General features: G+C 52.7%; 3 protein-coding genes and 1 non-coding gene across 7 annotated transcripts; 3 read left to right on the top strand and 1 right to left on the bottom strand.

The window, feature by feature from the left end:
• Nucleotides 1–120,736: 120,736 nt before the first annotated feature.
• Nucleotides 120,737–175,360, top strand: MLXIPL (MLX interacting protein like). Its single transcript, XM_074974433.1, has 18 exons — nt 120,737–121,032; nt 136,838–136,944; nt 137,273–137,355; nt 137,814–137,903; nt 138,987–139,031; nt 141,300–141,498; nt 143,061–143,141; nt 153,956–154,155; nt 154,388–154,958; nt 157,537–157,588; nt 162,886–162,907; nt 164,382–164,556; nt 166,445–166,557; nt 166,822–166,941; nt 167,437–167,564; nt 168,684–168,807; nt 172,615–172,744; nt 173,688–175,360. The coding sequence occupies exons 1-18, from the start codon at nt 120,737–120,739 to the stop codon at nt 173,807–173,809; spliced, it is 2,658 nt and encodes an 885-aa protein (XP_074830534.1). The 3' UTR covers nt 173,810–175,360.
• A 3,318-nt stretch (nt 175,361–178,678) lies between these two features.
• Nucleotides 178,679–203,716, top strand: TBL2 (transducin beta like 2). Of its 4 annotated transcripts, none has more exons than XM_074974900.1 (7): nt 178,679–178,826; nt 181,295–181,425; nt 189,142–189,326; nt 192,709–192,860; nt 201,213–201,339; nt 202,062–202,214; nt 202,799–203,716. In XM_074974900.1, exons 1-7 carry the CDS (start codon nt 178,718–178,720, stop codon nt 203,253–203,255), a joined length of 1,314 nt encoding a protein of 437 aa, XP_074831001.1. In that variant the 5' UTR covers nt 178,679–178,717; the 3' UTR covers nt 203,256–203,716. The 4 variants fall into 4 exon arrangements, with proteins under 4 accessions (XP_074831001.1, XP_074831002.1, XP_074831003.1 ...); XM_074974901.1 differs by lacking the exons at nt 178,679–178,826; nt 181,295–181,425 and adding exons at nt 185,429–185,891; nt 186,559–186,724 and having other exon boundaries at nt 202,799–203,712; XM_074974902.1 differs by lacking the exons at nt 178,679–178,826; nt 181,295–181,425 and adding an exon at nt 186,752–187,638 and having other exon boundaries at nt 202,799–203,712.
• A 24,817-nt stretch (nt 203,717–228,533) lies between these two features.
• BCL7B (BAF chromatin remodeling complex subunit BCL7B) lies at nt 228,534–236,178 on the top strand. Its single transcript, XM_074974299.1, has 6 exons — nt 228,534–228,773; nt 231,997–232,072; nt 232,686–232,782; nt 234,494–234,664; nt 235,100–235,179; nt 235,858–236,178. Exons 1-6 carry the CDS (start codon nt 228,682–228,684, stop codon nt 235,945–235,947), a joined length of 606 nt encoding a protein of 201 aa, XP_074830400.1. The 5' UTR covers nt 228,534–228,681; the 3' UTR covers nt 235,948–236,178.
• Nucleotides 236,179–240,853: 4,675 nt separating this feature from the next.
• Nucleotides 240,854–240,926, bottom strand: TRNAV-CAC (transfer RNA valine (anticodon CAC)). Its single transcript has one exon. It is a non-coding gene; the product is annotated as a tRNA-Val (tRNA).
• Between the last annotated feature and the right edge of the window lie 43,800 nt (nt 240,927–284,726).

The raw sequence follows: 284,726 nt of genomic DNA, 5'->3' as shown, positions 1-284,726 counted from the left end.
AGGGACAGAGCGAGAGACGCCAGCCATAGCCGTTAGCTGCTGTGAATACCATCATTATTGTTATTTAGGAGGGGTCTTATAATACATGGATGTGCCCCCCTCCCTCCCAGCCACCCACCCCGCAGCCGTGCCCATCTTGTCGGGCACTCTCAGGAGAGGGAGGGTCGGTGACCCTGGGCGCGGCACTAGGTAACTCGAGGGGGTGGAAGACCACGAGTGTCGAGGAAGCCCCCCCGCTCTAGGCCACCAGGTAACTCAGGAGGGTGGAAGACCACGAGTGTCGAGGAAGCCCCCCCGCTCTGGGCCTGGGCTAGCCTGAACACCTCTCCCTCCTGAAAGCTGTTGTGTTATACCTTCTGATTGCGTTGTTTTGTTGCTAAGTTTTTCTTTATCTTTTTGTAATCTCTGTAACTGTTACAAATAAATTTCTTTTCTGTTTCAAAAAAAAAAAAAAAAAAAAAAAAAAAAAACTGCCCCTGTTACTACCCTGCCGATCCCGACAAACCCCTCACCTTTTCACTGAGAGCCAGCTGCATGAACTGCAGCCGGTCAGTTTTCAAGTTGCATCACGGCAATATTTATATACACTCACGCTCCATACCCTTCACGCCCGCACCCTGGTGTCCCGCCCCGACACAAAGTGGCGAGACCTCCTACCACCCTTGGAGGGGGAGCAACCTCGGTGGGCCAGCCTGTACTCCACCTTGGTCCCGAGGCCCGTCGGGGACATCAGTTGGCGGCTCCTTCACGGGGCCGTGAGCACGGGCGTGTTTTTGACACGTTTTACCTCCGTTCCAGAGACTTGCCCCTTCTGTAATGTGAGGGAAACCCTGGCGCACGTCTATCTAGAGTGTGCCAGATTGCAGCCTCTTTTTCGGCTCCTCACAAACATTCTTTTGCGCTTTTGGCTTCATTTTTCCCCTCACCTCTTTATCTATACACTCCCCATCCGTGGCCCCACCAAGTCGCGCGATCTCCTGGTTAGCCTCCTCCTAGCCTTGGCTAAGACAGCCATTTATAAGACCAGAGAGCGGAGGTTGGCTCATGAGGCGTCCTGCGATTGTAGGGCCGTTTTCCGATCCTCAGTACATTCACGCATCCGGGCGGAGTTCCTCTGGGCGGCGTCCACCGACTCCCTTGACACCTTCGAGGAGCGGTGGGCGCTGTCCGGGGTTCTCTGCTCGGTGACCCCGTCCGGTTCCCTCCGTCTGACCCTCTGATTGAGGGACAGAGCGAGAGACGCCAGCCATAGCCGTTAGCTGCTGTGAATACCATCATTATTGTTATTTAGGAGGGGTCTTATAATACATGGATGTGCCCCCCTCCCTCCCAGCCACCCACCCCGCAGCCGTGCCCATCTTGTCGGGCACTCTCAGGAGAGGGAGGGTCGGTGACCCTGGGCGCGGCACTAGGTAACTCGAGGGGGTGGAAGACCACGAGTGTCGAGGAAGCCCCCCGCTCTAGGCCACCAGGTAACTCAGGAGGGTGGAAGACCACGAGTGTCGAGGAAGCCCCCCCGCTCTGGGCCTGGGCTAGCCTGAACACCTCTCCCTCCTGAAAGCTGTTGTGTTATACCTTCTGATTGCGTTGTTTTGTTGCTAAGTTTTTCTTTATCTTTTTGTAATCTCTGTAACTGTTACAAATAAATTTCTTTTCTGTTTCAAAAAAAAAAAAAAAAAAAAAAAAAAAAACCTGCCCCTGTTACTACCCTGCCGATCCCGACAAACCCCTCACCTTTTCACTGAGAGCCAGCTGCATGAACTGCAGCCGGTCAGTTTTCAAGTTGCATCACGGCAATATTTATATACACTCACGCTCCATACCCTTCACGCCCGCACCCTGGTGTCCCGCCCGACACAAAGTGGCGAGACCTCCTACCACCCTTGGAGGGGGAGCAACCTCGGTGGGCCAGCCTGTACTCCACCTTGGTCCCGAGGCCCGTCGGGGACATCAGTTGGCGGCTCCTTCACGGGGCCGTGAGCACGGGCGTGTTTTTGACACGTTTTACCTCCGTTCCGGAGACTTGCCCCTTCTGTAATGTGAGGGAAACCCTGGCGCACGTCTATTTAGAGTGTGCCAGATTGCAGCCTCTTTTTCGGCTCCTCACAAACATTCTTTTGCGCTTTTGGCTTCATTTTTCCCCTCACCTCTTTATCTATACACTCCCCATCCGTGGCCCCACCAAGTCGCGGGATCTCCTGGTTAGCCTCCTCCTAGCCTTGGCTAAGACAGCCATTTATAAGACCAGAGAGCGGAGGTTGGCTCATGAGGCGTCCTGCGATTGTAGGGCCGTTTTCCGATCCTCAGTACATTCACGCATCCGGGCGGAGTTCCTCTGGGCGGCGTCCACCGACTCCCTTGACACCTTCGAGGAGCGGTGGGCGCTGTCCGGGGTTCTCTGCTCGGTGACCCCGTCCGGTTCCCTCCGTCTGACCCTCTGATTGAGGGACAGAGCGAGAGACGCCAGCCACAGCCGTTAGCTGCTGTGAATACCATCATTATTGTTATTTAGGAGGGGTCTTATAATACATGGATGTGCCCCCCTCCCTCCCCAGCCACCCACCCCGCAGCCGTGCCCATCTTGTCGGGCACTCTCAGGAGAGGGAGGGTCGGTGACCCTGGGCGCGGCACTAGGTAACTCGAGGGGGTGGAAGACCACGAGTGTCGAGGAAGCCCCCCCGCTCTAGGCCACCAGGTAACTCAGGAGGGTGGAAGACCACGAGTGTCGAGGAAGCCCCCCCGCTCTGGGCCTGGGCTAGCCTGAACACCTCTCCCTCCTGAAAGCTGTTGTGTTATACCTTCTGATTGCGTTGTTTTGTTGCTAAGTTTTTCCTTATCTTTTTGTAATCTCTGTAACTGTTACAAATAAATTTCTTTTCTGTTTCAAAAAAAAAAAAAAAAAAAAAAACTGCCCCTGTTACTACCCTGCCGATCCCGACAAACCCCTCACCTTTTCACTGAGAGCCAGCTGCATGAACTGCAGCCGGTCAGTTTTCAAGTTGCATCACGGCAATATTTATATACACTCACGCTCCATACCCTTCACGCCCGCACCCTGGTGTCCCGCCCCGACACAAAGTGGCGAGACCTCCTACCACCCTTGGAGGGGGAGCAACCTCGGTGGGCCAGCCTGTACTCCACCTTGGTCCCGAGGCCCGTCGGGGACATCAGTTGGCGGCTCCTTCACGGGGCCGTGAGCACGGGCGTGTTTTTGACACGTTTTACCTCCGTTCCGGAGACTTGCCCCTTCTGTAATGTGAGGGAAACCCTGGCGCACGTCTATTTAGAGTGTGCCAGATTGCAGCCTCTTTTTCGGCTCCTCACAAACATTCTTTTGCGCTTTTGGCTTCATTTTTCCCCTCACCTCTTTATCTATACACTCCCCATCCGTGGCCCCACCAAGTCGCGGGATCTCCTGGTTAGCCTCCTCCTAGCCTTGGCTAAGACAGCCATTTATAAGACCAGAGAGCGGAGGTTGGGCTCATGAGGCGTCCTGCGATTGTAGGGCCGTTTTCCGATCCTCAGTACATTCACGCATCCGGGCGGAGTTCCTCTGGGCGGCGTCCACCGACTCCCTTGACACCTTCGAGGAGCGGTGGGCGCTGTCCGGGGTTCTCTGCTCGGTGACCCCGTCCGGTTCCCTCCGTCTGACCCTCTGATTGAGGGACAGAGCGAGAGACGCCAGCCACAGCCGTTAGCTGCTGTGAATACCATCATTATTGTTATTTAGGAGGGGTCTTATAATACATGGATGTGCCCCCCTCCCTCCCAGCCACCCACCCCGCAGCCGTGCCCATCTTGTCGGGCACTCTCAGGAGAGGGAGGGTCGGTGACCCTGGGCGCGGCACTAGGTAACTCGAGGGGGTGGAAGACCACGAGTGTCGAGGAAGCCCCCCCGCTCTAGGCCACCAGGTAACTCAGGAGGGTGGAAGACCACGAGTGTCGAGGAAGCCCCCCCGCTCTGGGCCTGGGCTAGCCTGAACACCTCTCCCTCCTGAAAGCTGTTGTGTTATACCTTCTGATTGCGTTGTTTTGTTGCTAAGTTTTTCTTTATCTTTTTGTAATCTCTGTAACTGTTACAAATGAATTTCTTTTCTGTTTCAAAAAAAAAAAAAAAAAAAAAAAAAAAACTGCCCCTGTTACTACCCTGCCGATCCCGACAAACCCCTCACCTTTTCACTGAGAGCCAGCTGCATGAACTGCAGCCGGTCAGTTTTCAAGTTGCATCACGGCAATATTTATATACACTCACGCTCCATACCCTTCACGCACGCACCCTGGTGTCCCGCCCCGACACAAAGTGGCGAGACCTCCTACCACCCTTGGAGGGGGAGCAACCTCGGTGGGCCAGCCTGTACTCCACCTTGGTCCCGAGGCCCGTCGGGGACATCAGTTGGCGGCTCCTTCACGGGGCCGTGAGCACGGGCGTGTTTTTGACACGTTTTACCTCCGTTCCGGAGACTTGCCCCTTCTGTAATGTGAGGGAAACCCTGGCGCACGTCTATTTAGAGTGTGCCAGATTGCAGCCTCTTTTTCGGCTCCTCACAAACATTCTTTTGCGCTTTTGGCTTCATTTTTCCCTCACCTCTTTATCTATACACTCCCCATCCGTGGCCCCACCAAGTCGCGGGATCTCCTGGTTAGCCTCCTCCTAGCCTTGGCTAAGACAGCCATTTATAAGACCAGAGAGCGGAGGTTGGCTCATGAGGCGTCCTGCGATTGTAGGGCCGTTTTCCGATCCTCAGTACATTCACGCATCCGGGCGGAGTTCCTCTGGGCGGCGTCCACCGACTCCCTTGACACCTTCGAGGAGCGGTGGGCGCTGTCCGGGGTTCTCTGCTCGGTGACCCCGTCCGGTTCCCTCCGTCTGACCCTCTGATTGAGGGACAGAGCGAGAGACGCCAGCCATAGCCGTTAGCTGCTGTGAATACCATCATTATTGTTATTTAGGAGGGGTCTTATAATACATGGATGTGCCCCCCCTCCCTCCCAGCCACCCACCCCGCAGCCGTGCCCATCTTGTCGGGCACTCTCAGGAGAGGGAGGGTCGGTGACCCTGGGCGCGGCACTAGGTAACTCGAGGGGGTGGAAGACCACGAGTGTCGAGGAAGCCCCCCCGCTCTAGGCCACCAGGTAACTCAGGAGGGTGGAAGACCACGAGTGTCGAGGAAGCCCCCCGCTCTGGGCCTGGGCTAGCCTGAACACCTCTCCCTCCTGAAAGCTGTTGTGTTATACCTTCTGATTGCGTTGTTTTGTTGCTAAGTTTTTCTTTATCTTTTTGTAATCTCTGTAACTGTTACAAATAAATTTCTTTTCTGTTTCAAAAAAAAAAAAAAAAAAAAAAAAAAAAACCTGCCCCTGTTACTACCCTGCCGATCCCGACAAACCCCTCACCTTTTCACTGAGAGCCAGCTGCATGAACTGCAGCCGGTCAGTTTTCAAGTTGCATCACGGCAATATTTATATACACTCACGCTCCATACCCTTCACGCCCGCACCCTGGTGTCCCGCCCCGACACAAAGTGGCGAGACCTCCTACCACCCTTGGAGGGGGAGCAACCTCGGTGGGCCAGCCTGTACTCCACCTTGGTCCCGAGGCCCGTCGGGGACATCAGTTGGCGGCTCCTTCACGGGGCCGTGAGCACGGGCGTGTTTTTGACACGTTTTACCTCCGTTCCGGAGACTTGCCCCTTCTGTAATGTGAGGGAAACCCTGGCGCACGTCTATTTAGAGTGTGCCAGATTGCAGCCTCTTTTTCGGCTCCTCACAAACATTCTTTTGCGCTTTTGGCTTCATTTTTCCCCTCACCTCTTTATCTATACACTCCCCATCCGTGGCCCCACCAAGTCGCGGGATCTCCTGCTTAGCCTCCTCCTAGCCTTGGCTAAGACAGCCATTTATAAGACCAGAGAGCGGAGGTTGGCTCATGAGGCGTCCTGCGATTGTAGGGCCGTTTTCCGATCCTCAGTACATTCACGCATCCGGGCGGAGTTCCTCTGGGCGGCGTCCACCGACTCCCTTGACACCTTCGAGGAGCGGTGGGCGCTGTCCGGGGTTCTCTGCTCGGTGACCCCGTCCGGTTCCCTCCGTCTGACCCTCTGATTGAGGGACAGAGCGAGAGACGCCAGCCACAGCCGTTAGCTGCTGTGAATACCATCATTATTGTTATTTAGGAGGGGTCTTATAATACATGGATGTGCCCCCCTCCCTCCCAGCCACCCACCCCGCAGCCGTGCCCATCTTGTCGGGCACTCTCAGGAGAGGGAGGGTCAGTGACCCTGGGCGCGGCACTAGGTAACTCGAGGGGGTGGAAGACCACGAGTGTCGAGGAAGCCCCCCCGCTCTAGGCCACCAGGTAACTCAGGAGGGTGGAAGACCACGAGTGTCGAGGAAGCCCCCCCGCTCTGGGCCTGGGCTAGCCTGAACACCTCTCCCTCCTGAAAGCTGTTGTGTTATACCTTCTGATTGCGTTGTTTTGTTGCTAAGTTTTTCTTTATCTTTTTGTAATCTCTGTAACTGTTACAAATGAATTTCTTTTCTGTTTCAAAAAAAAAAAAAAAAAAAAAAAACTGCCCCTGTTACTACCCTGCCGATCCCGACAAACCCCTCACCTTTTCACTGAGAGCCAGCTGCATGAACTGCAGCCGGTCAGTTTTCAAGTTGCATCACGGCAATATTTATATACACTCACGCTCCATACCCTTCACGCCCGCACCCTGGTGTCCCGCCCCGACACAAAGTGGCGAGACCTCCTACCACCCTTGGAGGGGGAGCAACCTCGGTGGGCCAGCCTGTACTCCACCTTGGTCCCGAGGCCCGTCGGGGACATCAGTTGGCGGCTCCTTCACGGGGCCGTGAGCACGGGCGTGTTTTTGACACGTTTTACCTCCGTTCCGGAGACTTGCCCCTTCTGTAATGTGAGGGAAACCCTGGCGCACGTCTATTTAGAGTGTGCCAGATTGCAGCCTCTTTTTCGGCTCCTCACAAACATTCTTTTGCGCTTTTGGCTTCATTTTTCCCCTCACCTCTTTATCTATACACTCCCCATCCGTGGCCCCACCAAGTCGCGGGATCTCCTGGTTAGCCTCCTCCTAGCCTTGGCTAAGACAGCCATTTATAAGACCAGAGAGCGGAGGTTGGCTCATGAGGCGTCCTGCGATTGTAGGGCCGTTTTCCGATCCTCAGTACATTCACGCATCCGGGCGGAGTTCCTCTGGGCGGCGTCCACCGACTCCCTTGACACCTTCGAGGAGCGGTGGGCGCTGTCCGGGGTTCTCTGCTCGGTGACCCCGTCCGGTTCCCTCCGTCTGACCCTCTGATTGAGGGACAGAGCGAGAGACGCCAGCCACAGCCGTTAGCTGCTGTGAATACCATCATTATTGTTATTTAGGAGGGGTCTTATAATACATGGATGTGCCCCCCTCCCTCCCAGCCACCCACCCCGCAGCCGTGCCCATCTTGTCGGGCACTCTCAGGAGAGGGAGGGTCGGTGACCCTGGGCGCGGCACTAGGTAACTCGAGGGGGTGGAAGACCACGAGTGTCGAGGAAGCCCCCCCGCTCTAGGCCACCAGGTAACTCAGGAGGGTGGAAGACCACGAGTGTCGAGGAAGCCCCCCCGCTCTGGGCCTGGGCTAGCCTGAACACCTCTCCCTCCTGAAAGCTGTTGTGTTATACCTTCTGATTGCGTTGTTTTGTTGCTAAGTTTTTCTTTATCTTTTTGTAATCTCTGTAACTGTTACAAATGAATTTCTTTTCTGTTTCAAAAAAAAAAAAAAAAAAAAAAAAAAACTGCCCCTGTTACTACCCTGCCGATCCCGACAAACCCCTCACCTTTTCACTGAGAGCCAGCTGCATGAACTGCAGCCGGTCAGTTTTCAAGTTGCATCACGGCAATATTTATATACACTCACGCTCCATACCCTTCACGCCCGCACCCTGGTGTCCCGCCCCGACACAAAGTGGCGAGACCTCCTACCACCCTTGGAGGGGGAGCAACCTCGGTGGGCCAGCCTGTACTCCACCTTGGTCCCGAGGCCCGTCGGGGACATCAGTTGGCGGCTCCTTCACGGGGCCGTGAGCACGGGCGTGTTTTTGACACGTTTTACCTCCGTTCCGGAGACTTGCCCCTTCTGTAATGTGAGGGAAACCCTGGCGCACGTCTATTTAGAGTGTGCCAGATTGCAGCCTCTTTTTCGGCTCCTCACAAACATTCTTTTGCGCTTTTGGCTTCATTTTTCCCCTCACCTCTTTATCTATACACTCCCCATCCGTGGCCCCACCAAGTCGCGGGATCTCCTGGTTAGCCTCCTCCTAGCCTTGGCTAAGACAGCCATTTATAAGACCAGAGAGCGGAGGTTGGCTCATGAGGCGTCCTGCGATTGTAGGGCCGTTTTCCGATCCTCAGTACATTCACGCATCCGGGCGGAGTTCCTCTGGGCGGCGTCCACCGACTCCCTTGACACCTTCGAGGAACGGTGGGCGCTGTCCGGGGTTCTCTGCTCGGTGACCCCGTCCGGTTCCCTCCGTCTGACCCTCTGATTGAGGGACAGAGCGAGAGACGCCAGCCACAGCCGTTAGCTGCTGTGAATACCATCATTATTGTTATTTAGGAGGGGTCTTATAATACATGGATGTGCCCCCCTCCCTCCCAGCCACCCACCCCGCAGCCGTGCCCATCTTGTCGGGCACTCTCAGGAGAGGGAGGGTCGGTGACCCTGGGCGCGGCACTAGGTAACTCGAGGGGGTGGAAGACCACGAGTGTCGAGGAAGCCCCCCCGCTCTGGGCCTGGGCTAGCCTGAACACCTCTCCCTCCTGAAAGCTGTTGTGTTATACCTTCTGATTGCGTTGTTTTGTTGCTAAGTTTTTCTTTATCTTTTTGTAATCTCTGTAACTGTTACAAATAAATTTCTTTTCTGTTTCAAAAAAAAAAAAAAAAAAAAAAAAAACTGCCCCTGTTACTACCCTGCCGATCCCGACAAACCCCTCACCTTTTCACTGAGAGCCAGCTGCATGAACTGCAGCCGGTCAGTTTTCAACTTGCACCACGGAAATATTTGTATACACTCACGTTTCACACCCTTCACGCCCGCACCCTGGTGTCCCGCCCCGACACAAAGTGGCGAGATCTCCTACCACCCTTGGAGGGGGAGCAACCTCGGTGGGCCAGCCTGTACTCCACCTTGGTCCCGAGGCCCGTCGGGGACATCAGTTGGCGGCTCCTTCACGGGGCCGTGAGCACGGGCGTGTTTTTGACACGTTTTACCTCCGTTCCGGAGACTTGCCCCTTCTGTAACGTGAGGGAAACCCTGGCGCACGTCTATTTAGAGTGTGCCAGATTGCAGCCTCTTTTTTGGCTCCTCACAAACATTCTTTTGCGCTTTTGGCTTCATTTTTCCCCTCACCTCTTTATCTATACACTCCCCATCCGTGGCCCCACCAAGTCGCGGGATCTCCTGGTTAGCCTCCTCCTAGCCTTGGCTAAGACAGCCATTTATAAGACCAGAGAGCGGAGGTTGGCTCATGAGGCGTCCTGCGATTGTAGGGCCGTTTTCCGATCCTCAGTACATTCACGCATCCGGGCGGAGTTCCTCTGGGCGGCGTCCACCGACTCCCTTGACACCTTCGAGGAGCGGTGGGCGCTGTCCGGGGTTCTCTGCTCGGTGACCCCGTCCGGTTCCCTCCGTCTGACCCTCTGATTGAGGGACAGAGCGAGAGACGCCAGCCACAGCCGTTAGCTGCTGTGAATACCATCATTATTGTTATTTAGGAGGGGTCTTATAATACATGGATGTGCCCCCCTCCCTCCCAGCCACCCACCCCGCAGCCGTGCCCATCTTGTCGGGCACTCTCAGGAGAGGGAGGGTCGGTGACCCTGGGCGCGGCACTAGGTAACTCGAGGGGGTGGAAGACCACGAGTGTCGAGGAAGCCCCCCCGCTCTAGGCCACCAGGTAACTCAGGAGGGTGGAAGACCACGAGTGTCGAGGAAGCCCCCCCGCTCTGGGCCTGGGCTAGCCTGAACACCTCTCCCTCCTGAAAGCTGTTGTGTTATACCTTCTGATTGCGTTGTTTTGTTGCTAAGTTTTTCTTTATCTTTTTGTAATCTCTGTAACTGTTACAAATAAATTTCTTTTCTGTTTCAAAAAAAAAAAAAAAAAAAAAAAAAAAAAACCTGCCCCTGTTACTACCCTGCCGATCCCGACAAACCCCTCACCTTTTCACTGAGAGCCAGCTGCATGAACTGCAGCCGGTCAGTTTTCAAGTTGCATCACGGCAATATTTATATACACTCACGCTCCATACCCTTCACGCCCGCACCCTGGTGTCCCGCCCCGACACAAAGTGGCGAGACCTCCTACCACCCTTGGAGGGGGAGCAACCTCGGTGGGCCAGCCTGTACTCCACCTTGGTCCCGAGGCCCGTCGGGGACATCAGTTGGCGGCTCCTTCACGGGGCCGTGAGCACGGGCGTGTTTTTGACACGTTTTACCTCCGTTCCGGAGACTTGCCCCTTCTGTAATGTGAGGGAAACCCTGGCGCACGTCTATTTAGAGTGTGCCAGATTGCAGCCTCTTTTTCGGCTCCTCACAAACATTCTTTTGCGCTTTTGGCTTCATTTTTCCCCTCACCTCTTTATCTATACACTCCCCATCCGTGGCCCCACCAAGTCGCGGGATCTCCTGGTTAGCCTCCTCCTAGCCTTGGCTAAGACAGCCATTTATAAGACCAGAGAGCGGAGGTTGGCTCATGAGGCGTCCTGCGATTGTAGGGCCGTTTTCCGATCCTCAGTACATTCACGCATCCGGGCGGAGTTCCTCTGGGCGGCGTCCACCGACTCCCTTGACACCTTCGAGGAGCGGTGGGCGCTGTCCGGGGTTCTCTGCTCGGTGACCCCGTCCGGTTCCCTCCGTCTGACCCTCTGATTGAGGGACAGAGCGAGAGACGCCAGCCACAGCCGTTAGCTGCTGTGAATACCATCATTATTGTTATTTAGGAGGGGTCTTATAATACATGGATGTGCCCCCCTCCCTCCCAGCCACCCACCCCGCAGCCGTGCCCATCTTGTCGGGCACTCTCAGGAGAGGGAGGGTCGGTGACCCTGGGCGCGGCACTAGGTAACTCGAGGGGGTGGAAGACCACGAGTGTCGAGGAAGCCCCCCCGCTCTAGGCCACCAGGTAACTCAGGAGGGTGGAAGACCACGAGTGTCGAGGAAGCCCCCCCGCTCTGGGCCTGGGCTAGCCTGAACACCTCTCCCTCCTGAAAGCTGTTGTGTTATACCTTCTGATTGCGTTGTTTTGTTGCTAAGTTTTTCCTTATCTTTTTGTAATCTCTGTAACTGTTACAAATAAATTTCTTTTCTGTTTCAAAAAAAAAAAAAAAAAAAAAAACTGCCCCTGTTACTACCCTGCCGATCCCGACAAACCCCTCACCTTTTCACTGAGAGCCAGCTGCATGAACTGCAGCCGGTCAGTTTTCAAGTTGCATCACGGCAATATTTATATACACTCACGCTCCATACCCTTCACGCCCGCACCCTGGTGTCCCGCCCCGACACAAAGTGGCGAGACCTCCTACCACCCTTGGAGGGGGAGCAACCTCGGTGGGCCAGCCTGTACTCCACCTTGGTCCCGAGGCCCGTCGGGGACATCAGTTGGCGGCTCCTTCACGGGGCCGTGAGCATGGGCGTGTTTTTGACACGTTTTACCTCCGTTCCGGAGACTTGCCCCTTCTGTAATGTGAGGGAAACCCTGGCGCACGTCTATTTAGAGTGTGCCAGATTGCAGCCTCTTTTTCGGCTCCTCACAAACATTCTTTTGCGCTTTTGGCTTCATTTTTCCCCTCACCTCTTTATCTATACACTCCCCATCCGTGGCCCCACCAAGTCGCGGGATCTCCTGGTTAGCCTCCTCCTAGCCTTGGCTAAGACAGCCATTTATAAGACCAGAGAGCGGAGGTTGGCTCATGAGGCGTCCTGCGATTGTAGGGCCGTTTTCCGATCCTCAGTACATTCACGCATCCGGGCGGAGTTCCTCTGGGCGGCGTCCACCGACTCCCTTGACACCTTCGAGGAGCGGTGGGCGCTGTCCGGGGTTCTCTGCTCGGTGACCCCGTCCGGTTCCCTCCGTCTGACCCTCTGATTGAGGGACAGAGCGAGAGACGCCAGCCACAGCCGTTAGCTGCTGTGAATACCATCATTATTGTTATTTAGGAGGGGTCTTATAATACATGGATGTGCCCCCCTCCCTCCCAGCCACCCACCCCGCAGCCGTGCCCATCTTGTCGGGCACTCTCAGGAGAGGGAGGGTCAGTGACCCTGGGCGCGGCACTAGGTAACTCGAGGGGGTGGAAGACCACGAGTGTCGAGGAAGCCCCCCCGCTCTAGGCCACCAGGTAACTCAGGAGGGTGGAAGACCACGAGTGTCGAGGAAGCCCCCCCGCTCTGGGCCTGGGCTAGCCTGAACACCTCTCCCTCCTGAAAGCTGTTGTGTTATACCTTCTGATTGCGTTGTTTTGTTGCTAAGTTTTTCTTTATCTTTTTGTAATCTCTGTAACTGTTACAAATGAATTTCTTTTCTGTTTCAAAAAAAAAAAAAAAAAAAAAAAACTGCCCCTGTTACTACCCTGCCGATCCCGACAAACCCCTCACCTTTTCACTGAGAGCCAGCTGCATGAACTGCAGCCGGTCAGTTTTCAAGTTGCATCACGGCAATATTTATATACACTCACGCTCCATACCCTTCACGCCCGCACCCTGGTGTCCCGCCCCGACACAAAGTGGCGAGACCTCCTACCACCCTTGGAGGGGGAGCAACCTCGGTGGGCCAGCCTGTACTCCACCTTGGTCCCGAGGCCCGTCGGGGACATCAGTTGGCGGCTCCTTCACGGGGCCGTGAGCACGGGCGTGTTTTTGACACGTTTTACCTCCGTTCCGGAGACTTGCCCCTTCTGTAATGTGAGGGAAACCCTGGCGCACGTCTATTTAGAGTGTGCCAGATTGCAGCCTCTTTTTCGGCTCCTCACAAACATTCTTTTGCGCTTTTGGCTTCATTTTTCCCCTCACCTCTTTATCTATACACTCCCCATCCGTGGCCCCACCAAGTCGCGGGATCTCCTGGTTAGCCTCCTCCTAGCCTTGGCTAAGACAGCCATTTATAAGACCAGAGAGCGGAGGTTGGCTCATGAGGCGTCCTGCGATTGTAGGGCCGTTTTCCGATCCTCAGTACATTCACGCATCCGGGCGGAGTTCCTCTGGGCGGCGTCCACCGACTCCCTTGACACCTTCGAGGAGCGGTGGGCGCTGTCCGGGGTTCTCTGCTCGGTGACCCCGTCCGGTTCCCTCCGTCTGACCCTCTGATTGAGGGACAGAGCGAGAGACGCCAGCCACAGCCGTTAGCTGCTGTGAATACCATCATTATTGTTATTTAGGAGGGGTCTTATAATACATGGATGTGCCCCCCTCCCTCCCAGCCACCCACCCCGCAGCCGTGCCCATCTTGTCGGGCACTCTCAGGAGAGGGAGGGTCGGTGACCCTGGGCGCGGCACTAGGTAACTCGAGGGGGTGGAAGACCACGAGTGTCGAGGAAGCCCCCCCGCTCTAGGCCACCAGGTAACTCAGGAGGGTGGAAGACCACGAGTGTCGAGGAAGCCCCCACGCTCTGGGCCTGGGCTAGCCTGAACACCTCTCCCTCCTGAAAGCTGTTGTGTTATACCTTCTGATTGCGTTGTTTTGTTGCTAAGTTTTTCTTTATCTTTTTGTAATCTCTGTAACTGTTACAAATGAATTTCTTTTCTGTTTCAAAAAAAAAAAAAAAAAAAAAAAAAAACTGCCCCTGTTACTACCCTGCCGATCCCGACAAACCCCTCACCTTTTCACTGAGAGCCAGCTGCATGAACTGCAGCCGGTCAGTTTTCAAGTTGCATCACGGCAATATTTATATACACTCACGCTCCATACCCTTCACGCCCGCACCCTGGTGTCCCGCCCCGACACAAAGTGGCGAGACCTCCTACCACCCTTGGAGGGGGAGCAACCTCGGTGGGCCAGCCTGTACTCCACCTTGGTCCCGAGGCCCGTCGGGGACATCAGTTGGCGGCTCCTTCACGGGGCCGTGAGCACGGGCGTGTTTTTGACACGTTTTACCTCCGTTCCGGAGACTTGCCCCTTCTGTAATGTGAGGGAAACCCTGGCGCACGTCTATTTAGAGTGTGCCAGATTGCAGCCTCTTTTTCGGCTCCTCACAAACATTCTTTTGCGCTTTTGGCTTCATTTTTCCCCTCACCTCTTTATCTATACACTCCCCATCCGTGGCCCCACCAAGTCGCGGGATCTCCTGGTTAGCCTCCTCCTAGCCTTGGCTAAGACAGCCATTTATAAGACCAGAGAGCGGAGGTTGGCTCATGAGGCGTCCTGCGATTGTAGGGCCGTTTTCCGATCCTCAGTACATTCACGCATCCGGGCGGAGTTCCTCTGGGCGGCGTCCACCGACTCCCTTGACACCTTCGAGGAACGGTGGGCGCTGTCCGGGGTTCTCTGCTCGGTGACCCCGTCCGGTTCCCTCCGTCTGACCCTCTGATTGAGGGACAGAGCGAGAGACGCCAGCCACAGCCGTTAGCTGCTGTGAATACCATCATTATTGTTATTTAGGAGGGGTCTTATAATACATGGATGTGCCCCCCTCCCTCCCAGCCACCCACCCCGCAGCCGTGCCCATCTTGTCGGGCACTCTCAGGAGAGGGAGGGTCGGTGACCCTGGGCGCGGCACTAGGTAACTCGAGGGGGTGGAAGACCACGAGTGTCGAGGAAGCCCCCCCGCTCTGGGCCTGGGCTAGCCTGAACACCTCTCCCTCCTGAAAGCTGTTGTGTTATACCTTCTGATTGCGTTGTTTTGTTGCTAAGTTTTTCTTTATCTTTTTGTAATCTCTGTAACTGTTACAAATAAATTTCTTTTCTGTTTCAAAAAAAAAAAAAAAAAAAAAAAAACTGCCCCTGTTACTACCCTGCCGATCCCGACAAACCCCTCACCTTTTCACTGAGAGCCAGCTGCATGAACTGCAGCCGGTCAGTTTTCAACTTGCACCACGGAAATATTTGTATACACTCACGTTTCACACCCTTCACGCCCGCACCCTGGTGTCCCGCCCCGACACAAAGTGGCGAGATCTCCTACCACCCTTGGAGGGGGAGCAACCTCGGTGGGCCAGCCTGTACTCCACCTTGGTCCCGAGGCCCGTCGGGGACATCAGTTGGCGGCTCCTTCACGGGGCCGTGAGCACGGGCGTGTTTTTGACACGTTTTACCTCCGTTCCGGAGACTTGCCCCTTCTGTAACGTGAGGGAAACCCTGGCGCACGTCTATTTAGAGTGTGCCAGATTGCAGCCTCTTTTTCGGCTCCTCACAAACATTCTTTTGCGCTTTTGGCTTCATTTTTCCCCTCACCTCTTTATCTATACACTCCCCATCCGTGGCCCCACCAAGTCGCGGGATCTCCTGGTTAGCCTCCTCCTAGCCTTGGCTAAGACAGCCATTTATAAGACCAGAGAGCGGAGGTTGGCTCATGAGGCGTCCTGCGATTGTAGGGCCGTTTTCCGATCCTCAGTACATTCACGCATCCGGGCGGAGTTCCTCTGGGCGGCGTCCACCGACTCCCTTGACACCTTCGAGGAGCGGTGGGCGCTGTCCGGGGTTCTCTGCTCGGTGACCCCGTCCGGTTCCCTCCGTCTGACCCTCTGATTGAGGGACAGAGCGAGAGACGCCAGCCACAGCCGTTAGCTGCTGTGAATACCATCATTATTGTTATTTAGGAGGGGTCTTATAATACATGGATGTGCCCCCCTCCCTCCCAGCCACCCACCCCGCAGCCGTGCCCATCTTGTCGGGCACTCTCAGGAGAGGGAGGGTCGGTGACCCTGGGCGCGGCACTAGGTAACTCGAGGGGGTGGAAGACCACGAGTGTCGAGGAAGCCCCCCCGCTCTAGGCCACCAGGTAACTCAGGAGGGTGGAAGACCACGAGTGTCGAGGAAGCCCCCCCGCTCTGGGCCTGGGCTAGCCTGAACACCTCTCCCTCCTGAAAGCTGTTGTGTTGTACCTTCTGATTGCGTTGTTTTGTTGCTAAGTTTTTCTTTATCTTTTTGTAATCTCTGTAACTGTTACAAATAAATTTCTTTTCTGTTTCAAAAAAAAAAAAAAAAAAAAAAAAAACTGCCCCTGTTACTACCCTGCCGATCCCGACAAACCCCTCACCTTTTCACTGAGAGCCAGCTGCATGAACTGCAGCCGGTCAGTTTTCAACTTGCACCACGGAAATATTTGTATACACTCACGTTTCACACCCTTCACGCCCGCACCCTGGTGTCCCGCCCCGACACAAAGTGGCGAGATCTCCTACCACCCTTGGAGGGGGAGCAACCTCGGTGGGCCAGCCTGTACTCCACCTTGGTCCCGAGGCCCGTCGGGGACATCAGTTGGCGGCTCCTTCACGGGGCCGTGAGCACGGGCGTGTTTTTGACACGTTTTACCTCCGTTCCGGAGACTTGCCCCTTCTGTAACGTGAGGGAAACCCTGGCGCACGTCTATTTAGAGTGTGCCAGATTGCAGCCTCTTTTTCGGCTCCTCACAAACATTCTTTTGCGCTTTTGGCTTCATTTTTCCCCTCACCTCTTTATCTATACACTCCCCATCCGTGGCCCCACCAAGTCGCGGGATCTCCTGGTTAGCCTCCTCCTAGCCTTGGCTAAGACAGCCATTTATAAGACCAGAGAGCGGAGGTTGGCTCATGAGGCGTCCTGCGATTGTAGGGCCGTTTTCCGATCCTCAGTACATTCACGCATCCGGGCGGAGTTCCTCTGGGCGGCGTCCACCGACTCCCTTGACACCTTCGAGGAGCGGTGGGCGCTGTCCGGGGTTCTCCGCTCGGTGACCCCGTCCGGTTCCCTCCGTCTGACCCTCTGATTGAGGGACAGAGCGAGAGACGCCAGCCACAGCCGTTAGCTGCTGTGAATACCATCATTATTGTTATTTAGGAGGGGTCTTATAATACATGGATGTGCCCCCCTCCCTCCCAGCCACCCACCCCGCAGCCGTGCCCATCTTGTCGGGCACTCTCAGGAGAGGGAGGGTCGGTGACCCTGGGCGCGGCACTAGGTAACTCGAGGGGGTGGAAGACCACGAGTGTCGAGGAAGCCCCCCCGCTCTAGGCCACCAGGTAACTCAGGAGGGTGGAAGACCACGAGTGTCGAGGAAGCCCCCCCGCTCTGGGCCTGGGCTAGCCTGAACACCTCTCCCTCCTGAAAGCTGTTGTGTTATACCTTCTGATTGCGTTGTTTTGTTGCTAAGTTTTTCTTTATCTTTTTGTAATCTCTGTAACTGTTACAAATAAATTTCTTTTCTGTTTCAAAAAAAAAAAAAAAAAAAAAAAAACTGCCCCTGTTACTACCCTGCCGATCCCGACAAACCCCTCACCTTTTCACTGAGAGCCAGCTGCATGAACTGCAGCCGGTCAGTTTTCAACTTGCACCACGGAAATATTTGTATACACTCACGTTTCACACCCTTCACGCCCGCACCCTGGTGTCCCGCCCCGACACAAAGTGGCGAGATCTCCTACCACCCTTGGAGGGGGAGCAACCTCGGTGGGCCAGCCTGTACTCCACCTTGGTCCCGAGGCCCGTCGGGGACATCAGTTGGCGGCTCCTTCACGGGGCCGTGAGCACGGGCGTGTTTTTGACACGTTTTACCTCCGTTCCGGAGACTTGCCCCTTTTGTAATGTGAGGGAAACCCTGGCGCACGTCTATTTAGAGTGTGCCAGATTGCAGCCTCTTTTTCGGCTCCTCACAAACATTCTTTTGCGCTTTTGGCTTCATTTTTCCCCTCACCTCTTTATCTATACACTCCCCATCCGTGGCCCCACCAAGTCGCGGGATCTCCTGGTTAGCCTCCTCCTAGCCTTGGCTAAGACAGCCATTTATAAGACCAGAGAGCGGAGGTTGGCTCATGAGGCGTCCTGCGATTGTAGGGCCGTTTTCCGATCCTCAGTACATTCACGCATCCGGGCGGAGTTCCTCTGGGCGGCGTCCACCGACTCCCTTGACACCTTCGAGGAGCGGTGGGCGCTGTCCGGGGTTCTCTGCTCGGTGACCCCGTCCGGTTCCCTCCGTCTGACCCTCTGATTGAGGGACAGAGCGAGAGACGCCAGCCACAGCCGTTAGCTGCTGTGAATACCATCATTATTGTTATTTAGGAGGGGTCTTATAATACATGGATGTGCCCCCCTCCCTCCCAGCCACCCACCCCGCAGCCGTGCCCATCTTGTCGGGCACTCTCAGGAGAGGGAGGGTCGGTGACCCTGGGCGCGGCACTAGGTAACTCGAGGGGGTGGAAGACCACGAGTGTCGAGGAAGCCCCCCCGCTCTAGGCCACCAGGTAACTCAGGAGGGTGGAAGACCACGAGTGTCGAGGAAGCCCCCCCGCTCTGGGCCTGGGCTAGCCTGAACACCTCTCCCTCCTGAAAGCTGTTGTGTTATACTTTCTGATTGCGTTGTTTTGCTGCTAAGTTTTTCTTTATCTTTTTGTAATCTCTGTAACTGTTACAAATAAATTTCTTTTCTGTTTCAAAAAAAACTGCCCCTGTTACTACCCTGCCGATCCCGACAAACCCCTCACCTTTTCACTGAGAGCCAGCTGCATGAACTGCAGCCGGTCAGTTTTCAACTTGCACCACGGAAATATTTGTATACACTCACGTTTCACACCCTTCACGCCCGCACCCTGGTGTCCCGCCCCGACACAAAGTGGCGAGATCTCCTACCACCCTTGGAGGGGGAGCAACCTCGGTGGGCCAGCCTGTACTCCACCTTGGTCCCGAGGCCCGTCGGGGACATCAGTTGGCGGCTCCTTCACGGGGCCGTGAGCACGGGCGTGTTTTTGACACGTTTTACCTCCGTTCCGGAGACTTGCCCCTTCTGTAACGTGAGGGAAACCCTGGCGCACGTCTATTTAGAGTGTGCCAGATTGCAGCCTCTTTTTCGGCTCCTCACAAACATTCTTTTGCGCTTTTGGCTTCATTTTTCCCCTCACCTCTTTATCTATACACTCCCCATCCGTGGCCCCACCAAGTCGCGGGATCTCCTGGTTAGCCTCCTCCTAGCCTTGGCTAAGACAGCCATTTATAAGACCAGAGAGCGGAGGTTGGCTCATGAGGCGTCCTGCGATTGTAGGGCCGTTTTCCGATCCTCAGTACATTCACGCATCCGGGCGGAGTTCCTCTGGGCGGCGTCCACCGACTCCCTTGACACCTTCGAGGAGCGGTGGGCGCTGTCCGGGGTTCTCTGCTCGGTGACCCCGTCCGGTTCCCTCCGTCTGACCCTCTGATTGAGGGACAGAGCGAGAGACGCCAGCCACAGCCGTTAGCTGCTGTGAATACCATCATTATTGTTATTTAGGAGGGGTCTTATAATACATGGATGTGCCCCCCTCCCTCCCAGCCACCCACCCCGCAGCCGTGCCCATCTTGTCGGGCACTCTCAGGAGAGGGAGGGTCGGTGACCCTGGGCGCGGCACTAGGTAACTCGAGGGGGTGGAAGACCACGAGTGTCGAGGAAGCCCCCCCGCTCTAGGCCACCAGGTAACTCAGGAGGGTGGAAGACCACGAGTGTCGAGGAAGCCCCCCCGCTCTGGGCCTGGGCTAGCCTGAACACCTCTCCCTCCTGAAAGCTGTTGTGTTATACCTTCTGATTGCGTTGTTTTGTTGCTAAGTTTTTCTTTATCTTTTTGTAATCTCTGTAACTGTTACAAATAAATTTCTTTTCTGTTTCAAAAAAAAAAAAAAAAAAAAACAAAAAACTGCCCCTGTTACTACCCTGCCGATCCCGACAAACCCCTCACCTTTTCACTGAGAGCCAGCTGCATGAACTGCAGCCGGTCAGTTTTCAACTTGCACCACGGAAATATTTGTATACACTCACGTTTCACACCCTTCACGCCCGCACCCTGGTGTCCCGCCCCGACACAAAGTGGCGAGATCTCCTACCACCCTTGGAGGGGGAGCAACCTCGGTGGGCCAGCCTGTACTCCACCTTGGTCCCGAGGCCCGTCGGGGACATCAGTTGGCGGCTCCTTCACGGGGCCGTGAGCACGGGCGTGTTTTTGACACGTTTTACCTCCGTTCCGGAGACTTGCCCCTTCTGTAACGTGAGGGAAACCCTGGCGCACGTCTATTTAGAGTGTGCCAGATTGCAGCCTCTTTTTTGGCTCCTCACAAACATTCTTTTGCGCTTTTGGCTTCATTTTTCCCCTCACCTCTTTATCTATACACTCCCCATCCGTGGCCCCACCAAGTCGCGGGATCTCCTGGTTAGCCTCCTCCTAGCCTTGGCTAAGACAGCCATTTATAAGACCAGAGAGCGGAGGTTGGCTCATGAGGCGTCCTGCGATTGTAGGGCCGTTTTCCGATCCTCAGTACATTCACGCATCCGGGCGGAGTTCCTCTGGGCGGCGTCCACCGACTCCCTTGACACCTTCGAGGAGCGGTGGGCGCTGTCCGGGGTTCTCTGCTCGGTGACCCCGTCCGGTTCCCTCCGTCTGACCCTCTGATTGAGGGACAGAGCGAGAGACGCCAGCCACAGCCGTTAGCTGCTGTGAATACCATCATTATTGTTATTTAGGAGGGGTCTTATAATACATGGATGTGCCCCCCTCCCTCCCAGCCACCCACCCCGCAGCCGTGCCCATCTTGTCGGGCACTCTCAGGAGAGGGAGGGTCGGTGACCCTGGGCGCGGCACTAGGTAACTCGAGGGGGTGGAAGACCACGAGTGTCGAGGAAGCCCCCCCGCTCTAGGCCACCAGGTAACTCAGGAGGGTGGAAGACCACGAGTGTCGAGGAAGCCCCCCCGCTCTGGGCCTGGGCTAGCCTGAACACCTCTCCCTCCTGAAAGCTGTTGTGTTATACCTTCTGATTGCGTTGTTTTGTTGCTAAGTTTTTCTTTATCTTTTTGTAATCTCTGTAACTGTTACAAATAAATTTCTTTTCTGTTTCAAAAAAAAAAAAAAAAAAAAAAAACTGCCCCTGTTACTACCCTGCCGATCCCGACAAACCCCTCACCTTTTCACTGAGAGCCAGCTGCATGAACTGCAGCCGGTCAGTTTTCAACTTGCACCACGGAAATATTTGTATACACTCACGTTTCACACCCTTCACGCCCGCACCCTGGTGTCCCGCCCCGACACAAAGTGGCGAGATCTCCTACCACCCTTGGAGGGGGAGCAACCTCGGTGGGCCAGCCTGTACTCCACCTTGGTCCCGAGGCCCGTCGGGGACATCAGTTGGCGGCTCCTTCACGGGGCCGTGAGCACGGGCGTGTTTTTGACACGTTTTACCTCCGTTCCGGAGACTTGCCCCTTCTGTAACGTGAGGGAAACCCTGGCGCACGTCTATTTAGAGTGTGCCAGATTGCAGCCTCTTTTTCGGCTCCTCACAAACATTCTTTTGCGCTTTTGGCTTCATTTTTCCCCTCACCTCTTTATCTATACACTCCCCATCCGTGGCCCCACCAAGTCGCGGGATCTCCTGGTTAGCCTCCTCCTAGCCTTGGCTAAGACAGCCATTTATAAGACCAGAGAGCGGAGGTTGGCTCATGAGGCGTCCTGCGATTGTAGGGCCGTTTTCCGATCCTCAGTACATTCACGCATCCGGGCGGAGTTCCTCTGGGCGGCGTCCACCGACTCCCTTGACACCTTCGAGGAGCGGTGGGCGCTGTCCGGGGTTCTCTGCTCGGTGACCCCGTCCGGTTCCCTCCGTCTGACCCTCTGATTGAGGGACAGAGCGAGAGACGCCAGCCACAGCCGTTAGCTGCTGTGAATACCATCATTATTGTTATTTAGGAGGGGTCTTATAATACATGGATGTGCCCCCCTCCCTCCCAGCCACCCACCCCGCAGCCGTGCCCATCTTGTCGGGCACTCTCAGGAGAGGGAGGGTCGGTGACCCTGGGCGCGGCACTAGGTAACTCGAGGGGGTGGAAGACCACGAGTGTCGAGGAAGCCCCCCCGCTCTAGGCCACCAGGTAACTCAGGAGGGTGGAAGACCACGAGTGTCGAGGAAGCCCCCCCGCTCTGGGCCTGGGCTAGCCTGAACACCTCTCCCTCCTGAAAGCTGTTGTGTTATACCTTCTGATTGCGTTGTTTTGTTGCTAAGTTTTTCTTTATCTTTTTGTAATCTCTGTAACTGTTACAAATAAATTTCTTTTCTGTTTCAAAAAAAAAAAAAAAAAAAAAAAAAACTGCCCCTGTTACTACCCTGCCGATCCCGACAAACCCCTCACCTTTTCACTGAGAGCCAGCTGCATGAACTGCAGCCGGTCAGTTTTCAACTTGCACCACGGAAATATTTGTATACACTCACGTTTCACACCCTTCACGCCCGCACCCTGGTGTCCCGCCCCGACACAAAGTGGCGAGATCTCCTACCACCCTTGGAGGGGGAGCAACCTCGGTGGGCCAGCCTGTACTCCACCTTGGTCCCGAGGCCCGTCGGGGACATCAGTTGGCGGCTCCTTCACGGGGCCGTGAGCACGGGCGTGTTTTTGACACGTTTTACCTCCGTTCCGGAGACTTGCCCCTTCTGTAACGTGAGGGAAACCCTGGCGCACGTCTATTTAGAGTGTGCCAGATTGCAGCCTCTTTTTTGGCTCCTCACAAACATTCTTTTGCGCTTTTGGCTTCATTTTTCCCCTCACCTCTTTATCTATACACTCCCCATCCGTGGCCCCACCAAGTCGCGGGATCTCCTGGTTAGCCTCCTCCTAGCCTTGGCTAAGACAGCCATTTATAAGACCAGAGAGCGGAGGTTGGCTCATGAGGCGTCCTGCGATTGTAGGGCCGTTTTCCGATCCTCAGTACATTCACGCATCCGGGCGGAGTTCCTCTGGGCGGCGTCCACCGACTCCCTTGACACCTTCGAGGAGCGGTGGGCGCTGTCCGGGGTTCTCTGCTCGGTGACCCCGTCCGGTTCCCTCCGTCTGACCCTCTGATTGAGGGACAGAGCGAGAGACGCCAGCCACAGCCGTTAGCTGCTGTGAATACCATCATTATTGTTATTTAGGAGGGGTCTTATAATACATGGATGTGCCCCCCTCCCTCCCAGCCACCCACCCCGCAGCCGTGCCCATCTTGTCGGGCACTCTCAGGAGAGGGAGGGTCGGTGACCCTGGGCGCGGCACTAGGTAACTCGAGGGGGTGGAAGACCACGAGTGTCGAGGAAGCCCCCCCGCTCTGGGCCTGGGCTAGCCTGAACACCTCTCCCTCCTGAAAGCTGTTGTGTTATACCTTCTGATTGCGTTGTTTTGTTGCTAAGTTTTTCTTTATCTTTTTGTAATCTCTGTAACTGTTACAAATAAATTTCTTTTCTGTTTCAAAAAAAACTGCCCCTGTTACTACCCTGCCGATCCCGACAAACCCCTCACCTTTTCACTGAGAGCCAGCTGCATGAACTGCAGCCGGTCAGTTTTCAACTTGCACCACGGAAATATTTGTATACACTCACGTTTCACACCCTTCACGCCCGCACCCTGGTGTCCCGCCCCGACACAAAGTGGCGAGATCTCCTACCACCCTTGGAGGGGGAGCAACCTCGGTGGGCCAGCCTGTACTCCACCTTGGTCCCGAGGCCCGTCGGGGACATCAGTTGGCGGCTCCTTCACGGGGCCGTGAGCACGGGCGTGTTTTTGACACGTTTTACCTCCGTTCCGGAGACTTGCCCCTTCTGTAACGTGAGGGAAACCCTGGCGCACGTCTATTTAGAGTGTGCCAGATTGCAGCCTCTTTTTCGGCTCCTCACAAACATTCTTTTGCGCTTTTGGCTTCATTTTTCCCCTCACCTCTTTATCTATACACTCCCCATCCGTGGCCCCACCAAGTCGCGGGATCTCCTGGTTAGCCTCCTCCTAGCCTTGGCTAAGACAGCCATTTATAAGACCAGAGAGCGGAGGTTGGCTCATGAGGCGTCCTGCGATTGTAGGGCCGTTTTCCGATCCTCAGTACATTCACGCATCCGGGCGGAGTTCCTCTGGGCGGCGTCCACCGACTCCCTTGACACCTTCGAGGAGCGGTGGGCGCTGTCCGGGGTTCTCTGCTCGGTGACCCCGTCCGGTTCCCTCCGTCTGACCCTCTGATTGAGGGACAGAGCGAGAGACGCCAGCCACAGCCGTTAGCTGCTGTGAATACCATCATTATTGTTATTTAGGAGGGGTCTTATAATACATGGATGTGCCCCCCTCCCTCCCAGCCACCCACCCCGCAGCCGTGCCCATCTTGTCGGGCACTCTCAGGAGAGGGAGGGTCGGTGACCCTGGGCGCGGCACTAGGTAACTCGAGGGGGTGGAAGACCACGAGTGTCGAGGAAGCCCCCCCGCTCTAGGCCACCAGGTAACTCAGGAGGGTGGAAGACCACGAGTGTCGAGGAAGCCCCCCCGCTCTGGGCCTGGGCTAGCCTGAACACCTCTCCCTCCTGAAAGCTGTTGTGTTATACCTTCTGATTGCGTTGTTTTGTTGCTAAGTTTTTCTTTATCTTTTTGTAATCTCTGTAACTGTTACAAATAAATTTCTTTTCTGTTTCAAAAAAAAAAAAAAAAAAAAAAAAAAAACTGCCCCTGTTACTACCCTGCCGATCCCGACAAACCCCTCACCTTTTCACTGAGAGCCAGCTGCATGAACTGCAGCCGGTCAGTTTTCAACTTGCACCACGGAAATATTTGTATACACTCACGTTTCACACCCTTCACGCCCGCACCCTGGTGTCCCGCCCCGACACAAAGTGGCGAGATCTCCTACCACCCTTGGAGGGGGAGCAACCTCGGTGGGCCAGCCTGTACTCCACCTTGGTCCCGAGGCCCGTCGGGGACATCAGTTGGCGGCTCCTTCACGGGGCCGTGAGCACGGGCGTGTTTTTGACACGTTTTACCTCCGTTCCGGAGACTTGCCCCTTCTGTAACGTGAGGGAAACCCTGGCGCACGTCTATTTAGAGTGTGCCAGATTGCAGCCTCTTTTTTGGCTCCTCACAAACATTCTTTTGCGCTTTTGGCTTCATTTTTCCCCTCACCTCTTTATCTATACACTCCCCATCCGTGGCCCCACCAAGTCGCGGGATCTCCTGGTTAGCCTCCTCCTAGCCTTGGCTAAGACAGCCATTTATAAGACCAGAGAGCGGAGGTTGGCTCATGAGGCGTCCTGCGATTGTAGGGCCGTTTTCCGATCCTCAGTACATTCACGCATCCGGGCGGAGTTCCTCTGGGCGGCGTCCACCGACTCCCTTGACACCTTCGAGGAGCGGTGGGCGCTGTCCGGGGTTCTCTGCTCGGTGACCCCGTCCGGTTCCCTCCGTCTGACCCTCTGATTGAGGGACAGAGCGAGAGACGCCAGCCACAGCCGTTAGCTGCTGTGAATACCATCATTATTGTTATTTAGGAGGGGTCTTATAATACATGGATGTGCCCCCCTCCCTCCCAGCCACCCACCCCGCAGCCGTGCCCATCTTGTCGGGCACTCTCAGGAGAGGGAGGGTCGGTGACCCTGGGCGCGGCACTAGGTAACTCGAGGGGGTGGAAGACCACGAGTGTCGAGGAAGCCCCCCCGCTCTAGGCCACCAGGTAACTCAGGAGGGTGGAAGACCACGAGTGTCGAGGAAGCCCCCCCGCTCTGGGCCTGGGCTAGCCTGAACACCTCTCCCTCCTGAAAGCTGTTGTGTTATACCTTCTGATTGCGTTGTTTTGTTGCTAAGTTTTTCTTTATCTTTTTGTAATCTCTGTAACTGTTACAAATAAATTTCTTTTCTGTTTCAAAAAAAAAAAAAAAAAAAAAAAAAACTGCCCCTGTTACTACCCTGCCGATCCCGACAAACCCCTCACCTTTTCACTGAGAGCCAGCTGCATGAACTGCAGCCGGTCAGTTTTCAACTTGCACCACGGAAATATTTGTATACACTCACGTTTCACACCCTTCACGCCCGCACCCTGGTGTCCCGCCCCGACACAAAGTGGCGAGATCTCCTACCACCCTTGGAGGGGGAGCAACCTCGGTGGGCCAGCCTGTACTCCACCTTGGTCCCGAGGCCCGTCGGGGACATCAGTTGGCGGCTCCTTCACGGGGCCGTGAGCACGGGCGTGTTTTTGACACGTTTTACCTCCGTTCCGGAGACTTGCCCCTTCTGTAACGTGAGGGAAACCCTGGCGCACGTCTATTTAGAGTGTGCCAGATTGCAGCCTCTTTTTTGGCTCCTCACAAACATTCTTTTGCGCTTTTGGCTTCATTTTTCCCCTCACCTCTTTATCTATACACTCCCCATCCGTGGCCCCACCAAGTCGCGGGATCTCCTGGTTAGCCTCCTCCTAGCCTTGGCTAAGACAGCCATTTATAAGACCAGAGAGCGGAGGTTGGCTCATGAGGCGTCCTGCGATTGTAGGGCCGTTTTCCGATCCTCAGTACATTCACGCATCCGGGCGGAGTTCCTCTGGGCGGCGTCCACCGACTCCCTTGACACCTTCGAGGAGCGGTGGGCGCTGTCCGGGGTTCTCTGCTCGGTGACCCCGTCCGGTTCCCTCCGTCTGACCCTCTGATTGAGGGACAGAGCGAGAGACGCCAGCCACAGCCGTTAGCTGCTGTGAATACCATCATTATTGTTATTTAGGAGGGGTCTTATAATACATGGATGTGCCCCCCTCCCTCCCAGCCACCCACCCCGCAGCCGTGCCCATCTTGTCGGGCACTCTCAGGAGAGGGAGGGTCGGTGACCCTGGGCGCGGCACTAGGTAACTCGAGGGGGTGGAAGACCACGAGTGTCGAGGAAGCCCCCCCGCTCTGGGCCTGGGCTAGCCTGAACACCTCTCCCTCCTGAAAGCTGTTGTGTTATACCTTCTGATTGCGTTGTTTTGTTGCTAAGTTTTTCTTTATCTTTTTGTAATCTCTGTAACTGTTACAAATAAATTTCTTTTCTGTTTCAAAAAAAACTGCCCCTGTTACTACCCTGCCGATCCCGACAAACCCCTCACCTTTTCACTGAGAGCCAGCTGCATGAACTGCAGCCGGTCAGTTTTCAACTTGCACCACGGAAATATTTGTATACACTCACGTTTCACACCCTTCACGCCCGCACCCTGGTGTCCCGCCCCGACACAAAGTGGCGAGATCTCCTACCACCCTTGGAGGGGGAGCAACCTCGGTGGGCCAGCCTGTACTCCACCTTGGTCCCGAGGCCCGTCGGGGACATCAGTTGGCGGCTCCTTCACGGGGCCGTGAGCACGGGCGTGTTTTTGACACGTTTTACCTCCGTTCCGGAGACTTGCCCCTTCTGTAACGTGAGGGAAACCCTGGCGCACGTCTATTTAGAGTGTGCCAGATTGCAGCCTCTTTTTCGGCTCCTCACAAACATTCTTTTGCGCTTTTGGCTTCATTTTTCCCCTCACCTCTTTATCTATACACTCCCCATCCGTGGCCCCACCAAGTCGCGGGATCTCCTGGTTAGCCTCCTCCTAGCCTTGGCTAAGACAGCCATTTATAAGACCAGAGAGCGGAGGTTGGCTCATGAGGCGTCCTGCGATTGTAGGGCCGTTTTCCGATCCTCAGTACATTCACGCATCCGGGCGGAGTTCCTCTGGGCGGCGTCCACCGACTCCCTTGACACCTTCGAGGAGCGGTGGGCGCTGTCCGGGGTTCTCTGCTCGGTGACCCCGTCCGGTTCCCTCCGTCTGACCCTCTGATTGAGGGACAGAGCGAGAGACGCCAGCCACAGCCGTTAGCTGCTGTGAATACCATCATTATTGTTATTTAGGAGGGGTCTTATAATACATGGATGTGCCCCCCTCCCTCCCAGCCACCCACCCCGCAGCCGTGCCCATCTTGTCGGGCACTCTCAGGAGAGGGAGGGTCGGTGACCCTGGGCGCGGCACTAGGTAACTCGAGGGGGTGGAAGACCACGAGTGTCGAGGAAGCCCCCCCGCTCTAGGCCACCAGGTAACTCAGGAGGGTGGAAGACCACGAGTGTCGAGGAAGCCCCCCCGCTCTGGGCCTGGGCTAGCCTGAACACCTCTCCCTCCTGAAAGCTGTTGTGTTATACCTTCTGATTGCGTTGTTTTGTTGCTAAGTTTTTCTTTATCTTTTTGTAATCTCTGTAACTGTTACAAATAAATTTCTTTTCTGTTTCAAAAAAAAAAAAAAAAAAAAAAAAACTGCCCCTGTTACTACCCTGCCGATCCCGACAAACCCCTCACCTTTTCACTGAGAGCCAGCTGCATGAACTGCAGCCGGTCAGTTTTCAACTTGCACCACGGAAATATTTGTATACACTCACGTTTCACACCCTTCACGCCCGCACCCTGGTGTCCCGCCCCGACACAAAGTGGCGAGATCTCCTACCACCCTTGGAGGGGGAGCAACCTCGGTGGGCCAGCCTGTACTCCACCTTGGTCCCGAGGCCCGTCGGGGACATCAGTTGGCGGCTCCTTCACGGGGCCGTGAGCACGGGCGTGTTTTTGACACGTTTTACCTCCGTTCCGGAGACTTGCCCCTTCTGTAACGTGAGGGAAACCCTGGCGCACGTCTATTTAGAGTGTGCCAGATTGCAGCCTCTTTTTTGGCTCCTCACAAACATTCTTTTGCGCTTTTGGCTTCATTTTTCCCCTCACCTCTTTATCTATACACTCCCCATCCGTGGCCCCACCAAGTCGCGGGATCTCCTGGTTAGCCTCCTCCTAGCCTTGGCTAAGACAGCCATTTATAAGACCAGAGAGCGGAGGTTGGCTCATGAGGCGTCCTGCGATTGTAGGGCCGTTTTCCGATCCTCAGTACATTCACGCATCCGGGCGGAGTTCCTCTGGGCGGCGTCCACCGACTCCCTTGACACCTTCGAGGAGCGGTGGGCGCTGTCCGGGGTTCTCTGCTCGGTGACCCCGTCCGGTTCCCTCCGTCTGACCCTCTGATTGAGGGACAGAGCGAGAGACGCCAGCCACAGCCGTTAGCTGCTGTGAATACCATCATTATTGTTATTTAGGAGGGGTCTTATAATACATGGATGTGCCCCCCTCCCTCCCAGCCACCCACCCCGCAGCCGTGCCCATCTTGTCGGGCACTCTCAGGAGAGGGAGGGTCGGTGACCCTGGGCGCGGCACTAGGTAACTCGAGGGGGTGGAAGACCACGAGTGTCGAGGAAGCCCCCCCGCTCTAGGCCACCAGGTAACTCAGGAGGGTGGAAGACCACGAGTGTCGAGGAAGCCCCCCCGCTCTGGGCCTGGGCTAGCCTGAACACCTCTCCCTCCTGAAAGCTGTTGTGTTATACCTTCTGATTGCGTTGTTTTGTTGCTAAGTTTTTCTTTATCTTTTTGTAATCTCTGTAACTGTTACAAATAAATTTCTTTTCTGTTTCAAAAAAAAAAAAAAACTGCCCCTGTTACTACCCTGCCGATCCCGACAAACCCCTCACCTTTTCACTGAGAGCCAGCTGCATGAACTGCAGCCGGTCAGTTTTCAACTTGCACCACGGAAATATTTGTATACACTCACGTTTCACACCCTTCACGCCCGCACCCTGGTGTCCCGCCCCGACACAAAGTGGCGAGATCTCCTACCACCCTTGGAGGGGGAGCAACCTCGGTGGGCCAGCCTGTACTCCACCTTGGTCCCGAGGCCCGTCGGGGACATCAGTTGGCGGCTCCTTCACGGGGCCGTGAGCACGGGCGTGTTTTTGACACGTTTTACCTCCGTTCCGGAGACTTGCCCCTTCTGTAACGTGAGGGAAACCCTGGCGCACGTCTATTTAGAGTGTGCCAGATTGCAGCCTCTTTTTTGGCTCCTCACAAACATTCTTTTGCGCTTTTGGCTTCATTTTTCCCCTCACCTCTTTATCTATACACTCCCCATCCGTGGCCCCACCAAGTCGCGGGATCTCCTGGTTAGCCTCCTCCTAGCCTTGGCTAAGACAGCCATTTATAAGACCAGAGAGCGGAGGTTGGCTCATGAGGCGTCCTGCGATTGTAGGGCCGTTTTCCGATCCTCAGTACATTCACGCATCCGGGCGGAGTTCCTCTGGGCGGCGTCCACCGACTCCCTTGACACCTTCGAGGAGCGGTGGGCGCTGTCCGGGGTTCTCTGCTCGGTGACCCCGTCCGGTTCCCTCCGTCTGACCCTCTGATTGAGGGACAGAGCGAGAGACGCCAGCCACAGCCGTTAGCTGCTGTGAATACCATCATTATTGTTATTTAGGAGGGGTCTTATAATACATGGATGTGCCCCCCTCCCTCCCAGCCACCCACCCCGCAGCCGTGCCCATCTTGTCGGGCACTCTCAGGAGAGGGAGGGTCGGTGACCCTGGGCGCGGCACTAGGTAACTCGAGGGGGTGGAAGACCACGAGTGTCGAGGAAGCCCCCCCGCTCTAGGCCACCAGGTAACTCAGGAGGGTGGAAGACCACGAGTGTCGAGGAAGCCCCCCCGCTCTGGGCCTGGGCTAGCCTGAACACCTCTCCCTCCTGAAAGCTGTTGTGTTATACCTTCTGATTGCGTTGTTTTGTTGCTAAGTTTTTCTTTATCTTTTTGTAATCTCTGTAACTGTTACAAATAAATTTCTTTTCTGTTTCAAAAAAAAAAAAAAACTGCCCCTGTTACTACCCTGCCGATCCCGACAAACCCCTCACCTTTTCACTGAGAGCCAGCTGCATGAACTGCAGCCGGTCAGTTTTCAACTTGCACCACGGAAATATTTGTATACACTCACGTTTCACACCCTTCACGCCCGCACCCTGGTGTCCCGCCCCGACACAAAGTGGCGAGATCTCCTACCACCCTTGGAGGGGGAGCAACCTCGGTGGGCCAGCCTGTACTCCACCTTGGTCCCGAGGCCCGTCGGGGACATCAGTTGGCGGCTCCTTCACGGGGCCGTGAGCACGGGCGTGTTTTTGACACGTTTTACCTCCGTTCCGGAGACTTGCCCCTTCTGTAACGTGAGGGAAACCCTGGCGCACGTCTATTTAGAGTGTGCCAGATTGCAGCCTCTTTTTCGGCTCCTCACAAACATTCTTTTGCGCTTTTGGCTTCATTTTTCCCCTCACCTCTTTATCTATACACTCCCCATCCGTGGCCCCACCAAGTCGCGGGATCTCCTGGTTAGCCTCCTCCTAGCCTTGGCTAAGACAGCCATTTATAAGACCAGAGAGCGGAGGTTGGCTCATGAGGCGTCCTGCGATTGTAGGGCCGTTTTCCGATCCTCAGTACATTCACGCATCCGGGCGGAGTTCCTCTGGGCGGCGTCCACCGACTCCCTTGACACCTTCGAGGAGCGGTGGGCGCTGTCCGGGGTTCTCTGCTCGGTGACCCCGTCCGGTTCCCTCCGTCTGACCCTCTGATTGAGGGACAGAGCGAGAGACGCCAGCCACAGCCGTTAGCTGCTGTGAATACCATCATTATTGTTATTTAGGAGGGGTCTTATAATACATGGATGTGCCCCCCTCCCTCCCAGCCACCCACCCCGCAGCCGTGCCCATCTTGTCGGGCACTCTCAGGAGAGGGAGGGTCGGTGACCCTGGGCGCGGCACTAGGTAACTCGAGGGGGTGGAAGACCACGAGTGTCGAGGAAGCCCCCCCGCTCTAGGCCACCAGGTAACTCAGGAGGGTGGAAGACCACGAGTGTCGAGGAAGCCCCCCCGCTCTGGGCCTGGGCTAGCCTGAACACCTCTCCCTCCTGAAAGCTGTTGTGTTATACCTTCTGATTGCGTTGTTTTGTTGCTAAGTTTTTCTTTATCTTTTTGTAATCTCTGTAACTGTTACAAATAAATTTCTTTTCTGTTTCAAAAAAAAAAAAAAAAAAAAAAAAAAAAACTGCCCCTGTTACTACCCTGCCGATCCCGACAAACCCCTCACCTTTTCACTGAGAGCCAGCTGCATGAACTGCAGCCGGTCAGTTTTCAACTTGCACCACGGAAATATTTGTATACACTCACGTTTCACACCCTTCACGCCCGCACCCTGGTGTCCCGCCCCGACACAAAGTGGCGAGATCTCCTACCACCCTTGGAGGGGGAGCAACCTCGGTGGGCCAGCCTGTACTCCACCTTGGTCCCGAGGCCCGTCGGGGACATCAGTTGGCGGCTCCTTCACGGGGCCGTGAGCACGGGCGTGTTTTTGACACGTTTTACCTCCGTTCCGGAGACTTGCCCCTTCTGTAACGTGAGGGAAACCCTGGCGCACGTCTATTTAGAGTGTGCCAGATTGCAGCCTCTTTTTTGGCTCCTCACAAACATTCTTTTGCGCTTTTGGCTTCATTTTTCCCCTCACCTCTTTATCTATACACTCCCCATCCGTGGCCCCACCAAGTCGCGGGATCTCCTGGTTAGCCTCCTCCTAGCCTTGGCTAAGACAGCCATTTATAAGACCAGAGAGCGGAGGTTGGCTCATGAGGCGTCCTGCGATTGTAGGGCCGTTTTCCGATCCTCAGTACATTCACGCATCCGGGCGGAGTTCCTCTGGGCGGCGTCCACCGACTCCCTTGACACCTTCGAGGAGCGGTGGGCGCTGTCCGGGGTTCTCTGCTCGGTGACCCCGTCCGGTTCCCTCCGTCTGACCCTCTGATTGAGGGACAGAGCGAGAGACGCCAGCCACAGCCGTTAGCTGCTGTGAATACCATCATTATTGTTATTTAGGAGGGGTCTTATAATACATGGATGTGCCCCCCTCCCTCCCAGCCACCCACCCCGCAGCCGTGCCCATCTTGTCGGGCACTCTCAGGAGAGGGAGGGTCGGTGACCCTGGGCGCGGCACTAGGTAACTCGAGGGGGTGGAAGACCACGAGTGTCGAGGAAGCCCCCCCGCTCTGGGCCTGGGCTAGCCTGAACACCTCTCCCTCCTGAAAGCTGTTGTGTTATACCTTCTGATTGCGTTGTTTTGTTGCTAAGTTTTTCTTTATCTTTTTGTAATCTCTGTAACTGTTACAAATAAATTTCTTTTCTGTTTCAAAAAAAACTGCCCCTGTTACTACCCTGCCGATCCCGACAAACCCCTCACCTTTTCACTGAGAGCCAGCTGCATGAACTGCAGCCGGTCAGTTTTCAACTTGCACCACGGAAATATTTGTATACACTCACGTTTCACACCCTTCACGCCCGCACCCTGGTGTCCCGCCCCGACACAAAGTGGCGAGATCTCCTACCACCCTTGGAGGGGGAGCAACCTCGGTGGGCCAGCCTGTACTCCACCTTGGTCCCGAGGCCCGTCGGGGACATCAGTTGGCGGCTCCTTCACGGGGCCGTGAGCACGGGCGTGTTTTTGACACGTTTTACCTCCGTTCCGGAGACTTGCCCCTTCTGTAACGTGAGGGAAACCCTGGCGCACGTCTATTTAGAGTGTGCCAGATTGCAGCCTCTTTTTCGGCTCCTCACAAACATTCTTTTGCGCTTTTGGCTTCATTTTTCCCCTCACCTCTTTATCTATACACTCCCCATCCGTGGCCCCACCAAGTCGCGGGATCTCCTGGTTAGCCTCCTCCTAGCCTTGGCTAAGACAGCCATTTATAAGACCAGAGAGCGGAGGTTGGCTCATGAGGCGTCCTGCGATTGTAGGGCCGTTTTCCGATCCTCAGTACATTCACGCATCCGGGCGGAGTTCCTCTGGGCGGCGTCCACCGACTCCCTTGACACCTTCGAGGAGCGGTGGGCGCTGTCCGGGGTTCTCTGCTCGGTGACCCCGTCCGGTTCCCTCCGTCTGACCCTCTGATTGAGGGACAGAGCGAGAGACGCCAGCCACAGCCGTTAGCTGCTGTGAATACCATCATTATTGTTATTTAGGAGGGGTCTTATAATACATGGATGTGCCCCCCTCCCTCCCAGCCACCCACCCCGCAGCCGTGCCCATCTTGTCGGGCACTCTCAGGAGAGGGAGGGTCGGTGACCCTGGGCGCGGCACTAGGTAACTCGAGGGGGTGGAAGACCACGAGTGTCGAGGAAGCCCCCCCGCTCTAGGCCACCAGGTAACTCAGGAGGGTGGAAGACCACGAGTGTCGAGGAAGCCCCCCCGCTCTGGGCCTGGGCTAGCCTGAACACCTCTCCCTCCTGAAAGCTGTTGTGTTATACCTTCTGATTGCGTTGTTTTGTTGCTAAGTTTTTCTTTATCTTTTTGTAATCTCTGTAACTGTTACAAATAAATTTCTTTTCTGTTTCAAAAAAAAAAAAAAAAAAAAAAAAAACTGCCCCTGTTACTACCCTGCCGATCCCGACAAACCCCTCACCTTTTCACTGAGAGCCAGCTGCATGAACTGCAGCCGGTCAGTTTTCAACTTGCACCACGGAAATATTTGTATACACTCACGTTTCACACCCTTCACGCCCGCACCCTGGTGTCCCGCCCCGACACAAAGTGGCGAGATCTCCTACCACCCTTGGAGGGGGAGCAACCTCGGTGGGCCAGCCTGTACTCCACCTTGGTCCCGAGGCCCGTCGGGGACATCAGTTGGCGGCTCCTTCACGGGGCCGTGAGCACGGGCGTGTTTTTGACACGTTTTACCTCCGTTCCGGAGACTTGCCCCTTCTGTAACGTGAGGGAAACCCTGGCGCACGTCTATTTAGAGTGTGCCAGATTGCAGCCTCTTTTTTGGCTCCTCACAAACATTCTTTTGCGCTTTTGGCTTCATTTTTCCCCTCACCTCTTTATCTATACACTCCCCATCCGTGGCCCCACCAAGTCGCGGGATCTCCTGGTTAGCCTCCTCCTAGCCTTGGCTAAGACAGCCATTTATAAGACCAGAGAGCGGAGGTTGGCTCATGAGGCGTCCTGCGATTGTAGGGCCGTTTTCCGATCCTCAGTACATTCACGCATCCGGGCGGAGTTCCTCTGGGCGGCGTCCACCGACTCCCTTGACACCTTCGAGGAGCGGTGGGCGCTGTCCGGGGTTCTCTGCTCGGTGACCCCGTCCGGTTCCCTCCGTCTGACCCTCTGATTGAGGGACAGAGCGAGAGACGCCAGCCACAGCCGTTAGCTGCTGTGAATACCATCATTATTGTTATTTAGGAGGGGTCTTATAATACATGGATGTGCCCCCCTCCCTCCCAGCCACCCACCCCGCAGCCGTGCCCATCTTGTCGGGCACTCTCAGGAGAGGGAGGGTCGGTGACCCTGGGCGCGGCACTAGGTAACTCGAGGGGGTGGAAGACCACGAGTGTCGAGGAAGCCCCCCCGCTCTAGGCCACCAGGTAACTCAGGAGGGTGGAAGACCACGAGTGTCGAGGAAGCCCCCCCGCTCTGGGCCTGGGCTAGCCTGAACACCTCTCCCTCCTGAAAGCTGTTGTGTTATACCTTCTGATTGCGTTGTTTTGTTGCTAAGTTTTTCTTTATCTTTTTGTAATCTCTGTAACTGTTACAAATAAATTTCTTTTCTGTTTCAAAAAAAAAAAAAAAAAAAAAAAAAACTGCCCCTGTTACTACCCTGCCGATCCCGACAAACCCCTCACCTTTTCACTGAGAGCCAGCTGCATGAACTGCAGCCGGTCAGTTTTCAACTTGCACCACGGAAATATTTGTATACACTCACGTTTCACACCCTTCACGCCCGCACCCTGGTGTCCCGCCCCGACACAAAGTGGCGAGATCTCCTACCACCCTTGGAGGGGGAGCAACCTCGGTGGGCCAGCCTGTACTCCACCTTGGTCCCGAGGCCCGTCGGGGACATCAGTTGGCGGCTCCTTCACGGGGCCGTGAGCACGGGCGTGTTTTTGACACGTTTTACCTCCGTTCCGGAGACTTGCCCCTTCTGTAACGTGAGGGAAACCCTGGCGCACGTCTATTTAGAGTGTGCCAGATTGCAGCCTCTTTTTCGGCTCCTCACAAACATTCTTTTGCGCTTTTGGCTTCATTTTTCCCCTCACCTCTTTATCTATACACTCCCCATCCGTGGCCCCACCAAGTCGCGGGATCTCCTGGTTAGCCTCCTCCTAGCCTTGGCTAAGACAGCCATTTATAAGACCAGAGAGCGGAGGTTGGCTCATGAGGCGTCCTGCGATTGTAGGGCCGTTTTCCGATCCTCAGTACATTCACGCATCCGGGCGGAGTTCCTCTGGGCGGCGTCCACCGACTCCCTTGACACCTTCGAGGAGCGGTGGGCGCTGTCCGGGGTTCTCTGCTCGGTGACCCCGTCCGGTTCCCTCCGTCTGACCCTCTGATTGAGGGACAGAGCGAGAGACGCCAGCCACAGCCGTTAGCTGCTGTGAATACCATCATTATTGTTATTTAGGAGGGGTCTTATAATACATGGATGTGCCCCCCTCCCTCCCAGCCACCCACCCCGCAGCCGTGCCCATCTTGTCGGGCACTCTCAGGAGAGGGAGGGTCGGTGACCCTGGGCGCGGCACTAGGTAACTCGAGGGGGTGGAAGACCACGAGTGTCGAGGAAGCCCCCCCGCTCTAGGCCACCAGGTAACTCAGGAGGGTGGAAGACCACGAGTGTCGAGGAAGCCCCCCCGCTCTGGGCCTGGGCTAGCCTGAACACCTCTCCCTCCTGAAAGCTGTTGTGTTATACCTTCTGATTGCGTTGTTTTGTTGCTAAGTTTTTCTTTATCTTTTTGTAATCTCTGTAACTGTTACAAATAAATTTCTTTTCTGTTTCAAAAAAAAAAAAAAAACTGCCCCTGTTACTACCCTGCCGATCCCGACAAACCCCTCACCTTTTCACTGAGAGCCAGCTGCATGAACTGCAGCCGGTCAGTTTTCAACTTGCACCACGGAAATATTTGTATACACTCACGTTTCACACCCTTCACGCCCGCACCCTGGTGTCCCGCCCCGACACAAAGTGGCGAGATCTCCTACCACCCTTGGAGGGGGAGCAACCTCGGTGGGCCAGCCTGTACTCCACCTTGGTCCCGAGGCCCGTCGGGGACATCAGTTGGCGGCTCCTTCACGGGGCCGTGAGCACGGGCGTGTTTTTGACACGTTTTACCTCCGTTCCGGAGACTTGCCCCTTCTGTAACGTGAGGGAAACCCTGGCGCACGTCTATTTAGAGTGTGCCAGATTGCAGCCTCTTTTTTGGCTCCTCACAAACATTCTTTTGCGCTTTTGGCTTCATTTTTCCCCTCACCTCTTTATCTATACACTCCCCATCCGTGGCCCCACCAAGTCGCGGGATCTCCTGGTTAGCCTCCTCCTAGCCTTGGCTAAGACAGCCATTTATAAGACCAGAGAGCGGAGGTTGGCTCATGAGGCGTCCTGCGATTGTAGGGCCGTTTTCCGATCCTCAGTACATTCACGCATCCGGGCGGAGTTCCTCTGGGCGGCGTCCACCGACTCCCTTGACACCTTCGAGGAGCGGTGGGCGCTGTCCGGGGTTCTCTGCTCGGTGACCCCGTCCGGTTCCCTCCGTCTGACCCTCTGATTGAGGGACAGAGCGAGAGACGCCAGCCACAGCCGTTAGCTGCTGTGAATACCATCATTATTGTTATTTAGGAGGGGTCTTATAATACATGGATGTGCCCCCCTCCCTCCCAGCCACCCACCCCGCAGCCGTGCCCATCTTGTCGGGCACTCTCAGGAGAGGGAGGGTCGGTGACCCTGGGCGCGGCACTAGGTAACTCGAGGGGGTGGAAGACCACGAGTGTCGAGGAAGCCCCCCCGCTCTAGGCCACCAGGTAACTCAGGAGGGTGGAAGACCACGAGTGTCGAGGAAGCCCCCCCGCTCTGGGCCTGGGCTAGCCTGAACACCTCTCCCTCCTGAAAGCTGTTGTGTTATACCTTCTGATTGCGTTGTTTTGTTGCTAAGTTTTTCTTTATCTTTTTGTAATCTCTGTAACTGTTACAAATAAATTTCTTTTCTGTTTCAAAAAAAAAAAAAAACTGCCCCTGTTACTACCCTGCCGATCCCGACAAACCCCTCACCTTTTCACTGAGAGCCAGCTGCATGAACTGCAGCCGGTCAGTTTTCAACTTGCACCACGGAAATATTTGTATACACTCACGTTTCACACCCTTCACGCCCGCACCCTGGTGTCCCGCCCCGACACAAAGTGGCGAGATCTCCTACCACCCTTGGAGGGGGAGCAACCTCGGTGGGCCAGCCTGTACTCCACCTTGGTCCCGAGGCCCGTCGGGGACATCAGTTGGCGGCTCCTTCACGGGGCCGTGAGCACGGGCGTGTTTTTGACACGTTTTACCTCCGTTCCGGAGACTTGCCCCTTCTGTAACGTGAGGGAAACCCTGGCGCACGTCTATTTAGAGTGTGCCAGATTGCAGCCTCTTTTTTGGCTCCTCACAAACATTCTTTTGCGCTTTTGGCTTCATTTTTCCCCTCACCTCTTTATCTATACACTCCCCATCCGTGGCCCCACCAAGTCGCGGGATCTCCTGGTTAGCCTCCTCCTAGCCTTGGCTAAGACAGCCATTTATAAGACCAGAGAGCGGAGGTTGGCTCATGAGGCGTCCTGCGATTGTAGGGCCGTTTTCCGATCCTCAGTACATTCACGCATCCGGGCGGAGTTCCTCTGGGCGGCGTCCACCGACTCCCTTGACACCTTCGAGGAGCGGTGGGCGCTGTCCGGGGTTCTCTGCTCGGTGACCCCGTCCGGTTCCCTCCGTCTGACCCTCTGATTGAGGGACAGAGCGAGAGACGCCAGCCACAGCCGTTAGCTGCTGTGAATACCATCATTATTGTTATTTAGGAGGGGTCTTATAATACATGGATGTGCCCCCCTCCCTCCCAGCCACCCACCCCGCAGCCGTGCCCATCTTGTCGGGCACTCTCAGGAGAGGGAGGGTCGGTGACCCTGGACGCGGCACTGGGTAACTCGAGGGGGTGGAAGACCACGAGTGTCGAGGAAGCCCCCCCGCTCTAGGCCACCAGGTAACTCAGGAGGGTGGAAGACCACGAGTGTCGAGGAAGCCCCCCCGCTCTGGGCCTGGGCTAGCCTGAACACCTCTCCCTCCTGAAAGCTGTTGTGTTATACCTTCTGATTGCGTTGTTTTGTTGCTAAGTTTTTCTTTATCTTTTTGTAATCTCTGTAACTGTTACAAATAAATTTCTTTTCTGTTTCAAAAAAAAAAAAAAAACTGCCCCTGTTACTACCCTGCCGATCCCGACAAACCCCTCACCTTTTCACTGAGAGCCAGCTGCATGAACTGCAGCCGGTCAGTTTTCAACTTGCACCACGGAAATATTTGTATACACTCACGTTTCACACCCTTCACGCCCGCACCCTGGTGTCCCGCCCCGACACAAAGTGGCGAGATCTCCTACCACCCTTGGAGGGGGAGCAACCTCGGTGGGCCAGCCTGTACTCCACCTTGGTCCCGAGGCCCGTCGGGGACATCAGTTGGCGGCTCCTTCACGGGGCCGTGAGCACGGGCGTGTTTTTGACACGTTTTACCTCCGTTCCGGAGACTTGCCCCTTCTGTAACGTGAGGGAAACCCTGGCGCACGTCTATTTAGAGTGTGCCAGATTGCAGCCTCTTTTTCGGCTCCTCACAAACATTCTTTTGCGCTTTTGGCTTCATTTTTCCCCTCACCTCTTTATCTATACACTCCCCATCCGTGGCCCCACCAAGTCGCGGGATCTCCTGGTTAGCCTCCTCCTAGCCTTGGCTAAGACAGCCATTTATAAGACCAGAGAGCGGAGGTTGGCTCATGAGGCGTCCTGCGATTGTAGGGCCGTTTTCCGATCCTCAGTACATTCACGCATCCGGGCGGAGTTCCTCTGGGCGGCGTCCACCGACTCCCTTGACACCTTCGAGGAGCGGTGGGCGCTGTCCGGGGTTCTCTGCTCGGTGACCCCGTCCGGTTCCCTCCGTCTGACCCTCTGATTGAGGGACAGAGCGAGAGACGCCAGCCACAGCCGTTAGCTGCTGTGAATACCATCATTATTGTTATTTAGGAGGGGTCTTATAATACATGGATGTGCCCCCCTCCCTCCCAGCCACCCACCCCGCAGCCGTGCCCATCTTGTCGGGCACTCTCAGGAGAGGGAGGGTCGGTGACCCTGGGCGCGGCACTAGGTAACTCGAGGGGGTGGAAGACCACGAGTGTCGAGGAAGCCCCCCCGCTCTAGGCCACCAGGTAACTCAGGAGGGTGGAAGACCACGAGTGTCGAGGAAGCCCCCCCGCTCTGGGCCTGGGCTAGCCTGAACACCTCTCCCTCCTGAAAGCTGTTGTGTTATACCTTCTGATTGCGTTGTTTTGTTGCTAAGTTTTTCTTTATCTTTTTGTAATCTCTGTAACTGTTACAAATAAATTTCTTTTCTGTTTCAAAAAAAAAAAAAAACTGCCCCTGTTACTACCCTGCCGATCCCGACAAACCCCTCACCTTTTCACTGAGAGCCAGCTGCATGAACTGCAGCCGGTCAGTTTTCAACTTGCACCACGGAAATATTTGTATACACTCACGTTTCACACCCTTCACGCCCGCACCCTGGTGTCCCGCCCCGACACAAAGTGGCGAGATCTCCTACCACCCTTGGAGGGGGAGCAACCTCGGTGGGCCAGCCTGTACTCCACCTTGGTCCCGAGGCCCGTCGGGGACATCAGTTGGCGGCTCCTTCACGGGGCCGTGAGCACGGGCGTGTTTTTGACACGTTTTACCTCCGTTCCGGAGACTTGCCCCTTCTGTAATGTGAGGGAAACCCTGGCGCACGTCTATTTAGAGTGTGCCAGATTGCAGCCTCTTTTTCGGCTCCTCACAAACATTCTTTTGCGCTTTTGGCTTCATTTTTCCCCTCACCTCTTTATCTATACACTCCCCATCCGTGGCCCCACCAAGTCGCGGGATCTCCTGGTTTGCCTCCTCCTAGCCTTGGCTAAGACAGCCATTTATAAGGCCAGAGAGCGGAGGTTGGCTCATGAGGCGTCCTGCGATTGTAGGGCCGTTTTCCGATCCTCAGTACATTCACGCATCCGGGCGGAGTTCCTCTGGGCGGCGTCCACCGACTCCCTTGACACCTTCGAGGAGCGGTGGGCGCTGTCCGGGGTTCTCTGCTCGGTGACCCCGTCCGGTTCCCTCCGTCTGACCCTCTGATTGAGGGACAGAGCGAGAGACGCCAGCCACAGCCGTTAGCTGCTGTGAATACCATCATTATTGTTATTAGGAGGGGTCTTATAATACATGGATGTGCCCCCCTCCCTCCCAGCCACCCACCCCGCAGCCGTGCCCATCTTGTCGGGCACTCTCAGGAGAGGGAGGGTCGGTGACCCTGGGCGCGGCACTAGGTAACTCGAGGGGGTGGAAGACCACGAGTGTCGAGGAAGCCCCCCAGCTCTAGGCCACCAGGTAACTCAGGAGGGTGGAAGACCACGAGTGTCGAGGAAGCCCCCCCGCTCTGGGCCTGGGCTAGCCTGAACACCTCTCCCTCCTGAAAGCTGTTGTGTTATACCTTCTGATTGCGTTGTTTTGTTGCTAAGTTTTCCTTTATCTTTTTGTAATCTCTGTAACTGTTACAAATAAACTTCTTTTCTGTTTCAAAAAAAAAAAACTGCCCCTGTTACTACCCTGCCGATCCCGACAAACCCCTCACCTTTTCACTGAGAGCCAGCTGCATGAACTGCAGCCGGTCAGTTTTCAACTTGCACCACGGAAATATTTGTATACACTCACGTTTCACACCCTTCACGCCCGCACCCTGGTGTCCCGCCCCGACACAAAGTGGCGAGATCTCCTACCACCCTTGGAGGGGGAGCAACCTCGGTGGGCCAGCCTGTACTCCACCTTGGTCCCGAGGCCCGTCGGGGACATCAGTTGGCGGCTCCTTCACGGGGCCGTGAGCACGGGCGTGTTTTTGACACGTTTTACCTCCGTTCCGGAGACTTGCCCCTTCTGTAATGTGAGGGAAACCCTGGCGCACGTCTATTTAGAGTGTGCCAGATTGCAGCCTCTTTTTCGGCTCCTCACAAACATTCTTTTGCGCTTTTGGCTTCATTTTTCCCCTCACCTCTTTATCTATACACTCCCCATCCGTGGCCCCACCAAGTCGCGGGATCTCCTGGTTTGCCTCCTCCTAGCCTTGGCTAAGACAGCCATTTATAAGGCCAGAGAGCGGAGGTTGGCTCATGAGGCGTCCTGCGATTGTAGGGCCGTTTTCCGATCCTCAGTACATTCACGCATCCGGGCGGAGTTCCTCTGGGCGGCGTCCACCGACTCCCTTGACACCTTCGAGGAGCGGTGGGCGCTGTCCGGGGTTCTCTGCTCGGTGACCCCGTCCGGTTCCCTCCGTCTGACCCTCTGATTGAGGGACAGAGCGAGAGACGCCAGCCACAGCCGTTAGCTGCTGTGAATACCATCATTATTGTTATTAGGAGGGGTCTTATAATACATGGATGTGCCCCCCTCCCTCCCAGCCACCCACCCCGCAGCCGTGCCCATCTTGTCGGGCACTCTCAGGAGAGGGAGGGTCGGTGACCCTGGGCGCGGCACTAGGTAACTCGAGGGGGTGGAAGACCACGAGTGTCGAGGAAGCCCCCCAGCTCTAGGCCACCAGGTAACTCAGGAGGGTGGAAGACCACGAGTGTCGAGGAAGCCCCCCCGCTCTGGGCCTGGGCTAGCCTGAACACCTCTCCCTCCTGAAAGCTGTTGTGTTATACCTTCTGATTGCGTTGTTTTGTTGCTAAGTTTTCCTTTATCTTTTTGTAATCTCTGTAACTGTTACAAATAAACTTCTTTTCTGTTTCAAAAAAAAAAAACTGCCCCTGTTACTACCCTGCCGATCCCGACAAACCCCTCACCTTTTCACTGAGAGCCAGCTGCATGAACTGCAGCCGGTCAGTTTTCAACTTGCACCACGGAAATATTTGTATACACTCACGTTTCACACCCTTCACGCCCGCACCCTGGTGTCCCGCCCCGACACAAAGTGGCGAGATCTCCTACCACCCTTGGAGGGGGAGCAACCTCGGTGGGCCAGCCTGTACTCCACCTTGGTCCCGAGGCCCGTCGGGGACATCAGTTGGCGGCTCCTTCACGGGGCCGTGAGCACGGGCGTGTTTTTGACACGTTTTACCTCCGTTCCGGAGACTTGCCCCTTCTGTAATGTGAGGGAAACCCTGGCGCACGTCTATTTAGAGTGTGCCAGATTGCAGCCTCTTTTTCGGCTCCTCACAAACATTCTTTTGCGCTTTTGGCTTCATTTTTCCCCTCACCTCTTTATCTATACACTCCCCATCCGTGGCCCCACCAAGTCGCGGGATCTCCTGGTTTGCCTCCTCCTAGCCTTGGCTAAGACAGCCATTTATAAGGCCAGAGAGCGGAGGTTGGCTCATGAGGCGTCCTGCGATTGTAGGGCCGTTTTCCGATCCTCAGTACATTCACGCATCCGGGCGGAGTTCCTCTGGGCGGCGTCCACCGACTCCCTTGACACCTTCGAGGAGCGGTGGGCGCTGTCCGGGGTTCTCTGCTCGGTGACCCCGTCCGGTTCCCTCCGTCTGACCCTCTGATTGAGGGACAGAGCGAGAGACGCCAGCCACAGCCGTTAGCTGCTGTGAATACCATCATTATTGTTATTAGGAGGGGTCTTATAATACATGGATGTGCCCCCCTCCCTCCCAGCCACCCACCCCGCAGCCGTGCCCATCTTGTCGGGCACTCTCAGGAGAGGGAGGGTCGGTGACCCTGGGCGCGGCACTAGGTAACTCGAGGGGGTGGAAGACCACGAGTGTCGAGGAAGCCCCCCAGCTCTAGGCCACCAGGTAACTCAGGAGGGTGGAAGACCACGAGTGTCGAGGAAGCCCCCCCGCTCTGGGCCTGGGCTAGCCTGAACACCTCTCCCTCCTGAAAGCTGTTGTGTTATACCTTCTGATTGCGTTGTTTTGTTGCTAAGTTTTCCTTTATCTTTTTGTAATCTCTGTAACTGTTACAAATAAACTTCTTTTCTGTTTCAAAAAAAAAAACTGCCCCTGTTACTACCCTGCCGATCCCGACAAACCCCTCACCTTTTCACTGAGAGCCAGCTGCATGAACTGCAGCCGGTCAGTTTTCAACTTGCACCACGGAAATATTTGTATACACTCACGTTTCACACCCTTCACGCCCGCACCCTGGTGTCCCGCCCCGACACAAAGTGGCGAGATCTCCTACCACCCTTGGAGGGGGAGCAACCTCGGTGGGCCAGCCTGTACTCCACCTTGGTCCCGAGGCCCGTCGGGGACATCAGTTGGCGGCTCCTTCACGGGGCCGTGAGCACGGGCGTGTTTTTGACACGTTTTACCTCCGTTCCGGAGACTTGCCCCTTCTGTAATGTGAGGGAAACCCTGGCGCACGTCTATTTAGAGTGTGCCAGATTGCAGCCTCTTTTTCGGCTCCTCACAAACATTCTTTTGCGCTTTTGGCTTCATTTTTCCCCTCACCTCTTTATCTATACACTCCCCATCCGTGGCCCCACCAAGTCGCGGGATCTCCTGGTTAGCCTCCTCCTAGCCTTGGCTAAGACAGCCATTTATAAGACCAGAGAGCGGAGGTTGGCTCATGAGGCGTCCTGCGATTGTAGGGCCGTTTTCCGATCCTCAGTACATTCACGCATCCGGGCGGAGTTCCTCTGGGCGGCGTCCACCGACTCCCTTGACACCTTCGAGGAGCGGTGGGCGCTGTCCGGGGTTCTCTGCTCGGTGACCCCGTCCGGTTCCCTCCGTCTGACCCTCTGATTGAGGGACAGAGCGAGAGACGCCAGCCACAGCCGTTAGCTGCTGTGAATACCATCATTATTGTTATTTAGGAGGGGTCTTATAATACATGGATGTGCCCCCCTCCCTCCCAGCCACCCACCCCGCAGCCGTGCCCATCTTGTCGGGCACTCTCAGGAGAGGGAGGGTCGGTGACCCTGGGCGCGGCACTAGGTAACTCGAGGGGGTGGAAGACCACGAGTGTCGAGGAAGCCCCCCCGCTCTAGGCCACCAGGTAACTCAGGAGGGTGGAAGACCACGAGTGTCGAGGAAGCCCCCCCGCTCTGGGCCTGGGCTAGCCTGAACACCTCTCCCTCCTGAAAGCTGTTGTGTTATACCTTCTGATTGCGTTGTTTTGTTGCTAAGTTTTTCTTTATCTTTTTGTAATCTCTGTAACTGTTACAAATAAATTTCTTTTCTGTTTCAAAAAAAAAAAAAAAAAAAAAACTGCCCCTGTTACTACCCTGCCGATCCCGACAAACCCCTCACCTTTTCACTGAGAGCCAGCTGCATGAACTGCAGCCGGTCAGTTTTCAACTTGCACCACGGAAATATTTGTATACACTCACGTTTCACACCCTTCACGCCCACACCCTGGTGTCCCGCCCCGACACAAAGTGGCGGGACCTCCTGCCACCTTTGGAGGGGGAGCAACCTCGGTGGGCCAGCCTGTACTCCACCTTGGTCCCGAGGCCCGTCGGGGACATCAGTTGGCGGCTCCTTCACGGGGCCGTGAGCACGGGCGTGTTTTTGACACGTTTCACCTCCGTTCCGGAGACTTGCCCCTTTTGTAATGTGAGGGAAACCCTGGCGCACGTCTATTTAGAGTGTGCCAGATTGCAGCCTCTTTTTCGGCTCCTCACAAACATTCTTTTGCGCTTTTGGCTTCATTTTTCCCCTCACCTCTTTATCTATACACTCCCCATCCGTGGCCCCACCAAGTCGCGGGATCTCCTGGTTAGCCTCCTCCTAGCCTTGGCTAAGACAGCCATTTATAAGACCAGAGAGCGGAGGTTGGCTCATGAGGCGTCCTGCGATTGTAGGGCCGTTTTCCGATCCTCAGTACATTCACGCATCCGGGCGGAGTTCCTCTGGGCGGCGTCCACCGACTCCCTTGACACCTTCGAGGAGCGGTGGGCGCTGTCCGGGGTTCTCTGCTCGGTGACCCCGTCCGGTTCCCTCCGTCTGACCCTCTGATTGAGGGACAGAGCGAGAGACGCCAGCCACAGCCGTTAGCTGCTGTGAATACCATCATTATTGTTATTTAGGAGGGGTCTTATAATACATGGATGTGCCCCCCTCCCTCCCAGCCACCCACCCCGCAGCCGTGCCCATCTTGTCGGGCACTCTCAGGAGAGGGAGGGTCGGTGACCCTGGGCGCGGCACTAGGTAACTCGAGGGGGTGGAAGACCACGAGTGTCGAGGAAGCCCCCCCGCTCTAGGCCACCAGGTAACTCAGGAGGGTGGAAGACCACGAGTGTCGAGGAAGCCCCCCCGCTCTGGGCCTGGGCTAGCCTGAACACCTCTCCCTCCTGAAAGCTGTTGTGTTATACCTTCTGATTGCGTTGCTTTGTTGCTAAGTTTTTCTTTATCTTTTTGTAATCTCTGTAACTGTTACAAATAAATTTCTTTTCTGTTTCAAAAAAAAAAAAAAAAAAAAACTGCCCCTGTTACTACCCTGCCGATCCCGACAAACCCCTCACCTTTTCACTGAGAGCCAGCTGCATGAACTGCAGCCGGTCAGTTTTCAACTTGCACCACGGAAATATTTGTATACACTCACGTTTCACACCCTTCACGCCCACACCCTGGTGTCCCGCCCCGACACAAAGTGGCGGGACCTCCTGCCACCTTTGGAGGGGGAGCAACCTCGGTGGGCCAGCCTGTACTCCACCTTGGTCCCGAGGCCCGTCGGGGACATCAGTTGGCGGCTCCTTCACGGGGCCGTGAGCACGGGCGTGTTTTTGACACGTTTCACCTCCGTTCCGGAGACTTGCCCCTTTTGTAATCTGAGGGAAACCCTGGCGCACGTCTATTTAGAGTGTGCCAGATTGCAGCCTCTTTTTCGGCTCCTCACAAACATTCTTTTGCGCTTTTGGCTTCATTTTTCCCCTCACCTCTTTATCTATACACTCCCCATCCGTGGCCCCACCAAGTCGCGGGATCTCCTGGTTAGCCTCCTCCTAGCCTTGGCTAAGACAGCCATTTATAAGACCAGAGAGCGGAGGTTGGCTCATGAGGCGTCCTGCGATTGTAGGGCCGTTTTCCGATCCTCAGTACATTCACGCATCCGGGCGGAGTTCCTCTGGGCGGCGTCCACCGACTCCCTTGACACCTTCGAGGAGCGGTGGGCGCTGTCCGGGGTTCTCTGCTCGGTGACCCCGTCCGGTTCCCTCCGTCTGACCCTCTGATTGAGGGACAGAGCGAGAGACGCCAGCCACAGCCGTTAGCTGCTGTGAATACCATCATTATTGTTATTTAGGAGGGGTCTTATAATACATGGATGTGCCCCCCTCCCTCCCAGCCACCCACCCCGCAGCCGTGCCCATCTTGTCGGGCACTCTCAGGAGAGGGAGGGTCGGTGACCCTGGGCGCGGCACTAGGTAACTCGAGGGGGTGGAAGACCACGAGTGTCGAGGAAGCCCCCCCGCTCTAGGCCACCAGGTAACTCAGGAGGGTGGAAGACCACGAGTGTCGAGGAAGCCCCCCCGCTCTGGGCCTGGGCTAGCCTGAACACCTCTCCCTCCTGAAAGCTGTTGTGTTATACCTTCTGATTGCGTTGTTTTGTTGCTAAGTTTTTCTTTATCTTTTTGTAATCTCTGTAACTGTTACAAATAAATTTCTTTTCTGTTTCAAAAAAAAAAAAAAAAAAAAAACTGCCCCTGTTACTACCCTGCCGATCCCGACAAACCCCTCACCTTTTCACTGAGAGCCAGCTGCATGAACTGCAGCCGGTCAGTTTTCAACTTGCACCACGGAAATATTTGTATACACTCACGTTTCACACCCTTCACGCCCACACCCTGGTGTCCCGCCCCGACACAAAGTGGCGGGACCTCCTGCCACCTTTGGAGGGGGAGCAACCTCGGTGGGCCAGCCTGTACTCCACCTTGGTCCCGAGGCCCGTCGGGGACATCAGTTGGCGGCTCCTTCACGGGGCCGTGAGCACGGGCGTGTTTTTGACACGTTTCACCTCCGTTCCGGAGACTTGCCCCTTCTGTAATGTGAGGGAAACCCTGGCGCACGTCTATTTAGAGTGTGCCAGATTGCAGCCTCTTTTTCGGCTCCTCACAAACATTCTTTTGCGCTTTTGGCTTCATTTTTCCCCTCACCTCTTTATCTATACACTCCCCATCCGTGGCCCCACCAAGTCGCGGGATCTCCTGGTTAGCCTCCTCCTAGCCTTGGCTAAGACAGCCATTTATAAGACCAGAGAGCGGAGGTTGGCTCATGAGGCGTCCTGCGATTGTAGGGCCGTTTTCCGATCCTCAGTACATTCACGCATCCGGGCGGAGTTCCTCTGGGCGGCGTCCACCGACTCCCTTGACACCTTCGAGGAGCGGTGGGCGCTGTCCGGGGTTCTCTGCTCGGTGACCCCGTCCGGTTCCCTCCGTCTGACCCTCTGATTGAGGGACAGAGCGAGAGACGCCAGCCACAGCCGTTAGCTGCTGTGAATACCATCATTATTGTTATTTAGGAGGGGTCTTATAATACATGGATGTGCCCCCCTCCCTCCCAGCCACCCACCCCGCAGCCGTGCCCATCTTGTCGGGCACTCTCAGGAGAGGGAGGGTCGGTGACCCTGGGCGCGGCACTAGGTAACTCGAGGGGGTGGAAGACCACGAGTGTCGAGGAAGCCCCCCCGCTCTAGGCCACCAGGTAACTCAGGAGGGTGGAAGACCACGAGTGTCGAGGAAGCCCCCCCGCTCTGGGCCTGGGCTAGCCTGAACACCTCTCCCTCCTGAAAGCTGTTGTGTTATACCTTCTGATTGCGTTGCTTTGTTGCTAAGTTTTTCTTTATCTTTTTGTAATCTCTGTAACTGTTACAAATAAATTTCTTTTCTGTTTCAAAAAAAAAAAAAAAAAAAAAAAAAAACTGCCCCTGTTACTACCCTGCCGATCCCGACAAACCCCTCACCTTTTCACTGAGAGCCAGCTGCATGAACTGCAGCCGGTCAGTTTTCAACTTGCACCACGGAAATATTTGTATACACTCACGTTTCACACCCTTCACGCCCACACCCTGGTGTCCCGCCCCGACACAAAATGGCGGGACCTCCTGCCACCTTTGGAGGGGGAGCAACCTCGGTGGGCCAGCCTGTACTCCACCTTGGTCCCGAGGCCCGTCGGGGACATCAGTTGGCGGCTCCTTCACGGGGCCGTGAGCACGGGCGTGTTTTTGACACGTTTCACCTCCGTTCCGGAGACTTGCCCCTTTTGTAATGTGAGGGAAACCCTGGCGCACGTCTATTTAGAGTGTGCCAGATTGCAGCCTCTTTTTCGGCTCCTCACAAACATTCTTTTGCGCTTTTGGCTTCATTTTTCCCCTCACCTCTTTATCTATACACTCCCCATCCGTGGCCCCACCAAGTCGCGGGATCTCCTGGTTAGCCTCCTCCTAGCCTTGACTAAGACAGCCATTTATAAGACCAGAGAGCGGAGGTTGGCTCATGAGGCGTCCTGCGATTGTAGGGCCGTTTTCCGATCCTCAGTACATTCACGCATCCGGGCGGAGTTCCTCTGGGCGGCGTCCACCGACTCCCTTGACACCTTCGAGGAGCGGTGGGCGCTGTCCGGGGTTCTCTGCTCGGTGACCCCGTCCGGTTCCCTCCGTCTGACCCTCTGATTGAGGGACAGAGCGAGAGACGCCAGCCACAGCCGTTAGCTGCTGTGAATACCATCATTATTGTTATTAGGAGGGGTCTTATAATACATGGATGTGCCCCCCTCCCTCCCAGCCACCCACCCCGCAGCCGTGCCCATCTTGTCGGGCACTCTCAGGAGAGGGAGGGTCGGTGACCCTGGGCGCGGCACTAGGTAACTCGAGGGGGTGGAAGACCACGAGTGTCGAGGAAGCCCCCCCGCTCTAGGCCACCAGGTAACTCAGGAGGGTGGAAGACCACGAGTGTCGAGGAAGCCCCCCCGCTCTGGGCCTGGGCTAGCCTGAACACCTCTCCCTCCTGAAAGCTGTTGTGTTATACCTTCTGATTGCGTTGCTTTGTTGCTAAGTTTTTCTTTATCTTTTTGTAATCTCTGTAACTGTTACAAATAAATTTCTTTTCTGTTTCAAAAAAAAAAAAAAAAAAAAACTGCCCCTGTTACTACCCTGCCGATCCCGACAAACCCCTCACCTTTTCACTGAGAGCCAGCTGCATGAACTGCAGCCGGTCAGTTTTCAACTTGCACCACGGAAATATTTGTATACACTCACGTTTCACACCCTTCACGCCCACACCCTGGTGTCCCGCCCCGACACAAAGTGGCGGGACCTCCTGCCACCTTTGGAGGGGGAGCAACCTCGGTGGGCCAGCCTGTACTCCACCTTGGTCCCGAGGCCCGTCGGGGACATCAGTTGGCGGCTCCTTCACGGGGCCGTGAGCACGGGCGTGTTTTTGACACGTTTCACCTCCGTTCCGGAGACTTGCCCCTTCTGTAACGTGAGGGAAACCCTGGCGCACGTCTATTTAGAGTGTGCCAGATTGCAGCCTCTTTTTCGGCTCCTCACAAACATTCTTTTGCGCTTTTGGCTTCATTTTTCCCCTCACCTCTTTATCTATACACTCCCCATCCGTGGCCCCACCAAGTCGCGGGATCTCCTGGTTAGCCTCCTCCTAGCCTTGGCTAAGACAGCCATTTATAAGACCAGAGAGCGGAGGTTGGCTCATGAGGCGTCCTGCGATTGTAGGGCCGTTTTCCGATCCTCAGTACATTCACGCATCCGGGCGGAGTTCCTCTGGGCGGCGTCCACCGACTCCCTTGACACCTTCGAGGAGCGGTGGGCGCTGTCCGGGGTTCTCTGCTCGGTGACCCCGTCCGGTTCCCTCCGTCTGACCCTCTGATTGAGGGACAGAGCGAGAGACGCCAGCCACAGCCGTTAGCTGCTGTGAATACCATCATTATTGTTATTTAGGAGGGGTCTTATAATACATGGATGTGCCCCCCTCCCTCCCAGCCACCCACCCCGCAGCCGTGCCCATCTTGTCGGGCACTCTCAGGAGAGGGAGGGTCGGTGACCCTGGGCGCGGCACTAGGTAACTCGAGGGGGTGGAAGACCACGAGTGTCGAGGAAGCCCCCCCGCTCTAGGCCACCAGGTAACTCAGGAGGGTGGAAGACCACGAGTGTCGAGGAAGCCCCCCCGCTCTGGGCCTGGGCTAGCCTGAACACCTCTCCCTCCTGAAAGCTGTTGTGTTGTACCTTCTGATTGCGTTGTTTTGTTGCTAAGTTTTTCTTTATCTTCTTGTAATCTCTGTAACTGTTACAAATAAATTTCTTTTCTGTTTCAAAAAAAAAAAAAAAAAAAAAAAACTGCCCCTGTTACTACCCTGCCGATCCCGACAAACCCCTCACCTTTTCACTGAGAGCCAGCTGCATGAACTGCAGCCGGTCAGTTTTCAACTTGCACCACGGAAATATTTGTATACACTCACGTTTCACACCCTTCACGCCCACACCCTGGTGTCCCGCCCCGACACAAAGTGGCGGGACCTCCTGCCACCCTTGGAGGGGGAGCAACCTCGGTGGGCCAGCCTGTACTCCACCTTGGTCCCGAGGCCCGTCGGGGACATCAGTTGGCGGCTCCTTCACGGGGCCGTGAGCACGGGCGTGTTTTTGACACGTTTTACCTCCGTTCCGGAGACTTGCCCCTTCTGTAATGTGAGGGAAACCCTGGCGCACGTCTATTTAGAGTGTGCCAGATTGCAGCCTCTTTTTCGGCTCCTCACAAACATTCTTTTGCGCTTTTGGCTTCATTTTTCCCCTCACCTCTTTATCTATACACTCCCCATCCGTGGCCCCACCAAGTCGCGGGATCTCCTGGTTAGCCTCCTCCTAGCCTTGGCTAAGACAGCCATTTATAAGACCAGAGAGCGGAGGTTGGCTCATGAGGCGTCCTGCGATTGTAGGGCCGTTTTCCGATCCTCAGTACATTCACGCATCCGGGCGGAGTTCCTCTGGGCGGCGTCCACCGACTCCCTTGACACCTTCGAGGAGCGGTGGGCACTGTCCGGGGTTCTCTGCTCGGTGACCCCGTCCGGTTCCCTCCGTCTGACCCTCTGATTGAGGGACAGAGCGAGAGACGCCAGCCACAGCCGTTAGCTGCTGTGAATACCATCATTATTGTTATTTAGGAGGGGTCTTATAATACATGGATGTGCCCCCCTCCCTCCCAGCCACCCACCCCGCAGCCGTGCCCATCTTGTCGGGCACTCTCAGGAGAGGGAGGGTCGGTGACCCTGGGCGCGGCACTAGGTAACTCGAGGGGGTGGAAGACCACGAGTGTCGAGGAAGCCCCCCCGCTCTAGGCCACCAGGTAACTCAGGAGGGTGGAAGACCACGAGTGTCGAGGAAGCCCCCCCGCTCTGGGCCTGGGCTAGCCTGAACACCTCTCCCTCCTGAAAGCTGTTGTGTTATACCTTCTGATTGCGTTGTTTTGTTGCTAAGTTTTTCTTTATCTTTTTGTAATCTCTGTAACTGTTACAAATAAATTTCTTTTCTGTTTCAAAAAAAAAAAAAAAAAAAAACTGCCCCTGTTACTACCCTGCCGATCCCGACAAACCCCTCACCTTTTCACTGAGAGCCAGCTGCATGAACTGCAGCCGGTCAGTTTTCAACTTGCACCACGGAAATATTTGTATACACTCACGTTTCACACCCTTCACGCCCGCACCCTGGTGTCCCGCCCCGACACAAAGTGGCGAGATCTCCTACCACCCTTGGAGGGGGAGCAACCTCGGTGGGCCAGCCTGTACTCCACCTTGGTCCCGAGGCCCGTCGGGGACATCAGTTGGCGGCTCCTTCACGGGGCCGTGAGCACGGGCGTGTTTTTGACACGTTTTACCTCCGTTCCGGAGACTTGCCCCTTCTGTAATGTGAGGGAAACCCTGGCGCACGTCTATTTAGAGTGTGCCAGATTGCAGCCTCTTTTTCGGCTCCTCACAAACATTCTTTTGCGCTTTTGGCTTCATTTTTCCCCTCACCTCTTTATCTATACACTCCCCATCCGTGGCCCCACCAAGTCGCGGGATCTCCTGGTTAGCCTCCTCCTAGCCTTGGCTAAGACAGCCATTTATAAGACCAGAGAGCGGAGGTTGGCTCATGAGGCGTCCTGCGATTGTAGGGCCGTTTTCCGATCCTCAGTACATTCACGCATCCGGGCGGAGTTCCTCTGGGCGGCGTCCACCGACTCCCTTGACACCTTCGAGGAGCGGTGGGCGCTGTCCGGGGTTCTCTGCTCGGTGACCCCGTCCGGTTCCCTCCGTCTGACCCTCTGATTGAGGGACAGAGCGAGAGACGCCAGCCACAGCCGTTAGCTGCTGTGAATACCATCATTATTGTTATTTAGGAGGGGTCTTATAATACAAGGATGTGCCCCCCTCCCTCCCAGCCACCCACCCCGCAGCCGTGCCCATCTTGTCGGGCACTCTCAGGAGAGGGAGGGTCGGTGACCCTGGGCGCGGCACTAGGTAACTCGAGGGGGTGGAAGACCACGAGTGTCGAGGAAGCCCCCCCGCTCTAGGCCACCAGGTAACTCAGGAGGGTGGAAGACCACGAGTGTCGAGGAAGCCCCCCCGCTCTGGGCCTGGGCTAGCCTGAACACCTCTCCCTCCTGAAAGCTGTTGTGTTATACCTTCTGATTGCGTTGTTTTGTTGCTAAGTTTTTCTTTATCTTTTTGTAATCTCTGTAACTGTTACAAATAAATTTCTTTTCTGTTTCAAAAAAAAAACTGCCCCTGTTACTACCCTGCCGATCCCGACAAACCCCTCACCTTTTCACTGAGAGCCAGCTGCATGAACTGCAGCCGGTCAGTTTTCAACTTGCACCACGGAAATATTTGTATACACTCACGTTTCACACCCTTCACGCCCACACCCTGGTGTCCCGCCCCGACACAAAGTGGCGGGACCTCCTGCCACCTTTGGAGGGGGAGCAACCTCGGTGGGCCAGCCTGTACTCCACCTTGGTCCCGAGGCCCGTCGGGGACATCAGTTGGCGGCTCCTTCACGGGGCCGTGAGCACGGGCGTGTTTTTGACACGTTTCACCTCCGTTCCGGAGACTTGCCCCTTTTGTAATGTGAGGGAAACCCTGGCGCACGTCTATTTAGAGTGTGCCAGATTGCAGCCTCTTTTTCGGCTCCTCACAAACATTCTTTTGCGCTTTTGGCTTCATTTTTCCCCTCACCTCTTTATCTATACACTCCCCATCCGTGGCCCCACCAAGTCGCGGGATCTCCTGGTTAGCCTCCTCCTAGCCTTGGCTAAGACAGCCATTTATAAGACCAGAGAGCGGAGGTTGGCTCATGAGGCGTCCTGCGATTGTAGGGCCGTTTTCCGATCCTCAGTACATTCACGCATCCGGGCGGAGTTCCTCTGGGCGGCGTCCACCGACTCCCTTGACACCTTCGAGGAGCGGTGGGCGCTGTCCGGGGTTCTCTGCTCGGTGACCCCGTCCGGTTCCCTCCGTCTGACCCTCTGATTGAGGGACAGAGCGAGAGACGCCAGCCACAGCCGTTAGCTGCTGTGAATACCATCATTATTGTTATTTAGGAGGGGTCTTATAATACATGGATGTGCCCCCCTCCCTCCCAGCCACCCACCCCGCAGCCGTGCCCATCTTGTCGGGCACTCTCAGGAGAGGGAGGGTCGGTGACCCTGGGCGCGGCACTAGGTAACTCGAGGGGGTGGAAGACCACGAGTGTCGAGGAAGCCCCCCCGCTCTAGGCCACCAGGTAACTCAGGAGGGTGGAAGACCACGAGTGTCGAGGAAGCCCCCCCGCTCTGGGCCTGGGCTAGCCTGAACACCTCTCCCTCCTGAAAGCTGTTGTGTTATACCTTCTGATTGCGTTGTTTTGTTGCTAAGTTTTTCTTTATATTTTTGTAATCTCTGTAACTGTTACAAATAAATTTCTTTTCTGTTTCAAAAAAAAAAAAAAAAAAAAACTGCCCCTGTTACTACCCTGCCGATCCCGACAAACCCCTCACCTTTTCACTGAGAGCCAGCTGCATGAACTGCAGCCGGTCAGTTTTCAACTTGCACCACGGAAATATTTGTATACACTCACGTTTCACACCCTTCACGCCCACACCCTGGTGTCCCGCCCCGACACAAAGTGGCGGGACCTCCTGCCACCTTTGGAGGGGGAGCAACCTCGGTGGGCCAGCCTGTACTCCACCTTGGTCCCGAGGCCCGTCGGGGACATCAGTTGGCGGCTCCTTCACGGGGCCGTGAGCACGGGCGTGTTTTTGACACGTTTCACCTCCGTTCCGGAGACTTGCCCCTTTTGTAATGTGAGGGAAACCCTGGCGCACGTCTATTTAGAGTGTGCCAGATTGCAGCCTCTTTTTCGGCTCCTCACAAACATTCTTTTGCGCTTTTGGCTTCATTTTTCCCCTCACCTCTTTATCTATACACTCCCCATCCGTGGCCCCACCAAGTCGCGGGATCTCCTGGTTAGCCTCCTCCTAGCCTTGGCTAAGACAGCCATTTATAAGACCAGAGAGCGGAGGTTGGCTCATGAGGCGTCCTGCGATTGTAGGGCCGTTTTCCGATCCTCAGTACATTCACGCATCCGGGCGGAGTTCCTCTGGGCGGCGTCCACCGACTCCCTTGACACCTTCGAGGAGCGGTGGGCGCTGTCCGGGGTTCTCTGCTCGGTGACCCCGTCCGGTTCCCTCCGTCTGACCCTCTGATTGAGGGACAGAGCGAGAGACGCCAGCCACAGCCGTTAGCTGCTGTGAATACCATCATTATTGTTATTTAGGAGGGGTCTTATAATACATGGATGTGCCCCCCTCCCTCCCAGCCACCCACCCCGCAGCCGTGCCCATCTTGTCGGGCACTCTCAGGAGAGGGAGGGTCGGTGACCCTGGGCGCGGCACTAGGTAACTCGAGGGGGTGGAAGACCACGAGTGTCGAGGAAGCCCCCCCGCTCTAGGCCACCAGGTAACTCAGGAGGGTGGAAGACCACGAGTGTCGAGGAAGCCCCCCCGCTCTGGGCCTGGGCTAGCCTGAACACCTCTCCCTCCTGAAAGCTGTTGTGTTATACCTTCTGATTGCGTTGTTTTGTTGCTAAGTTTTTCTTTATCTTTTTGTAATCTCTGTAACTGTTACAAATAAATTTCTTTTCTGTTTCAAAAAAAAAACTGCCCCTGTTACTACCCTGCCGATCCCGACAAACCCCTCACCTTTTCACTGAGAGCCAGCTGCATGAACTGCAGCCGGTCAGTTTTCAACTTGCACCACGGAAATATTTGTATACACTCACGTTTCACACCCTTCACGCCCACACCCTGGTGTCCCGCCCCGACACAAAGTGGCGGGACCTCCTGCCACCTTTGGAGGGGGAGCAACCTCGGTGGGCCAGCCTGTACTCCACCTTGGTCCCGAGGCCCGTCGGGGACATCAGTTGGCGGCTCCTTCACGGGGCCGTGAGCACGGGCGTGTTTTTGACACGTTTCACCTCCGTTCCGGAGACTTGCCCCTTTTGTAATGTGAGGGAAACCCTGGCGCACGTCTATTTAGAGTGTGCCAGATTGCAGCCTCTTTTTCGGCTCCTCACAAACATTCTTTTGCGCTTTTGGCTTCATTTTTCCCCTCACCTCTTTATCTATACACTCCCCATCCGTGGCCCCACCAAGTCGCGGGATCTCCTGGTTAGCCTCCTCCTAGCCTTGGCTAAGACAGCCATTTATAAGACCAGAGAGCGGAGGTTGGCTCATGAGGCGTCCTGCGATTGTAGGGCCGTTTTCCGATCCTCAGTACATTCACGCATCCGGGCGGAGTTCCTCTGGGCGGCGTCCACCGACTCCCTTGACACCTTCGAGGAGCGGTGGGCGCTGTCCGGGGTTCTCTGCTCGGTGACCCCGTCCGGTTCCCTCCGTCTGACCCTCTGATTGAGGGACAGAGCGAGAGACGCCAGCCACAGCCGTTAGCTGCTGTGAATACCATCATTATTGTTATTTAGGAGGGGTCTTATAATACATGGATGTGCCCCCCTCCCTCCCAGCCACCCACCCCGCAGCCGTGCCCATCTTGTCGGGCACTCTCAGGAGAGGGAGGGTCGGTGACCCTGGGCGCGGCACTAGGTAACTCGAGGGGGTGGAAGACCACGAGTGTCGAGGAAGCCCCCCCGCTCTAGGCCACCAGGTAACTCAGGAGGGTGGAAGACCACGAGTGTCGAGGAAGCCCCCCCGCTCTGGGCCTGGGCTAGCCTGAACACCTCTCCCTCCTGAAAGCTGTTGTGTTATACCTTCTGATTGCGTTGTTTTGTTGCTAAGTTTTTCTTTATCTTTTTGTAATCTCTGTAACTGTTACAAATAAATTTCTTTTCTGTTTCAAAAAAAAAAAAAAAAAAAAAACTGCCCCTGTTACTACCCTGCCGATCCCGACAAACCCCTCACCTTTTCACTGAGAGCCAGCTGCATGAACTGCAGCCGGTCAGTTTTCAACTTGCACCACGGAAATATTTGTATACACTCACGTTTCACACCCTTCACGCCCACACCCTGGTGTCCCGCCCCGACACAAAGTGGCGGGACCTCCTGCCACCTTTGGAGGGGGAGCAACCTCGGTGGGCCAGCCTGTACTCCACCTTGGTCCCGAGGCCCGTCGGGGACATCAGTTGGCGGCTCCTTCACGGGGCCGTGAGCACGGGCGTGTTTTTGACACGTTTCACCTCCGTTCCGGAGACTTGCCCCTTCTGTAATGTGAGGGAAACCCTGGCGCACGTCTATTTAGAGTGTGCCAGATTGCAGCCTCTTTTTCGGCTCCTCACAAACATTCTTTTGCGCTTTTGGCTTCATTTTTCCCCTCACCTCTTTATCTATACACTCCCCATCCGTGGCCCCACCAAGTCGCGGGATCTCCTGGTTAGCCTCCTCCTAGCCTTGGCTAAGACAGCCATTTATAAGACCAGAGAGCGGAGGTTGGCTCATGAGGCGTCCTGCGATTGTAGGGCCGTTTTCCGATCCTCAGTACATTCACGCATCCGGGCGGAGTTCCTCTGGGCGGCGTCCACCGACTCCCTTGACACCTTCGAGGAGCGGTGGGCGCTGTCCGGGGTTCACTGCTCGGTGACCCCGTCCGGTTCCCTCCGTCTGACCCTCTGATTGAGGGACAGAGCGAGAGACGCCAGCCACAGCCGTTAGCTGCTGTGAATACCATCATTATTGTTATTTAGGAGGGGTCTTATAATACATGGATGTGCCCCCCTCCCTCCCAGCCACCCACCCCGCAGCCGTGCCCATCTTGTCGGGCACTCTCAGGAGAGGGAGGGTCGGTGACCCTGGGCGCGGCACTAGGTAACTCGAGGGGGTGGAAGACCACGAGTGTCGAGGAAGCCCCCCCGCTCTAGGCCACCAGGTAACTCAGGAGGGTGGAAGACCACGAGTGTCGAGGAAGCCCCCCCGCTCTGGGCCTGGGCTAGCCTGAACACCTCTCCCTCCTGAAAGCTGTTGTGTTATACCTTCTGATTGCGTTGTTTTGTTGCTCAGTTTTTCTTTATCTTTTTGTAATCTCTGTAACTGTTACAAATAAATTTCTTTTCTGTTTCAAAAAAAAACTGCCCCTGTTCCTACCCTGCCGATCCCGACAAACCCCTCACCTTTTCACTGAGAGCCAGCTGCATGAACTGCAGCCGGTCAGTTTTCAACTTGCACCACGGAAATATTTGTATACACTCACGCTTCACACCCTTCACGCCCACACCCTGGTGTCCCGCCCCGACACAAAGTGGCGGGACCTCCTGCCACCTTTGGAGGGGGAGCAACCTCGGTGGGCCAGCCTGTACTCCACCTTGGTCCCGAGGCCCGTCGGGGACATCAGTTGGCGGCTCCTTCACGGGGCCGTGAGCACGGGCGTGTTTTTGACACGTTTCACCTCCGTTCCGGAGACTTGCCCCTTCTGTAATGTGAGGGAAACCCTGGCGCACGTCTGTTTAGAGTGTGCCGGATTGCAGCCTCTTTTTCGGCTCCTCACAAACATTCTTTTGCGCTTTTGGCTTCATTTTTCCCCTCACCTCTTTATCTATACACTCCCCATCCGTGGCCCCACCAAGTCGCGGGATCTCCTGGTTAGCCTCCTCCTAGCCTTGGCTAAGACAGCCATTTATAAGACCAGAGAGCGGAGGTTGGCTCATGAGGCGTCCTGCGATTGTAGGGCCGTTTTCCGATCCTCAGTACATTCAGGCATCCGGGCGGAGTTCCTCTGGGCGGCGTCCACCGACTCCCTTGACACCTTCGAGGAGCGGTGGGCGCTGTCCGGGGTTCTCTGCTCGGTGACCCCGTCCGGTTCCCTCCGTCTGACCCTCTGATTGAGGGACAGAGCGAGAGACGCCAGCCACAGCCGTTAGCTGCTGTGAATACCATCATTATTGTTATTTAGGAGGGGTCTTATAATACATGGATGTGCCCCCCTCCCTCCCAGCCACCCACCCCGCAGCCGTGCCCATCTTGTCGGGCACTCTCAGGAGAGGGAGGGTCGGTGACCCTGGGCGCGGCACTAGGTAACTCGAGGGGGTGGAAGACCACGAGTGTCGAGGAAGCCCCCCCGCTCTAGGCCACCAGGTAACTCAGGAGGGTGGAAGACCACGAGTGTCGAGGAAGCCCCCCCGCTCTGGGCCTGGGCTAGCCTGAACACCTCTCCCTCCTGAAAGCTGTTGTGTTATACCTTCTGATTGCGTTGTTTTGTTGCTAAGTTTTTCTTTATCTTTTTGTAATCTCTGTAACTGTTACAAATAAATTTCTTTTCTGTTTCAAAAAAAAAACTGCCCCTGTTACTACCCTGCCGATCCCGACAAACCCCTCACCTTTTCACTGAGAGCCAGCTGCATGAACTGCAGCCGGTCAGTTTTCAACTTGCACCACGGAAATATTTGTATACACTCACGTTTCACACCCTTCACGCCCACACCCTGGTGTCCCGCCCCGACACAAAGTGGCGGGACCTCCTGCCACCTTTGGAGGGGGAGCAACCTCGGTGGGCCAGCCTGTACTCCACCTTGGTCCCGAGGCCCGTTGGGGACATCAGTTGGCGGCTCCTTCACGGGGCCGTGAGCACGGGCGTGTTTTTGACACGTTTCACCTCCGTTCCGGAGACTTGCCCCTTCTGTAACGTGAGGGAAACCCTGGCGCACGTCTATTTAGAGTGTGCCAGATTGCAGCCTCTTTTTCGGCTCCTCACAAACATTCTTTTGCGCTTTTGGCTTCATTTTTCCCCTCACCTCTTTATCTATACACTCCCCATCCGTGGCCCCACCAAGTCGCGGGATCTCCTGGTTAGCCTCCTCCTAGCCTTGGCTAAGACAGCCATTTATAAGACCAGAGAGCGGAGGTTGGCTCATGAGGCGTCCTGCGATTGTAGGGCCGTTTTCCGATCCTCAGTACATTCACGCATCCGGGCGGAGTTCCTCTGGGCGGCGTCCACCGACTCCCTTGACACCTTCGAGGAGCGGTGGGCGCTGTCCGGGGTTCTCTGCTCGGTGACCCCGTCCGGTTCCCTCCGTCTGACCCTCTGATTGAGGGACAGAGCGAGAGACGCCAGCCACAGCCGTTAGCTGCTGTGAATACCATCATTATTGTTATTTAGGAGGGGTCTTATAATACATGGATGTGCCCCCCTCCCTCCCAGCCACCCACCCCGCAGCCGTGCCCATCTTGTCGGGCACTCTCAGGAGAGGGAGGGTCGGTGACCCTGGGCGCGGCACTAGGTAACTCGAGGGGGTGGAAGACCACGAGTGTCGAGGAAGCCCCCCCGCTCTAGGCCACCAGGTAACTCAGGAGGGTGGAAGACCACGAGTGTCGAGGAAGCCCCCCCGCTCTGGGCCTGGGCTAGCCTGAACACCTCTCCCTCCTGAAAGCTGTTGTGTTATACCTTCTGATTGCGTTGTTTTGTTGCTAAGTTTTTCTTTATCTTTTTGTAATCTCTGTAACTGTTACAAATAAATTTCTTTTCTGTTTCAAAAAAAAAAACAAAAAAAAAACTGCCCCTGTTACTACCCTGCCGATCCCGACAAACCCCTCACCTTTTCACTGAGAGCCAGCTGCATGAACTGCAGCCGGTCAGTTTTCAACTTGCACCACGGAAATATTTGTATACACTCACGTTTCACACCCTTCACGCCCACACCCTGGTGTCCCGCCCCGACACAAAGTGGCGGGACCTCCTGCCACCTTTGGAGGGGGAGCAACCTCGGTGGGCCAGCCTGTACTCCACCTTGGTCCCGAGGCCCGTCGGGGACATCAGTTGGCGGCTCCTTCACGGGGCCGTGAGCACGGGCGTGTTTTTGACACGTTTCACCTCCGTTCCGGAGACTTGCCCCTTTTGTAATGTGAGGGAAACCCTGGCGCACGTCTATTTAGAGTGTGCCAGATTGCAGCCTCTTTTTCGGCTCCTCACAAACATTCTTTTGCGCTTTTGGCTTCATTTTTCCCCTCACCTCTTTATCTATACACTCCCCATCCGTGGCCCCACCAAGTCGCGGGATCTCCTGGTTAGCCTCCTCCTAGCCTTGGCTAAGACAGCCATTTATAAGACCAGAGAGCGGAGGTTGGCTCATGAGGCGTCCTGCGATTGTAGGGCCGTTTTCCGATCCTCAGTACATTCACGCATCCGGGCGGAGTTCCTCTGGGCGGCGTCCACCGACTCCCTTGACACCTTCGAGGAGCGGTGGGCGCTGTCCGGGGTTCTCTGCTCGGTGACCCCGTCCGGTTCCCTCCGTCTGACCCTCTGATTGAGGGACAGAGCGAGAGACGCCAGCCACAGCCGTTAGCTGCTGTGAATACCATCATTATTGTTATTTAGGAGGGGTCTTATAATACATGGATGTGCCCCCCTCCCTCCCAGCCACCCACCCCGCAGCCGTGCCCATCTTGTCGGGCACTCTCAGGAGAGGGAGGGTCGGTGACCCTGGGCGCGGCACTAGGTAACTCGAGGGGGTGGAAGACCACGAGTGTCGAGGAAGCCCCCCCGCTCTAGGCCACCAGGTAACTCAGGAGGGTGGAAGACCACGAGTGTCGAGGAAGCCCCCCCGCTCTGGGCCTGGGCTAGCCTGAACACCTCTCCCTCCTGAAAGCTGTTGTGTTATACCTTCTGATTGCGTTGTTTTGTTGCTAAGTTTTTCTTTATCTTTTTGTAATCTCTGTAACTGTTACAAATAAATTTCTTTTCTGTTTCAAAAAAAAAAAAAAAAAAAAAACTGCCCCTGTTACTACCCTGCCGATCCCGACAAACCCCTCACCTTTTCACTGAGAGCCAGCTGCATGAACTGCAGCCGGTCAGTTTTCAACTTGCACCACGGAAATATTTGTATACACTCACGTTTCACACCCTTCACGCCCACACCCTGGTGTCCCGCCCCGACACAAAGTGGCGGGACCTCCTGCCACCTTTGGAGGGGGAGCAACCTCGGTGGGCCAGCCTGTACTCCACCTTGGTCCCGAGGCCCGTCGGGGACATCAGTTGGCGGCTCCTTCACGGGGCCGTGAGCACGGGCGTGTTTTTGACACGTTTCACCTCCGTTCCGGAGACTTGCCCCTTTTGTAATGTGAGGGAAACCCTGGCGCACGTCTATTTAGAGTGTGCCAGATTGCAGCCTCTTTTTCGGCTCCTCACAAACATTCTTTTGCGCTTTTGGCTTCATTTTTCCCCTCACCTCTTTATCTATACACTCCCCATCCGTGGCCCCACCAAGTCGCGGGATCTCCTGGTTAGCCTCCTCCTAGCCTTGGCTAAGACAGCCATTTATAAGACCAGAGAGCGGAGGTTGGCTCATGAGGCGTCCTGCGATTGTAGGGCCGTTTTCCGATCCTCAGTACATTCACGCATCCGGGCGGAGTTCCTCTGGGCGGCGTCCACCGACTCCCTTGACACCTTCGAGGAGCGGTGGGCGCTGTCCGGGGTTCTCTGCTCGGTGACCCCGTCCGGTTCCCTCCGTCTGACCCTCTGATTGAGGGACAGAGCGAGAGACGCCAGCCACAGCCGTTAGCTGCTGTGAATACCATCATTATTGTTATTTAGGAGGGGTCTTATAATTCATGGATGTGCCCCCCTCCCTCCCAGCCACCCACCCCGCAGCCGTGCCCATCTTGTCGGGCACTCTCAGGAGAGGGAGGGTCGGTGACCCTGGGCGCGGCACTAGGTAACTCGAGGGGGTGGAAGACCACGAGTGTCGAGGAAGCCCCCCCGCTCTAGGCCACCAGGTAACTCAGGAGGGTGGAAGACCACGAGTGTCGAGGAAGCCCCCCCGCTCTGGGCCTGGGCTAGCCTGAACACCTCTCCCTCCTGAAAGCTGTTGTGTTATACCTTCTGATTGCGTTGTTTTGTTGCTAAGTTTTTCTTTATCTTTTTGTAATCTCTGTAACTGTTACAAATAAATTTCTTTTCTGTTTCAAAAAAAAAAAAAAAAAAAAAACTGCCCCTGTTACTACCCTGCCGATCCAGACAAACCCCTCACCTTTTCACTGAGAGCCAGCTGCATGAACTGCAGCCGGTCAGTTTTCAACTTGCACCACGGAAATATTTGTATACACTCACGTTTCACACCCTTCACGCCCACACCCTGGTGTCCCGCCCCGACACAAAGTGGCGGGACCTCCTGCCACCTTTGGAGGGGGAGCAACCTCGGTGGGCCAGCCTGTACTCCACCTTGGTCCCGAGGCCCGTCGGGGACATCAGTTGGCGGCTCCTTCACGGGGCCGTGAGCACGGGCGTGTTTTTGACACGTTTCACCTCCGTTCCGGAGACTTGCCCCTTTTGTAATGTGAGGGAAACCCTGGCGCACGTCTATTTAGAGTGTGCCAGATTGCAGCCTCTTTTTCGGCTCCTCACAAACATTCTTTTGCGCTTTTGGCTTCATTTTTCCCCTCACCTCTTTATCTATACACTCCCCATCCGTGGCCCCACCAAGTCGCGGGATCTCCTGGTGAGCCTCCTCCTAGCCTTGGCTAAGACAGCCATTTATAAGACCAGAGAGCGGAGGTTGGCTCATGAGGCGTCCTGCGATTGTAGGGCCGTTTTCCGATCCTCAGTACATTCACGCATCCGGGCGGAGTTCCTCTGGGCGGCGTCCACCGACTCCCTTGACACCTTCGAGGAGCGGTGGGCGCTGTCCGGGGTTCTCTGCTCGGTGACCCCGTCCGGTTCCCTCCGTCTGACCCTCTGATTGAGGGACAGAGCGAGAGACGCCAGCCACAGCCGTTAGCTGCTGTGAATACCATCATTATTGTTATTAGGAGGGGTCTTATAATACATGGATGTGCCCCCCTCCCTCCCAGCCACCCACCCCGCAGCCGTGCCCATCTTGTCGGGCACTCTCAGGAGAGGGAGGGTCGGTGACCCTGGGCGCGGCACTAGGTAACTCGAGGGGGTGGAAGACCACGAGTGTCGAGGAAGCCCCCCCGCTCTAGGCCACCAGGTAACTCAGGAGGGTGGAAGACCACGAGTGTCGAGGAAGCCCCCCCGCTCTGGGCCTGGGCTAGCCTGAACACCTCTCCCTCCTGAAAGCTGTTGTGTTATACCTTCTGATTGCGTTGCTTTGTTGCTAAGTTTTTCTTTATCTTTTTGTAATCTCTGTAACTGTTACAAATAAATTTCTTTTCTGTTTCAAAAAAAAAAAAAAAAAAAAACTGCCCCTGTTACTACCCTGCCGATCCCGACAAACCCCTCACCTTTTCACTGAGAGCCAGCTGCATGAACTGCAGCCGGTCAGTTTTCAACTTGCACCACGGAAATATTTGTATACACTCACGTTTCACACCCTTCACGCCCACACCCTGGTGTCCCGCCCCGACACAAAGTGGCGGGACCTCCTGCCACCTTTGGAGGGGGAGCAACCTCGGTGGGCCAGCCTGTACTCCACCTTGGTCCCGAGGCCCGTCGGGGACATCAGTTGGCGGCTCCTTCACGGGGCCGTGAGCACGGGCGTGTTTTTGACACGTTTCACCTCCGTTCCGGAGACTTGCCCCTTCTGTAACGTGAGGGAAACCCTGGCGCACGTCTATTTAGAGTGTGCCAGATTGCAGCCTCTTTTTCGGCTCCTCACAAACATTCTTTTGCGCTTTTGGCTTCATTTTTCCCCTCACCTCTTTATCTATACACTCCCCATCCGTGGCCCCACCAAGTCGCGGGATCTCCTGGTTAGCCTCCTCCTAGCCTTGGCTAAGACAGCCATTTATAAGACCAGAGAGCGGAGGTTGGCTCATGAGGCGTCCTGCGATTGTAGGGCCGTTTTCCGATCCTCAGTACATTCACGCATCCGGGCGGAGTTCCTCTGGGCGGCGTCCACCGACTCCCTTGACACCTTCGAGGAGCGGTGGGCGCTGTCCGGGGTTCTCTGCTCGGTGACCCCGTCCGGTTCCCTCCGTCTGACCCTCTGATTGAGGGACAGAGCGAGAGACGCCAGCCACAGCCGTTAGCTGCTGTGAATACCATCATTATTGTTATTTAGGAGGGGTCTTATAATACATGGATGTGCCCCCCTCCCTCCCAGCCACCCACCCCGCAGCCGTGCCCATCTTGTCGGGCACTCTCAGGAGAGGGAGGGTCGGTGACCCTGGGCGCGGCACTAGGTAACTCGAGGGGGTGGAAGACCACGAGTGTCGAGGAAGCCCCCCCGCTCTAGGCCACCAGGTAACTCAGGAGGGTGGAAGACCACGAGTGTCGAGGAAGCCCCCCCGCTCTGGGCCTGGGCTAGCCTGAACACCTCTCCCTCCTGAAAGCTGTTGTGTTATACCTTCTGATTGCGTTGTTTTGTTGCTAAGTTTTTCTTTATCTTTTTGTAATCTCTGTAACTGTTACAAATAAATTTCTTTTCTGTTTCAAAAAAAAAAAAAAAAAAAAAAAAACTGCCCCTGTTACTACCCTGCCGATCCCGACAAACCCCTCACCTTTTCACTGAGAGCCAGCTGCATGAACTGCAGCCGGTCAGTTTTCAACTTGCACCACGGAAATATTTGTATACACTCACGTTTCACACCCTTCACGCCCACACCCTGGTGTCCCGCCCCGACACAAAGTGGCGGGACCTCCTGCCACCTTTGGAGGGGGAGCAACCTCGGTGGGCCAGCCTGTACTCCACCTTGGTCCCGAGGCCCGTCGGGGACATCAGTTGGCGGCTCCTTCACGGGGCCGTGAGCACGGGCGTGTTTTTGACACGTTTCACCTCCGTTCCGGAGACTTGCCCCTTTTGTAATGTGAGGGAAACCCTGGCGCACGTCTATTTAGAGTGTGCCAGATTGCAGCCTCTTTTTCGGCTCCTCACAAACATTCTTTTGCGCTTTTGGCTTCATTTTTCCCCTCACCTCTTTATCTATACACTCCCCATCCGTGGCCCCACCAAGTCGCGGGATCTCCTGGTTAGCCTCCTCCTAGCCTTGGCTAAGACAGCCATTTATAAGACCAGAGAGCGGAGGTTGGCTCATGAGGCGTCCTGCGATTGTAGGGCCGTTTTCCGATCCTCAGTACATTCACGCATCCGGGCGGAGTTCCTCTGGGCGGCGTCCACCGACTCCCTTGACACCTTCGAGGAGCGGTGGGCGCTGTCCGGGGTTCTCTGCTCGGTGACCCCGTCCGGTTCCCTCCGTCTGACCCTCTGATTGAGGGACAGAGCGAGAGACGCCAGCCACAGCCGTTAGCTGCTGTGAATACCATCATTATTGTTATTAGGAGGGGTCTTATAATACATGGATGTGCCCCCCTCCCTCCCAGCCACCCACCCCGCAGCCGTGCCCATCTTGTCGGGCACTCTCAGGAGAGGGAGGGTCGGTGACCCTGGGCGCGGCACTAGGTAACTCGAGGGGGTGGAAGACCACGAGTGTCGAGGAAGCCCCCCCGCTCTAGGCCACCAGGTAACTCAGGAGGGTGGAAGACCACGAGTGTCGAGGAAGCCCCCCCGCTCTGGGCCTGGGCTAGCCTGAACACCTCTCCCTCCTGAAAGCTGTTGTGTTATACCTTCTGATTGCGTTGTTTTGTTGCTAAGTTTTTCTTTATCTTTTTGTAATCTCTGTAACTGTTACAAATAAATTTCTTTTCTGTTTCAAAAAAAAAAACAAAAAAAAAACTGCCCCTGTTACTACCCTGCCGATCCCGACAAACCCCTCACCTTTTCACTGAGAGCCAGCTGCATGAACTGCAGCCGGTCAGTTTTCAACTTGCACCACGGAAATATTTGTATACACTCACGTTTCACACCCTTCACGCCCACACCCTGGTGTCCCGCCCCGACACAAAGTGGCGGGACCTCCTGCCACCTTTGGAGGGGGAGCAACCTCGGTGGGCCAGCCTGTACTCCACCTTGGTCCCGAGGCCCGTCGGGGACATCAGTTGGCGGCTCCTTCACGGGGCCGTGAGCACGGGCGTGTTTTTGACACGTTTCACCTCCGTTCCGGAGACTTGCCCCTTTTGTAATGTGAGGGAAACCCTGGCGCACGTCTATTTAGAGTGTGCCAGATTGCAGCCTCTTTTTCGGCTCCTCACAAACATTCTTTTGCGCTTTTGGCTTCATTTTTCCCCTCACCTCTTTATCTATACACTCCCCATCCGTGGCCCCACCAAGTCGCGGGATCTCCTGGTTAGCCTCCTCCTAGCCTTGGCTAAGACAGCCATTTATAAGACCAGAGAGCGGAGGTTGGCTCATGAGGCGTCCTGCGATTGTAGGGCCGTTTTCCGATCCTCAGTACATTCACGCATCCGGGCGGAGTTCCTCTGGGCGGCGTCCACCGACTCCCTTGACACCTTCGAGGAGCGGTGGGCGCTGTCCGGGGTTCTCTGCTCGGTGACCCCGTCCGGTTCCCTCCGTCTGACCCTCTGATTGAGGGACAGAGCGAGAGACGCCAGCCACAGCCGTTAGCTGCTGTGAATACCATCATTATTGTTATTTAGGAGGGGTCTTATAATACATGGATGTGCCCCCCTCCCTCCCAGCCACCCACCCCGCAGCCGTGCCCATCTTGTCGGGCACTCTCAGGAGAGGGAGGGTCGGTGACCCTGGGCGCGGCACTAGGTAACTCGAGGGGGTGGAAGACCACGAGTGTCGAGGAAGCCCCCCCGCTCTAGGCCACCAGGTAACTCAGGAGGGTGGAAGACCACGAGTGTCGAGGAAGCCCCCCCGCTCTGGGCCTGGGCTAGCCTGAACACCTCTCCCTCCTGAAAGCTGTTGTGTTATACCTTCTGATTGCGTTGTTTTGTTGCTAAGTTTTTCTTTATCTTTTTGTAATCTCTGTAACTGTTACAAATAAATTTCTTTTCTGTTTCAAAAAAAAAAAAAAAAAAAAAACTGCCCCTGTTACTACCCTGCCGATCCCGACAAACCCCTCACCTTTTCACTGAGAGCCAGCTGCATGAACTGCAGCCGGTCAGTTTTCAACTTGCACCACGGAAATATTTGTATACACTCACGTTTCACACCCTTCACGCCCACACCCTGGTGTCCCGCCCCGACACAAAGTGGCGGGACCTCCTGCCACCTTTGGAGGGGGAGCAACCTCGGTGGGCCAGCCTGTACTCCACCTTGGTCCCGAGGCCCGTCGGGGACATCAGTTGGCGGCTCCTTCACGGGGCCGTGAGCACGGGCGTGTTTTTGACACGTTTCACCTCCGTTCCGGAGACTTGCCCCTTTTGTAATGTGAGGGAAACCCTGGCGCACGTCTATTTAGAGTGTGCCAGATTGCAGCCTCTTTTTCGGCTCCTCACAAACATTCTTTTGCGCTTTTGGCTTCATTTTTCCCCTCACCTCTTTATCTATACACTCCCCATCCGTGGCCCCACCAAGTCGCGGGATCTCCTGGTTAGCCTCCTCCTAGCCTTGGCTAAGACAGCCATTTATAAGACCAGAGAGCGGAGGTTGGCTCATGAGGCGTCCTGCGATTGTAGGGCCGTTTTCCGATCCTCAGTACATTCACGCATCCGGGCGGAGTTCCTCTGGGCGGCGTCCACCGACTCCCTTGACACCTTCGAGGAGCGGTGGGCGCTGTCCGGGGTTCTCTGCTCGGTGACCCCGTCCGGTTCCCTCCGTCTGACCCTCTGATTGAGGGACAGAGCGAGAGACGCCAGCCACAGCCGTTAGCTGCTGTGAATACCATCATTATTGTTATTTAGGAGGGGTCTTATAATTCATGGATGTGCCCCCCTCCCTCCCAGCCACCCACCCCGCAGCCGTGCCCATCTTGTCGGGCACTCTCAGGAGAGGGAGGGTCGGTGACCCTGGGCGCGGCACTAGGTAACTCGAGGGGGTGGAAGACCACGAGTGTCGAGGAAGCCCCCCCGCTCTAGGCCACCAGGTAACTCAGGAGGGTGGAAGACCACGAGTGTCGAGGAAGCCCCCCCGCTCTGGGCCTGGGCTAGCCTGAACACCTCTCCCTCCTGAAAGCTGTTGTGTTATACCTTCTGATTGCGTTGTTTTGTTGCTAAGTTTTTCTTTATCTTTTTGTAATCTCTGTAACTGTTACAAATAAATTTCTTTTCTGTTTCAAAAAAAAAAAAAAAAAAAAACTGCCCCTGTTACTACCCTGCCGATCCAGACAAACCCCTCACCTTTTCACTGAGAGCCAGCTGCATGAACTGCAGCCGGTCAGTTTTCAACTTGCACCACGGAAATATTTGTATACACTCACGTTTCACACCCTTCACGCCCACACCCTGGTGTCCCGCCCCGACACAAAGTGGCGGGACCTCCTGCCACCTTTGGAGGGGGAGCAACCTCGGTGGGCCAGCCTGTACTCCACCTTGGTCCCGAGGCCCGTCGGGGACATCAGTTGGCGGCTCCTTCACGGGGCCGTGAGCACGGGCGTGTTTTTGACACGTTTCACCTCCGTTCCGGAGACTTGCCCCTTTTGTAATGTGAGGGAAACCCTGGCGCACGTCTATTTAGAGTGTGCCAGATTGCAGCCTCTTTTTCGGCTCCTCACAAACATTCTTTTGCGCTTTTGGCTTCATTTTTCCCCTCACCTCTTTATCTATACACTCCCCATCCGTGGCCCCACCAAGTCGCGGGATCTCCTGGTGAGCCTCCTCCTAGCCTTGGCTAAGACAGCCATTTATAAGACCAGAGAGCGGAGGTTGGCTCATGAGGCGTCCTGCGATTGTAGGGCCGTTTTCCGATCCTCAGTACATTCACGCATCCGGGCGGAGTTCCTCTGGGCGGCGTCCACCGACTCCCTTGACACCTTCGAGGAGCGGTGGGCGCTGTCCGGGGTTCTCTGCTCGGTGACCCCGTCCGGTTCCCTCCGTCTGACCCTCTGATTGAGGGACAGAGCGAGAGACGCCAGCCACAGCCGTTAGCTGCTGTGAATACCATCATTATTGTTATTAGGAGGGGTCTTATAATACATGGATGTGCCCCCCTCCCTCCCAGCCACCCACCCCGCAGCCGTGCCCATCTTGTCGGGCACTCTCAGGAGAGGGAGGGTCGGTGACCCTGGGCGCGGCACTAGGTAACTCGAGGGGGTGGAAGACCACGAGTGTCGAGGAAGCCCCCCCGCTCTAGGCCACCAGGTAACTCAGGAGGGTGGAAGACCACGAGTGTCGAGGAAGCCCCCCCGCTCTGGGCCTGGGCTAGCCTGAACACCTCTCCCTCCTGAAAGCTGTTGTGTTATACCTTCTGATTGCGTTGCTTTGTTGCTAAGTTTTTCTTTATCTTTTTGTAATCTCTGTAACTGTTACAAATAAATTTCTTTTCTGTTTCAAAAAAAAAAAAAAAAAAAAACTGCCCCTGTTACTACCCTGCCGATCCCGACAAACCCCTCACCTTTTCACTGAGAGCCAGCTGCATGAACTGCAGCCGGTCAGTTTTCAACTTGCACCACGGAAATATTTGTATACACTCACGTTTCACACCCTTCACGCCCACACCCTGGTGTCCCGCCCCGACACAAAGTGGCGGGACCTCCTGCCACCTTTGGAGGGGGAGCAACCTCGGTGGGCCAGCCTGTACTCCACCTTGGTCCCGAGGCCCGTCGGGGACATCAGTTGGCGGCTCCTTCACGGGGCCGTGAGCACGGGCGTGTTTTTGACACGTTTCACCTCCGTTCCGGAGACTTGCCCCTTCTGTAACGTGAGGGAAACCCTGGCGCACGTCTATTTAGAGTGTGCCAGATTGCAGCCTCTTTTTCGGCTCCTCACAAACATTCTTTTGCGCTTTTGGCTTCATTTTTCCCCTCACCTCTTTATCTATACACTCCCCATCCGTGGCCCCACCAAGTCGCGGGATCTCCTGGTTAGCCTCCTCCTAGCCTTGGCTAAGACAGCCATTTATAAGACCAGAGAGCGGAGGTTGGCTCATGAGGCGTCCTGCGATTGTAGGGCCGTTTTCCGATCCTCAGTACATTCACGCATCCGGGCGGAGTTCCTCTGGGCGGCGTCCACCGACTCCCTTGACACCTTCGAGGAGCGGTGGGCGCTGTCCGGGGTTCTCTGCTCGGTGACCCCGTCCGGTTCCCTCCGTCTGACCCTCTGATTGAGGGACAGAGCGAGAGACGCCAGCCACAGCCGTTAGCTGCTGTGAATACCATCATTATTGTTATTTAGGAGGGGTCTTATAATACATGGATGTGCCCCCCTCCCTCCCAGCCACCCACCCCGCAGCCGTGCCCATCTTGTCGGGCACTCTCAGGAGAGGGAGGGTCGGTGACCCTGGGCGCGGCACTAGGTAACTCGAGGGGGTGGAAGACCACGAGTGTCGAGGAAGCCCCCCCGCTCTAGGCCACCAGGTAACTCAGGAGGGTGGAAGACCACGAGTGTCGAGGAAGCCCCCCCGCTCTGGGCCTGGGCTAGCCTGAACACCTCTCCCTCCTGAAAGCTGTTGTGTTATACCTTCTGATTGCGTTGTTTTGTTGCTAAGTTTTTCTTTATCTTTTTGTAATCTCTGTAACTGTTACAAATAAATTTCTTTTCTGTTTCAAAAAAAAAAAAAAAAAAAAAAAAACTGCCCCTGTTACTACCCTGCCGATCCCGACAAACCCCTCACCTTTTCACTGAGAGCCAGCTGCATGAACTGCAGCCGGTCAGTTTTCAACTTGCACCACGGAAATATTTGTATACACTCACGTTTCACACCCTTCACGCCCACACCCTGGTGTCCCGCCCCGACACAAAGTGGCGGGACCTCCTGCCACCTTTGGAGGGGGAGCAACCTCGGTGGGCCAGCCTGTACTCCACCTTGGTCCCGAGGCCCGTCGGGGACATCAGTTGGCGGCTCCTTCACGGGGCCGTGAGCACGGGCGTGTTTTTGACACGTTTCACCTCCGTTCCGGAGACTTGCCCCTTTTGTAATGTGAGGGAAACCCTGGCGCACGTCTATTTAGAGTGTGCCAGATTGCAGCCTCTTTTTCGGCTCCTCACAAACATTCTTTTGCGCTTTTGGCTTCATTTTTCCCCTCACCTCTTTATCTATACACTCCCCATCCGTGGCCCCACCAAGTCGCGGGATCTCCTGGTTAGCCTCCTCCTAGCCTTGGCTAAGACAGCCATTTATAAGACCAGAGAGCGGAGGTTGGCTCATGAGGCGTCCTGCGATTGTAGGGCCGTTTTCCGATCCTCAGTACATTCACGCATCCGGGCGGAGTTCCTCTGGGCGGCGTCCACCGACTCCCTTGACACCTTCGAGGAGCGGTGGGCGCTGTCCGGGGTTCTCTGCTCGGTGACCCCGTCCGGTTCCCTCCGTCTGACCCTCTGATTGAGGGACAGAGCGAGAGACGCCAGCCACAGCCGTTAGCTGCTGTGAATACCATCATTATTGTTATTAGGAGGGGTCTTATAATACATGGATGTGCCCCCCTCCCTCCCAGCCACCCACCCCGCAGCCGTGCCCATCTTGTCGGGCACTCTCAGGAGAGGGAGGGTCGGTGACCCTGGGCGCGGCACTAGGTAACTCGAGGGGGTGGAAGACCACGAGTGTCGAGGAAGCCCCCCCGCTCTAGGCCACCAGGTAACTCAGGAGGGTGGAAGACCACGAGTGTCGAGGAAGCCCCCCCGCTCTGGGCCTGGGCTAGCCTGAACACCTCTCCCTCCTGAAAGCTGTTGTGTTATACCTTCTGATTGCGTTGCTTTGTTGCTAAGTTTTTCTTTATCTTTTTGTAATCTCTGTAACTGTTACAAATAAATTTCTTTTCTGTTTCAAAAAAAAAAAAAAAAAAAAACTGCCCCTGTTACTACCCTGCCGATCCCGACAAACCCCTCACCTTTTCACTGAGAGCCAGCTGCATGAACTGCAGCCGGTCAGTTTTCAACTTGCACCACGGAAATATTTGTATACACTCACGTTTCACACCCTTCACGCCCACACCCTGGTGTCCCGCCCCGACACAAAGTGGCGGGACCTCCTGCCACCTTTGGAGGGGGAGCAACCTCGGTGGGCCAGCCTGTACTCCACCTTGGTCCCGAGGCCCGTCGGGGACATCAGTTGGCGGCTCCTTCACGGGGCCGTGAGCACGGGCGTGTTTTTGACACGTTTCACCTCCGTTCCGGAGACTTGCCCCTTTTGTAATGTGAGGGAAACCCTGGCGCACGTCTATTTAGAGTGTGCCAGATTGCAGCCTCTTTTTCGGCTCCTCACAAACATTCTTTTGCGCTTTTGGCTTCATTTTTCCCCTCACCTCTTTATCTATACACTCCCCATCCGTGGCCCCACCAAGTCGCGGGATCTCCTGGTTAGCCTCCTCCTAGCCTTGGCTAAGACAGCCATTTATAAGACCAGAGAGCGGAGGTTGGCTCATGAGGCGTCCTGCGATTGTAGGGCCGTTTTCCGATCCTCAGTACATTCACGCATCCGGGCGGAGTTCCTCTGGGCGGCGTCCACCGACTCCCTTGACACCTTCGAGGAGCGGTGGGCGCTGTCCGGGGTTCTCTGCTCGGTGACCCCGTCCGGTTCCCTCCGTCTGACCCTCTGATTGAGGGACAGAGCGAGAGACGCCAGCCACAGCCGTTAGCTGCTGTGAATACCATCATTATTGTTATTTAGGAGGGGTCTTATAATACATGGATGTGCCCCCCTCCCTCCCAGCCACCCACCCCGCAGCCGTGCCCATCTTGTCGGGCACTCTCAGGAGAGGGAGGGTCGGTGACCCTGGGCGCGGCACTAGGTAACTCGAGGGGGTGGAAGACCACGAGTGTCGAGGAAGCCCCCCCGCTCTAGGCCACCAGGTAACTCAGGAGGGTGGAAGACCACGAGTGTCGAGGAAGCCCCCCCGCTCTGGGCCTGGGCTAGCCTGAACACCTCTCCCTCCTGAAAGCTGTTGTGTTATACCTTCTGATTGCGTTGCTTTGTTGCTAAGTTTTTCTTTATCTTTTTGTAATCTCTGTAACTGTTACAAATAAATTTCTTTTCTGTTTCAAAAAAAAAAAAAAAAAAAAAACTGCCCCTGTTACTACCCTGCCGATCCCGACAAACCCCTCACCTTTTCACTGAGAGCCAGCTGCATGAACTGCAGCCGGTCAGTTTTCAACTTGCACCACGGAAATATTTGTATACACTCACGTTTCACACCCTTCACGCCCACACCCTGGTGTCCCGCCCCGACACAAAGTGGCGGGACCTCCTGCCACCTTTGGAGGGGGAGCAACCTCGGTGGGCCAGCCTGTACTCCACCTTGGTCCCGAGGCCCGTCGGGGACATCAGTTGGCGGCTCCTTCACGGGGCCGTGAGCACGGGCGTGTTTTTGACACGTTTCACCTCCGTTCCGGAGACTTGCCCCTTTTGTAATGTGAGGGAAACCCTGGCGCACGTCTATTTAGAGTGTGCCAGATTGCAGCCTCTTTTTCGGCTCCTCACAAACATTCTTTTGCGCTTTTGGCTTCATTTTTCCCCTCACCTCTTTATCTATACACTCCCCATCCGTGGCCCCACCAAGTCGCGGGATCTCCTGGTTAGCCTCCTCCTAGCCTTGGCTAAGACAGCCATTTATAAGACCAGAGAGCGGAGGTTGGCTCATGAGGCGTCCTGCGATTGTAGGGCCGTTTTCCGATCCTCAGTACATTCACGCATCCGGGCGGAGTTCCTCTGGGCGGCGTCCACCGACTCCCTTGACACCTTCGAGGAGCGGTGGGCGCTGTCCGGGGTTCTCTGCTCGGTGACCCCGTCCGGTTCCCTCCGTCTGACCCTCTGATTGAGGGACAGAGCGAGAGACGCCAGCCACAGCCGTTAGCTGCTGTGAATACCATCATTATTGTTATTAGGAGGGGTCTTATAATACATGGATGTGCCCCCCTCCCTCCCAGCCACCCACCCCGCAGCCGTGCCCATCTTGTCGGGCACTCTCAGGAGAGGGAGGGTCGGTGACCCTGGGCGCGGCACTAGGTAACTCGAGGGGGTGGAAGACCACGAGTGTCGAGGAAGCCCCCCCGCTCTAGGCCACCAGGTAACTCAGGAGGGTGGAAGACCACGAGTGTCGAGGAAGCCCCCCCGCTCTGGGCCTGGGCTAGCCTGAACACCTCTCCCTCCTGAAAGCTGTTGTGTTATACCTTCTGATTGCGTTGTTTTGTTGCTAAGTTTTTCTTTATCTTTTTGTAATCTCTGTAACTGTTACAAATAAATTTCTTTTCTGTTTCAAAAAAAAAAAAAAAAAAAAAACTGCCCCTGTTACTACCCTGCCGATCCCGACAAACCCCTCACCTTTTCACTGAGAGCCAGCTGCATGAACTGCAGCCGGTCAGTTTTCAACTTGCACCACGGAAACATTTGTATACACTCACGTTTCACACCCTTCACGCCCACACCCTGGTGTCCCGCCCCGACACAAAGTGGCGGGACCTCCTGCCACCTTTGGAGGGGGAGCAACCTCGGTGGGCCAGCCTGTACTCCACCTTGGTCCCGAGGCCCGTCGGGGACATCAGTTGGCGGCTCCTTCACGGGGCCGTGAGCACGGGCGTGTTTTTGACACGTTTCACCTCCGTTCCGGAGACTTGCCCCTTTTGTAATCTGAGGGAAACCCTGGCGCACGTCTATTTAGAGTGTGCCAGATTGCAGCCTCTTTTTCGGCTCCTCACAAACATTCTTTTGCGCTTTTGGCTTCATTTTTCCCCTCACCTCTTTATCTATACACTCCCCATCCGTGGCCCCACCAAGTCGCGGGATCTCCTGGTTAGCCTCCTCCTAGCCTTGGCTAAGACAGCCATTTATAAGACCAGAGAGCGGAGGTTGGCTCATGAGGCGTCCTGCGATTGTAGGGCCGTTTTCCGATCCTCAGTACATTCACGCATCCGGGCGGAGTTCCTCTGGGCGGCGTCCACCGACTCCCTTGACACCTTCGAGGAGCGGTGGGCGCTGTCCGGGGTTCTCTGCTCGGTGACCCCGTCCGGTTCCCTCCGTCTGACCCTCTGATTGAGGGACAGAGCGAGAGACGCCAGCCACAGCCGTTAGCTGCTGTGAATACCATCATTATTGTTATTAGGAGGGGTCTTATAATACATGGATGTGCCCCCCTCCCTCCCAGCCACCCACCCCGCAGCCGTGCCCATCTTGTCGGGCACTCTCAGGAGAGGGAGGGTCGGTGACCCTGGGCGCGGCACTAGGTAACTCGAGGGGGTGGAAGACCACGAGTGTCGAGGAAGCCCCCCCGCTCTAGGCCACCAGGTAACTCAGGAGGGTGGAAGACCACGAGTGTCGAGGAAGCCCCCCCGCTCTGGGCCTGGGCTAGCCTGAACACCTCTCCCTCCTGAAAGCTGTTGTGTTATACCTTCTGATTGCGTTGCTTTGTTGCTAAGTTTTTCTTTATCTTTTTGTAATCTCTGTAACTGTTACAAATAAATTTCTTTTCTGTTTCAAAAAAAAAAAAAAAAAAAAACTGCCCCTGTTACTACCCTGCCGATCCCGACAAACCCCTCACCTTTTCACTGAGAGCCAGCTGCATGAACTGCAGCCGGTCAGTTTTCAACTTGCACCACGGAAATATTTGTATACACTCACGTTTCACACCCTTCACGCCCACACCCTGGTGTCCCGCCCCGACACAAAGTGGCGGGACCTCCTGCCACCTTTGGAGGGGGAGCAACCTCGGTGGGCCAGCCTGTACTCCACCTTGGTCCCGAGGCCCGTCGGGGACATCAGTTGGCGGCTCCTTCACGGGGCCGTGAGCACGGGCGTGTTTTTGACACGTTTCACCTCCGTTCCGGAGACTTGCCCCTTTTGTAATGTGAGGGAAACCCTGGCGCACGTCTATTTAGAGTGTGCCAGATTGCAGCCTCTTTTTCGGCTCCTCACAAACATTCTTTTGCGCTTTTGGCTTCATTTTTCCCCTCACCTCTTTATCTATACACTCCCCATCCGTGGCCCCACCAAGTCGCGGGATCTCCTGGTTAGCCTCCTCCTAGCCTTGGCTAAGACAGCCATTTATAAGACCAGAGAGCGGAGGTTGGCTCATGAGGCGTCCTGCGATTGTAGGGCCGTTTTCCGATCCTCAGTACATTCACGCATCCGGGCGGAGTTCCTCTGGGCGGCGTCCACCGACTCCCTTGACACCTTCGAGGAGCGGTGGGCGCTGTCCGGGGTTCTCTGCTCGGTGACCCCGTCCGGTTCCCTCCGTCTGACCCTCTGATTGAGGGACAGAGCGAGAGACGCCAGCCACAGCCGTTAGCTGCTGTGAATACCATCATTATTGTTATTTAGGAGGGGTCTTATAATACATGGATGTGCCCCCCTCCCTCCCAGCCACCCACCCCGCAGCCGTGCCCATCTTGTCGGGCACTCTCAGGAGAGGGAGGGTCGGTGACCCTGGGCGCGGCACTAGGTAACTCGAGGGGGTGGAAGACCACGAGTGTCGAGGAAGCCCCCCCGCTCTAGGCCACCAGGTAACTCAGGAGGGTGGAAGACCACGAGTGTCGAGGAAGCCCCCCCGCTCTGGGCCTGGGCTAGCCTGAACACCTCTCCCTCCTGAAAGCTGTTGTGTTATACCTTCTGATTGCGTTGTTTTGTTGCTAAGTTTTTCTTTATCTTTTTGTAATCTCTGTAACTGTTACAAATAAATTTCTTTTCTGTTTCAAAAAAAAAAAAAAAAAAAAACTGCCCCTGTTACTACCCTGCCGATCCCGACAAACCCCTCACCTTTTCACTGAGAGCCAGCTGCATGAACTGCAGCCGGTCAGTTTTCAACTTGCACCACGGAAATATTTGTATACACTCACGTTTCACACCCTTCACGCCCACACCCTGGTGTCCCGCCCCGACACAAAGTGGCGGGACCTCCTGCCACCTTTGGAGGGGGAGCAACCTCGGTGGGCCAGCCTGTACTCCACCTTGGTCCCGAGGCCCGTCGGGGACATCAGTTGGCGGCTCCTTCACGGGGCCGTGAGCACGGGCGTGTTTTTGACACGTTTCACCTCCGTTCCGGAGACTTGCCCCTTTTGTAATGTGAGGGAAACCCTGGCGCACGTCTATTTAGAGTGTGCCAGATTGCAGCCTCTTTTTCGGCTCCTCACAAACATTCTTTTGCGCTTTTGGCTTCATTTTTCCCCTCACCTCTTTATCTATACACTCCCCATCCGTGGCCCCACCAAGTCGCGGGATCTCCTGGTTAGCCTCCTCCTAGCCTTGGCTAAGACAGCCATTTATAAGACCAGAGAGCGGAGGTTGGCTCATGAGGCGTCCTGCGATTGTAGGGCCGTTTTCCGATCCTCAGTACATTCACGCATCCGGGCGGAGTTCCTCTGGGCGGCGTCCACCGACTCCCTTGACACCTTCGAGGAGCGGTGGGCGCTGTCCGGGGTTCTCTGCTCGGTGACCCCGTCCGGTTCCCTCCGTCTGACCCTCTGATTGAGGGACAGAGCGAGAGACGCCAGCCACAGCCGTTAGCTGCTGTGAATACCATCATTATTGTTATTTAGGAGGGGTCTTATAATACATGGATGTGCCCCCCTCCCTCCCAGCCACCCACCCCGCAGCCGTGCCCATCTTGTCGGGCACTCTCAGGAGAGGGAGGGTCGGTGACCCTGGGCGCGGCACTAGGTAACTCGAGGGGGTGGAAGACCACGAGTGTCGAGGAAGCCCCCCCGCTCTAGGCCACCAGGTAACTCAGGAGGGTGGAAGACCACGAGTGTCGAGGAAGCCCCCCCGCTCTGGGCCTGGGCTAGCCTGAACACCTCTCCCTCCTGAAAGCTGTTGTGTTATACCTTCTGATTGCGTTGTTTTGTTGCTAAGTTTTTCTTTATCTTTTTGTAATCTCTGTAACTGTTACAAATAAATTTCTTTTCTGTTTCAAAAAAAAAAAAAAAAAAAAAAAAACTGCCCCTGTTACTACCCTGCCGATCCCGACAAACCCCTCACCTTTTCACTGAGAGCCAGCTGCATGAACTGCAGCCGGTCAGTTTTCAACTTGCACCACGGAAATATTTGTATACACTCACGTTTCACACCCTTCACGCCCACACCCTGGTGTCCCGCCCCGACACAAAGTGGCGGGACCTCCTGCCACCTTTGGAGGGGGAGCAACCTCGGTGGGCCAGCCTGTACTCCACCTTGGTCCCGAGGCCCGTCGGGGACATCAGTTGGCGGCTCCTTCACGGGGCCGTGAGCACGGGCGTGTTTTTGACACGTTTCACCTCCGTTCCGGAGACTTGCCCCTTTTGTAATGTGAGGGAAACCCTGGCGCACGTCTATTTAGAGTGTGCCAGATTGCAGCCTCTTTTTCGGCTCCTCACAAACATTCTTTTGCACTTTTGGCTTCATTTTTCCCCTCACCTCTTTATCTATACACTCCCCATCCGTGGCCCCACCAAGTCGCGGGATCTCCTGGTTAGCCTCCTCCTAGCCTTGGCTAAGACAGCCATTTATAAGACCAGAGAGCGGAGGTTGGCTCATGAGGCGTCCTGCGATTGTAGGGCCGTTTTCCGATCCTCAGTACATTCACGCATCCGGGCGGAGTTCCTCTGGGCGGCGTCCACCGACTCCCTTGACACCTTCGAGGAGCGGTGGGCGCTGTCCGGGGTTCTCTGCTCGGTGACCCCGTCCGGTTCCCTCCGTCTGACCCTCTGATTGAGGGACAGAGCGAGAGACGCCAGCCACAGCCGTTAGCTGCTGTGAATACCATCATTATTGTTATTAGGAGGGGTCTTATAATACATGGATGTGCCCCCCTCCCTCCCAGCCACCCACCCCGCAGCCGTGCCCATCTTGTCGGGCACTCTCAGGAGAGGGAGGGTCGGTGACCCTGGGCGCGGCACTAGGTAACTCGAGGGGGTGGAAGACCACGAGTGTCGAGGAAGCCCCCCCGCTCTAGGCCACCAGGTAACTCAGGAGGGTGGAAGACCACGAGTGTCGAGGAAGCCCCCCCGCTCTGGGCCTGGGCTAGCCTGAACACCTCTCCCTCCTGAAAGCTGTTGTGTTATACCTTCTGATTGCGTTGTTTTGTTGCTAAGTTTTTCTTTATCTTTTTGTAATCTCTGTAACTGTTACAAATAAATTTCTTTTCTGTTTCAAAAAAAAAAAAAAAAAACCTTCCCTGTTACCTTACCCAGGGAAAAGGGACCTACTTAACCTGGGGCTAATATATCTGCCTTCTTTCACTCTCCTGTAGCCATCTGGCCTGACCCTGTCACATTATGCTCAAATAAATTTGTTAGTCTATAAGGTGAAAAAAAAAAAAAAAAAAAACTGCCCCTGTTACTACCCTGCCGATCCCGACAAACCCCTCACCTTTTCACTGAGAGCCAGCTGCATGAACTGCAGCCGGTCAGTTTTCAACTTGCACCACGGAAATATTTGTATACACTCACGTTTCACACCCTTCACGCCCACACCCTGGTGTCCCGCCCCGACACAAAGTGGCGGGACCTCCTGCCACCTTTGGAGGGGGAGCAACCTCGGTGGGCCAGCCTGTACTCCACCTTGGTCCCGAGGCCCGTCGGGGACATCAGTTGGCGGCTCCTTCACGGGGCCGTGAGCACGGGCGTGTTTTTGACACGTTTCACCTCCGTTCCGGAGACTTGCCCCTTCTGTAATGTGAGGGAAACCCTGGCGCACGTCTATTTAGAGTGTGCCAGATTGCAGCCTCTTTTTCGGCTCCTCACAAACATTCTTTTGCGCTTTTGGCTTCATTTTTCCCCTCACCTCTTTATCTATACACTCCCCATCCGTGGCCCCACCAAGTCGCGGGATCTCCTGGTTAGCCTCCTCCTAGCCTTGGCTAAGACAGCCATTTATAAGACCAGAGAGCGGAGGTTGGCTCATGAGGCGTCCTGCGATTGTAGGGCCGTTTTCCGATCCTCAGTACATTCACGCATCCGGGCGGAGTTCCTCTGGGCGGCGTCCACCGACTCCCTTGACACCTTCGAGGAATGGTGGGCGCTGTCCGGGGTTCTCTGCTCGGTGACCCCGTCCGGTTCCCTCCGTCTGACCCTCTGATTGAGGGACAGAGCGAGAGACGCCAGCCACAGCCGTTAGCTGCTGTGAATACCATCATTATTGTTATTTAGGAGGGGTCTTATAATACATGGATGTGCCCCCCTCCCTCCCAGCCACCCACCCCGCAGCCGTGCCCATCTTGTCGGGCACTCTCAGGAGAGGGAGGGTCGGTGACCCTGGGCGCGGCACTAGGTAACTCGAGGGGGTGGAAGACCACGAGTGTCGAGGAAGCCCCCCCGCTCTAGGCCACCAGGTAACTCAGGAGGGTGGAAGACCACGAGTGTCGAGGAAGCCCCCCCGCTCTGGGCCTGGGCTAGCCTGAACACCTCTCCCTCCTGAAAGCTGTTGTGTTATACCTTCTGATTGCGTTGTTTTGTTGCTCAGTTTTTCTTTATCTTTTTGTAATCTCTGTAACTGTTACAAATAAATTTCTTTTCTGTTTCAAAAAAAAACTGCCCCTGTTCCTACCCTGCCGATCCCGACAAACCCCTCACCTTTTCACTGAGAGCCAGCTGCATGAACTGCAGCCGGTCAGTTTTCAACTTGCACCACGGAAATATTTGTATACACTCACGCTTCACACCCTTCACGCCCACACCCTGGTGTCCCGCCCCGACACAAAGTGGCGGGACCTCCTGCCACCTTTGGAGGGGGAGCAACCTCGGTGGGCCAGCCTGTACTCCACCTTGGTCCCGAGGCCCGTCGGGGACATCAGTTGGCGGCTCCTTCACGGGGCCGTGAGCACGGGCGTGTTTTTGACACGTTTCACCTCCGTTCCGGAGACTTGCCCCTTCTGTAATGTGAGGGAAACCCTGGCGCACGTCTGTTTAGAGTGTGCCGGATTGCAGCCTCTTTTTCGGCTCCTCACAAACATTCTTTTGCGCTTTTGGCTTCATTTTTCCCCTCACCTCTTTATCTATACACTCCCCATCCGTGGCCCCACCAAGTCGCGGGATCTCCTGGTTAGCCTCCTCCTAGCCTTGGCTAAGACAGCCATTTATAAGACCAGAGAGCGGAGGTTGGCTCATGAGGCGTCCTGCGATTGTAGGGCCGTTTTCCGATCCTCAGTACATTCAGGCATCCGGGCGGAGTTCCTCTGGGCGGCGTCCACCGACTCCCTTGACACCTTCGAGGAGCGGTGGGCGCTGTCCGGGGTTCTCTGCTCGGTGACCCCGTCCGGTTCCCTCCGTCTGACCCTCTGATTGAGGGACAGAGCGAGAGACGCCAGCCACAGCCGTTAGCTGCTGTGAATACCATCATTATTGTTATTTAGGAGGGGTCTTATAATACATGGATGTGCCCCCCTCCCTCCCAGCCACCCACCCCGCAGCCGTGCCCATCTTGTCGGGCACTCTCAGGAGAGGGAGGGTCGGTGACCCTGGGCGCGGCACTAGGTAACTCGAGGGGGTGGAAGACCACGAGTGTCGAGGAAGCCCCCCCGCTCTAGGCCACCAGGTAACTCAGGAGGGTGGAAGACCACGAGTGTCGAGGAAGCCCCCCCGCTCTGGGCCTGGGCTAGCCTGAACACCTCTCCCTCCTGAAAGCTGTTGTGTTATACCTTCTGATTGCGTTGTTTTGTTGCTAAGTTTTTCTTTATCTTTTTGTAATCTCTGTAACTGTTACAAATAAATTTCTTTTCTGTTTCAAAAAAAAAAAAAAAAAAAAAACTGCCCCTGTTACTACCCTGCCGATCCCGACAAACCCCTCACCTTTTCACTGAGAGCCAGCTGCATGAACTGCAGCCGGTCAGTTTTCAACTTGCACCACGGAAATATTTGTATACACTCACGTTTCACACCCTTCACGCCCACACCCTGGTGTCCCGCCCCGACACAAAGTGGCGGGACCTCCTGCCACCTTTGGAGGGGGAGCAACCTCGGTGGGCCAGCCTGTACTCCACCTTGGTCCCGAGGCCCGTCGGGGACATCAGTTGGCGGCTCCTTCACGGGGCCGTGAGCACGGGCGTGTTTTTGACACGTTTCACCTCCGTTCCGGAGACTTGCCCCTTTTGTAATCTGAGGGAAACCCTGGCGCACGTCTATTTAGAGTGTGCCAGATTGCAGCCTCTTTTTCGGCTCCTCACAAACATTCTTTTGCGCTTTTGGCTTCATTTTTCCCCTCACCTCTTTATCTATACACTCCCCATCCGTGGCCCCACCAAGTCGCGGGATCTCCTGGTTAGCCTCCTCCTAGCCTTGGCTAAGACAGCCATTTATAAGACCAGAGAGCGGAGGTTGGCTCATGAGGCGTCCTGCGATTGTAGGGCCGTTTTCCGATCCTCAGTACATTCACGCATCCGGGCGGAGTTCCTCTGGGCGGCGTCCACCGACTCCCTTGACACCTTCGAGGAGCGGTGGGCGCTGTCCGGGGTTCTCTGCTCGGTGACCCCGTCCGGTTCCCTCCGTCTGACCCTCTGATTGAGGGACAGAGCGAGAGACGCCAGCCACAGCCGTTAGCTGCTGTGAATACCATCATTATTGTTATTAGGAGGGGTCTTATAATACATGGATGTGCCCCCCTCCCTCCCAGCCACCCACCCCGCAGCCGTGCCCATCTTGTCGGGCACTCTCAGGAGAGGGAGGGTCGGTGACCCTGGGCGCGGCACTAGGTAACTCGAGGGGGTGGAAGACCACGAGTGTCGAGGAAGCCCCCCCGCTCTAGGCCACCAGGTAACTCAGGAGGGTGGAAGACCACGAGTGTCGAGGAAGCCCCCCCGCTCTGGGCCTGGGCTAGCCTGAACACCTCTCCCTCCTGAAAGCTGTTGTGTTATACCTTCTGATTGCGTTGTTTTGTTGCTAAGTTTTTCTTTATCTTTTTGTAATCTCTGTAACTGTTACAAATAAATTTCTTTTCTGTTTCAAAAAAAAAAAAAAAAAACCTTCCCTGTTACCTTACCCAGGGAAAAGGGACCTACTTAACCTGGGGCTAATATATCTGCCTTCTTTCACTCTCCTGTAGCCATCTGGCCTGACCCTGTCACATTATGCTCAAATAAATTTGTTAGTCTATAAGGTGAAAAAAAAAAAAAAAAAAAACTGCCCCTGTTACTACCCTGCCGATCCCGACAAACCCCTCACCTTTTCACTGAGAGCCAGCTGCATGAACTGCAGCCGGTCAGTTTTCAACTTGCACCACGGAAATATTTGTATACACTCACGTTTCACACCCTTCACGCCCACACCCTGGTGTCCCGCCCCGACACAAAGTGGCGGGACCTCCTGCCACCTTTGGAGGGGGAGCAACCTCGGTGGGCCAGCCTGTACTCCACCTTGGTCCCGAGGCCCGTCGGGGACATCAGTTGGCGGCTCCTTCACGGGGCCGTGAGCACGGGCGTGTTTTTGACACGTTTCACCTCCGTTCCGGAGACTTGCCCCTTTTGTAATGTGAGGGAAACCCTGGCGCACGTCTATTTAGAGTGTGCCAGATTGCAGCCTCTTTTTCGGCTCCTCACAAACATTCTTTTGCGCTTTTGGCTTCATTTTTCCCCTCACCTCTTTATCTATACACTCCCCATCCGTGGCCCCACCAAGTCGCGGGATCTCCTGGTTAGCCTCCTCCTAGCCTTGGCTAAGACAGCCATTTATAAGACCAGAGAGCGGAGGTTGGCTCATGAGGCGTCCTGCGATTGTAGGGCCGTTTTCCGATCCTCAGTACATTCACGCATCCGGGCGGAGTTCCTCTGGGCGGCGTCCACCGACTCCCTTGACACCTTCGAGGAGCGGTGGGCGCTGTCCGGGGTTCTCTGCTCGGTGACCCCGTCCGGTTCCCTCCGTCTGACCCTCTGATTGAGGGACAGAGCGAGAGACGCCAGCCACAGCCGTTAGCTGCTGTGAATACCATCATTATTGTTATTAGGAGGGGTCTTATAATACATGGATGTGCCCCCCCTCCCTCCCAGCCACCCACCCCGCAGCCGTGCCCATCTTGTCGGGCACTCTCAGGAGAGGGAGGGTCGGTGACCCTGGGCGCGGCACTAGGTAACTCGAGGGGGTGGAAGACCACGAGTGTCGAGGAAGCCCCCCCGCTCTAGGCCACCAGGTAACTCAGGAGGGTGGAAGACCACGAGTGTCGAGGAAGCCCCCCCGCTCTGGGCCTGGGCTAGCCTGAACACCTCTCCCTCCTGAAAGCTGTTGTGTTATACCTTCTGATTGCGTTGCTTTGTTGCTAAGTTATTCTTTATCTTTTTGTAATTTCTGTAACTGTTACAAATAAATTTCTTTTCTGTTTCAAAAAAAAAAAAAAAAAAAAAAACTGCCCCTGTTACTACCCTGCCGATCCCGACAAACCCCTCACCTTTTCACTGAGAGCCAGCTGCATGAACTGCAGCCGGTCAGTTTTCAACTTGCACCACGGAAATATTTGTATACACTCACGTTTCACACCCTTCACGCCCACACCCTGGTGTCCCGCCCCGACACAAAGTGGCGGGACCTCCTGCCACCTTTGGAGGGGGAGCAACCTCGGTGGGCCAGCCTGTACTCCACCTTGGTCCCGAGGCCCGTCGGGGACATCAGTTGGCGGCTCCTTCACGGGGCCGTGAGCACGGGTGTGTTCTTGACACGTTTCACCTCCGTTCCGGAGACTTGCCCCTTTTGTAATGTGAGGGAAACCCTGGCGCACGTCTATTTAGAGTGTGCCAGATTGCAGCCTCTTTTTCGGCTCCTCACAAACATTCTTTTGCGCTTTTGGCTTCATTTTTCCCCTCACCTCTTTATCTATACACTCCCCATCCGTGGCCCCACCAAGTCGCGGGATCTCCTGGTTAGCCTCCTCCTAGCCTTGGCTAAGACAGCCATTTATAAGACCAGAGAGCGGAGGTTGGCTCATGAGGCGTCCTGCGATTGTAGGGCCGTTTTCCGATCCTCAGTACATTCACGCATCCGGGCGGAGTTCCTCTGGGCGGCGTCCACCGACTCCCTTGACACCTTCGAGGAACGGTGGGCGCTGTCCGGGGTTCTCTGCTCGGTGACCCCGTCCGGTTCCCTCCGTCTGACCCTCTGATTGAGGGACAGAGCGAGAGACGCCAGCCACAGCCGTTAGCTGCTGTGAATACCATCATTATTGTTATTAGGAGGGGTCTTATAATACATGGATGTGCCCCCCTCCCTCCCAGCCACCCACCCCGCAGCCGTGCCCATCTTGTCGGGCACTCTCAGGAGAGGGAGGGTCGGTGACCCTGGGCGCGGCACTAGGTAACTCGAGGGGGTGGAAGACCACGAGTGTCGAGGAAGCCCCCCCGCTCTAGGCCACCAGGTAACTCAGGAGGGTGGAAGACCACGAGTGTCGAGGAAGCCCCCCCGCTCTGGGCCTGGGCTAGCCTGAACACCTCTCCCTCCTGAAAGCTGTTGTGTTATACCTTCTGATTGCGTTGTTTTGTTGCTAAGTTTTTCTTTATCTTCTTGTAATCTCTGTAACTGTTACAAATAAATTTCTTTTCTGTTTCAAAAAAAAAAACAAAAAAAAAACTGCCCCTGTTACTACCCTGCCGATCCCGACAAACCCCTCACCTTTTCACTGAGAGCCAGCTGCATGAACTGCAGCCGGTCAGTTTTCAACTTGCACCACGGAAATATTTGTATACACTCACGTTTCACACCCTTCACGCCCACACCCTGGTGTCCCGCCCCGACACAAAGTGGCGGGACCTCCTGCCACCTTTGGAGGGGGAGCAACCTCGGTGGGCCAGCCTGTACTCCACCTTGGTCCCGAGGCCCGTCGGGGACATCAGTTGGCGGCTCCTTCACGGGGCCGTGAGCACGGGCGTGTTTTTGACACGTTTCACCTCCGTTCCGGAGACTTGCCCCTTTTGTAATGTGAGGGAAACCCTGGCGCACGTCTATTTAGAGTGTGCCAGATTGCAGCCTCTTTTTCGGCTCCTCACAAACATTCTTTTGCGCTTTTGGCTTCATTTCTCCCCTCACCTCTTTATCTATACACTCCCCATCCGTGGCCCCACCAAGTCGCGGGATCTCCTGGTTAGCCTCCTCCTAGCCTTGGCTAAGACAGCCATTTATAAGACCAGAGAGCGGAGGTTGGCTCATGAGGCGTCCTGCGATTGTAGGGCCGTTTTCCGATCCTCAGTACATTCACGCATCCGGGCGGAGTTCCTCTGGGCGGCGTCCACCGACTCCCTTGACACCTTCGAGGAACGGTGGGCGCTGTCCGGGGTTCTCTGCTCGGTGACCCCGTCCGGTTCCCTCCGTCTGACCCTCTGATTGAGGGACAGAGCGAGAGACGCCAGCCACAGCCGTTAGCTGCTGTGAACACCATCATTATTGTTATTTAGGAGGGGTCTTATAATACATGGGTGTGCCCCCCTCCCTCCCAACCACCCACCCCGCAGCCGTGCCCATCTTGTCGGGCACTCTCAGGAGAGGGAGGGTCGGTGACCCTGGGCGCGGCACTAGGTAACTCGAGGGGGTGGAAGACCACGAGTGTCGAGGAAGCCCCCCCGCTCTAGGCCACCAGGTAACTCAGGAGGGTGGAAGACCACGAGTGTCGAGGAAGCCCCCCCGCTCTGGGCCTGGGCTAGCCTGAACACCTCTCCCTCCTGAAAGCTGTTGTGTTATACCTTCTGATTGCGTTGTTTTGTTGCTAAGTTTTTCTTTATCTTTTTGTAATTTCTGTAACTGTTACAAATAAATTTCTTTTCTGTTTCAAAAAAACAAACAAACAAAAAAAAAAACTGCCCCTGTTACTACCCTGCCGATCCCGACAAACCCCTCACCTTTTCACTGAGAGCCAGCTGCATGAACTGCAGCCGGTCAGTTTTCAACTTGCACCACGGAAATATTTGTATACACTCACGTTTCACACCCTTCACGCCCACACCCTGGTGTCCCGCCCCGACACAAAGTGGCGGGACCTCCTGCCACCTTTGGAGGGGGAGCAACCTCGGTGGGCCAGCCTGTACTCCACCTTGGTCCCGAGGCCCGTCGGGGACATCAGTTGGCGGCTCCTTCACGGGGCCATGAGCACGGGCGTGTTTTTGACACGTTTCACCTCCGTTCCGGAGACTTGCCCCTTCTGTAATGTGAGGGAAACCCTGGCGCACGTCTGTTTAGAGTGTGCCGGATTGCAGCCTCTTTTTCGGCTCCTCACAAACATTCTTTTGCGCTTTTGGCTTCATTTTTCCCCTCACCTCTTTATCTATACACTCCCCATCCGTGGCCCCACCAAGTCGCGGGATCTCCTGGTTAGCCTCCTCCTAGCCTTGGCTAAGACAGCCATTTATAAGACCAGAGAGCGGAGGTTGGCTCATGAGGCGTCCTGCGATTGTAGGGCCGTTTTCCGATCCTCAGTACATTCACGCATCCGGGCGGAGTTCCTCTGGGCGGCGTCCACCGACTCCCTTGACACCTTCGAGGAGCGGTGGGCGCTGTCCGGGGTTCTCTGCTCGGTGACCCCGTCCGGTTCCCTCCGTCTGACCCTCTGATTGAGGGACAGAGCGAGAGACGCCAGCCACAGCCGTTAGCTGCTGTGAATACCATCATTATTGTTATTTAGGAGGGGTCTTATAATACATGGATGTGCCCCCCTCCCTCCCAGCCACCCACCCCGCAGCCGTGCCCATCTTGTCGGGCACTCTCAGGAGAGGGAGGGTCGGTGACCCTGGGCGCGGCACTAGGTAACTCGAGGGGGTGGAAGACCACGAGTGTCGAGGAAGCCCCCCCGCTCTAGGCCACCAGGTAACTCAGGGGGGTGGAAGACCACGAGTGTCGAGGAAGCCCCCCCGCTCTGGGCCTGGGCTAGCCTGAACACCTCTCCCTCCTGAAAGCTGTTGTGTTATACCTTCTGATTGCGTTGTTTTGTTGCTAAGTTTTTCTTTATCTTTTTGTAATCTCTGTAACTGTTGCAAATAAACTTCTTTTCTGTTTCAAAAAAAAAAAAAAAAAAAAAAAAAAAAAAAACTGCCCCTATTACTACCCTGCCGATCCCGACAAACCCCTCACCTTTTCACTGAGAGCCAGCTGCATGAACTGGAGCCGGTCAGTTTTCAACTTGCACCACGGAAATATTTGTATACACTCACGTTTCACACCCTTCACGCCCACACCCTGGTGTCCCGCCCCGACACAAAGTGGCGGGACCTCCTGCCACCTTTGGAGGGGGAGCAACCTCGGTGGGCCAGCCTGTACTCCACCTTGGTCCCGAGGCCCGTCGGGGACATCAGTTGGCGGCTCCTTCACGGGGCCGTGAGCACGGGCGTGTTTTTGACACGTTTCACCTCCGTTCCGGAGACTTGCCCCTTTTGTAATGTGAGGGAAACCCTGGCGCACGTCTATTTAGAGTGTGCCAGATTGCAGCCTCTTTTTCGGCTCCTCACAAATATTCTTTTGCGCTTTTGGCTTCATTTCTCCCCTCACCTCTTTATCTATACACTCCCCATCCGTGGCCCCACCAAGTCGCGGGATCTCCTGGTTAGCCTCCTCCTAGCCTTGGCTAAGACAGCCATTTATAAGACCAGAGAGCGGAGGTTGGCTCATGAGGCGTCCTGCGATTGTAGGGCCGTTTTCCGATCCTCAGTACATTCACGCATCCGGGCGGAGTTCCTCTGGGCGGCGTCCACCGACTCCCTTGACACCTTCGAGGAGCGGTGGGCGCTGTCCGGGGTTCTCTGCTCGGTGACCCCGTCCGGTTCCCTCCGTCTGACCCTCTGATTGAGGGACAGAGCGAGAGACGCCAGCCACAGCCGTTAGCTGCTGTGAATACCATCATTATTGTTATTTAGGAGGGGTCTTATAATACATGGATGTGCCCCCCTCCCTCCCAGCCACCCACCCCGCAGCCGTGCCCATCTTGTCGGGCACTCTCAGGAGAGGGAGGGTCGGTGACCCTGGGCGCGGCACTAGGTAACTCGAGGGGGTGGAAGACCACGAGTGTCGAGGAAGCCCCCCCGCTCTAGGCCACCAGGTAACTCAGGAGGGTGGAAGACCACGAGTGTCGAGGAAGCCCCCCCGCTCTGGGCCTGGGCTAGCCTGAACACCTCTCCCTCCTGAAAGCTGTTGTGTTATACCTTCTGATTGCGTTGTTTTGTTGCTAAGTTTTTCTTTATCTTTTTGTAATCTCTGTAACTGTTACAAATAAACTTCTTTTCTGTTTCAAAAAAAAAAACTGCCCCTGTTCCTACCCTGCCGATCCCGACAAACCCCTCACCTTTTCACTGAGAGCCAGCTGCATGAACTGCAGCCGGTCAGTTTTCAACTTGCACCACGGAAATATTTGTATACACTCACGCTTCACACCCTTCACGCCCACACCCTGGTGTCCCGCCCCGACACAAAGTGGCGGGACCTCCTGCCACCTTTGGAGGGGGAGCAACCTCGGTGGGCCAGCCTGTACTCCACCTTGGTCCCGAGGCCCGTCGGGGACATCAGTTGGCGGCTCCTTCACGGGGCCGTGAGCACGGGCGTGTTTTTGACACGTTTCACCTCCGTTCCGGAGACTTGCCCCTTCTGTAATGTGAGGGAAACCCTGGCGCACGTCTATTTAGAGTGTGCCAGATTGCAGCCTCTTTTTCGGCTCCTCACAAATATTCTTTTGCGCTTTTGGCTTCATTTCTCCCCTCACCTCTTTATCTATACACTCCCCATCCGTGGCCCCACCAAGTCGCGAGATCTCCTGGTTAGCCTCCTCCTAGCCTTGGCTAAGACAGCCATTTATAAGACCAGAGAGCGGAGGTTGGCTCATGAGGCGTCCTGCGATTGTAGGGCCGTTTTCCGATCCTCAGTACATTCACGCATCCGGGCGGAGTTCCTCTGGGCGGCGTCCACCGACTCCCTTGACACCTTCGAGGAACGGTGGGCGCTGTCCGGGGTTCTCTGCTCGGTGACCCCGTCCGGTTCCCTCCGTCTGACCCTCTGATTGAGGAACAGAGCGAGAGACGCCAGCCACAGCCGTTAGCTGCTGTGAATACCATCATTATTGTTATTTAGGAGGGGTCTTATAATACATGGGTGTGCCCCCCTCCCTCCCAACCACCCACCCCGCAGCCGTGCCCATCTTGTCGGGCACTCTCAGGAGAGGGAGGGTCGGTGACCCTGGGCGCGGCACTAGGTAACTCGAGGGGGTGGAAGACCACGAGTGTCGAGGAAGCCCCCCCGCTCTAGGCCACCAGGTAACTCAGGAGGGTGGAAGACCACGAGTGTCGAGGAAGCCCCCCCGCTCTGGGCCTGGGCTAGCCTGAACACCTCTCCCTCCTGAAAGCTGTTGTGTTATACCTTCTGATTGCGTTGTTTTGTTGCTAAGTTTTTCTTTATCTTCTTGTAATCTCTGTAACTGTTACAAATAAATTTCTTTTCTGTTTCAAAAAAAAAAAAAAACTGCCCCTGTTACTACCCTGCCGATCCCGACAAACCCCTCACCTTTTCACTGAGAGCCAGCTGCATGAACTGCAGCCGGTCAGTTTTCAACTTGCACCACGGAAATATTTGTATACACTCACGCTTCACACCCTTCACGCCCACACCCTGGTGTCCCGCCCCGACACAAAGTGGCGGGACCTCCTGCCACCTTTGGAGGGGGAGCAACCTCGGTGGGCCAGCCTGTACTCCACCTTGGTCCCGAGGCCCGTCGGGGACATCAGTTGGCGGCTCCTTCACGGGGCCGTGAGCACGGGCGTGTTTTTGACACGTTTCACCTCCGTTCCGGAGACTTGCCCCTTCTGTAATGTGAGGGAAACCCTGGCGCACGTCTATTTAGAGTGTGCCAGATTGCAGCCTCTTTTTCGGCTCCTCACAAATATTCTTTTGCGCTTTTGGCTTCATTTCTCCCCTCACCTCTTTATCTATACACTCCCCATCCGTGGCCCCACCAAGTCGCGAGATCTCCTGGTTAGCCTCCTCCTAGCCTTGGCTAAGACAGCCATTTATAAGACCAGAGAGCGGAGGTTGGCTCATGAGGCGTCCTGCGATTGTAGGGCCGTTTTCCGATCCTCAGTACATTCACGCATCCGGGCGGAGTTCCTCTGGGCGGCGTCCACCGACTCCCTTGACACCTTCGAGGAACGGTGGGCGCTGTCCGGGGTTCTCTGCTCGGTGACCCCGTCCGGTTCCCTCCGTCTGACCCTCTGATTGAGGGACAGAGCGAGAGACGCCAGCCACAGCCGTTAGCTGCTGTGAATACCATCATTATTGTTATTTAGGAGGGGTCTTATAATACATGGATGTGCCCCCCTCCCTCCCAGCCACCCACCCCGCAGCCGTGCCCATCTTGTCGGGCACTCTCAGGAGAGGGAGGGTCGGTGACCCTGGGCGCGGCACTAGGTAACTCGAGGGGGTGGAAGACCACGAGTGTCGAGGAAGCCCCCCCGCTCTAGGCCACCAGGTAACTCAGGAGGGTGGAAGACCACGAGTGTCGAGGAAGCCCCCCCGCTCTGGGCCTGGGCTAGCCTGAACACCTCTCCCTCCTGAAAGCTGTTGTGTTATACCTTCTGATTGCGTTGTTTTGTTGCTAAGTTTTTCTTTATCTTTTTGTAATCTCTGTAACTGTTACAAATAAACTTCTTTTCTGTTTCAAAAAAAAAAACTGCCCCTGTTCCTACCCTGCCGATCCCGACAAACCCCTCACCTTTTCACTGAGAGCCAGCTGCATGAACTGCAGCCGGTCAGTTTTCAACTTGCACCACGGAAATATTTGTATACACTCACGCTTCACACCCTTCACGCCCACACCCTGGTGTCCCGCCCCGACACAAAGTGGCGGGACCTCCTGCCACCTTTGGAGGGGGAGCAACCTCGGTGGGCCAGCCTGTACTCCACCTTGGTCCCGAGGCCCGTCGGGGACATCAGTTGGCGGCTCCTTCACGGGGCCGTGAGCACGGGCGTGTTTTTGACACGTTTCACCTCCGTTCCGGAGACTTGCCCCTTCTGTAATGTGAGGGAAACCCTGGCGCACGTCTATTTAGAGTGTGCCAGATTGCAGCCTCTTTTTCGGCTCCTCACAAATATTCTTTTGCGCTTTTGGCTTCATTTCTCCCCTCACCTCTTTATCTATACACTCCCCATCCGTGGCCCCACCAAGTCGCGAGATCTCCTGGTTAGCCTCCTCCTAGCCTTGGCTAAGACAGCCATTTATAAGACCAGAGAGCGGAGGTTGGCTCATGAGGCGTCCTGCGATTGTAGGGCCGTTTTCCGATCCTCAGTACATTCACGCATCCGGGCGGAGTTCCTCTGGGCGGCGTCCACCGACTCCCTTGACACCTTCGAAGAACGGTGGGCGCTGTCCGGGGTTCTCTGCTCGGTGACCCCGTCCGGTTCCCTCCGTCTGACCCTCTGATTGAGGAACAGAGCGAGAGACGCCAGCCACAGCCGTTAGCTGCTGTGAATACCATCATTATTGTTATTTAGGAGGGGTCTTATAATACATGGGTGTGCCCCCCTCCCTCCCAACCACCCACCCCGCAGCCGTGCCCATCTTGTCGGGCACTCTCAGGAGAGGGAGGGTCGGTGACCCTGGGCGCGGCACTAGGTAACTCGAGGGGGTGGAAGACCACGAGTGTCGAGGAAGCCCCCCCGCTCTAGGCCACCAGGTAACTCAGGAGGGTGGAAGACCACGAGTGTCGAGGAAGCCCCCCCGCTCTGGGCCTGGGCTAGCCTGAACACCTCTCCCTCCTGAAAGCTGTTGTGTTATACCTTCTGATTGCGTTGTTTTGTTGCTAAGTTTTTCTTTATCTTTTTGTAATTTCTGTAACTGTTACAAATAAACTTCTTTCCTGTTTCAAAAACTGCCCCTGTTACTACCCTGCCGATCCCGACAAACCCCTCACCTTTTCACTGAGAGCCAGCTGCATGAACTGCAGCCGGTCAGTTTTCAACTTGCACCACGGAAATATTTGTATACACTCACGCTTCACACCCTTCACGCCCACACCCTGGTGTCCCGCCCCGACACAAAGTGGCGGGACCTCCTGCCACCTTTGGAGGGGGAGCAACCTCGGTGGGCCAGCCTGTACTCCACCTTGGTCCCGAGGCCCGTCGGGGACATCAGTTGGCGGCTCCTTCACGGGGCCGTGAGCACGGGCGTGTTTTTGACACGTTTCACCTCCGTTCCGGAGACTTGCCCCTTCTGTAATGTGAGGGAAACCCTGGCGCACGTCTGTTTAGAGTGTGCCGGATTGCAGCCTCTTTTTCGGCTCCTCACAAACATTCTTTTGCGCTTTTGGCTTCATTTTTCCCCTCACCTCTTTATCTATACACTCCCCATCCGTGGCCCCACCAAGTCGCGGGATCTCCTGGTTAGCCTCCTCCTAGCCTTGGCTAAGACAGCCATTTATAAGACCAGAGAGCGGAGGTTGGCTCATGAGGCGTCCTGCGATTGTAGGGCCGTTTTCCGATCCTCAGTACATTCACGCATCCGGGCGGAGTTCCTCTGGGCGGCGTCCACCGACTCCCTTGACACCTTCGAGGAGCGGTGGGCGCTGTCCGGGGTTCTCTGCTCGGTGACCCCGTCCGGTTCCCTCCGTCTGACCCTCTGATTGAGGGACAGAGCGAGAGACGCCAGCCACAGCCGTTAGCTGCTGTGAATACCATCATTATTGTTATTTAGGAGGGGTCTTATAATACATGGATGTGCCCCCCTCCCTCCCAGCCACCCACCCCGCAGCCGTGCCCATCTTGTCGGGCACTCTCAGAAGAGGGAGGGTCGGTGACCCTGGGCGCGGCACTAGGTAACTCGAGGGGGTGGAAGACCACGAGTGTCGAGGAAGCCCCCCCGCTCTAGGCCACCAGGTAACTCAGGAGGGTGGAAGACCACGAGTGTCGAGGAAGCCCCCCCGCTCTGGGCCTGGGCTAGCCTGAACACCTCTCCCTCCTGAAAGCTGTTGCGTTATACCTTCTGATTGCGTTGTTTTGTTGCTAAGTTTTTCTTTATCTTTTTGTAATCTCTGTAACTGTTACAAATAAACTTCTTTTCTGTTTCAAAAAAAAAAACTGCCCCTGTTCCTACCCTGCCGATCCCGACAAACCCCTCACCTTTTCACTGAGAGCCAGCTGCATGAACTGCAGCCGGTCAGTTTTCAACTTGCACCACGGAAATATTTGTATACACTCACGCTTCACACCCTTCACGCCCACACCCTGGTGTCCCGCCCCGACACAAAGTGGCGGGACCTCCTGCCACCTTTGGAGGGGGAGCAACCTCGGTGGGCCAGCCTGTACTCCACCTTGGTCCCGAGGCCCGTCGGGGACATCAGTTGGCGGCTCCTTCACGGGGCCGTGAGCACGGGCGTGTTTTTGACACGTTTCACCTCCGTTCCGGAGACTTGCCCCTTCTGTAATGTGAGGGAAACCCTGGCGCACGTCTATTTAGAGTGTGCCAGATTGCAGCCTCTTTTTCGGCTCCTCACAAATATTCTTTTGCGCTTTTGGCTTCATTTCTCCCCTCACCTCTTTATCTATACACTCCCCATCCGTGGCCCCACCAAGTCGCGAGATCTCCTGGTTAGCCTCCTCCTAGCCTTGGCTAAGACAGCCATTTATAAGACCAGAGAGCGGAGGTTGGCTCATGAGGCGTCCTGCGATTGTAGGGCCGTTTTCCGATCCTCAGTACATTCACGCATCCGGGCGGAGTTCCTCTGGGCGGCGTCCACCGACTCCCTTGACACCTTCGAGGAACGGTGGGCGCTGTCCGGGGTTCTCTGCTCGGTGACCCCGTCCGGTTCCCTCCGTCTGACCCTCTGATTGAGGGACAGAGCGAGAGACGCCAGCCACAGCCGTTAGCTGCTGTGAATACCATCATTATTGTTATTTAGGAGGGGTCTTATAATACATGGATGTGCCCCCCTCCCTCCCAGCCACCCACCCCGCAGCCGTGCCCATCTTGTCGGGCACTCTCAGGAGAGGGAGGGTCGGTGACCCTGGGCGCGGCACTAGGTAACTCGAGGGGGTGGAAGACCACGAGTGTCGAGGAAGCCCCCCCGCTCTAGGCCACCAGGTAACTCAGGAGGGTGGAAGACCACGAGTGTCGAGGAAGCCCCCCCGCTCTGGGCCTGGGCTAGCCTGAACACCTCTCCCTCCTGAAAGCTGTTGTGTTATACCTTCTGATTGCGTTGTTTTGTTGCTAAGTTTTTCTTTATCTTTTTGTAATTTCTGTAACTGTTACAAATAAACTTCTTTCCTGTTTCAAAAACTGCCCCTGTTACTACCCTGCCGATCCCGACAAACCCCTCACCTTTTCACTGAGAGCCAGCTGCATGAACTGCAGCCGGTCAGTTTTCAACTTGCACCACGGAAATATTTGTATACACTCACGCTTCACACCCTTCACGCCCACACCCTGGTGTCCCGCCCCGACACAAAGTGGCGGGACCTCCTGCCACCTTTGGAGGGGGAGCAACCTCGGTGGGCCAGCCTGTACTCCACCTTGGTCCCGAGGCCCGTCGGGGACATCAGTTGGCGGCTCCTTCACGGGGCCGTGAGCACGGGCGTGTTTTTGACACGTTTCACCTCCGTTCCGGAGACTTGCCCCTTCTGTAATGTGAGGGAAACCCTGGCGCACGTCTATTTAGAGTGTGCCAGATTGCAGCCTCTTTTTCAGCTCCTCACAAATATTCTCTTGCGCTTTTGGCTTCATTTCTCCCCTCACCTCTTTATCTATACACTCCCCATCCGTGGCCCCACCAAGTCGCGGGATCTCCTGGTTAGCCTCCTCCTAGCCTTGGCTAAGACAGCCATTTATAAGACCAGAGAGCGGAGGTTGGCTCATGAGGCGTCCTGCGATTGTAGGGCCGTTTTCCGATCCTCAGTACATTCACGCATCCGGGCGGAGTTCCTCTGGGCGGCGTCCACCGATTCCCTTGACACCTTCGAAGAACGGTGGGCGCTGTCCGGGGTTCTCTGCTCGGTGACCCCATCCGGTTCCCTCCGTCTGACCCTCTGATTGAGGGACAGAGCGAGAGACGCCAGCCACAGCCGCTAGCTGCTGTGAATACCATCATTATTGTTATTTAGTAGGGGTTTTATAATGCATGGGTGTGCCCCCCTCCCTCCCAAGCACCCACCCCGCAGCCGTGCCCATCTTGTCGGGCACTCTCAGGAGAGGGAGGGTCGGTGACCCTGGGCGCGGCACTAGGTAACTCGAGGGGGTGGAAGACCACGAGTGTCGAGGAAGCCCCCCCGCTCTAGGCCACCAGGTAACTCAGGAGGGTGGAAGACCACGAGTGTCGAGGAAGCCCCCCCGCTCTGGGCCTGGGCTAGCCTGAACACCTCTCCCTCCTGAAAGCTGTTGTGTTATACCTTCTGATTGCGTTGTTTTGTTGCTAAGTTTTTCTTTATCTTTTTGTAATCTCTGTAACTGTTACAAATAAATTTCTTTTCTGTTTGAAAAAAAAACTGCCCCTGTTACTACCCTGCCGATCCCGACAAACCCCTCACCTTTTCACTGAGAGCCAGCTGCATGAACTGCAGCCGGTCAGTTTTCAACTTGCACCACGGAAATATTTGTATACACTCACGCTTCACACCCTTCACGCCCACACCCTGGTGTCCCGCCCCGACACAAAGTGGCGGGACCTCCTGCCACCTTTGGAGGGGGAGCAACCTCGGTGGGCCAGCCTGTACTCCACCTTGGTCCCGAGGCCCGTCGGGGACATCAGTTGGCGGCTCCTTCACGGGGCCGTGAGCACGGGCGTGTTTTTGACACGTTTCACCTCCGTTCCGGAGACTTGCCCCTTCTGTAATGTGAGGGAAACCCTGGCGCACGTCTGTTTAGAGTGTGCCGGATTGCAGCCTCTTTTTCGGCTCCTCACAAACATTCTTTTGCGCTTTTGGCTTCATTTTTCCCCTCACCTCTTTATCTATACACTCCCCATCCGTGGCCCCACCAAGTCGCGGGATCTCCTGGTTAGCCTCCTCCTAGCCTTGGCTAAGACAGCCATTTATAAGACCAGAGAGCGGAGGTTGGCTCATGAGGCGTCCTGCGATTGTAGGGCCGTTTTCCGATCCTCAGTACATTCACGCATCCGGGCGGAGTTCCTCTGGGCGGCGTCCACCGACTCCCTTGACACCTTCGAGGAGCGGTGGGCGCTGTCCGGGGTTCTCTGCTCGGTGACCCCGTCCGGTTCCCTCCGTCTGACCCTCTGATTGAGGGACAGAGCGAGAGACGCCAGCCACAGCCGTTAGCTGCTGTGAATACCATCATTATTGTTATTTAGGAGGGGTCTTATAATACATGGATGTGCCCCCCTCCCTCCCAGCCACCCACCCCGCAGCCGTGCCCATCTTGTCGGGCACTCTCAGAAGAGGGAGGGTCGGTGACCCTGGGCGCGGCACTAGGTAACTCGAGGGGGTGGAAGACCACGAGTGTCGAGGAAGCCCCCCCGCTCTAGGCCACCAGGTAACTCAGGAGGGTGGAAGACCACGAGTGTCGAGGAAGCCCCCCCGCTCTGGGCCTGGGCTAGCCTGAACACCTCTCCCTCCTGAAAGCTGTTGCGTTATACCTTCTGATTGCGTTGTTTTGTTGCTAAGTTTTTCTTTATCTTTTTGTAATCTCTGTAACTGTTACAAATAAACTTCTTTTCTGTTTCAAAAAAAAAAACTGCCCCTGTTCCTACCCTGCCGATCCCGACAAACCCCTCACCTTTTCACTGAGAGCCAGCTGCATGAACTGCAGCCGGTCAGTTTTCAACTTGCACCACGGAAATATTTGTATACACTCACGCTTCACACCCTTCACGCCCACACCCTGGTGTCCCGCCCCGACACAAAGTGGCGGGACCTCCTGCCACCTTTGGAGGGGGAGCAACCTCGGTGGGCCAGCCTGTACTCCACCTTGGTCCCGAGGCCCGTCGGGGACATCAGTTGGCGGCTCCTTCACGGGGCCGTGAGCACGGGCGTGTTTTTGACACGTTTCACCTCCGTTCCGGAGACTTGCCCCTTCTGTAATGTGAGGGAAACCCTGGCGCACGTCTGTTTAGAGTGTGCCGGATTGCAGCCTCTTTTTCGGCTCCTCACAAACATTCTTTTGCGCTTTTGGCTTCATTTTTCCCCTCACCTCTTTATCTATACACTCCCCATCCGTGGCCCCACCAAGTCGCGGGATCTCCTGGTTAGCCTCCTCCTAGCCTTGGCTAAGACAGCCATTTATAAGACCAGAGAGCGGAGGTTGGCTCATGAGGCGTCCTGCGATTGTAGGGCCGTTTTCCGATCCTCAGTACATTCACGCATCCGGGCGGAGTTCCTCTGGGCGGCGTCCACCGACTCCCTTGACACCTTCGAGGAACGGTGGGCGCTGTCCGGGGTTCTCTGCTCGGTGACCCCGTCCGGTTCCCTCCGTCTGACCCTCTGATTGAGGGACAGAGCGAGAGACGCCAGCCACAGCCGTTAGCTGCTGTGAATACCATCATTATTGTTATTTAGGAGGGGTCTTATAATACATGGGTGTGCCCCCCTCCCTCCCAACCACCCACTCCGCAGCCGTGCCCATCTTGTCGGGCACTCTCAGGAGAGGGAGGGTCGGTGACCCTGGGCGCGGCACTAGGTAACTCGAGGGGGTGGAAGACCACGAGTGTCGAGGAAGCCCCCCCGCTCTAGGCCACCAGGTAACTCAGGAGGGTGGAAGACCACGAGTGTCGAGGAAGCCCCCCCGCTCTGGGCCTGGGCTAGCCTGAACACCTCTCCCTCCTGAAAGCTGTTGTGTTATACCTTCTGATTGCGTTGTCTTGTTGCTAAGTTTTCCTTTATCTTTTTGTAATCTCTGTAACTGTTACAAATAAACTTCTTTTCTGTTTCAAAAAAAAAAACTGCCCCTGTTACTACCCTGCCGATCCCGACAAACCCCTCACCTTTTCACTGAGAGCCAGCTGCATGAACTGCAGCCGGTCAGTTTTCAACTTGCACCACGGAAATATTTGTATACACTCACGCTTCACACCCTTCACGCCCACACCCTGGTGTCCCGCCCCGACACAAAGTGGCGGGACCTCCTGCCACCTTTGGAGGGGGAGCAACCTCGGTGGGCCAGCCTGTACTCCACCTTGGTCCCGAGGCCCGTCGGGGACATCAGTTGGCGGCTCCTTCACGGGGCCGTGAGCACGGGCGTGTTTTTGACACGTTTCACCTCCGTTCCGGAGACTTGCCCCTTCTGTAATGTGAGGGAAACCCTGGTGCACGTCTATTTAGAGTGTGCCAGATTGCAGCCTCTTTTTCGGCTCCTCACAAATATTCTTTTGCGCTTTTGGCTTCATTTCTCCCCTCACCTCTTTATCTATACACTCCCCATCCGTGGCCCCACCAAGTCGCGGGATCTCCTGGTTAGCCTCCTCCTAGCCTTGGCTAAGACAGCCATTTATAAGACCAGAGAGCGGAGGTTGGCTCATGAGGCGTCCTGCGATTGTAGGGCCGTTTTCCGATCCTCAGTACATTCACGCATCCGGGCGGAGTTCCTCTGGGCGGCGTCCACCGACTCCCTTGACACCTTCGAGGAACGGTGGGCGCTGTCCGGGGTTCTCTGCTCGGTGACCCCGTCCGGTTCCCTCCGTCTGACCCTCTGATTGAGGGACAGAGCGAGAGACGCCAGCCACAGCCGTTAGCTGCTGTGAATACCATCATTATTGTTATTTAGGAGGGGTTTTATAATACATGGGTGTGCCCCCCTCCCTCCCAACCACCCACCCCGCAGCCGTGCCCATCTTGTCGGGCACTCTCAGGAGAGGGAGGGTCGGTGACCCTGGGCGCAGCACTAGGTAACTCGAGGGGGTGGAAGACCACGAGTGTCGAGGAAGCCCCCCCGCTCTAGGCCACCAGGTAACTCAGGAGGGTGGAAGACCACGAGTGTCGAGGAAGCCCCCCCGCTCTGGGCCTGGGCTAGCCTGAACACCTCTCCCTCCTGAAAGCTGTTGTGTTATACCTTCTGATTGCGTTGTTTTGTTGCTAAGTTTTTCTTTATCTTTTTGTAATTTCTGTAACTGTTACAAATAAACTTCTTTACTGTTTCAAAAAAACTGCCCCTGTTACTACCCTGCCGATCCCGACAAACCCCTCACCTTTTCACTGAGAGCCAGCTGCATGAACTGCAGCCGGTCAGTTTTCAACTTGCACCACGGAAATATTTGTATACACTCACGCTTCACACCCTTCACGCCCACACCCTGGTGTCCCGCCCCGACACAAAGTGGCGGGACCTCCTGCCACCTTTGGAGGGGGAGCAACCTCGGTGGGCCAGCCTGTACTCCACCTTGGTCCCGAGGCCCGTCGGGGACATCAGTTAGCGGCTCCTTCACGGGGCCGTGAGCACGGGCGTGTTTTTGACACGTTTCACCTCCGTTCCGGAGACTTGCCCCTTTTGTAATGTGAGGGAAACCCTGGCGCACGTCTATTTAGAGTGTGCCAGATTGCAGCCTCTTTTTCGGCTCCTCACAAATATTCTTTTGCGCTTTTGGCTTCATTTCTCCCCTCACCTCTTTATCTATACACTCCCCATCCGTGGCCCCACCAAGTCGCGGGATCTCCTGGTTAGCCTCCTCCTAGCCTTGGCTAAGACAGCCATTTATAAGACCAGAGAGCGGAGGTTGGCTCATGAGGCGTCCTGCGATTGTAGGGCCGTTTTCCGATCCTCAGTACATTCACGCATCCGGGCGGAGTTCCTCTGGGCGGCGTCCACCGACTCCCTTGACACCTTCGAGGAACGGTGGGCGCTGTCCGGGGTTCTCTGCTCGGTGACCCCGTCCGGTTCCCTCCGTCTGACCCTCTGATTGAGGGACAGAGCGAGAGACGCCAGCCACAGCCGTTAGCTGCTGTGAACACCATCATTATTGTCATTTAGGAGGGGTCTTATAATACATGGGTGTGCCCCCCTCCCTCCCAACCACCCACCCCGCAGCCGTGCCCATCTTGTCGGGCACTCTCAGGAGAGGGAGGGTCGGTGACCCTGGGCGCGGGACTAGGTAACTCGAGGGGGTGGAAGACCACGAGTGTCGAGGAAGCCCCCCCGCTCTAGGCCACCAGGTAACTCAGGAGGGTGGAAGACCACGAGTGTCGAGGAAGCCCCCCCGTTCTGGGCCTGGGCTAGCCTGAACACCTCTCCCTCCTGAAAGCTGTTGTGTTATACCTTCTGATTGCGTTGTTTTGTTGCTAAGTTTTTCTTTATCTTTTTGTAATTTCTGTAACTGTTACAAATAAACTTCTTTACTGTTTCAAAAAAACTGCCCCTGTTACTACCCTGCCGATCCCGACAAACCCCTCACCTTTTCACTGAGAGCCAGCTGCATGAACTGCAGCCGGTCAGTTTTCAACTTGCACCACGGAAATATTTGTATACACTCACGCTTCACACCCTTCACGCCCACACCCTGGTGTCCCGCCCCGACACAAAGTGGCGGGACCTCCTGCCACCTTTGGAGGGGGAGCAACCTCGGTGGGCCAGCCTGTACTCCACCTTGGTCCCGAGGCCCGTCGGGGACATCAGTTGGCGGCTCCTTCACGGGGCCGTGAGCACGGGCGTGTTTTTGACACGTTTCACCTCCGTTCCGGAGACTTGCCCCTTTTGTAATCTGAGGGAAACCCTGGCGCACGTCTATTTAGAGTGTGCCAGATTGCAGCCTCTTTTTCGGCTCCTCAGAAATATTCTTTTGCGCTTTTGGCTTCATTTCTCCCCTCACCTCTTTATCTATACACTCCCCATCCGTGGCCCCACCAAGTCGCGGGATCTCCTGGTTAACCTCCTCCTAGCCTTGGCTAAGACAGCCATTTATAAGACCAGAGAGCGGAGGTTGGCTCATGAGGCGTCCTGCGATTGTAGGGCCGTTTTCCGATCCTCAGTACATTCACGCATCCGGGCGGAGTTCCTCTGGGCGGCGTCCACCGACTCCCTTGACACCTTCGAGGAACGGTGGGCGCTGTCCGGGGTTCTCTGCTCGGTGACCCCGTCCGGCTCCCTCCGTCTGACCCTCTGATTGAGGGACAGAGCGAGAGACGCCAGCCACAGCCGTTAGCTGCTGTGAATACCATCATTATTGTTATTTAGGAGGGGTCTTATAATACATGGGTGTGCCCCCCTCCCTCCCAACCACCCACCCCGCAGCCGTGCCCATCTTGTCGGGCACTCTCAGGAGAGGGAGGGTCGGTGACCCTGGGCGCGGCACTAGGTAACTCGAGGGGGTGGAAGACCACGAGTGTCGAGGAAGCCCCCCCGCTCTAGGCCACCAGGTAACTCAGGAGGGTGGAAGACCACGAGTGTCGAGGAAGCCCCCCCGCTCTGGGCCTGGGCTAGCCTGAACACCTCTCCCTCCTGAAAGCTGTTGTGTTATACCTTCTGATTGCGTTGTTTTGTTGCTCAGTTTTTCTTTATCTTTTTGTAATTTCTGTAACTGTTACAAATAAACTTCTTTTCTGTTTCAAAACTGCCCCTGTTACTACCCTGCCGATCCCGACAAACCCCTCACCTTTTCACTGAGAGCCAGCTGCATGAACTGCAGCCGGTCAGTTTTCAACTTGCACCACGGAAATATTTGTATACACTCACGCTTCACACCCTTCACGCCCACACCCTGGTGTCCCGCCCCAACACAAAGTGGCGGGACCTCCTGCCACCTTTGGAGGGGGAGCAACCTCGGTGGGCCAGCCTGTACTCCACCTTGGTCCCGAGGCCCGTCGGGGACATCAGTTGGCGGCTCCTTCACGGGGCCGTGAGCACGGGCGTGTTTTTGACACGTTTCACCTCCGTTCCGGAGACTTGCCCCTTCTGTAATGTGAGGGAAACCCTGGTGCACGTCTATTTAGAGTGTGCCAGATTGCAGCCTCTTTTTCGGCTCCTCACAAATATTCTCTTGCGCTTTTGGCTTCATTTCTCCCCTCACCTCTTTATCTATACACTCCCCATCCGTGGCCCCACCAAGTCGCGGGATCTCCTGGTTAGCCTCCTCCTAGCCTTGGCTAAGACAGCCATTTATAAGACCAGAGAGCGGAGGTTGGCTCATGAGGCGTCCTGTGATTGTAGGGCCGTTTTCCGATCCTCAGTACATTCACGCATCCGGGCGGAGTTCCTCTGGGCGGCGTCCACCGACTCCCTTGACACCTTCGAGGAACGGTGGGCGCTGTCCGGGGTTCTCTGCTCGGTGACCCCGTCCGGTTCCCTCCGTCTGACCCTCTGATTGAGGGACAGAGCGAGAGACGCCAGCCACAGCCGTTAGCTGCTGTGAATACCATCATTATTGTCATTTAGGAGGGGTTTTATAATACATGGGTGTGCCCCCCTCCCTCCCAACCACCCACCCCGCAGCCGTGCCCATCTTGTCGGGCACTCTCAGGAGAGGGAGGGTCGGTGACCCTGGGCGCGGCACTAGGTAACTCGAGGGGGTGGAAGACCACGAGTGTCGAGGAAGCCCCCCCGCTCTAGGCCACCAGGTAACTCAGGAGGGTGGAAGACCACGAGTGTCGAGGAAGCCCCCCCGCTCTGGGCCTGGGCTAGCCTGAACACCTCTCCCTCCTGAAAGCTGTTGTGTTATACCTTCTGATTGCGTTGTTTTGTTGCTAAGTTTTTCTTTATCTTTTTGTAATCTCTGTAACTGTTACAAATAAACTTCTTTTCTGTTTCAAAAAACTGCCCCTGTTACTACCCTGCCGATCCCGACAAACCCCTCACCTTTTCACTGAGAGCCAGCTGCATGAACTGCAGCCGGTCAGTTTTCAACTTGCACCACGGAAATATTTGTATACACTCACGCTTCACACCCTTCACGCCCACACCCTGGTGTCCCGCCCCGGCACAAAGTGGCGGGACCTCCTGCCACCTTTGGAGGGGGAGCAACCTCGGTGGGCCAGCCTGTACTCCACCTTGGTCCCGAGGCCCGTCGGGGACATCAGTTGGCGGCTCCTTCACGGGGCCGTGAGCACGGGCGTGTTTTTGACACGTTTCACCTCCGTTCCGGAGACTTGCCCCTTCTGTAATGTGAGGGAAACCCTGGTGCACGTCTATTTAGAGTGTGCCAGATTGCAGCCTCTTTTTCGGCTCCTCACAAATATTCTCTTGCGCTTTTGACTTCATTTCTCCCCTCACCTCTTTATCTATACACTCCCCATCCGTGGCCCCACCAAGTCGCGGGATCTCCTGGTTAGCCTCCTCCTAGCCTTGGCTAAGACAGTCATTTATAAGACCAGAGAGCGGAGGTTGGCTCATGAGGCGTCCTGCGATTGTAGGGCCGTTTTCCGATCCTCAGTACATTCACGCATCCGGGCGGAGTTCCTCTGGGCGGCGTCCACCGACTCCCTTGACACCTTCGAGGAACGGTGGGCGCTGTCCGGGGTTCTCTGCTCGGTGACCCCGTCCGGTTCCCTCCGTCTGACCCTCTGATTGAGGGACAGAGCGAGAGACGCCAGCCACAGCCGTTAGCTGCTGTGAATACCATCATTATTGTCATTTAGGAGGGGTTTTATAATACATGGGTGTGCCCCCCTCCCTCCCAACCACCTACCCCGCAGCCGTGCCCATCTTGTCGGGCACTCTCAGGAGAGGGAGGGTCGGTGACCCTGGGCGCAGCACTAGGTAACTCGAGGGGGTGGAAGACCACGAGTGTCGAGGAAGCCCCCCCGCTCTAGGCCACCAGGTAACTCAGGAGGGTGGAAGACCACGAGTGTCGAGGAAGCCCCCCCGCTCTGGGCCTGGGCTAGCCTGAACACCTCTCCCTCCTGAAAGCTGTTGTGTTATACCTTCTGATTGCGTTGTTTTGTTGCTAAGTTTTTCTTTATCTCTTTGTAATCTCTGTAACTGTTACAAATAAACTTCTTTTCTGTTTCAAAAAACTGCCCCTGTTACTACCCTGCCGATCCCGACAAACCCCTCACCTTTTCACTGAGAGCCAGCTGCATGAACTGCAGCCGGTCAGTTTTCAACTTGCACCACGGAAATATTTGTATACACTCACGCTTCACACCCTTCACGCCCACACCCTGGTGTCCCGCCCCGACACAAAGTGGCGGGACCTCCTGCCACCTTTGGAGGGGGAGCAACCTCGGTGGGCCAGCCTGTACTCCACCTTGGTCCCGAGGCCCGTCAGGGACATCAGTTGGCGGCTCCTTCACGGGGCCGTGAGCACGGGCGTGTTTTTGACACGTTTCACCTCCGTTCCGGATACTTGCCCTTTTTGTAATGTGAGGGAAACCCTGGCGCACGTCTATTTAGAGTGTACCAGATTGCAGCCCCTTTTTCGGCTCCTCACAAATATTCTGTTGCGCTTTTGGCTTCATTTTTCTCCCCACCTCTTTATCTATACACTCCCCATCCGTGGCCCCACCAAGTCGCGGGATCTCCTGGTTAACCTCCTCCTAGCTTTGGCAAAAACAGCCATTTATAAAACCAGAGAGAGGAGGTTGGCCCATGAAACGTCCTGCGATTGTAGAGCCTTTTTCCTATCCTCAGTACATTCACGTATCCGGGCGGAGTTTCTTTGGGCGGCGACCACCGACTCCCTTGACACCTTTGAAGAGCGGTGGGCGCTGTCCGGGGTTCTCTGCTCGGTGACCCCATCCGGTTCCCTCCGTCTAACCCTTTACTAGGAGGGCCCTATAATACGTGGGTGTCTACCCCCCACCCCCAAACTGCCCACCCCGCAGCCGTGCCCATCTTGCCGGGCACTCTCAGGGGGGGGATAATCGGTGACACTGGGCTTGGCACTAGGTAACTCGAGGGGGTGGAAGACCACGAGTGTCGAGGAAGCCCCCCCGCTCTAGGCCACCAGGTAACTCAGGAGGGTGGAAGACCAAGCCCCCCGCTCTGGGCCCAGGCTAACCTGAACACTTCTCCCTCCTGAAAGCTGCTGTGTTATACCTTCTGTTTGCGTTGTTTTGTTGCATACTTTGATTTGATTCTTGATAATTCTTGTAATTGTCACAATAAAATTTTTTTTCTGTTTCAATAAAAAAAAAAAAAAAAAAAAAAAACTGCCCCTGTTACTACCCTGCCGATCCCGACAAACCCCTCACCTTTTCACTGCGAGCCGGCTGCATGAACTGCAGCCGGTCAGTTTTCAACTTGCACCACGGAAATATTTGTATACACTCACGCTTCACACCCTTCACGCCCACACCCTGGTGTCCCGCCCCGACACAAAGTGGCGGGACCTCCTGCCACCTTTAGAGGGTGAGCAACCTCGGTGGGCCAGCTTGTATTCCACCTTGGTCCCGAGGCCCGTTGGAGACATCAGTTGGCGGCTCCTTCACGGAGCTGTGAGGACGGGCGTGTTTTTGACACGGTTTACTTCCATCCCGGATACTTGCCCTTTTTGTAATGTGAGGGAAACCCTGGCGCACGTCTATTTAGAGTGTGCCAGATTGCAGCCCCTTTTTCGGCTCCTCACAAATATTCTATTGCGCTTCTGGCTTCATTTTTCCCCCCACCTCTTTATCTATACACTCCCCATCCATGGCCCCACAAAATCGCGGGATCTCCTGGTTAACCTCCTCCTAGCTTTGGCAAAAACAGCCATTTATAAAACTAGAGAGAGGAGGTTGGCCCATGAAACGTCCTGCGATTGTAGGGCCTTTTTCCTATCCTCAGTACATTCACGTATCCGGGCGGAGTTCCTCTGGGCGGCGTCCACCGACTCCCTTGACACCTTTGAAGAGCGGTGGGCGCTGTCCGGGGTTCTCTGCTCGGTGACCCCATCCGGTTCCCTCCGTCTAACCCTTTGATTGAGGGGAAGAGCGAGAGACACCAGCCCCAGCCGTTGCCGCTGTGGATACCATCGTTACTGTCATCTAGGAGGGCCCTATAGAATCATAGAATCATAGAATCATAGAATATCAGGGTTGGAAGGGACCCCAGAAGGTCACCTAGTCCAACCCCCTGCTCGAAGCAGGACCAATTCCCAGTTAAATCATCCCAGCCAGGGCTTTGTCAAGCTGACCTTAAAAACCTCTAAGGAAGGAGATTCTACCACCTCCCTAGGTAACGCATTCCAGTGTTTCACCACCCTCTAGTGAAAAAGTTTTTCCTAATATCCAATCTAAACCTCCCCCATTGCAACTTGAGACCATTACTCCTCGTTCTGTCATCTGCTACCATTGAGAACAGTCTTGAGCCATCCTCTTTGGAACCCCCTTTCAGGTAGTTGAAAGCAGCTATCAAATCCCCCCTCATTCTTCTCGTCTCGTAATACGTGGGTATCTACCCCCCCACCCCCAAACTGCCCACCCCGCAGCCGTGCCCATCTTGCCGGGCACTCTCAGGGGGGGGATAATCGATGACACTGGGCGCGGCACTAGGTAACTCGAGGGGGTGGAAGACCACGAGTGTCAAGGAAGCACCCCCACTCTACGCCACCAGGTAACTCAGGAGGGTGGAAGACCACGAGTGTCGAGGAAGCCCCCCCGCTCTGGGCCCAGGCTAGCCTGAACACTTTTCCCTCCTGAAAGCTGCTGTGTTATACCTTCTGTTTGCGTTGTTTTGTTGCATACTATGGTTTATTTCTTTGGTAATTTCTTGTAACTGTCACAATAAAATTCTTTTCTGTTTCAAAAAAAAACTTCCCCTGTTACCTTACCCAGGGAAAAGGGACCTGCTTAATCTGGGACTAATATATCTGCCTTCTAACACTCTCCTGTACCCTTCTGGCCTGACCATGTCACAACCTGTACTGAATTAATCCCGATAACCAATAACTTAACCTGCACCATATTGCAATATTCTCCTTCCTATGCCAATAATGTTGATATTTCCCACAACTATATGAGAATTGTTAACCAACAGATGTGGTATGACACTGTACCAGAGACAGATGTGCTAAGATATCGATGGATAATAGTTAATGCTATGCTAGGGATTGTAAAATTTACACTGCCGTTATCCAGTTTTCAGGTTATCTCTTTATACCCAAATTGCTCCAAGGGGGCTGCCATTCGGTTAGCAGAGCAAAGGGCATGGGTCTTCTCTAGAAGGAAAAGGGACTTGGACGGATGCCTATGGGATGGTGCCAATAGCGCAGCGGCAATTTGGAATATTTACAAGGGCCAACAACGTGAGAAAAAAATAGGGCAGCTGGAGAAAGCCACGGGACTTATTACTGGAGCACAGGTTTCAGAGTAACAGCCGTGTTAGTCTGTATTCGCAAAAAGAAAAGGAGTACTTGTGGCACCTTAGAGACTAACCAATTTATTTGAGCATAAGCTTTCGTGAGCTACAGTGGAAAAGTTTTCCACAGTATGCATCCGATGAAGTGAGCTGTAGCTCACGAAAGCTTATGCTCAAATAAATTGGTTAGTCTCTAAGGTGCCACAAGTACTCCTACTGGAGCACAGTTAACCCAGGTACAGGCTGGAATCAGTGAATTGCATGTTATGTCCACCCTCAGCTCAATAACCCAGGAACTACTGACAAGGATGGTATTAAACATCACTGAGGCGGGAAAGGTATTGCGATGGGATTTGGCCTATTCGGAGATTCAGGATTTCCTGAATGACCAGCTCATGGCCATTTGGAGTGATCTTGAGCATCAGACTTGGCCCACTGCCCTTACTAATGCTTCGGGGGTGCCATCTGAGTTGTGGCCTTGTAGACATACTTGGAGGGTGTCAGGGTGGAAATGCAGACACTCGCAGTGCTCCTTCCAAGCATATGGGCCAGTCGGAAGGGTGTGGGCTCCCACATACCGAATCCTGCTGGGTCCTTGGGGAGGATGCATGTGGGATTGGGTAATTCACCGCGATATTTGGGAAATTAAACCACCTGGTGAGCCTAGCCAATTTATAGTCGGTGCTCCTGGAATAACACCCAATATTTGGATAGGGATAGGAAGCCAATGGACACTCTGGCCTCTAGAACCCCTGCAGCTTCAGTGTGTACGAAAATTGAAACAAGAAGAGGTTGTCACAGTTCATGACAACGTTTGTTGGGAAGGCATGGGACTAGGAACAACCCTGGCAGGGTACCCGATCTTTCAGGCTAATGACAGTTGTGTATATGTTAAGAGCTTCCTTTTGCAAGAGATACATTTTAATCTTACCACTGCTGCAGGAAGCTATATTATCTTTGGCCTGCAGACCGAGTCTTACGGTCAACCCTTAGGTTCCAAATACACTTTAAATGGATTATTTTAGTACCTGATCGATTCCAAAACTTGCTTTCCCTCCTACCAGAAGTACAGAAAATCTCTGAATTACAAGGTCAAATTCATGTACTCCAAAATATATATCAAATTGAAAAACAAGCTTTCCATACCACCTACAGAACATCTCTTTTGTGTACTAATTGTGATATATCATGTTATGTAACTAAAGTTCTGGAACAACCACAGGATGCTAAAAATTTTATTGTTTTTGTTTATCCTAGGAATGTTTTATTGTTGTTGCAAGAGGTGTACTAATGGAAATAGCTTTCATGTTCATACTAATTATGTATTACCGTTACCGTTTCAACCAACTGAAATTTATAAGGTCAGTCTCACTAATCTGGAAACAGAAATACAATGTCTAATGAAAATAGAGATTTAACAACATTAGTTGTGCTATAAACACAAAAGGGGGGAATGTGGAAGTAGAAAAAGAAAAAAAAACAAAACTAGAGGATCTGGGGGTAGATGTCTTAGTCAATTTAAAGACAGAGTGACAGGAAACCCTAACCCTAACCCTAACCCTAACCCTAACCCTAAACCCTAACCCTAACCTAACCCTAACCCTAACCATGCAAGAGTTGTAAGAGATGCTGGTACCACTGCTTTTAGTTGATAAGGATGGGATGCTGACTTCAGCAGAAACCTTGAGATAAGGTAGTGTCTGGAGGGAATTTTTATAAACAAAGGATAACCATTAGCCGCTGAAAGTATAAATAGTTGTCTTATACTGCTTGTAGGGGGAAGATCTGCCTAAGGTCAGGGGACCCCCCAGTCCAACCGCAGTCTTCCCTTGCAATTGCTCATAATAAGCTGTCTCTGACTTGTTGCTAACAAATGCAGAGTGAGGACTGGTTTTCTTCCACATTGGTAACCAGTCTGATATTGCAGAAGCTGTTTCGTTACTGGCTTGGTGAATCTAATTCTAGAATAAACCACCAGTTTGGAGGATTGTCTGCCCTATTCCTTGCAGTCTGCCCTGAGTGTGGCATTCTTCATGTAGCCCCTCCAGGCACTCAGTCACAGTACATCTCTTCCGTTTCCCTTTTCCTCTGGTAAGTAGCTAATCCCCAGTCTCAAAGGGCACCAAGCCTGCTCACCATGGCTTTCAAATGTCTCCAGATAGGATTTTTTAAAAAACATTTCCCTTTAACTTCTCAGCAGCTAGTCTATGAGATGCTCCCAGTGTTGTAATGAATCCGCGGGGCACAGTGGTGAGGTCCAGGCTTATTTTTCTCTGAATTGTGAGCGAATGAAGAGCTGGTTGGAGAATGAAGAAATGATTCCTGAATGAGGCTTGTGCCAATCAATAGAAAAGTCAGTCAAATAAACTCTCTGTGCATGTTATTCACCCAGCTCTCAACAATGACCTCCTTACTGAATGTCATGGAGACTACTCACCTGGACAGGGACTACTCATCTGAGTGCAGATTTGCAAGGTTGATCTCTCAGTGGGAGTTGAGGCCACTCAGCCCCTCACAGGATCTGGCCCTCCATTTGGAAATCAGGCCCTGTGAGACTGACCCCAGCTTTATGTCACTGTTTGCCCTCGTTATAATTAGGGGGCTATGCCAGGAGTAGCTGAGCTGGACACTTCTGTATGCCTATGCTGGGGCTGATCCATGTTGTTCTTGTATATTTATTATTAATAAATTGGGGGAAAAGTGATTAAAATAAGAATCTCTGACCAATTCACCCCCCTGCTGATCTAGTGACAGTGGGGAGGCAAAACTGGGTGACTGGCCAACAAAATGGCAGATGAAATTCAATGCTGATAAATGCAAAGTAATGCAGATTGGAAAACATAACCCCAACTATACATACAAAATGATGGGGGTCTAACTTAGTCATTATCACTCAAAAAAGAGATCTTGGAGTCATTGTGGATAGTTCTCTGAAAACATCCACTCAATGTGCAGTGGCAATCAAAAAAGTGAACAGAATGTTGGGAATCATTAGGAAAGGAATAGACAATAAGACAGAAAATATTATGTTGCTTCTATATAAATCCATGGTATGCCCACATCTTGAACATTGCATGCAGATCTGGTTGCCCCATCTCAAAAAAGGTATATTGGAATTGGAAAAGGTTCAGAAAAGGACAACAAAAATGATAAGGGGCATGGAACAGCTTCCATATGAGGAGAGATTAATAAGACTGGGATTTTTCATCTTGGAAAAGAGGAGACTAAGGGGGGATATGGTAGAGGTCTATAAAATCATGACTGGTGTGGAGAAAGGAAATAAGGAAGTGTTATTTACTCCTCATAATACAAGAACTAGGGGTCACCAAATGAAATTGACAGGCAGCAGGTTTAAAACAAACACAAGGAAGTATTTCTTCACACACAGCACAGTCAACCTGTGGAACTCGCTGCCAGAGGATGTTGCGAAGGCCAAGACACTAACAGGGTTTAAAAAAGAACTAGATAAGTTCATGGAAGATGCATCCACCAATGCCTATTAGCCAGGATGGGCAGGGATGCAAAACCATGCTCTGAGTGTCCTTACCCTCCGTTTGCCAGAAGCTAGGAATGGGCAACAGGGGATGGACCACTTGATGATTACCTGTTCTGTTCATTCCCTCTGAAGCACCTGGCATTGGACCATTGGTCTGAACCAGCATGGCCGTTCTTATGAGGCCATGGTGACATTCATTTAGTCTGCATGGCGCCAGGAAAATTAATAGATTCATAGATTCCAAGCCCAGCAGGGACCACTGTGATCATCTAGTCTGACCTCCTGTATAGCACAGGCCAGAGACCTGAACCTAAATAATTCCTAGAAACAGCCAATATTGATTTTTAAATGGCCAGTGATAGAGAATCCACCACAACCCTTGGTGGATCAAGTGGTTAATTACCCTCACTGTTAAAAGTTTACACCTTATTTCCAGTCTGAATTTGTTGAGCTTCATCTTCTAGCCGTTGCATTGTTAGACCTTTCTCTGCTAGACTGAAGAGACCATTATTAAATATTAGTTCCCTCTGTATGTACTTATAGACTGTAATAAAGTCACCCCTTAACCTTCTCTTTGGTAAGCTAAGTAGATCGAGCTCCTTGAGTCTTTCACTATTAGGCAGGTTTTCTAATCTTTTAATCACTCTTGTGGATCTTCTCTGATCCCTTTCCAATTTACCAACATCTTTCTTGAATTGTAAGCACCAGAACTGGACATAAGATTCCAGCAGCAGTCGCACTACTGCCAAATACAGAGTGTAGCGGAGCGGTTACCCCACTCCGGAGATCAGAGGAGTGCAAACAGCTGAGGGAAGCTGACTGAGTAGCTGACCACAGGTGTGGCCAGCTCATTCAGGGCCCAGCTGGCCCTGATAAGAGGGCTGTGAGGGAGGAGCTGGATCAGAGTCTCACTCAAGCCTTGGAGTGAGACTGACCTAGCTGCCTGGGAGCATAGGGTACCGGAAGCTGGGAAGGGCAAGAGGAGCTGGGGAGCTCCAGCCTGGCAACTCCCCAGACTGAGGCCTTGGTAAAGGCCTAGGGAGGTACTGGGGCTGCAGGGAAAGGCAGCTGGTCTAACCCCCTTTGTCAGTGATGAGTGGCCATTACAGACTGCAGTTTGCCCTAGTGAGAAGGGGCTAGATGATGACTGGCAGTAGCCACTGAGGCAAGGTGGGCAGGGGGGGTTCCCCTGGGAGGGGAGACACAGAGTGTGGGGACTGCTGGGGGAGAACCCTGAAGTAAGGGGCACTGGGGTCTGGGAGGGCCTGGGGCAGGTGAGACACCGGCCAACAGCAGGCATTCCAAGGGCTGGAAAAGAGCTAATTCCTGAGGTAACCAGCAGGAGGTGCCATGCCAGTGAGTGCTCGATTTGCTACACAGAGATAAAATAACCTCTCTGTTCCTACTCAGGATTCCTGGTTTATACAGCCCAGAATTACATGATCTGTTTTTGGCCACAGCATCACACTGGGAGCTCATGTTCAGCTGATTATCCACCATGACCCCAAGATCTTTTTCAGAGTCACTGCTTCTCAGGATAAAGTCCCCCATTGTGTAAGTATGGCTGACATTCTTTGTTCCTAAATGTATACATTTATATTTAGCTGTATTAAAATTCATATTGTTTGCTTGTGCCCAGTTTACCAAGTGATCCAGATCACTCTGATTCAGTGACCTGTCCTCTTATTCATTTACCACTCATGCAATCTTTGTGTCATCTGCAAACATTATCACTGATAATTTTATATTTCCTTCCAGGTCATTGATAAAAATGTTAAATAGCCTAGGGCCAAGAACTACCCCACTAGAAACATACCTGCTCGATAATGATTCCCCATGTATAATTAGCTGCTGAGACCTATCAGTTAGCCAGTTTTTGGTCCATTTAATGTGTGCCATGTTCATTGTATATTGTCAGGATTCTTTTTGTTCCTAGTATATTTTTTAAAAACTCCTTCTTATTGTCCTTAGCATTGTTGGCCATAGATTTCTCCTTGTGTCCCTTATTAATCTTCTACAGTTCATAACTTCTGATTTATATTCATTACTATCAATTTCCCTTTTCTTCCATTTGTTATCTTTTTATAGCTGCTTTCACTTCCCCCTCTAAATCGGGTGGGTTTTTTTAACCCGCACAGCTTTCTTCCTCAGTTGTGGGATTTTGGTTTTTGTGCATCTAGAAGGCGTTCTTAAACAATTACCAATTATCATTCGTATTTTTCTGATTAAATTCTTCCTCCTAGCTGATTTGGCTCATAATTGTTATTGGCTTTGTGGAACTGGTGCTGTTAAAGTACCAAGTGTATATATATTACTGGTCTGGAGTTTATTTCTGCTTGCACATTACAAATGTGATCAAGTTATGATCACTTAAGCTACCATTAATTTTTTTTAAACTATTTATTTAGGAAGTGTTAAGTTTACAAATCCTTGCCATGTAAATATCAGAAACAAAACAATCATTACAACAAAGCTTTTGTTTAAAGAGATGTTATACAGGAATATAGTTAACAGGATGTTACCATATTACAGTGTGAGCACCATTTCAACACCTACGTTGTTTCTAGTGAGTTTATTTAAAAAATGAGTGAAATCTCTACATATGTATGTTTGTCCAATGTTATTAAAAAAATTGGACAGCTATACTGGTTCTTTTACAGGCTACCATTAATTTTTAGTTCTGTGATCAGTTCCTATTTATCTGTTAGGACAAGGTCTAATAGAAAATTCCCCCATGTTGGTTGCAAGACTTTCTGAGTTAGGAAATTGTCATTTCTAATGTTCGAAACTCCAAGGATGTTTTAGTGCTGGCAGCATGAGCCCTCCAGCATGTGTCACTCAGACTGAAGTCCCCCACGATCACGCAGCTTTTCCCCTACACATTATAGATAGGTGTGTAAGGAGGCACCTCGTGTGATTCGGTGGTGGGTAGCACACACCAACTAATACCCTGTTCTGTTAGGACATTGCTCCATAAGCATTCCAGATCATTTTCTTCCAACTTATCAGTGACTTGGAAACAGGTCATGGCATTTTTGACAGAGTGCCACTCGCCCTCCCTTTTTGCCTTTTTGATCCTTCCTACAAAGGTTACAACCGTTGATTTCAACATTCCAATGGTGCAAATCATCCCACCAGGTGTCAGTGATACAGCATGCTCCCAATGATCCGAATAACCTGGGGGACATGGATTTCATTCAGATAATCGAGAGGGCAGGAGCCATTGAGCCATTCAGCAGCAGGGTGGCCTCCCCTTGGCCAGGGCTGCCGCCGCCGCCTCCTCCTCGCAGCCCTGGCTAGGGGTGGGGGAGTGGTCCTCTGCTTGGCCCGCTCGTGCTCTCTCTCTCTCTCTCTCCATGACAGCAGGGGTTGAGAGGGTTCCCTGAACTGCCACAGGAGCCGTTCAGCTGCAGGATGGCCTCCTCTCAGCGGGGGCCCGTCCTCCTCCTCCTCCTCACAGTCCTGATCGGGGTCTGCTCTATTATCTGAGCTTCTGCGTCATCCAATCCTTTCCTTGTCCCACAGCATGAGATCCATGCCCTCTGCAGCATCAGTCTCCAGCTGGGGGACAAGGAAGGGATTCGGATAGTGCGGAGGTTCAGATAACAGCGTTCCGGATAAACAGGCGTGTAAGTACGAACTAGAGCAAATGTAGGCTCCTAAATGAGCAATTCCTCTTGCTTGTTACCCAGGCTCCTAGCACTGTTGTGTAGGCAATTCAGTAATTCCTCCTCTTCATGTCCTTTGATTCCTTGATTAATTTTGTTCTAAACATCTCAATTTTGTGCTGTTTATATCTTCCTCCCCTTTTGTTATCAGTTTAACACCCTTCTGTCTACTCTAGCCAGCCTGTCCCTGAGGAGGTTGGTCCCCCTTCTACTGAGGTGGAGGACATCCAAATTATACATCCCCCTCTCCACACAGAGGGTAGATCAATGTTCCACAAAACCCTCTACCCTACACTAATTACTCCATCTAGAGCTTCACTTCCAGAATCTCCTGCCATCTGTCTTCCTTGGCATAGACTCTAAGGTCAGATGGGACCATCATGAGCATCTAGTCTGACCTCCTGCACACTGCAGGCCACAAAACCTGACCCATCCACTTATGGCTTCTGGGACTGGAAGGATCTCAGAGAAGATCACTTGGACACTTTTCTTCTTCAACACGCTTCCAAGTTCCCTGAAGTCACCTACTATCTGTAAAATATCCCATGACACAGGGTCATTAGTGCTGATATGAGCCATTGACTTCAGAAGCCTAGCCAATTGGAGAGTGACATCTCATGTCTTGGCCAACCTGTGGTCTGCCTGTCCCTTGAAGAATCTTCTTTTGATTCTTTCTGAGTATTGAATCTCCAACAAGAATTGTCTGTCATCCTTGGATGACTGGAGACCTCTTTGTGGGCAAGCTTGCGTTTTTTTTTTTTTTTTTTTTTTTTATACAGGTTGGGCTAAGCTGCCATCCCCAGGTGTGTCCCATACATCTCTCCCTCCCCTTGCCCCTGCAGAATCTTGACAGGCATCTTCCAAAGTTTCCACATGGAGGCCCTGTTGTCGATTGGAAACTTCTAGCTGTGTGGAATTCCTCTTGGCCCTTCTCACTGGTGGCCACAGCCTGCCTAGCTCCCATGTCTCCATCTGTGCAGAATGCTGCCGTGACCTCTTGTCTCTGGTGGTTATGAACTGCCGGGCCTTCTCTCTGTCTTTCTCTCTCCCCAATTCCTTGATAGCCAGCTCCACTCTTCTTTGAACCTGAGCTACTGGTGTTTCCCAACCCTGACAGTTTGGAACATCTCTCATTTCTCAGCAGCATCTCTACTCTCCTCTCCAATCCAATAATCTTTTCCTCCAGCACAGCCACCAACTTGCATTTCATGAACAGGAAAGAAAGCATGGCAGGCACAGAGAATCATAGAATATCAGGGTTGGAAGGGACCTCAGGAGGCCATCTAGTCCGGCCCTCTGCTCAAAGCAGGACCAATCCCCAGCTAAATCATCCCAGCCAGGGCTTTGTCAAACCTAACCTTAAACTTCTAAGGAAGGAGATTCCACCACCTCCCTAGGTAACGCATTCCAGTGCTTCACCAGCCTCTTAGTGAAAGGTTTTCCTAATATCCAACCTAAACCTCCCCCACTGCAACTTGAGACCATTACTCCTTGTTTTGTCATCTGCTACCACTGAGAACAGTCTAGATCCATCCTCTTTGGAACCCCCTTTCAGGAAGTTGAAAGCAGGTATCAAATCCCCCTTCATTCTTCTCTTCTGCAGACTAAACAATCCCAGTTCCCTCAGCCTCTCCTCATACATCATGTGTTCCAATCCCCTAAACATTTTTGTCCTCTGCTGGATGCTTTCCAATTTTTCCACATCCTCCTTGTAGTGTTGGGCCCAACACTGGACACAGCTCTCCAGATGAGGCCTCCTCAATGTGGAATAGAGGGGAATGATCACGTCCCTCAATCTGCTGGCAGTGCCCCTACTTATACATCCCAAAATGCCATTGGCCTTCTTGACAACAAGGGCACATTGTTGACTCATACCCAGCTTCTCGTCTACTGTAGCCCCTAGGTCCTTTTCTGCAGAACTGCTGCCTAGCCATTCGGTCCCTAGTCTGTAGCAGTGCATGGGATTCTTCTGTCCTAAGTTCAAGACTCTCTGCACTTGTCTCTTTGTTGAACCTCATCGGATTTCTTTTGCCCCAATCCTCTAATTTGTCTCGGTCCCTCTGTATCCTATCCCTATCCTCCAGCATATCTACCTCTCCTCCCAGTTTAGTGTCATCTGCAAACTTGCTGAGGGTGCAGTCCATGCCATCCTCCAGATGAAGGTATTAATGAAGATATTGAACAAAACCAGCCCCAGGACCAACACTTGGGGGCACTCCACTTGATACCAGCTGCCAACTAGACATGGAGCCATTGATCGCTACCCGTTGAGCCCGATGATCTAGCCAGCTTTCTATCCACCTTATAGTCCATTCATCCATCCCATACTTCTTTAACTTGCTGACAAGAATACTGTGGGAGACCGTGTCAAAAGCTTTGCTAAAGTCAAGGAACAACACGTCCACTGCTTTCCCCTCATCCACAGAGCCAGTTATCTCGTCATAGAAGACAATTAGATTAGTCAGGCATGACTTGCCCTTGGTGAATCCATGCTGACTGTTCCTGATCACTTTCCTCTCCTCTAAGTGCTTCAGAATTGATTCCTTGAGGACCTGCTCCATGATTTTTCCAGGGACTGAGGTGAGGCTGACTGGCCTGTAGTTCCCAGGATCCTCCTCCTTCCCTTTTTTTAAAGATGGGCACTACATTAGCCTTTTTCCAGTCCGGGACTTCCCCTGATTGCCATGAGTTTTCAAAGATAATGGCCAATGGCTCTGCAGTCACATCCGCCAACTCCTTTAGCACTCTCGGATGCAGCGCATCCGGCCCCATGGACTTGTGCTCGTCCAGCTTTTCTAAATAGTCCCAAACCACTTCTTTCTCCACAGAGGGCTGGTCACCTCCTCCCAGTGCTGTGCTACCCAGTGCAGTAGTCTGGGAGCTGAGCTTCGGGAAGACAGAGGCAAAAAAAGCATTGAGCACATTAGCTTTTTCCACATCCTCTGTCACTAGGTTGCCTCCCTCATTCAGTAAGGGGCCCACACTTTCCTTGACTTTCTTCTTGTTGCCAACATACCTGAATACACCCTTCTTGTTACTCTTGACATCTCATAGAATTCTGTTCCATAGGGATCTGTTCCATTGCTGGCCATTTTGATATCACATGTGATGCTGAACCTGGAAGGAAAACCTCTCCCACTCCCTCTCTCTACACTCCTCCAAACTCCTGTTAGCTGTTTTTCTGCTGGCAGCTCTGTGATGCTAGGGCAATTCTTCTCATTAATATTATTAGCCAGACCTCAACTGAATACAGCACCGCACCCCCTTTAGACTTCCCCCTATGCAGACCATCATCCACAGCCAACACAGAGCATGGAGACTTGGGCAGAGGGTCCTGCCTGCCCACTGCTACCTTCATTGGCTGCCCTGTAGACGCCTCCTGGGTCTAAGGGAGAGATTCTCAACAGCACCCATGGAGCTGGCTGCCTGACTCCCACTGAAAGCCAGAAGCAGGTGGGATCCATCTTTGAAAATCTCCCCCTAAGACTTTTGTTTTAACTTTTCAGGCCCTGAATGGACTAGGTCTACCGATCTTTCTCTGAGTCCTTGCCTCCTCAGAGGTCCCCAGGGAGACCTTTGTCTGTATCTTTGCCCCTGCCCTCTCCCTGGCTCAGAGGAAGACCCTGGAGAAGCCAATTTAAAGCAGGTTCTCACCCTGTTTCCAGGGCCCTGGGGCATGGCTCAGTGAGTTGTTCCCTGCTTTGTGCTGAGCTGGACCCTGGTTGCTATAATCTCCTCTGTTTTTGTCCCTTAATCTGTATTTGTTCCCCGGGAAGTGTTGGGGGATACATTAGTACAGAGGCGCTAGGTAAATACCATGTATTTTTCTTCCACATGCAGGGAGAGCAGCCACTGAGCCAAGGTAAACAAAGGCGACTGAGCTCTCTAGCAGCAGGGTAAGGACCTGCTGCTTGTGAGTCCTGTCTCTGGCTTCCCAGCTAGGGGGGGTTGGGAACAGGAGGAAACTGGAGCAGCTTCTCCTTTAAATTTAGGCAGCTTGTTATGGAAATAAAATCTAGTGTAACCCAGAGGCCCCACCTTTTCCCAAGATACAGCAGATAAGGAGTTAACTCCCTGCTCAACTCCTGTGCCCACCCCTAGCCCCACCCAAGGGCATGGCTGGGGTAAAGAAGCTAGGCTGAGCGCTGAGGCAGGGGTGGGGTTACACCCTATAAATAGGACTCCCTGGGAGACAGCAGGGGAACTGCAAGCTTAGCAGGGAGTCTTAGAGGAGACAGAGCAAGCAACAGAAAGGGTGTGGAAGCAACATGCTGACCAGGGGGTGTGGTGAGCACACATTATGCTAATTGGCATGTGTGGGGCTGCTGTGATGTGGGCTGTCTAGGTACACAGACAGGTTTACTTGCAGGCGGCTACTTGCCACCAACACCGGGCACAATGGCTGGAACGCAGGTGGGGCTGCATGGACCATTCCCGGACCCGCAGGTTGGGTCAGGCCCTGACTCTGACTCTGATTCAGACTCAGAGGGTCTGGGCTCGGGCAGTGCTGGGCCAGGCTCAGGCTCCCTGTCCCACTCACAGGTCATCCACAGCGGCCACTTCATGGTCTCCTCGCCGCACAGCGACTCGGTGCCCCGCCGGCGCCACCATGGTACTGAGCCAGAGCCAGCTGATCCCTGCACCATTGACCTGACCCTCACCCGGCTCTTCGAGTGCATGAGCCTGGCCTACAGGTGAGTCTGAGGATCCTATTTGCCTGGGACCCCTGGCTTCCCTCTCCCCTGGGATCAGTGATCCCCTCCCCCAGAATAAGCCTCCTGGCCCAGGATACGTGGGCTGCGGAGGAGGAGGGACAGACTAGGGAGTCTGCTTAGGAATTTCCCCCACCAACCTTCTCCCTCTTAACCAAAAGAGAGGATGCAGCAAAGGCCCAGGAAGCCCCATTTGGCTGCCCAGATTCCCTGTCACCCTGCAGCCCTCTGCAGCTCCTTAACGCCTGTAAAGCAGCCGCACAGACCCTTGGGGAATGCCCCAGGGGCAGTAGGGTCACCCTGCCCAGTGCAGAGCAGGTTCTGCTAGCTCTGGACCTCCCCACAGGGCTCCTAGGCTTAGGGCAGATTCTAGGTGAGTGAGGAGCGTTCCAGAGGCAGAAAAGGGTATGGCTGTAAGGCAACCACAGCCGGGCTGCCACTAGTTCCAGAGGGACCCTTGGAAAGCCGGGTACAGCAGATTTCAGGGCTGCCCTCAGCTGTGCCTGGGGCAGGAGGCTGAATGGAGCCCTGGCGGCTCTGGGTTGGCGCAGTGCAAGCTTCAGCCTTGCACTCTGCACAGCACCCAGCATTCACACTGGGCTCCGAGGCTCCCGCTAGTACAGCTGGAGTCTGAGCATGGGGCAGGGGCAAGAAAGCCCTAGTGTTCCCACTATGTCTTTTCCCCTCAGCCAGCTGGACGCCCCACAAACCCACACCAAACAGGCTTGCTCCCTTTCCCACACTGGCTAGCGGGACAGGAGAATTGGGTCTTGTTTTGCATTTGCCTTATTCAGGCTTTAGCCCATCTCCCATTCTAACCCCATGTATAGTCCTTCTGCACTTCCAGGCCTGGTCTCTGACCCAGGGGGGTTGTTTGTGTTGGATCATTTTGAGGAGGAGCCAGTTGTCTGCATCTGAGAAGCAGAGTGGGAAGCCAGTACTGTCACCTTTCCAGGGCTAGTTATGCCTCTGTCCCTAACAGTGCACACACCTCACATCCTGCCCCTACCTGTCTCAGGGCCCATATACTACACAGCAGGGGTTGCTACAGCTTGGCAGAATCTTGCAATTCTTCCGCTCTTAGACCAGGACGCAAGTACCTTATCCGGTGTCTACCAACCATTACTACCCTGCAGGTCCCACTGCGTTTTGGACACCTGCGATCAGTGACACTGACCACCGGCCTCTTGAATTATTTTTACTTAGCAACTGGAACAAAACATTAGAGAACAAAGATGATGATATGAGCAAACACCTGACACACCTATTTACTCCTACCCTTTCCCACCCCAGAGATCAGCTTTCCTCTCTAGTTACAGGAGGAGACTAGAATCAACTCCTGTTCTCCTATCAAGCCCAGATGCTTCTGTAACCCACACTGGTGACCATTCACAGCATATCCTCTTCTTCTCCCCACACTTGTCTGTGCATCTCTCACCTCATCTACACACAAAACCTGCATTGCTTTATTTACACCCCTAGAGTTAAAGTGGTACAACCCCTTAGTGCGGACACACAGCTACTGGTGTACTTACAGCAGTATAGCTAATTCCACTTAGTCTCTACAGGAAGACCTATGCCAATGTACAGCACCCTTACACGGGCATACCTGCAGCCACACCAGCAGTTGTACTGCTATAACTATTTTGGTAATTAAAAAAAAAATCACACCCCTAACCACAATAGCGATACCCAGGCAAACTCTGTGTAAACCTGGCCTACGGCACCGTCTTAGGCATCGAGCACATCTGTTGTCTATTTTGATCTGTATCCAAAACACAACTAGTACAGGTGCTTGTGGCCATGGTTCACCCCACAGTCACTTCTCCCATTCGAAAATAGCTCCAGCAGCCTTCTTGTTTTTCTTTCAGAAGAGCCCTGCAACTGAACATGCTGAGGTTGAAAGTGAAAGGGGGAGAAACCTTTGCATGTTAAGGCTGCCATGTGCTCATTTGGTACTAATCTGATCTCATAGCCCCCAGCAGAGTGGTAGCAGATTCTGTGGCTTTGCAGTGGGTCAGTTTCTTATTAAAAGAGAAACTGGTGATGCAGACTTGGTGATTTCTGGTGTGATTTTCTGTTTACACAACTGTCCCAAATCCTGTTTCCCTTCATAGGGGTTGAGAACTGCACCCAGGAAATTGCACTTGCAGAAACCCCAGCTACAGACCCACTGAGTATTTGCTCCTGTTGCCAAGACGCAGTCCCCTTCCCTCATCCTTTGTGTTGGTCCCTTTGTTTTTAGAACACATGGTCTGCTCCTCTTTCCTGCTGGTGCCCTGGCTATTTCTCCTAGTTGCTATGGAGTGGTATGGCACTCTGTGTGGGCTAGTTCAAATGGGCCTGGGCACCAAGCCTCCTGGTGAGCAACTTGCTCTCACTACTACACTGCTCAGCTAGCCCCCAGTCAGAGAAGAGAGCTTAATCCACATGATTCTTCAATGCACATGCCGGTGTGAATGAGGCAGCCAACCCTCTGGGGGGAACTGAGCCTAGACTCATCGGGTCCAATTCACTGTTGCCCTACACCTTGAGTGTATATGTGCGGAGGGGGGCAAATTTACTGCCCAACACACCCCCCTCCTGGCTGGATGTGGCATTGCAGCACTTTTTGCCTCTGTTTCTCCCACCTTCCTATTCCGACTCCAGGGCAGGAATAACCTGGCGCTCCTGCCAGAGCACATTACAGACGCCTGCCCCTGCTGGGGCTTCAAAGCCTGACCAAAATCAAACCTTCTGCTCAGCTGTCAGTCCCCTCATGGTGGGAGCACCTCTGCTGCTCTAGACTCTCCACCTGTGTGGCCACAGAGTTCTGTGCTTCAATCAATGCCCCTTCCTGGGGCTGGCACACCCTCCCCTCACTCAGGGGTTCAGGCAGCTACAGCTTTACAGGGCCCCATTCACCCTGAAGGAGCCAGCCTGCCTATCTGTTCTTCTGAGGTTCTCTAGGAGGCAGCCAGAAAGACAGCTGAGAAGAGCAATCTACCTCATCTCCTCTGGGTCTCCTCCCTACTGCTGGGTTCTCCAGCTCTTTATGGCGGGAGCCATCTCTGTCCCAGCTGGACTGTACTTCTAATCAGGCCTGGCCCACCCTCCAGATGCAGGAAGACAGGTTAAGTGGACTTTCAGGCCTATATGAACACTTTCACAGGGTGTGTGAGGTAAATAGCCCAGCACAGGCTGTAAAGGGCTCCCAGTCTGATCCGGTAGCATTTTATACTTCCTTTGCACTGGTGTGAGGACAGTACAAGGGGCCATGCACTGGAGAGTCAGACCTTTGTGTCTAACCTTTTCCATAGAGTTTCCCTAATCTCTCACATGCATTTCGTTAACGCCTTTAAGTCTCATCAGCACAGGCACAGGTCTCACCTAGATACATGTGTAGCATCTTCTGCTAACGAGGCTGCCAGAGTTCAGCTCTGTGACTTCCAGGAAAGGACTCAGTAAACAACACAATGCTGGGTCAAGGTCGGCACTTTTTATCAAAACAAGTTTTTAAGAGAAGCTTGTTCTGTTCCCCAGGACGAGGCTTTGCACTGACAAGCTGCAGTTTGGCAGATGCTTTCCAAGTTTGGGATGAAAAGCCTGCATTCTGGTCTGGTACATTTTCAGTATAGCCTTTTGAACTCTCAGATCGTAAATTTGTCACCCTAGAGAGGTTACGGACACCCCAGCCCACAATAATATGTATGCTTAATACAATCAGATCCTGGATATTGCCATGTCTGTCTCACCTCTGCCCGAAGAAATGAGTGTTACGGGGTGCAGCATTATAGGGGGACCCATTGACTTATTTCCTGAACAGAGCATCAGCACCGAATTTGCATTCCCTTTAACATGAGTCACATCCATAGAGAATCTTGAAGCACTAGGCTCCATTTTAGCAGTTTGGCCACTGCCCCTTTCATTTGCTGTAGCTGGGTGCATGGGGAGTGGTCACTGAACATGGTAAGCAAGGACTGTCATTTGCTGAGTGCTCACAGCATGGCCAAACACTATTTTTCCACTGTCACCTAATTTTTCTCTTGGGGAAGCAATTTCTTGCTCAGGTGCCTAAGGGGCGTGTCTCCCCCTTTTCACCAGTTTGCATCAGCACAGCCGCAAGCCCTGTGTCAGGCATCTGCAAACACCACAAAAGGCTTGTCAAAGTTTGGGCTTACTAGAACAGAGTCTGTGCTCAGTGCCTCCTTCATAGACTCATAGACCTTAAGGCCAGGAGGGACCATTGTGATCATCTGGTCTAACCTCCTGCACATCGACCCCTAACCTCTGGCTGTGTTACTGAAGGCCTCAAATCATGGTTTAAAGACTTCAAGTTACAGAGAATACACCATTTACACTAATTTAAACCTGCAAGTGATCCATGTCCCAGGCTGCAGGGAAGGTGAAAACCCCCCAGGGTCTCTGCCAATCTGACCTGGGGGAAAATTCCTTCCTGATCCCAGATATGGCAACCAGTTAGACCCTGAGCTTGTGGGTGACACTTCCTTTTGCAGAAGGCCTGTTGGCACTGTTTGGACCCTTGTGTGTGGCTGACCATTTTTACACAGATCAATGAGGGGAGCAGGCAGTGGGAGGGACAAACCTTCAGTGACACTCTGCTATGCCAGGAAAGGATGGTACCTGTTTCCCTGTCTGGGGAGCGGGCCAGTCTGTAATCACCTACACTTTGGCAGGCTCTAGTTTTAGACAGCAGCTCTCCACTCTATGGCCAGGACAGCCCACTGCCATCATCCCCACCTTGCATTCCTCTGCCTTGACAGTCAGGCCTGCTGTCCGAATGCTGTGAAACACCGTCCTGACCTGGGTCTTGTGCCCTTCTGGCTCTGAGTGAACACATAAACATCATTGATATACGCCAGGCCAAACTCCCCCAGCCTATCCAGTCACTGATCCACCAGCTGCTGGAAGGGAATCAGGGTCCCCTTGAAGCCAAAAGAGAGCACCAGGAACTCAAAGAGCCCAGTCGGGGTGGCAAATGCCAATTTGAGCCTGGCACCTGAGTCCAAAGACACCTGGGTGAGCTCCCTTGTGGTCAGGAATTGGCCCCTCCCACCTGGGTCTGGTAGGACACTAGTCCGTTCTAGGCATGGGGTCCACGTCCACAGCAATGACAGTAGCGCGCTTTCGACAATCCCACAGTATCTGACTGACCCATCCTTAGGCACCAACGCACAGGGGGATGCCCACGGAGTGTCTGACTGTTGGATCACCCCTAATTCTAGAATGTCAGTGATTTCCTTCTCCAGGCTCTGCTCTGTTTTCCCAGGAACCCCAAAGGGTGGACTTTTAACTGGGGCTGGTGGACGGCAAAGCAATGCCTGTCCAGGCTTACTGGAAAATACCTGGTGGTAACCCTGCAGCACACCCCTGATCTCTGCTTCCTGTGTGGGGTTCAGTGATCATAGAGGGCTGTGGAGTCAGGGGAGGGGCAGGCCCCTGTTTCTGCCACCAGATCTCTTAAGGAATCATCCCTCTTGTCCTCCTAGTGCTCACACCCGGCCAGCGCTGGAGTCTCTCGGTCAGAACAGGGGTTCATCATGTTCCCATGCTACCCTCGGTGGAGGTGGGAGTGGTCACCTCATTGAGCTGTTTGATGGTTTTAAAGGGCCCTTCCCAGGCAGTCTGGAGTTTATTCCACCACAGTGGGTTGAGAGCCAGCACTGTGCCATACATCCAGACACATGTGGTGTGGTCAGACCAAGCTTTCTGTTTCTCCTGAGCACTCGCTGGATTCTCCTGGGCAAAACCCAGGGGTTCAGTGAGTACTCCCAGAAGGCCAACACATACGGCAGCAAGGACTCCCTTTGGGAGAGGCTGTACCTTCCCACTCTTCCCTCATTAGGTTCAGGGGCCCCCATACTCTCCTCCTATAGAGCAGTTCAAAAGGGGAGAATCCTACGGATTCCTGGGGAACCTCCCAATAGGCAAAGAGCCGGTAAGGTCACTTTTATTCCAGCCAACAGGGGGCTGATCCACAAAAGTTTTCAGCATCATTTTAAGGGGCCCATTAAGTCTTTCAAGCAGCTCGTTAGCCTTGGGTTGATAGTGAGGTGACGGGAAATGCTGAACTCCATGTTTCTCCAATAGACTGACATGCAGGGCAGACATAAAGTTTTCCTCCTGGTCAGTCAAAACCTCCTGCAGAAATTCAGCCCAGATGAATAGCGCCAGCAAAGTGTCAGTCAACTTGTCTGCCTCTGTGGAGGAGAGAGCTGCCGCTTGTGGAGAGCGGGTGGTGTAACCTACTACTGCCAGAATAGCCTTTTCTCCCACTGGGTAACTTTGCTAAGGGGCCCCACAATGACCCTCTGAATAGGTTCCACTATGATGGGCAGGAGGATCAGGGCAGTCTTGCCCGTATCCTGGCTCTTCGCCACCCTCTGGCAGGGGTTACAGGACTTACACTATTTTTGCACTGCCTCACAAACCCCAGGCCAGTAGGAAATGTGTAGTAAGCACTGCTTGGCGCTCTGCGCATGTGCCCTGAGAAGGGTATATCACGGGCCAGGCTGAGTAATCTAAGGCAGTACTTTTGTGGTACCACCAGTTGTCTCCGTATTCCCCATGGCTCAACTTTCCCAGGGGGCATCCAATCTCTATGGAGCAGACCCAGAAAACGTTTCCAAGGGCTCTCCTGTCAGGGGCTGCCAAGGGAGTCTGTTGAAGCCCTTGGTTTTTCTAGTGAGGGGTCAATCACTTGCAATCAATTCCAAACCAGGAGCTGGGGTTCTCTGCTCAGCCTGGTCACTGGGGCCTGTCCCCAGTCCCCTCAGGTCAGCGTATCAGCAGGACTCTACGTGGCCGTGGCCACACACTCACACTATCAGACAGCACTCAGAGCTGCTCCTCAGCTGCCAGCATGCAGCTCAGGGTCAGACCCTAGGGCTGCAGATGTTGGCTTTTGGCTCCAGGAGACCACACAAGTGGCCTGGGCCCAGGACCGTTCGTCATTTCCCAGCAAGGCCTCTCCCAGCAGTTGGGAGTGTAACCCAACATCCTTAGGCCCTTTACTGGCACCCCATTTCAGATGTATCTGAACCACCAAGGAAAGGGGGTCCCACTAGTCCCTGACTGGTCAGGAATCTATTGGGGATGATGCTCAAGGGGCCAGCACCCTTTGGTGAGCCAGAGTTACCTGGGCCCAAGCATCCCTCCATCGCTGGGCCTTTCCCCATCCACTGCCACCGGGAAGCTGATTCCCCTTTGGGGTCTGACAACATCAGGTTTCTGCTGGGACCACTGGGGCTGGTTCCATCAGTGGTGAGGTCACTGCTACCTGGACCCGCTGTGGGTTACCACTAGCCCCTGGTCTCCCTAGCACCGGGCAGTGTGTTGCCTTATGGCCAGACTTGTGGCAATAAAAACATCTCAGCTCCCTGGGTTCCCTTTTCCTGTATGCTTCAGGAGTCAGTTTAAACTTTTGCAACAGAACTTGTTTACATTGCTCATAATCTATGTAGTCCTCTCTATCCATAAGGGTGAAAATGTCTAAGATCTTTGTCCCTGACAGCAGTGGAGCCAGATACCAGACCATGTCCTTCTGCCCCACCTTGTTCTATTCACACCCCATTTCAAAAGCATTTAGAAACACACCCATGTCATCCCACTCCTAAAGCGAAGAAATAATTTGACATCTATGCCACCCACCATCTGGGAATACAGGTGCACTTACCCTGAAACTGGGACACCATGGACTCTATATGTCCCCACCATTCCCTCTTCTAGTTTTCTGATTTTCACCACAATCACTAGGGCTCTGCCCTTATATGCGTAGAATAGTCCCTGAAATGTTGGAATGTATTGGATGCAGCAGTCATACGTTACCACATTTCAGACAGAGAAATGCCATCGAATTGAGAGTGAGACCTTGCTTCGCTTGGCCAACTATATTTACACAACATACTGCTCTATGTGTACAATGTAGAGGGAGAGGGAAAGCTCTGGCATACATAGGTTCTTATATGGGCCCCATTATTGTAGTTTCTGTGCACCTCTCCATCTTTAACACACAGAGTAGGGTGGGAAGAACGGATGGGGCGTGGAGGCAGAGAGACTAAGCCCATGCCTACATTAATTCATTAATGATCTGGATGATGGGATGCATTGCACACTCAGCAAGTTCACAGATGACACTAAGCTAGGGGGAGAGATAGATACGCTGGAGGGTAGGGATAGGGTCCAGAGGGACCTAGACAAATTGGAGAATTGGGCCAAAAGAAATCTGATGAGGTTCAACAAGGACAAGTGCAGAGTCCTGCACTTAGGACGGAAGAATCCCATGCACCGCTACAGGCTGGGGACCAACTGGCTAAGCAGCAGTTCTGCAGAAAAGGGCCTAGGGATTACAGTGGATGAGAAGCTGGGTATGAGTCAGCAGTGTGCCCTTGTTGTCAAGAAGGCTAACGGCATATTATTTGATAGCTGCTTTCAACTACCTGAAAGGGGGTTCCAAAGAGGATGGATCTAGACTATTCTCAGTGGTAGCAGATGACAGAACAAGGAGTAATGGTCTCAAGTTGCAGTGGGGGAGATTTAGGTTGGATATATTAGGAAAAACTTTTTCACTAGGTGGGTGGTGAAGCACTGGAATGCGTTACCTAGGGAGGTTGTGGAATCTCCTTCCTCAGAAGTTTTTAAGGTCAGGCTTGACAAAGCCCTGGCTGGGATGATTTAATTGGGGAATGGTCCTGCTTTGAGCAGGGGGTTGGACTAGATGACCTCTTGAGGTCCCTTCTAACCCTGATATTCTATGATTCTATGATACACTGGGGTGCTATAGCAGCCTAGCTACAGTGCTGTAGCTATACCTCTGTAACCCTGTCGTGTAGACACAGACTACAGCCAGGGAAGGGGTTTTTCCATCATTTTAGGAGCTCCACCTCCCCAAGCGGCTGTAGCTAGTTTGACAGATTCTTCTATCAATCTAGCTGTGTCTTCTCTGGGGTTTACGTCGGTATAGTTACAGCACTCAGGGTGTGGATTTCAGCAAACTAAGTTCTAAGTGCAGACCAGGCCTGAGTAACTTGTCCAGGGTCACCCAGGAAGTCTGTGGCAGTGCAGCGAATTCAACATGGGTCTTCTGAGTCCCAGGTTAGCGCCCTAACCACTGGTCCACACTTCCTCTCTATGTAGGATACTAAATGTGAGCATTGAGGAGGCCAGGGAGGAGGAGCTGGCAGTCACGGCAGAAGATAACTAGGGCATGAACATGTGTTGTATCTGTGTGGACAGGAAGAAAGGGCTAGATTTTTGCTACATTAAGGAGGGAAATGCAGTGAGGATGTGTGTACGTAGGGAGGGGGTTTGAAGATGAATCCAAGGTTGTGAGCCTGAGAACCAGGGAGGATGATGTCTGCTGTGGCAATGGCGAATAGAGAGTTTTAGGGGAAACAATGCAAAGCAGGGTTGTGGCTATGTTTATCTTAGCTGGAGGATATGGCAGGGAAAGAGGACGAAACGAGGATCTGGGATAGACCTGCAGAGGCAGCTCAGAGAGCCACCGGCAGAGATGCGATGAGGAACATTAACAGTGTACTGACATAGTTACAGGGTATTTCAGGGTTCTAAATGCACCATGGAACCTGCGCTCTCGGGTGCATGGGGAGGGCAACCATTAGCTTTCTGGGTCTCCCAATGCGCCTTAAGGAGTGTTTGCCCTGGTGCCAGGATGTGAGCCCTGGGCATGGCGAGAGCTCTCTGCAGGGGGAAATGGGGTATTAATGGAAGGGGTGCCCATTTGTTATGCACTGCTGGGGTCTTTGGTTCAGGAGCAACAAACACAGGATTCAGGTGAAGGATCAGGCTCAGCTGTTGAACAGGCCTGTGGAAGGCTGTATTCTGAGACCAAGGATTTATCATGTGACTTGACAGCCATTCTCATTACTGCCAGGCCAGGCTGGGGTGGCTGTATGTGTGGTTAGCATCATGTTTAATTTAAGTGCTGTTTTATCCCAGGAAAACAGTCAGGAGGGCCTGGAGGAGTCTTGTGCAGCTCCACCTCATCCATTCTCCCAGAGACCCAAGAGCTGGATGGTCTCATTGATGTATTGCTGGGTGCTTTGTCTGGTCTTATTTAAATGGCTCAAGTCCTGGGACTCCTGCTTCCCCCAGGCCCCTGGATCTCACTGACAGGAAGGAAGATTTTCCTGATATTCAGCCTAAATGTTCCCTTTCTTCATTTCATCCCACTTCTCCTTGGTCCAGCCCTGAGCCCTAACTTGATTAATTCCTGCCCCTCACTCCCGGTATTTATCCCCGTCAGGTGTGCACAGAGGGTTAGATCATATTCCCCACCCCATGTGAAGTCATTTAGCTGAGTCTGCAGATCTAGTTTTTCACTTTTCCTGCACTCCCTCCATTTTTGTTGCTTCTTCTCAGAGCTCCCTCCCAGTTGTCTGTATCTATCTAGTTTTGGGAGGTCCTGATTTGAATGTGATGTTCCAGTGGCAGTTGAACCAGAGCCAAGAGAACCACCGACCTGTCCCCTACCTCGTCTGTGACGTGATGCCTCCGGCCCTTTCCCTGGCCCTGTCACGATTACATTCCCTTTAATCACTCTCCACTCTCACCCTGTATTCTCAGGACAGGATTTCTCTCCCTCTGGTTACAGCCTTGCACTGGGGGATTCACTCGTGTTTATCACAATGGATCTCGTTCTGTTTCCTGACCCTGTTTCCGGTCTCTCTGTTGCTCCTGCCTCCCATGCTGTGCAGTCGGCACCAACGTTCTCTGTGCGAGCCTGGGAAAGCGCTGTGGCGTGGGCAGGGGCTGTTGTGCTTGTGCAGTTGGGGGTGTTTTGCGGGGTGGGAGGGGTGCATGCATTGATCTGGGCACAGCTGAAGTTAGTGCCCACCCAGGACCCTCCTTCACTGAGCTGTACTCAGGAATAATCTTCAGGCTTAGCACTTTTTGACCATAGATTCCCCCCTCCCACCCCAAAGCTCCCCATCTCTGTAAGTACGTTGGTCCCCATTTTACAGGTGGGAAACTGAGGCACAGAAGTTAAGTGACTTGCCCTACATCACACAGTGAGTCGATGGCAAAGCTAGGGATAGAACCCAGGAGTCCTGTGTTCCAGTTCCTTCCCTTTTCCATTATGGCCTTATTGGTGTGCCTATTCCCTGGGGACTGGCACTTCCTAGGCACCAAGATACATTTCCCAGCTTGGTTGAACCCACTCTCTATGCAAGGTAATGACACCATGGGGAACTGACTGTCTGGCTTGAAAAGAATCCCAACCATTTCCCATCTCAGGCCCAGTCCATGAAGGGGAAGCCGCCTCTGGCCCTCCATGACATGCCTGTGATCAGGAGCTGGGCTTTCCCTTTCTGAGTTTCAGGTGGCCAGCCCAGTGGCTCATCTGTCTCTTCAAGTCCCGCTCCACAGCTCAGCCTTGCTCTCCTCCAGGAGCTGTTTCTGAAAGGGTAAGGCCGTCTTCAAGAGTGAATCAGGGAGCAAAGATCAGCCTGATGAACTTGACAAATGATTACATGATAATTAATGTTGGGAAACAACATAAGGGTAATAAGCTCTAAATCCATCTCCCTCTTGCCTCCATGCTTCTAAGGGGAGCTCCGTGTGCCACGGGGAAAGAGGCTGGCACCATGTCCAGTGTGGGCATAGGGGATTCTTTAAAGCCTTTTGCGGAAGGGTGAGTTGCTGTCTCTTTAAGGGGTCAAAGTTCAGCACTTTTGGCAGTGACTGAGCCTGGGTAACCTTGGCCGGCTGGCACTGGCCAAGCACCCAGGAAATTTTGCAACTCAATTGGCTCACCCGCCTGGCACTGGCAGGGTGTTTGCTTTGTAGCTCTGGGGAAAGTTCAAATTCCCTGGTGATAGCAGAGATGCCCCTCTGTGTACCTCACTCCTGTCTGCCTGATTTTCCCCCCCCCCGCCCCCACAGCCCTTGATGGGCACTCTGGTGAGCAGGTGACACTCGCGCCATTGACACAGGAGTGTAACCCCACTGCACGGGGCCCACCGGCTTCGCACTGCCACTGACATTTGCTCCTCCCCAGTGCACCTGCCCTTCTCAGCCAGGGCCCAGGCTTATCACACGCTGGGCCAGGAACGGCCCAGACAGAGCTGGAGGCAGCCAGACGCCGTTGGCTTTCTCACTGTCTTTTGTTGTTGTGTGGTGAGGGGCAGCATGGAATATGGAGAGACACCCCCCCTTCCCTAGTGTGTTCATGGAGAGGGAGACGGGGTTCCCAACTCTATATTATAACAGGGGCCATTGTGAGAGACACTCCTGGGGCTCACAAGCAGACACCTCACTGTGCCAGGACTGGGCAGCACCCCTGAGGAGGGGGAATCACGGGGAGCAGCCCCACCATGCAGCCAGCAGAGACTGAGCAATGCTAGTGTGCCCGCTTTCCAGCAAGGGTGCACCGCCAGGAGCTCCATGTGCTGGAGCCTCAGAAATCCCAGGGGTTTCTTGGCCTCCCTCCAGGAAGTGGTTGCAGATGCATGTGGTTCTTGCAGGATCCTGTCACATCCTCTGTCAGCAACACAGCTGGGCCAAAAGAAATCTGATGAGGTTCAACAAAGACAAGTGCAGAGTCCTGCACTTAGGACAGAAGAATCCCATGCACCGCTACAGACTAGGGACCGAATGGCTAGGCAGCAGTTCTGCAGAAAAGGACCTAGGGGTTACAGTGGATGAGAAGCTGGATATGAGTCAGCAGTGTGCCCTTGTTGCCAAGAAGACTAACGGCATTTTGGGCTGTATAAGTAGGGGCATTGCCAGCAGATCGAGGAACATGATCATTCCCCTCTATTCGACATTGGTGAGGCCTCATCTGGAGTACTGTGTCCAGTGTTGGGCCCCACACTACAAGAAGGATGTGGAAAAATTGGAAAGCGTCCAGCGGAGGGCAACAAAAATGATTAGGGGACTGGAACACATGAGTTATGAGGAGAGGCTGAGGGAACTGGGATTGTTTAGTCTGCAGAAGAGAAGAATGAGGGGGGATTTGATAGCTGCTTTCAACTACCTGAAGGGGGTTTCCAAAGAGGATGGATCTAGACTGTTCTCAGTGGTAGCAGAAGACAGAACAAGGAGTAATGGTCTCAAGTTGCAGTGGGGGAGGTTTAGGTTAGATATTAGGAAAAACTTTTTCACTAGGAGGCTGGTGAAGCACTGGAATGCGTTACCTAGGGAGGTGGTGGAATCTCCTTCCTTAGATATTTTTAAGGTCAGGCTTGACAAAGCCCTGGCTGGGATGATTTAGTTGGGGATTGGCCCTGCTTTGAGCAGGGGGTTGGACTAGATGACCTCCTGAGGTCCCTTCCAACCCTGATATTCTATGATTCTAAGGACATGGCATGGTGAGTGCACACTGGATGCTGATCTCTTCTGAAACTAAGCTCCAAGAGCCTAGGTCACAGGAAATAGATTTCAGGGGCGATCATGCAGGAGGAGAATTTCGTAGATTTGAATGGACAAAGGAGAGAGCTGCAGGAGCAGCCTGCCTCGGGGCTCCCATGTGTGCTTGGCGGGATAGACTTTGCTCCCATGACATTCCCATAGAGACACACCAGGATGGCACCTTCTCAGGACCTGTCAGGGCACTGCATGTGGGGCAACTCTGGAAAGCTAGGGGAATGCTGGGAACAGCAGGGTGTGTTGCTCCCATTGCTCAGTGTAAAGAGAGGATCCATGCCTCCTGCTTCTACATCCTGTGCATAGGAGGAGTCTCTGGAGAAACCGAGCTCCACTCCCAAGGGATGGCTGTAGAATTCCTGCTCCAGTGCCAGACAAAACATAGCCTCTCCTGCTTGCAAGGGACCCTTCCTAGCCTTGTACCCAGAATCCTGAATGATATCCAGAAGCTAAAAGAACTCCAGATCCCTGGCATCACATGCTCACTGCAGCTCGCTCCATTTAGGATGGGCACTAGCTGATTTTCCAGGGGAATTCTAAACTGAAGCCAGTGCAGTGACCCAGCCAGGAGCTAGAGAAGGCAATGGAGTGCAGCACCGAGTGCAGAGCGTCAGTCTGTTGGGCAGCTGTTGCTGGGAAGGAGCTATGGGGAACTGCTGCTAAGTGATAATCCAGGAGCAACCAGGGACCCACTAAGACCCGATAGGGGTGAACTCTTCTGGCAAAGGGCAGCACAACTGCTCAGTACCCGGGGCAGACATGGTGCTCTCCAGCTGTGCTGCTCCATGCACCCACCGTCGCCCCAAGCCCTACGTCATTCCAATCCTCTCCAGGCGGGGATGCTGTGAGGTTGGCCCCAGCCAGCTCTGTGTCTCCGAGGCTTGGGGAGGAGAGACACAGCAGACGTCAGGCTCCCAAAGCAGGGGCTGCAGAGCTGAGCACCAACAGGCCTCAGACTTTCCTTGCAGCCAGGGGTTCAAGTGGCCAATGAGCCGGGGGAAAGTGCGTGGGTACAGCATATCGGTAAACAGTGGCCTCCGGTACCAGCCCGTAGCAGCTGACATTAAAGCGCTGCCGCGGCAAAACATTACCACGGCAGCGCTTTACCGTCGTTGCCCCTTCTGCCCCCGCAGGCCGCCAACGGGGGGGACAAAAGGAGCAGCTGTCCCGTGGCCAGCGATTTAAAAGGGCCCGGGTCTCCGGCTGCTGCTGCAGCTATTGCACCCGTGGCGGCCAGAACCCCGGGCCCTTTAAATCGCTGCTGGAGCCCTGGGTGGCGTGGGCCAGGGCGTTTGGACAGGCTGGCTCGGGGACGCTGACCCCCAGCCCCGCCGTTTCTGCGGGACGGAGCCAGCCCCCGTACCACTAAGTGCTGAGTGTTACTGTAACCCCTGCCAACGAGCAGCTCCCCCGAGCCCTCTGGAGGGAGGAGCAAGAAGCCATTGGTGAGCCGGGCCTGTGACTAGGAAGGCTGACATATTTCATGAGCCCTGGCCCCAGCTGTCCCATACCCCCAGCCTGGGAGCCTGCCCTGCCTCAGGCCCTGATTGTCCCATACCCCCAGCCTGGGAGCCTGCGCCATTCCAGGCTCCAGCAGTCCCATATCCCCAGCCCCAGAGCCTGCCCCTCCCTGGGCCTTGGCACACTCTTGCTGTGCACAAGCAGCCTGGAAGCCCCTGACTGAAGTTACACTTAGGGTGACCACCCTGAACTTTGCTACCAGACGCGGTCTCCCAGGGCTGTGGCTGCCCAGCTGCTCTCTGGGCTGGAAATGGATGTACTCTCCTGAGCCCGGGTGCATGGATTAGTGTAATGAGGCTGCCAGCACTACAGGCCCATTAGGGGCACGCAGCCACCACAACAAGCTGTAAAACAAACACGGCTGCCTCTGGGAGCCTGGATACGGGGAGAGAGGGTGCAGGCCAGGCCCTGGAAGCAGGGAGGGGAAGGGAAGGGAGGCAGAGAGCAGGCCTAGACCCAGGGGAGGCGGAGATGAGGGGGAGCTTTTGAAAAATCCTGCAGATTTTCAAGTAATGGCCATAAAGCACCACAAAGGGAGCTGCACAGACCTTAGCAGCGCTGACTGTGGCACAGCCCAGCACCGCGTTCAGCCCCAGAGCAGTACACGATCTCTGACTGCCCTGTAGTTTCCTTTGGCTATGTACCCACATTGTGCGGTAGTGTACCTGGGAGCTGTTAACAGCTGCCTTGCCCCACCCCAGAAGTGGCTGCATTTCAGGCCCAGAGAAGGCGATACTATGCATCCTTTACCCGACTCCAAGGGTGTGTGAGGCACCATTACTGCTCGTTTATAAAGCCCTGGGAACTCCTCCAGTGGCCAATGCTGCTAGGACCAGCCTTCTCCCAATCCCATCCCATCCCTCTCCTGTGCGTGTTTCAGTGGGAAGCTGGTGTCTCCAAAGTGGAAGAATTTCAAGGGTCTGAGGCTGCTTTGCCGGGATAAAATCCGCCTCAACAACGCTATCTGGAGAGCCTGGTACATCCAATGTGAGTACATGGCCCAGCTGCCCTTGGGCCGGGCCCTGAATCCTCCCCCTGCAGCCAGACCTATGGCTCCGAGAACCTGGCCCTCATCTGGGGACACTGGGGGAATGACTCTGGGGAGTGGGAGAAGTCTCTCCCACAGTGGGGGAGGGGCAGATCTTCACCCTGAGGAGGGACTCAGAGTGGGTGGGTGACTGAGTGAAAAGGGCAAGTCCTCTCCCTGGATGAGGTGGTGGAGGCGGCAGGTCCTGTCCCCAGGTGGGGGCAAGGCCTGTCCCTGGATGGCGTGGGGAGGGACGACTAGACCCTGACTCTAGCCTCTTGTGGGCAGATGTGGAGAGGAGGAAGAGCCCCGTGTGTGGGTTTGTGACCCCCCTGGAGGGCTCTGAGGCGGAAGAGCACCGGAAACCCGAGGTATGTACACAAGGGCTCTTCCCAGCCACATTGGGGTCGGGGGGGATAGATCTGCAGCCAGTTGCCTGGGTCTGGGCTGAAGGTCTCTACTGGTCTGGCTCTGACAGGCTGGGGGCAGTGATGGGGTGGTGGGGGTTGTTTCTGCAGTTCCCAGGGTTCAATGGCTTCTCTTTTGGCTGAGGAAAACCAGCCCTGAGGCCAAGCGCCCAGGTGGGAGCCACATTGCACTGCTGCAGCTGGGGAAAGGGGTATGTGTGTGTCACGCCTCTCCCAGCAGGGGGCGCTGTGGGGAGCAGGGCAGGAGCGCTGGCTCTTGTGGGAGCTCCCAGCTGTGCCAGTTCCAGCCTCTCCCAGCAGGGGGTGCTGTGGGGAGGGTGCAGGAGTGCGGGCTGGGGGGCGCTAGCACCCAGGTGCTTGCTGAGGGTGCTGTGACCCGTGTGCTGGCTGTGTCCTTGCAGGCTGTTGTGCTGGAGGGGAACTACTGGAAGCGTCGGATCGAGGTGGTGATGAAGGAGTATCACAAGTGGAGGATTTACTACAAGAAGCGGGTCAGCGTCTCCTTTCCCTGCAGTGCTCGTTGCTCTGGGGCTGTGAGGCCAGAGCAGGGCACTCGTGGGTGGCAGGGCCCAGACACTACAGCTCTGGGCACGCTTGACATGCACAGATCCTGAGCCAGCCCCTGGGCTCCTGGCCTTGCTTGGGACATTGTCTGTGAAGGCCGCTTGCTGGGAGGCTGAGGGCTGCACCTATCACTGCGTAGGGCGGATTGCAGATGTCCCCTGGTCTCTGATAGAGGGCAGGCCTCAGGTCTCCTGGCACAACTCACTCCCCCAGACCCACATGGCCTGGCCTGGCCTGCCTGCTGCGGGATCCCCAGGGCTGTGCTTTGCCGGGCGCTGATGGGCCCCGTTGCCCCCATCAGCCACCCCAGCAGCAGGTGACCTGGGACAGAGTGAAGGAGGGAAAATCAGCAACCAAAGGGTTCTGCGGAAATCTGCTGGTGCCAGGCAGGGCGGTGATGCCACCTAGTGGTTGTTTTAGGTTCCTGGCACATGCCCTGTCTCCAGTGTCTCCCATTTTGGAGTGCAGCAGTGGCTGGCTGCATAAGCCAGGAGGAGCAGCTGCTCTCCCAGGGGCGGGGGGAAGGATCTCTCATTCCCTGCTGCTTACCTACTGGAGCCAGCATTCCAGCAAGACAAGGGGAGGGCGCTGCCAGGTGTCTGTGATATCCCTTCTATTCCCTGGGCAGCCCACTTGTGATCCTGCTGGGGTTTTGGGAGGAACGATCAGAGTCTTTATAAAATAAATACAAATAAAAATGACACTGTCACTTGGCCAGTGCGTGGGGTCATGGTCCTGGCCAGTAATGGGAGGTTATCCATGCTGAGGGTGGCCAGAGTGTCTACTTTGGGGTGCCAGGGTCCAGATGCCACCATACAGAACTGCCCCCTCCCAGGGCACCCCACCCCTGGGCTGAAGACCACTGCAGTCTCGTCACCCCTGCCCAAAGGGAAGAGCCATGGTGCCCTTGTCCACCTCCCTTGTTGGCTGCTTGGGGTGCACTGCCAACCTCGCCCCAGCTTGACTCCCCTATCAGGAGAAGGGGCTGACAGGTCATGTTTTCCATGTAGCTTCGAAAGTCCAGCCGGGAGGGTGAGATCTCCAGCTCAAAGCAGGTGAGTCCCCCACAGGGGTGAGGGGCGGCCTTCTGCAAGAGGAAGTGGTGGGAGGAGTGGCGCTCGCTCCAGATCCCAAGCATTGCCAGCTCTCATGGTTTGATCACTTGTCTCATGATACTTGGTGTTTTCTTCAAGCCCCAGCTGCTGGAGTCTGGTGATTACACTAGCATCTCAGCTTTGGTGTCTTTTAAAAAGTACCGGTTTCAGAGTAACAGCCGTGTTCGTCTGAAAAGGAGTACTTGTGGCACCTTAGACTAACCAATTTATTTGAGCATAAGCTTTCGTGAGCTACAGCTTACAGCTTATGCTCAAATAAATTGGTTAGTCTCTAAGGTGCCACAAGTACTCCTTTTCTTTTTAAAAAGTACGTTTCTAGCCCTTGTGGCTGTGTGAAAACGCTGGAAAGTGCCTCCAGAAGGCTCAGATCCCAGAACGCAAATACCACATGCCCTGCATGCAGTGGTCTTTTCTAAAGGGCTCCTGGCTTTTAAGCCAGTCTCATGATTTTTTGGGACCCAACTCTTCGGAGTTTGTGCGGCTGGAGTTGCTGGAGCCTCATCTTCCCAGTTGGAATGTATGAAATTAACAGGAGCAATGTCCTTGAAATGAAGGGTTAAATAAAGTCCTGGGCAGGTAAATATTCATTTGGTTAAAACTGGCATGATCGGCTAAGCCCCCTACACAGCACAGGGGTGCTGGCAGGGGAAGCATTTCTGCAGCTTCAGAGCTGCCTTTGGGAATGGTTTGAAGCCTGGCCAGCATGCCCCCAGGGACCCAGCTAGAGCACTGCTTCACTGCCTGGGCTGAATTCAGCTCCAAGAAAGGGGACCTGAAAGGGAGAGAAGAGTCCAGTTCCAGACTTCAGCCATCCTGCCCCACGCTGTGTCCACAAAGAGCAGGGAAGAGACGCCTCTCAGCTGGCTGTACAAACCTGCCAGGTCTGGGAGCTGGAGCACTGGTCCCGCGGAGAGAGAAGTGGTAGAACTATGGCAGACCCCCATCATGTCCCCCAAAAGAGAGGATTCAGGCCAGGGTCAGAGAGAGCTTGAGGCCTGAGTGTGTGACTGGGAGACACAGTGACATTCAACAAGTGTCCTCTCTGGGCCGCCACGTCCCCATCTGTAAGTGGGGCTGTCAGGATGAAGGGAGACTTGTGTTGGTAAATGCAGATGTATAGCCCTACACACAGGCTAATTATGCTCCCCAGACTGGCTGGCTGTGAGTCAGAGGGGACTGTTACTTGTCTGTAAATGTGTGTTTGTAAATGTGGTCGGGAGGGGTTGGATGGACTGTATGTTTGTGCGTAATGAAAGGGCTGGGGGGTAGGGAGAGGGGTGATATTGTTCCATTTGTTGCCGTGGTTGGATGAGAGCGGAGCCTGAGCTTCAAGGTCTCCTGGACTTGGCCCTGTGGTTTGGGCCCTTCTGTGTCCGGAGTCAGGCGAATGTCAAGTGACCCTCACTCCAGCACTGATTCCTCCGGGTTCAGAGGGCGCTGCGGCCAGCTCTGCAGGTCCAGATTGTCCTGTTCCACCCTGCAGCCCAGCTGCCTCCAGGAGGGCCATGGCTGGCCAGTCCCACACGTTGGATGGCTCCACTAGGACAAGGGAAGGGAAATGGTGGGATTCCCCCAATGCTCCAAAATTCCAGCTGGATGCATTTTGCTTTGACTATCCCAGACTCTCTGGGTTGAAACAAGGGATGTGATCTTGAATGAACCAGGAAAACTTTCTTCAAAGAGGGGTCTGGGGTACAGGAGCTATGGCAGCCCAACCTGCTGGGGAAGGCTCTAGTACAAGAATCATTTCCCATCGTGACATGCAGCCACTTCTGGGCTAGGGGAGGGCAACAGTTCCCCTGCCTAGCTACGCCCCCACAGCACTCTGGGACAGGCAGGATGGGTGTCAGATCAAACTGCAGGGGCATGGGATGGAGAGCAATAGAAGGGCTTTGCCAGAGTTAGTGTGTGGCCAGGGCAGGGAGGTTAACAACCCCCTGTCCTCCGGATTAAAGACTCCCTGATGACTACAATGGCTACGAGGGCAGAGGACCTGGAACCAGCACCAGCCACCCAGCACTATAGAGATGGTGCTCTGTCAGAGCAGGAGGGGGCCTGCCAGGGGAGAGACTGCCAGTGGAGAGGAACCAGGGAAGGCTGGGCGGGTGCCCGGGGAGAGGGGCTGGGCGGGTGCCCGGGGAGAGGTGCCTGGATTCTGCCCAGGGAGAGGTATCTGGGGGGGCTCCTTTGATGAATTCTCTCGTGCAGGATGAGGGTGTGTGGAAGCCATCGGAGAAATGGTGCAACCAGCTGTTCTCCAGCGTGGTGCCCATGCTGCTGGGGGATGAGAATGAGGAGGCTGGAGGGCGGCAGCTCTTTGACTTGGACAGCTTCCTCTCGGACATCTCAGACACGCTCTTTACCATGACGCAGCCCCCGTGCTCCCACCAGACGCTCCCAGAAGACGGTACGTCCCTCCGACTGCGGTCTCACCCATGAACCTCGCTGGGGTAGTGGGGGGTGGCTGAGGGGTTCTGGCGGGGTCCTGCCCTAGTTGCATTAGCTTCTTCACGTTTTCTTAGCATCCCCCCCCTCCCCAAACGAGGAGCTCTGGTCCTGTCCTGCACTAGCCAGGCCTGGTCTCCAGAGCGATCTCCCCAGCGCGGCTCCTCCCAAAGCAGCAAGGTCAGGTTAATGAGGTGCCACAGGCAGTGCCCACTCCCTTTCCTTCAGTGCCCTGCCCCAGCCGGCAGCCCGCCAGCCATTCAGGTGGGGCAGGGGCAGCACTTCCATGCATGCAACGGAGCAAACGATACAGATGGAGGGTGCTAATCCCAGGAGCAATGGCCCAGTGCTAATAATAACAGCATACACTGCCAGGGGACCCCAGGGCTCCGCTCAGCCACCACGGTCATGCCATCCCCTCTGGGGTGGAACGTGGCCCTTGTGTACCACTGCACAGCAAACTAGAATGGCAGGCAGAGAATGCCATGCCCTGCTGAAAGTGGGCACATGTAAAGCCTGGAGTGGGAGCAGGCTAACATGCTGATTCGTAGCCTCTTTGGTACCCCCCCTCCCCCCAGTGGCCAGGGCCATGGGCATGTCTCAGGAGGTCAGTGGGAGAGGTGAGGCTGAGACAGGAGTGTTCTTTAGCAGCTGCTGTAAGAGCCCCAGTGGGGCAGAGGCCCAGGGAGGTTCTTCAAGCTGCCAGTGCTTTACAATGGGGGGAGCAAAGTCACTACTGGCCCTGTAGGGAGGCAGTGTGGCCTAGAAGCTGGCACACTAGGCTGGGACTCAGGACCCCTGGGTGCTACTCCCGCCTCTGCTGCTGAGTGACCATGGACAAGTCATGTCCCTTCTCATGCCTCGGTTTCCCCATCTATAAAATGGGTATAATGACACTGGCCTCCTTTTCAAATGTGCTGAGACCCGTGGCTGAAAGGTGCTGGATAGGGGCTGGAGTTTATTGTTAATTTCTCCCCTGCCACGTACTCCTGCCTGGCTGAGCCCACCCTGGTCTGTGCAGGGCAGGTCCTGCTCCAGGGGCCCTGCCGTCTCAGCCGTCCCCTCCTGCCTGAGGGAAGGAGAACCCGCTACCAGAATGCAGCAGCCCCTCCTGGGCTTCTGGCTCCCTCAACCAGCAGGAAGAGGGGATCCAGCACCCAGGGCTGGGAAATGCCTCCCATCCCTTGTGCAGATGATGGCGGCTTCAGGCCATGGGGGGAAAAGCAGAGGATTCTCGATGGGGAGGCTGCCCAGCATTAGCACTGGAGCAGATGAGTTCTCAGCTGCCCTCCTTCTACTGGCTTGTGGCACAGATACATTCTCTGCAAGGCCGTGAGACAAATGGTCTCCCAGGAGAGCCCTATAACGGGGCAGGTGCAGAGAGGCAGGGCAGGAGGCTCCTTGAGGGCTAACAAGCTGGCAACAGTGAGCCAGGGAATGTGGAACACAAGTAGAGGACTACAGGGAGCAGGAATTGGGGTCCAAGGGAACGGGCAACTGATGGCTGGTTCTGCCCTTTTGCAGCCTACACTGGGAACGCTGACATGATCCAGCCAGGCTTGACCCCATTGCAGCCAAATCTCGATGATTTTATGGAAATCTCAGGTAGGAGCCAGCCCTGGCAGAGGACCGGCTATTTGCAGAAGCTGGATTTGTGCAGCGGGGATGGCGACAAATGCCCCATCTCCTCACTGCCTCAGAGAGCTTAGCCGCAGTGGGCTGGAGCTGAGTGCTGTCCCCTGGCCTGGCAACAGAGGGGGCTGACAAATGGCAGTGGGTAGAGCTGATGGCGGGGGGCGGGGAAGCGGGGCCCCTGGGATTTCACACCAATGAACTGAAGGAGGGGAAGCAGTGGCACTGTGGTGAAATGCCCTGATGGTACTAAGCTGGGGGGAATTGCAAACAGAGCAAGGACGGAGCATACAGCGGGTCCTGAGGAGCCGAGCTGTGCTAGGGCAGGAGGGCAGGAAGCCAGGTCCTGGGGAAACTGAATTTCTCCAAATGTAGCTCTCTTTACAGGAATGTGAAACCACAAGGGGGTTTGGCTGCAGACAGAGGAAGGAAAACTCTCCCCACAAGTTTCAGAGTAGCAGCCGTGTTAGTCTGTATTCGCAAATAGAAAAGGAGGACTTGTGGCACCTTAGAGACTAACCAATTTATTTGAGCATGAGCTTTCGTGAGCTACAGCTACGAAGTCTGATGAAGTGAGCTGTAGCTCACGAAAGCTTATGCTCAAATAAATTGGTTAGTCTCTAAGGTGCCACAAGTCCTCCTTTTCTTTCTCCCCACAAGAAAGAGGAAATCTCTAGGAGGCGAGCAGCTTTCTGCTGTGCTGCTGGGGTTGGGGGGAAGGATGGGGGCAGGAGCCTGGGTGGGGTGGGGGGGAGCTTTTGGAGGGGTCCCCTCGTTGCTCCTGGAACTCCCCTGTCTGTCCCGGCACCCCTAGGCCATTGAAACAGCCTGCGTCTGGCTGCGTGGGAGTGCAGGACCCTCAGGCTGGGGGGACCAGGCCTTAGGGAACAGGGATCTCCTGGTCACCGTGCATGGTTCAGGGCCTGGACAGAGGTGCAGCCCTGTGACAGCTGCCCCTTGCAGCTGAGAGGAAAGGAAATGGGGTCCTGATGGTGGCCCCCAGGGGATCAGGTCCTGATGGGGCCAGGCAGTGATTTGCTGCCAGGGGAGGGCAGTGCATATGGATATGGTGACTGACCCCGCAGGGGGCTGTTCCTGCATCCCCTGGGCAATGCCGTCCTCCAAGTGCTGCTCATGGAACCAGCCTTGTCATCCGGGGATTGGGCTTGCAGGCAGGTCATGGGCCACCTGTGCAAGGGAGGGGAAGGAAGGGGAGGAAGCGCATCCACTCGGTACTGGACTTCTCCATTGCGCACCAGCAGCTCAGCCCCCAACTCTGCCCCAGAGGGAGGGACAGTGAGGCCAGACTGAGCCACTGAGCTATGGGGCAATAGTAAATGGTGGACCCTGCCCCATGGTGCTCACGCCACCAGCTCTGCAGAGGGGAACAGCCCAACCTGAGAGCAGGGGTGCAAGGGCTTTTAGGGGGTGGGAGTCATGGGGTGCCCCATCCGGGTGGGGGGCGGGAGTGTGAGCATCTGGGGTCCTCTCCCTCCCCTGCTGGAGGGGGGCTCGGAGGAAAGACGCTGCAGAGGAGGCTAAGAGAGCATGGGTGGGGGGTGAGAATATGCGGGAAAGAGTTTGCAGGCGGGAATCGGGACAGAGTCAAGCCATGAAAGTTGGGCTAAAGGAAACCCAGCTCTAGAGACTGGTCAGGGAGAGCAGAGATCCCTGCTCACAGCCCTGCAAACTGGGCTGGAGCGAGACGCTGAGCAGCGGGGTAGGGAGCCAGGGGGAGGAACACAAATGAGAGATACAGCTCAGGTCCCTCTGCACTTTTTTCAGCCATGGGGCAGCCCCACCCCAAAGCTCCAGCATGGCCCCTTGCCATTGATGGGCCCAACTTGTCCCCAAACTAACCTGTAGCTTTGGGCTTCAGCTCCAGGGGGGAAGCTCTGGAAATGCCCTAGCTATGAACTTGGAAGGTGCCCGGCCAGCACAACCTGCTGAGCTCGGTAGAGGTCCATAAGGAGCTATGTAGAGGGCTACATTTTGGCTGCACCGTATCTCGCAAACCAGGGGCAGCTGGGAGTCCTGTCCTAGTGGAATGGCCTGGGCATCGCCACAGCTCTTGTGCCTGCGGCTTCCTGTGGGCTCAGGGCTGACCTTTGTGGAGGCTGATTGGCTTGGGCCTCCAGGAGCTCTGCTGCCAGTATCCACTTCCCACTTTCCTCCTTGGGAGGAAACAAGTGACCTTGCATCATTTGGCTGCTGGCTGATGCAAGACCAGTTGCTGGCAGAAAGCAAGGCTGGGACGGCAGACGTGAGTGCAGCCTGCAGGTGCAGCCCTGGGGCACCCTCTGGACGAGCCAGACATGGGGGAAGTGAATGCAGATTCTACACTCTTACACCACTTCCTGCAGCCCCACTTGCTGGAGACACTGCGGGTGCCCCAGCTCTGGCCAGCCCCCGCTAATTCGTTTCCTACAGCATCTCCTGAGGGGAGAGGCCAGGACTGGAGCAGCTGGAAGCTCCCCACGGCCGGGGCTCCTGCAGCTGGGAACTAGGGCTGGTGGGAAATTTTCTGCTGAAATTGTTTTTTGATGGAAAATGGGATTTTCAGCAGAATGCTCCCAAAGAGTGTCTGCTTTCCATGGAAAATTCCCACGTCACTGAGAAACAGAACTACCTCTGTTACACATGGCGCCATGGTGCCTCATGGGAATTGTTGTGTGCATGCCTCACATGCCCATTCTCCTTCATGGGCCGTGGTGTCTGACTCCATCGCTCATGCTGCACCATGGGCAGGGAACCTGAGATTCCGAGATTAGAAGGCCAGAAGGGATCCCTGGGATCTGACCTGTATAACGCAGGCCAGAGACCTGCCCTGAATTAATTCCTGGTTGAACTAGAGCAGAGCTTTTACAAAAACCTCCCAGATGTAACAATTGTGAGTGCTGGAGAATCCACCACTACCCCTAGTAAATTATTCCAAAGGTTAATTACCCTCACTGTTAAACATTTGCACTTTATGTCTAGACTGAATTTGTCTAGTTTCCATCTCCAGCCATTTGATCTTGTTCTGCCTTTGGATTGGAGAACACACTAGCAAAGTTTTATTCCCCATAGAAGTACCTAAAAACTATAATCGATAGATTGAACTCCTTGAATGTGTCACTAGAAGGCAGGTTTTCCAAACCTTTAATCATTTTCATGGCTCTTCTCTGAACCCTCTCCAAATTATCAACATCCTTCTTGAGTGGTAGATGTCAGAACTGGACACAGTATTCCACCACTGCCAAATGCAGAGGTAAAATAACCTCTCTACTTGTACTCGAGATTCCCCTGTTTGTACATCTCAGGATCACATTAGCCCTTTTGGCCACAGTGTCACACTGGGAGCTCATCTTCAGGTGATTATCCACCATGACCCCCACATCTTTTTCAGAGTCCCCTGTCCTGTAAGTATGGTCTACATTCTGTAGTCCTAGATGTATGACTTTACATTTGGCCAAGTTAAATTGCATATTGTTTGCTGCATTCAGCTTACCAAGTGATCCAAATCACTGTGTATCAGTGACCTGTCCTGGTCATTTTTTACCGTCCCCTCTATCTTTGTGTTGTCTGCAAACTTCATCAGGGATTATTTTGTTTTCTTCCATGTAACTGACAAAACTGTTAAAATGTGTAGGGCCAAGAACCGGTCCCTGTGGGACCCCACTGGAAACACACCTGCTCAATGGTGATTTCCCATTTACATTTATATTTTGAGCCCTATCAGTTAGCCAGTTTTTAATCCATTTAATGTGTGCCATGTTAATTTTGTATATTCTGATTTTTTAATCAAAGTGCTTTTCAGTATCAAGTCAAACACCTTACAGGAGCCTAAGTATATTACATCAACACTATTACTTTTATCGACCAAACTTGTCATCTCATCAGAAGATATCATTAGTTTGATGGGAGCTATTTTCCATAAACCTGTGCTGATTGGCATTAATTATATCACCCTCATTTACTTGTTAATTAATCAAGTCCCAGATCAGCTATTCTGTTATTTTGCCCAGAACTGATGTCAGGCTGACAGGCCTGTAATTACCTAGGTCATCCCGTTTACCCTTTTGAAATATTGGCCCAACATTAGCTTCCTTCCTGTCCTCTGGAACTTCCCCCAAGACTCCTAGAGTTATTGAAAATCAACATTAATGGTCCAGCGAGTTTCTTGGCCTGCTCCTTTAAAACTCTTGGATTATGTTATCCAATCCTGCTGATTTAAAAATATCTGACTTTAGTAGTTGCTGTTAAACATATTCTTGTGTTGCTATGGGAATGGAAAGTATTTCATCTTAATCTTCATCCTCATCATCATCTCTGACATGACTACACCGGCTGTGTTTTTTCCCAAATACAGAACAGCAATATATATTAAGCACTTCTGCCTTTTCTGCATTTTCCTTGCCAGCCCTACCAAGAGGGAGAAAGGGGTGCTAGCATAAGGCACCCAAACTACAACTCCCATAAGGCACCATGGCAATAGTTTGAATCAGAATATTTCACTTTTTTGGTTTAATATTTGGCTGAAAACTCAAAATTTTCCATGACCCTTCACCCCTTTCCCTATTTTCCAACTCGCTCTGCTGGGAGCTCCCCACAGCCAGCGCTCCTGAGCCGTGGCCTACATCAGCCATTCCTAGCCTGCGGTCTGTGGAACATGTGGCTTGGGCTCTGTGGAGGGCAGGCTGGGAATGTGGTGGCTCTTATTTCCAGCTGCTAAAATGCATGAATGGAAGAACAAGCTCCCTTTCCTGTTCTCTGCCGCTGCCCTGCGGAGGTTATGTGATTGAGGGGCAGTGATGTGTGGGAAGGGACGACTCTATGGAACACTCTCCAAGATGTTTCCTTTCTTGTCTTTCCTGGGGGGAGCTGGGTGTGCTGGACAGGCAGAGTGATCACTCAGCCCAGCAAAGGCTCTGAGCTGAAGCAACAGTTCAGTTTGGTCCCTTCGTGCTCACTCTCTCTGGGCTTGTGCTGCTGCTGCTGCTTTTGCACGGAGACTGTCGCAAGTCATAGCATTTCTGCTGAGTACAGTCAGAGAGGAAAATACCCTCCTGCTGGGAGGGGCTGGCTAGCTTAGGCCATATTTCGAGTGGGCACAAAAAGCCCAGCACCACCTGGCCAGTGCTACGAGGCCTGTGATGGAGGGAGAGACAAAGGTGGAGTGCGGGAGCTCGCTGCATGCAAATAGGAAGAGAATTGTTCAGAGCCAGGACTCTACCCGGTCAGGGCCAGCTCTAGGTTTTTTGCCTCCCCAAGCAAAAAATTTGCCACCCCAAGCTCAGAGAGCGCGACTGCCCAAGCACATGCTTGCTTTGCTGGTGCCTAGAGCCGGTCCTGTACCCAGTGCAAGGGAATGGTGCATCCTTTGCCCCAAAAAGGTTATAATCCAGGATCACAGACCCTGAAAAAACCTGAAGTGTGAGTGCGTGTGTGTGGTGGGCTGCGTAGAGGTGTCTGTTGGGGAGGGTGCTGGGGGTAGGGGACATCGCAACACCCCTGTTGCCAGGAAGGCTTCTGGCGCCAAAATTCCAGGTGCTCAGCACTGTTCTCAACAGAAGCTGCTGGGTGCCCACTGCTTTTGACAATCTGGCCACTTGGCTGAGCAGCCTGAGTGGGAGCTGAGCTGCTCTGGAAATCTGGCCCTGAGTTTCCTGGGAGATGCCTATCCCAGTGCTGGGAGACCGAAATGCGCAGAATGCGGGCTATGGGGAGAGTGAGGTGGGCCCAGGGGGTTGCTGGCCCCATCGCTAGGATCAGGCCGGTCAGTACCTCACAGCGGAATAAAACAAGCAAAGCCCAAGAGGGAGACACAAAGCCTGAGCCGAGGGTAAGCCCTGGCCCTGTCACGGTGCTGTGTGCCTGTCAGTCAAGGAGCAGAAGCCAGTCTGGAATGAGGAACCACCCCGTGCCCTTAGGGTGTATGAGAGAGGGGTCAGAGTCAGATGGAGAAGTCCTGATGGCAGAGCCAGGGGAGCAGCTGGGCCTGGTGTCTGACTGCTGCCTGCACCCTGCTTCAGGTAGGACCCCACTCTTTGCTCTTGGGACTGCTGCGGGGCTGTGCTAGCCCTGCTCTCCCGAAGGACAGCCCCTCCGTTCTCCATGGACTGGGGGCGAGGGGGTTAAAGCCCAGAGATGGCACTGAAGAGGCTTTGATTTGGAAGCTGGGGAGGGTGGAAAAGACACAAGAAGGAACTGTACCGCCCCCAGGACTCTACTGAGGACAGCCCCAGTACTCTTGCCACTGGGGCAAAGGGCTTGGGAGCTCAGGTATTGGGCTGTCAGCATGAGCTCCTGCTCTAAGCTAGCACTCCAGCCCATCATGGTTACCGTCACCAGCCCAGGGGGACGCAGCAGCCAGTGCCCAGGAGCATGTGCTGCGAAAGGAGGGGAGGTGTGACTGGGACAGAAGGGTCTGGGGAGAGCATTAGTCTGTCCTGGGGACTAAGGGGGGACATACCGTTGGGCAGGGCTTGCTGCCTGTCTCTGTTGTGCACTCGGAGAGGTCCCCCGAGGAATCGAATTGAGCACCAGGGAAATGCCTAAAATATACACTGTGCCGGCCGCTCATTCCCCTGGCCATGGGAACAGCCCAGCCCCTCTGCCAGAGAAGAGCAGGTGGTGGGGGCTGGCTTTGGCATCTCTGGGTGATCATGGGGCTTCGCACTTTGTATGGCTGAGATCCTGGGATACTGCGCCGAGTAACCCGAGACGCCCACCACAACACCTCCCCCATGAACGCGGCTGAGTGGCACAGGGTGGGGCTGGGCTCCTGACTCTGAGTTACTTACACCTGTGCAAAGTGGGTGCAGAATGGCTGCCTTGCACATCCGCTGCGGGCAGGGCAGAGCTGGGTCCCTCCTCTCTCCTCCTTGGGCCCCTACACCCACCAGTGTGTCCCTAAAGGAGGCAACTTTTACAAGTGAAAGTGGGGCCTCTGGGGTTACCAGCTCTGTAGAGAAGAGAAGCATTTTCCGAGGCAGTACCACAGGGCTCACTCCCCAGATGGCCTCAGCCTGAGGAAATGTCAGAGCCCCGGGAGTCCCATCCAGAACTATCTGCCCAGCTGCTGGGAGCTGAGCCGTAGAGACTAGGACCCTGCTGCCCTGATGAGTTTGCAATGGACACGAGGCTGAGTGGGATGGTTAGTGGTGGGGTTGGCCTGTGACTGGTTAATGCCGGGGTTCCCCCAGGGTAGCTGGTACCAAAACAAGCTCTTGGCTCTACTGGGATCGCCGTCCCTTAGTGCATTCCCTGCTAGACACAATGCCTCTGGTCTCTAGGGTACGGCTTTGCTGCAGGGGAGGTGAAAGTCCCAGCTCAGACAGACATACACGCACTGGTGCTTTGACTGAGCTAGCATGAGACGACTAGCAGAGTAGCAGTGCGGCTAGCCACCTGAGCGTGTACCTGGGACCTGAGATCGGGTTGTCATCGGGCAGCCAGCCTGCACTGGCTACGCTGCTGTTCTCAGCACGGCAGCTCCATCAGAGCTAGCCCATGTACATCTACCTGAGCTGGGAATTGCACCTCCAGCTCCAGTGTAGATGAACCCAAGAAAGAACCAATCAGCTCTTCCCAGCCAGGGCAGTGCTGAGATCTGGGGCTTGGGTTTTGACAGAGCCTGCGGCATCCCTGGATCCAGCAGATGGCGAACACCCTGCAGCAGGCTCCTGGGGACCGGCACCCACACAAGGTCAGGGGTTGGGCTCCTGGCCAAGGGTTCATGCTAGGCAGTGCTGTGCCATAGACAGCACTCACGGGGCAGTGGAAGGGGAAGCGGGAAGGCAGCAGGCAGCAGATATCCAGCAGCCTGCCCAGGGGCACCTGGTGCTGGAGAGCTGCAGGTGTACATGTGAAGGGACTGAGGAAATCTGGGGGAGGGGCATCTCTGCCAGGCTGGGTGGGCAGACGGTCAGCTCCCAGGGGGACAGCGACTTGGCTGTAGGACCGAGGTACAGTTCTGGTGGAGCCCAAGCCTCTCAAATCCCTCCTGTCCGTAGAGGCTGATCTTAGTGAGACCCACGGCCAGGGCTTGTGTCAGACATGGCCCTGTGCCATGTGTACAGATGCCTAGGCACAACCCCGCTTGGGCAGCTGGCTGCCCTTGCATGCCTGCCTTCACACGTAGCATGAGGCTGCCTCCTCTCCAGCAAACCCGTTGTTGGGCTAGCAGCACCCCGACCCCTGCCGGAGACCTGAGCACACTGGTTTGCACAGTGCACAACCCAGGCCAACTCCGCCCTGGCCCTCCTTCCTCTGATCTGCCCCTAACAGGGCCCCAGAGGGCAGCGTGTGGCACAGGGCCCCTTCCCAAGGGGCCTGAGGCACTAGCATGATCAGTGGCTGGGGCTAGGTGCTCAGCCAGACCCATTAGAAGCCCAGGAGCCCCGCAGACCGGGCACTGCCCCAGAGGGAAGGGGGGTTACAGGGTGAAGGTCATTCCCCGCATGGAGGTGGCAGGCCCAAAAATGCCTGCCCAGCACTTTGTGCTGTGCCTGTCTGAGCCTGCGGAAGTAGCGGGTTTGGGGATGGGGACAGGAAGGGAGAGCAGAGTCGCAGCAGGGTCACGGGGCCTGGCTTCGGGAAGGCCACAGGATGTGGTTAGCCACAGGCCACACGCAAGGTTACAGCACGGACATGGGGGACTCAAAGCCTACAATGAAAATAAACCTCCACCCAGACCGCCGGCAGGGCGTTAGCCTGGCACTGCCATGCTAGGCAGGGCCCTATCCCCCAGCACCGCTCTTAGGCCAGGAGCCTCACTGGGATAAAGCTCACCAGGGTGATGGGGAATGTCTGCAGGAGTTAACATGGCACCCAGCACATGAGGGACCTGGGCTGGCCGAGCTGCGGGAAGGGACACATGTGGGACCCAAAGCCAGAGGAGGGGACACACATGGGACCCAGGCCTGGTGGAGGGGACACACATGGGACCAAAGGCTGGAGGAGGGGCACATGTGGGACCCAGGGCTGGGGGAGATGACACATGTGGGACCCAGGGTTGGCTGAGCTGGGGGAGGGGACATGCCTGGGACCCACGGCTGGGGGAGGGGACACACATGGGACCCAGGGCTGTCCGAGCTGGTTACACCCCACACAGCAGCACACATGCTGGTCCCACCAGCCCTTGGAATTGGAGGCTGGAGCTGGGGCTGCAGAGCTGGGTGACGTCTCCCTTCTGTTCTCCAGGGGCTTCCCGCTCTGCTCAGGCTGGTGCAGGATGAAGCCCAGAGGGGCTCAGCCCTGCTGCAGGCTGGCCTCGCCCCGAGGACCATGCTTGCCATGGCTGGACGGATGGGAGAGGGAAGAAGGGTCCCGCCCTGCTGCAGGCGGTGGCTCCCCTGCGGCATGGGAGGGTTTTCCTGTGTCCCTCTCCCTGTGTGCAGCACAGCTGGGCCCCTGGAGTAGGGGCTGCACAGAGCTGCCTCTTTCCTCTTTGCACCAAAAACTCCAGCATTTCACAATTGCTGCTGCCACATAGAGCATGGGGAGCTAGGAACTCCCTTAGCCCCACCCCACTGCCCCGATCCCCCAGAACCCACGAGGGAGAGCCAGGGGATGCTGACACCCCTTCACCGCAGCTAGAGGCAGAAAAATTGGTGAGCAAAACCATGGCTACTCTGGAAGACCTCCATCCCTGCCATCATAAGCCTCCCCCAGCCATGAGGAGACGTTGAAATGCCTCTGATGGGCCTGTCCACGTGGGGGTGGGGGCATGCGAGGCTGCTTCTGAATTTGGGAAAGAAAGTTCTGTGGGGTGAGTGAGAAGCAGGGCAGCTGGTCCTTGCTCCCAGTGGGGACACTGGGCAGAAAAGCCCAAGGTGGCTGGGGCCGGGTATTACAACTCCAGGTTACTGGAGGCTTGGAATGCCAGGGCACAGGCAGCTGTCGGCATAGCCCACTGAGCATGGGGCAGGTGGGCACACTGCTCGTCCAGTCTGGGTGTGTGGGGCAGCAGCTGTCTCTGACTGGCCTGGACTGTGAGTCCCAGCAGTGCCTGGACTGTGCTGCCAAACCCGGGCCAGGCGCGCTAACCAGGACTGGTTGGGAGCTCAGCATGGAGTCCTGCCACAAGCCGGGTCGTATCTGGCAGGACCTGGCCCAGCACGCCAGCCTTGCCTCTTGCTTTAGGGAGTGTGTCTTCCCCGCTCCCAGCATCCCCGCAGAGAGCTCCCCCCATGCGATAGTAATACCCTGCCCCACTGTGCTGCTGGCTGGGCAGGAAAGGGTGCAAAGCCCAGGCTGATGGGGCCTGGGAAGGAGGCACTTTGGGGGACTGATGGAGGGATGATGCTGGGAAGGGGAGAGTGAGCCAAGCAGCCCCTCCCCCTGAGACCGCCCCCCCTCCCCCCCAGCAGCGGGTGCCACTCCCAGACAGGAGAGGTGAAGGGGGCTGGTGCTTGGCAGGCAGGAGCCTGGGGAGTACATACTTTAGCTGGGTTAAGGTGGGCTGGAGGCCTGCATGGCTTTAAATGTGCGGAGCTGGTCTCTGACAAAAGGATAATGGTCCCTTGCCAGGGGCTGGGGGGCAGGGGTGAGCTGCCCTGCAGGGGGCAGGGAGGAATGATTTTCCCCATGTCGATTCTTGCACAACTGCTCAGGCTCATGGGACATTTTCTCTGCACCAGGGTGGGCTGCTGCGGGAGGCCGGCTGTCAGCTCGGGTGGCCCAGTGCTCTGGCTGGGACTGTGCTGTAAGGGTAAACCCTGTACCTGCCCATGGGGCTGGCTAGCATGGGCTTGGGCTGCCTCAGGAGGTGGGGGTCTACATATCTCTGTTTTGCCTTGCAGATCTCTTCACCGGCCACCGCCCACTGCCTTCACAGATGCATCTGAACTACCAAGAGCAGCCCTGCTTCACGCCCATGGCTGACACCCTATACAGCAGCAGCAGTGCCCCACCCGCCAGCCACACCAACCCACTGATGGCCTCCAGAGCCCTGCCTGCCAGCTACGTTGATGCCCCAGTCCCACCCAATGGCCACCTACAGGTGAGCAGGTCTCCAGGCAGGGATCACGTCCTGATCTGCCTCTCTCTGGCCCTGGGATTGCTCGGCCCTCTGTGTTTTCTTCACCAGAGCAATGGTGCCAGGCTGCCGTGCTGCTGCACAGCGGGCTCTGTCCCCATCTCCCTTGCAGTCTGTTATCCCTGCCCCTCTCGGTCCTGGTCCAATCCAGCAGTCCAGGGGCAAATGCTCTGTAATCTGCCTCTGTCTCTTTCAGTCTAGCAGCAACTGCTCCTCCCAGCTCTGCCTGCCTGGCTCCTTCCTCAGCCCCGATTTCCAGCCAGCCCCGCAGCCCATGGACCCCTGCAGCGGCCTGTGCGCTGACCTCAAGCACAAGCCCCCGCTCCATTATGGGCTCCCCAGCAACAGTCTCAGCATGGAGCCCTTCGGCCCTTCCTACTGCACCCCAGCAGCCCCCCCAGGCGCCTTCCTGCTGGGTCAGGACCCCCTGTACCCACCGGCTTCAGCACCGAGATCCAAATTCCATTACTCCGGCTCCATTAGTGGCTCTTCGCTCTCCACGCCATCCTCTACCCAGCACGCACCAGGCCTGGGCTACAGCGTGGACCTTCTGCCAACAGCATACCCTGCTCTGTCCAGAGCCCAGCCCCTGCCCCCCGTGATGCTGAGCGGCCCCAGGTTTGCCACCCCCAAAGAGCAGTCGCCGCCTGGGGGCAGCAGGCCAATGGTGAAGCCAGCTAGCCCCAAGACAAAGAGACCCATGGGACTCCCTGTGCCCCCACGCATGGCTGTGCCCAACCCCTGCCTGACCCAGCTCCTGACTGCAGGTAACAGGGTGGGGGATTGCTTTGGGGGGTTGCCGTTTGCTGCTGGCTCAGGGCGTCTGACTGCCCCCATCTGGCCAGCTGGTTTCATTCAGATGGAGTGGGAAGCTGGTACCAAGCTGTTGAGCCGGAGGATGGTGGCAGATGGGCTGACCCTGCTTTCCAGAGAGGGGAAGGGGAACTGATATCTGGGCATGGGCTGGTAGCACCCCTTCTTTGGGCTCATTACTCATCTCATTTGATGCCACTCCCCTGCCACGCCCCACTCCATGGCATTGCGTTGCTGCAGGCACCTGGCCTCCTCTGTTCATGCCAGCGACGCTCTTTCCCTGGCCCGCTGATCCACAGGCTACCATGATGTGGAAGAAGCATCCAGGGCAGGAGAGAGCTGGGGGGAGCAGGAGGCTTGGCAGAGGAGGAAGAGTACAGAGAAATGAGTCTGAGATGGTGGCTGAACTGTAGGAGGAGTCACCCAGGAGCTTGAGTTTGGGAATCGCTGCCTGCAGGAGGCACTGGGAGGGAGAGCCCTGAGCCGCTGGCTAAGGGCACGGGGTGCTGATGGGGCAGCGGTGTCTCAGCAGGCAGGTGAGGACGGGTGATCATAGCACCTGTATCCAAGGCTGCAGGGAGACCCAGAAGGGCACAGGGCTGCGGTGACTCCGCCTCGGCTGGGAGGAGGCCATTGGTGACCCTGGCGAGGGCAGGACGGGTACAGTTGTCCGTAGGGTGCTGTGAGTGCCCAGCTGTTGGGCAGGATCTGAACCCTGGGCCCAATGCTAGTCACACAGATTGGGAGCTGGGTTAGCGCTGCTGTTTCACCCCCTGGGATCATTCACCTCCCCGTGCAGCGCCCTGCCCCGGAGCCCATGACAGTGGGGGAACCCATCCTCTTGGGAGAGCCAGGGGCCCCGCATGCTGAGAAATATCTGGGGAGCTGCTCTGCCCCAGGCTGGGTACTGTGGCCCCTCTGGTCTGGGTGACCACCCAGAAGAGAGGAGGAGCTCAATGGCTGCAGTACCTCAGTAGGCACAGTCTGGGCCAGACATTCATAAGAACATAAGAATGGCCATACTGGGTCAGACCAAAGGTCCATTTAGCCCAGTGTCCTGTCTTCCAACAGTGGTCAAAGACTGGTGCCCCAGAGGGAATAAACAGAACAGGTCACCATCAAGTGATCCATCCCCTGTCGCCCATTGCCAGCTTCTGGCAGACAGAGGCTAGGAACACCATCCCTGCCCATCCTGGCTTATAGCCATTGATGGACTTGTCCTCCATGAACTTATCTAGTTCTTCTTTGAACACTGTTATAGTCTTGACAGGTTTCAGAGTAGCAGCCGTGTTAGTCTGTATCCGCAAAAAGAAAAGGAGTACTTGTGGCACCTTAGAGACTAACCAATTTATTTGAGCATAAGCTTTTGTGAGCTACAGCTCACTTCATCGGATGCATGCAGGGTGTTCCTGAGGAAATAGAAAGGTACATCCTAGATGGGAAGCCCAAAACTGTAATCGAGGCGGGAGAGGTTGGAGCCAAATGGGTGGAGGTGGCAGAAAAGAAAAAAAACTAGTAGCAGTTGGAGTGAATAGCAGAAGGGGCAGCCCGAGACAAATTGGTGAGGGTATTATTTTCAAGCCTCCCCAGGAAAGGGGGTGTGTAGGGCTTGGGGGGGGGGATATTTTGGGGAAAGACGTCTCCAAGTGGGCTCTTTCCCTGTTCTTTGTTTAAAACGCTTGGCGGTGGCAGCATAGTGTTCAAGGACAAAGTTTGGCAAAGTTTGTACCTTGGGGAAGTTTTTAACCTAAGCTGGTAAGAATAAGCTTGGGGGTCTTTCATGCAGGTCCCCACATCTGTACCCTAGAGTTCAAAATTTGTTAGTCTCTAAGGTGCCACAAGTACTTCTTTTCTTGTTATAGTCTTGGCCTTCACAACATCCTCTGGCAAGGAGTTCCACAGGTTGACTGTGCGTTGTGTGAAGAAATGCTTCCTTGTGTGTGTTTTAAACCTGCTGCCTGCTCCATGCCAAGCCTTGGGGTCTGCAGCCAATGTCAATGTGAGCACATGACAAGCTCTGTGCCAGCATGGGGAGGGATCATGGATGCCACGTTTGGTGATCACCTCAAACCTCTTGCCAGCCCTGCCCTGCCTGGATGCGGTGCCTCATTCTACTGACAAATCCTGCAGTTTCCTGGGCCTGTAGCTCTGTCTCTGTAACACCAGGTACCCAGGTCCCAGGAGTACCTGTGAGTAGGTCCACACAGTCCAGATCAGCTGTGGCATGTCAGCACTCAGCCCCCTGCCCCTTCCCTGTTTGGCTTGATTTGCAAAGAAACAAAGGCTGGAATCTGCATTCCAGCCCTACCCTACTTCCCAGGCTTGGTCAGTCCCTGCAGCACCTCCCTGGGGCTGTTGGGCCCAGACCCTCTACCCTGAGAACCAGGAGGTGGCAGCAGGAGTCAGTCTGCGTCTCCCTGCAAGGCTTCCTGATGCTGGCCGCTCACTCTGGTGGAAGGGGATGTCAGGGAGCCCCAGCCTGGCTCTGCTGTCATTCTGCGTGCTCACCGTCTGCTGCCTTCTGTCTTGCAGCTAAACCAGAGCTGGCCCTGGACCCTGCCTCCACTCCCAGTACCACCCTCATGTCGCTGGCCTCCCCGGTAAGAGCTCACCAGCAACACCATCTGCTGGGTAGCCAAGGGCATCGGCCTTTCACTGCCACATGCTGGGTTCAGACATGCGCTCTGGCAAGCAGCAATGGGCAGGGGACTGCAGTGAGATGGTCGCTTCTGTGTGCCTCAGTCCTAACAACAGACAGAGCTGGATGAGCCGGGGGTGTCAGGGCAGGAGCGAGGGGCACTGGTGGAGCTGGGGGGCATTGGAGCTGAATGAGCCGGGGGTGTCAGGGCAGGAGCGAGGGGCACTGGTGGAGCTGGGGGGCATTGGAGCTGGATGAACCGGGGGTGTCAGGGCAGGAGCGAGGGGCATTGGCAGAGCTGGGGGACATTGGAGCTGGATGAGCCGGGGGTGGGTCAGGGCAGGAGCGAGGGGCATTGGCAGAGCTGGGGGCATTGGGGCTGGATGAGCCGGGGGTGGGTCAGGGCAGGAGTGAGGGGCACTGGTGGAGATGGGGGGCATTGGCACTGGGTGAACAGGGGGGCATCAGGGCAGGAGTGAGGGGCATTGGCAGAGCTGGGGGATCATTGGGGCTGGATGAGGAGGGGGTGGGTCAGGGCAGGAGCAAGGAGCACTGGTGGAGCTGGGGGGCATTTGGGCTGGGCGAACAAGGGGGACATCAGATCATAAATCACAGAAATGTAGGGCATGAAGGCACCTTGAGATGTTGTCTAGTCTGTCCCCTGCACTGAGGCAGGATTAAGTATTAGCTTGACTGTCCCTGACAGGTGTTTGTCTAACCTGGTCTTAAAACCTCCAATGATGGAGATTCCACAACCTCCCTAGGCAATTTATTCCAGTGCTTAACCCCCCTGACATTCAGGAAATTCTTCCTAGTGTCCAACCTAATCCTCACTTGCTGCAATTTAATCCTATTGCTTCTTTTCCTGTCTTCAGTGGCTAAGGAGAACAATTTATCAACCTCCTGTTTATAACAACCTTTTATGTACCTGAAGTCTGCTATCATGTCCCCCATTCCCAGACCTGAAGAAGAGCTCTGCGGGGCTCAAAAGCTTGTCTCTCTCACCAACAGAAGTTGGTCCAATAAAGGATATTACCTCGCCCATCTTGTCTCAGTATACCACCACCCCCCAGTCTTCTCTTCTCCAGACTAAACAAACCCATTTTTTTCAATCTTAGATTCATAGATTCATAGATATTTAGGTCAGAAGGGACCATTATGATCATCTAGTCTGACCTCCTGCACAACGCAGGCCACAGAATTTCACCCACCACTCCTGCAAAAAACCTCACACCTATATCTGTGCTATTGAAGTCCTCAAATCGTAGTTTAAAGACTTCAAGGAGCAGAGAATCCTCCAGCAAGTGACCCGTGCCCCATGCTACAGAGGAAGGCGAAAAACCTCCAGGCCCTCTTCCAATCTGCCCTGGAGGAAAATTCCTTCCTGACCCCAAATATGGCAATCAGCTAAACCCTGAGCATATGGGCAAGATTCATCAGCCAGATACTACAGAAAATTCTTTCCTGAGTAACTCGGATCCCACCCCATCTAATATCCCATCACAGACCATTGGGCCTATTTACCATGAATATTTAATTGCCAAAACCATCTTATCCCATCATACCATCTCCTCCGTAAACTTATCGAGTTTAATCTTAAAGCCAGATAGATCTTTTGCCCCCACTGCTTCCCTTGGAAGGCTATTCCAAAACTTCACTCCTCTGATGGTTAGAAACCTTCGTCGAATTTCTAGTCTAAATTTCCTGGTGGCCAGTTTATATCCATTTGTTCTTGTGTCCACATTGGTACTGAGCTTAAATAATTCCTCTCCCTCTCCGGTATTTATCCCGCTGATATATTTATAGAGAGCAATCATATCTCCCCTCAACCTTCTTTTGGTTAGGCTAAACAAGCCAAGCTCCTTGAGTCTCCTTTCATAAGACAAGTTTTCCATTCCTCGGATCATCCTACTAGCCCTTCTCTGTACCTGTTCCAGTTTGAATTCATCCTTCTTAAACATAGGTCATGTTTTCTAGACCTTTAGTCATTTTTGTTGCTCTTCTCTAGACTTTCTCCAATTTGTCCACATCTTTCCCAAAGTATGGTGCTCAGAACTGGACACAATACTTCAGCTGAGGACTAATCAATGCAGAGTACAGTGAAATAATTATTTCCTGTGTCTTGCTTACAACACTCCAGTTAATACAGCCCAGAATAATGTTTGCTTTTTTTGCAACAGTATTACATTGTTGATCCATATTCGGTTTGTGATCCACTATAACCCCCAGATCCTTTTCTGCAGTACTCCTTCCTAGGCAGTCATTTTCCATTTTGTATTTGTGCAGTTGTTTATTCCTTCCTAAGTGGAGAACTTTGCATTTGTCCTTATTGAATTTCCTCCTATTTACTTTAGACCATTTCTCCAGTTTGTCCAGATCATTTTGAATTATAATCCTACCCTCCAAAGCACTTGCAACACCTCCCAGTTTAGTATCACTCGCAAACTTTATAAGCGTACTCTGTATGCAATCATTGGTAAAGATATTGATTAGAACCAGACCCAGGACAGATCCTTGTGGGACCACACTCGATATGCCCTTCCAGCTTGATTGTGAGCCATTGATAACCACTCTCTATGTGCAGTTTTGCAGCCAGTTGTGCACCCACCTTATAGCAGGTTCATCTAGGTTGTATTTACCTAGTTTGTTTATGAGGTCATGTGACACAGTATCAAAAGCCTTACTAAAGTCAAGATATACCACATCTATCATTTCCCCTCATCCACAAGGCTTGTTACCATGTCAAAGAAGGATATTATATTGGTTTGACATGATTTGTTCTTGACAAATCCATGTTGACTATTACTTATCATCTTATTACCTTCTAGGTGCTTAACAAATTGATTGTTTGATTATTTGCTCCGTTATCTTTCCGGGTACAGAAGTTAAACTGACTGATCTGTGATTCCCTGGGTTTTCTTATTCCCCTTTTTATAGACAGATACTATATTTGCCCTTTCCTGTCCTCTGGGATCTCTCCCGTCCTCCATGAGTTCTCAAATATAATCGCTAATGGCTCAAAGATCTCTTCAGTCAGTTTTTTGAGTATTCTAGGATGTATTTCATCAAGTTTGAAGACTTCTAACTTGTCTAAGTAATTCTTAACTTGTTCTTTTCCTATTTTAGCCTCAGATCCTGCCCCATTTACACTGATGTTCTCTATGTTAGTTGTCCGATCATTGCTAACTTTTTTGGTGAAAACTGAAATAAAAAAGGTTTCAGAGTAGCAGCCATATTAGTCTGTATCCGCAAAAAGAAAGGAGGACTTGTGGCACCTTAGAGACTAACAAATTTATTTGAGCATAAGCTTTCGTGAGCTACAGCTCACTTCATCAGATGCATTATAAATAAAAAAGGCATTTAACGCTTCAACCAATGCTGCATTTTCTGTTATTGTCTTTCCCTCCTCATTTAATAATGGGCCTGCCCTGTCCCTGGTCTTCCTGTTGCTTCTCATGTATTTGTAAAATACTTTCCTGTTACCCTTTATATCCCTAGCTAGTTTAGTCTTATTTTGTGCCTTGGCCTTTCTAATGTTGTCCCTATATGCTTGTGTTGTTTGTTTATATTCATCCTTTGTAATTTTACCGAGTTTCCACTTCTTGTATGACACTTTTTTGAGTTTCAGGTCATTGCAGATCTCCTGGTTAAGCCAGGGTGGCCTCTTATCATACTTCCTATCTTTCCTACGCAGTGGAATAGTTTGCTCTTGTGACCTTAATGATGTCCCTTTGAAAAACAGCGAACTCTCCTGACCTCTTTTTTCTCTTAGACTGGCTTCCCATGGGATCTTACCTACCAGTTCTCTGAGTCTGGTAAAGTCTGCCTTCTTGAAGTCCATTGTCTTTATTCAGCTGTTCTCCCTCCCACCATTCCTTAGAACAGGGACGGGCAAACTTTTTGGCCTGAGGGCCTCATCGGGTTTCTGAAATTGTATGGTTTCAGAGTAGCAGCCGTGTTAGTCTGTATTCGCAAAAAGAAAAGGAGTACTAGTGGCACCTTAGAGACTAACCAATTTATTTGAGCATAAGCTTTCGTGAGCTACAGCTCACTTCATCGGATTTCATCATTCATTTTCCACTGAATGTATCCGATGAAGTGAGCTGTAGCTCACGAAAGCTTATGCTCAAATAAATTGGTTAGTCTCTAAGGTGCCACAAGTCCTCCTTTTCTTTTTTTGAAACTGTATGGAGTGCCGGTTAGGGGAGGCTGTGCCTCTCCAAACAGCCAGGCATGGCCTGGCCCCTGCCCCCTATCCGACCCCCCGTGCTTCTCGCCCTCTGACGGCCCCCTGGGACTCCTGCCCCATCCAACTCCCCTGTTCCCTGACGGCCCCCCGGGGACCCCTGCCCCATCCACCCCCCACTCTCTGTCCCCTGACTGCCCCAGACCCCCCACCCCTAACTGCCCCCCGCCACCCCATCCAACTCCCCTCTCCTTCCTGACTGCCCCCCAGGACCCCTGCCCCATCCAACCACCCCTTCTCCTTGACCGTCCCTGGAACCTCCGCCCCTGACCGCCCCATCCAACCCCCCCTCCTTCCTTACTGCCACCCCCAGGACCCGTGCCCCCATTCAACCACCCTGTTCCCTGCCCTCTGACAGCCCTGACCCCTATTCACACCCCCGCCCCCTGACCACCACCCCGAACTCCCCTGACCCCTAGCCAACTCCCCTCCCCCACTCCCTGCCCCCTTACCATGGAGCACCGGTGGCTGGTGATGTGGCTGCACCCGGACAGGCAGCCGCGCTACCCAGCTGCAGCCAGCCACGCACTGCACAGCCCAGAGACCGGGTCAGGCAGCCGTGCTGCATGGCACAGAGACCGGGTCAGGCTGGGCTCTGCAGCCCCCCTCCCCCGGAGCATCGGGCAGCGCAGTGAGCTGAGGGGGAGGGGGGACAGCGGGGGAGGGGCCGGGGGCAAGCCTCCTGGGCCAGGAGCTCAGGGGCTGGGCAGGAGGGTCCTGCGGGCCGGATGTGGCCCACAGGCCGTAGTTTGCCCACCTCTGCCTTAGAACCACGAACTCTGTCATTTTATGGTCACCTTCACCCAAGCTGCCTTCCACCTTCAGATTCTCAGCTAGTTCCTCCTTGTTTGTCAGAATCAAATCCAGAACAGCCTCTCCCCTAGTCGCTTTCTCCACCTTCTCTAATAAAAAGTTGTCTCCAATGCATCCCAAGAACCCATTGGATAATCTGTGCCCTGCTGTGTTATTTTCCCAACAGATATCTGAGTAGCTGAAGTCCCCCATCACCACCAAGTCCTGTGCTTTGGATGATTCTATTAGTTGTCTAAAAAACAGTGTCATCCACCTCTTCTTCCAGGTAGACTCCTTACCATGACATCACCCTTGTTTTTTACCCCTTTTATCCTTTCTCGGAGACTTTCAACAGGTCTGCCTCCCACTGTTGTCGCAGTCTCAGTGCAAGTGTAGATATCTTTGATATACAAGGCAACTACTCCTCTCCTGCCTGGCCTTCCTGAACAAGCTGTACCCTTCTATACCAGTATTCCAGTCATGTGATTGATGCCACCAAGTTTCTGTGATGCCAGTTCTGTTCTATTTATGATTATTCACTAGTATTTCTAGTTCTTCCTGTTTATTCCCCATACTTCTTGCATTAGTATACAGACAATGGACATGTTTATTACATTTCCCCTCTATATTCCCTCTGGTCTCTCCTTTGTCCATGCTGTGATTTCCCATGTTCCCCCCCAGATTCAGATGCTTCACCCAAGTCTCTTTGTTCTAGATTTACCTGTGGGCTTTTGTCTGCTACCCCTGTTGGACCTAGTTTAAAGCACCCTCACTAGTTTAGCCAGTCTGCGTCTGAAGACACTCTTCCCCTTCCAAGACAGGTGGACCCCCATCTCTGCTCAGCAGCCCTTCTTCTCACAACAGGATTCCATGATCGAGGAAACCAAAGCGCCCGGTGACACCATCAGGGCAGGAGCGAGGGGCATTGGTGGAGCTGGGGGGAATTGGGGCTGGACAAGCAGGGGGTGGGTCAGGGCAGGAGTGAGGGGCATCGGCAGAGCTGGCGGGACATTGGGGATGGACAAGCATGGGGTGTGTCAGGGCAGGAGCGAGGGGTATCAGCAGAGCTTGGGGAGCACTGGGGACTGGACAAACCCGGGGTGTACAGCCCAGGAGTGAGGGGCACTGGCAGAGCTCGGGGGGCACTCAGGATGGTATTTTATGCCCTGTATTTCCAAGTGGAGAGCATTTCCTCAGGTTAAAGAAAATCCCGTTTCCCCCTGCCTGGCTCAGGGTTGGCAAAGGGTCCCTTGGCCGCCCATGGGGGCCATCTCACATGGCGCTGCTCCCCTGGAGAGGGCTCCCCCAGCAGCACCAGTTATGCAGTGCCCAACCACCAGCCCAGCACACAGTCAGCTTTCCGAACATGGGGTTCTCAGGGCCTGATCTTTGTCCAGTCCCTGGGAGCCCCAGGGCTCATGCCATGTTGCTGTAGCCTTGTGAGGAGTTGGGGGCCCTTCCTTCTCCCCATCCCCTTCATGGAGTAGGTCTAGTTTGGCCATGAGCCTCACGGGCAGTGACCAGCTCTCCTTATCTACAAGAGTCAAGCTGCTGTAGGTACTTCAAAGACTGTCTCCTGTGTGCTGGTTGGGGAAAAGCCCTGGCCCCTTTTCGCCCTTGGCCTCGTGGGTCGCAGGCCTGAGACTTTCAGCCAGGGAGCCCAAAGTGCAAACTCCTTCTCTCTGGCTTCTCTCTTCGCAGGAAGGGGGCCTTGCTGAAGTCCCCTCTGACTTCCTGCCCCGCATGGCCCAGCTGAGTCCGGGGCTGTCTCCTGGCTCCAGCCCTTCCCAGTCTGTCCCCATCACACTGGCTGTGGCACAGCCAGGATCCCTGCTCGTCCCCAAGACGGAGCAGCTCTCCCCCCCGTCGGCCTGTGGTGAGCAGTGCGGCGTCTTTGACAACTTCTCTTTGATTACCAGACAGAGCATACGCCCTTGTAGGTCATGCAGGCTCAGCAACCTTTCAGTGGGGGAAATCCAGCTGAAGAAGGCTCCCCCCTGCATCACCAGAGTCAGAGCTGAGCAGGTTGCTGGTGCTGCCCCCCTGAGATCCTCTTGAAGATCCACCCCACCCCTCAGTTCTGTTTATTAACCCAGGAGATGGATGGGTGGGTGTTGACAATACAGAGAGATTGGGGTTAGCAGAGACTAGGCAGGCAGGTGAGAAAAGAGAGACCCAGAAAAGCCAGGACACGGAGCCACACCAGGGACACGACACCAGAGCCAGCCTTGCTGCCATACTGCTGCCCTAGAGTGGCAGAACCATGCAGACAACCTGAATCGGCTTGACTTAGCTGACAGGGTCCTGGTGGGCAACTGCATGCAAGGTCAGTGGGCAGTTCCAGGGGGAACTGGTGCCAAATGCTGGAGGGTCGGTCGCCAGCAGGGCAACCCAGGGCAGCTGGTTGGAGTCTTTTTCTCAATATTTTTTCTGCAAAAAATATGCCTTTCACCAAATGGAAAATGTTTGCAGTAACTCTTCCTTCTGCTTGAAAGGTTCTGCTTTTACAATGGAAAAAAAAAAGAAATCACTATTCTTTCAGTAAAAATATCGAGTTAAAATGTGTGTTTTTTTGGAAAAAGTAATTCAATGTTTAGTTTTCAAAAACCAAAAACGTTTGCCTGAAATATTATTTTTTAAAACAAACCTTTTTAGGTGGTTTCAGGTTTTCTTTGAAAATCCACATTTTTTGCTGAAAGTTTTGGGGGAAAAAACCCCCCAAAAGTTCAAAATTTCTCAGGGAACATAACAGGCATTTTTCAAGCAGCTCTGAAATTCGTGGTGATCTTCCCACTCCCACCCCTGCTGGGATCCTGTGCCCACAATGGATCACCCATCACAGCGAGAACAGAAAGGAGCAATGAAAAGTACTAGGGGCACCACTACTGGTTAGCATCAGGGCTCGTAGGATCTCTCCCAGCTCTGCTACTGACCTGCTGTGTGAACTTGGGTCAATCACTTAACTTGTCTAATGAGAATAGCTCATGCCTGCCTCCTGGTGGGATTGAGAAGAGTCGGTAAAAGCACTGAGGTTCCTCTGATGGAAAGCACTACCGATGGATACGGTGCTGTTAGCATGTCAAAGACAAGGCCTGTTGGGATCAGAAAGGAGCACGGGGAGCTTTGACAGAGGTATGGAGAGAGGAATGAATTCACACACACCCCAATATGGGAACACGGGGACTCGTGGTGAACCTAGGAGGCACCATAGAATGGATAGAATGACTCCTTTCTTTGGATGCAGTGTATAATCTGTGGGACTCACTGCTGCAGGACATTATGGAGGCGCATGGCTTTGTGAGATTCAGCAGTGATTAGACTGTGACTTGAGTGAGGCTAGGATTGGCAGGGACAGTGTCTGGGATCAGTGTCAAGGGCCATCATCTCCTTGCTTCAGGGCACAGACTGCTCTATCACTGCATGGTCAGGAAGCAATGCCTCCCATCCCCAGCTCCACCTTGCTCAGTGTGGTGTATTATGGGGAGGTGATCCCTTTCCCTGAAGCCCCTGGCATTGGCCAGTCAGTGCCGGGCTGCTGCACGAGTGGGGCTCTCGGTCTGCTCCAGGGCACCTGTCCTTCTGTCTCTGTTGCGCAGTGGGACGGGACCCTGAGCCATTTGGACTGAGCCTGCCTGTGCGGGAGGCTCGCAGGACCCAGCCTAGGCAGTCATGCCCCCAGTCTCAGCCCCTGCACTGGGGCAGGTCCTGGAGCCAGTAGGCGCTGCCCACTCAGCCCCGCCCAACAGTCTCGTTTTATCTTCCAGCCAGTGACTGGCCGAAGCCCGGACGAGTCTCCCCGGTGCCGGTCGGGGTGCTGACTGCCAGGATCTCACCGCATCACTCCACCCCCAGCCAGGGCAGGCCGGAGTCCAGCAAGGTACACAACAAGCCAGGGCTCCCAGGGGGACAGCCCCTCCCTGGGGGTGTCTCCTCTCTGCCCACCCGACAGGCACAGCCCTCTCCTCCCCGCCCCTTCAGGGCTCCACATTGCCCTGCTTCACACCCCTTGTGCTCCCATCGCATCGCACCCGCTCCCCCTGTTGCGACATCTATGGGTCTGTCCTGGCCTTGGCTCAGGTTGGGGGTTCTGGGGGTCTCCCCCACACCCCTTGGGGTGCCTGATTCTGCCCCTGCCCTGCAGACAGAGAGCCGCCGCATCACGCACATCTCCGCCGAGCAGAAGAGACGCTTCAACATCAAGCTGGGCTTTGACACCCTCCACGGGCTGGTGAGCACCTTGAGTGCCCAGCCCAGCATCAAGGTGAGTGAGAGGGGAGCAAACCCCAAAGTGGGCACTGAGGGCAGGACTGGTAGCTCCCCAGGGGACACCCAGTGCCCAAAGTACCAAACCTCTCCTAACCGTGGTGCTCCAGCCCCCCGGGAGAGTCCCCAGAGCTGGGAGTGGGAGTGCCAGGCTCGGGCTGCATCAGTGATTCAGCTCTGCCCTGGCCAGGCAGCTCTTGTGTGTCCCTGCAGCTCTAGGCCCCCAGCCAACCGCTCCCCTCAGCCCCTTTCCACAGCTATAGACTGTCCCTTGGCCTTCCCATCATGGAATGGGGCTTTCTGTGCTGTCCAACCACCTAGGTCTCGGAGACCCTGTAGGGGTGGCTGGGCGAGGCCATGTTTCCCCAAAACCCTGAAAGGCCCAGCACCCTGCTGGGCAGCTCCTTCCTCCTGGGAGGCAGAGCGGTGGGAGGGGGCTGAGAGACAGCCACAGGAGATCAGCATCACTCAGCCCCCACATCTGGCCCCTCAGGTCAGCAAGGCCACCACGCTGCAGAAGACAGCAGAGTACATCTACAAGTTGCAGCAGGAGAGGGCCGCCCTGCAGGATGAGACGCAGCGGTTGCGGGAGCAGATTGAGGAGCTCAACACAACCATCAAGTAGGATAGGGGGAGAAGGGAGGGGAGCCAGGCCAAGGAACGGGAAGGGCAGAGAGGGGCAGGGAGCCATGCTGGGGAGGGGAGCGGACGAGGAGTGTGCTGCAAAGGGTGACCACTCAGTCAAGGGTGCTCTTCCCTTGTCAGTGCTGAACTTAATCCCCTAGCATGATGCAAAGGGGTACTAGGCTGCTGTCTGCTGAATGAGATGTCACATCTAAAAGGGGGCCCTTCCTGTGAAGCTGGCGGTGCAGTGTTGCTGTGCTGTGTGTGCTCTCAGCAGCTGCTGTGTTCCACCCCAGAAGCGACGGCACATCAGTCATGTGGGAGGAGGTTTCCCACTATGTTTGTAATGCATTCGCTCCGGTTCGATTGTAAATGCCCCACGTAGTCATGCTGGGAGGCTGGGGCTGCAGGAAATGGGCTTGGTGCTGCCTCTGCTACGGCCCTGGGAGCCAGCCCTTCCAGAGAGGGCAGAATCTGGAGCCCACACACAGGGGCCTTGGGAAGGATCATCCCCCCCCCGAGGGGAACCGAGGAGCCTGACCAGCCCACCCCAGGGGGCCCCAGGTACCAGGGGCAGGATGAGAGCAGGATGCTGTGCACAGGCAGGTACAGGAAGGGGAGCAATGGGTGGGCCCCAGCCAGGTTCACCCGGATGCAGGCATTAGCCCCCTCCCCCCCCCCCCGCCAGGTGGAGGGTGGCACCAGGAACCTGGCACCTCTTAGAGAGCCTGGCATGGCCATCAGTATGGGGCAGCCCTCAGCGGGAGAAAGTGCCGGGGAGGTGGGAAGGAGCCGCCTGCTGCCACAGGAATGGGGGTGCTGCCCACCACCACTTCTTGCTGACACATCTCAGAAGTGGGGCTTTCCCCAGGTGACCATCAGCCATGGAATCGCTAATCGCTGGTGATCAGCTCGGCCATGCCTAGGGCACAGTGCCAGTCAATCGCTCCCTGCCACAGCGTCCTTCCTGGACGAGGCTGGAGCGCAGCAGGGGGTGAGGGTGGCTGGAGAGCTAGGCCTGGGGCGGGACATTGACTGTTCTCCCCAGTGCCGATCTCTCTGTGTGTGTGCCTGTCAACCGAGGCAGACAGGCACCATCTTCTTGTGCCCCTGCAGCCTGTGCCAGCAGCAGCTGCCTGCTACAGGAGTGCCCATCACCCGCCAGCGCTTCGACCAGATGCGTGACATGTTTGACGAGTACGTCCGCTCCTGCACGCTGCAGAACTGGAAGTTCTGGGTTGTATCCTTTGGTGATGGGCGCCCCACCCCGCTGCCCCCTGCCCAAACACGTGGGGTCCCTGCAGCTTCTTAGGGTGCTGAGGAGGGACAAAGATGTTACCCTGGTGACAGCCTCCTGGAGGCAGACACCTCACAGCTCCTCCCCTCTTCCGTCACTTCTAGAGGGGAGACACCAGGGCCCTGTGTTCCCTGTGCCTGCTAGAGCCTGGGTGTTAGAAAATGGCTCTGAGTCCCTGGCTTCTATGCACCGCTCACGCACCCCACCTTTCTGTGCCCCGCTCACGCACTGGGACCACAGGTATCAGCCTGCTCCCTGGAGCCAGCTGGAGGTTTTCAAGACTTTGAAGCCCACTCCCCTATGCTAGTCTCCAGATCCCCTCTGCAGCCCCGGTGACATCCCCTAGGGTCCAAGCTGGACTTTTGAACAGCAGTGTCCCCTTAAAAGCTGCAGAGTCCTGTGGCACCTGATAGACTAACAGACGTATTGGAGCATAAGCTTTCGTGGGTGAACACCCACTTCGTCAGATGCATGTAGTGGAAATTCCCAGAGGCAGGTGTAAATATGCAAGAATCAGGCTAGGGATAACGAGGTTAGTTCAATCAGGGAGGATGAGGCCCTTACTGCTCCAGCCCAGGGTGTCTCTTACACTGCTCTGCTAATGAAAAGCAGCCCATCCAGGCTCTACTCACACAGCCAAAAGCATGTGAAGGCACACCCAGCAAATTACATGAATGCTCTCACAGCCACTCATTAACTGTATATAGGATGACACCGGCAAATCCCCCAGCCCCAGCGTTGCACCTCAGAAATGTACATCTCGCACTGCTCAAGACCCCCTTGACCAATGTAAGCTAATAGTCAGGACTGGATTAATCCTCCTGTGGGCCCAGGGCTATTAGATTTTGTGGGGCCCCTGGGGGTTTGGAGTGGGGGAGTGGGCTCAGGGCTGGGGCAGGGGGTTGGGGTGCAGGAGGGGGTGCAGCTCTAAGGGGGGTGGGCTCTGGAGTAGAGCCAGGGATGGGATGGGGGTTGGGGTTCAGCAGGAGGTTCATGGTGCAGGTTCTGGGAGGGAGTTTGGGTGCCGGCGGGGGTTCCAGGCTGGGGTAGGGGGTTCGGCTGCAGGAGGGGGTGTGGGATCTAGGCTCTGGCCGGGAGGCGCTCAGCTTGGGCGGCTCCTGGTCGGCGGTGCAGCAGGGCTAAGGCAGGATCCCTGCCCGTCCGGGCTCCGCACTGCTCTGCTCCCCGAGATGTCCGGCATGTCTGGCCCCTTCGCAGAGGGGGCCAGGCCACGCTGCCCGTGCCCGCTGGCGCCCCACGCAGCTCCCCTCGGCTGCGCTACCAGGCCAGTGGGCGCTGCAGAGCCAGTGCTGGGGGCGGGGGCAGGGCGCAGAGATTCCCCGGACGCCCCTCGCTTAGGGGCCGCAGGGACGTAGCGATGAGCGGGCGCTCGCGGCTCCAGCCAGCGCGGAGACTCCCGCGGGCCGAATGGAAGACGCAGCGGCCGCATCTGCCTGCAGGGCCCCGCAGTGCGGAGCCGCGGCCCCTAAGCCTTAATCCGGCCCTGCCGAGAGAGCGAAAAGCAAACCCGCTTGTCCCGCCGTAAACTGCGACACGTGTCACAGGCTGGTTCCTCTCAGCCTGGGACAATCCTGCCAGGGGCGCCCAGTTTCTAATCTGTGGGGGTGGGGCTCTCCCTGGCTCCGCCCAGGCCCCCCCCCCTCCAATCCTTCCCCCAAGCCTCCGCCCTCGCCCTGCTTCTTCCCGCCTCTGGCCGCCCCATCGCTTCCTGCCCTCACCCCACCCAGTTCCCTCTGTGCCGACTCCGTGGGTGCTCGGGGGCTGGAGCACCCGGGGGAAACATTGGTGGGTGCTGAGCTCCCCCCCGCCCAGCTCACCTCTGCCCCCTCCCGCGAGCGCGCGGCAGGCCTGGGGGGAGGAACGCGGCAGGCTCGGGGGAGGAGGCGGGGCCGGGGAGGGGATTGGGGGAGGGGTCCAATAGGGACAGCGGGGGGGGGGGGGCGAGCACCCACCGGCGCAGAAAAAAGTTGCCACCTGTGCCCAGTTCCACCCCCCCCAACGCCTGCCGAGCCTGACACCGCCCAACGGCTGATCCGCGGCGGACGGGAGGCCTGGGAGGGAGCGGGAGACGCTGAGGGACCGGCCGGCGGGGGAGGCGCTGAGGGACAGGCCGGCTGGCGGGCGGGAGGCCTGGGAGGGAGCGGGAGGCGCTGAGGGACAGGCGGGCGGGTGGGAGGCCTGGGAGGGGGCGGGAGGCGCTGAGGGACCGGCCGGCGGGCGGGAGAGGTGCTGAGGGACAGGCCGGCCGGCGGGCGGGAGGCCTGGGAGGGAGCGGGAGACGCTGAGGGACAGGCCGGCCGGAGGGCGGGAGGCCTGGGAGGGAACGGGAGGCGCTGAGGGACCGGCGGGCGGGCGGGCGGGAGGCCTGGGAGGGGGCGGGAGGCGCTGAGGGACCAGCCGGCCGGAGAGCGGGAGGCCTGGGAGGGAGCGGGAGGCGCTGAGGGACAGGCGGGCGGGAGGCCTGGGAGGGAGCGGGAGGCGCTGAGGGACCGGCGGGCGGGCGGGCGGGAGGCCTGGGAGGGGGCGGGAGGCGCTGAGGGACCAGCCGGCCGGAGAGCGGGAGGCCTGGGAGGGAGCGGGAGGCGCTGAGGGACAGGCGGGCGGGAGGCCTGGGAGGGAGCGGGAGGCGCTGAGGGACAGGCGGGCGGGCGGGAGGCCTGGGAGGGGGCGGGAGGCGCTGAGGGACCGGCCGGCGGGCGGGAGGGCAGGGGAGGCGCTGAGGGGCCGGCGGGCGGGAGAGGCGCTGAGGGACAGGCCGGCCGGCGGGCGGGAGGCCTGGGAGGGAGCGGGAGACGCTGAGGGACAGGCTGGCCGGTGGGCAGGAGGCGCTGGGGTGGGAGGTTCTGGTGGAGGGGCTGCCCCGTCACTGCTCCCGCCCCAGAGCACCCAGGGAGTCGGTGCCTATGACCCCTCCGCCCTTCAATGATCCCTCTCGCTCTTTCAAACAATCTGGCTTCCATGTGTGGAGGTGAGAGAGGAAAGGTAATGGGGAAGCCATTGTCTTATTTTATACCCTCCTCCTCTCTGAGGAACACCCACCCCCAGCTGGGGTGCAGACCATCAGTTTGGTGTACATGAGATTTGAAGCCCCTTTCAGGTAAAGTGTAAATTTCTTGCTGACACCATCTGTGTTCTTGATGTTTGAAGTGTCTTCAGGGATGACATGCAAGGCCTTTGTTTACAGCCCTTTCGTTACTTCCGAAGGACCTAGTCTGTGGGCATTCTTCAGACTCACAGTGTTTTTCAGTAACAAACATACAGCAAAATCTCATGCCTCGCTCCACAATGACGATACACATTTTAACAGGACAGCAATAGTCAGTAGATCCTGAGTTTTCAAATGATACCTTGCACTGCATGTTTTGTACAAAATGTATCAGAACACAAGTGGTGAACATGGGGTACAGGGTATCACCTGACCCCCCCGCCCAACTCTTGGTATCCACATCCCCTGTAGTTCCCCCCCACCCCCCCGGGTGTTGGTCTCAGGACACCTGTTCTTGTTCCCAGCAGGATGCTGTGGGCTTAGAGCTCATGTTCCTGCCCCCAAGATGAGCCCTGGCCTGGTCTGGCACCACACAGGGTGGCACTAACTCTGCAGCCTGCCATGTCACTCCCCAAGTGCCAGGAGCCAGCAGGAAAGGGGCAGCAGCAGAGGGAGGGACATGGGGGCTGGTCAGTCAGTTCTGCCTTGTGATGGGGAGTCCTTAACTGCTCTGTTCGCATCAGTTCAGCATCATCATCCGGCCTCTGTTTGAGTCCTTCAATGGCATGGTCTCCACAGCCAGCATGGACAGCCTCAGCCAGACATCACTAGCCTGGCTGGACCAGTATTGCTCCCTCCCAGCACTTCGGCCCAGTACGTAGTCCCACTTCGTCCCTTGCCTGCCCTGGAGAAGGCGGGGGCTGGCCCTGCCTGCCATCTGCTCCTAGCTTGCAGCCCCTGCTGTTCGTGCCTGAGCTGGGTGGGAGGTCGGCTAAGTGCCATGGTCAGGAGAACTGCATTGTGAGGGGGACATGTGAGGGGGCTGTGCTTGCATGGGGGGGAGGGGGATGCTGTCTTGGAGGAGTGGTGCTCTCAGGGCCAGCTCTGGGGCTGCCCAAAGCTGCTCTGGCAATGCTCTTCCCCCCTTCCTTGGGGTCAGCAAGGGATTCACTTCCTAGCTCCATTCGGCCCTGGTTCTCCGGCTCCTGAGCTTGGTCAGAGGGAGGTTCAATCTCTACTCTAGCTGGGGTTCAGCGGCAGGGACCCGCCACACTGGGATGTGGTTCCGGGAGCAAGGTCAGGATTGGAAGGATGGGAAGGGAAGACTGGCTTGTTGGATGTACAGTCTCCTGGTCTGCAGCTATGGCACAGAGACATCAATGGTTTTCCAGTCTCATACTGTGGGCAAAGGGAAAGGCTGCACATTGCAAACCCAGAGGGAGGAGCAATACTTTTCACATCACACAATTAGCCTGTGGAATTCCCTTCCACATGAGCTCCCCAAGGCCAAGCTTAGCAGGATTCAATAGGGGATTGGACAAAGGTGCAGATAATGAGACGAGCCATGAGTACACGGGACAGGATTTAAGCCCTGCCAGGGGTTGGGAGGACACCTCCCATGGGACAGGTTATGCCATAGCTGCCCATTAACAGGGATCTTCCTGTGCAGCAGTTGGCCCAGGCCAGTGTGAGAGCTGGGGTATGGGCTAGATGGCTGGCACGGCGGGCCCTGTGGTGAGCAGACAGACTGCCTGAAGCAGCTCAGAGCCTATCAGCAGAGAACACTGACTTGTCCCATTTGGTTTGGTCTCCGCAGCTGTCCTGAGCTCTCTCCGCCAGCTGAGCATTTCCACCTCCATCCTGACCGACCCGGCATGCGTACCCGAGCAGGCCACCCAGGCCGTGATGGGGACAGACCGCAGCAACAACTCCTCCTAGTTACAAGGGAGGGGCCCTTCACACATGGTAAGATGCTTCATTTCTGCAGAACAACCACTCACCTTCACCAGCAAGAGTCTCCTATTGCAGTCTTGGTCCCGCCATCGCCATCCTGCCTCCCGGGGACTGCACCCCCATCCATGCGGCGGGAGGCCATCAGCAAAAGGAGAGACAAAATCAGTGCATGATCCAGGACACCTGCTGCATGGACACGTTCCACCACCCAAGATGCTGACGTCCAGAAGAACTTTCCCTCGGAAAATTCCTTACCTGAAAATAGCACCGTGCAAGGCTACAGAGTAACAAAATGATGGGAAATGCTGACGGTCTTGGAGAACCTGGTTCCTTCACAACAACTCCCTCCAGGTGCTGACCTCGAACAAAAACACTGGTGTACTCTAACTTGAACAAGAGGCGGAGTGGCAAAGGCTGGTGACTATCACCAAGTGGAAGCTGAGGGATGACCCCAGATGTGAACGTGGAGAGCTTAGGCAAACATTTGAACACTGCCTGATGGAGTGCCCCAGCAACATCCTGTACTCCCAAGGAACTATTTGAGATTAGTGAGAAGAGCAGGTCTTGGCTGCAGTTTTGGAGCGACAAGCTATGATGATGACCAGTGAGAGCAGGGCCCCAAGGAGCTCAGAGGAGCCCAGGGTGCCCACTGAGAGGAGAGCACCTTCCCCTACTCACTGCTCAGCTCTAGAGGCAGCAACCGCTGACCATGGGAGGGAATTACTCGACTGCCTCTGGTTCCTGAGGAAAAAGATTTGGGCCTTCAGTCTTCCTGAAGCCTCATCTTCTGAAGCAAGCATTGGAACCTGGTACTGCATCCCCAGAGATCAAGGGACAGAGAGACCACAAGAGCTGCAGAAAAGCCCACCTCAGCAGCAAGATGCTAGTGCCTCATCCCCCACTGGCCCTAGGGATGGAAGGGCCCTTGGAGAGTTGCCGATGATGAGGCTAGTGCATGAAGTTCTTCGTGGTTCCATGGAGGATGCCCCATGAGAAGGTCAGCATCTCTCACTGCCCAAGGCTTATCTTCACAAATATGGCTGCTTCTGTTCAGTATGGGAGGGCCTAGACTCTGGATAACCAACTCTATCCAGACTCTGTGTGTGTTTGCTTTAGTCTCCAGCCCATTGTTAATAGCTCCCATGTCCACATTAGGTCTGAGCTACTCTGGCTGGTGGGTGTTAAATTCTAAGCAGTGGTTGTTCTGGTCACATCTGGTCAATCCCCACCTCCCTTTCAGTCCAATTTGAACTCAGAAGCTGGCTTCTGGAGTGGAGAATACTGTACAAATCAACAGAAAGCTCTTGGTCATATTGTTGTTGTGCTAAGCTGAATAATTAGGCTGCTCGGTTGTCTTCTGCTGCATTTTGTTGCCCTTTCGCTCCTTTTCCTGTAATGTGAGCAACGTGTCTTCTTGTCTCTCATGTCTGGAACAGTAGCTCAAAGGCAGCTGCTGGATTTCCCCTTCATGGGTGTTTCCCAAGCAAAGGTTCTTTGTCTTTTAATTTTAGGATGTTCTAGAATGCAGGAGTTTTCCCATGAATGTTGTCTGATGTCGTGTTGCCAAAGGAATGTCCTGTTCCTATATCCCATGCTGCATGCCCTGGCTCTGTAAGCAATGGCAGATCCTTTGTGATAAAGAGACTTTGTTCCTTCCCATTTTGGTGGTGTGTTTCTTAAGTTTTTCAGCATTTCTCACCCTGTTGCTGCCTCTGGAAAAATACACAGAACTGAGCAACGGGGCTCCTGCTGCCAAAAGCCCACAACAAAGGATTCCTCTTTTCCCTGGGCTCTGTAATACTCCAAGTGGAACATACTGTGAATAGATGATTTGCAAAGGAGCGTGCATAGTAGCCCTGCACCAGCCCCAGGCAGATTTCAGGTGCTTATGACTATGCAGGTGTCTCCATCTGCTGTCATAGAATCATAGAATATCAGGGATGGAAGGGACCTCAGGAGGTCATCTAGTCCAACCCCCTGCTCAAAGCAGGACCAACACCAACTAAATCATCCCAGCCAGGGCTTTATCAAGCCTGACCTTAAAAAATTCTAAGGAAGAAGATTCCACCACCTCCCTAGGTAACGCATTCCAGTGTTTCACCACCCTCCTAGTGAAAAAGTTTTTCCTAATATCCAACCTAAATCTCCCCCATTGCAACTTGAGACCATTACTCCTTGTCCTGTCCTCTTCTACCACTGAGAACAGTCTAGAGCCATCCTCTTTGGAACCCCCTTTCAGGTAGTTGAAAGCAGCTATCAAATCCCCCCTCATTCTTCTCTTCCACAGACTAAACATCCCCAGTTCCCTCAGCCTCTTCTCATAACTCATCTGTTCCAGTCCCCTAATCATTTTTGTTGCCCTCCGCTGGACTCTTTCCAATTTTTCCACATCCTTCTTGTAATGTGGGGCCCAAAACTGGACACAGTACTCCAGATGAGGCCTCACCAGTGTTGAATAGAGGGGAACGATCATGTCCCTCGATCTGCTGGCAATGCCCCTACTTATACATCCCAAAATGCCACTGGCCTTCTTGGCAACAAGGGCACACTGTGCCTGCATACAACCTGCTGGTCCAAGAGCTAGAGCCACAACCTGTGTAAGAAGCAGGGGAAATGATCCCATATTATATAAGGTGCGAAGGAATGACAAAAAAGGAGAAAGTCCAACTACAGGGAATAATAATAATAATAGCAGCTCTGGGAGAGGAGGAGCCAGGGACACAGGCCACACGTGGGGCAGTAGGATGGGGAAGCCACTCACCAGAGCAGAGCCATTTCTGCCAGTAGTGATGCACCCCTGCACCCTCCTTCCTGGACTGTGCCTTTTCCTCCCCATGCCTCCTTCCCACACTCACCACGCCCGTGCTGGAGCCCCCAGAGCTCCCCTTGCTTGGCACTGCTGCCTACAGGGTTGGTGTTTCCCCATGGCGTCTCCTGAGAACAGCCCGGGGTGGGTGTGATGGGCTCGGTCACAGAGACCCCGCGTGGGACTGTCACCTGACATAATGAAATTACCTCTGAACCCATTTTCCCTGATGGCTTGGGACTCTCCAGAACCCTGCCTTGTTGAGCAAGACACGCTACCCTGGTGCAACACAGACCCAGGTCTGAACCACGCCCCCAAAGCTGCAGGCTTTAATTGAAAACCACTCAGCAGGTTACCTATCTCCAGCACCCAGACACCCAGTTCCCAGTAGGATCCAAACCCCAAATAAATCTGTTTTACTCTGTATAAAGCTTATTCAGGGTAAACTCATGAATTGTCCACCCTCTATAACACTGATAGAGAGATATGCACAGCTGTTTGCTCCCCCAGGTATTAATCACTTACTCTGGGTTTGTTAATAAACAAAAGTGATTTTATTAAGTACAAAAAGTAGGATTTAAGTGGTTTCAAATGATAACAGACAGAACAAAGTAAGTCACCAAGCAAAATAAAGCAAAAACACGCAAGTCTAAGCATCTACATCCGATGAAGTGAGCTGTAGCTCACGAAAGCTTATGCTCAAATAAATTGGTTAGTCTCTAAGGTGCCCCAAGTCCGCCTTTTCTTTTTCCGTCTACATTAAAAAACTGAATACAGGTAAATCTCACCCTCAGAGATGTTCCAATAACCTTCTTTCACAGACCAGACTCCTTCCTAGTCTGGGCCTAATCCTGTCCCCTGGTACAGTCCTTGTTAGTTCCAGCAGGCATCTTAGGTGAAAAGCAGGGGCTTTTTCATGACTGGCACCGCTTTGTCCTACTCCACCCCCTTTTATAGCTTTGGCACAAGGCAGGAATCCTTGGTCTCTCTGGGTCCCCACCCCTCCTTCTAAATGGAAAAGCACCAGGTTTAAGATGGATTCCAATATCATGTGGACCTCATTCTTCATTACCCACATCAGGTACACAAGAAGGCTTGCAGGTAAATAAACCCATTCACAACCAATTTTCCTAGTCAATGGCAGCCATCAAGATCCTAAGCCAGCATTAATGGCCCACGTGTTGCATAGTTACAATAGGACCTCAGAGTAATACTTCATATTTCTAGCCTTAGATACAAGAATGATACATTCATACAAATAGGATGAAAACACTTAGTAGATTATAAGCTTTGTAATGATACCTTACAAAAGACCTTTTGCATAAAGCATATTCCGGTTACACCATATTCACACATAAACATATTTCCATAAAACGTATGGCGTGCAAGGTCACAGTGGGTTTGAAGTTTTACCACCGTCTCTGTGCACAGAGGGAAGCGCATGAAGCTAGAAAACAGCAGGTAGGAGAGCGGCTCTGGTGGCCCAGGGGGATACTGGTCTGGCACACAGGGTGCTGGGCTCTAGTCGTGGCGGGTCATGTCGTCATTTTGTGCCTCAGTTTCCCCATCTGCCAGACGAGGCTAATGGAACCAGCCCCCTGGGGAGGGCGCTGTGCCGGAGGGCGAGGCAAGGGCGCAGGCACTGCTGCCAAGCACCACACGACGCCCTTCCCCGCCGGTGCAGAGGCGGGACAGACCCTGCCAGGGTCACACAGAAGCCTGCGGCGGAGCTGGCATCCGACCCCCGTTTCCAGCCTTCGCCCCTACAGGCCCCTTGCCGCGCACCAAGCGCCCGCCCCTTGCCTCCAGGGCGCATGCCCAGAGGGGAGTGGCTGCAGTGCCGCCCCCCTTCGGCACGGGCCGCTCTGTCCGCAGGAGGGGCTCACCCCACAGTAGCCTCTCCGCGCAGGCGTAAAAACGACCCCTGGTGACGACAAGCCTCTTCCCAGACTATGCGGGAACTGCGCGTGCGCGGGTCGGTCCCTGTCCATTGGCTCGCAATGCCCCCGGCGTGGCCTCAGCGTGCGCGTTGCTGCCGCGCCGTGCTCGGCCCCGCGCGCTGAGGTGGCGGTGGCGGTGGCGGGAAGATGGCGGCGGCGGCGCTGATCGCGGTCTCGCTGTTCCTGGGCGCCCTGATCCTGCTGCTGCTGGCGGCGCTGGGCCGGGGCTCGCCGCCGGGCACCGGGGAGCCGGCCGGTAAGCGGCGCCGCGGAGGGGGCGGGGCGGGACGCGACGCGCCAGCCCGGCAAGGCGGGGAGCTCGCGGGCCTGGGGCGGGCTGGTGGAGGCGGCTCAGCCCAGCGGTCCGCCTGCGAGAGCGGCCGCGGCCAGGCGCTGCCGAGGGAGCCAGCGGCACCGGGCGACCCCCCGAGGAGCCAGGCCAGCCCCGCTGAGGGGCACGCGGGCTGCCGGGGTGGGTGCGGCTCCCGGGAAACGTGGCGGGGTGCGCCCGGCTGGGGTGCGGGATCCTCCGGCTCGGGAGCAGAGCCCGAGGGGGCGGAGAGAGGCGAAGGCCCCTGGGATCTGCAGGGAGTAAAGCCAGGGTGCTAGCTCCTCTCAGCGCTTCCCAGACATCCGGCAGGTAGAGCCAGGGTATCCTCCAGCCCGGAGCCAGAGACTCGGGCTCTTCTCATCACCCAGGACTGGGAGACTCGGGTTTCTGACCCCCCTAATTCTGCACCTCAGCCCAGTGCCATCCTTCTCCCCAAGCTCTGCCTGCCTGTGTACCCACAGTCCCGAAATCACCCTCTCTGTGAAACAAGCCTGCTCTCCAGATTAGGAAAGCTGCCTAGAACAGTGGTTTTCAGACTTCTTTTCTGGCGACCCAGTTGAAGAAAATTGTTGAAAGTTTTTTCCACTGAATGCATCCGATGAAGTGAGATGTAGCTCACGAAAGCTCATGCTCAGATAAATTTGTTAGTCTCTAAGGTGCTACAAGTCCTCCTTTTCTTTTTGCGAGTACTGGATCGTGACCCACAGTTTGAAAACCACTGCTCTAGAACAGATAGCGGGTTTTGATGAAGGACAGAACTCAAAAATCCACCTTCTGTTGTCCACCTGATTGGTAACAGCAGCATTCAGACCAAGGCATGCCGTTTTGTGTTTTGGGGTTTTTTTTAACCAGTGTAGTTACGCTGATAAAAGTGCTAGTGTAGATCCAATATACTGGTATATGGTACTTTGCCAAACCTGAATGAGCTATACCACTAACTGCCAGAAGTACTTTTACAGTGGTGTAGCTGCATCTACATTACAGGGGGTTTGCTGCCTTAACTACAGTTAAAACAGCAAAACTTCTAAGTGTAGACAAGGCCTAAACCCACTAAATTAACAGGCCTCATAGCAAAAGGGCATCATGTGCAGATGTTTTAGTCCTTCTCTGAGACACCGCCTTACACTGTAGCCTTGCTCTCTCTTGATTACACTCTTAATAGGACTGTACCTTTCCTGGGGTCCCCAAAAATGCATTCTTGCTCTGGTGGGAGTTTGTAGCTTTGCTGGCGCTAGCCAGATTATTTTGCTTAAAAAAGTAAATGTTTGCCAGGAACAGATGGTGGCTGGGCCTGGGTGTCATGACCCACCTCTAGGAAGATCCAGATCTGCTTGCCAGGGTGTGAGTGCTTTCTTCCTTCTGGAGAGAAGCCTTCTATCTGTTTCTTTGGGTCTGGGACCCAGAAGCTATTGAATATTAATGTCAGTCCTCATAATCTGGAGGACTGACATTAATAGTGCAGTACGCCACCTTGATGTAGCTTCAGTCACTGCTTGTGGAGCAGGATAATGTACCAGGCAAACCTGAGTTAAATCGTTTCCATCACACCCTGGAGCAAGGTGACTCTTCGGAATAGTGGTGTGTGTTTAATTAGCTAACATCACCTTATTCTCTTTATCTCTGGAAAAATCTTGTTTTGTGTTTTTTCTTCAGTAAATACACTCTGCTCTCCTTGCTTAGGGCAAGAGCCTGTCTGCCTGAGTGTCCAGGATAAAAAGAGACCAGTAGACTCATTTAGTCATATTTTTGCTTCAAGTAGAAATCCAAGAGCCTTTTTTTTTTTTTTCATACCACATGTGGAGAAGGACAGGGATATGAGTGCAGGATGACTGGTGGAATACCGACAGCTTGGGAAGGGGAGTCTAGGCTGAATTCCTAGTGGTGATTTTTTTCATATAACTACAATATTTTTCTACAACTTTGCATCTGCAAATTACGGATTAAAAACTCTCAACCTGAACTCTAGCATACCATAGCATGGTATGTTAACTACTGAGAATAATTTGCAGTTTTACGTTTCTAACAGTAAGTGGTGCAAGCAATTGCTCCTTATGTTATGTACAAGCTTTCATAGCTAGATAAGTCGGGGCAAGTTAAGGGGGAAATTAATTTCTCACACCCTACCCAAAAACAACTGATTTATTTCACTTTACTGTGAGAATATCATTTTAGGGGCTGTCTAAGCCATCTATCAGGTGGGAATCTCTTAGCAAAGAGGAGGGAGCAGGCTTTCTAGAGAACGTCTTAGCATCAGAGCTGCTTCATAACTCTTTTGTGTGTCCCGGTGTGCATGGTGGCTCTGGTTTACTCGATTTGTGTGTCTTTGTTTCCTAATGAGATACAGATGTCAGGAAATCACCTTGATGCTTGTCCCTCCTCTTGTTTTTTTCTAGACCAGAAAGTAAATGGAGAAGCAGTAAGAAAGACATCAGGACCAAAGAGACAGAAGCAGCACCAACGAAGCCGCAAGGATAAGCCGCAGCAACACAACTTCACACATCCACTCCTAGCTGCTGCTCTCAAGGTAACTGGCGTATCAGTTGGTGAGCATCAGCACCTGTTTTTTTGCCTGGCAACAAACATTGACCTAGTGTTATGCACGGGGACAGGTACCAACAGACTTCCATGCATCTGCGCACACCTGCTCAGAGATCTGCCATTCAAGCATGAGGCACAAGTTCCCTGCCCATTCCTGGATGTGCCTTCTGTGGGACTGTTTCGTTTAATGTCTGCGACCCCCAGCAGCTCCTCCCGGGCACTTGAAAAGTGAACACTTCTTGTCACGTACCTGTCCCCATCCCAGTCTGTGATTGCTGCAGCTCCTCACAGAGCTCATTGCCTCTGCATTTCTCTGCTAGGCTCTTCTCTTCTCTTCAGTCCCCCTGAAAGGCTGAGAGTTCCTTAATGATGGGTATATGTCTCGTTTTGTCAGCAGCTGCCTCCTGAAATCAAGCTGCAGGAGGTGCTGTAGGCAGTCACACAGGCAAGGGGTAGCATGACATGATATGAAAAATGCTACATAACAGCTTGGTGGTATTTTTGGGAAGCAGTGTAGCCTAGTGGAGAGGGCACTGGATTGGAACTCAGGAGACCTGGGTTCAGTTTCCAGCTCTAACGCTGGCCTGCTAAGTGACCTTGACTTGCTTGTGCCTAAGTTTCCCCATCTGTAAAATGGGGATAATTATCCCAAACTCCTTTTTGAAGTGCTCTGAGATCTAGCATTGTGTAAGTACTAGAAATTATTATTCTTCCTATTGTAGCCCATCTCATTCTTCACACACAATCCTGTGTCCATTCCCTCTGTCTCACTTGCCCAGTGCCCTGGAGAATCAGCTGTGAAAGGTATGCCCTGGAACAGAAGAAGAGCAGGAGGAAGGAGAATGGGTGTGAGGACCTAGGGATGGTCATTGCAATGTTTGGGTGGGAAGAAGGTCTCTGTCCTGTGGGTTTTTGCCCTTGAAGCAGATGGGATTCATGTACATGGTTTTCTCTCTCTCTCTCAGCTGTGGCATAGAAATAGAATATCAGGGTTGGAAGGGACCTCAGGAGGTCATCTAGTCCAACCCCCTGATAAGAGCAGGACGTAATCCCCAACTAAATCATCCTAGCCAGGGCTTTGTCAAGCCTGAGCTTAAAAATCTCTAAGGAAGGAGATTCCACGACCTCCCAAGGTAACTTATTCCAGTGCTTCACCACCCTCCTAATATCCAACCTAAACCTCCCCCACTGCAACTTGAGACCATTACTCCTCGTTCTTTCATCTGTTACCACTGAGAACAGTCTAGAGCCATCCTCTTTGGAACTCCCTTTCAGGTAGTTGAAAGCAGGTATCAAATCCCCCTTCATTCTTCTCTTCTGCAGACTAAATTATCCCAGTTCCCTCAGCCTCTCCTCATAAGTCATGTGCTCCAGCCCCCTAATCATTTTTGTTGCCCTCTGCTGGACATTTTCCAATTTTTCCACATCCTTCTTGTAGTGTGGGGCCCAAAACTGGACACAGTACTCCAGATGAGGCCTCACCAATGCCGAATAGAGGGGAATGATCACGTCCCTCGATCTGCTGCCAGTGCTCCTTCTTATACAGCCAAAAATGCCGTTAGCCTTCTTGGTAGCAAGGGCACTGTTGACTCATATCCAGCTTCTCGTTCACTGTAACCCCTAGGTCCCTTTCTGCAGAACTGCTGCCTAGCCACTTGGTCCCTAGTCCGTAGCAGTGCATGGGATTCTTCCTTCCTAAGTGTAGGACTCTGCACTTGTCCTTGTTGAACTTTTGGCCCAATCCTCTAACTTGTCTAGGTTCCTCTGTACCCCATCCCTACCCTCCAGCGTATCTACTGCTCCTCTCAGTTTCGTGTCATCTGCAAACTTGCTGAGGGTGCAATCCACGCCATCCTCCAGATCATTAATGAAGATACTGAACAAAACTGGCCCCAGGACCGACCCTCGGGGCACTTCGCTTGATACCGGCTGCCAACTAGACATGGAGCCATTGATCACTACCCGTTGAGCCCGATGATCTAGCCAGTTTTCTGTCCACTTTATAGTCCATTCATCCAGCCCATACTACTTTAACTTGCTGGCCAGAATACTGTTGGAGACCGTGTCAAAAGCTTTGCTAAAGTCAAGGAATAACACGTCCACTGCTTTCCCCTCATCCACAGAGCCAGTTATCTTGTTATAGTAGGCAATTAGATTAGTCAGGCATGACTTGCAGTTGGTGAATCCATGCTGACTGTTCCTGATCACTTTCCTCTCCTCTAAGTGCTTCAGAATTGATTCCTTGAGAACCTGCCCCATGATTTTTCTAGGGACTGAGGTGAGGCTGACCAGCCTGTAGTTCCCAGGATCCCCCTCCTTCCCTTTTTTAAAGATGGGCACTTCATTAGCCTTTTTCCAGTCACCCAGGACCTCGACCGATCGCCATGAGTTTTCAAAGATAATGGTCAATGGCTCTGCAGTCACATCCGCCAACTCCTTTAGCACCCTCGGATTCAGTGCATCCGGCCCCGTGGACTTGTGCTCATCCAGCTTTTCTAAATAGTCCTGAACCACTTCTTTCTCCACAGAGGACTGGTCATCTCCTCCTCATACTGTGCTGCCCAGTGCAGTAGTCTGGGAGCTGACCTTGTTTGTGAAGACAGAGGCGAAAAGAGCATTGAGTACCTTAGCTTTTTCCACATCCTCTGTCACTAGGTTGCCTCTCCCATTCAGTAAGGGGCCCACACTTTCCTTGACCTTCTTGTTGCTAACATACCGGTAGAAACCCTTCTTGTTACTCTTAACATCTCTTGCTAGCTGCAACTCTCAAGTGTGATTTGGCCTTCCTGATTTCACTCCTGCATGCCTGAGCAATATTTTTATACTCCTCGCTGGTCATTTGTCCAGTCTTCCACTTCTTGTAAGCTTCTTTTTTGTGTTTAAGATCAGCAAGGATTTCACTGTGAAGCCAAGCTGGTCGCCTGCCATATTTATTGTTCCTGCAACCTCAATAAGGAATCTTTAAAATACAGCCATCTCTCCTGGACTCCTTTCCCCCTCATGTTATTCTCCCAGGGGATCCTGCCCGTCAGCTCCCTGAGGGACTCAAAGTCTGCTTTTTCTGAAGTCCAGGGTCCGTATTCTGCTGCTCTCCTTCCTTCCGTCAGGATCCTGAACTCAACCATCTCATGGTCACTGCTTCCCAGGTTCCCCTCCACTTTTGCTTCCCCTACTAATTCTTCCCTGTTTGTGAGCAGCAGGTCGAGAAGAGCTATGCCTAGTTGGTTCCTCCAGCACTTGCACCAGTTCTGTACACTTTCCAAAAACTTCCTGGATTGTCTGTGCACTGCTGTATTGTTCTCCCAGCAGATATCGGGGTGATTGAAGTCTCCCATGAGAACCAGGGCCTGCGATCTAGTAACTTCTGTTAATTGCCTGAAGAAAGCCTCATACCCCTGGTCCGGTGGTCTATAGCAGATTCCCACCACGATATCACTCTTGTTGCTCATACTTCTAAACTTAATCCAGAGACTCAGGTTTTTCTGAAGCTTCATACTGGAGCTCTGAGCAGTCATACTGCTCTCTTAGGGCTTGGCTAAACTTGCAAGTTACAGCGCAAGAAAGGAGCCCTCGGCGCCCGAGCTCACTACCCGTCCATGCTGGTAAGGCACCTAGAGTGCTCTGTCTCCCCGGCTACCGTGCTGCTGGTATTCCACCTTGGCAAGTGGAATAACGTTTGCTGAGCCACTGCTGGAGCACCGCGGCGCCACTGTGGACGCCCTGGTTTCTTGTTGTGCTGTGATCCGCCTCCAGAAGTGTCCTGCAATGCCTGTTCTAGCCACTCTGGTCATCACTTTGAACTCTACTGCCCTGCCCTCAGGTGACCAACCATCAGACCCGCCCTTTAAATTCTCTGGGAATTTTGAAAATCCCCTTCCTGTTTGCTCAGCCAGGCGTGGAGTGCTCTCAGCAAATCTTTCCAGGTGACAATGCCTCCATGCGCCAGGCGATCCCCAGTGTGGAGCAGTGGCAAGGTGCCGGACCTTATCAATGTTTGTGGGGAAGAAGCTGTCCAGTCCCACCTGCTCTCCAGCCGTAGGAATTATGGTACCTTCGAGCAGATATCAAGGGATGTGATGGAAAGGGGCCATGACCAGGACGCACTGCAGTGCAGCGTTAAAGTGAAGGAGCTGTGGAATGCCTACTGGAAAGCCCGCAAGGCAAACTGCTGCTTTGGTGCTGCCCCTGTGACCTGTCGTTTCTACAAAGAACTGGACGCGATACTTGGGGCCGACCCCACCTCCAATCTGAGTACCACCATGGACACTTCAGAGCCCAGTTCAACAAGGCGGGAGGAGGAGCAGCAAAGCAGGAGCGAGGGTGCTCCAGTGGAGGAAGACACCCTGGAATCCCTAGATGCATGCAGCCAGGAGCTGCTCTCAAGCCAGGAGGAAGGTAGCCAGTCGTGGCGGCCGGTGCTTGGGGAAGGACAAACACCAGAGGAGGTTCCTGGTAAGCGGCTTTTATTTTGGGAAGGAAGTTATTTGGTGCTGGCTCTTGGGGCGAGGAGGGTTAGGGCTGCATGCATGCCTAGATGCAGAATAGGGCGTTGATGTGCTCCCTCACATCGCGGTAATCGGCCTCAGTGATCTCTTCAAAGATCTCGGCCAGAACTTGGGCAATGCGCTTGCACGGGTTTTTTGGGAGAGCCACTGTTGTCCTCGTCCTGGTAAGGCTAACTTGTCCGTGCCACTGTGCCATGAGGGGCGGGGGGGACCATTGCTGCACACAAGCAAGTTGCATATGAGCCAGGGTGGAATCCGCATTGCAGTAGAAGACCCTCCCTTGCTTCCCTGGTCACTCTTAGCAGCGAGAGATCTTCCAGGATGAACTCCTGTGAAAAATGTGGGGACAGTGTTCAATCTAGGGGCCCCCTGCCGCTGTTGGCTCTCCCCAAGGCATAGACGCCCAGAGGACAGTACAGCCGTGAAACAATCAGTCACACTTGCCCCTGTGCTTACTCACCATTTTGGGGCTTCGGTGGGTTATGTGCGCTTGCTTTGGGACGGGCAAATTATGCTATTGTGTAGACTGTGCTTGCCCTTGAGTACCGGGGGATCCTTGCTCTGTTTGGTGTGGACAATGTTGCCTCTGTTAAGTGTTGCATTTACCTTTACAGATGCAGCCTTGAGATCTCAGCCGTTCGTGTTATCAATGGCCAAGAGGCTGCAAAGAATCAGGAAGAGGCCACATAGAAGCGAAGAGGACATGCTACATGAAGTCATGCAGCATTCAACTAATGAAAATAAAATAAAGTGCAGGAGTGGCAGGAGAGTGAAAGGAGGGTATGCCAGCAGAATGCGGATCACCAGCATCAAAGCACAGAGCAGCTGCTAAGCATCACGGAGCACCAAGCAGACTCGATCCAGGCGCTCATAGCCATGCAGGCAGAGCACTACCACGCCCACACCCCCTGCAGCCCTGGTGCCAGCATGTTTCCCCAACATCTGGGTTCCGCCCGCTGCCTCCAACACTTGTAGCTTCACCATCCAGCCCTGAAAACTACAGCCCTTATCCACAGCACTCAACCCCCATCACCATGCAGTATAGCCATCCTGAAGTGCAGCCTGCATTGCACAGCACTCCAGACAGGCCATACGCAAATCTGTGATTTTACCATTCCCTACCCCACCCCCTTGCCCTTTCTGTTTCCCAAGCATTTGTTTTTTGATTTTTTTGGCTTTGAAAACCTTCTTTATTATTGCATAATGTAAAAGAAACCTTAGCCCAGGAAAGCAACAGGCACTGCAAGTCAGTGTATCATACGTAGCAAACAGATTCCTACCGCACTTCACTCCCATGCAGGGCACCACACCAGACATTACTGTTGGCTTTCAGCCTCAAATTGCTCCCTCAAGGCATCCCTAATCCTTGCAGCTCCGCACTGGGCCCCTCTACTAGCCCTGCTCTCTGGTTGTTCAAATTCAGTGTCCAGGTGTTGAACCTCCAAGTTCCATGCCTGAGCGAATCGTTCACCCTTCCCTTCACAAATGTTATGGCGGATACAGCAAGCGGATATAACTGCAGGGATGCTGTCGTCGGCCAGGTCCAGCTTCCCATACAGAGAGTGCCAGCAGCCCTTTAAACGACCAAAAGCACACTCCACAGTCATTCTGCACTGGCTCAGCCTGTTGTTGAACTGCTCCTTGCTGCTGTCAAGGCTCCCTGTGTAGGGTTTCATAAGCCACGGCATTAAAGGGTAAGCGGGATCTCCTAGGATCGCAAGGGGCATTTCAACTTCCTCTACGGTGATCTGGTCTGGGAAAAAAGTCCCAGCCTGCAGCTTCTTGAACAGGCCAATGTTCTGAAAGATGCGTGCATCATGCACCTTTCCGGGCCAGCCTGCGTTAATGTCAATGAAAGGCCAATGGTAATCCACAAGCGCTTGTAGAACCATAGAGAGATACCCCTTCCGATTAACGTACTTGGAGGCTAGGTGGGCTGGTGTCAGAATTGGAATATGTGTGCCATCTATCACCCCTCCGCAGTTAGGGAAACCCATTTGTGCAAAGCCAGCCACAATGTCATGCACGTTACTTGGAGTCATGGTTCTTCTGAGCAGGATGCGATTAATGGCCCTGCAAACTTGCATCAACACAATTCCAACGGTCGACTTCCCCACTCCAAGCTAGTTAGCGACTGATCGGTAGCTGTCTGGAGTTGCCAGCTTCCAGATTGCAATAGCCACCCGCTTCTCCACTGTCAGGGCAGCTCTCAATCTCGTGTCCTTGCGCTGCAGGGTGGGGGCGAGCTCCTCACACAGTCCCATGAAAGTGGCTTTTCTCATCCGAAAGTTCTGCAGCCACTGCTCGTCATCCCAGACTTGCATGACAATGTGATCCCACCACTCCGTGCTTGTTTCCCGAGCCCAAAAGCGGCGTTCCACAGTGGTGAGCATGTCCGTGAATGCCACAAGCAAACTTGTGTCATTTGCGTTACTCTAGTCGATATCCTCGTCAGAGTCCTCACTGTCACTTTGGATCTTAAGGAATAACTCAACTGCCAAACGTGACATGCTGGCGAGACTCGTCAGCATACTCCTCAGCAGTTCGGGCTCCATTCCCGCGGACCGAAAGGGAAGACAGAGCGCGCCGTACAAAAACCATTGAAAGATGGCGCCAAATGTGGACAGAAGCAAAGGGAATGCTGGGATGCGAACCAATGCATCACGGGGCATTGGGACAGGACCCAGAATGCCCTGCACTTCCTGCCCCCTTCCCACAATCCACAGCGCCAGAATGGGAAGAGGTGCTCTGTGGGATAGCTGCCCACAATGCACCGCTCCCAATGCTGCTGCAAGTGCTGCAAATGTGGCCACGCCAGTGCGCTTGCAGCTGTCAGTGTGGACAGACTGCAGCGCTTTCCCTACTGGGCTGTATGAAGGCGGGTTTAACACACTGCGCATCTGCAAGCGTAGCCATGCCCTTACATACAGTGCAACTCCCCCACCTTTTCTGCCCCACTTGTCCTTCCTGAACAGTTTATATCCATCCATGACAGTACTTCAGTCATGTGAGTTCTCACCAAGTCTGTTATTCCAAATCACATCATAATTCCTTGACTGTGTCAGGACTTCCAGTTCTCCCTGCTTGTTTCCCAGGTTTCCTTTCAGCAGGCCTTGGAGCCCTGGGATGGAACAGGCAGATTACCTGTTCCATTCATCACACAAAAAGCTAGTGCTGATCATGCTTGTTTTCCACAGGGTCACAGTGGGAGTGTAACCTGCCTCAACTTCAGTAGCAACGGCAAGTACTTGGTGTCCTGCGCTGATGACCGCACTGTCCGGATCTGGAGCACCAAAGACTTCCTGGAGCGTGAGCACCGCTGCATGCGAGCCAATGTGGAACTGGACCATGCTACACTGGTCTGCTTCAGCCCAGATTCCAGGTGAGAAGTGACTGCTGTGGGTGGGGCTGGGAAATCAAAGCACGAGACTTAAAAAGGAAGGGTTTTCTTTTCCTAGCTTGACAGGATAGCCCTTCTTATTACAAAGGCCTAAGTGGGGGAGCAGGATCTTGTCCAGCACACTCTGCCCCTGAAGATTTATTAGGTCCTTGCTGATCTGAACAAATAAATTCCCTCACCTGAAAATTAGTTCCTCTTTTCACAGGGTTTAGTGAGTTCAGAATTGGCCTGTTCCTACTCCTGCAGGCTTCCAGTGTCCCAGAAACTGGGCTCTGACTTCAGCTTCTTTCTCCCTCTCCCCACTGTCTGGGCCTGGCAACAGGTTAACTATGCAGGCTGGCGAGCTGCAGCACTTCCCAGGCTCTCAGGCCAGTGCTGTGAGCAGAGCTGCAGCTGTTTCTCAGCATGTTTACATCACACAAAGTGCAAATGATCCTGGAGTCTTTGTTTTATGACCTGTATTAATGTAGCTCCTAGAAGCCCCAGCCATGGACCCAGCCCCCATTGTTCTGGGCGCTGTACAAACAACAAAAAGACCGTCTTTGCCTCAAGAGGTTTACAATTGAAGTGCAAGACGAGACACGAGATGTATTCCCATCTCTGTGTACCCAAGGAAACAATGAGAGAATATTGGTCAGCATGATAAGCTGTGGTATTTAAATATAAAAACTGGCCAAACCCCTTAACTGTAGTAATGCCCCCAGCCATCTCTCCTAGGTTGTGCCTGATCACATGTAGCTGTAACCCTGTACCTTATTGGTTTGAATCCAGCACAGATTGTAGGGATCAAAAGTTATCTCCTGACTAACAAGTCAGGGCAAGTCATGCCTGACTAATCTAATTGCCTTCTATGATGAGATAACTGGCTCTGTGGATGAGGGGAAAGCAGTGGACGTGTTGTTCCTTGACTTTAGCAAAGCTTTTGACATGGTCTCCCACAGTATTCTTGCCAGCAAGTTAAAGAAGTATGGGCTGGATGAATGGACTATAAGGTGGATAGAAAGTTGGCTAGATTGTCGGGCTCAACAGGTAGTGATCAATGGCTCCATGTCTAGTTGGCAGCCGGTATCAAGTGCAGTGCCCCAAGGGTCGGTCCTGGGGCTGGTTTTCTTCAATATCTTCATAAATGATCTGGAGGATGGTGTGGATTGCACCCTCAGCAAGTTTGCAGATGACACTAAACTGGGAGGAGAGGTAGATACACTAGAGGGTAGGGATAGGATACAGAGGGCCCTAGATAAATTAGAGGATTGGGCCAAAAGAAATCTGATGAGGTTCAACAAGGACAAGTGCAGAGTCCTGCACTTAGGAAGGAAGAATCCTATGCACCGCTACAGACTAGGGACCGAATGGCTCGGCAGCAGTTCTGCAGAAAAAGACCTAGGGGTTACAGTGGACGAGAAGCTGGATATGAGTCAACAGTGTGCCCTTGTTGCCAAGAAGGCCAATGGCATTTTGGGATGTATATGTAGGGGCATTGCCAGCAGATCGAGAGACGTGATCGTACCCCTCTATTCGACATTGGTGAGGCCTCATCTGGAGTACTGTGTCCAGTGTTGGGCCCCACACTATAAGAAGGATGTGGAAAAATTGGAAAGCGTCCAGCGGAGAGCAACAAAAATGATTAGGGGACTGGAACACATGACTTATGAGGAGATGCTGAGGGAACTGGGATTGTTTAGTCTGCGGAAGAGAAGAATGAGGGGGGATTTGATAGCTGCTTTCAACTACCTGAAAGGGGGTTCCAAAGAGGATGACTCTAGACTGTTCTCAGTGGTAGCTGATGACAGAACAAGGAGTAATGGTCTCAAGTTGCAGTGGGGGAGGTTTAGGCTGGATATTAGGAAAAACCTTTTCACTGGGAGGGTGGTGAAACACTGGAATGTGTTACCTCGGGAGGTGGTAGAATCTCCTTCCTTAGATATTTTTAAGGTCAGGCTTGACAAAGCCCTGGCTGGGATGATTTAGTTGGGGATTGGTCCTGCTTTGAGCAGGGGGTTGGACTAGATGACCTCCTGAGGTCCCTTCCAACCCTGATATTCTATGATTCTGTGACTGTTTGACCTGTATGGAACGAGCTGGGGGTCTTGGTTAGGGTTATCATCAAAACCACCATCAAAATGGGCACTAGGTGTCACGCTTGGCATTCTCACAAAGGGAGTAGGAGCTATGGGGTCTATCTGACTGTGTCTGAGAGGAGGGTCAGAGCTGTAGTGATAGGGAAGCTTGCCCTGCTGCTGCTGTCCATGTTGTACCTACTCTGGGGACAAACGGCAGATTCAGTCATCAGAGCTGCCATCTAGCACTTCTCACCAGCACTAAACTCTATATAAAGAGCTACACTCAGACCATTGCAAATGGGAGACAGGCTAGGAAAGCTCTAAGCAAGTTCCTGGATTGGTTGCCTCTAGTCACCCAGCTATATCCCTTGCAATCTAGCAAGGTGCACAAAAATAAACTTAAAAAGAAAAGGAGTACTTGTGGCACCTTAGAGACTAACAAATTTATTTGAGCATAAGCTTTCGTGAGCTACAGCTCATTTCATCGGATGCATACTGTGGAAACTGCAGAAGACATTATATACACAGAGACCATGAAACAATACCAATTCATTTGCAAATTGGATACTATTAATTTAGGCTTAAATAGAGACTGGGAGTGGCTAAGTCATTATGCAAGGTAACCTATTTCCCCTTGTTTTTTCCTCCCCTCCCCCCCCCCCCCCGACGTTCTGGTTAAACTTGGATTTATGCTGGAAATGGTCCACCTTGATTATCATACACATTGTAAGGAGAGTGGTCAGTTTGGATGAGCTATTACCAGCAGGAGAGTGAGTTTGGGGGTGGGGGGGTGAGAAAACCTGGATTTGTGCTGGAAATGGCCCACCTTGATTTTCGTACACATTGTAAAGAGAGTGGTCAGTTTGGATGAGCTATTACCAGCAGGAGAGTGAGTTTGGGGTGGGGGGGTGAGAAAACCTGGATTTGTGCTGGAAATGGCCCACCTTGATTTTCGTACACATTGTAAAGAGAGTGGTCACTTTAGATAAGCTATTACCAGCAGGAGAGTGGGGTGGGAGGAGGTATTGTTTCATGGTCTCTGTGTATATAATGTCTTCTGCAGTTTCCACAGTATGCATCCGATGAAGTGAGCTACAGCTCACGAAAGCTTATGCTCAAATAAATTGGTTAGTCTCTAAGGTGCCACAAGTACTCCTTTTCTTTTTGCGAATACAGACTAACACGGCTGTTACTCTAAAAAATAAACTTAGTGTGAGATGAGCACGCCTACATGTGGTCTGACATTCTGCAGTGGTTTGTTCGTTGTGTTGGCTACAGGAAATGACTGTCCTTCCTTCATTCAGAGCCTTCATCACCTGGCTGGCAAACGGAGAGACCATTCGTGTATTTAAAATGACCAAGAAGGAGGATGGCAACTTCACTTTCACTGCAGCCCTTGAAGACTTCCCAAAGAAGCACAAAGCCCCCATCATCAACATCGGAATTGCCGAGACAGGTACAGAGACAGGGCTGCCCCCTTTCATCTGGGCTTGTGAGCCATCTGCCTTGTACTTTCTGAAGAGCAACAGCTGCTGGTTTGAGCATTGGTCACACCTCAGATCTAATTGCAGCTCAGTAACTGACTGAGTGACCTTGGAGAAGCCACTTAACGCTTCTGTCTCCACTTCTCATGTGTTAAGTGCTTATATTTAATGTCCACAAAGAGAGTTCTTCCTGTAAGAACCAGGAACATTCAAATTCACTTCCTAGTGCACATGTTCTCCTTTCTTGACTCTTCAGAGATTCTGCTTGCAAAGAGGTCTGGTCTCTAAAACTGTATACGCTGTATTCTGACACACAGATGTGGTTTTAACTGGTAAGAATCTCCAAGTGCAGGCTGATAGGATGAGGAAGGGGGTGCTCACCGTGAGCTTCTGGGATCCACGTAACAAAACATTGTTCCCAGCAGTGGGAACTCAGCTGTTGTACTGTTAATACACACAGGTCCTGATGGATAAAGACTTACCTCTGAACATACTGTGACCCTGCTCAGAGTTGTGGCTGCAAGAGAGGTCACATCATTGTTTGTAGGAGCCCTAGCATTTCAAGGGACACTGTTGAACTGTGTGTGACTCCCGAGTGAAATGAGTATTTTCACTGGATTTCTGTTTCTAGAGTTGTGGAGAAATGTTAGTTTTTAATACAACACTTGGCTGTGATGTTGGAATCCCAAGTATTGCAGCAAACAATCTGAGGGCAAACCTGACTGAACAAATGGGATGTTGTAGCTGTGTCAGTCCCAGGATGTTAGAGAGACAAGGTGGGTGAGGTAATATCTTTCATTGGCCAACTTCTGTTGGTGAGAGACGCAAGTTTTCAAGCTTATACAGAGCTCTACTTCAAGTCTGAGAAACTTAGAGGGTATGTCTACACAGCAATGTAAGCCTAGGGTTATTGGGATTCGAGTCAGCTGACCTGTATCGGAGAACTCTGGGCTTGAGCATCTACACTGCGTTTTAACCCTAAGCTAAGGATTTTCTGTCCCATGCTCAAACTGAGGGCTGTGCAGTGAACAGACCCAAGTCAAAGTAACCCCATCCCAGAGTGGCTAGCATCACTCTAGCCCTATGAATGTGTTTTACTGTGGGAAAACTCTACTGTCCACCCTGTTTCCCAACTGCGAGGTGCTATTGTTGGGACTGTAGTGCCATAAGGAGCTCATAACTGCATAATTAGCTCCTTTGGTGGCTGTCTCCTTAGAATGACTGCAGTTGGAGAAGGCTTTATACTGAACTACTGTTTGACCTGAGAACTGGGCTCTCCAGCTCTAGACTGAATCACATTGGCAGGAAAATGCTTGTGTGCACCTGTCTGAGGATAGGTTTCAGAGTAGCAGCCGTGTTAGTCTGTATTCACAAAAAGAAAAGGAGTACTTGTGGCACCTTAGAGACTAACAAATTTATTTGAGCATAAGGTTTCTGTAGCTTACGAAAGCTTATGCTCAAATAAATTTGTTAGTCTCTAAGGTGCCACAAGTACTCGTTTTCTTTCTGTCTGAGGATAGTTAGCACATCAGTCTCCAGGGCTGTCAAACTATTAAAATGAAACATTGCAATTCTTATTTTTTAAAATGGGATGTCCAGTTAAATTGTTTTTGTTTGGTTAGCTTTTTATTTATTTTTGACTTTGTCTTCAAGTTTGACACAAAATGTATGTTTCACCTCTCCACTACCAGCCGCAGAGAGGTGAAGGGCTGCCCCAGGGTTTGGGGTGCAGTGTGCTCCAGTACCCCATGGGGTTCCCTTATTCCTGCCACACCCCGGGAGGTAGGGATAAGGGATTCCCAGGAGGCTGTGGGGAAGTTTTGGGACTGGCTCCCACTCACTGCCCTCACAGTGCATGCTGCCTGGGTGCCCTTGGACACAGCCCCAGGGAGGGTAGGGGGACCCAGGAGCAAGGAGGCACCAAGCAGCTCCCCTGCAGGAAGGGGGAGCATGCTGGGGGAGGGATGACCCCCAACACCTTGGCAGCTGGGAGCCATCTCCCACCTGTCAGCTTTGCTCCCTGATCCGAGCAAGCTCTGTGCAGCAGCGAGGAGAAGCTGGAGCCACCGCCACAGGAGGCTGCAGGGAGGTTTTTGGGCTGGCTCCTACTCACCGCCCTCACAGTGCACACTACCTGGGCTGCCCTGCAGGGAGGGGGAGTGGACAGGGTGTTGGGGTCTTCCCCACCCCCCCGCTGAGCTGGGAGCTCTGCTGCATCCAGTCACTGCTGTGCAGCCACTTAGTCCCTGCTCCACTCTCTGGCCCCTCCTGCCCTTCCTGGGGCTATGTATGCAGGGCGCCTGGGGAGCATGCATCAAAATCTGGCTGTGCTCTTGTGACCAGGGAACAGCTCTCTTTGCAAAAAGCTTCTTTGCATTGAAAACCCTGCAGGCACTCTGATAGTGTGCTTGCAGACTAGTGTTCAGAAGACAGTGGGTTAACGGTGATCTGAATTGCAGAGGGAGGTGTGGCTTCTGCTGCAATAGAGTGCAATGGCATGAAGAGGACTAAAGAAGTTGCCCCATGGAACTCTGGGGTATATCCGGAGGACCTCTGGGACCTGAGGCAAGCTGGGGCCATGTACACACAGGAAAGCAGTAGGGCTCGGAGACTCTCTAGCCCTGCAGGGTCCTGGGACTCTAGGTTTGAGCCTTAGCTTAACAATTGGTGTGTGGATGCAAGGGGAGTTCTAAGTGTAGACCTATGCTTACATCGCTGTGTAGCCATACCCAGAGTGTCTGAGCTAAATGCTATGTGGAACAGATTGTTTAGCATAAGTAGTTAGCGCATATTTCAAGGGACCATTCAGGTGAAGTGGTCTGTTATCTACAGTCAGGCACTCAGGTACTACAAAAAATGCTCCCCAGGCAAAAGTCCAGGATATACACCATAACACACTCAAAACTGCCTTCACCAAACACGGACGCTCCACCAGAGAAATAGATTGCATCATGGAACAGGCCACCCAACTACCTGAGAGAACATGCTTCAATACAGAAATAAAACCCCTCTGACAACATACCCCACTTGTCATCTACCACTCCACACTGGAATCCATGTGGGGTACCATCAAACAAATACAACCCATACTCGATGGGGACCCCATCCTGAAAGAAATCTTTCCTGAACCCCCTCCTCTAGCCTTCAGATAATGTCTCCAAGCTTATCAGAAGCAAGCTCCCTACAGCTCAGAGGACTCCCAACGCAAAGCAGCGCCAGACCCTGCCAGAACAACAGATGCAAAACCTGCAGACCTATCTCCACTGCTACTGCGATCAACAGCCCCCCACAACACACCTTTCAAGATCCACGGTCCTATACATGCCTATCGCAACACACAGTGTACCTCATCCAGTGCACTAAGTGCCCCAATAGCAACTATATGGGTGAAGGCAGACAATCACTATGCTCTCGAATAAACTCACATGGGAAAATGGTAACAGACAAAAAGACCCTCTCACCACAACAGTCACTCTGTCTGACCTGTCAGTCCTCATCCTCAAAGGAAACCTATGCAACACTTTCCAAACACAAGCTTGGGAGCTTAAAATCAACTCTACTAGACACTAGGAATCATGGACTGAATAAACACTGGATTTATGGCTGCTTATAACAATCTATAACCAGCCCACTAACACACCCCCTCCGCCCCCCAACTGCTCTTCCCACCCTTCCTTTCCTCCCTGTGATTGGAGGGGTGTTAATGGGCTACTTCACCTTGAATGGTCCCTTGGGTTAACTACCTACTTAACGCTAAACAATTTGTTTCACCATGTATTTAGCTGTGACACTCTGAGGCCAGGTCCACACTACAGAGCTATGTCAGTATAACTAAGTTGTTCAGGGGGGTTAAAAATCCACACCCCTGACAACATAGGTACACTGACCTTAACGCTCCATGTAGACAGTGCTATGTTGATGGGAGAGTTGCTGCCTCCTCTCGGGGAGGTGGTTTAACCACACCGATGGGAGAGCTCTTTCCCATTGGCGTAGGAGCATCTTCACTTAAGTGGCGCAGCTGCGCTGATTCAGCGTTCTAAGTGCAGACATGGCCTGAGTAAGTTTCCCAGACCTGAAGAAGAGCTATGTGTAAGCTCAAAAGCTTATTTCTGTCACCAATGGAAGTTGGTCCAGTAAAAGCCATTACGTCATCCACCTTTTGTCTCTGAACAAATGGGAAACATTCATTGTGTCCAAGCTGAGAGAAATACATGAAGTAAATGGCATCAGCAGCAATCTGCAGTGCATTAGTAGCATGGGTTGTAACCAAATCAGTTTCTTTATCCATGACTTTTAAGAGGGCAGCGTCCCTTCAATTACCTGCACCTGTTGGGGTGAGTTTCTTGTGGGGAGTCAAGTCTTTTAACTGCATCGTTATCCTGCCACCTCTGTAGACTCCAACTCTGACAGTGGATTCTGAGAGGCGCCAGGCCCAAGAAGCTGATGTGACTTCCCAGGCAGTGCTCAGAATTCAGACTGATGGCAGCCTGCACATTGGCTTCTTCTTTGAGTGATTGCTCATGTCCATTCAACTTAGGTGTGTGTGCTTGCCACATGCACAGGTGCTGGAAGTTTTTCCCTCAGCAGTATCCGGAGCGGACCGGCTCTGGTGCCCCCTGGAGTGGTGCGCATATGCCATGGCATATAGGGCACCGCCGGCCCCCTCCGCTCTCAGTTCCTTCTTGCTATAAGTGACGGTGCATAGAATTGTTGCTGCTTCAGCTAGCACTGTTGCGTCTCGTTTGTTCAAACCCATGTACCTGTTGTGTATTATTGTATATAGTTTCTCTCTAGTTTTAGTTTCCCTATTTGTTAGAGACTTAGTCGGTCCCGAACGGGACTTCGCATCAGGACTGGGCATGTCCCGGTCCCCAGGCTTGAAGCCCTGTGATTGCTGTAAAAGGCCCATGCCCATTAGCCATCCACATAACAGTTGTTTACAGTGCTTGGATGAAGGTCACGTTAGCGATACGTGCAGAATCTGCAAGTTCTGCAGAATCAAGCCCAGGATGAAGAAGGAGCGTGACATTCGCTTGAAAGCACTCCTTATTGAGTCTGCCCTTACTCTGATGCTGGAGCCGCGCTCTGATTTGGTGCCGAGCACTGTGACCTCGGTGCGCAGTGCCCCGCCAGTACCATCTGTGAGCCGGCACCGGTCTCCTTACGTGGCACTAGCCAAGAAGACGGAGTGAAGAAGGTCTCCAGCTTCCCGCAAGGGAAAGGACAAGTCTGGGGTGGATCAAGGCCCTGTCTTGGGCACCTCTTCATCCCTTTCAAGATCTCAGGCCCCAGCTCACGTTGAGCGGTGTTGCCCAGCCCTCTCCCCGCCGGCTACCCCAGATAGCGACGGAGGTCCTTGTCAGCTCCAGGTGCCATCCACACCAGAGGCCCTGCAAGCAGCGCAAGAGATTATGTCCCTCCCACTCCGGCTTCTATGGGGTCCCAGTCACAGAGTAAACCCACGTTTGAACCACCCCAGTCTCCACCTCTACAGCAATACTCCCTGTCGCTGGGGACATCCTGCCAACACTCGCCCTCTCGCAGCCAACACGCTTCTGACCATGATAGGGAGAAATTTCGCATCCCCATCTAGTCCTCGGACAAGGGCAGAGAGACTCAAGGTGTGGCTTTGCCGGGTGCAGACTTCTGGAGGCATGCGTCCCCCGGCAGGAGTTTCGGAGTTGGTGCCTGGAATCTCCGCGGCACTGGTACCACCACCTGGTGTGGTGGAGGTAGTTCCTGTGAAGTACAGGAACAAGGGGTTCTATTCCTGATACTTTTTAATCCCCAAGGCCAAGGGTGGTCTGCGGCCCATACTAGACCTGTGGGGCTTGAACCGCTACTTAGCGAAACTGAAGTTCCACGTGGTCTCCCTGGCCTCCATCATCCCCTCCCTGGATCTGGGAGACTGGTACGCTGCCCTCGATCTGAAAGATGCATACTTCCACATCGCCATCTCCGAGGGACCCAGATGCTTCCTCTGGTTCATGGTAGGTCCCAACCACTGTCAGTTCGCGGTCCTTCCGTTTGGCCTACCAACAACACCACGGGTATTTACCAAGTGCATGCTGGTGGTGGCGGCTTACTTCAGATGTCAGGGTATCCAGATCTACCCGTACCTCGACGACTGGCTCGTCAAGGGCAACTCCAAGTCCAAGGGGATGTTGCAGTTCTGTTGGGCACGTGCCATCGCCTTGAGTGTTGGTGAACAACACAAAATCCACATTGGTTCAGGTACAGAGGATACAGTTAATCAGAGTGGTGCTCGACTCAGCCTCCGCCAGAGCGTTCATGCTGCTGGATAGGTTCAGGGCATTAGCGGACCTCATCGCAGAAATCTCCGCATTTCCCCTGACCATGGCCAGGGTTTGCCTGCACCTCCTAGGTCACAGAGCAGCGTGCACATATGTTGTGTACCATGCCAGGCTACAGATGCGAACCCTGCAGCAATGGCTGGCAACTGTCTACTCCCAGTCCAGGCACCACCTGGAAAAGATCGTCACCGTTCTCGCAATGATACCTCACTCCAATGGTGATCCGACCCTTGGAATGTCCTGGAAGGAGTCCCCTTTGACAGCACTCCCCTCTTGGTCAAGTTGGTCTCGGATGCCTCGGATCTTGGTTTGGGGCACACCTCAGCGATCTCCAGACCCAGGGTACGTGGTCCCCAGAAGAGATGACGTTACACATAAATGTCAAAGAGCTCAGGGTGGTTTGCGGGTTGTGCGCAGTCTTCCTTCGTCACCTGTCGGTCAGAGTCTTGACAGACAACACAGCCTCTATGTTCTATATCAACACACTAGGGATGCTCAATCCTCAGCCCTATGCCAAGAGGCACTCCGTCTTTGGGACTTCTGCGTCGACCACGGAATCCATCTAGAAGCGTGTCACCTCCCAGGAGTCAAGAACATGTTAGCAGATCACCTAAGCAGGGATTTCTCCTCTCATCTCGAGGTGGGTGCTTCACCCAGAGGTAGCCTGCGCGATCTCCCCGAGGTGGGGATCTCCCCAAGTGGATCTGTTCGCCACCAGGCAGAACAGGAAGTGTCCACTCAACTAGAGCGTAGGCATCCTCGGCAGCCTTCCTGGCACATGTTCCAATCCAGGACATCTGTAAAGCAATGACGTGGTCCTTGGTTCACATGTTCACGACCCACTATGCCATCACGCAGCAGGCCAAGGATGATGCTGGGTTCGGCAGAGCTGTGTTGTAATCTACATGTCCATGAACTCCTTACTTGTCTCCAGGGGTACTACTTGGAGTCACCTAAGTTGAATGGACATGAGCAATCACTCAAAGAAGAAAAGACAGTTACCTTTTTCCATAACTGGTGTTCTTCGAGATGTGTTGCTCATGTCCATTCAATGACCCGCCCTCCTTCCCCACTGTTGGAGTTTCCAGCAAGAAGGAACTGAAGGTGGAGGGGGCCGGCAGTGCCCTATATGCTGTGAAATGTGCGCGCCACTTCAAGGGGCGCCAGAGCTGGTCCCCTATGGATACTGCTGAGGGAAAAGCTTCCGGCACCGGTGCGTGTGGCGAGCGCACGCACCTAAGTTGAATGGCTATGAGCAGTGCATCTCGAAGAACAGCAGTTACGGAAAAAGGTAACTGTCTTATTTCAAAGTCAACCATTCCTAGCCTGGTGCACCCTGTGGAAACTAAAGGGACTGAGCATCAGTGCAGACTCAGGAACTGAGCCTTCTTGCAAGTGCTTTTCACAAGACTGTGATGAGCAAGGAGGACACACTTACAGCCTTACGTCACTGAAGCTTGTAGAATCTGGTTGGCATATTCTGTGCACTATGGGAAAGCTTTATCTGGCTGAATGCAGAAAGCCCGTGGTCTGCTTAGCTACAAAAAGGAGCATGCCCCGGGACAGAAGCATTTGGGACCTTCAGTTCCTGCCCTTTTCTTTACAACTCCTCCCCCCCTCCAAAAAATGTTAAGCCCAGTCAAGTGCAGCGGTCCTGCTCAGAGGGGAGAGTTTTGGTCCTAGGGCAGCTGAAACTGCCTTCTCTTAATGAGCATTTGCCAACCTTGTGCCTCTCTCTGCTATTGCATCCAGGAAGAGGGGAGCTCAGAGTAGATCTCTCCCTCACCCCACAGCTCTCAGAATTGGGGGGGTTCTTTTGCTTTTTCCTTCCCCTCCCTGATGTCTAGGAATGGATCACTTTCTAGACTAGACATGCCTCTCCTGGCGGTGGGTGGGACAGCCCATAGGAAGCTTGAGTGATCTGACTGTTTGGCTGCTAGCATGTTCTTCTGTGGGGCCAGACTAACACTAGACTTTGGAGACTACTAATCTTTGTCCTTCATTCCCTAGGGAAGTTCATCATGACAGCTTCCAGCGACACAACCATCCTGATCTGGGACCTGAAGGGTGAAGTCCTGGCCAACATCAACACTAACCAGATGAACAATGCCTTTGCGGCTGTATCTCCTTGTGGGCGGTGAGGAACCCAAGACAGCTGCCAAGGGGATGGGGGATTAGGATGCTATCTGCTCCCATCGGAGAGTGTGAGGGGCACAAGAAATAGAACAGGCCAGGAGCATCACCCCTTTCCCAAAGCGGCATCAACGTGAATTGTTTGCAGTTGATTAATTTTTTTAAAATTTCAGTAGATCCACTTTTAAACAGTACATCCTACCCCTAAAAACCCTTGAGAAGTTATGGAAGGTTATGTTCCCCTGCTTGTTTAGAAGGGCCTTTGGGCAGGTCTAAAAGTGGTACCACCAGGCATGTTCTGGCTCATCTCTCCTTCCCTTTCTACACCTGCTTGCTGCCTGTTCACCTTCAGCATTGCTGCTGGTGTTACTGCGAACCACTCTCCTGAAGTCTGGGAAAGAGCGTATGTCATCAGATCTGAGACTGACTAGACTTGTGCTGTCAGAGGTGCAGCTGTGTTGCTGTTTTTTCAAGTTTAAGAATATTGTAGAGGTTACTTTTACCAAATCTTCTGGTGGAAATGTGATTTTCGTAGTGGACGTTGTCCACTAACCAAGATCACTCTGTGATGATCTCTCACCAGTGAGACCATGGGCTCATCAGGCTCCAAGCTTAGGCACTAGAGGATCTGACCCCTGAGGGGTGACGCCATCACAGGCCTGGGAGATGCTTAGTGACTGGGCTGGCATAATTGATGAACACACATGCTCTTTCTCCCCGCCCAAGGTTTGTAGCATCATGTGGTTTCACCCCTGATGTGAAGGTATGGGAGGTGTGCTTTGGCAAGGGAGGAGACTTCCAGGAGGTGACCAGGGCGTTTGAGCTGAAGGGCCATACTGCTGGTGTGTACTTCTTCTCTTTCTCCAATGACTCCAGACGGTAAGGAGCTACCTGAAAAATATCGGTATCCCATTCCCTTGTGGCTTGTTAGCTGGCCCCTTCTAATGTCTAGAAGCAGTAAGTCTGTATGGACTCCCCTTTCTCAGCAGTGTGCCCCAAAACTGTCCATCCTGACCAATAGGAAGCTTGGGAAAAGGAATCCATGGAAGCAAATCTCTAAGTCAGCATGGAGACTGCGCTCGCCCAGGGAGGGTCCCACTTCTTCCTCCCCCACTCCAGATAGATTGCGCTAACCTTGGTACATAGCCATTCTTCCCCACTTGGATGGAGAATGAAGACTCGTGTTTATATTAACATTTGAGATTTCCTTTTCATTCAGTTTTGACCCAATTGGTGACGGGCCCATATGCTCATGTTTGAAGGGAATTGCTTTTATGAGCACTAACCTTCCCCTCTCCCCAGATAATGGGGTCAGCTGCTCTCTCCTTGCAGTCTGCACTGTTCAGGAGAGTTGTTTCTTCTTTCTGTTCTATACCAGGGGCTGTGGTTTGTGGGGGTGGAGAGAGGAATGGTGCCGCCTCGTCTCTTTGCAGCTGTGATGTGTGTGCTCTCTCCTGCCATAGGATGGCAACTGTTTCGAAGGATGGCACCTGGAAGCTGTGGGACACAGATGTAGAATACAAGAAGCAACAGGATCCTTATCTGCTCCTGACAGGGAAGTGTGAAGTGATGGAGCCTTGTCGCATTGCCCTGTCCCCTGATGCTCGTGTGCTGGCCATCTCGAGCTGCACCAGCATCACTGTGTACAACACCCGGAGGGGAGAGAAGGAGGAACACTTTGTCAACGTCCATGGAGAGTACATCACGGACTTGGCCTTTGACATTAACAGTCGCTACCTTGTGTCATGTGGGGATCGGGCCATCCGGGTGTTCCACAACACAGCGGGTTACCGGGCTGTCGTGGAAGAAATGAAAGGCATGCTGAAAAAAGCCATTAACGAGGCTACCAGAGAGAGACTGCAGCAGCAGATCACAGATGCCCAGAATGCGCTGGATGGTATCTATGCCAAGAAGGACTAAATCCCTCTGGGACCTGGGTATGTGCAGACTCCTCCAGGTCAGGGAGCCTCATGCTCTGTGTGGTGGGTTTTTAATAATTGAATGAGTTGTAATAAATGAGTTTACTGACAGCCTCAGCCCCCTTGCGGTTGCCTTGTGTCATTTCTGTACAGTGTTGAATGGAGAGTTACAGAGCTGAGTGGCTGCTGCTTTTTACTTTGTCTGGGGAGATTAGCGGGGCTCCGTGCTGGGAATTAGCTGCCTGGGGAGGAGAACTGAGAGAAGGAAGACTACTGATAAACTGCACCTCAAGCCTGAGCCACAACATGAGATTTTGTGCCAAATGAGAACAGGAGTACTTGTGGCACCTTAGAGACTAACAAATTTATTAGAGCATAAGCTTTTGTGAGCTACAGCTCACTTCATTGGATGCATAGAATGGAACATATAGTGTGAGAGAGAGAGAGAGAGATAATGTGTATATATAAGTTGGAACTTACCATACAAACTGTGAGAGGTTAATTAGTTAAGATGAGCTATTATCAGCAGGAGAAAAAAACTTTTGAAGTGATAATCAAGATGACCCATTTAGACAGTTGACAAGAAGGTGTGAGGATATTTAACTTAAGGAAATAGATTCAATATGTGTAATGACCCAGCCACTCCCAGTCTCTATTCAAACCCAAGTTAATGGTATCTAGTTTGCATATTAATTCAAGCTCAGCAGTTTCTCGTTGGAGTCTGTTTTTGAAGCTTTTCTGTTGCAAAATTGCCACCCTTAAATCTTTTACTGAGTGACCACAGAGATTGAAGTGTTCTCTTACCGGTTTTTGAATGTTATGATTCCTGATGTCAGATTTGTGTCCATTTATTCTTTTGCGTAGAGACTGTCCGGTTTTGCCAATGTACATGGCAGAGGGGCATTGCTGGCACATGATGGCATATATCATATTGCTAGATGTGCAGGTGAATGAGCCCCTGATGCCGTGGCTAATGTGATTAGGTCCTATGATGGTGTCGAATAAATATGTGGACAGAGTTGGCATTGGGGTTTGTTGCAAGGATAGGTTCCTGGGTTAGTGTTTTTGGTGTGTGGTTGCTGGTGAGTATTTGCTTCAGAAAAGCTTCAAAAACAGACTCCAACGAGAAACTGCTGAGCTTGAATTGTCCCCACATTTGCTACAGGAGTTAGTCCTGGAAGATAACTCACTGCTGAGGGTGACCTGGGAAGCAATGCGGATTCCGCCCTGGCCCATATGCAGCTTGCCTGTTTGCAGTAATGGTCTCCCCTCATGGCACAGTGGCGCAGACAAGTTAGCCTTACCAGGACAAAGAACACAGTGGCTCTCCCGAGAAACCTGTGCAAGCGCATTGCCCAAGTTCTGGATGAGACTTCTGAAGAGATCACTGAGGCCGATTACCACGATGTGAGAGAGCACATGAACACCCTATTCCGCATCTGGCATGCATGCAGCCCTAACCCTCCTCACCCCAAGAGCCCGCACCGAATCACTTCCTTCCCAAAATACAAGCCATTTACCAGGAACCTCCTCTGGTGTTTGTCCTTCCCCAAACACCGGCCGCCACGACTGGCTACCTTCCTCCTGGCTTGAGAACAGCTCCAGGCTGCATGCATCTAGGGATTCCAGGGTATCTTCCTCCACCTCAGCACCTGCTTTGCTTCTCCTCCTCCTCCTCCTCCTCCCGCCTTGTTGAATTGGGCTCTGAAGTGTCCATGGTGGTTGTCATAAATATAAAGGGAAGGGTAAACACCTTTAAAATCCCTCCTGGCCAGAGGAAAAACACTTTCACCTGTAAAGGGTTAAGAAACTAGGATAACCTCGCTGGCACCTGACCAAAATGACCAATGAGGAGACAAGATACTTCCAAAGCTGGAGCGGGGGAGAAACAAAGGTTCTCTCTGTCTGTGTGATGCTTTTGCCGGGAACAGAAAAGGAATGGAGTCTTAGAACTCAGTAAGTAATCTAGCTAGATATGCGTTAGAGTCTGTTTTGTTTAAATGGCTGATAAAATAAGCTGTGCTGAATGGAATGTATATTCCTGTTTTTGTGTCTTTTTATAACTTAAAGTTTTGCCTAGAGGGATTCTCTGTTTTGAATCTGATTACCCTGTAAGGTATTTACCATCCTGATTTTACAGAGGTGATTCTTTTACTTTTTTTCTTCAATTAAAATTCTTCTTTTAAGAACCTGATTGCTTTTTCATTGTTCTTAAGATCCAAGGGTTTGGGTCTGTGTTCACCTATGCAAACTGGTGAGGATTTTTATCAAGCCTTCACCAGGAAAGGGCGTGTTTAGGTTTGGGGAGGATTTTGGGGGGAAAGACGTTTCCAAGCGGGCTCTTTTCCTGTTATATATTTGTTAGACGCTTGGTGGTGGCAGCAATAAAGTCCAAGGGCAAAAGGTAAAATAGTTTTGTACCTTGGGGAAGTTTAACCTAAGCTGGTAAAAATAAGCTTAAGGGGTTTTCATGCAGGTCCCCACATCTGTACCCTAGAGTTCAGAGTGGGGAAGGAACCTTGACATTGTGGCAGAGTGGTGGGATTAACTTGAAATCATTTTGAGATCAATTTGAGATTTTTTTGAACCAGAAGCACAGATTTTAAAAGGAAATATTTTTTTTTCCTTTGGGCTGCTGGAAAGCAGGTTTTAAGCTAAAACCATTTAGAGTTTTTTTTTTTTGGGGGGGTCTCTGCTTGGGGGCCACAGCAGAGACAAAACGGAATTGTCTTTTGTGAGCTGGAGTTTTCTCTACCTAAAGGCAGGGTAGTTAACCTCCTGCAGAGAAATTCACAAGTCTTCACAGATCTGAAGTTTTTTTACCTAAGAGCAACTAGAGGGGTTTTCTGTCTATTTGCCTGGAGACAAAGGTGTTAGGTTTTTGTTTTTGTTTTTTTTTAAGGATTTTTCTGTAGGCTGACAATCACTATCAGAGAACATAGGTATCTTGTTACAGCACAGCAAAATTTTACAAGCCAAGTTTTTGTTTGTTTTTTTTCTTTCTAACTCTCGGATGTAAAGTTAGTTAAAAACAGAGAGGCAAACATTACAGAAACCAAGACACAACACAAATTGGAGTTAACCAGACTGGAGGCAGCGAAAGAGGCAGAAAAAAACCAAGAGGCTGCCCACAGGGGAGCTATGGAGGCAAGGGAAAAAGAAATGGAGGAGAAAGAAAAAGAGAGGAAGTATGCACTGGAGGTGGAGAAGGCAAAGGCTCAGCAGAATATACCAACAAACCCTAGCAATCCTTCTCCAGGTACCACTTCCCATCCCAGAAAGTTCCCCACCTACAAGGCAGGTGATGATACCGAGGCCTTCTTAGAAAACTTCAAAAGGGCCTGCCTTGGGTACAGCATCTCTACAGACCAATACATGGTAGAGCTGAGGCCGCAGCTCAGTGGACCCTTAGGTGAGGTGGCGGCTGAAATGCCGAAGGAACACATGAACAAGTATGAACTGTTTGAAACCAAGGCGAGAGTCAGAATGGGGCTAACACCCGAGCATTCCCGTCGGCGGTTCAGAGCCCTAAGTTGGAAACCAGACGTGTCATTTACCCGACATGCCTACCACATTGTGAAACATTGGGATGCCTGGATATCGAGAGCAAGTGTTAAATCTCCAGAAGATTTGCCCTTCCTTATGCAAATGGAGCAGTTTTTAGAGGGTGTTCCTGAGGAAATAGAAAGATACATCCTAGATGGGAAGCCCAAAACTGTAATTGAGGTGGGGGAGATTGGAGCCAAATGGGTGGAGGTGGCAGAAAAGAAAAAAAACTGGTCGCAGTTGGAGCAGATACCAGAAGGGACAACCTCAGACCATACCCTACTACCGGGGGCAGCACAAGGCCCCAACTACCCCCCAAGGAACCCTCCTGCCACCTTATCGTCCCGCCACACCATTCTCCAGCAACCCATCTCGCCCCAGTGACCCATCAGCTGGACGATTTTTAAATGTAACAAGCCGGGGTTTGTAAAGGCCAACTGCCCCAAGAACCCCAACAGATTACAGTTCATTGCACCGGAATCACACCAGAGGTCCTCAGGCCCAGATACCTCCCAGATACCCTCGGAGCGGAGGGAAACTGTGAGTTTGGGCGGGAAGAAGATCACCGCGTGGAGGGACACCGGAGCACAAGTGTCGGCTATCCATGCTTCCTTAGTGGACCCCAGTTTAATCAACCCAGAGATCCAAGTGATGATTCAACCCTTCAAGTCAAACTCTTTCAATTTGCCTACAGCCAAGTTGCCTGTCCAGTACAAGGGCTGGTCAGGAACGTGGACTTTTGCAGTCTATGATGATTATCCCATCCCCATGCTGTTGGGGAAAGATTTGGCCAATCATGTGAAGCTAGCCAAGAGGGTGGGAATGGTCACCCGCAGCCCGGTTACTGCTGTCACGCCTAGCTCTGTTCCGGAAACTTCTACCAGGACCCGGTCAGAGGTGATGGACCTGGACCCCAGGCCAATGTCTGCAACAGCACTAGTGGATCCAGTTCCAGAGACCCAGACAGAGCCAGTCCCAGAACCGGAACCGGCGGAACAACTAGCACCAGACCCATTGCCAGCACTGAATCCAGTACTTGCAACCCCAACACCAGAGGGCCCCACTGAACCTGAACTGGCAGCAGCCGATAACCCTACACAAGAGGCTCAGCCGGAGCCTGAGCCCCAACATAGTGCACCAGCGGAGAGCGGTTCACAGTCAACGGAAACAGCCCCATCCCCTACATCGCTTCCAGAGGGACCAAGCTTAGGTCCACAATCCAATGAGGAACTGATGTCTCCAGCATCAAGGGAACAGTTCCAGACCAAACAGGAAGCAGATGAAAGCCTCCAGAGAGCTTGGATGGTGGCATGGAGCAACCCACCGCCTCTTAGCTCTTCTAATAGATCCAGGTTTGTTGTAGAAAGAGGACTTTTATACACGGAAACTCTTTCTGGTGGACACCAGGAAGACTGGCATCCTCAGACAGTTGGTAGTTCCAACTAAGTACTGGGTCAAGCTCTTGAGCTTAGCCCATGATCATCCTAGTGGCCATGCTGGGGTGAACAGGACCAAAGACCATTTGGGGAGGTCATTCCACTGGGAGGGAATGGGCAAGGATGTTTCTACCTATGTCCGGTCTTGTGAGGTATGCCAAAAAGTGGGAAAGCCCCTCTCCAGCCACTCCCCATCATTGAAGTTCCATTTCAGCGAGTAGCTGTGGATATTCTGGGTCCTTTTCCGAAAAAGACACCCAGAGGAAAGCAGTACATACTGACTTTCATGGATTTTGCCACGCGATGGCCGGAAGCAGTAGGTCTAAGCAACACCAGGGCTAAAAGTGTGTGCCACGCACTAGCTGACGTTTTTGCCAGGGTAGGTTGGCCCTCTGACATCCTCACAGATGCAGGAACTAATTTCCTGGCAGGAACTATGGAAAGCCTTTGGGAAGCTCATGGGGTAAATCACTTGGTTGCCTCTCCTTACCACCATCAAACAAATGGCATGATGGAGAAGTTTAATGGAACTTTGGGGGCCATGATATGTAAATTCATAAATGAGCACTCCAATGATAGGGACCTAGTGTTGCAGCAGTTGCTCTTTGCCTACAGAGCTGTACCACATCCCAATTTAGGGTTTTCACCATTTGAACTTGTATATGGGCATGAGATTAAGGGGCCATTACAGTTGGTGAAGCAGCAATGGGAGGGATTTACACCTTCTCCGGGAACTAACATTCTGGACTTTGTAACCAACTTACAAACCACCCTCCGAACCTCTCTAGCCCTTGCTAAAGAAAACCTACAGGATGCTCAAAAAGACTGGTATGATAAACATGCCAGAGAGCGTTCCTTCAAAGTAGGGGACCAGGTCATGGTCTCGAAGGCGCTCCAGGCCCATAAAATGGAAGCGTCGTGGGAAGGGCCATTCATGGTCCAGGAGCGCCTGGGAGCTGTTAATTATCTCATAGCATTCCCCACCTCAAACCGAAAGCCTAAGGTGTGTACCATATTAATTCTCTAAAGCCCTTTTATTCCAGAGAATTAAAGGTTTGTCAGTTTACAGTCCAGGGAGGAGATGACGCTGAGTGGCCTGAAGGTGTCTACTACGAAGGGAAAAGTGCTGGTGGCATGGAAGAGGTGAACCTCTCCATGACCCTTGGGCGTATGGAGCGACAGCAGATCAAGGAGCTGTGTACTAGTTACGTGCCGACGTTCTCAGCCACCCCAGGACTGACTGAACGGGCATACCACTCCATTGACACAGGTAATGCTCGCCCAATTAGAGCCCAACCTTACCGGGTGTCTCCTCAAGCTAAAATTGCTATAGAACGGGAGATCCAGGATATGTTACAGAAAGGTGTAATCTGCCCCTCTGGCAGTGCATGGGCATCTCCAGTGGTTCTAGTTCCCAAACCAGATAGGGAGATAAGTTTTTGCGTGGACTACCGTAAGCTAAATGCTGTAACTCGCCCAGACAACTATCCAATGCCACGCACAGATGAACTATTAGAGAAGCTGGGACGGGCCCAGTTCATCTCTACCTTGGACTTAACCAAGGGGTACTGGCAGGTACCGCTAGATGAATCCGCCAAGGAAACATCAGCTTTCACCACACATGTCGGGCTGTATGAATTTAATGTACTCCCTTTCGGGCTGCGGAATGCACCCGCCACCTTCCAAAGACTTGTAGATGGTCTCCTAGCGGGATTAGAAGAATATGCAGTCGCCTACCTTGACGATGTGGCCATATTTTCGGATTCCTGGGCAGAACACCTGAAACATCTACAAAAAGTCTTTGAGCGCATAAGGGAGGCAGGACTAACTATTAAGGCTAAGAAGTGTCAAATAGGCCTAAACAGAGTGACTTACCTTGGACACCAGGTGGGTCAAGGAACTATCAACTCCGTACAGGTCAAAGTGGATGCTATCCAAAAGTGGCCTGTCCCAAAGTCAAAGAAACAGGTTCAATCCTTCTTAGGCTTGGCCAGTTATTACAGACGATTTGTACCACAATACAGCCAAATCGCCACCCCACTGACAGACCTAACCAAAAAGAAACAGCCAAATGCCGTTCAGTGGACCGAAGAGTGTCAAAGGCCTTTAACCAGCTTAAAGCGACACTCATGTCTGACCCTGTACTAAGGGCCCCAGACTTTGACAAACCTTTCCTAGTCACCACAGATGCGTCCGAGCGTGGTGTGGGAGCAGTTTTAATGCAGGAAGGACCGGATCAAGAATTTTCACCCTGTAGTGTTTCTCAGCAAGAAGCTGTCTGAGAGGGAAAGCAACTGGTCAGTCAGTGAAAACGAATGTTACGCCATTGCCTACGCTCTGGAAAAGCTACGCCCATATGTTTGGGGACGGCGTTTCCACCTGCAAACCGAACATGCTGCGCTACAGTGGCTTCATACCGCCACGGGAAATAACAAACTTCTTCGGTGGAGTTTAGCTCTCCAAGATTTTGATTTCGACATCCAACACATCTCAGGAGCTTCTAACGAAGTGGCTGATGCACTCTCCCGTGAAAGTTTCCCAGAATCAACTGGTTAAAATCATCCTTGAGATGTGGAAAATATTGTTAGTCTTTATATACTTGGTAATATATTTAGAGGTGCATGTGTTTTAACTCTGTTTTCTCCTAGAGCTCCAGGAAGAAATCACAGCCAGCATTTCACCCTATCTGTGATTTGGGGGGCGTGTCATAAATATAAAGGGAAGCGTAAACACCTTTAAATCCCTCCTGGCCAGAGGAAAAACCCTTTCACCTGTAAAGGGTTAAGAAGCTAGGATAACCTCGCTGGCACCTGACCAAAATGACCAATGAGGAGACAAGATACTTCCAAAGCTGGAGAAACAAAGGTTCTCTCTGTCTGTGTGATGCTTTTGCTGGGAACAGAAAAGGAATGGAGTCTTAGAACTCAGTAAGTAATCTAGCTAGATATGCGTTAGTCTGTTTTGTTTAAATGGCTGATAAAATAAGCTGTGCTGAATGGAATGTATATTCCTGTTTTTGTATCTTTTTATAACTTAAAGTTTTGCCTAGAGGGATTCTCTGTTTTGAATCTGATTACCCTGTAAGGTATTTACCATCCTGATTTTACAGAAGTGATTCTTTTACTTTTTTTCTTCAATTAAAGTTCTTCTTTTAAGAACCTGATTGCTTTTTTATTGTTCTTAAGATCCAAGGGTTTGGGTCTGTGTTCACCTATGCAAACTGGTGAGGATTTTTATCAAGCCTTCACCAGGAAAGGGGGTGTTGGGTTTGGGGAGGATTTTGGGGGGAAAGACGTTTCCAAGCGGGCTCTTTTCCTGTTATATATTTGTTAGACGCTTGGTGGTGGCAACAATAAAGTCCAAGGGCAAAAGGTAAAATAGTTTGTACCTTGGGGAAGTTTTAACCTAAGCTGGTAAAAATAAGCTTAAGGGGTTTTCATGCAGGTCCCCACATCTGTACCCTAGAGTTCAGGGTGGGGAAGGAACCTTGACAGTGGTACTCAGATTGGAGGTGGGGTCGGCCCCAAGTATCGCATCTAGTTCTTTATAGAAATGGCAGGTCGCAGGGGTAGCACCAGAGCAGCTGTTTGCCTTGCGGGCTTTCCGGTAGGCATTCCACAGCTCCTTCACTTTAACCCTGCACTGCAGTGCGTCCCAGTCATGGCCCCTTTCCATCACATCCCTTGATATCTGCTCGAAGGTATTGTAATTCCTATGGCTGGAGCGCAGCTGGGACTGGACAGCTTCCTCCCCACAAACACTGATGAGGTCCAGCACCTTGCCACTGCTCCATACTGGGGATCGCCTGGCGCATGGAGGCATGGTCACCTGGAAAGATTTGCTGAGAGCACTCCACGCCTGGCTGAGCAAACAGGAAGGGGATTTTCAAAATTCCCAGAGAATTTAAAGGGCGGGTCTGATGGTTGGTCACCTGAAGGCAGGGCAGTAGAGTTCAAAGTGATGACCACAGTGGCTAGAACAGGCATTGTGGAACACTTCTGGAGGCGGATCACAGCGCAACAAGAGATCAGGGCGTCCACACTGGCGCCGCAGCGCTTCAGCGGTGGCACAGCAAACGTTATTCCACTCGCTGAGGTGGAATACCAGCAGCACTGTAGCCGCCGAGACAGAGCGCTCTAGGTGTCTTGTCAGTGTGGATAGGTAATGAACTATTGCGCCCAGGCTCCTTTAATGCGCTGTAACTTGCAAGTGTAGCCAAGCCCTAAGATAAAATTTTGATATTAATGTTAAGTTTTGGGGATAAGAATTTTGACACAGATGTTAAATGTTATGGTAACGCTAGTTCTCAATTAATACATGTAAACAGATTTAAAGCTTATCACAGTAGAGGAACCATAAAAAAACTGGTTTGCTGAGTGTGAATGGGGAAACTGAGGCACACTGCCTCATGGCCTTAATAGCTGGATGCTAAGAGAACTATAACAACAAACTGCCTTCAAAGTAGTCAGTGACTAACCCTCTTGCAGTAAACTAAGGGGGGAGGTGTGACACACTATCATAGAATATCAGAGTTGGAAGGGACCTCAGGAGGTCATCTAGTCCAACCCCCTGCTCAAAGCGGGACCAATCCCCAATTTTTGCCCCAGATCCCTAAATGGCCTCCTCAAGGATTGAACTCGCAACCCTGGGTTTAGCAGGCCAATGCTCAAACCACTGAGCTCAATACCTATACCTTGGGGGAGCATGCTGTAACCCCCATATTCCTCAGTTTCATATAATTGTGATCTTACCTTACAAGGTATGCTTTATACGTATCGGGGGAAAGGTTATGATCTGCTGAAAGTCATTTATCTATCCATGTATGTGTATCATTAACGCATATGAAGTTGAGAATTGTGTAGTATGGTTGTTAACAAAACATGCTGTAAGTTGGGGGAATCGGCAAGATATTAGCTCCCCAGAGGCAACATTAAGGAAAGTGACCAGTGCCCAGGTGAGGTGTGAAACAGCCCATCAATAGCCATTGTCCAGCAAGGGAGCTACAGTGCAATGATTCACCTGCAAGAAGTCCCATCAGGGGAATTGCTCAGCCTTGCTGGGAGAGACTCAGCAATGCCCCACAGACATGCCTGGATTTGTGTTCTACAAGGACGTGGACTGAGAGCATAAAACAGACAGACTGGACACATACAAGGCCCTTCTCCTTCCCCCACCTCTACTGCAAGCAACCAAGACACTGAGAAGACAACACAGGAGACTGGCCCAGGTTTAAGGAACAAACCTATACGTTAAAGACTGCAATATCCAGTGGGGTGAGAAAAACTGCTTAATCTAGTTCAGGGGTGGCTAATTGGAGACTGAGAAGGAGCCAAAATTTCCAATGTACATTGCCAAAGAGCCACAGTAATATGTCAGCAGCCTCCCCATCAGCTCCCCATCTCCTGCCCCCAGTGCCTCCTGTCCGCCGGCAGCCCCATCAATCAGCGACTCCCTCTGCCTCCCACCCGTCACAATCAGCTGTTTCACAGCGCGCAGGACGCTCTTGGGGGGGGTGGGAGGAGGAGTGAGGGCATGGCAGGCTCTGGGGAAGGGGTAGGAGTCTTGGGGGAAGGGGTGGAGTGGGGTCAGGACCTGGGGTAGAAGGGGTGGAGTGGGGTCAGGACCTGGGGTAGAACCAGGGGTTAAGCAGTGAGCACCACTGGCACATTGGAAAGTTAGCGCCTGTAGCTCCAGCCCCAGAGTCGGCACCTATGCAAGGAGCCGCATATTAACTTCTGAAGAGCCACATGCAGCTCCGGAACCACAGGTTGGCCACCCCTAATCTAGTTGCTGCCCAGTCTAACAGGGTTGAAAGTTTAGACAGCATGCTTATATTTTATTTTATTTTGGTAACCACTCTGACTTGTTACACTTTGACTTATAATCACTTAAGATTTATCTTTATAGTTAATAAATTTGTTTGTTTATTCTGCTGAAGCAGTGCGTTTGGTTTGAAGGGTAGCAGAGGCTCCTCTTGGGATAACAAGCCTGGTACATATCAATTTCTTTGTTAAATTGACAAACTCATATTAGCTTGCAGCATCCAGCGGGCATAACTGGGCACTGCAAGACGGAAGTTCCTAGGGTTGTGTCTGGGACCGGAGATATTGGCTAGTATCATTCGCTTGCCAGTAGCTGGGAGCAGCTTACATGCCAGAGGCTATGCGTGAACAGCCCAGGAGTGGGGGTTCTCACAGCAGAGCAGGGTAAGGCTGGCTCCCAGAGTCAAGGATTGGGGTGACCTAGCAGATCACCAGTCCGGATAACACCAGAGGGGAACGTCACAGTGGCATTTCTAGTCAACATGATCTTGTTCATCATTATGATCTCTGTTGAGAGTGTGTGGGTCACCACAGTCTTCAGTGACTTGGCAGGTACACAGTTCTGTGCACGGAAGATTGTTCTGACTACAGACACAGTTGATTGTGCAGTGACCCCTACTGGACAAGCACAAATAAGGTCTGTTAGATGCTCAGATGCCACTGGATCCTTGAAGAATACAGGAAGTAGTTCAACTTTTACATTTTTCCATCAATCTTGCACTGGTGATCCAATATCTGGTTTACCTATGTGTGAAGACATCCAAATCTTTGTTTGTCAAGATGGTCTTTTGACATACTCTTCAAAACCGTCCTCACATGGTTGGAGTTAGGCCAGTGGCTTGTCCTTTTTTATGGTAGATAGAGGTACAAGTAATTCAGGTCTTTGTGGCTTTTTTTTTTTTCCTTGTTCTACTCATCCATCACTGCTACCAACTTCCTTGCTGCAGAAAGAGTGGCTTGGCTGTCATATTCTGCCAATTTTGCAAGATCTCTGAAGCGGTAAGCTCCCTTTGTTTTGACAGCACCAAACAGACTTTTTCCCCAATACCAAACAGGGATGACAGTCACATCCTATTAATGTGCGCACATGAGGAAGTATGTTGCAAAGTCAAGAGTGAGTGTGTCACAAATTGCATGCACAGTATGAAACTATGCTTGTCAGTTGTTTTGGTAATGGTGCCTGTTTCAGTCCACCTGTCATCTGTGTGTTCCATTTTGGAAACTAGTGAAGAGCAAGGACCAAAACATCTGTATCATGTGATCTAATTACTACTGTTCCTTGGACACCAAGAGACCCAAAAATTCATATTGGCACATACAGTATGCAGAAGCATCCTTGTCTTTGCTTCCTCTTGAGTACTGTGCAAATCTTGGCCTTCTTCAACACCTCTACTGGTGATGGACTTTCCTACTTCACAACTAGGAAAGCCTCCAGCAAACATTGTTTGTGTTTGGTATGCTCAGATGCATTTTGAACGGTATATTCAGAGAAATTTTACAAGTGACTGCTTGATGGCTATCATGTTTAGAAACCTTTTGCTTTGGAGGCACAGGGCGTCCACCAATCATCTGGCATTTTTTGCATTCAGCCTTAGATCCTCTCTGCCACTGCCTTTCTGCAGTTTTCACAGAGTTACTGTTAACGTATCTGTCAGACTTCAATTAAAGAATTAGTGTTTTCAAGTCATTTTAGGACCTGCCTCCAACTACTCAGTAACCAATTCATCAAATGTGTGGAATTTGTCTCCAGCTATAATTTGCACAATAGCAATGGCATTTCTGATGTACACTGTGGTTCTTGGTTACATGCTCTTAGCTCATGGATTCTTTTCAGCTTGAGCTTCCAGCTGATGCCTTAATTCAGCTTTGTCTGTTCTAACTGTTCCATCAGCATGGAGGAGGCACATAGACACAAGCAGAAAAGGAGTACTTCTGGCACCTTAGAGACTAACAAATTTATCTGAGCATAAGCTTTCGTGAGCTACAGCTCACTTCACTGGATGCATTCAGTGGAAAATACGTGGGGAAATTTATATACACAGAGAACATGAAACAATGGGTGTTACCACACACACTGTAACGAGAGTGATCAGGTAAGGTGAGCTATTACCAGCAGGAGAGCGGGGCGGGGGGGGACATTTTGTAGGTGGGCCATTTCCAGCAGTTGACAAGAACGTCTGAGGAACAGTGGGGTGGGGGGGGAAATAAACATGGGGAAATAGTTTTACTTTGTGTAATGACCCATCCACTCCCAGTCTTTATTCAAGCCTAAGTTAATTGTATCCAGTTTGCAAATTAATTCCAATTCAGCAGTCTCTCGTTGGAGTCTGTTTTTGAAGTTTTTTTTGTTGAAGAATTGCCACTTTTAGGTCTGTAATCGAGTGACCAAAGAGATTGAAGTGTTCTCCAACTGGTTTTTGAATGTTATAATTCTTGACATCTGATTTGCGTCCATCTATTCTTTTACATAGAGACTGTCCAGTTTGGCCAATGTACATAGCAGAGGGGCACTGCTGGCACATGATGGCATATCACATTGGTGGATGTGCAGGTGAACGAGCCTCTGATAAGTGTGGCTGATGTGATTAGGCCCTATGATGGTGTCCCCTGAATAGATATGTGGACACAGTTGGCAATGGGCTTTGTTGCAAGGATAGGTTCCTGGGTTAGTGGTTCTGTTGTGCGGTGTGTGGTTGCTGGTGAGTATTTGCTTCAGGTTGGGAGGCTGTCTGTAAGCAAGGACTGGCCTGTCTCCCAAGATCTGTGAGAGTGATGGGTCATCTTTTAGGATAGGTTGTAGATCCTTGATGATGCGTTGGAGAGGTTTTAGTTCAGCCCCCTAGTCATTTGTTAAATGGTGTGAGCAGTACTCATGTAGTTCCAGCATTTGTCTGGCGAACGTTAGCCATCACTCAAAAGGTGTTTGAGTCTGAAGACGTTAAGTTCTTACATGTCCTTAAAGAATCTGATGATGCTGTAACTCAGCATATGCTACTAGTACTGCAGGGATTTCAAATGGGGGGTATGCCCAGTATCCTACATTCAAGTTTTGGGATTATTTTCTCCAAGTTATACAGATATTACTTTTAAATATCCATGCAGGGGGGCATGGATCAGAATTCATGTTGCGCTCCCCGTCAGTACCCAGCAAGCTAATGATCCAACCAGCAGACCAAATTCAGTTATGAGTCCTGGTCACGTGCCACCTGAGGCATGTTGTGCATATGCTAAGAAGAATGTTCATACAGAGCGAGTGTGTGATTGGAAACTTCACCTACACATACAACATGCCATATTTCCATACTTTTTTGTCCAAATAGTCCCAACTATGCCAGGTGGATAATAATCTACATTCTTTATATGTTAAAGCTGCCTGAAGTACACAGTGTCTCTGAATCTAGGAATTTACTATGCGCTGAATTTCTGGTTCTTTCAGTGGAATTTGGAGTCACATGGCAACAGAGAAAACTGTCATCAAAGGTCAGCACTGGGACTATAGAAAAGGACATAGGGGTTACAGTAGACGAAAAGCTGGATATGAGTCATAGAATATCAGGGTTGGAAGAGACCTCAGGAGGTCATCTAGTCCAACCCCCTGCTCAAAGCAGGACCTATCCCCAACTAAATCATCCCAGCCAGGGCTTTGTCAAGCCTGATCTTAAAAACTTCTAAGGAAGGAGATTCCACCACTTCCCTAGGTAACACATTCCAGTGCTTCACCATCCTCCTAGTGAAAATGTTTTTCCTAATATCCAACCTAAACCTCTCCCACTGCAACTTGAGAGCATTACTCCTCATTCTGTCATCTGCTACCACTGAGAATAGTCTAGAGTCATCCTCTTTGGAACCCCCTTTCAGGTAGTTGAAAACAGCTATCAAATCCCCCCTCATTCTTCTCTTCTGCAAACTAAACAATCCCAGTTCCCTCAGCCTCTCCTCATAACTCGTGTTCCAGTCCCCTAATCATTTTTGTTGCCCTCCGCTGGACGCTTTTCAATTTTTCCACATCCTTCTTGTAGTGAGGGGCCCAACACTGGACACAGTACTCCAGATGAGGCCTCACCAATGTCAAATAGAGGGGAACAATCACGTCCCTCGATCTGCTGGCAATGCCCCTACTTATACATCCCAAAATGCCACTGGCCTTCTTGGCAACAAGGACACACTGTTGACTCATATCCAGCTTCTCATCCACTGTAACCCCTAGGTCCTTTTCTGCAGAACTGCTGCCTAGCCACTCGGTCCCTAGTCTGTAGCGGTGCATGGGATTCTTCTGTCCTAAGTGCAGGACTCTGCACTTGTCCTTGTTCAATCTCATCAGATTTCTTTTGGCCCAGTCCTCTAATTTGTCTAGGTCCCTCTGTATCCTATCCCTACCCTCCAGCGTATCTACCTCTCCTCCCAGTTTAGTGTCATCTGCAAACTTGCTGAGGGTGCAATCCATGCCATCCTCCAGATCATTTATGAAGATATTGAACAAAACCAGCCCCAGGACCAACCCTTGAGGCACTCCACTTGATACCAGCTGCCAACTAGACATGGAGCCATTGATCACCACCCGTTGAGCTCGACAATCTAGCCAGCTTTCTATCCACCTTATAGTCCATTCATCCAGCCCATACTTCTTTAACTTGCTGGCAAGAATACTGTGGGACACCATATCAAAAGCTTTGCTAAAGTCAAGGAATAACATGTCCACCGCTTTCCCCTCATCCACAGAGCCAGTTATCTCGTCATAGAAGGCAATTAGATTAGTCAGGCATGACTTGCCCTTGGTGAATCCACGCTGACTGTTCCTGATCACTTTCCTCTCCTCTAAGTGCTTCAGAATTGATTCCTTGAGGACCTGCTCCATGATTTTTTACAGGGACTGAGGTGAGGCTGACTGGCCTGTTGTTCCCTGGATCCTCCTCCTTCTCTTTTTTTTAAAGATGGGCACTACATTAGCCTTTTTCCAGTCGTCCGGGACCTCCCCCGATCGCCATGAGTTTTCAAAGATAATAGCCAATGGCTCTACAATCACATCCGCCAACTCCTTTAGCACTCTCGGATGCAGCGCATCCGGCCCCATTGACTTGTGCACGTCCAGATTTTCTAAATAGTCCCAAACCACTTCTTTCTCCACAGAGGGCTGGTCACCTCCTCCCCATGCTGTGCTGCCCAGTGCAGGAGTCTGGGAGCTGACCTTGTTCGTGAAGACAGAGGCAAAAAAAGCATTGAGTACATTAGCTTTTTCCACTTCCTCTGTCACTAGGTTGCCTCCCTCGTTCAGTAAGCGGCCCACACTTTCCTTGACTTTCTTCTTGTTGCTAACATACCTGAAGAAACCCTTCTTGTTACTCTTAACATCTCTTGCTAGCTGCAACTCCCAAGTGTGATTTGGCCTTCCTGATTTCAGTCCTGCATGCCTGAGCAATATTTTTATACTCTTCCCTGGTCATTTGTCCAATCTTCCACTTCTTGTAAGCGTCTTCTTTGTGTTTAAGATCAGCAAGGATTTCACTGTTAAGCCAAGCTGGTCGCCTGCCATATTTACTATCCTTTCTACACATCGGGATGGTTTGTCCCTGTAACCTCAATAAGGATTTTTTAAAATACAGCCAGCTCTCCTGGACTCCTTTCCCCCTCATGTTATTCTCCCAGGGGATCCTGCCCATCAGTTTCCTGAGGGAGTCAAAGTCTGTTTTTTGAAGTCCAGGGTCCGTATTCTGCTGCTCTTTCTTCCTTGTGTCAGGATCCTGAACTCTACCATCTCATGGTCACTGCCTCCCAGGTTCCCCTCCACTTTTGCTTTCCCAACTAATTCTTCCCAGTTTCTGAGCAGCGGGTCAAGAAGAGCTCTGCCCTTAGTTGGTTCCTCCAGCACTTGCACCAGGAAATTGTCCCCTACATTTTCCAGAAACTTCCTGGATTGTCTGTGCACAACTGTGTTGCTCTCCCAGCAGATATCAGGGTGACTGAAGTCTCCCATGAGAACCAGGGCCTGCGATCTAATAACTTCCGTTAGTTACCAGAAGAAAGCCTGTCCACCTCATCCTCCTGGTCCGGTGGTCTATAGCAGACTCCCACCACAACATCACCCTTGTTGCTCACACTTCTAAACTTAATCCAGAGACTCTCAGGTTTTTCTGCAGTTTCATACCGGAGCTCTGAGCAGTAATACTGCTCTCTTACATACAATGCAAATCCCCTACCTTTTCTGCCGTGCCTATCCTTCCTGAACAGTTTATATCCATCCATGACAGTACTCCAGTCATGTGAATTATCCCACCAAGTCTCTGTTATTCCAATCGCATCATAATTCCTTGACTGTGCCAGGACTTCCAGTTCTCCCTGCTTGTTTCCCAGGCTTCTTGCATTTGTGTATACCACTTAAGATAACTTGCTGATTGTCCCTCTTTCTCAGTATGAGGCAGGAGCCCTCCCCTCTCCCACTCTCCTGCTTGTGCTTCCTCCCGGTATCCCACGTTCCCACTTACCTCAGGGCTTTGGTCTCCTTCCCCTGGTGAACCTAGTTTAAAGCCCTCTTCACTAGGTTAGCCAGCCTGCTTGTGAAGATGCTCTTCATCTTGGCAATGGTGTATCCTTGTTGCCAAGAAGGCCAATGGCATTTTGGGCTGCATTAGTAGGGGCATTGCCAGCAGATTGAGGGATGTGATCATTCCCCTCTATTCGACATTGGTGAGGCCTCATCTGGAGTACTGTGTCCAGTTTTGGGCCCCATGCTACAAGAAGAATGTGGAAAAACTGGAAAGAGTCCAGTGGACGACAACAAAAATGATTAGGGGGCTGGAGCACATGACTTACGAGGAGAGGGAACTGGGATTGTTTAGTCTGCAGAAGAGAAGAATGAGGGGGAATTTGATAGCTGCTTTCAACTACCTGAAGGGAGTTCCAAAGAGGATGGATCTAGACTGTTCTCAGTGGTACCAGATGAGAGAACAAGGAGTAATGGCCTCAAGTTGCAGTGGGGGAGGTTTAGGTTTGATGTTAGGAAAAACTTTTTCACTAGGAGGGTGGTGAAGCACTGGAATGGGTTACCTAGGGAGGTGGTGGAATCTCCTTCCTTAGATATTTTTAAGGGTAGGCTTGACAAAGCCCTGGCTGGGATGATTTAGTTGGGGATTGGTCCTGCTTTGAGCAGGGGGTTGGACTAGATGACCTCCTGAGGTCCCTTCCAACCCTGATATTCTATGAGTCTATGACTGTAGGACTGATGAGAAAGAAGTCGGTCCTTATCAGATGGACCCTCAAGAAATGTCCTGAGTAAATATGCAAGCTACAAGAGAAAGTGGCCTAACAAGAAGTAGTGAACACAAAATCAACAAAATTCCTTGCCTCTGCACTGGACAGGGATGAAGAGCATGTTATGGGTCTTACCAACCATGTCATCGATAATATGACAAAGCCATTCAATCCTGAATCACAGCCAGAGGTGCTCACCGGCATGTTTACTGGACTGCATGTAACATAAGGTGTACAAGCTGTGACAGACTCAGACCAGAAGGATATAAGAGAGTAGTGGAAGGCAGCTATATCAGCCTCAGAATGAGCAGGTCCCTGTTCCCTGGATAGCCAAACAAAGGCTACTCCAGGCCAATCAAGACACCTGACGCCAATTTAATCAGTTAAGGCCATTAGGCTAATGGAGACAGCTAGAACCAATTAAGGTCCCACTCATACTGCTTAAAACCTCTCCTTTCCAGTTCTTCTCGAGAGAAGCCCAGGTGAAAGGAGCTGGAGGAGAGGAAGCATTGCTGAATCCTGAGGTAAGGGTGAAGCTTGGAAAAAGGGGACCATGGGGAAGTGGCCCAGGGAATCAAAGCAGTGTCAGTGGTGAAGGGAAAACTGCCAACAGTTGCTACCATTAGGGTCCCTGGGCTGGAACCCGGAGTAGAGGGCAGGCCCAGGTTCCCTCCTTCCCCCCCCCCCCCCCCCCATGCTCTACAGAGATCCCCTTGAGAGGGTAAGCAGATTTTGGTCCAGACGGGAGGCCAAACTGCGCCTACTGAGCTCTAAGGAGCAACAGAGACTGTGGGTATTCCATCTTCCCACCTCCCTTACTGGCCTGTGATGAAAGTAGCTCAATAAGCTGTGACCTTTGCTGCTATACCGGGAAAGGGAGGTCATATTGAGGGTCTTAGCGAGCTTCTGAGGCCACTGAATCCGCCTGGAAGTGCAGGACCCACCAATACAGGCTCGGAGCTTTGTCACAAAGCATCTTTACTGTAAATAACTATAGTTGGTGAAGAATAAATGGAGAGATTTGTGAGAGGTGCACTGATTCTGATGGAACATGTAGTGTCTTCAGCCCAATCAGGAAATCTGGCATCAAAACATTTGCTGACATGGCCCAGACCACCAAATTTAAGTTTGGCAAGGGAGGGATAATCAGAATCAACAAAAAGGTCTAACAAGCTTGCACCTCCCCAGAATTTTCCAGTATGTGCAATAAAACAGCACAGGGTGTGTACCGAGTTCATTTGGGTGAGTTCATTTCACTTGCTGAACAACAGCACACAGCTGCTGATCCATGCTCTGAATGGCATGCTGCTGTCCTACAGCACTGACATTTGCTTACATATCAGCATTGTAGTATAGCCCATGGCCATGTCAGCTTCTTTGAATGTCTTCTGGAAGATGGTATCTCTGCTGGCTGAATTATGTACCTCTTTATTGACCAAAGGACAAACTCCGGTACCAACTGGGGGACAAAAGTAGCAGATCCCTGGAAGCTACAATCACCTGCTTTGGATATTATTCTGAGGCTTTCATTTTGGGTATTTCAGACCAAAGGATTGAAGCAGCATTGTACAAAACCACTTGTTCATTTGAAAGCTGTTCATCAGGCTCATGCACCAGAAGAACATCCACAAAACATGTGGATGACTTAAGTTCCTGCTTCTGCTTACTAGCAATTTGGACAGCCAATGTGATGAAGTGGGACTGTTCTTAATGTTTCCTCTGAATACTGTAGGGGTGCCTCAGTTTCCCCATGCATTTCTTTAAGTCTCTCAGTGGTGGGATAAGGGGGTGTGATTGTTGCAAAGGGCCAGTGTACATAAATAGCCAAAACTCTGACTCCTGGCAACTGATGGTCTGGGCCCTTCCCCCCTGCAAGGTGATAGCTAAAGGGTTGGAGAACAAAGGAATCAGGTGACCTCCTGGCCCGGGAAAGGGACAAAACCCAGAGGAGGAGGGGCTGGAGAGTGAGTCAGTTTGGGGCTGACTGGGGGCGTGGAGTGAAGTGCAGACATGGTTGTCTTGCTCACTGCCCCCCAAAATGGACCCGGCTGAGGGGTCCTGTTCTCTGTACCTACAAGCTCTGTTTTAGACCGTGTTCCTGTCCTCTAATAAACCTCTGTTTTACTGTCTGGCTAAGAGTCATGTCCAACTGCGAAGTTGGGGTGCAGGACCCTCTGGCTTCCCCAGGACCCTGCCTGGGCAGACTCGCTGTGGGAAGCGCACGGAGGGGCAGAGGATGCTGAATGCTCCGGGGTCAGACCTAGGAAGGTGGAAGCTGTGTGAGCTTTTTGCCCTGAAGACAGGCTGCTCCCAGAGAGGAGACTTCCCCAGAGTCCTGACTGGCTTCATAGGGAGCAGTTCCAGAGCATCGCCCGGGGACTCCGTGACAGCCTCAGCTAATGTTTTGCTGCACAAAGCAATGTTAGACTTGCCTTGTCCATGCTATGTATGGAATGAAATTGTAGAACCATAGTGGTTTTTCTAATCTTACCTGTAATTTGGAAAAGCTTACAGTTTCTACACCTGAGGGGAGTAGCGTTTATAGCAGCTTGGGCAGGAGAAAAACCTTGCCGCACAAGATCATAGTCTATATCTTCAATCAGCTGATAAAATGCAGTTGCATAAGGTGACTATTTTTGCAGTGTAACTAGATGATTTTGCTTTAAGATTCATTTTACTCAAGCAGCAAGAAAGGCATGTTGAGTGATAAATTGGATCCTTAGCAATCAAGACTTCCACAGCTAGTCTGCGCAACATGTCATCTCCTCTCTGAAGTGCTATGTCCCTTCGATTGGTTGCTCTCTCAAATGTTTCTATTTTATGAAGTTTCTTGTCTGTCTTGTTTTTCTCAAGTAAACAATGTAACAGGACCAATCGCTGGAGGACACGATTGCTCTGGTGGCTGTAGAAGCAGGTGAATGTGTTGTTTGATCAGATTCACAGTCTTTTCTTTCTTGGATTCAGTACAACTCTGCCGTGCCAAATTCAACTTGCTTATGTATTTCTGAGAGCAACCCCTGGGATAGGGTATTGGTCGCATATCATCTGAACTAGAAAACTCATCCAGTAGATAGCCAATATAATTAATCTCTCCTGGCTCTTGCTGCCAGCATCCCAGAAATCTGTGCACCAGTGGGGCCTTTTTACAGTTTTGCATTCTTTTGATTTTCTTGACAAATAACACATTTTTCGAAGTTTGTGGAGAGTGTTTTGTTTTTATATAAGGTTTAAGGAGCTTGCCATCTGAGACTAACTTCCATTCTAGAAGTAAAGTTCTCAAAGAACTTGTTAGCATTCCCACTATCACTGTTTTGTACAACTATACAGACTTGTGCTAAAGTTAGATATGTTAGTAACACTGTATTTGTGATACTATATGTATCAAAATCGCCATTTTTGTTTCGTGAGCACTTTGATTGAAGCCCAGTATGAAGCTGTGTATTGTCATCTCTAACACTAATAGTGACCTGTGCATAAGTATCTGAATTAAAAAGCGTTTCTAGAATATTTCAAAAGCTAGTGCTGCAGAAGCAATTACAGATCAAAACCTCCTGTCAGGCACACTAGATGCTGTTTTGTATGTACAAAAGCTTACAAATAGAGAAGCATTATATTAGGACAGTGTTTCTCAAACTGGGGTCCGCGAGGGTACTCCAGGAGGTCTGCTGGCCCCGCTGATCAACTCCTCTCCCTCCCTCCCAGCACCTCCTGCATGCTGTGGAACAGCTGTTCCCCAGTGTGGAGGAGGCGATGGGAGAGAGGGGGAGGAGCAGGGATGGAATCATGTCTGGGGCTGCTGGTCCCACTGATCAATTCCTCCCTCTTCCTCCCAGTGCCTCCTGCACACCGCAGAACAGCTGTTCAGTGGCATGCAGGAGATGCTGGGAGGGAGAGGGAGAGGGAGGGGATGGAAAGAGGCAGGGCAGGGGTGGAGTGGGGCTTTGGAAGAAGGTGTGGAGTGGGGACTGGGGTGAGCGGGGGAATAAGAGGCTGAAAATTTTTAAATCAAAATGGGGGTCCTCGGGTTGCTAAAGTTTGAGAACTGCTGCATTAGGAATTAAAATACATTTATATCTACCCACTATGCAGTACAAACTATGGGCACGCAATCTACTGCTACTGGTTCACTACCTACAGTGTGAGACTGATCTGGTCAGCAAATTTCAATTGAAAATATAGAAAACTGTCATATCGCTTGTGAGATACTTTGACAATTAAGAATAGAATACTGCAAAAGGTTGATATTTGCCATTTTGACACCTGCTAAACAAACAATTTCTTTTCAGACATTATTAAGAATTGCCATATTTGGTCAGACCAATTGTTCATCTAGTTCAGTATCCTGTCTTTTGACAGTGGCCAGGGCCAGATGCTTCAGACAACTTGACAACTCCACATCATCATACCTCATCTAAACATACATAAAATAAGCTTTCAAATGATATATGATGTAGGTGTGTGTAGGGTGGGTACATTAAACTCCAAAAATATTTTTGTGTGATATGGCCAAGACTTCTGTAGAAGCTATTTCTTTTTTTGGTTTGCTGCAACGCATTTACATGCTCTTTTCAGCTTCCACTCAATGATGGCAAATATTCAAAGCACATGTCAATGGTATTACCGCTAAGCCTCTATCTGAGACACACTGGGAAAGCAGAGTAGAAAGTGCAAAAACGTTGAGATATCAATCTGAGGAAGTTTACAAAGCACTGGTTGCTATTTCAGAAGAAGCCAGAGATCCAAAAGCTAAAAGTGAAGCACAGTCGTTGGCCTCTGAAATATCCAGCTTCAAGTTTCTAACATCTGTCATAATCTAGTATGACATTCTTGTAAGTGTAAGCAAAATAATGCAGAGTCCAATGATGCAGCTTGATTCAACACACAAGACTTTTTAGTGAAATACAGAGAAAATGGATTCAAAGAAGCACAGGTTACAGTAAGAGAGCTTGCACAGGCAGGCACTCGGTGTAGAACCAAAATGGCCATGTTGGAACGTGACACGAGTTTCAAGGAAAAAACGGCAAGCAGAATATGAAGGAGCAGATGAGCCCATAGAAGATCCAGAAAAGAAATTTGACGTTGAATTTTTTAATATTGATGAAAAGTTTAATACCTTACGAGTATACCATGAACAGTTTGGATTTTCAACTAAATTCAACGGAATAGGAAAACAAGAGCAGCTAATGACAAAGTGCAAGAACCTAGAGAGCCTCCTGAAGCATGGTGATAGTTGTGATTTTAAATGGACTTGAACTGTATGAAGAATTGAGTACACTGTCATCAATGTTGCCACATGCAAAATCGGTGATGGACACTGTACAGTTTATTCATACCAGCAAACTTGTTGACACATATCCTAATGTGTACATTGCCACTCGTATTCTACTGACAATTCCTGTTACAGTAGTATCAGGAGAATGGAGTTTTTAATGAGCTTTAGTTTTGAGAAACTATCTCCATTCTACAAGTCAGGAATGCTTGACTGGTCTTTCTATTCTTGCAATCAAACAAGACATCACTTTGTCTTTGTCATACGATGACATTATTACTGATTTTGCAGCCAAAAAAAGCCAGAAAGATTGCTTTTAATTAAAAACAAATCCTTGTTTCAATACCTCTTCATAGAAATTTCCAATAAAATGTTGACAAATTTAAAAAATTATATTATTTGCATCATTCTGTCAATAAATCAGAATTTATTCTATAGCGCTACTTTTTCAGTGCATCATCATTACAGTGAGCTTAATTAGTTTAAGCTGGTTTTAAGAAAGTGCATGTGGCAAGTTCTCCAATACTGTAAGCTTATGTTTGTGTTGCTAAGAGCAAGTTGGGCATAGGGGCACCAGTTTAATAATCCCACCTAGGGCACCATAAATCCTAAGGATGGCCCTGCACAGGAATGTTAAATGTTGTCATATTATGGTCACTATTTCCAAGCGGTCCTGTTATAGTTACCTCTTGGACCAGATCCTGTGCTCCACTCAGGACTAAAGCGAGAGTTGCCTCTTCCCTTGAGGTTCCAGTACCAGCTGCTCCAAGAAGCAGTCATTTAAAGCATCGAGAAATTTTGTCTCTTCATTTCATCCTGAGGTGACATGTACCCAGTCAATATGGGGATAATTGAAATCCCCCACTATTATTGAGTTCCTTGTTTTGATAGCCTCGCTAATCTCCCTTAACATTTAATCATCACTATCACTGTCCTGGTCAGGTGGTCAATAATAGATCCCTACTGTTATATTCTTATTAGAGTATGGAATTACTATCCATAGAGATTCTATGGAACATGTGGATTCATTTAAGATTTTTACTTCACTTGATTCTACATTTTCTTTCACATATTGTGCCACTCCCCTCCTCCCCCCCTTCCTGTTCTGTCCTTCCAGTATATTTTGTACCACGGAATGATTGTGTCCTACTGATTGTCCTCACTCCACCAGTTTTCTGTGATGCCTATTATATCAATATCCTCCTCCTTTAACAGGAGGCCCTCTAGTTATCGGTGTATTCCTAGGTGTGTGACAGCTGTTGTCCCCAGACACCACAGGGTCAAAGTGCCCTGAGGTGACATGTTGAAACGCTGCTCCAAAGGGGGCCTTTTGCTGTGGCTGCCCTGCTCACCGACTGGGGGAAGGAGGCAAGTTGTTGGAAATGGGTCGCTCTGAGCCGCCCGCGGCTGACGCTTGCTGGGCTATGCCCCAGTCAGAAAGGGGTGCCCTGCCGTACGCTGGGCTGGAGGCTGCGGGGCTGTCGAGGGCCTGCCGGGGTGCTGAGAGACGCGCAGGGCCTGCCCTGCCGGGGAGGGGCTGGCTGCCGCACAGGGTCCGTGCCCCCGGGCGGGGGGCGCTGGGTACGCGGCAGCCCCTGGCTGGGCCTATCGGGGGAGCAGGTGCCCCCGGGCGGGGGCGCTGGGTACGCGGCAGCCCCTGGCCGGGCCTGTCGGGGGAGCAGGTACCACCCAGCCCAGGCTGCGTCACGCCCAGCAGCCACCTCCAGCCCTGAGGCAGAGCTCTGCGGGGTGATGACCTCTGACCTTTCGACCCTCAGCAGTATCGCCACCCTGGGTCCGCCGTGGAGAAGCGGGCACGTCGCACCCCCGAGGAGCCGATTTCCTCAGCGGGAATTCTCCCTCAGGCGAAACGGTGGCAACGGGACGGTTTTCGCGCCTCCTCCCTACACGCGTCAGACCAAAGAGGGCGGAGCCGCGCATGCGTACTGGGTGACGCAGTGCTCTTCCCTCACCCTCCCTTCCCCCAGGCAGAGGGGGCGCGCTGACGCATTACGCGCGGGGTGTGGGTAGGTCGGGTCGCGCGCATGCGCGGGGGGCGGGTCGTGGTGGTAGTGCTGCGGAGCTGGGGTTGCCGGGTCTGTGGACGCTATGTCGGGCCGCTCGGTGCGAGCTGAAACCCGCAGCCGCGCCAAAGATGACATCAAAAAAGTGATGGCGGCCATCGAGCGCGTCCGCAAATGGTGAGAGGCGGGGCCTGGGGGCGGGGCCTTGAAGTGTGGAGCCAATCACCGTGCCTCATTGGCTTCGGTGGTGGGACTCCCGTGGAGAATAGCCAATCAAAGTTCCTCGGGAGCCAGCGGGCGGGGCCAGCGGGGGGAACATCCAATTACCTCTCCTTACGGTTTGAAAGGGCGGGGACACGAAGAGCAACCCGATTGGCAGGGGCTACGCCCAATCACAATCCCCCCCCAGGCGTGCGGCCTCTGAAGAGCTTTTAGATGGACATGCTCTGAGGTCAATCAGGGCCCGCGGGCTGAGGAGGCGGGTTCTTCTGTTACCATGGGGCCCGGGGGCCGCCCGCCCTGAGCCAAAGTGTCCCGCGTTACGCAGGGTCGTTGGCCGGGGGGGCCCTGCCCTGCGGCGAGTTCCGCTTGAGCCCGGGCCGGGACCGTGTAGCCCGCCAGCCCGGGGCGCGGAGGCGCAGGCCGGGCTCTGCCCGAAGCGGGGCCTGCGGCGGGCGTTGGGCCTGCCGCTGACTCCGTACCCGGCAGCCCCGCCCCCCCCGTGCCTCAGTTTCCTCGCTAGCGTAACGGTGCTCGCCGGCGGGTGCGTGGTGCGGCGCCCTCCCCGCCCGTCTCGTGGGCATCGCCGCCTGTGGCGGCCGGGACCGGTGCCCGGGCGTGGGGTCGGGGCTGGCACGGGCACGTGACGGGCAGGCGGGAACTGACCCGGGTGGCTGCTGCCCTGGGGCCCGACGCCCTGCTCTGGCCCCCGCGCAGTGCACGGGACCGGCAGTGAGAGCTTTGACCCCCCTTGGTCCAGCTGCCCGGAACCGTCAGGGCCTGCCCAGCGGCGGGAGTCGCGCTGGGGAACCCTAAATCGGTTGAAGAGCTAGTTCATTCTGCTTCTGCTGCTGGCCAGAGTGCTGGGCGATGGAAGGGGCTGCAGCTGTTTTCAGGAAGGGCAGTCCCAGAACAGCTGTGCAGACACAGTAACAGCCTCTCCCCAGCAGGCTGGGATGGGGTAGCGTAGAGGTCACCCTTCCCCTGTCCTCACAGCAGCTAAGACTCTGGGGGAGAATAGCAGAGGTTATTAGAGCTGGGCAAATAGCTGTCTCTTCAGTTCACTGGCAATTCCAAATGTCAGAAAAGAAACATTTTCTTCCAATTTTAGGTATTTTAAACTGTTTTTAAAAAAGTATGTGAAAAAGAAGAGTCGAATCTAATTAGAGTCACCTCTCTTATACCTGATAGCCCAGTGATTAGGGCATTCAGCTGGGATGCAAGAGACATGGGTTCAAGTCCCTGTTTCAAATTACAGGTTTCCCCTGAGTGTCCTGCATCCCCAACCACCAGGCTATGGGATGTTCTGGGGTGGGTATCTGTCAGTCTCTCTTGTTGAAGCTGTTCCACTGTGGCTAAATAGAGTCATTGAAGCAGAGGCTGGAAGATGGGTGTGCCCTTAGGGGAGTGCCACCAGGCTAGAGCGCTACTCTCCCCTATGCTTGCTCTGGCACAATGACTATTTGGGTATTTTATAAAAAGTGAAACTGCTTCTGCAGGAGAGCCTCTCACCCCCTCCCCCAGTACCTAATGGCCTGAGGACAGTCCCCTGAGATGGGGGAGGCCCTGGTTCAGGTCCTTGCTTTGGAGCCTATGGTAAGGATTAAAACATAGGTCTCCCATATCCCAGGTGAGTGCCCTAACCACTGGGCTACTGGGTGTAATAAGAGAGGGCATCACCTCTTTCATTTTGGGAATGGTACTCAAGGCGCCATCCCAAACTGCCTCCCACCCTCTGCAAAGTGCTGAAAGCCCCATCCACACCTGCCAAAACCTCCGGCTTCCTGCACCTTGACAACTTTTGGAAGCAGTTATTGTCAACACACAAATCTGCAGCATATCGAAAATGCAGGAATACACTGAATTTAATATCCAAATAAATAGCACAGGTTACTGCATTATTATTTCAGTAGGACCCACAATGTGTTAAGTGGTGTTCTAATACAAAAGACCACCTCCTGCCCCAAAGAGCTTACGATATTGATTATTGAACTCTTGCAATGGTGTCAGAGAGAAAACTCATGGATAACTTTCAGATAGATGGAGGAGGCTACCCCTCATCAAAGATGGGAGGAGGAATAGCTCAGTGGTTTGAGCATTGGTCTGCTAAACCCAGGGTTGTGAGTTCAATCTTTGAGGGGGCCATTTAGGGATCTGGGGCAAAAATTGGGGATTGGTCCCCCTTTGAGCAGGGGGTTGGACTAGATGATCTCCTGAGGTCCCTTCCAACCCTGATATTCTATGATTCCCCTGAGCCAATAGCTCAGCAGGCTGATAGATGAGTCACATCAGTTTTATAGCCAATGGTTTAATGTGGCCAGCATTACATCCAGGTGCGTCTGACTGCCCTAACCCACTGGATCAGGCACCTATTTTGCAGTTGGGTGAACTGAAGGTAGCCTTTCAGTGTGAGATCAAGCAAAACTTAAACCAGTGGCTGCAGTTAAAGCCCAGGGAAGTGGAAGGCCAGGGTGGCCAAGTTTTCATGGTTTTCTTTGCCATGGGGCCCAAGGGCCCACGGACCACTGTAAATCAACTCCTGCTCCGAGTAGATCCTCGGTAGAATGTCTAACTCTCCCGTCCCCAGTCAACCACTAATTTCCTACCCTTGTTTCAGCAAGGAGGGATTGGGATAGGCTTCTAATTTCCCTCACTGCAAACCAGTTCTGCAGGCAGAGTGCAGATTTTGACACCACTGCACGTTGGCCCTGGTGATGTTAAGGTGAGAGGCACCAGTATAAAAACTGGGAAAGGGAGAGCGCCATGCTGAGCATCTGAGTGAGCAGAGACCCGCCCCCCTTTTCCAGCCAAGTCAGTCGGCTAGGAAAGCCCTGCTCTAGATATAATGGGGAAGAGGCCCATTCTAGGGGAGACAATGTTCCCACAACCCCTGATTCCAGAGGAGTGTTTGTATTCCTAGCCCCCATTGGTCCCCTAGAGGGCGCTGGAGTTCACACCTTTGCTGCTGTTGCTTTTCTGGAGAGTTTTGTGGTGAGATTGTGTCCGTTTCACTCTACTTCTCTCCTGCCTAGGCAAGTGTATGCAGAAGAAGCAGCACAGGCATGATCCTGAGCAGAATTTAATGGCTGTGTCCTGAGTAATTACCAGGACTTCCTCGATTGTGTGGTTGGGAGAGATGGCTGGCTTTGTTGGTTGTAACCTGTCTCCTGCTCGGTGGTAGGGAGAAGAAGTGGGTGACGGTGGGAGACACATCCCTTCGGATATTCAAGTGGGTGCCTGTAGCAGACAGTAAAGAGGTAAGTGCTGGGTCTGCTGTAAAAAAGGCTCTTAAGGATTGCATGCGCCGGCTGGAGAGGAGGAGGCCACACCTCACTGCTGAGGGGGATGGACTCTAGTTCTGCCCTTCAGAATGTCATCCCAGCTCCCACCAGGAAGGTCTGGTCTTCGGGGTCTCCTCTGCATGGTGCAGACAAACCCGTGGGGCTCTCAGAAAAACAAAAAAAGGGCATCGTTTCCTGTGGCTCCCCTCGCTAGTCAGAGAACAGTGAACAAATTGACGCTTTTTGCGGGGGGTCTCTGGGACAGAGGAGCTCTGGGGCCGATGGGTCTGTGGCCAGTTTGCTCATTGGGAAATCCCCAGAGAGGATCTGGAAGGCCATACCTTCCTTTTGCAATGGACTTCAGGCTCGGGGGTTGGCCCAGCAATCCACACAGCATCTGTAATGTGATGTAGCCACATTCGCTGCACTTGTGGCCTGGGCAGGTACAGTGGACACAGGCGAATGCGCCTCTGGCTCTGTGCTGTTGCTGCTGCCTGAGGAGGGCAGTGCTCCTCAAAGGCCTGCTGCCTCTCTCCCCTCTGCTTGCTGAGTGTGACTCTGTTAATCCCATGTTCTCTCTCCCTTCAAGAAAGAGAAGTCCAAAACAAGTAGCAGCACTGCCCGAGAACCCAATGGCTTCCCACCTGACTCATCTGCCAAATCCTCCCTCCTCCTGGAGTTCCAGGGTAAGTCTGCCTACCCCCAGAACACAGGCTGTCAGGGGGAGGGCACTGCTGCCGTTCATATCAAGAGGACTTTGTAAATATTGAGGTGTCATTAGTACAGTATCTATGTCTTGCACATCCCCCTCAGGAGCAATGCAGATTTCCACAAGGGATGTTCTTCTGACACATAAGAATGGCCATATTGGGTCAGACCAATGGTTCATCTAGTCTAGTATCCTGTCTTCCGACAGTGGCCAATGCTGGGTGCCCCAGAGGGAATGAACAGAACAAGCAATTATTGAGTGATCCATCCCATCATCCACTCCCAGCTTCTGGCAGTCGGAAGCTAGGGAAACCCAGAGCATGGGCTTGCATACCTGCCTATCCTGCTCTGACTCCCTTCTCTCCAGTGACTGCTGTGGGGAGAGGCTGTTAGCAGCCTGCAGCCAGGACACCCTGCCCTACACCATTCCTTGTAGCAACTGGCACAGGGATCTCCTGCACTGTCATGATGAAGCGTTTCTGGGTATGTCCCGCTTTAGGACAGTGGCTCGCAAACATTTTACTGAAACGCCCCGCCAGCTGCACATTTTGTCTTTTTTAGTGATCCGCCCAGGGTCCAAATTCATGGGCGGGGGGGTGTGTGTAAAATCACAGGTCAGCCTCCTCCTCCTCCTCCACTACTTTCTCCGTCCTCGCGCCACCAAGGGGGCACTGACCCCCCGCAGCTGGAGGTGTGGCCAGGCCAAACATGAGCAAGTGGTGCTGTGACCCCATGAGGCAGGTTGCAATACCCAGAGCATGGAGCTGTGCCCAGCCCCATAGGACATGAGCCATCGCTGCAGGGTGAGTGTGGGGCAGGCTTGCTGTCAACCCCTGCCCCTTCAGGGCCTCCCCTTGGAAAAGCTGCTGTAAGAATCCTAGGAGCAGGGGATAGTCCTGGGGCTTCCAGGTAGCCTTTGTTTGAGTCTCACAGCAGGGGTTGCAGGCAGGAAGGGGGACCGTACCTAGAGGCATGTGTCCTTCAGTTCATCTGGGTGGAGACCAGTGAATCATAGCATATCAGGGTTGGAAGGGACCTCAGGAGGGCATCTAGTCTGACCCCCTGCTCAGAGCAGGACCAACCCCAGCTAAATCATCCCCGCCAGGACTTTGTCAAGCCTGACCTTGGAGGGAGCACCATTACTTTCCCCCGGGAGTCTGTGGTGGGTCCAGTCTTGCTCCTTGGCCCATTCCATTCAGCCATAAGGGCTTTAGGAGCACTGGAGGTCTCAGCCCCAGGGACTAGGAGCACTCTGTGATGAAGGGATTCGGGGAGGGGATGTGCACGTCACGGTGATGTCAGACCAGGGGACAGGAACCAGTACAGCCTGGGAAACTCTACGGAACGGCTTTGTGTCCCATTCCCAAGTCAGGTGCTCTTTGCTCAGCAAACACCCCAGGAACCCCTCCTCTGCCTGCTCTCTCTTCCCATGCTCAGGCCTCTCCTTGTCTCGGAGGAGCGGTATCCTGGGGATTGACCATATGACTAACCCTGGAAATCCAGGGCAGCCTAGCATACACGGCTTGGGAACCCCATAGGGAGAGGCGGGTGCAGAGCTCTCCTGCTGGCATGACTCCTCCCTGCTCCCTTGGGCCATTCTCTGTGGGTGCCATCTTTCAGTGCTGCCCCCTGCTGTGCTACTGCAGCTGTGGACCAGGCATCCCCCCTAACCTGCTGATGGTTTTTCAGATGAGACCAGTAACCAGAGCTCCTTGTCGGACGTTTACCAGCTCAAGGTCGACAGCAGCCCGAACTCGAGCCCCAGCCCCCAGCAGAGCGAGTCAATGAGTCCGGCACATACGTCCGACTTCCGCACGGATGACTCACAGCCACCTACACTGGGGCAGGAGACCCTGGAAGGTATGATGCGGCCAGCTGCACTGGGAGAGGAGATGCTGGAGGGGGCGGGCCCTAAGGAAGGCGCAGTTCAGCCAGCCATTCTGGGCCTGGTGAGCCCTGGGAGAGGCACAGTACAGCTGCCCATGATGGTCCTTGCCCTGGCAGGGCATTTGCTGTCTTGTTCCTGTGCAAGAAGCATGGCTGGGCAGGCTGTTTTCATTCATGTTTGCAGCAGCACTGCTTTGTTAATGCTGCTGCGTGTCCAACATGGTGTTGGCCTTTCCTAGGCCTCCCTATGGACCTGAATGCCCTCTAGGCATGGTGCTCCCCTCTGAGTCCTGGGAGTATGTTGTGCCTGCAGGCAAGGGGGCACTTGGTGAGGCCAGGCAGAGCTCTTGCTGCTAACATTGGGCTCACAGGGCCAACACATCCGTAATCCTCCCCTTTCCCTTCCAGAGCCCTGCCTCCCTTCCTCGGAAGTTGCAGATGAGCCTCCCACTCTCACGAAGGAGGAGCCTGTCCCTCTCGAGACTCAGGTAAGGAGAAGGGGAACTAAAGCCTTCCCTACATATGTACAGGTCCAAACTACACCCTTCATCCCTCTGGTGTGTTGACTCTGAAACCTAACAGTGGCACATGATGTGTCAGCATTATGAACTGTTTCACTGCTGCCCTTTTGAGCAGAAGCATCCAGCTAATATACTTTCCCCACAGTCTTGGGCTGCCCTCTGCCCAGCTTCCCTAACCATTTCTGTGCTGCAGTTCTGAGCTGTGAGTGCCAAAATCGATACTGCCTGGAGAACTGAAAATGTGGGGACAGCCTGAAAGAATCACAGTAAATAACCCAGGCCACTACCCTGAGCCTGCTGTTCTCGTCAGGTGCAGTTAATTAAAATGCTTCCCTGTGTCAGGTCATTGGAGCTGCCCCAACCAGAGGCCTGGCCGCAGAAGTGCGAGCATTTGCCGTGGAGTGCCCTGGGCCTTGAGTCTAGGCAGGGCACTGCTGGGAGCAAGCCCGTGCTGTTGGTGCCGCTAGTGGCCCATGTAGGATGCTATGGGCCGCTGAGCCTCATCATCGGACTGTAGCCTCTGCCCCTCCCTTCAGTGCTGTTGGCTCCCGGTGAGCAGAGCCCCCAGGGCAGTGGCTGAGCTGTGCGCAGAGCTGGGAGCTGCATCGCGCATCACTCGTGACCTCTGCTCTCCTGCTGTTCCAGGACACTGAAGAGGAGGATTCTGGGGCGCCGCCTCTGAAGAGATTTTGTGCAGATCAGAACTCTGTGTGCCACACGGCCTCGGAGAGCTAGGGACAGGCCCCTCCTGCCTGCCCCCGCCGCAGAGCCCTCCTGCCCTACCCCGGGACAGGCCCCTCCCACCAGCCCCCCGCAGAACCAGCTCGCCATCCCCAGGGACGGGCTCCTCCCTCCAGCCCCCCGCAGAGCCGGCCTGCCCTCCCCAGGGATGGGCCCCTTCCACCAGCCCTCCTCCCTTCCCCAAGCCAGCCTGCCCTCCCCAGGACGGGCCCCTCCTGCCAGACCCCCTCCCTCCCCTGAGCCAGCCTGCCCACCCCAGGGACAGGCCCCTCCTGCCAACCCGCGCAGAGCCGGCCTGCCCTCCCCAGGGATGGGCCCCTTCCACCAGCCCTCCTCCCTTCCCCAAGCCAGCCTACCCTCCCCAGGACGGGCCCCTCCTGCCAGACCCCCTCCCTCCCCTGAGCCAGCCTGCCCACCCCAGGAACAGGCCCCTCCTGCCAACCCGCGCAGAGCCGGCCTGCCCTCCCCAGGGACGGGCTCCTCCCTCCAGCCCCCTGCAGAGCCCGCCTGCCTTCCCCAGGGACGGGCTTCTCTCACCAGCCCCTTGCAGAGGAACTAGTCTGTAGTCTGTCCTGCCCTCAGGGACAGGCCAGGGCACCTCGCACCATCAGTACTTGCAAACTTGCCTCTATTTATTGGCTCCCTTTTCCTGCTGATCTGTGCTGGTGCAGCAGGGGCAGGGCTGGTCATGCAGCCTGCTCGTGTGAGGGGCTGAGTCCTCTGGGTCTCCTGCTCTGCCTGGGCACTGGGCGAGAACTGCAGCCTGACAGATGTTGTTTCCCTGCAGGATGATGGTATTTAGGGTCCCGTGCCCCCAGTTGCCAGGAATGAAAGAGCCGTTCCTGCTGCACTAAGTAGTTTCTCTTCCCCAGAGAATTGTTTCCATGTCCTGGAGCTTCCCCCAGTAAACAAGCCTCATTGATGGGCCGGGTTAGGTGAGCATTTGGGGCATGGGACCGCCCAGCACTGGAACTTTGACAAAGGCCTTCGCCCTGCAGGGCAGGGATCCTGAGCTGGGACAGTGTGCAATAGCTGTTGGTTTAAGCCATTTGTGCTGGAGGAGACAGGTGCACCCGCGCTATGGAGGGTAGGCAGATGAGTGAGTCAGGGCACAGCCGCCATCCCCAGGCATGCACTATGGGGCCTCTGGACGTCTTGCCACTCTCCCCCGGCCCTGCAGGGTTGCAGTATTGAAGGGTGCAGGCTGTAGGCACAGAGCCCTTAGTATTGGATCCAGGGATGTTGCCACCAGGTCCCTGGCTGACTCTGCGCCTGGCATCGACCCGCGGTTCCTTATGTGAGTGCCCATGGGAGAGGCTGAGGTAGCATAGGGTTTCTTCAGCTTGAGGGTGGGAAGGTCCTGCTGTGAGGCCCACTCCAAGTCTACCTCAGGGACCGGGAAGGACACAGCAGGGTCTAGGGTCTCTCCCAGAAAACCCAGGGGCCTTGGTTCTCACTCTCCCAGCACTGTCAGGGTGGCGTCATTTCTCAGTGCACCCTTACACTGCCTGCCCTTGGTGCCTGATCTGCACACTCTGGCACCTCTCTCACCCGGCTCCCAGTCAGAGCTGCTCCCCAGGCTTGTTTACCAAGGAGCTCCCATCCCTCCTCTCCAACGCCATGGACCTGTTTCCTCTTCATTGCGATCTGCATGTCAAATTGAGTCTGTGATTGAGCCTCTGTTGAAGCCGAAGGCGCCGGCTGTGCGTGGAAGTGGAGAGATATTTTAGCACTGAATAGAATATTTTTAAAATTAAACTATTTGAAATACAGTGTGTGAATTTCTCTGCAGCAGCCTGGAGAGGGCTGGATCCCCACCATCCTCTCCATGGACCTCTGTGAGTGCAGAAGCGACAGGACACGGGGACAGCATCTTGCCTGGGAAAGGGTGTCAGGGGCTGCTTTGTTCACGTCTTCAAGTGGATGCAGCTGCGTATTCTACATAGTGTGTGCGCCCTGCGTGCTGGAGCTGGAGGATTTTCCCAGCTGTACCCCTAGGGGGGCGGGGCTCGTGCTGTGTGGCCATAGCCCCTCCCCTGACTATATGAGACAGTACCGCCTTAACCCCCCGACATCCCCCTCCCCATGTTCCTTCTTACCACCCATGGCTGGAGTTGCAGCACGCTGTGCATTTTATCTCAGACTCCTCTGTTTAGTGACGTTTCGAGTTGTATGTGTTTCATTAGGACTGTAGTACATTGTGTGTTAAGTTACTGTCAGCTGTAGGTTGTGTTTTTCTGGTGATGCCCCCATCAGCATTTAAACATTGTCCATCAGGAAGGTGGCATCCCCACTAATAATCCCCACACACAGTGCTTGTTGTGTCCAGGCACAGCCCACATCAAGGTGCGCTGTTCCATTTGCACACCGTTTACTACGCAGACTCAGGTGGCAAGGGATCTTTGTCTGAAGCAGCACCTGCTCCAACAGGCAGGAAGATTTACACCTCCTCTTCCTTGCAGATTCAGATTGCTAACCAGCAGCCACTGCTGCCCAAGAACGACTTTGCTACCTGGACAGCTATGTCTAAATTTGCAGACCAGCTGCCCGAGGCCTTGAGGGAGGAATTTCAGGCATTGGTCACCGAAGGCTGCTTGGTGGCTAAGGCTTCTTTGCAGTCCACACTGGACATCACAATAATTCAGCCAGAGTGAAGGCACCTGCTGTGCCCATGAGGAGGTGTTCCTGGCTGCAGAATTCTGGCATCGCTCCTGCTGTCCAGCAGGCCACTGGGGATTTGCCCTTTGATTTGCAGGAGCTGTTCTCGGATAAGATGGATGAGACTGCACTCCTATAAGGATTCTAGGCTGCCCTAAGGCCCTTGGGGCTGTACACGCTGGTGGTGCAGAGGCCATTACAGCATTCAATGGCAACAACAGCAGTATTGTCTGCAGCACGTTTGGGCAGCTTTTCACTCCCCCAAGGCAGGACAACCCTGGAAAAGGGCCTCGGCCCCACAGGAGGAAGCAGTTGGGTTCAGGATTCAGCCAGTTCACATGCCATCCCCAGGCACCTCCCAAGCATCCATTTTGACTCCTTGGTCCACAGCAGTGTTCCAGCCGTTGCTCTCCCTCCCCTCCCACCGTCCTCCCCTCTGTGGATGGGCTGACTCACTTTTACAATGCTTGGGGCTCAATCACCACTGACAGCTGGGTCCTAAGCACCGTCTGATCGGGCTGTGCCATCCAGTTCCTCTCCATCTGGCCCCGTCCCTCTGCAGGGACCCCTCTCACGAGATACTGCTCCTTGAGCAGGTGTACTCTCTGATGGTGTTGGGAGTGGTTGAGGAGGCTCCTCCAGAGCACCAGGGTCAGGTTTTCTATTCCCGGTACTTTCTGGTGCCCAAATCCAAGAGAGGGGTAAGGCCCATTCTTGACCTTTGCGGCCTCAACAAATATATCAGGTACATGAGGTTGCAAATGGTCGCTTTGGCACCTATCCTCTCCGTGTTGTATCAAACTGGTTTGAGGCCTGGATTGTCAGGACACCTGCTTTCATGCGACCGTTTTGCCAAGCCACAGAAAATTCCTTTCGTTTGTTTTGTTAGAGAACCATTTTCAGTCCACAGTGCTTCCCTTCAGCTCCTCTTCTGGCCCTTGGGTTTTTACCAAATGCATGATCATCATCACGGCATAACTCCAGAAGAACGGGATCCACAGCTTCCCATAGCTGGATGACTGGTTGCTGAGGGGCAGATCCAGAGAAGAAGTCCTTTCTCATGTCAACATCACACTGCGCTTGCTTGACCATCTAGGTCTTATCCTAAACACCAGGAAGTCCACTGTGACAGGTTGGATCACAAAAACCCCCTTGGGGCTGCCAACTCATGTGCCAAGACTACTTCTGCCCCTGCTTTCCCTGCCAGCTTGGGACTCCAGCACCCTGTCTTGCTGAGCCAGACATGCCAGTTGCTCCAGCACAGACCCAGGTCTGAACCACATGCCCCAAAGCTGCAGACTTAATTGAAAGCAACTTAAGAAGTGTTCCTGTCTTTAACACTTGGATGCTCAACTCCTAATGGGGTCCGAACCCTAAATAAATCCGTTTTACAGGGTAAATTCATAAATTGTTCACCCTCAATAACACTGATACAGAGAGATGCACAGCTGTCCCCCCCCCCCCCCAGGTATTAATGCATACTCAGGGTTAATTAAGAAGTAAAAAGTGATTTTATTAAATTCAGAAAGTAGGATTTAAGTGGTTCCAGGTAGTAACAGACAGAACAAAGTGAATTACCAAGCAAAATAAAATAAAACACAAGTCTAAGTCTAAGTCTAGTACAGTAATAAAACTGAATACAGATAAAATCTCACCCTCAGAGATGTTTCAATAAGTTTCTTTCACAGACTGGACGCTTTCCTAGTCTGGCCACAATCCTTTCCCCTGGTACAGCCCTTGTTCCAGCTCAGGTGGTAGCTAGGGGATTTCTCATGATGGCTCCGCTTTGTTCTGCTCCACCCACTTATATATCTTTTGCATAAGGCGGGAATCCTTTGTCCATCTGGGTTCCTACCCCTCCTTCTCAATGGAAAAGCACCAGGTTAAAGATGGATTCCAGTTCAGGTGACATGATCACATTTCACTGTAAGATTTCATTACCCACTTGCCAGCCCACAGATATACAGGAAGACTTACAAGTAAAACAGAGCCATCTACAGTCAATTGTCCTGGCCAATGGGAGCCATTAAGATTCCAAACCACTATTAATCATAGAATATCAGGATTGGAAGGAACCTCAGGAGGTCATCTAGTCCAACCCCCTGCTCAAAGCAGGACCAATCCCCAATTTTTGCCCCAGATCCCTAAAGGGCCCCCTCAAGGATTGAATTCCCAACCCTGGGTTCAGCAGGCCAATGCTCAAACCACTGAGCTATCCCTCCCCCACCCAAAGAATTAAGGATGTTCCCACCTGGAATCGAACCGGGGACCTTTCACAAGTGAGGCAAACGTGATAACCACTACACTATGGAAACCCGTAAAGATGGATTCCACTCATCCTATTTGTATAAATGTATCACTCTTGTATCTCAAACTAGAAATATGAAATATCACTCTGAGGACCTATTGTAATTATGCAAAGTGTGGCCATGGCCCACACTTTGCATAATTACAATAGGTCCTCAGAGTGATATTTCATATTTCTAGTTTGAGATACAAGAGTGATACATTTATACAAATAGGATGACCACACTAAGTAGATTATAAGCTTTGTAATGATACCTTACAAGAGACCTTTTGCATGAAGCATATTCCAGTTACATTATATTCACACTCATTAGCATATTTTTATAAAATCATATAGAGTGCAACGTCACATCCACCTTGGTTCCCACTCGGAGAATAGAGTTCCTTGGGGCACTAATAGACTCAACATGTTCAATAGCGTTTCTGCTGACTGTCTGTTTTCAGGCGATTTGCCACCTCTGTCTCACCGCAGCCTCAGCCTTCTTCGAGAGGTTGGATGTGCCTGAGGCTCTTGGGCCACATGTCTGCTGGCACGCAGATGGTCCAGTTTGCAAGGCTATGTCTTCACCCCATTCCAGTGTGGCTCAGGGCAGTTCACTGGACTCTTCACTCCTTACACACATTGATCTGTCTCCCTCCCCTGGTCCTGGACTCCTTGCAATGGTGGATGCTTCTCAAGAATGTTTTTCAGGGCATTCCCTTTGTCCGGCCCTTACCAACCAGGTCTGCTGTCACTGAAGCCCCCCTGGTGGGCTGAGGGGCACAGGTGGGGTTGCTGAAAGTCCAAGGTTTGTGGTCAGAGCAGGAGACCTCTCTGCATATCAATGTGCTGGAGCTTTGGAGCAATGCTTGTCATGCTTTTTGGGACCATATTAGGGACTCTGTGGTTCACATACTTACCAACAATACCACCGCAATGTAGTATGTGAACTCGGGGGTGGCAGGTTTGTATAATGTTTGGTGGTGCCCAGAACAGGTTCAAGTCCCGCCACCCCTCCCAAGCCCCCCACACCTGCCTAAGGCACTGGGAGGGAGTTTGGGTGCGGGATGCGGGCTCTGGGCTGGGGCAGGAGGTTGGAGTGCAAGAGCAGGTGCAGGTGGCAGGCTCTGGGAGGGAGTTTGGGGGCAAGGGGTTGGGTGCAGGAGGGGATGCAGGGGAGGCTCTGGGAGGGAGTTTGGGTGCGGGATGCGGGCTCTGGGCTGGGGCAGGAGGTTGGAGTGCAAGAGCAGGTGCAGGCGGCAGGCTCTGGGAGGGAGTTTGGGGGCAAGGGGTTGGGTGCAGGAGGGGATGCAGGGGAGGCTCTGGGAGGGAGTTTGGGTGCGGGATGCGGGCTCTGGGCTGGGGCAGGAGGTTGGAGTGCAAGAGCAGGTGCAGGCGGCAGGCTCTGGGAGGGAGTTTGGGGGCAAGGGGTTTGGGTGCAGGAGGGGATGCAGGGGCAGGCTCTAGGAGGGAGTTAGGGTGTGGGCTCTGGGCTGGGGGTTGGGTTGTGGGAGAGGGTGAGGGGTGCAGCGCTTACCTTGGGCAGCTCCCGAAAGCACCCCGCACCCCCCTCAGGAAGCAGCTCCTAGGCAGGGGGCAGAGGGGTCTCTACGCACTGCTGCCCGCAGGCATCGCCCCCACAGTTCCCATTGGCCACAGTTGGCAGAGTCGGCGCTCGGGGCGGGGGTAGCGCATGGAGAGACGCCCCGGGGGCCACAGGGACATGCCAGCTACTTCCGGAAGCGGAGTGGGTGGGCAGGAAGCCACCTTAGCGCCGGTGTGCTGCCGGTGGTAGCAGCGGGGGCTCTGGGCCCTTTTAAATTGCCTGGGCGCAGCAGGCGGGGCTGGGGGGGGGACACTCTGGGGGAGGCGTGTGGGGATGGCAGGTGGGGCTAGGGAAGAGACCTGGCCCCGAACTTTGGTGGAGCCGGGCCCCCGTGCTCTAATATTGGTGGAGCACAGGCCCATACAACTCGCCACCCCTGTGTGAACTGGCAGCGGGAGAGGGTTCCCTGCCAAGGGGCTATCAGGCGGTGGAAGTTCTGCATTGAGGAGAGCATCACTCCGATAGCTGACCACTTGCCCGGGGTACAGAATCAGCTCACAGACCAACTCAGCAAGAATTTTTCTCTGAGTCACTTATCATCCCTGAAGACAAGTATTCTCTGGGCCATTTTTGTAGCTTGGGTTTCCTGATGATTGTTTGCTACAAGGGACAACAGGAAATGACATCTGTTCTGCTCTTGAGGGGTCTCAGACCAGGCCCCCTTTCTGATGCCTTCCATCTCAGCTGGCAGTCGTCTCTCTTCTGTGCTTGTCCCCCGATCATCCACAAGCTAAAGGCAGATGGGGCCAAGCTTATTTTCATTGCCCTGGCATAGCCAAGGTAATGCTGGTTCTCCAACCTTCTCACACTATTTATTCAGCCTCCCATACAGCTTCCTCTCCATTCTGACCTATTCACTCAGAATCACAGCCACACATTGCATCCCATGCTCAGCTCCCTGCATCTCCTGGTGTGGCTGTTACATGGCTGAATGAGGAGGGAGACCAGTGTTCGGTGGTTGTTCACTAGGACCTACTCAACAGTAGAGAGCCCTCTGCCAGGATGGGATAGTCATCTAGATGGATGCAGTTTTCGGTGTGGTCATTGGCCTGCAGAATTCAACCAATGCTGGCTTCTATCCAGGACATCTTTGCGTACCTGTTGCGCCTTCAGTCCTTGGGACTTGTGCATCTGGCAGCAATATCGGCTTCATCCCCCCAGCCAGGGAAGATCAGTTTTCTCCAGTGCCATGGTAGCAAGGTTCTTAAAAGGGCTTCTTTGTCTACATCCTCCAGTCAAGAGCCAATTCCTCTGTGGGACCTTAACACGGTTCTAGCGGCTTTGATGGGACCTCTGTTCGAGCCCCTGGCATTTTGTCTCTTTCCATTTTTATATCAGAACCCTGTGTTCCTGGTAGTGATAACACCCACAAGGAGAGTTTTCAGAGTAACAGCCGTGTTAGTCTGTATTCGCAAAAAGAAAAGGAGGACTTGTGGCACCTTAGAGACTAACCAATTTATCTGAGCATGAGCTTTCGTGAGCTACAGCTCACTTCATCGGATGCATACTGTGGAAATTGCAGAAGACATTATATACACAGACACCATGAAACAATACCTCCTCCCACCCCACCCTCCTGCTGGTAATAGCTTATCTAAAGTGATCATCAAGTTGGGCCATGTCCAGCACAAATCCAGGTTTTCTCACCCTCCGCCCCCCCCCCCACAGACAAACTCACTCTCTTGCTGGTAATAGCCCATCCAAAGTGACCACTCTCTTCACAATGTGTATGATAATCAAGGTGGGCCATTTCCTGCAGGAATCCAGGTTCTCTCACCCCCTCACCCCCCTCCAAAAACCACACACACAAACTCACTCTCCTGCTGGTTATAGCCTATCCAAAGTGACCGCTCTCCTTACAACCTGCATGAAAATCAAGGTGGGCCATTTCCAGCACAAATACAGGTTTTCTCACTCCCCCACCCCCATACACACACAAACTCACTCTCCTGCTGGTAATAGCTCATCCAAAGTGACCACTCTTCCTACAATGTGCATGATAATCAAGGTGGGCCATTTCCAGCATAAATCCAGGTTTTCTCACCCCCCCCCCACACACACACACACACAAACTCACTCTCCTGCTGGCAATAGCTCATCCAAACTGACCACTCTCCCCACAATGTGCATGACAATCAAGGTGGGCCACTTCCAGCATAAATCCAAGTTTAACCAGAACGTCTGGGGGGGCGGGGAGGGGAGGAAAAAACAAGGGGAAATAGGCTACCTTGCATAATGACTTAGCCACTCCCAGTCTCTATTTAAGCCTAAATTAATAGTATCCAATTTGCAAATGAATTCCAGTTCAGCAGTTTCTCACTGGACTCTGGATTTGAAGTTTTTTTGTTGTAAGATAGCGACCTTCATGTCTCTGATTGCGTGACCAGAGAGATTGAAGTGTTCTCCGACTGGTTTATGAATGTTATAATTCTTGACATCTGATTTGTGTCCATTTATTCTTTTACGTAGAGACTGTCCAGTTTGACCAATGTACATAGAATCATAGAATCATAGAATATCAGGGTTGGAAGGGACCTCAGGAGGTCATCTAGTCCAACCCCCTGCTCAAAGCAGGACCAATCCCCAATTAAATCATCCCAGCCAGGGCTTTGTCAGCCTGACCTTAAAAACTTCTAAGGAAGGAGATTCTACCACCTCCCTAGGTAACGCATTCCAGTGTTTCACCACCCTCCTAGTGAAAAAGTTTTTCCTAATATCCAACCTAAACCTCCCCCACTGCAACTTGAGACCATTACTCCTTGTCCTGTCATCTTCTACCACTGAGAATAGTCTAGAACCATCCTCTTTGGAACCACCTCTCAGGTAGTTGAAAGCAGCTATCAAATCCCCCCTCATTCTTCTCTTCTGCAGACTAAACAATCCCAGTTCCCTCAGCCTCTCCTCATAAGTCATGTGTTCCAGACCCCTAATCATTTTTGTTGCCCTTCGCTGGACTCTCTCCAATTTATCCACATCCTTCTTGTAGTGTGGGGCCCAAAACTGGACACAGTACTCCAGATGAGGCCTCACCAATGTCGAATAGAGGGGAACGATCACGTCCCTCGATCTGCTCGCTATGCCCCTACTTATACATCCCAAAATGCCATTGGCCTTCTTGGCAACAAGGGCACACTGCTGACTCATATCCAGCTTCTCGTCCACTGTAACCCCTAGGTCCTTTTCCGCAGAACTGCTGCCTAGCCATTCGGTCCCTAGTCTGTAGCTGTGCATTGGGTTCTTCCGTCCTAAGTGCAGGACCCTGCACTTATCCTTATTGAACCTCATCAGGTTTCTTTTGGCCCAATCCTCCAATTTGTCTAGGTCCCTCTGTATCCTATCTCTGCCCTCCAACGTATCTATCACTCCTCCCAATTTAGTATCATCTGCAAATTTGCTAAGAGTGCAATCCACACCATCCTCCAGATCATTTATGAAGATATTGAACAAAACCGGCCCCAGGACCGACCCCTGGGGCACTCCACTTGACACCGGCTGCCAACTAGACATGGAGCCATTGATCACTACCCATTGAGCCCAACAATCTAGCCAACTTTCTACCCACCTTATAGTACATTCATCCAGCCCATACTTCCTTAACTTGCTGACAAGAATACTGTGGGAGACCATGTCAAAAGCTTTGCTAAAGTCAAGAAACAATACATCCACTGCTTTCCCCTCATCCACAGAATCAGTAATCTCATCATAGAAGGCGATTAGATTAGTCAGGCATGACCTTCCCTTGGTGAATCCATGCTGACTGTTCCTGATCACTTTACTCTCGTGTAAGTGCTTCAGGATTGATTCCTTGAGGACCTGCTCCATGATTTTTCCGGGGACTGAGGTGAGGCTGACTGGCCTGTAGTTCCCAGGATCCTCCTTCTTCCCTTTTTTAAAGATTGGCACTACATTAGCCTTTTTCCAGTCATCTGGGACTTCCCCCGTTCGCCACGAGTTTTCAAAGATAATGGCCAATGGCTCTGCAATCACATCCGCCAATTCCTTTAGCTCTCTCGGATGCAACTCGTCCGGCCCCATGGACTTGTGCACGTCCATGGCAGAGGGGCATTGCTGGCACATGATGGCATATATCACATTGGTGGATGTGCAGGTGAACGAGCCTCTGATAGTGTGGCTGATGTTATTAGGCCCTGTGATGGTGTCCCCTGAATAGATATGTGGGCACAGTTGGCAACTGTGCCCACATATCTGTTGGCAAGGAGAGTGTGTGCATTGCAGGCTCTGATGGCAGCATCGCCTTATATGCAATTCTCCAAAGTGACGCTATGACCACACCCAAAAGTTGGGTTTAAAGTGGTTTCTCAGTTTCATTTGAGCTAGGTGGTATACTTACCTGTGTTCTTTCCTAAGCTGCTTTCATCTCCGGTGGAGAAGGGCCTCCAGACGTTAGATGTCAAGCAATGTCTAGCCTTTGATCTGGACAGGACTAGATCATTTCATGCTTTGCGTCACTTGTTTGTGTCCTATGCAGATCGTATGAAGGGGCAAGCAGTCTCTTCAAAGATAATCTCTAAATGGATAACACCCTGTATCAAGACTGCGTATGAAATAGCTTTGGCTACACCCCCTCAGTTGGTGTGAACTCAATCTAGAAGAGCCCCAACAGCATCAATAGCATCCCTCAGTGATGTTTCCAGACTGGACATTTGCAGGGCTGCTAATATGGTCATCCATACATACATGTACAAACAATTATGCCATAACTGTATCTGCCAGGGCGGATGCATGCGTCAGTAGGGTGATCTTGCTGTCCTTGGTTAGGTGGACTCTGAGCCCTGCCTTCTAGTGAGGGGTACTGCTTGGGAGTCACCTAAGTGAAATCATAGAATATCAGCGTTGGAAGGGACCTCAGGAGATCATCTAGTCCAACCCCCTGCTCAAAGCAGGACCAATCCCCAATTTTTTTTGCCCCAGATTCCTAAATGGCCCCCTCAAGGACTGAATTCACAACTTTGGGTTTAGCAGGCCAATGCTCAAACCACTGAGCTATCCCTCCCCCTCACGGCTACATCTACTCGAAGATGCAGAAATGGTTAATTGTACCTGTGATTCTTGGAGACGTGATGCAGACGTTTATTCCACCCTCCATCCCCTCTGCATCAGTCTCATTTTGGATGTTCAGTGTGAAGGAAGTGAGGGGGGTTGGGGCAGTGCCACCTCCTATAGCCACGGGAGGGGCTATGGTCATGAGGCACAAGCACCTCCCCCTAAGGGTACTGCTTGGCAAAATTCTCTGGCTCTGGTGCACTGGATCGAGTAGGGTGAACCTGAACTACTAAGCTGCCATCTCCCCTTAGTTCTCTAGCCTGGGCTGTCTTTTCCAGTGCTTTGCTAGTGAACAACAAACCACTCCAGGCTCCATTCACTCATAGCCACCACCATGCAAAGTCAGTCCCAGCTGAATACATGAATGCTATGCCCAGCCATTCATGAATAGACAGGGCTACTCCCGCATATCCCTCAGTCCCAGCCTTGCACCGCAGAAATGTGTCTTGCACTGCCCAGAACACTAACTGAACAGAGCAAGCTCATTAGTTAGTTCATTTCTTTTTAAAGGAAATGATCCTGCCACAGCCTTTGTGAACCTGAGTAGAGATTTCCCCAACACTTCAATCAAACACACTGGTTTAGCTAAAACAGTAAAACAAGTTTATTTACTAGAGAAGGAGAGATTTTAAGTGATTGTAAGGGATAAAGGCATAAAAGTCAGAATTGGTTACAAAAGAAAATAAAAAGATAAAAACCACAATCTAATTCCTAAACATTTCCAAGCTAAATAAGATTTGAAAGCAAAAAGGTTTCTCTCACCCAGCTTTCAGTAGTCCATGCTAACTAGATGGCCTTCCAGCTAGGACCATTCCCCCCACCACCAGTTCAGTGATGGTTCTTTGTCTTTCAAGCGATTATGCAGCTATCAGTAGAGATTGGGAAGGCGAGGTAAAGTGCGTGTTCTCTTGCTGCTGGGGTGTAGACAAAACAGGCCCCTATGTATGTGAGATTCGAAACATCTTTCAGGTGAATTGTGAATTTCTTGTTCACACCTTCTGTGTACGTGATGTTTGAGATGTCTTAGGGATGCCATGCAAATAGTTTGTTTACAGCCCCCCAACCACCCCTGATGGTGAATGGTTGCTTCAATAGTTGATAGTTTTCTAACACGTGAGGTCAGTCCTTTGTTGACACTGAGGAGCTAAGCTGTGGTCATTTTCCAAAATTACAACATGTTTTAGTAACAAACATATAGCAGTATCTCAAAACTCCCTGTACAATGTTGCTACACACTTTTTAACAGGACAATTATGTTCAATAGACTATGAATTTTCAAATGATTCCTCACAAGGCATAGTTTGTACAAAATAGATCATGACCATCTACAAGTAGTGAATATGGGGGTACAGGGTGTCAGAGGTGCACACACCAAAGTGGAGTACATGGCCGCATCACATCTCGAAGAACCACAGTTACAGTAAGTAACCATTTCATCTCTAGCCAGCTGCCAGCATGGGGCCCCCACTGCGAATGGTGCTGGCAAGAGGCTCCTGCAGACCAGGGCTGTTAAATAGTCTCAGCTCTCCATGCCAGCTGCTGTGCCCTGGAAGGAAGGTCTTGTCCAGCTGGACACTGGAATTGGAAGAGAAGAGCATAAGGCAGAGAGATCTCCACACCATAGCAATCACCACCACCCTTTGTGGATCCGCTGTCTTTTCTTAGCTCTGCATATTGTTTGGGGATCTATGACAGTGGATGGACCATGTTCTCCTCCATTGTCTTTTAGTCTGGATGGTCTTTGGGGAGAAAGATGGAAAATGAGCAGCCCTCTCCCCACACTGAAGTTTTTCCCTGCTGCTGCAAGATTGTTGCTTGGGGGGGGGGGGCGCCTTTTATTTCTTTCCCTGTGTGGCTCATAGTGCAACAGCTGCAGCCAGATCCCATGAGAAAAATCAATCATGCTGGATTCAGCTACCCCGCACCTTACCCTGGGGGACAGACCTGGCCAATCTGAACCGCTACCATGTGAGCTGTGACCAAGTGCAGTGTCTCAGCTCTTTGCAGTCAGATTTCTCTGAGTCTCTCTTCGCTTGGGAAAGCAAGTGGCCTGGCAGTGTGCCCTGAACGTTGAGACAGTGACGATTTCTGACCAGGGTTGGGATGTGAAGCAAGTTGCAAAGCTGAAGGACTCTCACAGAGACCAACTTGTCAGCAAGGCCCCCCAAGTCTCGCTCAGACATGCCCGCTTATTTCAGCTGTGCCAGGAGGCTCTGGGCTCTCAGATAAACAGGTCCTAAATTTAGGCTTTAATAGGTGTAACTGTGACTTAGTGGGTCATAACTGAAAATGCCAAATTCAGGACAAACTGCTGAGAAATAGGGTGAACACACCCCAAAACTGGTGGTTATTCTTGTGTAAGATATACCAAACCAGCCACAAAAGTAAACTCCTGTTTCACCACACTGGCTAACAAGAAAACATAAAGGGAGTTTCCTCTATTGAGGGGATATGATCGAGGTCTATAAAATCATGAGTGGTGTGGAGAAAGTGAACAAGGAAAAGTTATTTACTTGTTCCCATAATATAAGAACTAGGGGCCACCAAATGAAATTAATGGGCAGCAGGTTTAAAACAAATAAAAGGAAGTTCTTCTTCACTCAGCACACAGTCAACCTGTGGAACTCCTTGCCTGAGGAGGTTGTGAAGGCTAGGACTATACCCGGGTTTAAAAGAGAACTGGATAAATTCATGGAGGTTAAGTCCATTAATGGCTATTAGCGGGGATGGGTAAGGAATGGTGTCCCTAGCCTCTGTTTGTCAGAGGGTGGAGATGGATGGCAGGAGAGAGATCACTTGATCATTACCTGTTAGGTTCACTCCCTCTGGGGCACTTGGCATTGGCCACTGTTGGTAGACAGGATACTGGGCTCGTTGGACCTTTGGTCTGACCCAGTATGGCCATTCTTATGTTCTTATGTTCTTAGGCATTCCAGTTCTTATATCACCATGAAAAACACTGGATTCAGAGATGAGAGGTTCTTTACAACCAGTCTCATCAAATAATAGATTCTTCTGATCCCAAAGGACCAGCCACACACCCAGGTCGATATATAACTTTGATCTTACCCAAAAATCACGTTGATGCCAGTCCTTTAGTATCTAAAATCTAAAGGTTTATTTATAAAAAGAAAAAGAAAGGTGAGAGTTAAAATTGGTTAAAGGAATCAATTACATACAGTAATGGCAAAGTCCTTGGTTCAGGCTTGTAGCAGTGAAGGAATAAACTGCTGGCTTAAGTCAAGTCTCTAGAGTACACCCACAGCTTGGATGGGTCATTCAGTCCATTGTTCAGAGCTTCAGTTTGTAGTAAAGTTCCTCCAGAGGTCAGAAGCAGGATTGAAGACTAAGTGGAGGTGTTTCCAGGACCTTTTATAGCTTTTGCCATGTGGAGGGCATCCCATTGTTCTTACTGTGGAAAATTACAGCAACAAGATGCAGTTTGGAGTCACATGGGCAAGTCACATGTTCCTGCCCAGTTTCCCTCAGTCATTGCAGTAAGCCATTACCCACACTCCAGACAGCATGTTTACATGACAGTCTGTTCAATGTAGATGGGCGTCTCCCATGGTCCATTGTCAACCAAGTGTTTCTTGATGAGCCACTTAATTCAAATAGTCCCTCCAAGATGTGCTGGGTGTTTGCTCCTGGGGTAACACCCACAAGGTAACATTTGAAATCCAAGTGTAGAGCCAATACTTACAACTTCAAATACAAAAATGATGCATGCATACAGATAGCATAATTGTAACCAGCAAATCATAACCTTTTCATAGTCATCTCACTTGACAACCTTTGACAAGAGTTGCTGCAAATATATAACAGTGGTTGCAACAATGGTCTATATCAGGGATCGGCAACCTTTGGCATGCGGCCCATCAGGGAAATCCGCTGGCGGGCCGGGATGGTTTGTTTACCTGCAGTGTCCCCAGGTTTGGCAATCGCAGCTCCCACTGGCTGTGGTTCGTCATTCCAGGCCAATGGGGGCTGCTGGAAGCGGCAGCCAGCACATCCCTCAGCCTGTGCCGCTTCCCGCAGCCCTCATTGGCCTGGAACGGTGAACCATGGCCAATGGAAGCTGCGCTCGGCTGAACCTGCGGATGCTGCAGGTAAACAAACCGTCCTGGCCCACCAGCAGATTTCCCTGACAGGCCGCATGCCAAAGGTTGCCGATCCCTGATATAGACCATTGTTGCAACCACTGATGTATCTGCTGAACTAGTGCTTTGTAACTTATCAGCAATATTGCCCCTGATTCTGTGGGATGTCACTGCATAGCATGCTGGCACAGGCTAGACCTAGACGTGTACAAACCAGGAGTGGGAGGGAGGTGGGGAGGCTCGCAGGGGAAGGACCAGTCTATGGACCTTCTGGCTTTTAGTTTTCCAGTTTTGGTCTCTAGGTTCACTATGATAGGAATCCACTATTCAAGGATAGTTCAAGGGGCTTTATCACTGGGGCAATTTGCAAATTGCAATTTTTTTTACATTTTTTGACGTGTTTGAGAACTGGAATCTGACACTAGACAAATTCAGACTGGAAATAAGGTATAAATTTTGAGCAATGAGAGTACGTACCTGTTGGAACAATTTACCAAGAGATGTGGTGGATTCTCCATGACATCACTGACAATTTTTAACTCAAGATTGGATGTTTTTCTGCTCTAGGATCTGCTCTAGGAATTATTTATGGTGCTGTAGCCCAGAGCCAGGTCTAGGGTGGGAGAAACACAGAATTCCAGTCCAGGCTACGTAAAGGCATGAGAACTGACACCTGGGGTGGGGGATGCATTCAGAGGTTAATCACACCCCTAGTCTAGACCAGTGTTTCCCAGCTAGTGTACCATCAGGCCCAAACAGGTGTGTTGTGGAATTTTTGAAAAAGTATGTTGAGAACAAGGGGGAAAGTTGCCTTCTGATTGGCCATCTGCTTCACTGCCCCACCTCTCCAGGGGTGGGGCAACCCATCAGAGTTCAATCTCCCTCTCTTCCTCCCTCCTTTCCTGGGTCGGGTCCTTTGCCTCTCCCCTTCTCTCCTGCAGCTGCCGGCCCCGGGGCAGAAGGAGGAGCCCTGGAACTCAAGGTGTGCTGGGCAGAACAAAAATTGGGAACCACTGGTGTAGACATCACCAGAGAGACCAGGAAGAAGCCAGAGGTACAGCCAGCTGAGTAATTGTGGCAGTCAACATGCCCTCCCCAGGTACATGTAACTGCATGTCTCTTATAATCTGAAGTACTAACAGTGGCAGAGAAGAGCACCCACTGTAATGTAACCCTTCTGCCAGGTGGAGCAAGCAGCAACCAGGGCCGGGTTCAATACCTGGGGGTTCCTTTCCATCGATACAACAGAGAACCAGCTGGAGCCCCCCCCCCCCACCAAGTAATCTGGGGAAAATTACACACCCCTCCCCCCAAGCAGAGTCTGAGTGTAGAAAATAAACTTTTAATAAAAGGAGGGAAGTAACTCAGAGTTAATTTGGGAAAACACTGCAAACAGGGTTCATAAACATAAACTGTGAGTAAAAGACCCACCCCCAAGTAGGTTGGGCAGTGCCCTTTTCCCCTCAGGTTCTTAAGTCTAGCAACCCAAAAGTCCCTTTAATGTGCCCATCCCTTCTCTGCACCCCACTCACAGTTGCTGTCCTTGGTCAGTGCAGGCCCAGAGCTGCATCTGCAGAGTTCACCTCCCACCCTGGATGGGGGGGTAAAGAGGCATCTTACTTGCTCCACCGGCTGTTCACCGACCACCTTCAGCAGCCACCCAGCTGGCCGCTTGTCGCGCCTCTCTGCCGCTGCCCTGCTGGCCGCTTGTCACGCCAGCTGACTGTCAGTCACCTTCTGCCTCTCTGCTGTGTCCTCTGCACATCAATCTCTCAGTGATTTTCAGCTTGGGCTGGGCAGAAACAATGCCCCATCTCAAGTGATTTCAGCACTCAGTGATTTTAGCTCGTAGCAAGCAGAGCAGAAACACAGTCCTACCACAACTGGGACTCCTGTCCCCCACCCCTCTTACTTTCACAGGACTTTGGCAGTCAAGCCCTGGCTCAACGATGTCCTCCTTTTCTTTTTGCGGATACAGACTAACACGGCTGCTACTCTGAAACCTCTCCTTGATCAGAGTCAGTTCTTAAAATGTGATGGAACACATTGCCTTGAAAGGTTTCAGAGTAGCAGCCGTGTTAGTCTGTATTCGCAAAAAGAAAAGGAGTACTTGTGGCACCTTAGAGACTAACCAATTTATTTGAGCATAAGCTTTCGTGAGCTACAGCTCACTTCATCGGATGCATACTGTGGAAACTGCAGAAGACATTATATACACAGAGACCATGAAACAATACCTCCTCCCACCCCACTCTCCTGCTGGTAATAGCTTATCTAAAGTGATCACTCTCCTTACAATGTGTATGATAATCAAGTTTGGCCATTTCCAGCACAAATCCAGGTTTTCTCACCCTCCGCCCCCCCCCACACACACACACACAAACTCACTCTCCTGCTGGTAATAGCTTATCCAAAGTGACCACTCTCCTTACAATGTGCATGAAAATCAAGGTGGGCCATTTCCAGCACAAATCCAGGTTTTCTCACCCCCCCCAAAACACACACACACAAACTCACTCTCCTGCTGGTAATAGCTCATCCAAACTGACCACTCTCCTTACAATGTGTATGATAATCAAGGTGGGCCATTTCTAGCATAAATTCAAGTTTAACCAGAAGGCCGGGGGGGGGGGTAGGAAAAAACAAGGGGAAATAGACTACCTTGCATAATGACTTAGCCACTCCCAGTCTCTATTTAAGCCTAAATTAATAGTATCCAATTTGCAAATTAATTCCAATTCAGCAGTTTCTCGCTGGACTCTGGATTTGAAGTTTTTTTGTTGTAAGATAGCGACCTTCATGTCTGTAATTGCGTGACCAGAGAGATTGAAGTGTTCTCTGACTGGTTTATGAATGTTATAATTCTTGACATCTGATTTGTGTCCATTTATTCTTTTACGTAGAGACTGTCCAGTTTGACCAATGTACATGGCAGAGGGGCATTGCTGGCACATGATGGCATATATCACATTGGTGGATGTGCAGGTGAACGAGCCTCTGATAGTGTGGCTGATGTTATTAGGCCCTGTAATGGTGTCCCCTGAATAGATATGTGGGCACAGTTGGCAACGGGCTTTGTTGCAAGGATAGGTTCCTGGATTAGTGGTTCTGTTGTGTGGTATGTGGTTGTTGGTGAGTATTTGCTTCAGGTTGGGGGGCTTGCCAACATTATATACACAGGTCTCTGTGTATATAATGTCTTCTGCAGTTTCCACAGTATGCATCCGATGAAGTGAGCTGTAGCTCACAAAAGCTTATGCTCAAATAAATTGGTTAGTCTCTAAGGTGCCACAAGTCCTCCTTTTCTTTTTGAGAATACAGACTAACACGGCTGTTACTCTGAAACCTGTCACTGTAAGGAGAGTGGTCAGTTTGGATGAGCTATTACCAGCAGGAGAGTGAGTTTGTGTGTGGGGGGGGGGGCTGAGAAAACCTGGATTTGTGCTGGAAATGGCCCACCTTGATTGTCATGCACATTGTAGGGAGAGTGGTCACTTTGGATAAGCTATTACCAGCAAGAGAGTGAGTTTGTGGGGGGGAGGGGGCGGAGGGTGAGAAAACCTGGATTTGTGCTGGAAATGGCCCAACTTGATTATCATACACATTGTAAGGAGAGTGATCACTTTAGATAAGCTATTACCAGCAGGAGAGTGGGGTGGGAGGAGGTATTGTTTCATGGTCTCTGTGTATATAATGTCTTCTACAGTTTCCACAGTATGCATCTGATGAAGTGAGCTGTAGCTCACGAAAGCTTATGCTCAAGTAAATTGGTTAGTCTCTAAGGTGCCACAAGTACTCCTTTTCTTCTTGCCTTGAAACTGCAGAAAAGTACTCCTTGCTTCTATTGTAGAAGGGAGTCCAGATCCATGGGTTTGCTTCTTGGTTATTTCTTCTGTTTTATTAGTTTATTTACTTTATTTTTTTTTAAATGTGCCCAACCATTTCTGCAGGAGCACATAAAATTAATAAGCTCCACATCACATTGGCATAAGAGATCCCTGAGAACTTCTGCTGTTTGCTAAATGGTTACCTGCACACATTAGGGCACTTTGCCTTTTCCCAGTCTGTAGGGCTCCAGGCATAACCCGGTTAATTTAGGCACCCCCACCTTTTCATAGAATCATAGAATGTCAGGGTTGGAAGGGACCTCCTGCTCAAAGGAGGACCAATCCCCAACTAAATCATCCCAGCCAGGACTTTATCAAGCCGGGTTTTAAAAACCTCTAAGGAAGGAGATTCCACCACCTCCCTAGGTAACGCATTCCAGTGTTTCACCACCCTCCTAGTGAAAAAGTTTTTCCTAATATCCAACCTAAACCTCCCCCACTGCAACTTGAGACCATTACTCCTTGTTCTGTCATCTGCTACCACTGAGAACAGTCTAGAGCCATCCTCTTTGGAACCACCTTTCAGGTAGTTGAAAGCAGCGATCAAATCCCCCCTCATTCTTCTCTTCTGAAGACTAAACATCCCCAGTTCCCTCAGCCTCTCCTCATAAGTCACGTGTTTCAGTCCCTAATCATTTTTGTTGCCCTCCGCTGGACTCTTTCCAATTTTTTCACATCCTTCTTGTAGTGTGGGGCCCAAAACTGGACACAGTACTCCAGATGAGGCCACACCAGTGTCGAATAGAGGGGAACGATCATGTCCCTCGATCTGCTGGCAATGCCCCTACATATACATCCCAAAATGCCATTGGCCTTCTTGGCAACAAGGGCACACTGTTGACTCATATCCATCTTCTCGTCCACTGTAACCCCTAGGTCCTTTTCTGCAGAACTGCTGCTGAGCCATTCGGTCCCTAGTCTGTAGCAGTGCATCGGATTCTTCCTTCCTAAGTGCAGGACTCTGCACTTGTCCTTGTTGAACCTCATCAGATTTCTTTTGGCCCAATCCTCCAATTTGTCTAGGTCCCTCTGTATCCTATCCCTACCCTCCAGCGTATCTACCACTCCTCCCAGTTTAGTGTCATCTGCAAACTTGCTGAGGGTGCAATCCACACCATCCTCCAGATCATTTATGAAGATATTGAACAAACCGTCCCTAGGACCGACCCTTGGGGCACTCCACTTGATACCGGCTGCCAATTAGACATGGAGCCATTGATCACTACCCATTGAGCCCGACAATCTAGCCAACTTTCTATCCACCTTATAGTCCATTCATCCAGCCCATACTTCTTTAACTTGCTGGCAAGAATACTGTGGGAGACCCTGTCAAAAGCTTTGCTAAAGTCAAGGAACAACACGTCCACTGCTTTTCCTTCATCCACAGAACCAGTTATCTTGTCATAGAAGGCAATTAGATTAGTCAGGCATGACTTTCCCTTGGTGAATCCATGCTGACTGTTCCTGATCACTTTCCTCTCCTCTAAGTGCTTCAGAATTGATTCCTTGAGGACCTGCTCCATGATTTTTCCGGGGACTGAGGTGAGGCTGACTGGCCTGTAGTTCCCAGGATCCTCCTTCTTCCCTTTTTTAAAGATGGGCACTACATTAGCCTTTTTCCAGTCATCCAGGACTTCCCCCGATCGCCATGGGTTTTCAAAGATAATGGACAATGGCTCTGCAATCACATCTGCCAACTCCTTTAGCACTCTCGGATGCAACGCATCTGGCCCCATGGACTTGTGCTCGTCCAGCTTTTCTAAATAGTCCCAAACCACTTCTTTCTCCTCAGAGGGCTGGTCACCTCCTCCCCATGCTGTGCTGCCCAGTGCAGTAGTCTGGGAGCTGACCTTGTTCGTGAAGACAGAGGCAAAAAAAGCATTGAGTACATTAGCTTTTTCCACATCCTCTGTCCCTAGGTTGCCTCCCCCATTCAGTAAGGGGCCCCCACTTTCCTTGACTTTCTTCTTGTTGCTAACATACCTGAAGAAACCCTTCTTGTTACTCTTAACATCTCTTGCTAGCTGCAACTCCAGGTGTGATTTGGCCTTCCTGATTTCACTCCTGCATGCCCAAGGAATATTTTTATACTCATGCTTGGTCATTTGTCCAATCTTCCACTTCTTGTAAGCTTCTTTTTTGTATTTAAGAGCAGCAAGGATTTCACTATTAAGCCAAGCTGGTCGCCTGCCATATTTACTATTCTTTCTGCACATCGGGATGGTTTGTCCCTGTAACCTCAATAAGGATTCTTTAAAATACAGCCAGCTTTCCTGGACACCTTTCCTCCTCATGTTATTCTCCCAGGGGATCTTGCCCATCAGTTCCCTGAGGGAGTCAAAGTCTTCTTTTCTGAAGTCCAGGGTCCGTATTCTGCTGCTTTCCTTTCTTCCTTGTGTCAGGATCCTGAACTTGACCATCTCATGGTCACTGCCTCCCAGGTTCCCATCCACTTTTGCTTCCCCTACTAATTCTTCCTGGTTTGTGAGCCTCAGGTCAAGAAGAGCTCTGCCCCTAGTTGGTTCCTCCAGCACTTGCACCAGGAAATTGTCCCCTACACTTTCCAAAAACTTCCTGGATTGTCTGTGCACCGCTGTATTGCTCTCCCAGCAGATATCAGGGTGATTGAAGTCTCCCATGAGAACCAGGGCGTGCTATCTAGTAACTTCTGTGAGTTGCCGGAAGAAAGCCTCGTCCACCTCATCCCCCTGGTCCGGTGGTCTATAGCATGTAACCCTTCTGCCAGGCCAAGTTGATAGCAGCAAGGGCCAGGTTCAGTACACAGGGGTTCCCTCTCATCAAAGCAAATGCAAAACTGGCTCGAGCCCCCACCCAGTGACCTGGGAAAATCTTACACACCCCCTGGGCGCCTCAAAGAGGCAATACTTCCCCTCTCGCAAGCACAGAGTCTCGGTGTAGCAGACAATCTTTAATAACATGAGGTAAACGACATCAGCATTAAATTGGGGAAACACCACAACCAGTGTTCATCAACCAAACCATGAGCAAAGACCCACCCCAGAAAATTGGGCCACATCCTTTCCCTCGGGTTCTTGAGTCCCAGAACCCAAACGTCTCTTGAGTCCAGCAATCCACAAATCCCCCAGAGTTCAAAAGTTCATCTGCAGAGTGTTACTCCCCAGTCTGGCTAAAATGTGCCTGTGTGTGGAAGAGGTAAGGGGCACCTTACGTATCCTGAAGCTGACTGCCCCACAGGGCTCTGCTCTGCTCCGCTCCGCTCCACCACGACTGGCTCCGCTCTGCACAGCTCGCCGTCTCACAAACACTCTGCTGTCTCACAAACAGCTCCGCTCTGCACAGCTCGCCTCGCCGTCTCATGAACACTCCGCCAGCCTATCCACGAACAGCACCGCTGCACTCTGGTTCTTCCGGCTCCCCACTACTTGACACAGTGCTCAGTGATTTCAGCTCATAGTAGTGGGAGCCTTAGTGCTGGTGCACCATAAGGCCAAAGTGAATTCAGCACAGTACCTGTAGCAAGACTCTTAATAGACCCAAAATTAGCTCTGACATTCCACAGTGGAGAGAGACAGAGGTGCAATTAGTGTTTCAGGCCCTCACAAAGGGACCCACACCACCAGGTACAAATACCTGTCTCAAGCATCTCTCAATTCACAGAGTTTTGGAACCCATGTCCCTTGCTTAGTGAGTGCTACTTAGTTGATGGTGAGTCCCTCCATCATAACAAAAGGCCAAGTACAGTTCCAAGCACAGTTCCCATAATCAGGGTAATAACAATTTATTCTTCCCGCCCCAATAACAGAGACACTGGGGATCCCACAACAGCCAAAGTGACCATTTGGGCAGCTATGGCCTCATTCTAGGCGGGGTGGGTGTGCCTATGCAAATGAGATCAGCCCCTGAAGTTCTTTTCCACAACTTGCCACACCTCACCACCAGATGCCAGGGTGGAGCTCATCCTGACTCTGCTTACATCCTCCCCCCAGCTGAGAATTTGGCGTCCCGACAAATCATACTCCCTTTATACCAACTCATTGGTTTCCTCCAAAGGGCCTCAGAAAGCCCACTTTAGCTTCCACAATCCTGTGTGCTAAATGTATTGGCTCCTCACTAGTCACCCCAGGTGCATCATAAGTTAACCGTTTTACTGGTCTTATCACCCTGTTTCGTCTATTGAGAATCTCTGTTGCCGAGGTAGAGGGAACATCCTCTTGAGTGACGGATGGAGAGGCTTCCCTGGAGGGTCCCTCGACTACTGGCGTAGGCCCCTGCACTCCTAGTTCTAACGCTGGAGGGTCCAAGGTGCCCAGGACATCCTCTACCTGTGTGTCTCCACTGTCCAATAACCTGTGTGTGTCATCACACGGGGGTCTCATCAGTGGCACAGGGGTGTCAGAAATGGGCCTAAATAATTCCGCCATGGGGTTTAGGGCGGAAGAGGGAGAACTCTCATTTGGTTCAGCTGATTGAGACTGAAATCTTGTCTCCATCCCAGGATACACCAGGGTTGTGTCTTCCTCCTCAGACTCACTCTCAGATGTGCAGAATAGGGGTAAGTTAGCGGCAGGGGGCCCGCTGTCTGTGTTGGACGGCGGCTTTGGTCTAGCACTTCTGTTCTGCCCGGCTGCCCTGTCATGGCCCATCTCATAAGGGGTGCTTACCAATTCCCCCACAGGGAGCAAAAGGTTTCTATGCACCGTCTTTATTTGCCCTGGACTGTCTTCAGGTTTGATCTTGTAGACCGGCAGATCTCCCAGCTTTTCCATCACCAGGTAAGGTACTGCCTTCCATCTGTCAGCTATCTTGTGTTTGCCAGCAATACCCAAATTTCGCAGCAGGACTCTGTCCCCCGGCTGGAGCTCCTGCGAATGCACTCTAGCATCATATCGATGTTTGTTGCAGTCTGCGTTCTTCCGAGCCGCAGCGGTAGCTAAGCGATAAGCATCCCGCAGCTTTTCTCTTAGTCGGGATACATATTGCTGATGAGTTTCATAGCTATCTCCATCCTCTGATACACCAAAGCACAAGTCTATGGGTAATCTTGGTTCTCGCCCAAACATCAAGAGATATGGGGTGACTCCCGTAGCATTGTTCTTTGTGGCATTGTAGGCATGCACCAGAAATGCGACATGCTGGCTCCAGGTTGCCTTCTGCTCTGGTCGCAAAGTTCCCAACATATCTAATAGGGTTCGGTTGAACCTCTCTGGCTGAGGATCACCTTGGGGGTGATAGGGCGTTGTCCTAGACTTTTTAATTCCTGCTATCTTCAGCACCTCCTTCAGAAGGTGACTCTCAAAATCCCGCCCCTGATCAGAGTGTATCCGAGCCGGGAATCCATAGACTGAGAAATATTTGTCCCACAATACTCGAGCGACGGTGGTGGCCCTCTGATCACGTGTGGGATATGCCTGTGCATACCGTGTAAAATGGTCAGTCACTACTAGAATGTTCCCAACATTCCTCTTGTCTACCTCTACAGACAAGAAATCAATGCATACCAATTCCAAAGGTTTGTTGCTGGTGATGTTCTTGAGATATGCAGCCCTCGTGGGCAGAGTTTTCCTTTGAACACATCGAGCGCAAGTCTCACATTTCCTGCGAACATCTTCAGCCATTCGGGGCCAATAGAACCTACTACGAATAAGTTCCAGGGTCCTCTCCATCCCTAAATGCCCAAAGTCATCATGCAGGGCCCTCATGGCCAGGGCTCTGTACTTTTTTGGCAGTACTAGTTGTGCTCGTTGCTTTTGTAAAGAGTCAGTGGTTATTCGGTGTAGTACTCCCTGAATCAGTTTTAGTTTGGTCCATTCTCTCAATAGTAGTTTACCCTCCGGGTTAGGTGGGACAACCGCAGCTGGGCTTCGCCCCTCCCTTTTGGCAAGTAGTGTATCATGAATGTCAATATCTTGCCGCTGGGCTTCTTGCCAGTCAGCCGCATTGAGCATGGGCAAAGGAGATTGGTCCAATGCAATATAGTTCACTGAAGCGGAAGGCATGCATTCAGGGGGCAGGCCCAAAGCTTCTGCAACACATCCCTGAAGGCTCTCACAGGCCTCCGGCTCTCGGCGACTCACACTGCAAATACTCTCACTCCATCTGTGGGTATCACAGCAACTTCTGGAGCCTGCGGACGCCTGGACAATGCATCTGCATCTACATTGCTTCTCCCTGATCGGTACTGAATGCTGAACTCATAGCTAGCCAAGGCGGCCACCCATCTCTGTCCTGTAGCATCCAACTTAGCACTTGTTAACACATAAGTCAGTGGATTGTTGTCTGTCCACACCTGGAACTGAGCACCATACAAGTAGTCTCGAAATTTCTCAGTGATGGCCCATTTCAAGGCCAAGAATTCCAGCTTGTGGGTGGGATAGCGAGTTTCACTATCAGACGATCCTCGGCTGGCAAAGGCTACAGGTTTATGTTTGCCTTCCACTTCCTGGTACAGGACTGCTCCCAGACCCTCCAAACTGGCATCAGTATGCAGGATAAATGGTTTGCTGGGGTCAGCAAAAACTAGGACTGGAGCATGAGTTAGGCAAGTAATGATTTCTCGAAAAGCCCTTTCACATCTCTCATCCCACCGTGGCCCAAATGGTTCAAAGGGGCCATAGTGTCTCTGCACAGGAGGCTTTGGGGACCTCCCCTTATTCTTGGTCTTAGATTTGTTCTTGCTGGACTGATGTCCCCTGGTAAGATCGTTCAGAGGCTTTACAATCGTAGCATAGTTTTTCACAAATCTGCGGTAGTAGCCACTAAATCCAAGAAAGGTCTTGAGTTCTCTGTAGTTACTTGGATGTGGCCATGTAGTGAGTGCTTCTATTTTATCAGGATCAGTACTCACACCCTCTTGGGACACGATGTGACCCACATACTTCACTGAGGTTCTGCAGAACTGGCATTTGTCAACTGAAAGCTTCAGACCATAATCCTCCAATCTATCAAGCACTTTAAGAAGTCTTTCTTCATGCTCCTCTAAGGTTCTTCCAAACACAATCAGGTCATCCAAATAAACTAACACTTGCAGTAAATTCATGTCTCCCACAACTTTCTCCATGAGACGTTGAAAGGTGGCAGGTGCTCCAGAAGTCCCTTGGGGCATGTGTTCGAACTGATAAAACCCTAATGGGCAGATGAAGGCTGTCTTCTCCTTATCTTCTTCTCCCAGAGGGATCTGGTAGTATCCACTTCGAAGATCCAACACAGAGAACCACTGGCTTCCCAGCAAACAGTCTAAGGCATCTTGCACTCAAGGCATAGTGTACTGGTCGACCACAGTATGGCTGTTTAGGGTGCGGTAGTCAATACACATGCGGATTTTCCCATTCTTTTTACGGACTACCACAATGGGTGAGGCGTATGGGCTGCGGGACTCTGTAATGATGCCATTCGCAGCCAGCTCCTGAAGATGATGTCACACATCTTCCATCTCAGAGAGAGCAATCTTCCTAGATCTCTCCCTGAAAGGTCGAGAGTCATGTAGTCTGATGTTGTGTTCTACTCCTTTTGCACATCCCACATCCCACTCATGCAGTGAGAATACCTTGGATCTTTCACAAAGTTTCTTCCTCAGACGATCTTTCCACTCCTCGGACACTGGTGAATCTCCAAAGTCAAACTTTGCTGGGTCTATCGTCGGAACTTGAGTTTCCCACTGGGGTGTTATAATTGACTCAGGCTCAAAGAGGTCTGCTATCTTTTGTCCTTGCTTCACAAAAATATCATGACTCGTTTCATTAGCAATCAGTATAGTCACCTCTTCCTGGGCTTCAGCAGGTAGGGTTATGACTCCACTAAGAACCAGCACTCCTTCAGGGAGCCCTCCCTCGGTCGGCTGCTCTACCATGGCTAATGTTCTCTTACTGCCTTTCAGGCAGGTACTCATGACAATCACCTCCTTTTCTGTCATTGCAGGCACCACTAAGGGGACCGGGCCTGCGTATCTCAATGCTCCCACCGGCAAATCAGGCATCACTCTTTTTGCGTCCTCAATTTTTCTGTAGGCTGCGGCACAATGTGTGTGTATCACCAAGGTATTCAGGTATTGGTCCCCTGCTCGCTGTCTGCAGTAATCTGCAAGTACCTTAAAGAGGCTGGAGTTGGTCCCTATTAGCACGGACACATCAGAGACACCTTTAGGGTCAGGGCATATTAAAGCTGCAGTGTCCACCTCCTGTCTTACTCCAGCGATCTCTTCTGGGAATTCCAGGTGTACAATGACATACCCCTGATACGGGTATTCGTTCATGCTGAGGCCACACAGGCCAAGCCCTGTCAAGGGCTGTATAGGCAGATGCGTAAGCATCTGCTGGTAGAAAGACTGGAATATGATAGTCACTTGGGATCCCGTGTCAAGCACTGCTCTACATTCTGTCCCTTCAACCTTTAGAGTGACCTCTGCTCGAGGTCCTATCAATCCTGGTGGGATTCGGGTGGCATGGTTCTTCGCAGGGGAGCTTCCAAACCCTGCAGGCCTAGGCAGCTCCCTTCCCAGGCCCTGGGGCCGTTTCCCGACTTTCCCCAGGTGGTCCTCAGCTTTTGGTATACTAGCGAGGGATTCTCTGCATTCTGACACCTGGCAGCAATGTGCCCATCCTGGCCACACTGGCAGCAGAAGAAGGATTGCCCTTTCCCGTGTTGCCGGGGTGGGGCAGAGGTTCTAAATGTAGTCTTCTGGACCGTGGTAACGGGGGGTTCCTTGTACCCCGAAGTCTTTGCTGAATCGATAGTATTCTCTAGTTCAGCCACTTTCTGTGTCAGGACCTGCACTCGTTGGGTAAGTTCCTCTTGAGGATTCACCATCAGCGCCTTGGGCGTTCGTATGGATGTTGTGGCAGTTGCCTGGGGTGGCTGAACCTCCCAAACCTCACCAGCTTCCCGCCTCTCTTCCTCCTCTCGGACCTCTTTTATCAGCCAAGAGTAACCTGGTGGATTGTCTTGGCGCTCCCTTAATCGAAGGTGGAGAAGGATTGGGTTCTGATATTGAATTCCCCTCACGATCTGAGCCAATCTAGTCTGGTCCATTTGCTCAACCGCTATTGCTCCCCTCATGATGGTTCTCTGTAATAATTTCTCCAACCTCTGTATATAGGCAGAAACTTTCTCTCCCTTTTGTTGCCTGGCATTGAGGAACTTGCAATAAACATCCTCTGAGCCCTCGGTTCTCCCAAAGGCATGATCAAGGGCCTCTAGGCAGTCCTTTACCTTGACCCCAGGGTTACTGAGCTTCAGGGTGCGAATCACATCTAGGGCTGGCCCCTTGAGGCACTCTACTAGTCGCCTTCTCTTTTCAGCATCAGGTACTGCCCACTCCTGCAGCATTTCAGTGGTGTGTTCCAGCCAGGGTTCAAATGCTTCCTCCCCAGGTATTGGGGTGGGACCCCCAGAAAACAACCTCAGTTTACGATAGGGGCTCGACTCAGGGTGGGGTGGCACAACCTTCTCTAATGCTTGCCCCAAAGCCTTCACCCACTCATCATGTGATGGAGCAGCCTCCCGGGGTGGGACTCCTGGGTCAAGGCCCAACAGACCTGGCATATCAGCCAAGGTCTTCCCCTCTTTCCCCAAAAAGGCCGACATTTTCTTTAAAAACTCCACTTCAGAGGCAGGGGCTGGTGAGGGCTGGCTCCCAGTAGTTATTACCTTCCACTCACCATCTTCCACTGCTATCGTGCCTGGAACCTGTAGAGGGTCCACACCCGTCGACAGCTCACACAGTACAGCAAAATTTCCATCCTCCCTCACAAACATGCGCCCACACATTTTACACTTACTCAGGTACTCAGTGGATGCCCTTAAGGCAGGCTCTATTGAGCCTTCATCGAACGCCTCCGGCACCCCAGTCACCAGGACACAGTTCCTAGGGTTAATATTCATCCCCTTGCACCAATCCTCTAGCAAGTGTAGGGCCATTGTACAAACTGTAATTTCTTTCCCCTAGGTCCCTTTCTGCAGAACTGCTGCCGAGCCATTCGGTCCCTAGTCTGTAGCCGTGCATGGGATTCTTCCTTCCTAAGTGTAGGACTCTGCACTTGTCCTTGTTGAACCTCATCAGATTTCTTTTGGCCCATTCCTCTCATTTGACTAGGTCCCTCTGTATCCTACCCCTATCCTCCAGCGTATCTACCTCTCCTCCCAGTTTAGTGTCATCTGCAAACTTGCTGAGGGTGCAATCCACGCCATCCTCCAGATCATTAATGAAGATATTGAACAAAACCAACCACAGGACCAACCCTGGGGGCACTCCGCTTGATACCGGCTGCCAACTAGACATGGAGCTATTGATCCCTTCCTGTTGAGCCCGATGATCTAGCCAACTTTCTATCCATCTTATAGTCCATTCATCCACAGTTCCCCTATATCCCAGATAGCCACCTGCCAAGGCGCGTTAGTACAGTTTCCTGATACTTGCACATGTTGCCCTGAGGGAATAGTGAGTGTGCTGGGCCTTGGTTCCCAGTCTTGAAGCAGATGAGGCTCATTGAACCCCACTAACATTCTAATGTCAATGGCCCCTCCTGGCTGCCACGCAAACTCCATGATTTTCAGTATTCCACATGTTGGGGTGAATACAGGGACCCTAAAAGGACTGACCCCTCTTTGTTCCCACACTAGCTTCAGGCAATCAATATTATATATTGTGGCTTTAGGGCCCATACAATTTCCCGTCATAATGTTAGAGTATCCAGTCATCAAAGACAACCTAGATTTGGATGGGGCATCTGGTGATAGCCCGCTGGTCATTTTGTTACGGTAATGGGCAACCCCTTTTCCCAAAACAAGCAGCAGCTGGTGTGATTGAATACTAATGGATTAAGCCAACATTGTACCATCACCCAGAAATTATTTTCCATACGTTTACTGCATGGATGTCGACAGGCCAGCGAATAGGGTTGGCTACCAGACAAACAACATATAACGTAAAACACACACACACACACACACACACACACACAGAGTTGGACAGAAGCTTTCTCATTAGGGTGTCCGGGTTACTTGTGATCTTCTGCTGGCACCAGCCATTTTTTTTTCTTTTTTTTGGAACTCTGAAAGACAAAATAGACATTTTTCTAACCACCGCCCCCGCCCCCCTTGGTGGTGGTAACAATTAGAGGTTACTGCTTGGAATTCCCTTTCCATGGTTTAAGCTGTGAAGAATGGCTTGTTTAGCCTTTTTGACTTCATCGGATGCATACTGTGGAAATTGCAGAAGACATTATATACACAGACACCATGAAACAATACCTCCTCCCACCCCACCCTCCTGCTGGTAATAGCTTATCTAAAGTGATCATCAAGTTGGGCCATGTCCAGCACAAATCCAGGTTTTCTCACCCTCCGCCCCCCCACAGACAAACTCACTCTCTTGCTGGTAATAGCCCATCCAAAGTGACCACTCTCTTCACAATGTGTATGAAAATCAAGGTGGGCCATTTCCTGCAGGAATCCAGGTTCTCTCACCCCCTCACCCTCCTCCAAAAACCACACACACAAACTCTCCTTACAACGTGCATGAAAATCAAGGTGGGCCATTTCCAGCACAAATACAGGTTTTCTCACCCCCCCCCACCCCCATACACACACAAACTCACTCTCCTGCTGGTAATAGCCTATCCAAAGTGACCACTCTCCTTACAACGTGCATGAAAATCAAGGTGGGCCATTTCCAGCACAAATCCAGGTTTTTTAACCCCCCCCCCCCACACACACACACACACAAACTCACTCTCCTGCTGGCAATAGCTCATCCAAACTGACCACTCTCCCCACAATGTGCATGACAATCAAGGTGGGCCACTTCCAGCATAAATCCAAGTTTAACCAGAAGGCCGGGGGGGGGGGGTAGGAAAAAACAAGGGGAAATAGGCTACCTTGCATAATGACTTAGCCACTCCCAGTCTCTATTTAAGCCTAAATTAATAGTATCCAATTTGCAAATGAATTCCAATTCAGCAGTTTCTCGCTGGACTCTGGATTTGAAGTTTTTTTGTTGTAAGATAGCGACCTTCATGTCTCTGATTGCGTGACCAGAGAGATTGAAGTGTTCTCCGACTGGCTTATGAATGTTATAATTCTTGACATCTGATTTGTGTCCATTTATTCTTTTACGTAGAGACTGTCCAGTTTGACCAATGTACATGGCAGAGGGGCATTGCTGGCACATGATGGCATATATCACATTGGTGGATGTGCAGGTGAACGAGCCTCTGATAGTGTGGCTGATGTTATTAGGCCCTGTGATGGTGTCCCCTGAATAGATATGTGGGCACAGTTGGCAACGGGCTTTGTTGCAAGGATAGGTTCCTGGGTTAGTGGTTCTGTTGTGTGGTATGTGGTTGTTGGTGAGTATTCGCTTCAGGTTGGGGGGCTGTCTGTAGGCAAGGACTGGCCTGTCTCCCAAGATTTGTGAGAGAGTTGGGTCATCCTTCAGGATAGGTTGTAGATCCTTAATAATGCGTTGGAGGGGTTTTAGTTGGGGGCTGAAGGTGACGGCTAGTGGCGTTCTGTTATTTTCTTTGTTAGGCCTGTCCTATAGTAGGTGACTTCTGGGAACTCTTCTGGCTCTATCAATCTGTTTCTTCACTTCCGCAGGTGGGTACTGTAGTTGTAAGAATGCAGATTTCCGATGCAGCACCTGGTCCCCGACCTCCCACTCAACCGGGCTTCTTCACCCAGCCCAGACTTTTATCCACCTTTTTTTACATTAAGGCCCAATTGGTCTGCTATTTTCCTGTGGGTTTCTGTTAGCGCTTCTCAAAGGGACTGGATCCACTGGTCATTTAGCACTTTGGGTTGCCACCCATCTGGAATATCTACATCTAGCCACCATTGTTGGGGTGTTCGCATGTCTCTTCCTCTCATTGCTACAAAGGAGTATACCCTTTGTATAAACGATTGCCAGGCTGTAGTCAAAGCTGTGTTAGTCTTTGTTGGGATGGCTTCTATCCATTTTGTAAAGGGATCTATACTTACAAATTATAAATCTCCCCACTGTATTTTCCACTGATGAAGTGAGCTGTAGCTCACAAAAGCTTATGCTCTAATAAATGTGTTAGTCTCTAAGGTGCCCCAAGTACTCCTTTTCCTTTTGCAAACAATACTTGTTGTTTCTTGGAGGTAACCGATAAAGGTCCAATATAGTCTATTTGTAACCGGGCCCATGGACCCTCAAACCTTTGGTGAGCAATGGGACCCTTTTGTACCTGTGGGTCTGCATTGACCATAGCACATTGCAAACAATTATTATACCATTGCTTTACATCTTCCTTCAGGCCACCACCCTGTAGCTTTGACCGTTTCCAAAGTTTTGTCCACCCCAAAATGCCCTTGCTCATGCATATATTGAATCAATTCAGTCCTAACTTTCTTAGGTACTAGTAATCTTGTAGGCTGTTTCCCAAGGTCTGAGTCATGCTTTGTGACCCACACTACCCCTTGTGGGTCTTTTTGTACATGCCATTTTCCTCTGATTGTTTTTTGCTTCAGTAATTGTTTAATTTCTTCGTCCCCTTCTTGCAGGGTTTGCAAATCCAACATCTCTGGGCTTGTCACCTGTTTTTGTGTTCTGGTTACTACACTGATTACCTCCTCTTCCTTGCTTTGTGTTAATAGGGCCCCTTGTTTAGCTAACACATCTGCCCTTTTATTCCAAAGTCCTTCCTCACTCCCTGTTTTCTGATGTGCTTTCACGTGTGTTACATAAGTATCCCCCCTTCTACCCTTTATTAAAGCCACCACTTGCTCCCAGTACTGTGCATGAGCTATTAGCTTTCCATCTCCCATGTACATGTCCCTAGCTGTCCAAATGGGTAGCCACCCCGCTACGGCTCTGCACACACAGTCCGAATCAGTAAATATTGCCAGGGTGGCTTCCTGAGCCTCCACCTGTAACACCTTCAGAACAGTATTACAAGAAAGGCAGAATTGGGCCCAGACAAGCAGGCCACCACCACTTCTGCAGCTTGTGCCGAGTGTGGCTTTACTGGTCCCTTTAGTTCCTGGTTAGTATTTATCTTTACAGCTCCACATCCTGTTTTAGCTCTCCCAGCATTAAAATAGCTAGACCCATCCATGAACCACATTTGTGCATTTTTCTCCTGGGCTTTCTTTAGGGTGAGTCCTGATTTCACTGGCCACTCCAGCATTTTATGCTCTGGGAGAGGAGACTCATGGTCTTGTCCTTGCACTACAAGGCCATATGGTACAGGGATAGTACCTTTCCCTTTTCTACAGTTATCCCTCGATTTACAAGGGCCAAAGTCCATTTTGCCAACCTAGGATTAGATACCTGCCCTTCCTGTGCTTTTCCTTATATTATGTATTTCAATGGGGAATGTATTGTTTGTACTATGACTTTGGATCCTCCAATTATATATTCCAATGCTGCAAGGCCCACACTAAGGCCAAGCACTCTTTCTCACAGGGGGTAAAATTTTGCTCTGTATAATTAAGTGTTTTGGACTCATAAGCCACAAGTTGTAACTTCCTCGTGCTTTGTTTCTGTAATAGCGCTGCTCCCAGTGCTATATCAGTACTAGCCAATTGCAGGATAAATGGTTCTCCCACCTTTGGGTATGCTAGGGTCGGGGCCTGAGCCAGGTCCTGTTTCAGGGTCAGCAATGTCTTTGCTTGATCAGGCCCCCACTCCCACTGCCGCCCTTTCTTTAGGAGAAAATACAATGGGCAACTCTTGTCCACATACACTTCAATGGAATCCCTCAGGAAGTTCCGGGTTCTCAAAAGGGCTCTTAAGAAGCAACCCTCTGCAGTAACTCACTTGTGGGTTTCCCATTCCATTCCTCTTTTCGTTCTCCCGCCATCATGAGTTTTCTCCATACTATCATTCTTAATCCATCCTCACCTCCTTTGCTTTGCATCTGATATCCATATTGTGACAAATTTCTGTTACCAATCTGCCAGAGACGTCAGGTGATCAGGCTGGGGCCACAGGATCATTAAGGGAGGAGATGACGGAACACACCAAGTGTCTAAGTTTTAAAGCTTTATTGACAAAATAATAAAATAACAGCGGAGAGTGCTGGGGGGGAGGGGCTCCCCACGTCACTCAGAGGAAGGAAGAAAGCGTTAGTGCCCCAAGCCCTAACCCACTTTCATACTCACACCAGCACTACCCGAGGCTGGCCAGGCCTGGGTGTAACGTAAGAAGAAGAAGGGGAGGGGTGGACGGGAGTTCTGTCCTGTACGCACAGGTCGTCCAGGGTCCACTGCCAATCTTCAATTTGCTTCAGCTCTAGGGAGGGTTTTAAACCTTAGGGTCCTTTGGGGGCATCTTGGTCCGGGACGTGTGTCCCCCACCATGCTCTTTGTACCGGTCCAAGCTGGCCTTTTGTGGCTTCTTCAGTTTTCCCAAAACATCCTGACTTTAGGGACGCTACATCAGTTGTTTTCACCCTCGTCGGCCTTCGCTGTCTCGCTCAGTTTTGCAGCCGCTGCAGATTTATGCAGTTGAATCATCTTTTCGCATGGCTGGTCAGAGTTGGAATCCAGGCCCCCTCTCCCTGTCTTTCTTGGCAGGCCGCTGAGAGTTGGTTCTGTGCTGTGGCCTCGAGCTGGAGCCAGCATCTTATCTTCGGACCAAGCTAGCCAAAGTGTTGAGTTAACTCGTTCTCTGCGCTCTCCCTCCTTCCCCCTTTGGCCTCTCGTAGCCTGCAAAGGAATCTTCCACTTCCCACTCACACCTTTGACCCTCCCGAAAATGCTTTGCGATGCTTGCAACAGCATTAGCAACATGCAGTGCTGATCTGCCTTCCCAGGGAACCCCCTGAGCGGGGGCCGTGGGGGTGTGACATTCCCCCCCCTCGACCCTGAATCAACATTTTGTTGTGAGGGGTCACCACTTAGGTTTTCGTCCTCCCTCTTATATGGTGGCTAGGGTTACTGTTGGTCTCCTACACAAACAGCAATATAGCATAAACAAAATCATCAGGGCAGCAACAATTGCATACACTAGCCAGTAATGGTTTCTGGCTTCATTAGTAACATAGGATAACCCGTTCCCCTGTTGACATAGATGCCCCATCCAGATGGCTGTGGTAAAGGCAGATTTCTCCAGATTAAACGTGTGCTGCAGCACTGTAAAGGAGGAGGCATCTGTCTGGAATAAGATCTGTTGCTCCCGGGTATGCGTCAAGGGCAGGAAAACATTGGGTGTAATCCATGAAAAATTAAACACAGCACAGTTAGAGATACTGACCATACTTTGTATAACGGTGGGCCAATGCACCAAAAAACCTTGAGCCTGAGAGTGTAACCGCAAATTAAGGGGCACCCTGGGGTAGGTGGTCCTCCAAACACCCGCAGAGGTGTTGGTAAACACATGGGCCTTAGTGGGGGCATATCCCGATGCCTCCCCTTCCCAGCAGATGTGTTGACCCACCTCGTAAAAGCGGCCTAGCATCGCCTTTTCTTTACATATCATTTGAAGGGGCTCCATAGGCCATAATTGCCAGGTGTTGCCCTCTGCAATCCATATGTTCTGATAGAAGATGTAGTCAACACATAACCCTTAGCTGTGTCACTGGGGGGAGCCACCTCCCCATGTCGTGACGGACCACCCAATTCCATATAATACGTGATGCCACATTCCCAGGATGCTAAGCCACAATTGCCCCCCCCCCACCTCCAGCCAATAGATAATTGACCTTTTCTTCCACCATGGCCAATTCTGAACAGTGGTAAAATTAACAAAAGAGGACAAAAGCATCAGCAACCCGAGGATTCCCATAGATATGTGCCATGATACAGACTCTGTATCACACTAAGAAATTCTGCAGGCCCAAAGCAGCAAGAGCGGTCCCACCACTCCTGTTCAGGGTGTCCCTAGGCTCTCGCTAATACTGCCTTGTCCTGTTAACAAAGCAAGAGGGAAAGAAAGAGAACAACACAAATGCACCTATTGGGGAAACTGAGGCACAGATGGAAAAACTCCCTAAATTATTAGTTGTCCCATTACAGCCCTCCCTGGCTTTTGTCATGGATGTTGTTTGTCTGGTTTAGGAGGTTACAACAACAATATTCGCAAAAAGAAAAGGAGTACTTGTGGCACCTTAGAGACTAACCAATTTATTTGCTCAAATAAATTGGTTAGTCTCTAAGGTGCCACAAGTACTCCTTTTCTTTTTGCGAATACAGACTAACACGGCTGCCACTCTGAAACAACAATATTACATCCCGAGATCAGTAATTGCTATTAGGTTTCCCATTCCATTTCCACTCCAGGCCACCACAAGAGGAACAGGGTTCATCCCCATGGAATCCAGGGGAGGTATTTTTTCTCCTGATAATTGTAATCATCCAGATAATCCCATGGACAGCTGGAAACCCGGATGGTCCTGGCAGGTGGCTGGTCCACAACCAAGGCCCACGACGCCGTGACCAGAAACCTAGGGGGAAGCATATGTTTTGAGCTGATTGGCATGCACTCATTTTAGTTTGCCTGGTAGCTGAAGCTGGTACACTACCAGGGAGATGCGGTTCACGATGGAGTACGGACCCACCCACTTGATGTCCAGATTGTGGGCTGCCTTCCCCAGCTTTTGCAACATTACCTTGTTTCTAATTTGTCATCCCCGGATGTCTTTAACGACAATCCCCTTACGCTCGGCCTTTTCCTTATCTAAAGCAGTCTCTACGGCTTCGTGGGTTTCACATAGCTCCTCGTTCAATTGGGCAAAGCTGAGACTTTTTTGGTTATGACAAATAGTAAATGTGATTATTGGTAAACACAGTACTTACATTACATTTACATCTGTCTACTAGCGGGTTGCTAACACTTCCATCCTCCCAAAACACTTCTTTCCAGGAATTAACACATACACATTGTCCATTATACAGTACTTTGGTCTCATTATCCAATTCATCCTACATACAGAATCCTAGTGAAATGTCGTCACTACAAGGCTCTGGAGCAACAGGCAAAGGCAAGCACACCCACTTGTGAGGAGTCCACTCGGTACAACCCCTGGTGTCCAAGAGCTTCCCTCCCTCCCCAGCCCACTGGCTCGAGGACTGGGGTAGCCAGAAAGATTCCATGTGCCATATGAGGAGTGGGCTAACTTTCCATATCCTTGCTTCCAGAGCTTGTTGGTGTGCATTTTTAACAATTTCCCCAATTAAAAGGTCTGGCCTTACTATGCCAGAAACATACTGCATCCGTTCGTATTGATAAGTATCAAACAGTGATCTTTTGCTTTGCTTTAGCAAGTGTATCAAAATCTTAGTGTATCCTGATATTACCCAAAACATTTTAAGTTCCAAGGTGAACAAAGCAAGTATCTGCATTCCAGTACATCCCATGTGCAATAGCAGTATGATTTTCCTTTTCATTTGTTTTGTATTAGGCTGTCCTGTAGCTGGGACAGAGAGCTTAATTTATTCTTAATCACCTCCAGGTCTACAGTATTTATGATCACTGCTCCAAAACCAATTTCTCCTAATATGGTGTCTGCTATCTGAGGAGGTATCCCTACATTTGATACACAACAGTGCTAGCAACAAGACAAACAACACAAGACAAACCATAGAACACAAAACACAATTTTTATTGTGACAGTAGATTCATGGTATTCGGGGTTGCTTTTCAGCCAGCATTAGCTTTTCCTGTTGTTCTGAAAGACAAGAAAAACATATTTCTACCCCTTTGGGGGTGGCAGATTATTGCTTAAAATATTCCTTTCTTTTACAAATACCCTTGCTGGTTGCAGGCAAAACAGAGGAATTACCCTGTTTGTTCTATAGGCAGGCCAGATTTCAATGGCTTCTACCTTTATCAGTTAGGTAATTTGCATTAACACAGAGCTTTCTGGCTTGCTTTTGGATTCAAAGCCATTAGCAGCTCATAGACTCTGTCTTAAAAGGGACACAATCAAGTTTCACCAGAGTTTTGATTACTTTTCACTCTCAACTCCTGCTTTTAAAACATACAAAAATTTGAAAAAGAAAACACAGCCTATTGTGGCTCTTGAAGCCCTAATAGGATTTTAATTAAGTAGCATGTTTATGTTTGCATTTCTTTTACCGCTTTTACAATATACACTGCTCTGTTTTTACATAGCTGTATATAAATTACATTCCATTTATACATTTGGGGCAGCTAAGTTTCAACAGAACCCCCTTATATTCTTTTAACAAATTTGACTAAATTGTCCATAGTCAAATGATTTCAATTAGATAGTCTCTTTGCCTGGATTATTTACAGACATTCCTTTGGAAAAGGGCCCATTTTCCTTTCAGAATGGCTGCAAAGAAACCAAGAATTTTCTTTCTATAACACTTTTCCTTTTTAACACTGTTACAACATTTAACTGCTTAATTCCCTCCAGCCTCTGCAGAGTTAACTTCTCACTCTCTTTCCTTAAATCACTTGCTTATCTCCCAAAATGACACCTTTATCAACTCAGATTTTACCATTCCAAGTACTATTTCAGGGATCTGAATTTCCCATGCCTGTATTTACTGCTTCCCTTACTCCTGCGACTTTGCCCTTAGGGCTTCCAACTTGTTTTCCAATTTCCTTATCTGTTGCCTGCCTGCTTGTCTGGGCCCTATCCTTTTTTTCTCACTGCACCGTCCCTTTCCATGGGCACAGGCTTTGTTCCACTACCAATTTAGCAAGGAAGGTGGGCTCCATAATTAGCCCCCACCCCTCCTGGTTCCTTTCCTCTTCATAATCACCCCACGGGGTGCTCTCCTCGTAGTTGGGGGTGCCGTACATATGGCCTTCTCCCCCTTCACCCACTGGACGTCTCCTCGGTCTTAATGAGGGCTGCTATAGGGGTGCAACAAGGTTCCACCCAAAATTGAGGATCCTCACAAAGGGAGAGATCAAACCCCCACAAGGGTCACCCGATTCGTCTGCCGTGAGGCTCGCCACCTGGACTGAACACATGGCCAACTGACGTTTAAACTGTTTAATTTTCTTTTCATGGTGAGCAAGCTGCCGTTGTGGTGTATGCTGAGCACGAATAGTCAAGTCTTTGACTAGTCCCTGAAGGACTGGTACTTGCTTAGCCAGTGCTTCCAGGTGGGTGCATTCTGCCTTTTCAGCCTGGAAGTCCTGTCTCAAGGCATGCAACTTGTCCTGGGCATAGGCTTGGGTTGCAGCCTGGTTAGTAATCTGCACTTTCAGTTGCTCCACTTCCAACAGCTGTCGGGTACACACCTCTTTCCTTTTCCCCAACTCCTCTTTTTGTCCCGACAACATTTGATACCACATAGCTGCTGCAGTCCAAATTAATCCCACAGCTGCCCCTAGATTTTTTTCCCTTGTCTTCACCCCACCCCCCTTTGAAAGAGGCAGCAGGATCCCGTCCCTCTTTGCTGCCTCCCCCATGGCTCAGGCATCAGGTCCCGTGACGCCAGCTGACCGGGCAGCTGGACTACCGTGTCCGCGCTCCCTAATGCCCATACGTCCGGCCTTGAACCCATCGCCCATGACTGCGGGACTCCCAAGTCCGCAGCTGTACCCTTCTGTTTCCTGAACGTGCTGTCACAATCCCTTAATACAACTCTGAAGGTCTTTTAATCACTTTGAGATTTCACATTGCCCACACCTGCACCAGGGCTTACAATGTACCCCCCCCCCCTTTGCAGGGCTGGAAGGAGAGATGCTAAGCCTCCCTCCATATTACTCAGTCTGATCCCACCCAGGGTACATACACCACAACCCTTCCCGGGCAGAGCGAGACACCCTTGTTATGGGGCTTATTCCTTCACCCTCTCACATCCCTGGTCCTTCTTGCATGAACAGAGAGCAACAATACCCAAAGTCCAAAGGTGCAAACAATTCGAAGTTTATTGGGGTGAACTTCCAGCAAGCTTAAATCCAAGTTCCTTTTTCCTTATTTTCAAATCCAAGCTTACTTCCTGTTTGCCCCTAATTTATATAGTAATATTCTTAGCTATACCTTAACCAATCATTCTACTGAAATTTACCTAACCAATCCTAACATATTGTAACATGATTAGCTAACCAATTATATCCCACCACCTTAATTAGTTTACATCCAGCAAAATTAATTATACAGCAGACAGAAACGATCACAGAACCAGAGACCATGCAAATAAACAATAGCAAAGTGGGACAAAACAATACAGAAGTGAGGATTTCACAACTACAGCTATAAAGACATAAGGGTTTCCCAGCTGTGTCTATTGATAAGTGAGTGCTTACCAGACAGAAAACTATCAAACAAAATTTCCTTTTACATCTTCTAGGCTCTTCCCTTTCTTTGGAGGTGATAGATCGGATCACCTTCCTAACAGCCCCAGATTGCCTTATTTCAATATGACTAGGTTGGAATGTGAGGAGGTGACCGCTCACTTCCCAGCTTATGGCTGCCCCTGCTGCTTAGCCAAAGGCATTGGCCTAAGAACAGGGCCTCAGACTGTCACAGTGAGAGAAGGCCCTTACACAGATTCTTTCTTTTGTACCTCTATAACTAGCTAAATGATAAACATACACCTAAATTCTTAAAGTATAGGCAGTGGTGAGCTGGAGCCGGTTTGCACCGGTCCGCTGGAACCGGTTGTTAAATTTAGAAGCCCTTTTAGAACCGGTTGTTCTGCGAGGGACAACCAGTTCTTAAAGGGCTTCTAAATTTAACAACCAGCCCAAAGTGGCACCTTAGGGCTGGAGCACCCAAGGGGAAAATTTGGTGGGTGCAGAGCACCCACCGGCAGCTCCCCGCCCCACCTCCACCCCCAGCTCACCTCCGCTCTGCCTCCGCCTCCTCCCCTGAACGCGCCGCCCTGCTCTGCTTCTTCACCCCCCTCCCCCCGGGGCTTCCTGCGAATCAGCTGTTCACGCGGGAAGCCGAAGGAGGTGGAGGTGGAGCGGAGGTGAGCTGGGGCGGGGGGGGGCACGAGGAGGGCTGCATGTGCTGCAGCAGGTAACCCGGCGGGGGGGGGTGCAGAGGAACCACTCCCCGTCTCAGCTCACCTCTGCCTCCCTGGGCCTGAGCACGAAGCCGCCGCCTGCTTCTCAGCCCACCCTGGCTTCCCACGTGAACAGCTGATTCGTGGGAAGCGGGAGGGGGGGGAAGCAGAGCGGGGCGGCGTGTTCAGGGGAGGAGGCGGAGCGGAGGTGAGGTGAGCTGGGTGCAGGGTGGGGAGCTGCCGTTGGGGCTCTGCACCCACCAAATTTTCCCTATGGGTGCTCCAGCCCCAGAGAACCCATGAAGTCGGCGCCTAAGGCACCACTTTTGATGTGATCAGTGGGGGGAGCAGCCGCTCCCCCTGCTCCCACCCTAGCTATGCTACTCCACCCCTAGGAGCCAGAGAGACCTGCCAGATGCTTCCTGGGAGCTGCCCCAGGTAAGCAGCACCGGGACTCCCCGTCTCACCCCCCGGCAGGTCCCTCTGGCTCTTAGGAGTGGGGTGGGCACCCACTACAGTGGCCCACAAGACCCTCCTGCCCAGTTCTGGGGGCAGACAGGGGAGGGGGGTGGATGGGGCAGGGGCCAGGGGGGGCGTGAAGGAACGTGGGGGGTTGGATGGGGCAGGAGTCCCAGGGGGCAGGGGTGGGCAACGACCCCCTCGTGGGGTGAGGAGGGAACCGGTTGTTAAGATTTTGGCAGCTCATCACTGAGTATAGGCCTTTACAGACAGGCTTGAATATCTATATCCTAACACTCCACCCCTTTTTTTTTCTTTTGGGATCCTCCTGCCCAGGTATCCCTGGAAAAGCATAGGACATATGGCGACACATTTCCTGATAGGGCCAGGCGTCAAGGTGGAAGGTGTCGATGCTCCATCTGTCCCACTGCCCCTTGTGTAGTACCATGCCCTGCACCTTCTCTCGTACGGGCATACCACACCTATTCCAGTTAGTGTTCCAGACTTCCCAGCATAGTGGGCCCGAGAAGGTTGGGTCCGGGTTGTCTAGTACACTTGGGGGGGCTTACTACATTACTTATAGGTTATAATTAGTGGCTGTTCTCTAGGGGGTTGTGCCCCCCTTGATCGTTTCCATATGCAATGTAACACACATATAGTTAACAATACACCAGCTGCTATGATAATCCACAGCAACACTGAGAGTCCTCACCACTGCAGTATGGTCCAACATCCTGGCCACCACCAAAAACACTGCTTCTCCTCCTTTGATAGGGTTAAAATTTTGTCAGTGCCATCCTGTAGTGTGGATTGTAAGTGTGTCCAGCTGTTGGCGCTTGCAGCAAGGTGCTCTTGTAATCTTTGTGTACTTTTGTCCATATAGTGTGTCCATTGAATATCCACAGTGAAATTTGGTATTGTCCAAACCAATTCAACTGCTTGGTATGGTATGGCGTAGTAGGTGCTGGTTCGATTGTTTACAACGATTGAGTCCACTGATCCATTGGTGCACCATAGTCCAGGTGGCAGTGTATAGACGTTCATAATTTTGTCATACACTGGAAGGATTTTGCCTCCTAGGGTTATATTGCAGGATTGCATACATTCCCAACAGAATACACCGTACCCCATATACATTACCCCTAAATGCCCCCCCTTTGCAATAGGCCATTGATCCTGCTCCTCCATAGTCATAGGAGAGGGGCACATCCATATTCCTCCTCTGGATATACAACTGCTTAATGTGATGACAGTCCAGTGTACCCCATTCCATCCCCCCACCTATTCCCTAGTGGCTCCCAACGTGCTCCCCCTTCCCTACTTACTCCCATAGGGTTCAAGGGAACCACCTTATTTGCATTTCCTTCCCATGGTATCATAGTAACAATTACACAAGAACTGTCCCCACAGGTGGGGGATGTTATTTTCCAGATAGATGGGTATGTTTTTGCAATTGTGGATAAATATGGGCTAGCCTCCCGATTTAATACTGAAGGCCATTGTTCTGACCAAGCATCTCTCATAATATCCATTAACATTATTAACTGAGCATTTTGAATACCTACACACACTTCTCCCCATGTTAATCTTCTGAAGCCATCCCCACCCATGTCACCAGGTCCCCTGCCAAATGAGTTAACTGCAAGTTTACCTCTACTGCTGTCTTCCACCTTGTGGCAACTGCTGATAGTTACTGTGCCATTAATTCATTAATTTGTTGTTGAAATCTCACATTTTGTCTTACTAATTGTTTGGTTGTCCACTCATCCCCCAGATTCCATGTACCCAGCATAGTGTTCCCCGCTGCCCACAATCCCCTTTTCCAATGATGATTCCAGGTGTGTCCCCTCACCGACCCATTGAATTGTTGTTTCAATCCTTCGATGTATATACTACAATTAGGATGAATTTGGTCCACCCACCATGCCTTGGGGTGTCCCACCCCTGGAATAGAGTGAAAGGACATGTCAAAAAGTGCTGGCTGCACCTGCTCCCACAATGGCTATATTTGCTCGTCAGGGAATATTCTCAGCTCCAGGCTGTGGCCACTTTAAATTTGGATTCTTTCAACTTGGCATCCATATCACCTGCAGGGTTACAGTCTGTAAAATGGTTAACTCATCGTACCCCCAGCATCCCAAAGGGGATTTTACGCCCAGTGTAATATGTACATAACAATCACACCCTCGGGGATTATCTTCAATGGAAGTACCATTGGGGTTACATACGGTGACATCACACCCTAAATGTGGGGCCCTGTTTTCCCAAAGAGGGTTCATTTGCTCCAGGAGACCAGAGGGTTATATTCTTTGGACCCTCTGTAACAAACCAAATAGCTGGGTAACTGTGTTTTCCACTGTGATTAATCATGGCAGTACCCAGGGAGTACCATGCAATATTTCCTGATAAATTTGATATTCTCCACTGGGTTGGGATTTCCCAATCTAATCCATAAACCATATACCGACACTGCCAAATTCCTGTTGGCATATTAGTGATACATCTTTCTATGGGGAGATTCTCATAGTCTTCATTTGCTTTATTACCACAGGTTGCATGTGTAGCCGTCCATGTATTTCCTCCTTTTGACACGTCACATCGTGGGATCTGAATAGAATTTGTAAATGTGACAATTGTGATTAGCACTAGTAATTGTTCCATCCAGGGCCAGGGAATTTTCATCCTTGTCTCCTTTTTGAATTACCGTGTAATATACACATAACAAAATTTACACGTCCCCTTTTCCAATCCCCTGTTTGTACCTTTTTATTTGTGTGCAGTGAACCCACTCCTGTCCTCCATTCTCTGTACCCGTAATAGCAGACTCGGCCCTAATTGGTCAAGGACAAGATAAGGGCCCTTCCATTTAGGAGCTGGGAATGGATGATGTTGACGTGGAACCTTGTACATCACTAGATCTCCCACCATGGGTAGCTCACGCTCCCCAGGCAGGTCATACCATGCTTTGACTCTTGCTGCTCCTTGCTTGTCTCGCCAGGCCACCGCCTGCTGTACCAGTTTTACATGGTCGATTAGAGTTAAAATCCATTCTTTTGTTAAGCCGTGTGTAGTGACTTCCCCAGGTACTGAGGTAAGTAGATTTTCCCACCGTTCCATGGGCCTTCCCATGAAAGCCTCATATGGAGAAAATCCTGTGCCCTTTGATTCTCGGGCCCTTATTCTCATTAAGACAAAGGGCAGTAACTGTGAACAGTTTTTTCCTCCCATTTCCACTCCTTTTCTTAGCTCACTTTTAATGGTGCGGTTCATGCGTTCCACCTGCCCTGCAGCCTGCGGGTGATAAGCAATATGGAACAATTGTGTGATTCCAGTGAGGGCCGATAGCTCCCCTAACAGATCTGACTGGAAAGCTGCTCCTTGGTCTGAGTCAATCACCTTTGGGACCCTGCAGCGAGTGAATACCTCATTTACCAGTATTGCAGCAGTTACCCGGGCAGTTTGATACTTTGTGGGGAAAGCTTCCACCCACCTGCTGAAAGCATCCACTACCACCAACATGAATCGGTTTTTCCTGTGATCTGGTGGTAGGGGTCCTATGTAATCAATCTGTATTCTTTCCCACAGTCCCCTTGGGGCTTGTCTCATTAATTCTCCCCTTAGCACCTTGTGAGGTGGGCTGTGCCTGGCACAGTCCAAACAACGTTCCAGATGTGATTTTAAATCAGCTGCCATTCCTGGCCCCCAGCACAACCTTTTTAAAGTTCCCACTGCCTCCTCAAACCCAGGGTGTCCCCCTGCTAAGCTCCCATGCACCCAGCTTACGCCATCTGGCTTCCCTGAGGGCACAGCATTACTACTCCCTCAGCTGTTAAGACACCCCAAATCCCTTCCATTAGTTCCGCCTTTGGCACATGCCTGTCCCCAAGTTTCATGATGCCTTCCAGTCCTGGGTCAGATTCCTGCAACTCTCGAATTCGCCCTCCCCGATCTGTATCCACCCCGCTTCTTGTTAACCCTGCTACAGGCACTCTCTCTTCTGGCTCCCAGGGCCATGGGGGTGCCTCTGTTGCAGCCTGCCTGGCCTCTACATCAGCCAGCTTATTTCCTTTGCTTAGGGGTCCTGTTTTCTTGTGTGCCTTCACCTTTACCACATTGATCCGTGTAAAACAGTGACTCAGCTCTTCCACTCGCTTCCACCAGGTAGCATGCTTGATTGTGGAGCCGTCTGTTGCCCTGACATGATTATCTGCCCACCATCTCAGCATTAATGTGGCCCCACGAAATACATAATCTGAATCTACCACCACCCAACATTCTGGCTCAAATTTGGGATCCACTTCATTTAAAGCTGTTAGCAAGGCTGCCAGTTCTGCCTCCTGAGCTGACCTCGCTTCTAGTGAGAAACCAACGGTGCTGACTGTCTCATTGCCTCGGATTCCCACAACAGCTAAGCCTGCAGTTTTCCGTCCCCCTTGATACCTACAACTTCCATCCAAAAACCATACCAGTGTCCCCTCCTTTACCTGATTGGGGTTAGCCGCCCGAAACACCTGATGTTGGGTTTTACCTGGGCTGGCTTCACAGTGGTGTGGGGTGCCAGCCAGATGTAATCCGGCTACCCAGACTGTGGGTTTCTTTAACACCTCTGCTTTAATGTTTTCTGCCTGTAGAGCCAGCAACCATTCGGCAATACGCTGCCCACTCACTGGTCCCTGTAAGACAGTGTGCATGTGTAACAGCTGCAGGGGTCATGATGAGATCGGACTATTACTTTCTGCATTCCCGGGAGGTATTTGAATTTCCCTACCCCCCAGTAGGAGCACAACAGCACCTTTTCACACCATCCCTACTTCAGTTCCACAGCACTCAAAAGTCGAGAGGCAAAGGCCACAGGTCGGTCCTTTGCTCCCTACTCCTGTGTGAATGCACAACCAATGGTAGTGTCCGATACCAAAGGATACAGATAAAAGAATTTCTCCCCATCCGGGGAGGCCAGCATTGAGCACTGGCCAAGTTTTCCTTTAGCACTCTCAATGCCTCAGTACACTCTTCTGACTGTTCCCAAGTTGAGGCTCGGGTTAGATCAAATAGAGGCTGGGCTATTTCTGCATAATTAGCCACAAAATCCCTGCAAAATCCAGTTAGACCCAGAAAACTTTGCAAGCTTTTAACATCTGTAGGCAGTGGCAGGGACTGGATCAGTGGCACCCGTCCCTTATCGATTTCCCTTCCCATCTGGGACACTTCCACTCCTAAGTAGGTGACTCTTGTCTGTCCCATCTGAGCTTTTTTCCTATTGACCTTCAACCCTGCTCTTGCCAAAGCTTGCAGGACCTGCTCGGTTAGTTCCCTGTCTTCCTCCTCTGTCTCTGACATTAGCAACAGGTCGTCTACATATTGTGTGCACCTTGCTGAATCCACCCCCTCCAGAGCCTGTCCCATGTATCTGTGAAAAATTGCAGGGGAGTCCCGATATCCCTGGGGTAGGACTGTCCAGCAGAATTGTGTGCCCTCCCATGTGAATGCAGTTTTATACTGACACAAGGTAGCTAGTGGCAGAGACCAAAACCCATTAGCTACGTCCAAAACAGTGAAAATTCGGAACTGGGGTCCAATACGGGCGAGCATTTCAGGGTACACTGCCACCACTGAGGCTGGTGAATTGGCCAGAGCATTTAGTGCCCTGTAATCCACAGTGAGGCGCCAGGTACCGTTTGGCTTCCTCACGGGCCACACAGCAGCATTACAAGGGGATGCTACTGCCCGAATCAGTCCCCTCTGCTCCGATTCCCCAGTCGTTGCCCCCACCTCTGCCAACGCCTCCCGAGCAATAAGATACTGTTTCTGTGGGGGAGAGTCCCCTCCCTCTAGCAGTACCTCCATGCTGCCCCTACCACAATCCAGGTTATCTTTCGCCCACACAGGGATGTGTTCCCACCCTGCCGGGGGTGATGAGAGGGCATGTGCTGCTTTAATGGTCCGAGTGGCTGTCCCCATAGGGATGGTATAGCCTTGACCGTCCTGCGTCTGCCCTAGTAAACACACCCAATTGGCTAAGTTCAGTACAAGACCCAGTTTGTGTAAATCTCCTGCCCCCAACAGATTAAGGATATCGTTACAACCCCACATAATCTCCCCTTCCCCCGTGATTCCTTTGATCCATCCCCGCCTCAGGGTTAACTGTGTCTCCTCTCACATTGCCCCTACAATTGTCACAGTTCCTTCTGAGGGTCTCCCCTGCTCCCATGTGGTTAAGCTGATGGCTGCTCCAGTGTCTATCAAAAAATCCCTCATGGGACTCCCTTCGATTGCCCCCTCGAGCGTGGGGCGACAAGATGCGTCCTGTCCTAAACTGAGAACATGGACAGGACACATCCCAGGGCACCCCTAAGTCGCAGGACCCACCTCTATCTCTCCCACTGGTTCACAAGGGACCGGGGGTCCTGGCACCGAACACATTCATGTTTCCAAGCAAAATTGTGTGCCTGGCATTTCAGGCAGTCCCAGTCCCCTGGCCTCTGGGGCCACGTTCCCCCTGATCTGGTAAGATCCTGGGTAGTCAGTTTAGCCTGCAGTCTCTGGATCTGTTGCTCGAAAGATGCCCGCTCATCCCTGACTAACCCCACAAAGCCACAACCTCTCCCTCTCCCTCCGCCCTTCTGGGCTGACCCACCCCTTTCCACCTTGTACTGATCCCCCGCAGTAATAGCATGGACTGGCTCTCCTCCCTGATGCATCTGCCTCCACACATCTGCCTGTTCCAGAAACTGGGGTAGCTGATTGGGAGCAAGTTCAGGGTGCTGCAACCTTAAATGTCAGAAACTGCGGATTGCTCAGCTCCAAACATTTCTCCAGCAATTCCACACCCCTACCAT

This window comes from Natator depressus, chromosome 17 (assembly GCF_965152275.1).
Source record: "Natator depressus isolate rNatDep1 chromosome 17, rNatDep2.hap1, whole genome shotgun sequence".
Classification (NCBI taxonomy): Eukaryota; Metazoa; Chordata; order Testudines; family Cheloniidae; genus Natator; species Natator depressus.
The sequence above is the reverse complement of the archived record's forward strand: the minus strand, read 5'-3'. Positions and strand labels throughout refer to the sequence as shown.

Bases quoted from the DNA above. Each gene is read 5' to 3' on its own strand.
- MLXIPL (XM_074974433.1), top strand. From the start codon at position 120,737: ATGGCTGGAACGCAGGTGGGGCTGCATGGACCATTCCCGGACCCGCAG. The intron at 121,033-136,837 runs GTGAGTCTGAGG...TGCGTGTTTCAG, and splicing joins TGCATGAGCCTGGCCTACAG to TGGGAAGCTGGTGTCTCCAA. The intron at 172,745-173,687 runs GTACGTAGTCCC...TGGTCTCCGCAG, and splicing joins CCTCCCAGCACTTCGGCCCA to CTGTCCTGAGCTCTCTCCGC.
- TBL2 (XM_074974900.1), top strand. From the start codon at position 178,718: ATGGCGGCGGCGGCGCTGATCGCGGTCTCGCTGTTCCTGGGCGCCCTG. The intron at 201,340-202,061 runs GTGAGGAACCCA...TCCCCGCCCAAG, and splicing joins GCTGTATCTCCTTGTGGGCG to GTTTGTAGCATCATGTGGTT. The intron at 202,215-202,798 runs GTAAGGAGCTAC...CTCCTGCCATAG, and splicing joins TTCTCCAATGACTCCAGACG to GATGGCAACTGTTTCGAAGG.
- BCL7B (XM_074974299.1), top strand. From the start codon at position 228,682: ATGTCGGGCCGCTCGGTGCGAGCTGAAACCCGCAGCCGCGCCAAAGAT. The intron at 232,783-234,493 runs GTAAGTCTGCCT...ATGGTTTTTCAG, and splicing joins CCTCCTCCTGGAGTTCCAGG to ATGAGACCAGTAACCAGAGC. The intron at 235,180-235,857 runs GTAAGGAGAAGG...CTGCTGTTCCAG, and splicing joins CTGTCCCTCTCGAGACTCAG to GACACTGAAGAGGAGGATTC.